This window comes from Ursus arctos, unplaced genomic scaffold, assembly GCF_023065955.2.
Source record: "Ursus arctos isolate Adak ecotype North America unplaced genomic scaffold, UrsArc2.0 scaffold_1, whole genome shotgun sequence".
Classification (NCBI taxonomy): Eukaryota; Metazoa; Chordata; class Mammalia; order Carnivora; family Ursidae; genus Ursus; species Ursus arctos.
The window spans coordinates 53,150,124-53,432,584 of NW_026622763.1; the positions used below are offsets into that span (position 1 = coordinate 53,150,124).

General features: G+C 39.3%; 3 protein-coding genes across 4 annotated transcripts; 1 reads left to right on the forward strand and 2 right to left on the reverse strand.

Annotated features, from left to right (window-relative positions):
* Positions 1-40,976: 40,976 nt before the first annotated feature.
* Positions 40,977-211,756, reverse strand: OLA1 (Obg like ATPase 1). Of its 2 annotated transcripts, XM_026492535.4 has the most exons (11): positions 211,580-211,756; positions 210,188-210,288; positions 195,066-195,209; positions 191,065-191,192; positions 111,508-111,683; positions 92,452-92,532; positions 92,035-92,132; positions 47,768-47,908; positions 46,985-47,081; positions 44,816-44,938; positions 40,977-41,481 (listed from the first exon to the last, which is right to left on the reverse strand). In XM_026492535.4, exons 2-11 carry the CDS (start codon positions 210,286-210,288, stop codon positions 41,380-41,382), a joined length of 1,191 nt encoding a protein of 396 aa, XP_026348320.1. In that variant the 5' UTR covers positions 211,580-211,756; the 3' UTR covers positions 40,977-41,379. The 2 variants fall into 2 exon arrangements, with proteins under 2 accessions (XP_026348320.1, XP_026348321.1); XM_026492536.4 differs by lacking the exon at positions 210,188-210,288 and having other exon boundaries at positions 211,580-211,746.
* On the reverse strand, positions 179,034-179,522 carry LOC113250763 (60S ribosomal protein L37-like). Its single transcript, XM_044381472.3, is given in 1 exon segment — positions 179,034-179,522. A coding segment is annotated over 1 exon segment (324 nt). The 5' UTR covers positions 179,446-179,522; the 3' UTR covers positions 179,034-179,121.
* Positions 211,757-271,666: 59,910 nt separating the features above from the next.
* SP9 (Sp9 transcription factor) lies at positions 271,667-274,140 on the forward strand. Its single transcript, XM_026490594.1, has 2 exons — positions 271,667-271,687; positions 272,704-274,140. The coding sequence occupies exons 1-2, from the start codon at positions 271,667-271,669 to the stop codon at positions 274,138-274,140; spliced, it is 1,458 nt and encodes a 485-aa protein (XP_026346379.1).
* Positions 274,141-282,461: the final 8,321 nt, after the last annotated feature.

Consider the following 282,461-nt stretch of genomic DNA (forward strand, 5'->3'; position numbering starts at 1 on the left):
AAAAAGAAAAGAACAAAATAGAGCAGGGTAGGGGAGATGAGGGGCTCCTGCAGTTTGGGGTAGGGGGCTGGCTGCAGTATTACAGGATGGTCAGGACATGTGTCACTGAGATGGTGAGAGACTTGAGCAAGGAAGTTAGCCAAGATACCAGAGGGAAGAGAGTTCTTCTTTTTTTTTTTAAGATTTACTTTATTTTATTTTATTTATTAGAGAGACAGCCAGCGGGGGAGGGGGCAGAGGGAGAGGATCCCAAGCAGACTCTGCACTGAACGCAGAGCCCGACGGGGGGCTCAATCCCATCACCCTGAGATCATGACCTGGGCTGAAATCAAGAGTCAGACGCTGAACTGACTGAGCCACCCAGGCGCCCCTAGAGGGTTCAAAACAAAGGGAATATCTCCAGCAAAGGCCTCCAGGCAGAACTGTCCTAGTCTCCTTCCTCCTCATTTTTCCAGAGGGCTCTACACACAGCATAGCACCGGAAGAGCATCTGTGAACGAAGAAAATACAAGAACATCCACAATGTTGAATAAGGAACAGAAAGGCCTCCAGTGTTTGGTAGCAGCTGTCCGCATTAAGGAAGAAGTTAAGTGAGTAATGGAGAAGCGCTTAGGTTTTTATTGCTATGTTCATTGGTAATATTTTTTAATGAGAAAAATTATTTACTTCTACTCCTTCCCTTTTGTTCAGGAAACCATCTTACATACATGTCTGCAATAATGTACCGTCCCCACTCTGTTTAAAGGCAAAACAGCACATAGGTAAACACCATCTCAGCTTACGAAATCTTGCTTCCTGATTTTACATTAATTCCCGAAAATCATAAATGTGTTCTCCAAAAAGGAGAAAAAAGGGCATCGTAAAGAAAATAAAAACTTTTTTCATTATTCCAGTTGTAGAAATGGAATCTATTTTAAGAAATGAGAAACTAAGAAGTAAATGCCTGTTAAGTTGTTGGTTTGTCAGTACGGGTCGGCAGGAAAAAACAGTGACAAGCTTGTCTCTTCCTTCCCAAGACATCTAGGCCAAGCTATGATATGCTTGCTTTCTTTTCAGAGATGCTTCTTTTTCTGCGCCTTTCCATCTTTTTCCACATTTCATATGCGAGGATGGGTACAGCCTTTAAAACTTCACGATCAGCAGCAAATCCACAGCCGCTGATATCTTCCCAAAAGGCACGCGAACCCCTCAGACAGACAGCCTGGCAGGTTCATAGTCACGAACGGCCTGGCCACGAAAGAAACCAACCGGACACAGATGAGTCCGATGAACAGAAGAAATCTACTGCGTTTTGGAACGTTGGGTGCATTGCTTGGTCCAGGCTTATGAAACAGAAGCTCCCAGCTTCCCACTGTAAACAGGAAGCTGGATGCAAACCCTTCCACAGTATCTTGTCCATTTACTCCGCAGGCCACGAAAGCTGCGGGCCCTGACAGCCACGTTCATCAGACACGGAGCCAACACTTGGAGGGGACAACCACGTCATCAGTGTCCCTCCCCTGGTGAGGAAACCAGACCCCACCTCCAGCGCCTACACCATCATCGCCCGGCACCCGGGGCGACTTCTCAGCCTCAGGTCGGGACAATCGAGGCCAAGACAAGACTTGGTACAAACTGTCCATGTTGGTGGCAGCAGGAACAGCTCTCAGCCTCAAGCCCCGTGCACCCCCTGGAAGCAGCTAGGGTAATTGTTTAGACATTAAAATGATAAAAATATTAACTGGCAATTGCTTCTTGATATGAGAAAAATAACAAATACACTTGTGAAATTGCAGACACCGCTTTGCTTCATGAAACAGTCCCTCCCTGTCTCCTTTCTTCCCCTTTCCAGGACTCTGCAATTCTCCAGCTGCTCGGAGGCGGCCCTCCTCACACTCACAGCCCCGAGGCTTTCTAGTAACCAGCTCCTAGGGACGCTCTCCAGCCTCAGTCATGCTTGGAGGCCACCCAGCACTGGGGTGGAATCTGAGCCACGTCTCCACGCCTGCACTTCCTTCCTGTGGGTTCTTGGGCAAGTTCCTCAGCCAGCCTGTGCTCATCTGTAAAATGGGGCTTGTCTTAACATTGTTCTGCCACTCACTTCGGGCTAATTCTTGGCCTGGCCATAGTCGACGGCGGCAAGCGCTCACTGTTGCACAGTGGGCCTCCGGGGGTCTCATGCCTCCTGGTAGAGCTTTCTTCCTCTTTCTGCTGGAACCCCGAGAACTTCACAGCCCCTGCTGTCTTTAGCTCTTCTGCCAGGCCCACAAGGGTGGGGTTCCCCCCAGCACGCTCTCTCTGCCCACACTTTATTTCTTTAATTTTATTTATTGGGGCACCTGGGTGGCTCAGTCGTTAAGCGTCTGCCTTCGGCTCAGTTTATGATCTCAGGGTCCTGGGATAGAGTCCCGCAACCGCCTCCCTACTCAGTGGGAAGCCTGCTTCTCCCTCTCCCATCCCCCATGCTTGTGTTCCCTCTCTTGCTGTCTTAAAAAAAAAAAAAAAGACCTTATTTATTAATTTGACAGAGAGAGAGAGAGTAGAGCAGGGGGAACGGCAGGCAGAGGGAGAAGCAGACTCCCCACTGAGCAGGGAGCCCAATGCAGGACTGGATCCCATGACAAGGAACTCGATTCCAGGACGCTGGGATCATAACCTGAGCCGAAGGCAGCCGCTTAACCCACTGAGCCACCCACACGCCCCTCTCTACCCACCCTTCTGAAGTGGGCTCCTCACAGCCATAGCACTGGCTTCCGCCCTACCCCACCCCATTTATATTGGTGACCACCACTTGGTTTCTCTATCCCAGCCCCTCCCCTGCACTCCAGACTGGTAGCTCCATGTGTACTGGGTGCCTCTGCCTACCCAGAGGTCCAAAGCCGCCTCACCTGTCCTGGAGTTCTACCCCCACCTCTCCTCCTCCTGAGGCCTATCTGTCTTCCCACCCATCCCCCTTCGTGTCATTCATGCATTTAATCCTCATCTCCAGGAGTAGTCAGGAGGTTAAGAAAGATCTTTATAGAGTAGTCCCGGCTCTCAGATGTCTCCCAGGGCAATGGGTGGAGGCACATAAGGACCCTCTGAAGAGGAAAGTGGTTTGACGAAAGGAAGCAGGGGACTTAGGGGAGAGGGCAGGGGAGGGGCTTACCTGGCCTGGCGGTCAGCCCAGACTTCTTTTAGGAGGGCTTGGGGCGCCCATGTGAGATGTTTACCAGGAACAGACGTGAATACATTTTCATTTTGAAGCAGGGCTTGGGTGGAATGGGAGGCCTCTTAATAGTCGCTATTACCTGAGGGAAGAAATCAAGAAGGCTTGGCCGCAGGCACGCTCACTTGTGGAAACCCTGCCCTACCTGGAAACAGGCCTGAAACCCAGCCTATCCCACAAGAGACACAATTATATTGCTGTTTCTGAGAGATCTCTCATAATCTTGTATTCTTTTTAAAGTAAATTGCTACCAAAAAGCAATTTAACATATATTAACTATTATTTCTCTCAAAGGTCATGAGGAGTCAGAAATCTTGAATATAACAAAAATTTAACCTACAGATTGCTCTCAGATTTAATGAAATTTTTATGGAATCAAATGTTAACAATTAAAGGAGCTGATGTAATTTACATTTTATAGTTATTACAACAAAAATGTGTGAATTTTCATTTTACACTTCTAATTTTTGAGCCAATAGTTCCCCCACCAACACCCCCAGATTTCACGTGGTTTGGTAGGACCTTGGCACATTTGTAGCCCTGGTAATGAGCTTAAGGAATTTTCCTGGGCCATCAGAACCAAGCGTGCATCAGCTAGAATGAAGAGCACAGTTGACTTCAATATGTTCCCCACCCAGAGGTGACCATTTTCAATGCTTCATTCTGCCTGGGATGGTGACATTAGGCAGGAGGGTAGGGGGCCTGGGGGGAGCAGGGGGCAGCACCCCTGAGACGGAGTAGAAGGCCCATGGCTTACTCTTTCAACATTACTTCCTTGACAGAAGTAATACAGACTCATTAAACAAAATTTGGAAAACATGGGAAAGTAAATTAACATCTATTGCCTACAGTCCTGTTACCCAAACATAAATATTGATCACTTCTTTTATCTTCTTGTGATTTTCTCTGCAAAAAGGTGTTCCTTTTTTTCCCTAAACATAGTTGTAATTGTGCCTACAATTTCATATCCTGCTCTCCCTACTTACTACATTCTGTTTCCTTCTGTCATAGCTCACTTTGGTGTACTCTAATCAGTGATAAAATGTCATCACATGGATCAAAGCTCACCTAACTGTTGCCCTGTAGTTGGACATTTAGGTTGCTTTCAATGTTTCACTATTTATAATTTTTTTGTTATTATAAATGACATTGCAATGCATATATGCACGTAAACCTTTTTTGACATTTAGGATTATTTCTAAAGATTGAGTCTCAGCAGTGGAAGTATGCAGTTCGCAAACACAAACACTTCTGAGATTTTAAAGTTCATTTTGCCAAATTGCTCCCCAAAGAGGGCTGTATTAATGTACGCTTCCACCACCAATATGTGAAAATTCCAGCTTCATGATGACTTCAGCTGCACTGGCTAGATAGATAGATAGATACAGATATAGATATAGATATAGATATAGATCTAACTTAATAGGTAGAAAGTGAGCTGGTTTTCTTATGTAAACTTTTTATTGAGACTTATCATACACTCAGAGAAGTACACAAATCATAAGCGAATTTTCACAAAGTAGACTTCGAAGTAACCAGCACCCAGATCAAGAAACTGAACGTTACCAACCCCAGAAGCAACTGGCATGCCCCCTTGACCCTTCTCCCCCCACTGAAGGGTAATCACTATCCTGACTTCTTGCACTAGGTTAGTTTTGGACAGTGGCACTGTTATAATTTTCATTTTTGTGATGACTGGAGGAGCTAACCTGTTTTCCATGTTTTAGTCGATGAACTGAGTTCCTCTTTTATAAATTGTCTTTTCAAGTTCTTTGGGAAGTAGTTGATTATTAAGCAATCTCCTGATGTCAAGTTTGGCTATCGTTGGACTGTAGTCATCTGGCCACTGTTCAAAACTGGAGAAGTGCGCGTGCGCATGCGTTTACGCTCTCGGGATCTCCCTCGGACTCCACGCTCCTTTCCTGCCCAGCAAGGGGGCGCCTCTGTAGGCAACACCTGGCGGGGGTAACTTTTTGGTGACAGAGTTGAGCCTAAATAGACTCTGCTGTTCTTTCAGTGTCTGTGAGAATTACAGAAATAGGTCACTGAACCTTTTTAAAAATAGACCTGACACATTTGGGGAAAGCATTTTTTCTGCGGAGCTAGCATACAGTATGAGATGAAATGATCTCTAGAGGCTAGATGAATTGAGACGTCGGGCTTAAGAAATATTGCAATGGCAATAACTCGCAGGAAATAGAACGTCTTTCATAAGAAAGGTCTCTAAACATCGTTACCTGAACAGCCTGCGTCACGTTTTCCCACTTCAGTCCAACGGGGGTTCTTCTGGGGAGCACGCAGCAGCCTGCTAACCCCTGCCCGCCGCACCTGGCAACAGCTGGGGAAAGAGAAGGGCCACAGCATCAACTGCGGTCAGTATTTGTTCCCACACCAAAGCCAAGAGCTTCTGTCTCACTGGGTTTGCATTCTCTCCTCTGAAGTTACTCGACAACCACCTGCTACCCTTGTACCACTATCCATTCTGCACAACAGGGACAGGGACAGGGGCAGGGACAGCCGCCCGGGTGCAGCTCCGTTCCAGCCCTTACAAGGGCTGCACTGGTTTGTGGCAGCCAGCCCCAGCATCTTGGCCCACGGGCCCCCCAGGAGCTGTCGAAGGGCCCAGGTCTGCCCTTGGTGGGGGGAGCGGGTTTGATCTCCTGAGACATCCCAGTAAGCTCTCTCTGGCACGCATCCCCCTGTTGCCTTCGGAAGCCCCTCAGGGGCAGACACTTCCGTCTTCTCCCAAGATTCCCAAGGAGCTGCCTGCTCTGCCTCGCTTGGGCTCCACTCATGAGAGAGGCAAGATCTGTGGACTGCAAAAGCAAAGCTTGGAGTTACTATGGGGAGGGCACTGATTCAGCCCCAAGAAAGGCCAGGAAGACACATTAAGGGCTTGGTTGTCCCAGGAGTGGGGGTGAATGGGAGCAAGGGAGGAGGGTGCAGAGCTGGGGCAGGGACACCTGTGTTTCTGGAAAGTCTTGGGCAGCAGGGCGAGAGGTGCAGGGCTGATAGTACCCAGGCAACCGAGCAGCAGCTGTGGGAGATCAGGGGTGGGATACAGGAGACGTTTCTCAGAAGTAGAACATACACATGGACCTGAGGACTTTGACATTGGCACTGAGGAAAAAAGAAGAATCCAAGATGCTGACACGGCACTTTCTAACAAGAACACGGTTCCTTTTTTATGACACGTAGCCACTCAGTGAGCATGTGTTGGGTACTTGCCTTGTGTCGGGTAGTGTTGTAGCCTTTGGCAATAACATGTTATTCCTGCCCAAAGGTGCTTTCACTCCGCGGGATGGTGGGTGGGCAGTGCAGACGACAAACACATAAGCAAATAAAAAAGATGATTTCCCGTGGTCATAAGTGCTCTTGAAAGATACTTGGTGCTGGGGGGCTGGGGGAATTGTGTGATCAGAAGGACTTTTCTGAGGAAGTGACACTGGAGTTGATATGAAGGAGCCAGTCAGGAGAAGAGCGAGGGCAAGGACATTCTAGATAATCCAAATCGCCTCTGCAAAAGGCCCTAAGTAGGAACGGCTTTGGCACATTTGAGGAACAGAAAGAAGACTACTGTGGCATGACAAAGAGTTTTACAACACAAAATTGTTTTCTGACCTATTTGCTGAGTGGCCACCGCCTCGAAGTTTCATCTTTGGTTTCTACACACTCCACACCCCTTCTAGATCCTTCCCCCATCTCTCTTCTTTCTCTCTCCAGACCAGCTATGGTAAGAAGTGAGATCAGGAGCCATAAACCTCATCTGTGGGGAGGGACTAGAACCAGTTGGGTCTTTATAGAAGCCAAATGGGGAGGAGGCCCTGGGCCCAGCCGGGCTCCTTTTTTCGGGTGTCATTCTTAACCACTTTTGAACTACGAACCCCTTTAGTAACCTGATACAAGCTGTGAAAAACATACAGATATATAATTCTTCTGCACACAACTTTGGGGGTTTGGTGGCTGAGAGGAAAGCTTGTCCTAGACCGCCTGCTACGGTCTCTACTTTGGCAGTCCTTTTAAAGCTAACCAAGTCCATTTCTCACTAAGGCTGTGTTGCTTGCACAAGAGAGAGGATACACAAAAAAATCACCTTATCAACAGCAAATTACCCTAGAAATACAAGTTCTTATGACCACTGTAGCTTCCATAGAGATATACTCACATACGATAAAATGTGACCGTAATGATAATAAAAACACACTTGCACAGTGTTTTTTACTCTCCCTGCACATTTCTACTTGTATCCTTCGATCCCATTGACATCCTTGGCACATGGGTAAGGAAGGCATTGTTGTACCATTTTACAGATGAGGACACTGAGGAATAGAAACAGGGTCAGTTGGCTGTAGCTTTGGGACAGGAACCGTGGTCTTGTCACTCCCAGGTCCAGGCTCCCCAAGAAGAACAGGTCGGGGCAGTGACCATCTTGACTTCTCTTTGACTCCTTTCCCCACAGCCTTACCCCAGAGCCTGGAGTCACTCACCACAAAGGCAGTCTCTGCGAGTACAAGCCCTCCTGGTAGGAAACAGTGATGTGGAGGAAGTGATATTTTCCAACAAGGGCAAAGAAGCACGGAGCCTGACTATAGAAGTCAAAATTGTGTGGATGGAGGGGAACTTCCCACTGGGGCTTCCTCTTGGCCAATTAAACCTAGCCAGTCATTTCCTTTTTCTTCTGAAGACTTAAAGCATTTCCTCCTACAGTTCCACAGAAATGAATCTAGAGGAGTGCCACCTAGTGGCTCCGACTAGAAGGATCACCGACTATTTTCCCCTCGTCATCCCACCCCCACTCCACGGGGCCACCTTGCCTATGAGAAAATTGGACCCATACCTCTTACTATCCACCGGGATAAATGCCAAATGGATCAGAAATGTAAATGTAAAAAAATGTAACCACACAAGTATTAGAAGGAAAAATAGTTGGATTTATTTACACTGTAGGTGTGGGGAAAGTTTCCCAAACCCTATACAAGCCAAGGGCAGCTGTGGGTACCTGCTTCTATAGAAAAGAGAAGATATTCTGGGATCGAGCCCCACATCAGGCTCCTCCGATGGGAGCCTGCTTCTTCCTCTCCCACTCCCCCTGCTTGTGTTCCCTCTCTCGCTGGCCATCTCTACGTCTGTCAAATAAATAAATAAATAAATAAATAAATAAATAAATAAATAAATCTTAAAAAAAAAAAAAAAGAAAGAAAGAAAGAAAAAAGAAAAGAAAAGAGAAGATATGGGGCAGCGTTCTCTATCATGTGACATTCATCCTCCCCAATGAGATCTAAGTGTCTGTAACCCTCCCCAACCAGGATTCCTTCGGTCAAAGAGAGGCAATGGGGACCTCTTGGAGGAGAAACAGGTGAAAAAAAACAATCAGACTGGCTCAACTCACAACCCGCATTACCTCCCTGGCAGAAGGGAAAAGAAGTCTCACTACTTTGTCTCACAAAAGGGAGAGACTTAGGACATCAAGATGCATGGGAACCCAGTCCAAGCCCAGCCCAACTCCCAAATAAAGGCATTCTAACGAAAAATAAAATATCCAAAGGCAATAAAAGAAAATATTGGTAAATTCAGCAGCATTTTTAAAAACCCTGTTCTACGGCAAATAAAAGAAAAAAGAAAAAAAGAAAGAAAGAAAAAAAAATGGTAGCACGTGAGAGAAAAACTTTGCAACATTTATCACAGATACAGGCTAATCTGTAATATGAGGAATATAAGGAACATTTAAATATTAAGAAAAAGAGGCCAAAATAAAGGCCATATATGAAAAACCCACAGCTAACATCATACGCAATACTGAAAAACTGAGAGCTGTTTCCCTTAAGATCAGGAACAAGACAAGTATGTCCATTCTTAGCACTTTTATTCAACATGGCTCTGGAAGTCCTAGCCACAGCAATCAGACAAGAAAAAGAAATAAAATGCATCCAAGTTGGTAAGGAAGAAATAAAACTTTCACTATTTGCTGATGACATGATATTATATATGGGAAACCCTAAAGACTCTGCCAAAAGACTGCAAGAACTGATAAATGAATTCAGTAAGGTTGCAAGAATCAAAATCAATATACAGAAATCTGTTGCATTTCCATACACTAATAATGAAGTAGCAGAAAGAGAAATTAAGAAAAGAATCCCATTTATAATTGTACCAAAAATAATAAAATACCTAGTAAAAAACTTAATGAAGGAAGTGACTTGTACCCTGAAAACTATAAAATATTGATGAAAGAAATTGAAGACGACACAAGCAAATGGAAAGGTATTTCATGTTCATGGATTGGAAGAACAGATATTGTTAAAATGTCCATACTACCCAAAGCAATCTATGCATTTAATGCAATCCATATCAAAATACCAATAGCATTTTTCACAGAACTAGAACAAAAAATCCTAAAATTTGTATGGAACACAAAAGACCCTGAAGAGCCAAAGCCATCTTGGAAAAGAACAAAACTGGAGGTATTACCATCCCTGATATCAAGATATACTACGAAGCAGTAGTAATCAAAAAGTATGGTACTGGCACAAAAATAGACACATAGATCAATGGAACAGAATAGAGAGCCCAGAAATAAATCCACAGGTATATGGTCAATTAATCTTTGACAAAGGAGGCAAGAATATGCAATGGGAAAAAGACAGTCTCTTCAACAAATGGTGTTGGGAAAACCAGATAGCCACATGCAAAAGAATGAAATGAGACCACTTTCTCACACCATAACACACACACACACACACACACACACACACATGCACAAAACTCAAAATGGATTAAAGACTTAAATATGAGGCCTGAAACCATAAAAATCCCAGAAGAGAGCACAGGCAGTAATTTCTCTGACTCGGCCATAGCAATATTTTTCTAGATATGTCTCCTGAGCCAAGGGAATAATAAGAAAATAAATTATTGGAACGATATGAAAATAAAAAGCTTCTGCCTAGCAAAGGAAACAATCAACAAAACAAAAAGACAGGGGTGCCTGGCTGGCTCAGTCAGTGGAGCATGTGACTCTTAATCCTGGGGTTGTAAGTTTGAGCCCCACATTGGGTGTAGAGATTACTTGAAAATAAAATCTTGGGGTGCCTGGGTGGCTCAATTGGTTAAGCATCTGCTTTCAGTTCAGGTCATGATCTCAGGGTCCTGGGATTGAGCCCTGAGTCGGGCTCCCTGCTCAGCAGGGAGTCTGTTTCTCCCTCTCCCTCTGTGCTCTCTCTATCTTGCTCTCACTCTCTCTCAAGTAAAAGAAAAGAAAACCTGAATGCAAGAAGATACTTGCAAATGACATATCTGATAAAGTGTTATAGCAAAATATATACAAAATTTATACAACACAATGCCAAAAAAATAAATACTCCAATTAAAAAATGGGCAGAAGGCATAAACAGACATTTCTCAAAGAAGATGTCCAGATGGCCAACAGACACATGAAAAGATGCTCGACATCATCCATCATCAGGGAAATGCAAATCAAAACCACAGTAAGATACCACCTCGCACCTGTCAAAATGGCTAACATCAAAAACACAAGAAACAAGAAATGTTGGTGAGGATGCAGAGAAAAAGGAACCTTCTTGCACGGCTGGTGGGAATGCCAACTGGAAAAGCCACTGTGGAAGATAGTATGAGGTTCCTCAACAAATTAAAACTAGAACTACCCTATGATCCAGTAATTCTACTACTGGATATTTACCCAAAGAATGCAAAAACACTAATTTGAAGGGATACATACACCCAGATGTTTCTAGCAGCATTATCTACACTGGCCAAATTATGGAAGCAGCCCAAGTGTCCATCAACAGAGGAATGGATAAAGAAGATGTGGTATATATACACAATGGAGTATTACTCAGCCACAAAAAAGAATAAAATCTTGCCACTTGCAACAACATGGATGCATCTAGAGGGTATAACAGTACGTGAAATAAGTCAGTCAGAGAAAGACAAATACCATATGATCTCACTTAAATGCAGAATTGAAGAAATGAAGGAACAAAGAAAAAAAAGAGACAAACCCAAAAACATACTCTTCACTATAGAGAACAAACTGATGGTTACGGGGGTGGGGGGGTGATGGGTGAAATAGGTGATAGGATTAAGAACACACTTACCATGATGAGCCCTGAGTAATGTACAGAAGTGTTGAATCACTACGTTGTACACCTGAAACTAATATAACACTGTATGTTGACTATACTGGAATTGAAAAAAAAAAAAGCCAAAACTTGATAGAAAATTGGGCAAAATGCACAGATAGTTCACACACACACACACAACATATGTAGATGGGTCTTAAAAATATGAAAGATGGGGGGCGCCTGGCTGGCTATATCAGAAGAGCATGGGACTCTCAGTCTTGGGGTCATAAGTTTGAGGACCACATTGGGTCTACGTAGAGATTACTTAAGAAAATAAATAAATAAAAATAAATAAAGAAGGATGTGTACTTGAAAAATTTTTTCTTAATAAAAATATGAAAAGATACTCAGCTTCACTCATAACGATATAACACATATTAGAGCTACATCGACATATTAGTGTTTATCAAATTGTCAAAAATTCAAAAAGTTTGGTAATATACTCTGTTAGCTAGGCTGTAAGGAAAAAGGAATTTTCATAATCATTGCCGGGGGTGCAAACTGGTACAACCCCTAGGGAGGGAATTTGGAATATCTAGCAAGTCTACGTATGCATTTACCCTTTGTATACAGATTTTTTTTTTTAAGATTTTATTTATTTATTCAACAGAGATAGAGACAGCCAGCGAGAGAGGGAACACAAGCAGGGGGAGCGGGAGAGGAAGAAGCAGGCTCCCAGCAGAGGAGCCTGATGTGGGGCTCGATCCCATAACGCCGGGATCACGCCCTGAGCCGAAGGCAGACGCTTAACCGCTGTGCCACCCAGGCGCCCCTACCCTTTGATCCAGCAATTCTAATTCCAGGAATTCACCCTGAAAGTACACTGCCACAAACATAAAACTGTGTTTTTATAAGGTTCTTCCCTAAAGCATTATTTATGATAACAAAACATTAGAAACAACATAAATGCTCAACCCATTAAGACGCTAACGGAATAAACTATGATGAATTCGTGCAATGGAGTAACATAAAGCCAAAAAAGGTTGAGGAATATTTCTATGAATTAATATGTGGTGATTTCTAAGATATATCAAGTGAAAAAAATCAAGGTGCTCAATAGTGGCATATAGTATGTTACTTTTTTTTTTTTAATAATCTCTCCACCCAATGTGGGGCTCAAACTCATGATCCTGAGACCAAGAGTGGCGTGCTCTACTGCCCGAGCCAGCCAGGCACCCCTATCATGCTACTTTTTGTATAAGAAAAAGAAACACAGGAAGAATAAGCCAGAAACTAATAAAAACATTGCCTACAGTGGACAGGTGGGAATGGAGTAGAAGGAACAAGGACGGGAGTAAGACTTCTGAGTGTACTTTGTTATATACGGTTTTGACTTTTAAACCTTGCGAAAGTCTGGTATATTAAAAAGTAAATTCAGGGGTGCCTGGCTGGCTCAGTGCGACTCTTGATCTCAGGGGTGGGTTTGAGCCCCATGTTGGGTGTAGAGATTATTACTTGAAAAATAAAATCTTTAAAAAAATAAATTCAATTTTAAAAGATTTCGAGAAAACAAATCCTAAAACTAAAACTAAATGCAGATAGAAACAAAGACACCTGACTGCGTATCGAATTGGTAATGGAGCCGCGCGCGCGCGCGCGCGTGCGCGCGCGCACACACACACACACACAGTTCAGTTCAGTGGTTTGTGAATGCTGTACTCTGTATACATTTAGTGGGGTCATTCTAAGAACAAATAGAACTGCAAAGAAGTCTTGAATTTGGGGGCACCTGGGTGGCTCAGATGGTTAAGCGTCTGCCTTCAGCTCAGGTCATGATCCCAGGGTCCTGGGATTGAGACCCGCATCGGACTCCTTGCTCAGCGGGGAGTCTGTTTCTCCCTCTCCCTCTGCTGTTCCCCCTGCTTGTGTTCTCTCACTTTCTCTGTCAAATAAATAAAATTAAAAAAAAAAAAAGAAGTCTTGAATTTTTTCTTAGAAGGCTTCTTGGAAATGGTATCAGAGTAGTAATTCTGAAACTATTTTGAGTGCAACGTAAGACAGAGCAAATGATCAAATACATTGATGTGGTCATGAATCAGGGTTCTCACTGGGGAAGAAGAGAGATACAGACATGAACGAGAAGGGGAGGAAGAACCCTATGGAGCTGGATTTGAACTGAAAGAAATTTCTTAAAAAAGAATTTTTTAAATACATTTTTTAGCTCTGTCCACTAAAAGGGGCTATAAGCAATGATATTCCAGTTGCAATGAGCAAACCTAGCAGCCAAACCTTGGTTTCTGAATGCCATTCTCCACTAAAAGACCTTGGAGAGATGGCTGATTCCAGGGCTGGGACAGGGAAAATACAAAGTGAGCCAGCACGTAAGCACGTGCTCGAAGACTGACGGGAATCTGTGGGTTCCGAATTGGGGACAATTTGACTCGCAGAAGTTGTTATAGCGGATTATTTCACTCAGGTGGCTGTTGGCGGCTCAGAAGTGTCCCATCCAAGATCACTCCTGTGCGCCTCTCCACGCAGCCGCCTCACAGCACAGCAGCTGGCTTCCCTCAGGACAAGTGATGCAAATAGAAAGAGAGAGAACTCCCAAAATGAAAACCACCATCTTTTTATAACCTAATTTCAGAAGTGACATTCTCTATCTCCGTCCATGTTCCAGTCTTGAGAAGTGAGTCACTAAGTCTAGCCCACACTCAAGGGGAGGGGGACACACCAGATATGAATATTCAGAGGGAGGGACCACTGGGGCCATCCTGGGGGCTGCCTACCTTGCCAAGTAATCAGACATAATAACATCACCTACAATGGGACAGACTGACATCTATGGCTCCTGAGACAAACCCCCTAACATAGAAATGCAAATATAAGTGCCCATGTGTATTCACAAATACGAAAGATACACTTGTGTTCGTTGTCTTACTCTTTCAACTTCTCTTGAGGTTTAAAGTTTTCCAAATAAGAGGTGATGAAGGTGGGAGGTAGGGGTTGGTTATCAGGACCCCTGGTGTTTGCTAGGCCATCCTGGAGACCCTAAGGAACCCACGAGGGCCATAAAGCTCTCTCTGCGGTGCTCAGTGCATGCTGCGGATTCTGAGTCAGTCGTCACCCCATCGTGTAGGGTAAGAGGGAGATCTGGGGAGTCAGACAGGCCTGAACTATAATCCTTGCTCTGTCCCTTCTTGGCTGTGTGTCTTGAGGCAAATTACTAACGGCCTCTGACCTCATTTGTAAAAAAAGAGATCACGCTCACCTTGCAGGGTTGTTGTAATGTGCTCAATAAATAATACTTCACAGTCCCACCTCCCAAACCACCAAATGGTTTGTTCGTTCGTTCATTCATTCATTCATTCATTCATTCATGTATTCAATAACCGTTAAGTGTTACTCCCTGCAATGGGCAAGGGATACAAATATGAATTTAGTTACTCTAGGGAACTGGTAATCAAATGGGGGGAAGGCACTGTGGTCGATGCTGAAAGATACCTGCTGAGGCCGTTGCAGAAGCACAGGGTGCAGGGTGGGGTGAGGGGCTGCCCCAGAAGAATTCTCAAAGGCCGCGAGGTCCAGCGGCCTCCATGGGGGATGAGGAAGGAACATGAGCTGCCCCGAGGGGCCTCAGGGGCAAAGGCAGAGAAGACTGGAAGAGAGTTTGGCAGAACGGACAGGGCCGGACCAGGAAATGGGTTGGGGAAGCCACGGGAGCAATGTGGGTCCTGGTCTCCAATAACGGGGCACAGTAGGCCGGGATGCTTGGTTCGGAAAACATAGCAGTGCTCCGCTCTATTAAATTGGTTTTAAAAACGCTTGAGGGAAGAGAGTTCCCCAATACAGAGAAAAATAACCTATTTTTTAATAAAAACAAAACACTTGAGTTGACAAATAAAAGGAAGTTATGTACCCTAAATTTTTTCCTGTTGAGCCCCTCCCACAAAGGGAGGAGGAGGAAGAGGCGCAGATGGGGTGCCAGGTCTGGCAATAGGGCTTGCTTCCGCGAAGGGAGATGGTGACCCCCAAAGAGTGAGGCTCATTTGTCACTAGCTACCACTGCCTCCTCATCCAGGGTCTGTCCCCACGCACATAAAACTGTTAGATCTACCCACCACCCCATTTCTGCTTTCTAAATCACACATTTCTGTAATGCACCAACCGTCCACCTGGCTGGGGAGGCACAGGGGCCCCCACCCCGTGCCAGCGCCCGCCCGAGAACTGGGGGTTCCCTGCCCCCGCACCTGGGGCCGAGCGCTGAGCCTGGCTGGGTACGCAGACGCAGAAGGAAGCTTCTTGCCTAATTCCAAATCATTTTTCTAAGAACAAAAACTATGTACAAATGAATATTTCCATCTTTATTTCAAATTCTAGGTTTCAACTGCAATATTAATGCTACTCCACAGTGTAATTTACTTGTAATAATATATCATTATTTCCATTTTACAGTTCTCTTCTTAAAGTAGTAAAGCAAATGTTTAAAACAGCACAAATCCGCAGCCCCACCATTCTCCATTCAGGCTCAGAATTTGTGCGCTCCTTTCAGAATTGCACATAATTGAAAACAATGAAAACCCCCGATGTGCTAAATGCTCTAGTCATTAAAGCATTTTTTTACTTTGGAATAAAAGACCGTTCTTGTGGTTGTAGTTATTATTTATTTATTTATTTTTAGAAGCCCCAAACAAGCTGCTTCCTGTTCCCAGACTGACATCTGCTGGGGATGTCAGGCTGACTCGCTTCCCGGGCAGGCCCGCAGCCGGCTGCCACTCCTCCCAGCCTTGGGGGGCAGGGGACTGCACCTGGCGGCTGGGGCCTTATGCGCAGGCCAGGGCCGAGCTGGCCTCTACCAGCTGGTATCCGGGTTTAGAAACCAGCCCAAGGAGACCAGTTTCTCTCCTGCTTCCAGCCACTGGGTTAAGCCCCAGAATGGCAGTGGCTTGGCACAAGGTCTCCGGTGTTGGTGGCTTCAGCAAGGGGCTGGTGGGGAGGAGAGAGACTGGGGGGCAAAATTCGGCACATGGGCAGGATGAGCGTCCTCTGCGTGCAATGGCCTGGAGACTAGAGAAGACTGTCTTATTTCTTTGCTTTCTCTGGGATGTCTCTTTGTGCATCTTTTATTATTATTATTATTATTATTATTATTATTATTATTATTATTATACTGGTTCCTTTGCCTTGGATAGAACAGCTTCCTCTTAGGCAGCCCTGGGCATTGGGTCCTGTAGGGAGGGTCCCCGTCCTTCGCAAATTAGATTTCCATTTCACTGGCTTCACAGTTAACAACCAGGAACCAGGCTTCCTTTTCCACCCAGAATGAGGGCCCCTCTGCCTATTTCCCAATTTGTAGGAAGACTGGTCTCCCTCTCCTCCGAAATTTAAACCACAGCAGGACTGGGGGTGGGGGCATGTGGGGCTGGGGAAACAGAGGGTTCTTTTCTGTCTTCTGGAGAGTTCTAGCTCCAGGGCCCCTGTGATGTGTGTCTCTGGCTCTGAGCTCTGGGTTCCAGCCCCACGAAGGACATTTTTGGTAAGGTGACTTTGGGCCTGCCCTAGCCAGCCCCCAACACACTCTCCCACATACTCCCGGATTCCTGCCGCTTGGAACCCTCACCCACCCACATCTGTCCCACATCTGTCCCTTCATGACCACCAACATTTCCTTCCCCCTGCCCAACTTCTTCCGCTCCTGGCAAACTGCTCACCTCTACACCCGGATGAAGGCACCCCCCAAAACACTTAAACACCTTTAATGAAACCTCACTGTCCATAGAAAAAGCCCAAGCCTTTGGTCCCTACATTCAGAGAAAGCTCTGCCTGGCCTGGCCCAGATCCAGCCCAGGTTTCCCAAGGCCCAGAGCTGCCCTGGGGGTGGAGGAGTCGCTGGGATGACTTCAGGTGGCTCGAGGAGGAGGTCTTAGAAGATGGGATGACCACATGAGAAAAGTGAGCTTGCTTTTTATTCTCTTTCATTTCTCAGCGTCAAGGAGAAAGTCTGGTTTGGTGTTGGTCAACTTTTTTTTTTTTTAAATAAACTTCTAATGTTAGAATTGTTTTAGATTTACAGAAAAGTTGCGAGAATATCACGTGGAGTTTCTGTGCTCCCTGCACAACGTTCCTCACGGTTAACATGGCCAATGGGGGCTGTGACACCTCCCTGGCGAATCTCCCTTTCAACCAGAGCCCTTCCGAAGCCACGGCAGGGAGGGTGAGTGGGACTCTAATCACATTGCTTCATGTGCAATAATATATTTTCTGTTACCTTTTATTTCCAGCAAGTGATACTACTCACCCACATTCTAAATTCCAAAAAGCTCTGAAAAAATGAAAGGTTTTTGTAAGTTTGGAGCCAAAGCTGATTTGAGGCAAGCTATAAATAGTCTTTATCTTACTTGGTGTAAATATTCATACATTTCTCTGCAGAAATATTCATTCATTCTCTGGCCCTCTGGGGATGTTAACTAACGTTGCATACATGCACCACACCACCTTTCAAAATCAGAAAAAAATGTGAATTCCAAAACACATCTGGCGCTGTAAGCCTACCATTTACAGTTACGATACAAAGTTTCTTTTAAAAATAAATTTACGTAAAAAGAGCAAGTCATTTCAAGAGAAACAGTAAGTAAATTGCAAGTACAGGTGACCTAGACTTTTAAGTTCCTCTTTCACTTTTTCCCACCCTTCATACAAACATATAACTAGCACCAAATGGAAAACAAAGAATCTGCAAGGCCTCCAGGATCCTGTCCAAACACCTCAAGTGGACTTCATCTGTGCTCTGGCCCTACTCACTCCTCCACCCACACCCATACCTCCGTTCTCTCAACACGCCAGACTGGCTCAGGCCTCCAGGCCTTCACATAGTCTGCTCCCTCTCCTTGCAATGCCTTTCTCTGGCAAACTCCTGGCCCTTCTTCCAAGCTTGGCTCAGATGCCACCTCTTGCAGGAAGCCTTTCCTGGTTGTACCCAGTCTTGCTTAAGTGCTCAGCCTGTGTGGTCCCATGGCACACTGCACACAGTATTGTGGGTAAGGAAGCAGCTTGACTCTCAGTTTGACTCCAGTTTGACTCGGCGTCTTTTAGCTGGGTGATCTGCTCACTTACACTCACTAAGATTAATCAGTGGGATTAGTAATGATAGCTACTATGCGTTGAATGCACTCTTCCAAGTGCTTTACATACATAAATTCACTTCATCCTCATAAGCCTGAGAAGTAGAAACTGCTTTGGTTTGGGTTTGGGTTTTTTTTTTTTTTTTTAAGATTTTATTTATTTGTCAGAGAGAGAAAGAGCACATGAGCAGAGGGAGCGGCAGGCAGAGGGAGAGGGAGAAGCAGGCTCCCCGCTGAGCAAGGAGCCCGATGCGGGACTCCAGGATTCTGAGTCGATGTGGGACTCCAGGATTCTGAGTCGGAGGCAGATGCTTAACTGACTGAGCCACCCAGGCATCCCTAAAAATTGTTTTGATCTCCATTTAACATATGAAGAACTGAGACCCAGAAAGGTTAAGTCCCTTTGCCAAGGTCACGGTCAGCAGGGGTGGAAGGGATTTCTTCCTCGGGCCCTCCCCATCCCCACCATAGAACAGCTAGCAAAGTGCTTGCATCACGGGGCTGCCAGCAGAAAAAATTGAGATGAAGTTGGCCGTGGGTGCCGTGCTTATCCTCACAGGCTGCGTCTGGGCACCCCGGGCACGGGGCACCGGTTCGCTTCGGAGTATAGCTCGACCCCAGGGCCTGCACGCTGCGGCTCCCAGCGGCTCCTCTGTGCTCTCTCCCATCTCCTCAGCGGAATCTTCCTGCCTAAGCCCAAGCCAGGTGGGGCTTGCCCAGGGCTTTCTGCTGTAATAGGTATTTACAATTTGGGCATCTCTCTTGGAGCTCAGCAGGAAAAAAATATGTGCCAGACTCACATGTCTTGCATCTAGCACCCTGTACAGGGTCTGAACCAAAAATGTTTGGTAAAGAAATGCAAAGAAAAAAATGATAAAGTAAATGTATGGATGGGTAAATGGATGGACGGATAGAAGGATGGAAGGATGGCTGAAATAACAATGAATGGACACATTTTTGTCCTTAGAATTTCAAATGCACTTGACATACCATGACTAATGAAAAATTACATTATGCAGTTAGCACTCCGGAGCAGATGCACAGAGGCTGAAAAGGAGAGGAAAGCACCGTCACCGCATTGCACTGTATGTCTGCATTTCTAGTAAAATAGGTGCTAGTAATATTCAGCCCTTGAGACAGGAAACTGGGGAGGGAACAACTGGCATCTATGATAAAGTTAGGACATTTCAGCTGTCACTGGATAAATGCGACGGTATACCAACACTTGGACGTGAGTCTGAGGCGAGATCTTCAACGGCGCTGGAAGGGGCCAGGCCGCGGTGGAGGGGCCAGGCCACCAGGCCCAGCTCTGACGCCAGCCACCTGTCAGCCCAGCAGAGGTGCTCCTCGCACACTAGCTCTGTAACGACCAAATGGAATCCAAGGCAGACGGTCTGCCTGTCGGTGGTGACAAAGGGGTATGATGTCACTGACATTCAATTTATTAGACTACTGTCCCTTATCTTTTTTCTTCTCGTCTAACTTCAGCAGTGGAAGGATAACACATTCCTTCAGGAGTACAGTTTTTAAAGGTACAAGTGTCTAATTATGGGATAAGAGGAAATTATTTTGCTGGAGAGCGCAGAGCAGCCTGGGTCCGGGAACAGCAGCCCCACGCTGCAGTTTAATTTATGTGCTATTTATCTCCTCACGTACACCTGGCAGAAACAATTAGCACTTGGTAATTTGTTGACCTTATCAAGGCCCTAGGATTTGTTATCATAGTTGCCACCAATATAAACGCTGTGGGAAATAAACAATTTAGAAATGGCCCGTTATTAAATCATGCCTATTTAACTGGGTTCGGGTTTGTTTTAGTCTGGTGGAGGCTTCACGTTTTGTCACTTCTTGATCAATATGTTAATTTTCCAAGGGATTTTAAGGATGCTTCCAGAGCCCTATACTATCGCAGTGGGAGTCAGGATCCTTTCCAATGTGCCACCAGCCCCTCAGGAAGCCCTACCCGTGCAAACACAAGTGCAACAGGGAATCTTGCAAGAGGGTTTTCCCGAACAGCAGCCTCTCCCCACTGGCCCTCAGCAGCTCCTGAGACCCAGTCACTTCAGGTCAACCGGGCCTCCCTCCCTTCCTCCCTCCTTCCACGTTCGCACCCACTCCACCAGCACCGCCAGACTGTGCAGAGCGCTTCCCCACTGCCCGGTGCCACGTTGTGAGCCCTGGCCATTCCGTGGCACCTCCGTGGCACCCCAGCATATTCCTCCGTAGACCACGTGGGACGCCACCTACAGAGTTTCTCTGAACTGTGCTCCCCAAAGTTAAAACAGGTGTGATGGAGTGAAAGATATTTTTAGGTATGAGCTGCTTTCTCTCTCCCAATTTCATGCTTTCCCTCCCCATTTAAAGCTGGAAGGGGGTATAGCGCTCACAGCCCTCAGGGAGGCTTCTATTAGAATAGAAAACAAAACAACCAGGCTTTCTGGCTTTTGTTATTCAAAACCTAAATCCTTTGGAGAATTCAGCTGATTCTCAAGCAAAGTCTGAATGAATAGAGGGGGATTTACCCGAGCCTGGAAAGTTCTTGACTGGAGGAAGGAGAGCAGGGGATGGGAGGAGGGAAGGAAAGGAGGATAGAGAGGAGTGGTGGGAGGAGGAGGGGAAAGAAAGAGGGGTAATCAAGGGAAGGGGGGATCTGGAAGAGAAGGGGAGAGGAGAGCGGGAGACCTTGTCTGTATGTTTCCGTAGAGTTCAGGGAATTGGTTCAGCGGAGCCCAGGCAGGTGGCCAAGGACGTGATCAGCAAGGTCACCCAGACCAGGGTTTGCACTTAGCAGCTTTCCAGAGCCGGGCAGAACGGGTAAAACAGGCCTGAGAGTCGATAGGAAGTGCTGTGGACGGAGGAGCTGGAGAGAGAGTGTGTCCTGCCCAAGGACAAGGCTTCCTTTATCCTGAGTCTCCTGTCCCAGAAGGGCCAGCCCCAGACCTCGGACCTGGCAGGGCCAGGTTGGCTGGGATGTGGGGCATCTGAGAAGTGCCTGGATGGATCAGTGAGTGAGAACCAGAACCTGAACGGCAACCCTCCTACCACCTAGAACTGGGGCACAATGGGGGTGGGGGGAGGGAGGAGGCTGGTGAGGGAATTCCTGGAAGGAGAGATGTTATGTTTTGGGTTTTTTCCCCATCAGTCTGGAAGAAAGGGACTCAGAATCTGAAATTACATAGTTTCTGATATGCTCGAGTCTGTGGACTAAGATGTATATCCATGTCCTATCTTTGGGGAATGCTTATTCACAAAATTAAACACATTCCCCTATTGTAGGACTTCTTAGAAATTTTAATATGCTAAAATAATACATTCTGGGATCTCAGAGAAACGGATTCAACAGATCACTTGTGTGCTGGTAAATGATTGATGGCCAACTCAGGGATCAAATCAGGGATTAAAAACCCTGCCTTGTAGCATTTGCCAATTTCTGTGGCATAAATACTCTACATACTCCAAGCCCGCGGCTGAGCTGCCCTGGGTCACAGTTGAGGCCCTTGAGGCCCTTGCCACAGTCCTACAACTCCCTGAGCCCGTCCTCCTGCCTTCGCTCTCCACACCGCATGGTCCAGAGGACTTTCCACAGTAAACTTTCCACAGGCACATCTCTGCCTTGGAGATGTTTCCCCAGGGTTTTACTTGGTCTAAGACTTGTCCTTTTATAAGTGTCGGCGGTTTTAATTAAAGGGACCAGTTTCCTGTTCACTAGGGTATTTCTACAGAGTTGAGTTGTTGTTTTAATTTTTCAAAAGATTTTATTTATTTTTGCGAGAGAGAGAGAGAGAGAGAGAGAGAGAGAGCGCACTGAACTCTCTGAACTCTACTGAACCACACACAGACAAGGTCTCCCTCCCTCCCCTCCCCTTCTCTTCCAGATTCCCCCTTCCCTTGATTCCACCTCCTCCCTTCTCCTCCTCCTCCCCACCCTTCCTCTCTGTCCTCCTTTCCTTCCCTCCTCCCTTCCCTGCTCTCCCTCCTCCAGCTGTCTCCCACTGAGCAGGAAGCCTGAGGCAGGACTCGATCCCAGGACCCTGGGATCATGACCAGAGCCAAAGACAGACATTTAACTGACTGAGCCACCCAGGTGCCCCAAGTTGAGTTCTTTTAAGTGATTATATTTATGCCAAGATCTGAGATTTATGAGGGATAGCATAAGGAATGAATAAAAGACTGGATCCCAATGGTAGCCAGCTTCCAGGATGACCACAAATGATTCCTGCCTCCTGGTAGTCACGCCCCTGTAGAGGGTTGATCTACGTAATGAAGGGGAGCAGATTTTGCCACCCTAAAATATGTGTCTTTGGCATAAGGATTATTTTGAGCTAAAGGCAATTGCAATTCGAAACTCGGCAGATTTGGGAAAAGTTCTTTACCTTCCCTTCAACCGCCTAAATGTACACTGGAAAAGGGGCCTGTACCAGGAAGAGAGCTATTACCAGAGATGCCTTTTTACCTAAGAAACTTACCTGCATAACAGGGCACCTTTGTTTTCCAGACTTCCCTTTTGCCTTCCTGTGAATGGCCTTCCTCCCCTTTGTATCTCCAGGCCCCCTCCCCTTTCCTTGGCTCTGGATGTTACATAAGCTTCAATCACCTGGATGCTCTTTGGGTCTCATATTTTTACGGGGCTCCCGTTTGTTTGAAATTTGTTTTTCTCCTGTTAATCTTACATTAATTATTAGACCAGCCAAAGAACCTAGAAGAGAAGAAGGGAAATATTTTCCACCCCTACGGTAACAAATGGGAAATTGGGAAAATGAGTGTGTGACTCCTTCTGAGGCTAGATCATAAAAGACATGTGGTTTTTGCCTTGCCCTTTCTTGGATTACTCACTCTGGGGAAGCCAGATACCATGTCATAAAGACTCTTGAGTAGCTCTATGAAGTCCACACGGTTAGACACTACATGGCGTCAGTTTGCCAGCCGGAGGGAGCTCCGTGCCGGAAGCAGACCCTGCAGCTCCAGTAAGCCTTGGTTTGTCTGACTGCAGCGCAGCTGAGTGGCTCCTGGGTCTCTGGCCTGCAGAAGCTGTGCGAGGTCCTGAGCGCTTCTGGTCGCTCTGAGCTGCTGAGTGTGCACGTACTCTGTTGTGCACGTATTTGTAAGTATCAGAGCACCTGATCAAGAGCACCTGATCTACAGCTGTGAACAGGGAGAAAAGGTGGATGTAGATGCACAAATACGCAGACTAAGCGGAATATGTATCGTCAGACACCGACCGCTACGCATTTGGGGAAACGGGAGGAGAGAGAGGGAAGAGTTTGTGCATTGGACAAACAAGGAGCCCCGTTAGGGAAGCTTTCAAGAGGTCAATTTTGGAAGGAAAGGAGGTTTGAAGAAAGGCTGGACCACATTTGGGGGGGAGGGGTGTCTCTCCTTTTTGAAGAAATCAAATTTCTGAGGCGTTTATACAAACGTTCTTTGCAAAATGTGAAATTCACTTGAAAATCAATGTATCTTTAGGACATTATGGGTTAGCCTGTTTTCAGTAAAGTAATTCAGTCTTAGAAAAAGTACAGAAAACTTATCAAGACACAAAGTTGTTACCAGCTTTCTGTCTACCACTGCTTACATTGTGTGAGACGTACCAGAATATTTATTTATTAGGTGGGTTTAAATTACAGAATAAAAAGATTCAGTTCTTGGTAGGTTGGTTTCCAACCAGGAAAAATGGGTATAAGCTGAAATAAAGGGAATGATTTCTATTTAATTGAAAGGAATCAACAAACAAAAGCCCTTCAATCAACCAGAGAAAATTAGTACCTCTTCCCAGTCCATTGTTTTTCATTTTGCTTTGCTTTTTGTTTTTTTGTTTGTTTGTTTGGTTGGTTTTTTTTTTTTTTTTAAAGATTTTATTTATTTATTTGACAGAGAGAGAGACAGCCAGCGAGAGAGGGAACACAAGCAGGGGGAGTGGGAGAGGAAGAAGCAGGCTCATAGCGGAGGAGCCTGATGTGGGGCTCGATCCCGGAACGCCAGGATCACGCCCTGAGCCGAAGGCAGGCGCTTAACCGCTGTGCCACCGAGGCGCCCCTGGTTGGTTTTTTTTAAAGGAAATTTAAAGCCATAGTGAAAGTCATGATGCTGTGGAAATGCAGCCTGGAAAAGCATCCTGGTATCTTTTCCTTTTGCCTAATTCTCATTCAAGATACCAGTTTCAAATGATATAGGAAGTTTGCTTAAATCAAATAGAAAATTAAAGCACATGAATTAAGCAGCTGGAAGAAAAAGTACTATAAATATAAAGTAAATGAATAAATATATAAAAAAGACACCCAGCCTCACAATAATTAAAGAAATGGAAGCTACAAGGAGATGCAATTTCTAAAACCCTATCAGATTGGCAAAGACTAAAAAGTTTGATAATGCTCTGTAATTGGGAGGAAGGGGAATCAGGCATATCACAGGCTAGGGTAGGAATGTAAATTGGCACAACAATTTTAGAGCGCAATTTGACAACATCTAGCAAAATGTTAAATGCACATACCCTTTGACGTAGTAATTCCATTCCTGGGTATAAGTACAAGCTGGAGGATATCCACTGCAGCCTTGTTGGAAATAAAAACGAAAAAACAGAAATAGCAATGTACACAAGAGAGAGTGGCTAAATCACAAGCAAATCAATGATGACAAATGCTTGTGTATTTTGTGATCAGCACTGTTCTAAGAGCTCGCCTACGTGAAGTCACGTGATCTCATAAGAACCCTGAGACTTGATTCTCTTCTTAGAATGGCACAGCCACACGAACAGCATCCAGCCATCCAGGTCACTGGGGCGCGTGCTGACACAGGGCTGCTTACGCAATAGGAGGCATGAAGTACGCTGTAGCATAGGCTACAGAGCACGGTCTCCTTTCTGATAAAGAAACACTAAAATGCGTATATACATTTACATTTGTGCAGAAAATGTCTAGAAAGATACACCAGAAAGAGTTAACTGAGGAACCCTCAGGGGAACTTTTTTTATTTAATACCTTCTTTACTTTTAAATATTATCTATTTACTTAGTTTTTATTTACTTACTTGCCTATTATGCATGTGTTGAGGTTTCACCTAGTTAGACCACCTGCAAAGGTTGAGGACAGAGTTTTCGAGTCTGCCTTCGCTTCTGACACCAAAGGCCTGTGGAACGGTCAGTTTCCAGCATTCACTAGAAGGGCGCACAGAACTCATCGAAGCTTTTCTATTTGTGGTTGTGGTTTGTTACAGGGAAGCAAGGCAGATTACAATCAGCCAAAGGAAGAGATCCATAGGGCAGAACCTGGGAGGGTTCCAGATGTGAGGCTTCGATGGTTCTCTCCTGTGGATTAAGGAAGCTTTACACCCTTGGCATCTATGTGTGACAATGCACATGGAGTTCTGCCAACTGGGGAAGCTCACGGGAGCATCAGTGTCTGGAAGGTTTAATGGGGTTTCATTATGTATGCACGACTGACTGATGGCCCACATGGTTGAAGTCTACAGGTTAACTGATACTACATGATCCAAAGCCACACCCTAAATTAGAATGTCCTCCTGGAGGGGCCAGTGCCTACTCGAAGATCCAGTGTGGCCATCCCATGCCCTAAACAAAGACAATCCTATCAGGTATGACATAGATTAATTCCAGAAGCCGAGGGTGAAGGCCAGACTTCCTTTGGGGCAAGGCCAAATTCTTTATTACACATTTTTGTAATTAAAACCTGGAATAGCTGTGTGGTTGGTTTTCCATGTGCTTGTTGGTACATAGTATAGTTTCGAAGTTGTATTTTGGTTTGTTTGTTTGTTTTTTAAGATTTTATTTATTTGTCAGAGAGAGAGAGAGCACAAGCAGGGGGAGCAGCAGGCAGAGGCAGAAGAGGCTTCCCGCTGAGCAAGGAGGCCGATGTGGGGCTCGATCCCAGGACCGTGGGGGCTCGATCCCAGGACCCTGGGATCATGACCTGAGCTGAAGGCATGCGCTTAACTGACTGAGCCACCCAGGTATCCCATCTAAGTTGTGTTTTTATGTACAAGGACTGGTTTGCACGGAGACTCCCTGATCATGTGGATTTTTGTTCCATGTTTTCTTAGATTCTGTATTTGTCTACTTGGCATCTATTGGTCACAGGGTCAGACTCACAGACAAAGCTGTTGACTTCTCCTCTGTGAGCCAATCTTTGTGGCACCTGATAATCATATTACAAATCCTCTAATCAATCATGAGTCCTCACACCCTTTTATTTAAGGAGTCCCAGCCACCTCTTTTATTTAACTCACACACCAAGCCAATATTCCTCTGCCCTAATCACCCAGGGCCAGGTATCATACAACTAGACACCACTCTATAGCCCGGAGCCTGCCGGCTCAAGTTAGCCAACCCTAAGCTGTTTTCTCCGCCTTGCCTCGCCTTGCCTTTCCCATGGGAAACAATAAAGGTTCTGGCCCGTGCTTCCCCCCACTGCCTCTGTCTCCCGACCAAAACTGGTGCTGCCCGATGTGGCCCTGTGCATGATATGCTCCCTTCTCTTGGGAAATGAGTAATAACAATCTTCCTTCAATGGCGTTAGCCTCATTGTATCATCTCTCCAAATTAAAGTCCTGTGGGTACAGTCAAGACAACTGTGAAACCCCTCCTCCACAGCCCTTCCTCCTGGCGCAGGCCTGGGCTCCTACATGCATGTGGAATCCAACGAACAAGTGCACACTACCCGTTTTTCCTCAAGTGATGGCCCATAAACCATTCATCTTGCTTGATGCAATCAGTGTCGTAGGTGCAATTTGGAAAGAAGTTCAATAAACCACTTGTGGAAATGCGCATCAGTTTTCAAATTCTGTGCTGAGTTTACCGAAATACGTACGTCCTAACTTGGTCTGTGTTCTTTTGTCACTCTTTTTACGCACCCAACCCCAGTTCGTTTAGTTAGCAAATATACTTGTATCTACCGCCAATAACTAAACCTGCCTTGGTCAACTTAGAAACTGGAACTCGGAAGGGAGAGAAAGTTCTAGTTATTCCATTTAGGCTGGTTGCACGACTTATTTTAGGCTCTGAGCAAATGTTAGTTCATGAGTGGTTTTGCTTTATTACAAAATGTCAGGGATTTCTTGGAGCTGGCTTTAACCCAAACACCTTAAGTGTACTGTCAGCAAAGGTATGAAAACAAAATTCTGGTAAACTGACGATGTACATTTGGTAGCTATTTCTAAAAAGGACAGTGTTTGACCTGGCAGCCCGCCAAAATGAGGTTTGGTCATATTTGTGCATTTTTAGGGACATAAGGTGTAAACATAGGAGTGGGTTGAAAAGGAGAAAAACTATAATAATATGAAAGAAAGAAAATTTTAAGCCTCTAGCAATAAAAATGGATAAAGTGCTGACGTTATGGACAAATAAGAGTATGAAATGCCAAGCCATAAAGAACGAAGAATATTTGGACTTTTAATAACGCAGGTGAGCTTTTATAGCAATTAAAAAAAAAACCATCATGACCGCCTCAGGCGATGGTAGAGGCTGTTTATAGTTGGTTTCCAATAATTCCGAAGGGCCAACCCAATTAAGAACTCCAATTCTGAACCAGAAAGGTTTAAAACATTTTAAAGAAGACAACTCTAAAATGCCTCTTTGGGAATACTGACATTTTTTCTCGAGATCACTTAATGAAAAATCATTTTATTTATGCTGTTCCATTTAGCGAAAGTGTGCTAGAAAACCTGAAAAATTAAAATACTTTGCTTTTATAATACTCTTGGATCTTCGGCTAAATTTAATAAGCTATAAAGGAACCATGCCTTAACAGCCAAGTGTAAGTTGGGGAATTGCTGCTGGTAAGTCAGGGTAAAGAGTGCTAGTTACAAATGCTCTTGAGCACACAGCAAGTTCTGTGAAGTCACAGGTATCTGGAGGCTTTGAGCTGCAAGTAACAGAATACTCAACCACAAATGGCTTAAACAGGGAGGGCATTTGATTCTTGCACAAAACAAGAAGTCTGGGGCAGGCTGATGCAGGATTGGATCAGCACCAGTTAGTGGTCTGTCTTTGCCCATCTTTTTGGACTTCCTTTCCACAACTCCAAATATAGTCCTTGACTAAACCTGTTTTCAAATCTCGAAGGAAGGCTATCCTGAGGGCCCTGGAATTTACAAGTCCTCATAGCAGGAGGGAAAAGAGAGTGGCAGTCTCTTCTGGTCTCCCTCTTTTGGGGGAGGAAAAACCCACCCCTTCCCCAGCTCCGTCAAGCCTCCTCCTCAGATCTCTTTACATTTCAGAGGCCAGCGCTGGGTCTCCCGCCCATCCCTGGCACAGCAAAAGAGAGAGTACATGACGAATTTAGGCTAATTTGATTCATTTCCTGGAGCTGGGCGCATTCTCTATGGAACAAAATTGAGATTTTGTTAGCAAGCAAAAAGGGGTGAGCTGGGTATGTGACAGGAGTATGGGCAAACCGTCAGCAGTGTTTGTGATATTTGGAGGCACAGCACGTGAAAGGTGGGGCATTGGTCCCCATGCCTGAGCTGGTCATTGCTGTTCAAAGGGTGCATAAAAAAGGAAAGATATCTTTCATTTGTCATGTTGTTTAAATTGGATAAGGACTTCAGTAAATCAGATATCCTATGTGTGGCTTTGTTTCAGTCAAGCTATGGGACGGGCTCCTTCCTTAGAAATAAAACTTGGCCAAATCTAGTATGGTTCTTCATAAAATCTATTTGCCAGTAAAAAAGAAATGGTATCCCAAGGTCCCTGGAATTCACCCCAAATGACACAAATACAATAAGCCAAACAGCTGAAATGGCTTACACACAAAATTTGACCAAAGCAAAGAAGCTTGCTCTCATGCTGTGATGAGAAGAGCAGCAAGCTGGAGGCTTTGTTCAAAGCAAAAAGAGCATGGAATTCTAAAGACCGTGGTCCTCCAAAGAGGGCAGCGAGATATTAGTAAACAGGGTTCGTTAATCTACCCAGGCAACAGCCTCAAAAGTTCAAGATGGCTTTCTCATCGGCATTTTCACGGCGTTTCAAAGAATTGAAATGAAAGGCTATGAACTGTACCCGCCACCCCCTCTCCCCTTCTATCATTGCTAGCTGCAGCACGCCTGCTGAGCTCCACAGAGACTGGGACTTCCCTCAAGATGGGTGCTTGCCCCAAACAGAAGGTTCGGCCGGCCTGACGAGAACAAGAACCAAGGAACCTTAACCACAGAAATAGAAAGACAAAATGCCAAGCCTCGCAAGAGATGACCCGAAGCGCTGGTATTTCCTACTCCTTGGAACAAGGTAAAGAGCAGGAGCACGCGAGGCGGGAAGGCGCCCACTGTCCCAGGACTGACCGTCGGCGGGTGCTGTGCACCATCCACACTGATAACATACTGGGGTGCTTCTGAAGTACCTGGTGGCTGGCTTGAAGTCCACGTGCACAACCCAATAACCAAAGGGTTCATAAATGGAGCTTATAGGATTCTGTGCTACCCCATGGAAACGTGGTTTAAAAAAAAGAAGAAAGAAAGGGGGCGCCTGGGTGGCTCAGTTGTTAAGCATCTGCCTTTGGCCCAGGGTGTGATCCCAGGGTCCTGGGATCGAGCCCCACATCAGGCTCCCTGCTCCACTGGGAGCCACCGGGAGCCTGCTTCTTCTGCTCCCACTTCCCTGCTTGTGTTCCCTCTCTCATTGGCTGTCTCTCTCTCTGTCAAATAAATAAATAAAATCTTGAAAGAAAGAAAGAAAGAAAGAAAGAAAGAAAGAAAGAAAGAAAGAAAGACAAAAGCAAAAGGGCAAGTTGAAGAGGGCTGTGTAAAACTTCTACTTCCCCTTCAAACCCACCCTCTCCACAGCCCCTCTGCTGTGGTTTTTCACTGTGGAACAAGCTACACATCTCTCCGTGTCTTCCCTGTCTTCTCTTCTATTCCAGTGGAAGAAGGATTCCTGCATCTACCAAACGCCAGCCACTCCACCCACGTGCCAGATCGCACCCCCTCACCCTGCCACCTCTCAAGGGCTGCACTTCTGTCCCTTCCTTTCCTTCTTCCTTCATTAGCCTCAAACTCTCCTCCTCTTCATTGCTAAAAAGACCAGCCAACCAACCAACCGACCAACCAACCAACCAACCAACCAACCAACCCTTTTGCTTGAACATCTCCCTCCAGCCTCTAACCTCATTTCTTTTATCCCCTTTATGGCAAAACTTCTCAAGAGAGTAATCCAAACTTGCTTTCAAGTGAAACAGAACTCGTCAACCAGCACATCTTTGTCTTCTTTTTCTCAACTGCTCAGCAGCATTTGCTTTCTTTTTGAAACTCTGCCTTCGCCTGGCTGCTCTGTCATACTCTCCTTGGTTTGTTCCCACCTCGTTGGCTGTTTCTCTGGGTCTGTTTTGCTGATCTCCCCTCCTTTCTTTGACCTCTGTTCCAGGCTCATTCGTGGGTCCTTCCCTCTTCTCTTCCCACACTACTACTTCAGTTCTCAGGTGTTAAAAATCACCCACAGAGGGATGATTCTAAATTTATATACCTGCTCCCTCAAACTTTCTCCCAAACTTCGGACGCACGTAGCTAGTGCTCAACTCGATATCTACCCGTATATGCTTAAAGAGCATCTTGAGAGCGCCTGTGTGGCTTAGTCAGTTGAGCGTCTGACTCTTGATCTCAGGGTCGCGAGTTTGGGCCGCATGTTGGGCTCCACACTGGGTTCCACACAGGGAACAAAGCCTACTTAAAAAATAAAAAATAAATTTAAAAAATTAAAAAAAAAAAAGAGCATCTTGAACCTACATTTAAAACATTTTTAAATTGGCTTTTTTGTTTTCTCATTGAGTTCTAAGACTTCTTTGTATATTTCAGTTAAATTCTTCATCAGACAGGTCTTTTTTTTTTTTTTTTAGATTTTATTTATTCATTTGACAGAGATACAGTGAGAGAGGGAACACAAGCAGGGGGAGTGGGAGAGGAAGAAGCAGGCTCTGCATTGAGCAGGGAGCCCGATGCGGGGCTCGATCCCAGGACCCTGGGATCAGGCCCTGAGCCAAAGGCAGACGCTCAATGACTGAGCCACCCAGGTGCCCCCCATCAGATAGGTCTTTTGCAAATATTTTCTCCTAGTCTGTGGCTTGTCTTCTCCTTCTCTTTACAGTGTCTTCTGCAGAGCAGACATTTTAAATTTTAATGCAGTGCAGCTCATCAGTCCTTTCTTTTATGGATTGTGTCTTTGGTATTGAAAATGTTACTTCCATACCCAAGGTCATCTAGATTTTCTCCTATGTTATTTTCTAGGAGATTTAGTTTTGTATTTTACATTTAGGTTTGTAATCCATTCTGAGTTATTTTTTTGTAAGGTGCAAGGTCTGTGTGTAGATTCTGTTTTTTTCCCTGTATGTGGATGTCCACTTGTTCCAGCACCATTTGTTAGAGACTACCTTTGTTCCATTGTACTGTCTTTGTTCCTTTGTCAAAGATCAGTTGACTATGTATGTGGGTCTATTTCTGGGCTTTCTGTTCTGTTCCATGATCTATTTGTCTATTCTTTCACCAGTACCACGCAGTCGTCTTTACTACAGCTTTATAGTAAGTCTTGAAGTCAGTTGTGTCACCTACATTCAAAATAGATTCTTAATTCCCACCTCCACACACTTTCTATACCTGCTCCTCTCTCAAGTCTTTTCTATTTCAGTAAATGGCAACATCCACTTGCTCAGGCTAAAAACCCAGGAGTCACTCTTCAATCCTCCCTTCTCTCCCCCATCCAGTCCATCATTATGTCTTAATTCTTCCTGCAGCAAGCAGATCAAATCAAGTTGCATCTCTCCATTTCTACTGAGTCCAAGTGAGGAGCGAGTCTCATTGGTTCTACCATAACTGGTCTTCCCCTTATCCTCCTCTAGTCAGTGAGCCCCCCACCTTTTCTTCTTCAAAAAAAAGGAAAAGAAATTAGGATTTATTATATACATCTTATATTCAGCCTTAAATGAAAACACAACCAGCCTGAGCTAACATTGTTTTTTTTTTAAGATTTTATTTATTTATTTATTTGAGATAGAGTGAGAGGGAGAGACAGCAAGAGAGACAGAGAGAAGAGCAGAGGGAAGGGAAGAGGGAGAGGGAGAAGCAGACTCCCCATTGAACTGGGAGCCCATGGGGCTTGATCCCAGGACCCTGGGATCATGACCTGAGCTGAAGGCAGACACTTAACTGACTGAGCCACCCAGGCGCCCCCAAAGTGGTTTTTTTTAAATGAGATCTGTTGAAATCAGATGGGGATATGAGTTCAGGCTAAATTCCTTAGAAGAAAAGGTAAAGCGGGGCACCTGGGTGGCTCAGTCAGTTAAGCGTCTGCCTTCGGCTCAGGTCATGATCCAGGATGCTGGCATCGGGCTCCCTGCTCAGGGGAGAGCCTGCTTCTCCCTCTCCTTCTGCCGCTCCTCCTGCTCGTGTTCTCTCTCTCACTCTCTCAGATACACAAATAAAGTCTTAAAAAAGAAAGAAAGAAAGAAAGAAAGAAAGAAAGAAAGAAAGAAAGAAAGAAAGAAAGAAAGAAAGAAAAGGTAAAGCCCTAGACCTGTACTGTCCATGCTAGTAGCCACTAAACCACATGTGGCTATTGAGCACTGGAAATGTAGCTAGTTTGAACTGAAATGTGTTATAAGTATAAAATACACTCCAGATTTTGAAGACTTAGTATGAAATAAAAAAAAGCTAAATAGTCTTACTAATTTTTAGGTTGATTACATGTTAAAGTGATATACATTTGGAATATTGGGTTAAATAAAGTACATTATTCGCAAACAATGAATCCTGGAACACTACATCAAAAACATAAAAAACTAAGGATGTACTGTATGGTGACTAACATAACATAATAAAAAATTATTAAAAAAATAAAGTACATTATTAAGATGAATTTCTTTTTTTTTTTTTTAATTTTATTTATTTGACAGAGTGAGAGGGAACACAGCAGGGGGAGTGAGAGAGGAAGAAGCAGGCTCCCAGCAGAAGAGCCCGATGTGGGGCTCGATCCCAGAACTCCAGGATCACACCCTGAGCCGAAGGCAGACGCTTAACAACTAAGCCACCCAGGCGCCCCAAATTGTTTCTTTTTTAAAAATGTGGCTGCTGGAAAAATTTCAAATACCTCTGTGGTTGGGCAGTGCTGCTCTGGGAAGTACATAACGCATGCTTGGTGCTGTTCTCTGGCCTGACATTCCCTTCCCTGCTCCCAGGATCTCTGCTCCATCTCTCCTAGGCACGTCAGCCAACACATTTGCTACCCCCTCACAGGTGGCTCTCACAACTGGGAGGATTGGGTAAGACGGCAGATGCGTCGAGATGCCACGTGATCTTTAAAAGCATATATCATGGGTGCCTGGCTGGCTCAGTCAGAAGAGTATGCAACTCTTGATCTTGGGGTCATGAATTCGAGCCGCACGTTGGGTGTAGAGATTACCAAAAAAAACTTAATAAAAATAAAAACATCAGATCGTATGCCTTTTTTTGTTGAACACCTCTAATGGCTATCCATTTAAGTTAGAATAAAATCCTAGCACTACATCGTACATATAAGGCCCTGCATAACTGAGAACTTTTACTCATTCCACTTTAGCCATCCCAGCTTCTTGTCTGATCCTCCAAAACACCAGGCTCTTTCCTCCTTCACAGCCTCTGCATTTGCTGTTCCTTCTGCTTGGGATGCTCATACCCTACTTGTTTGATAGCTGGATCCTTTTTACTCCTTGAGTCTTGGCTTAAGTGAATACATGGCAATTCTTGGATATGATGTAATTCTAGATGCATTTTTACATTGCCTTCAAATCTTTAATTCAGTTATTTCAATGAAAAATTGCATAACAATTATAATCCCGTCTGTGTAAAAACTTACGTAGATGTGTACATATATGTAAACATATTAACTATTTGTGAGGATACACACTAGTTAACCGACGTTACCTCTGCAACCTTGCTATGCATCCTCTTCCACAACTTACTTTTCCACAAACCAATATGAGTAAGAAATTTTTCTATGCCAGTTCATACAGATGTACTTTCTTCTTTTTAATGGCTGATGGTCTTCTTTGGTATGGATGTATTATCATTTGTTTCACCGTTTTCCTATATTGATGGATATTTAAATTGTTTCCAATTGTTTTTGCTATTACAATTGAATCTTATTACAGCTGATATGGATTTCAATTCTTCGGATCATAGAAAATAATTTACCTTCCTATGTATGGGAGCCAGTCTTTTATCATAGCTTCTGAAATAATACAGCCTGTTCAATTGTGAAATGTGGCCATCTTAAGCATTAACAATTTTTTTGTATGCAGTTTATATATTGATATCTCAAACCAACATCTTTAAAACTTTAAAGTACATAAGCACTTTGTGACAATTCAACATTGCTAGTAATGCTTTGTGCCCGAGGGCTGTACCAACCAACCATTTATAATTGAAGGATACATTTTTCTCTTCTGAATTGAGGTCTAAGTTATATACAGTAAAGTACACAAATCTTGACTGTCCAGCTTAAGATTTTGCATGTGTAAACATCTGAGAAGCTGCTCCCAAGATAAAAATATAGAGCACTTCTGACCCCTTAGCGGGTTGAAGGACAGCACTTTTCATGAGTAGGATACTTTTTAAGCTGTTTGCTTTCAAATTTCCACATTCCTCATTTCTTTAGGATGAATACTTCTTTACGATTCTTATGGTAATAATAACTAGGATAAGAGAGAGTAGGGTGAAGAAATAGGGGAATCACAAGCATCTATCGGGTGTTTTCTAATCTCTACTCATCTCCGATCACTTGTTTATTTTTAGAACCTGCTCATGGATATCCTAGGCTGAATGAATGAGAAAATCATGGATTGCCAAAACTTGCAAGGTTATATGATCCAGACTCCCCCAAAATGGTTTCTATTCATTAAGGCCAATATGGGTCATTCAACGCAAATAATGCTATACCATACGGGTTGCAAAATAACGAACAATGTTTGTTTGTTTTAAACAGGGGGAAGTAATGAGCTGTGCATTTTGGTTAAGCAAATTTAATTTGTGTCTTTACAAGAAAAGGAGTAGTGAGAAAGAAACCTGGAGTTATAAGAATAATAATGGAGATACATAAAATAATGACCGAAGTAGGTTATGGTCAGATTGCCAATGGCCTCAGTTGCTGAGTTGATATGTTTGGACTTTTTACCCATTCTTTTTTCTGTCTCTTTTTTCTTGGCTGTCCAAAATCCCCTAGGCTATTTCAGTTATACTGGGGTAAATCGAATTCTGTGGCTCCTCTGTATATGTAGTAACAATTTTCTGTGAGAAGATTAATTCCAATTTCCAAATAACTAATTTACAACTTAATCTTTGCAACAGTTTATTATTTTATGACTTGTCATTCTGTTAGCATTACTTAACCTTTCTGCTCCTCAGTAACTTCTGATTTACAGAATAGGTGAGTTAAGCAAGATATTCTCAAATGACATTTTTCAGTCTAAAAATTCAATGATTTACATGAAGTCCTGGCATGTTATTAGCAAAATGTCAACATTTATCACTCAATCCAACAATTTCCTCTTTCAGAACATTCTTTAGCAACATTAAAATATTACTATTTCTTGCACAGAATAAGCATTTAAATAACCACAGGAAAACATGACTGCATAGTTGTGTATAATACTTAAGGACTGGACCTGTGAAGTGATGTTAAAGGGAACTACATAGAAATTTACATTTATCAGTGCCTCTTTCATACCAAGCCATGTAGTCTATATGTTAGTGTGATCCTCATTATACATATGAAGAAGGATCAGCTTGCACAGGGTGACCTCCAAGTGCTGGATGTGGTATCTGAACCTAGATCTGATGAGACGCTCTTTCCACCCAGTACAGCTGTGCTCCTAATACGGAACAGAACGTATACATTCCAAATAAGATATAATGGAGTCAAGTTACAGAACATGTCTGTATTTGCTAGGGTAAAAAGCTAAGCTGCTGCAAGAGAAATATGGTAGCTTGAATACAGTAGCTTAAAAAACACAGTTTACCTGCCCCGAGGTTAGCAGCCAGGTGACTCAGTGCTCTGCTCCCCAGAGTCCTTCAGAGATGCAGTTCCTGCCACACTGTTGCTCTACTGTCCTTGTACGCATGATTAGTGACGGGTTCTCTGGAACCTGAGGGAAACACACATCCAACACTGGAAGTCCTAGATCTGGAATCAGCCTTCATTCACAATCCACTAACAAGATTTTATGTTTTTAACTTTATGTATATATTTTAAAGGTTCATGTATTTTAGAGAGACTGTGAGGAGAGAGGGGCAGAGGGAAAGAGAGAGGGAATCCTCAAGCACGCTCCGCTGAGCGTGGAGCCAGATGTAGGGCTCCATCCCAGGACCCCGAGATCATGACTTGAGCCCAAACCAAAGGTCAGCCACTGAACCGACTGAGCCACCCAGGCGTCCCTCTGCTGACAGGACTTTAGTCATGTCATCTACACCTAGCTGCCAAGAAGCTGAGAAACAGTTTGTAGCAAGACAGCCAGGTGCCCAGCTATACTCAGTTAAAATTATGAAGAAAAAAGAATGCATTCTTGTAGTCAACTAGCAAACCCTCATATAATGTCATTTCTCAGAGTAAAATCAACAGAGTTGATAAAATAATCTGCGAAGTGCCTCCTTCAAACAGAGTTCACAGTTATGCTCTGGAGCATAGTGTGTTCTATAAAACCTTATGCAGAGTACTAGGAAAAACGTGACTTGAGATGTGATAAAATGAAGATATGATCTATTCCTTGCGCTCAAAGGCAACCAAGATGGTTTATTTCACCAGAAAAAAAAAAAAAGGCAATTTCCACAAAGACCAGAAGGAGAGTCAGACTCTCAGACACGTCACTATTTATTAGTCCTTCCCACGCTCCCGTGGCACTTACCTTGCTGCGTGGGCTCTGTACCCTCAAACGCAGGCCACAGACGCAGGCACCGTATGAAGGTTTCTTCCCTCCTTAGCCGCTCGCCAAGTGTGAAAGTAACTCCATCATATGTGATAAGGAAAGAAGATACAGAAATGTTTTCCTGGAATGGCATCAAAATGAGCTGTGGTTTGAGAAGCATAAATATAGAGTAAAAGGAAGAGTTGGATCTGAGAATCTCAACTCCTGTGACTGAGATCTTCTCCTGTGTCTCTGAAGAGCTGTTGCACATCCTACAGCCTGGAAATCTGTGATGCTAAACAGGCCAATCTCCCCACTACCTCCCATTCTTATGTGTCCTTACAAGAAATACCACAATCATCTGTGAGCATCTTTTCAGTGTGGCCATACAGAGGCAGGACTAATAAAGTGACTCAGTAGTCAAGCAGACACGAGTGTCCACAACTGGAGACATCCATTAGAGCCCTGGAAGTGATTTCTTAAAGGACATTTACATTTCTTTCTTCTAATTTTACACTTACCACGCAACTTTGTTGTATCACTTTGAGCGGATACAGACTCTGGAAGAAAGCACTCCAAATGTAAATTAAAAGAATTGCTATCATTTACTAAGCACTTACTAGGCACTAAGCAGTTTCATCATCGTACTGTACAAACTCATTTCATCCCCACAACCACCCCATGAGGGAGGTCCTATTACCCCTATTTGATAGCTGAGGAAAGGTAACTTGCCTAACCTAGGTCACACAACCAGGAAGCAGTACAGCCAGGATTCAAACCCTGGCTTCCTGATTTCTATGGGCTCCTACCACCGTTTCTTGCTTATATATCAGAAACATATTTTACTGTACATGAAAGAACTTGACATTCTAGTCTATAAATTAGACTCTCAGAAGTTTGGAAAATGTTACACACAGCAGAGGCTGAGCTGAGAAAATCAAGTCTGGAGGCCTTCAAAGCCAAGGATCATAAGAGATAGTTGGTTTGAGAACTCTGTACAGTGCTGCCTGCGTGGTCAAGTCAGTTCCCTTTTTATTTATTTATTTTTATTTTTAATATTTCCTAGTTGCAACATGGGGCTTTTTATTGAGATAATGATTTACAAGTGGTTCAGGATATTCATAGATGAGGAAGGCAATTCAAAAAACTATCAGTTTTTATAGGGGCCCCAAATCAATTAGGAGACCAAAATGTCACTCAAAAGTCTAACCTAGCTCTTTTTTTCTATCACCATAGTGTATTTTTACAAGTTTAAAATGAGATCAATTTTCTTGCCTAAGCAGTTTGCCATTAGAAACATTTCTTGGCACCTGGGTGGCTCAGTCAGTTAAGTGTCTGCCTTTGGCTCAGGTCAGGATCCCAGGTCCTGGGATCGAGTCCCACATCAGGTTCCCTGCTTGGCGGGGAGACCGCTTCTTCCTCTACCCTTACGTCCTGCTTGTGCTCTCATGCTCTCTCTCAATAAATAAAATCTATTAAAAAAAAAAGAAAAAGAAAAAAACTTTTCTGAAGTCTCCAGCAAAATAAAAAGAGCATTAAGTATATGTAAGTAGACGAATCAGAAAAATATAAGAGACAGGAAAAGAAGGTATTTTCTGTCTCTGATTCTTCATTTTTTTTTTGTTTTATTTTTTGAAAGATTTTATTTTAAAGTAATCTCTACACCCAATGTGGGGCTTGAACTCACAACCTCAAGAGTCACATGCTCTACCAACTGAGCTAGTCAGGGCCCCGGTCTGTCTTGGACTCTTTGAATGAGAAGGGACATAACTGTTACAAAGAATCTTTTGAGATATAATACAAAGCGATAACTGGAGATAAACATCAATGTGGATTTTGATGTGGGAAGTTGATTAATCATGAGGAAGAAGACTTGCTCTCCAAATGGAGTTGGCAATTTACAAGTGAACAGAAGCTTCACTCATAACTGTGTAAATGATGAGAAGTATTTGTGCTTTTTGAGAGATTCTGGCCCTAATCTGAGCCATGCCCTCACTGCAAGTTATAAAGGTAATAGAATAAAACTAAACTACATGCTATCGCACTTTTTTCAAGCTCTGGGCACAAATCTAACCTCTTCTAACACAAATTTGACTAAGATCTACAGAGAGGTGAAAAAACATTCACTTGTAATCCTAAAAATCCACTCATTAACACCAATATTAAAAGAGGGGAAATGATACAAGCACACGCCCAGTTATCTATATGTCAAAGTTCTTGGAATTCTCAACTTCTATAGAAAATATAATTTTGTACATGTATAATGTTGCAGAACTTCTAATCAAATGAAACATTTTTGGCATTTAATTTCAACCCCTAATGAATACAGTTACCTCAAAACTAACTGCTTTCTCTTATTAATGGCTCTGTTGTGCAATGCACAATTATCACACTAGAAGTTAGGCAGAAAGTAAAATTGCGCAATCTTAAAGGCTTTCTAAGGAGATTTCAACTTCTTTAAGAAGTCTATGCAATTTACTTCGGAGAAGACTCAAAAGCAAGACATTTGATTTCTTCCTATATTGCTGAAATCTTGAACAAATCCACTAATCTATACATTCCTCCAATACAGAAAAATAATAAGAATTTTCACAGCAAACTTGGGTCAGCTGCACCTGTACCTGAGTTTTATTTATTTAGTTCTTTAAAAAAAAAACCTTCCCACTGATTCTTATTTTTCTGTACTAATTTTTATGTTAGCAGAAGACCAGCATTTGATTCTCAAAAGGAACATAGACTAGAGAGCTTCTAAATTTTATTCATTGCTTAACCAATCCTCTTTAAACATCTTTCCTATGTAAAGCCATATCTCTTTTAAAATTACTTCTTGCCTTTTCTGCTTCGCTAAGTAACTTTCAATGTTCAGTTTGTGTGTTTGTGTGTTTTGACACTTGCTTATCTTTAACGTGACACAGTAACACAGGGGGCTAACTGCATTCCACTGAATCTGCCCTCGACGGAAACGGTCCTGCGATCACAGACCACCACGGGAGGGCCATGGATGCGGACAAGGGAGGTCACGCGGGAGCGTGAACGTGAGGATGAGGAGACTCTACTATCATCATAAGAGAAGAAGGTGAAGTGGCAAAACGTCTGCAAATAACCAAGTTGTTACTATTTTCTTTCGGTTTTCTTCTATGTTTTTTGAAAGTGCTTAACGTACGCATACTAAAATTTCAACTAGTCTAAAATATTTTAATGGCAAATATAAGAAAAGTTCTAGTTTTCAAGGTCTAATCTTTTTAGTAGTGGACTTTTACACTCACTATGGAATCGAAACAAGGATATAACCCACCAAACACAAATGGGTTAGTTTTCACAATAATTCCATAATTTCAAAGGAAATATTAAAAATGAATACACTTCTCAGTATAGTCAGAACCACCACCAAAAATCCCTTAATTTTTGAAGCAGAATTTTTTTTTTCCAGCGTTGTTTTCCTTTTGGTCACAGTTTATCTATGTTATATTCTTTGTAACATCATTGCTATCATCTTTCAAAAAATGTCCATCTACAAATTAATTAACTTTCTTGAGACAAATCCCTGGTATACTATTCTTCTGAGTCCCATGAAAGACTCACTTTTAAGATACAATTGCAGCTGCCCCACACTGCCAGTTACTGTGTCATACACACGCCTTAAAATTCTGTAATCAGCAACCACCAGGTGCCGTATCGCATTCAGCACACCACAGTCAGTCAATACAGACATCCCCAAACACACCAAGGCTGGTTTTGTCAAATGTTTTATTGAGTGTAGACATCTGGAGTACTGTAAAACATGCATTATCTGTAGATTCAAAAAGGAGCAAGCCACATTGTCCTCACTGTCAAATGTGTCAGGCTTGGCATACATGATGGAGATTAATGAAGTATCATGAGAGTAATATGGTTCCTGAAAAGCTTCTACAATTTGGAGTAGGGTCTTAATCACGTGAAAAGCAAAGCTGTTCACATTCAGTGAACTTGCATTTCATTGGAGGTACACAGTATTTTAATTTTAAAACAAAAATAATTCTGTTTTTAGAAGATTCCCATCCCCCAACTTTATTTTTCCCTCAGTTTTCAGAAATGTTAATTTAAAAAAATCATATCCATTTTTGGAAGTTGTACATTTATCTGAACAATAACATTTATTTCTTCTTCGGTTGCTGAGGTGTATTAAATTTGAAGAAGATAATATCTCCATCTTCAACAATATAATTTCTGCCTTGTTGTCTGTACTTTCCAGCAGCCTGTAAAGAAGAGATAGAGAGGAAATGGGTTATTATACAGTGAAATGCATGAGGTAAATGATAGCATCAGATGCAAAAAGCATTCTATTTCTTGGGTCATATTAAACAAACAAACAAAAAAGAAATATAGGAAAATATGTAAGTTCAAAACTAGACTTGGAGAGAAGCACAATATTCCTGATTTGGGCAGAACTAGATTTTCCATACGTACATAATCATAATGTATTCTCTACTAAACTGTTGGTACATAAATGTAATTATACCAATATCATTAAGTTTCATTACATGCTGTTTATGGTACATTTCTGATGTGTCTGCAAACATCCGGCAAGTCACTGTAACAAAACAGATCAAACCAGGCAGGAAGAAAAGACTATATAACTAGTTTGAAGCTACTTTATTTTCTTAAGGAAATTATTTGGTGATTCTGGTGATGCCAAAAGGAGTTTGCTACAAGGAAAACTATTATCAATCTTAACGTACAGATTTTAAATGATTTCCTTGTAGTTTTTTATTTAGTCTTGACAATGACCACACACAGTGGTGTAGGCTAGAATTCATCACGAAGAAGTCTACTGACTACCAGCCCTAGCTACAAGCAGGCTCTAACAGGTTGGAACTGCAAAGACAGATACGTTTCCCACTTGTAAATCAGACAGATACGTTTCCCACTTGTAAATCAGTCGGCAAAGCAACTGATTCCACCTGCTGGTATGCAGATCCAAGAGCGCAATCCGCAGCAATTCTGTACAAACAAGCAGCAGCCCAGAGACCCAGGTTCGTGCCAGGCACAGCACACACACTCACCCAAAGCACAACAGGCTCTTTAGTGTCTACACTTAATACCGCACACAACGGACACAGTCCCACATGACCCCACCATCAGCTGCTCAACAATGAGAACTCGAGGATCTTTTGGAAAAAATTCTCTAAAGTATTTTCTTTCTGCTAGAATTTATTGAGAACATGAAACCTTTGCCCAATAAGATTAGTACTTCTCTTTGAGGCTATTGATAAGAATGTTCAAAGTCAAGTGCAATTACACTAATCAGAAATAACACTAACAAAGATTGTACATCTGAGGTTAAAATCAACAAAGCAGATCACAGAGCCCTAGTAAGCACATTTTCAAATGTCTAGACTACATATTAAAAATCACCTACCGATTACATGCTAATAAACTGGAGCTAACTTTTAAAAAAACCAAGATACCTTAACATTCTAAAAGATACATATATACACATACAAGCACATACCCACATTCACATGATTTCTGTAAAGACATGTGATATATTGAAGGCCATATGCTACTTATTTTGAGATTCTAAAGCCCACTGTTATAAAACTATATAGACAATTTAAATCAAATACATATTGACATGACATATTAATGTAAGTTTATATACTTTGTTACCACTCAAGTTTACTACTAATTAAAGGTGACAGTGTTCCTTTAAATTCTCTAGAGACCATTTAATCCATTTCCACTGCTATCAGAAACACTGGTTGAAAAAAAAAAATCAATACCCATTTGTGAATCTTGAGTATGTATTAAACAAGACACGTCTAACCAGTTCATTTGCACTTGAAAGCAGCCATCTGTAGAAGCCAGCTTTGCCTAAGCAGATATGATTGCTAATAATGTGATATCCCTGTAGACTACAAAGCCCACACAGAGCTATTCAGTATATAGTTCACAGCGCTGGCATTAAATTAGTTATGCTGCACTGGTGTTAGAAATACACACACACGCAATCTTGCTCTTAAACCTGAAACCTACTTGATAATATACAAGTAACTATTTGTTGAAAAAGAGAGCATAAAGCGATTCATAAATGTTTTACTTTACTTGGAGTTCAAATTCTGAAATGTTAGTTTTGGAGATTAAAAAACACACAAAATACTTAATGGTATTCTAAGCTGAAAAGCCAGAGGTCAATCTTTTTCTAATTTATAGTATAGAAGCTTTCAGTTAGCATAAAGCATTTTCACAAGCAAGAAATATTATTTTATTACATATTATAAGGTTTCTCTGTATAGTACAAGGAAGCATTCCCAATTTATGTATCTTTCAAGTTTATTACAACATAGACATTGATTAAGGATTGATAAAACAGGTTTATACATGAGAGTATAGGAAAGAAGCATTCCCTCCTGAATTCTAGTGATAGAAAAATATCCTTATTTTAATCATCTTTACTCTATGAAAAATATATATGCCAACATGATGTAGCATGTTGAAAAATAATCAGATTTTTCAAGTCTGATGAGTATTCCTGACAAAGTTCGATCTCAATATTTGCGTACCTATCGATACAAATGACACCATTAAAAAGTTAATGACTTTGTTTAGTTATAAAATGTAACTTCTTTCACTCCACTTAAGAAAACAAAATGGCTCTCATTCTACATTGAACCAATTATACCAAGATTTTTCCCTCCTCTTCCTGGGGTTCCAACAGTTCTATTAAAGTCCTGCTGTTCAGTATGATCTTTCCAATGATTACCGATGAGAATAAACTAAACTTGAAATAAACTTTTTTGCATTCCTTTCAAATTATGAAATAGTAAACACAAGAGAGACCTCTTTAACGTCTGCAATATTTTCTATGGTAGTCTTCAAATATCAAATTAAATTAAAGACAAAGAAGCTTTCATACAATGTCAGTTTAATCACTTGACCTATTTATCAATTAGAGATGACACAGTACTAGATTTTGCCAAGTAAAACCTAATAAAGCCAAACAAAATTAAGCTTGCAGCAGCATTTACATTTAAAAAAATCTTTTATTACTCATGTACAGCAATGCTTCATTGTTAGTGGCTGCAAATCAAATTATACTTATTAGCTAAAATAAAGCACAATTTTGGACCTGCCCTCTAGTGTTGAGAAAGCAAATCAAATTCCCAAAGATCTTAAAAAAAAGTACAACCATGAAGTTTTAGCAAGAACAGGTTTTATTTAACTAAATTTCTATCCCTTTCCTTGAATTAATCATAAGCATATACATACTACTTCTATTTCAGATATTCAAATGTAATAAGTATAGTTTTTCATTGGTGGTTAGTGAACAAACTCTTTGAAATTGTAATTACTTAAAACTATTTTTTATTTTCAGTTTTAGAAATATATTAACATACAACACAAATATACTGACAATTCACACATTTTAAAAATCACCTAAAAGCATGTGAACACCTACGGCTCTGTAATCATTGACAGTAACACTAAACCCTGATGCCCATTTTAAAAGACAGTTATCATTCACTTTACTCATGAACATTTTCATAGTAGTAAAAATGATAAACACGAAATCAGAAAAAAATTTCTTACCTTGACCGCATTTTCAGAACCTTCCTCTTTAAAATCTTCATATTTCATTACTTCAGCCATAATGAATCCTTTTTCAAAATCTGTGTGAATCTTTCCTGCAGCTTGAGGAGCCTTCGTCCCTTTCTTTGAGAAGAAAGACCAGAGAAAACTAATTGCATTTAAGATGATTGATTGTAAGCGTAGAGTTTCTTTTCTCTGATCCGCAGTTGGATTCAACTTGAACTTAGTTTAATACTACGGTTAAGATGTCAGATATACAATTAGTACATTTTTAACACGGGGCACTGTCTGTGCAGCAGATTTGAGCACAGACACATCAGTAGATATTAAAGCACAGCTTTGTTTTTCCTAACAGTCATCCAGTTGTATTGATTTAGATGCAGTGGGCTAGTTCTGGTGTCGGTTTCATTTCGATTTTCTATTCTTCACAGTGGAAAAAAAATAAGGATTTTCAAGTAACTTTCAAGCTGAATTATCAAAGGTTTTAAAAAGATAAAAAGCCTTAAAATTTCAGCTCATCTAAAGAACATATAAAAAGCAATATATAAAGGGACATTTTAAAGACATTTCCAACAAATCATATAATCTATGTTCAGCAAATAATTTTGAAATTCTCATAAAATTTTAGTAATAAAATTTTCAAACATTTAACATAACACACGCTGCCTCTAACCATCAAGAAGGAAAATTCAAGTTGATATGGGAAGAAAAATGTCTTATAATTACTCCATATGTTAAATTACAAGGACATACATTCCAGACACACACAACCATGGAAAGAAATTTGAGAAATAATGGTGACCTAAAGGCTGCTTAATAAAGCATGTTAAAGTGATAAGGAGTCTGACACTATAAAGCACAGTTTTTACAATAAAAGATGTATTGGGTTAATATGGCTACTCACTGATGCTTACCTGACTAAATATCTCAGCACATTAAATCATGGATACTTACAATCAGTCTTAAGATAAACCAGCTTTCACACTTTCAAGCCCAGAACATGTTATCTTCCCTGCTGCATATACTTAAGTTTGGAAGTTTTAAGTCTCTAAAATATATAGTGAAAATAAACTGTGGCAATTTGTTTACCAACTTAGATTTGCTTTGACATTATTTTCTAAGTCTATATAAAAGGACCTTGGTTAGAAGTCAATCAAACACTTTTTACAAAGAGTAGAAGGAATAAAAGTGAATCTCAGATTCACACAACACATTTAACGTTACGATGAACTGCCTCCGTGATTCTATCCATATTAAATCAAAATAAATGTAACGATAAATTATGATAGTCAGTGAAAACAGAAATCAAAACAGCACTAAAATTTATCAGGGAGCATATACTAAAAAAAGCATAATAAAAGAATCCATAAGACACTGAATATTTCTGAAAGTTCTGACATTTTTATATTCTGTAACGTTATTTGGGACTACATATATTTCAAAATATTTTTCAATAGTGACTACCATATTACAATATATTTACATTTAAAAGCAAGCCATTACAGTTCACAGTTTCCATTGTCCTCTGGGAATAAATTAGTCATTCTTTCTGGTCGTAATCAGTATACATCAATATTTAAAATATATATCACATTTTTAAAGAAGAAAGATTGAATATATAACACTGCAAAAATAAACACCACTTCTATGAATTCAAATAAAAAAGCATGAATTATTACACATTGAGTTTAGCTCTTTGAGCCCAACTGTGTATCTATGAAGAGCATAATGATGTCATATTGCTTTTATTGCTGAAAATGTAATCCGAGCAAAGCAAAGGAGGAAAGAACCACCCGCAACCCAAACAAACTTAGCGAATACAAAATGAAAAGCAACATCAATTTCACTGCAGACAAACCCAGTCACACAGATTAAGCAAGCACAATACTGGTGCGTCTTATCTCGGACCACAGGAGGAGGGTAGACAGATTCTACAGGATGAAGAAATTCAGACTATGTAATAGGCAGAATCAATTGTTACCTGCCTCAATCAATGCCGCTCCACTTTCACTGTTCAGCAGCTCACAAATAATTAAAGTTATCCTGGACAAAAACCTCATCTGTAATGACTAGCTAACCGCCACCATGACAAACTTCAAAGTCAGTGATATCAATCTGAATTCAATAGTGTGGAACTGGATATAGCTGATGAATAAGTATGAATCTTACCCTGATGGTCCATGCACGTACTTCATCTGGGCCTGCAGTGAAAAAGTATTCTAGTTGGAGTGCTGCAAACCCAGCCTTAATGATCTTTGGCAAAGCGCTGAAATAAAATGAAACAAATTCACTCAACATATAAGTTGATTGTGCCAGAGATCAGTATAGAGCTAAAATTATTCATTTCGAGCCGAAATGTTAAGGATATTAGTAAATGACCATTCATCTTTCATAACACACTTGAAGAGGCCTGAAACCATGTAACTGTTTCTAAAAAAATCCCTTCTAAAATTGGTTTTAATTGTATTCATCTGAATATATCATCTTTAATTGTTTACTATAAAAAAAAAGAAAAATCTGATCTACCCATTCTATGACTATTTTCCTCCAATATTAATTATTTCCAGGACGTGGGTCATGAAAGCAAAATTGATTGAAATCCAATGTTTAAACAATATATTAGTGCTACTCAGAAAAAATTAAGGCAACTGATTCACCCTTTCCCCTCCCCCACTGAACATGACGAAAGAGTTTTGGCGATCATTCCTTCTCAAAAATATACATAACTAATACCTATGTTATAATTAAAACACTGTACAGAGATGACAGATGACAGTTAAAAACTTAATTTAAAATAAATCTTTTCACTCTGTCTCATGGTAAAGAAAGGAGAAGATTCCCTCTTTATAATGGTAATTACTCTGTCATTTATTATTCTATCAGCGCAAGCAATTAAATTACTGCAAGGAAATAGTTGATAATAAAGTGTAGGGAAAATGAATGCTAATTAACCTTTGTGTCATGTTCGCTTCCAGATACTTCTGTCTCTCCTCAGCACTCAATTCTTGCAACTTGAGTTCCAAGGCCCCACTAAAAGGAATGACCAAGGCACCTGGGTCATACTTGTCCACCCACTCTTTAATTTTTATCAACCTGTAGACAAAAAAGGGCACAACATTATCTTGTAGTGCATGCATGACTGTACCACATTCATTATTATCAAGTAGCACATACATATTCATAAGAATTGCACGGTTTTATGATGCCATCTTTTTGTGTATAGCTTTCCAAGGTCAAGGCATTAACAGGCAGCAATTGCTTCAGGTATACGCCATAAGATTTTACTGTAACCTAGTTTTACTTTAGCACATTATCTATACGAACCATTATACAAATATTATAAAACTTTTTAAAGTTACACTAAATTTGTTCAGCGTTAACACCTATGTCCTTGAAAACCTCAATTTTATGATTTATTATTTTCCTTACTTTACAAAGTAAATTTTTAAGAAGCAAAAACATTATGTTCTGTTTGTATAGGAACCACACCTAAGAAGTGCCAGCTAATTTTGAAGAGTTTTTGCCAAATAAATCATTTGTTCCACCCAGATATTTATATGCCTAGGCCAGTTCCCTTTTGGACTAACAAGAGCTTACCTGTCTTTGAGGAAGATTTTGGCTAATCAAAACAAACACATCCAGAAATGCACATTTACAAACCTAGTTGATTATTTCCACACTGTTCTTACTTTTGCAGGAGCACAAATAAGAGAACTGTAGAGGAAATAAATTCCTTCAATCACAAAGGGTTTGGAAAGCCCAATCAGTTAGGGAATAGACACCAAGTTGTTACCCGAAAAGATGTTATTGAGTGATTTTTTTTTTTCTTCCAGATTATGGGTTGTTTTGGCAAAGCAGTAGTTAGAACATAAATGAAATAAGTGTAGTGAATACATTAACCAGGTTCTGATTCTACTACTACTTTGTTAGCTCTTTATTCCTGGGCAGGTTATCAAACCCTTCTAAACCTGTTTCCTCACCTATAAAAATGGAGACAATTGTCGTACATATTATATTGTAATGAACCTGGAAAAGTAATGCCTGGCATACAGTAAACAGCATTACTATTATGATTATTAGTGTTACTAATAACAGTAGTTACTATAGCTAATTTTCATTCTCAGATAATCACAGATTATATGCCTATGATTCTTTGTTTTTGTCTTTTTTTTTTTTTAAGATTTTATTTATCTACTTGAGAGAGAGAAAGAGAGAGAGTGCGAGAACAAGGTGGGGAGGGTAGGGGCAGATGGAGAGGGAGCCCTGATGCGGGGCTTGATCCCAGTACCCAGGCACACACTTCACTGAGCCACCCAGGCGTCCCTATGCCTATGATTCTGGAAGTATAGAAGTGAATATAGATTTCACAGAAACTTATGTTAAAAATATTACTGCATACCATAGTCTTACATAGTTCTATGAGCCTCCCGCATTTATACCAAAGTGTTTTGGTTTTTTTTTCTCTTTTAAAAAAGATTTTATTTATTTATTTGACAGATCAATCTCTCTGGTGTATTCCTTTTTTTTTTTTTTAAAGATTTAATTTATTTATTCGACAGAGATAGAGACAGCCAGCGAGAGAGGGAACATAAGCAGGGGGAGTGGGAGAGGAAGAAGCAGGCTCCCAGCAGAGGAGCCTGATGCGGGGCTTGATCCCAGCACCCTGTGATCACGCCCTGAGCCGAAGGCAGACACTTAATGACTGAGCCACCCAGGTTCCCCTATACCAAGGTTTTAATAGCTATTATGACAAAAAATTGTGGCAGGAATTCTTTAAATAATCAATGTAAGTGTCACAATAGGGGAAAAGAAGCACAAAAACTAAACCACAAATTCACCGAAACTCACCTATCAAAGAAAATGGCAGGGGATCAGTTATTATAAAATTAGGAATATGGCCTACCAAGTAGGATTTAGGATAGGATAAGGGAATGAAAAATTCACATAATAGTCTGTACATGTTTGTTATATAAGGTTAGCCTGTAATTTACTTATTTAATACTATCAGTAGTTTTGATCTTCATAGTATTTTTTTTTTCCTTTGGTCACATCCTGAAAGAATGGACCAATCCCTAAGATTTATTTTGGAATAAAGTATTTGTCCTTTAAAATAGGAAATCCACAGCAGGTATTTTCTTATCCAAAATTATAAAGGATAGGCTAAGGAAAAAAGGGAAAATTTGTTTCTATTTTTGCTATTTTTCTAAAAAGATTTTATTTTTTAAGTAATCTCTACACCCAACGTGGGGCTCGAACTCACAACCCTGAGATCAAGAGTTGCACATTCCACAGACTGAACCAGCCAGGCACCCCAAAAAAGGGAAAATTTAAACGGATACTTCTGCCTATAATAACATTATGAGATTCTAAGTTACTTCACAGACTTACACTGTTCAAACAAAACGATATGGTTTAGTAACATACGTTTATTACACAAGTCAGAGCCAAGAGTGTGTGTGTGTGTGTGTGTGTGTGTATAAAGATTCCATACCAAATACAGATTCATTGAAAATGAAATAAAACAAGCCGAGGTAGAAGGATAATATAAAAATATCATACACATTTTGCTTCATAAATATGGTCAACATAACTAATAAAACCAGAACTGTTATGAAACAACAAGATAAGAAATAATTACTTTGGCTAAAACATCAATTCAGAATAACAATAGTTCTACCCTGTCATTTTAACAGCCTTTCCTGCAGAGTCCTCAGAGGGATTATTTGCATTCCTCAGGTGTTCTATTGTACAATTCAGATGAATAAAGACTTACAAATCATTCCTCTACCGCCAATGTGAGACTTTGATCTGGTGAATACACCATTGTACCTTAACTATAATTGGCAAAAAACCTGACAGTGTAGAGCATCACAAGCTTAATAACAAAGGAGAATATCTCAAAGTGTTGACAGATGATCTTCATAATGCAGAAGCAGAGCTGGTACATTTTAGCAATAAATGAGCACTGAGGTCTAAAGGTCTCTAAAGTGACTGACATCAGACCTGCTATAGCCTCACTAAAAGAAAAAGGTACCGGAGCACTCTCCGTAAAGTGAGTTAGGCTCTTTGCCTGCAAGCTTCACTTTTGTGACTTTCACTGTCATAGAAAACACAGGGAAGATGAAAAGTGAGTTGGGTTCTTTGGCTGTCTGCTTTACTTTTGTTACTTTTACTATCAAACAAAAGTGAGAAATGTCCCAAAGTGATTTTTAATTACATATTTGTAATAAACCTTGGGTAATAAAAAATAGTACTCAATTTCAAGATTACAGACTGAAATACATAAAATAAATCTATTACGTCTGATGGTTACAAAAGTGTGATAATGAGGCCAAGATCACAAGTTTGAACCCCATTGGGACCAGTTACCTTTTGCAGAAAAATGTCTATTCTATTGCTACAAACCATACCCCAAACTATAGTTAGTCATCTAAAAATGTGTGCTACTGGCATATGAGGAATATGGAAAATCAAAGTTGAGCTCAGTACCACCACTAGAAAAACAATTTCAAGTGCATTCTGTCAAAGTAACTGAATAATAATCTCCATATACAAATGTTAGCAAATGTCTAAAGAAAACTATCCAATTGTTAGAAACCAAAGTAATAAAATGATAATGATATTGTCACAGAATATCAAATTATATGAGGGGAGACAAACAGTAAAGACAGTACACTCCCAAAGAGTTAAACTGTAAAGACTTTGATAATACTCGTTTTGCAAATTTATACAGATTATTACAAGGGGATCCATCTTTTTCTTGATAAGGAGTCAGAGCCATGTTGACTTCCCTAAAGTCTTATGAGTGACAAATGGAAAGAAGAATTGGCATAAGTCGTATTTTTCTCTCTGGTAATGATTCCATAGCAAGGGGACAAAGCAGGGACAATCAGTTTTAAGACTAAAAGGATGACACTTTGAAATACACTGGCAGGTTGTGACGTTAAGACTGTTGGGCGGAATGAGATCTTTAATATTAAGTTAGTATTAGATTTCCAAAAGACCATGTCTCAAATTTACCTTTGCTCTTATAATCTGACCTTCTTAGCAAGTCTTGAAATTCCAGATTTCATAATTTGATTTTCCTAAAGTTCATTTACATTGTTTGTATTTCTTTTCCCTGATACTAATTTTATTTCTTTTTTTTTAAAGCATGTGCACATATTCCCCCCCCCACCAAGATTGATTTATTTATTTGGGGGGGAGGGGCAGAGAGAGAGGGAGAGAATCTCAAGCATAACACAGGGCTCAATCCCACAACTCTGAGATCATACCTGAACCAAAATCAAGAGTTGGATGCTTAACTGACCAAGCCACGCAGGCACCCCTAGTTTTATTTCTAAAAATTCTATTTGTTTCTCTTTCAAATCTACCTGCTTTTTTAAAGTAATATTTTACTCATTTAATAAATTCTTAGTCCCATTCCATATTTTAAACAGAATAATTTAAAAGTTCTTTCCGGGCTGCCCTAATTACTTCTGGTTTCTTGGGTAAAACTCTGCCTCCCACCATGAATCATCAGCTAGCAGCCTCTCACAACAGTTGGTTCCTGTGTATGTGCTGTGCTGTTTGGAGCGTATGGTCATTTGGCAGCAGCACTCAAGTTTGAAGGGAGTCTGTGGTCCCCTGTGTTTGGAAATGTATCTATGGGGTAGTTCTATGCTTGTTCTTCCAGGGAAAGATGTATGAAGGGTCGTGGGCTCTGGATCATTTTAATGCTTAGTGTTTCTGCACTAGGTTATTGGTAATGCAGATTAAAGCCCCCTACCTCTTATATTGCCATCCTAGTCTCTAATTTCTGACAGTACAGTTTCTTCCTTGTCCAGAAGGGGTGGGAATGGGAGGTTTTGTAGTATCTGATCATGGGAAGGATTGCTTTTTCTAGGCTTTATGAGTGAGCCTCATTCCAGCACCTGCAGTCTGGGGCCTATGCCTTAACTCATTCCTACGCCCGCCAAGGCCTCTAGGCCATATACAAACTGGGTTTTTTTCCCCCTGAGGGCCATACTCTATTGATTTCACTCTCTACTCTCACTGAGTTTCCTCTTTGTTTTTCACATCTAGAAAATCCCTTATTCGCTTTCAAGTCCTTCTGTGTGTTCTAAAAATAACACACCATCATCAAGACCCTCCTTTTCTGGTTACCTTCTCTGGTGTTTCTGTATTTTAGAACAAGAATGGAGCTTCCTGTACTGGCTCAGTCCACCATCCTAACTGAAAGCTCTCCATACTGGAGTTAAATCTCCCATTCTATTGTGTTCTAATACAACAGCTTTCAATTTTTTTTTTTAAGATTTTATTTATTTATGTGACAGAGAGACAGCCAGCGAGAGAGGGAACACAGCAGGGGAGTGGGAGAGGAAGAAGCAGGCTCATAGTGGAGGAGCCTGATGTGGGGCTCGATCCCATAACGCCGGGATCACGCCCTGAGCCGAAGGCAGACGCTTAACGACTGAGCCACCCAGGTGCCCCCAAACTTTTTTTGAACATTACCCAACGGAAGAAATAGATTTTATATTTGATTCAAACATGTGGTGCACAGACAGCTTATTTTTATACACATATCCAAATTGACCCAGGTTTCACAAAACAATACTTACCTTTATAGTGGGAAATAGGACAATCCCAATGGTGCTATTTGATACTCTACATAAAACTAAATTCTTGCAACTTAAAATAAACCCCTGAGATAATTTTCTCTAATATATTTTAAGGGGCACCTGTGGTTCAGTCGGAAGGCGTGCAACTCTTGATCTTGGGGGTCATGAGTTGGAGCCCCACGTGGGGTACAGTGATTACTTAAATAAACACACCTTCAAAAAAAAAAAAAAACGTTTCATACTTTAATAAGAACTTTAACTCTTCTGTACACTTCATGTCCATCTAGCCATGCAACTACCTCTTAGCTACTAAATTCTGATTATATTTTCTAAAAATCCTTAAAGATGGCTCAACCCAGCACTAAAGCCAAGTTATATTACCACTTATAGTATCTTTGCTGAACATTAAAACTCTCTCAAATCTGTTCATTCTAGTTTGTAATATCAAACTGTATTTCAAATCTTTAAAACTGTTACATATGATAATATTAGATTCTTATATAAAACCTACATAATTTTCTGTGTGAATCTAGGTCTTAACTTTTCAAAAAATCAGCAGTCACATCTTGCTTCTGAATGAATATAACTGCTGGCAAGAACCATATGTCAATATTCAGAAAATGATGCAACTTCATAAAGGAGGATCTAGGGCTGGTTCGTTAGTGATTTTTTTTTTTTTTTAAAGATTTTATTTATTTATTTGACAGAGATAGAGACAGCCAGCGAGAGAGGGAACACAGCAGGGGAGTGGGAGAGGAAGAAGCAGGCTCCCAGCGGAGGAGCCTGATGTGGGGCTCGATCCCAGAATGCCGGGATCACGCCCTGAGCCGAAGGCAGGCGCTTAACCGCTGTGCCACCCAGGCGCCCCTGGTTCGTTAGTGATTTAACATCATTCAGTCAACGGTATTAAGGACTTGACCTTTACTAAGTTAGTTCTTCTCATGTTGTTCATGGTATGGATGTACCATAAATACAGGGGCACTGAAAAACGCTGAGGTCATTTCTAGTCTCTTCCCTTGCAGGTTTACTCTCGTTTCTATTAGAATTCCCCAGAGTCCCAAAGAATGACTTTAAGATATCACACTTCTTTTTTCCATTTTCCAAACATTATCACTGCAAATTAAAGTCAATTTACAGTGTTCTAAAAGAAAAGAAAAAGAAATAAGGCTATGGAAGATAAGATTATCCTCTTACGGATAACAAACATAAATCCAGTTCTTTCACAAATGACAATAAATAACACTGGAATTATTAATACTAAAAATTAATATACAAACAATGTACAAACTGAAATATACCCTATAAACAATATTCATTCAAGGCCAAAAAATGAGCTCTAGAAAATCCAAAATTCCCAACTCTTCAGAATTCTTTGAATAAACTTATTAGAATGGAGATATTAAGGAAGTTAGTGACGGTGGGTGGGGGGAGGCGGAAGGAAGAAGAATTACCCAAAAAAAAAGTAAACTCTAGTCTAATTGATTAGTGTCTAAATATCTAATCCTTATTCCAAAAGAGATCCCCATCTCTTTGATGTACATAACAGACTTCAAATTTCCCTGTTCTCGTCTGATTTCATGGAACTGTACAGGATAATGAATATAACTTTGTTCCTCAAAGTGTGCTCACACCATTCAGCTGTCTATTGGAAATGCAGAACCTCAGAATCTGCATTTTAACAAGATCCCCAGGCATTTCACAGGCATGTCAAACTTGCAGAAGCAGTGAACTAAAGCCTTTGAAAATGACGGCACATTAACTGAAAGGATGAAAATGTCTGAGATAACTCTGCAGACCGACTGGTAACTGAGCACATGTTGACCATCTATCCACTGATATGAGGGGAGTGAGAATAACAAAAAAGTTCCTGTTTACATCTTCTAAGTTTGAAAGCAGAGGAGAAAAAAGTCACTAGAATTTCAGGAAGTATAAGGAAAATGTTTGCTGTGAATCTCCCGCAACATCTAACAAGTTTCAGATTCACAGTAAAAATAATTAACTTAGACAGAATTACTATATGGTCAATAGTTTCTTATTTTATAAGACATAATTACACCTCTGTTATATCTAATAAGCTTCAATACCTGGAAAAACATCTGTAGTAAGTTAGCTTTGGAGTCTAGATTCATATTATAAGAAGTGACTCCTACAGAGAGAACTTTGTGAAATTTAAATTGTTATCAAGTAAATGGGGTATTTTGCCCCAATTTCAAGTATTATGCCACAAATTATTCCCTATAAGGACCTCACAGAACCACTGCCTGAAAAACTCCATTTATTTTGCAGTCACTACAATAAAATGGCATTTGTATACATCCAACTATGTGTGTGTCTGTGTGTGTGTGCATGTGTGTGTATAAAAGGAAGTGAAACCTAGAGAAATGGGCATTCCTTTTGCAGCAAATAAATGAAAATCGGGTTTCAGACTCTATTTCAGAGATTAACAAGATTTCTGACCCTAGGAGTAACTGGAAGGTTATGAGGAAACTGAAACGATAGGTGTTATGACAAGGACACAACCTTAAAGCAAATTAGAACAATTGGGATATACTTATCCTAACACTTTCAGCTCACTGTGACTCTGGGATTTCTTAAACTCTTAATGTGCTTAAAAAAGGATCATATATGCAATTAATTTCTATGTGATGAGCACATAACAACTGTATGGGAATATTTTCTATGTTCAGCAAAAATGCTCTGTTTAAAAAAAAAATCTTTCAATGAATAACAGGAGGGAACAGCAGGATGAATCCTAATTAGTCTGAGTAAATCATAGTAATCCCATTCTCTAGCTGGCAACTGGTTAGAGAATGGACATGTGAACCAGTTTTGGCCAACGGGGCATGAGGGGAAGCCTCCTAGGGGCTTTAGAAAAAGATTCTGAATGGGTCCTTTGGCTCTCAAACAGAGAAAAGAAATGAGTCTCTACTGGACACTATGTCTGGATATTACCCCTGGAAATCTAGCAGCCATTTTGTGACCAAAAGAATGGAAGTGCGGAAAGATGAGAAAAACCCTTCTTCTTGATAATATCACAATCTTGAATTAAACAGGAACATTGAGGGGCGCCTGGGTGGCTCAGTCAGTTAAGCATATGACTCAGGTCATGATCTCCGGGTTGTGAGATTGAGCCCCGCATCAGGCTCTGCGCTCCGAGGGGAGTCCGCTTAAGATTCTTTCCCACTCCCTGCCTCTGCCCTTCCCCTCCGGCACTCTCTCTCTAGTAAGAAAATAAATAAATAAATAAATAAATAAATAAATAAATAAATAAATAAAATCTTAAAAACAAAAAAACAAAAACCAGGAACACTGAATTAAACAACCCTAGAGACTACTACCTTGGGTCTTATTATTATGTATTAGGTTGGTCTTTGTTATTTATAGATGAAGGCATCCTGATCCTGATAATGACTGCATTTTGGGGTTATCTTCATTTAAGTATATGAATGCAGCTCCTCTTAACTGGTCAAACTCCAATTTATTATTTAAGAAACCAGCTCCTGCAGAGCTTTCCCTGAGCTTCCACATGGACAGATGCTATTACCACACTCCACCCTGTATTATAAATTGACTATTTTTTTTAAAAGATTTTATTTATTTATTTGACAGAGAGAGAGACAGCCAGCGAGAGAGGGAACACAAGCAGGGGGAGTGGGAGAGAAAGAAGCAGGCTCGCAGCGGAGGAGCCTGATGTGGGGCTCGATCCCAGAACGCCGGGATCACGCCCTGAGTCGAAGGCAGACGCTTAACGCCTGAGCCACCCAGGCGCCCCATAAATTGACTATTTTTCTTATCTCCTCCCACTATAATAAAAACTTCTTGAGATCAGGGACTTGTCTTTCTTTGTTCCAGATATATCCACAGAACTGTCCTAGCATAGCACTGACACAGATGCTCAAACATTTTCTGAATGGATGATAAGATGGAAAGAGCTTTAGGCTAATAACTGGCTAAGTGACTGCGGGCAGCTACTTAAGTTCTCTTAGCTTTAACTGACTCATCTGCAAACTGATGGTTTTCCACATGTTCTGAGTTCCCTAACAGAGCTCTCAGGGTGCTAAGAGAGGAAAGGGTGGAAAGAGATGAAGGAACATGGAAGTTGAGGACCCTTCACTTTTGTATTTCAACCACAGCTGCATCACTCTTATATGCTGAATTTCCACATCAGATTTCATCAGAAGAAAGTTCTGTTGTTTTTAACAACTCTAAAGTTCAAGGAGTAGATGATCCTTTTCAGATGGCAAACTACCATTTTATGGCATATGCCAGAAACTGAACAAGAGATACAATCTTTCTACTTAAATGCTACAGTTCACCATCTTTAAAAAAAAAAAAAAAAGATTTTATTTATGGGGTGCCTGGGTGGCTCAGTCAGTTAAGCATCTGCCTTTGGCTCAGGTCATGATCCCAAGGTCCTGGGATCGAGCCCCGTGTTGGGCTACCTGCTCAGTGGGGAGCCTGCTTCTCCCTCTGCTGCTCTTCCTGTTGTGTTGTGTGTGTCTCTCTCTCTCTCTAATAGACAAATTAATTAAATCTTTAAAAAAAGAGATTTGTTTATTTGAAGGGGGTGGGGGGGAGAGAGAGCGCACGTGTGTGTGGAGGGGAGAGCAGAGGGGGAGGGGAGAGCAGAGGGAGAGGGACAAGTAGACTCTGCTGAGAGAGGAGCCCGACACAGGGCTCGATCCCACAATCTGGAGATCGTGACCTGAGTGGAAATCAAGAGTCACAGGCTAAACCAACTGAGCCACCCAGGTGCCCCCTACAGTTCACCATCTTTAAAAGAGAAACAAAAAAGTCTTCCTATTTTCTGTTATTCTCTATTCCTTCACATAGACTTTTCATAGCACTTATGTTCTTAATGTTTATGGTCTTCCACCTAGCACTGGTGAATCCACTTACCTAGTTATTAGGGCAAGGAACTTTTAAAATATTTTGTTCACTGCAGTTCCCAGCACCACTTATAATAGTGCCTGGCGTAAGCGGATGCTCATTAGATGCTGGGTGGATCAATGAATAGGAATGAATTAAGTTGAAAGTTAATTTACAGATTAGGTAAATGAACATTCAGAAATACATACGATTCTTTCAGTCAACCTTTAGAAATTAGTAAACCATAGTTGACTTGGCCATTGGAAGTATGCATGCTTATTAGTTAGAGTGGCAAAGTGAAAAATCATACCAACAGAGCATGGGGGAAGCATACCTAGTTCAGGTAAGGCTATACAAAATTCACAATATAGTGGAGTTATTTTCATTCCCATGTTAAACCTGTGGCCTCAACCACTATAATTCAAGTCTAAACCATCAAGGTTTATTGTGAACGTACCAAAAGCACCTCAAAATTTAAGATGTTCCCCAACTCTCATGCTTCTTACTCCTTCAAGGCTACTAAGTTACAACTTGTGTTCATACTGAGTGGTCTCAAGGAGGGTACATTTTTGATACTACAGAGCAATTTTCTCAAAATACAGTTTCTGGACCACCTGTGAATCCAGGACTCTACAAGAAAACCTAGATTTGTGATCTCTGAAAATGGGATTTGCACCTAACCCTTACAACACTTTGCACTGTTTTGATAGCCACTGTTCTTGAATCTCTTTCTCTCTCTCTCTTTTTTTTTTTTTTTGCATCTCTACATTCTAGATGTAAACATTACACATAGAAATATCCTGTGATTATAGTTGTCATGAGGTATGAAACCAGTATCTGTAGCTTGAGACTGTGAAACAGCTGCAAAAAACTTCCTATTTTATGATCCTATAGATATGAGATTACTTCTGGCCATTGGGCTCTGAGATAAAGTATCTTTCATTCCACCTTTGTACAAAGAAGACATCAGGTTGATGCAATCTATAATCAAAACATACATTATAGGGAGAGTCACAAGACTTAACTATCACAAATATAATTTTTTAAGAATGTAGATGGTATCAGAAATGAGACTTTCATATCTAGACTACTTATGAAGAGAAGAAAGTCAAACAAAACCTTTACTATCTTGGGAAAGATGGAGGAGAAGACGCTTGGAATAAGACTGGGTATAGATGGGGGTGGGAGGGAGAGAGAGCATGAACTGCAAAACATATGTCATAGTGGTAGTGTGCCAAAGAAACACAGTACTATTAACATGATGAAAACTTTAGTATCAAGTCTTTTTTGATATTGGCCTAAAATTTAAATGGGCTTGTAAATGATAAAAACTAACCTGAGATAGGAACATATTTAACAAAAGAAGTATACTTGTACAAGAAAATTACAAAGCATCATTGACAGAAATTAAAGGCTGAATTAAGTGGAAAGACATTCATACTCATGGACTGAAAGACTGAATGTTGTTAAGATGCCAATATTCTTGGGGTGCCTGAGTGGCTCAGTCGGTTAAGCATCTGCCTTTGGCTCAGGTCATGATCTCGGGGTCCTGGGATCGAGCCCCAGATCGGGCTCCCTGCTCAGAGCAGGGTGTCTGCTTCTCTCTCTGCCCTCTGCCCCTCCCCCCTGGTTGTCCTTGCTCGCTTTCTCTCTCAAATAAATAAATCTTAAAAAAAAAAAAAAAAAAAAAAGATGGGGGCGCCTGTGTGGCACAGTTGTTAAGCGTCTGCCTTCGGCTCAGGGTGTGATCCCGGTGCTCTGGGATCAAGCCCCACATCGGGCTCCTCCACTAGGAGCCTGCTTCTTCCTCTCCCACTCCCCCTACTTGTGTTCCCTCTCTTGCTGGCTGTCTCTCTCTGTCAAATAAATAAATAAAATCTTTAAAAAAAAAAAGATGGCAAATAGTCTTCAAACTGATTCACAGATGCATTCTATGAAAATTCCAGCTGCCTTTTGTGTAGAAAGTGACAAGCTCATCCTAAAATTCATATGAAAAATGAAAGCCAAAACAGAACAGCCAAAATAATATTGAAAAAAACCTCCAAAATTGAAGGATTCACTATTCCCTATTTCAGAACTTACTATAAAACTATGTGTCAAGTAATCAAGACTATGTGGCATTGGCATAAGGCTAGACATAGAGACCAGTGCAATAGAATTGAGAGTTCGGAAATTAGCCCCTACACCTACAATCAATCGATTAAAAAATTTTAATTGTGGCAAAAAACCCATAAAATTTACCATCTTAACCATTTTTAAATGTATAGTTCAGTAATGTTAACTATATTCACACTAGTGTGTAACGATCTCCAGAACTTTTTCATTTTGCAAACTGAAATTTATACCCACTGAACAAAACCTATTTCTCCCCCAAATCCAGTCCCTTGCAACCATCATTCTCCTTTCTGTTTCTGTGATTTGACTACTTTAGACAATTCTTGGAGGTAAAACCACATAGTTTTTGTCTTATGTGACTGGCTTATTTCACTTAGTATAATGTGCTCAGTATTTATCCATGTTGCAGCATATGTCGAAATGTTTATTTAAGTCCTTTGCCCTTTTTAAATTGGGTTGAGGGTTTTGATATTGAGTTTGTTAGAGTCAATTAACTTTTTTCCCAAGATATATTTATTTTAGAGAGAGAGAGTGTGTGTAAGTGGGGGGAGGGGCAGGAGAGAATCTTTAAGCAGACTCCCTGCTGAAATGCAGGGCTCAATCCCACAACCCATGAGATCATGACCTGAGTCAAAACCAAGAGCCAGATGCTCAACCGACTGAGTCACCCAGGCGCTCCTAGTCAATTATATGTTTGACAAGAGTATCAAGACAATTCAGTGGTTTTCCTTCTTTTTAAATGTTTAATAATATTTCCATTTTATGTATATGCCACATTTTGTTTATCCATTAATTTACTGATGAACATCTGGGTTGTTTCTACCTCTTGACTATGATGAACAATGAGGCAATGAACGGATACGTAAATATCTCTTCAAAATCCTGCTTTCAATTCTTTGGGATGTATAGCAAGAAGTGGGACTGCTGGATTATACAGTCATTTTATTTTTAATTTTTAAAGGAATCTCCATACTGGTTCTCATTCCCACTAACATTGCACCAAGGTTATAATTTCTGCACATCCTTACCAACATCCAGCAGAGCAGGGAGCCCGATGCAGGGCTCGATCCCAGGACCCTGGGATCACGGCCTGAGTCGAAGGCAGACGCTTAATGACTGAGCCACCCAGGTACCCCCTCATTGTAATTTTGATTTGCATTTCTTTAATGATTAGTGATACCGGCATCTTTTCATGTGCTTATTGGCTATTTATATATCTTCTCTGAGAAATGTTCATTCAAATCCTTTGTCCATTTTTAACTGGGTTATTTGTTTTTTTGTTGTTGCTGACTTTGTGTTATAGTCAATTGATTTTTTTTAAAGAAAAGATTTTATTTATTTATTTGACATAGAGATAGCGAGAGAGGGAACACAAACAGGGAGTGGGAAAGGGAGAAGCAGGCTTCCCACTGAGCAGGGAGCCCAATGCGGGGCTCAATCCCAGGACCTGAGCCAAAGGCAGATGCTTAATGACTGAGCCACCCAGGATGCCCTATAGTCAACTGATTTTTGACAAGGCTACCAAAACGAGTCAATGGGGAAAGAACAATCTACAAATGGCGCTTAGACAAGTGGACATCCACAAACAAAAATAAAAATGAACCAAAGACCTAAATGTAAGAGTCGGAACTATAAAACTCTTAGAAGAAAACATGTGGAAATCTCCATGACCTTGGATTAGGCAATAGTTTCTGAGATAGGACATGTAAGGCACAGACAACCAAACAAAAAATAAATTAGACTTTATAAGAATTAAAAGTTTTGGACACCAATACAATAGACACTATCAAGAAAGTGAAATAACAATCCATAAAATAGAAAAAAATATTAGAACTCATTTATCTGATAAGGCCTAGTAGCCAGAATATATATTTTTAAAACTCAGTAATAATTATAACTTACAACTAACTCAGTAATAAAAGGACAGAAATCCAATTTAAAATGGGCAAAGGATTTGAACAGACATTTCTCCCAGAAAGATAGACAAATGGCCAACAAGCGTATGAAAAGATGCTCAATATCACTAATTATTGAGAAATGCAAATCAAAATGGAAATGAGATACTATTCCACAACCACTACAATGGTTATAATTTAAAAGATGGACAACAGGGTTGCCTGGCCTGCTCAGTCAGAAAAGCATGTGACTCTTGATCTCGGGGGCGTGAGTTGAGCCCACATGGGGTGCAGAGATTACTTAAATAAGAACTTAAAAAAAAAGGTTAAGAAAAATGGGCAATAGTAAGTTGTATATCCATATAATGAAATGTAAGTCAGACATAAAAAGAAATGAAGTACTGATATATGCTACAACATGGATGAATCTTAAAACATACTGAGTAAAAGCCACCATACGCAAAGGGCCACATATTCTATAATTCAATTTATTTGAAATATCCTCAATGGACAAATCCAGATAGACAAAATAGATTAGTGGTTGCCAGGGGTTAGGTAGAGAAGGCAAGGCGAAATGACTATTAATAGGCTCAGCGTTTCTTTTTGGAGTGATGAAATATTCTGGAATTAGTGGTGATGGTGGCACAACATTGTAAATATACCAAAACCCACTGAATTGTGTATTTTAAAAGGGAGAATTTTGTGTATGCTAATTATCTAAAAAAATTTTTTTAAAAAGCTAAACTGAGATTTTAAAAATGAAAAATAAAAGTGCTAATATTCTGCACATTGTGACACTATAATGTTTGACCTTCCTGCAGAGAGATCAGAGATCAATACAAAAAGCAGAAATTCTGGAGTAAGGCAAATATCAACTCAAATTTCAGCTTACTTGCATATTAGCTATAAGATCCTGGAAAAGCCATTTAAGGTTCCTGAACCTCTGTTTAATCACCTACAACACAAATAATAACTACTTATCCTCACAGGTTGATGTCAGTATTAAAGTGCTAGAACATTAGAGGCCTTTAAACTTTAGTTCCCAACCTTACTATCTCTTATCAGTGGGGGTCATTCTCAATAGTTACTGTAGAGTTAAAAATACTATTAGATTACCTGTGAATAAAGAATGAGCGTTCTTTTTAAAAACCAGGTATGTATTTCTAGGAAGAAATCTTGCCTCACCAGTCCTTTACAGAAAGGGAGATAACTGAAAGGGAAAGATTCAAGCACAATGATTGCAAAAATATATATTAGGTAACTATGTGTACTAATAAGCATTATGCTAGATGGGGTGCAACTTTGAAAAAGGAGGTAGAGGGGGTAAGGGAAAAAAAGGCAAACACATAAATACAAAAAAGCATAATAAGTGTTATGATAGGGGAAGTAATGTGACACAGCAAAAATGGGGAGGAGGTACACAACCTCAATAAAGGAAGATTTTGGCCTCATTAAAACTAGAAATTTCAGAAAAACAGAAACTAATACATTTAATTGTCTTTTCAATTATAACATTTTTTTCAGGTTAATTTAGTTGTAACGGGAGAAACAGAAAAGGAAAGGGGTTTTTATTCATGATAGAGCTGGAATTTTGTGGGGCCAATAAGAAAGTAAGAAACCCCCAAGGGAAAGATAAATATGGGTGTGTATGTCAGAATCCATTTGCACAGACCGCCTTTCCTAAATGGATCCTTCTCCTGAAGTTGTTCTTAATTCAGCCTCTGGAGGGTGCTTCCATAGTCTAACAAAAGAGGCCATCCCCTCCTGATCCTGTTTATCTAAATCCTCTGTTTACCATGTGGGATGCATGTAAATTTCATAAAGGAACAGACACAGAAGAACACAAAACCAAGGCAAATAGTCGATGTAAAAAAAGGGAAAGTCTCTGTTTCTGTATCTATGGAGAAAGGGGATTTCGGGGCCAAGGAGAAACAAGAAGCACTACGGAAGATCTCTTATGCAAACTTCAATTGCAGCAAGTAAGTTCTTATTAACATGTATTTTCAGAGGTGCTAAATAGAACCATGTTAAATGAGAAAGAAGTGACTTCTCTATCAGTAGTATGCCAACTGGCTTAATAGAATATTTTTACCCAAAAAAAGGAGAATCACATCTACCAAAATTTGTAGTTGGTTTCATAGCTTGTACTTTGTTCTAATAAGTAAAAATAAGCCAGAGTCCATTATTTTACTGACAAGATACTGTGTGTAAAATGAATTTTTGTAAATAAAAAAAGTTAATTTATTTCAATGAAAGGAATCTCATAATTAAAGCACTGTCATAATTAAAGTACTGCTAAGGGAGGCAGTACAGCATATGGTTACAGAGCACTGGGGCCAGACAGGAGGAATCCCTAGCCATGTCATGGAACCTCTCTAAAGTCTGTTTTCTCACCTAGAAATGGAGATAGTAATAGCATCTACTTCAGAAGGCTGGTGTGAAGATTAAATGAGAAAGTGCACGTAAAATGCTCAACATGGTATCTGACACAAGTTAAGTGCTCAACATATATTCGTTATTATTATTTAGAAAGTTAAAAATGACAACTTGTGGGGGCGCCTGAGTGGCTCGCTCAGTTAATCATCTGCCTTCAGCTCAGGTCATGATCCCAGGGTCCTGGAATGGACACCCACATCACATCAGGCTTCCTGCTCAGTGGGGAACCTACTTCTCCCTCTCCCTCTGCTGCTCTACCTGCTTGTGCTCTCTCTCTCTTTCTCTTTCTCTCTCTAACAAACAAACAAACAAACAAACAAATAAATATATAAAATCTTTTTAAAAAAATGACAACTCGTGTCTTTTTAAAATACCTCAATGTTCAGATCACAATTTCTCAAAACAGAACTGTGTTGGATTTATCTATCTCTGGCTATTTTCTTTTTTTTTTTTTATAATAATTTTTTATTATGTTATGTTAGTCACCATACAGTACATCCCTAGTATTTGATGTAAAGTTCCATGATTCATTACTTGCGTATAACACCCAGTGCACCATGCAATACATGCCCTCCTTAATACCCATCACCAGCCTATCCCATTGCCCCACCCCCCTCCCCTCTGAAGCCCTCAGTTTGTTTCCCAGAGTCCATAGTCTCTCATAGTCTGGCTATTTTCTGATAAGGCAGGTCTAAGGGCTAACCATATCAAAATTTATTTAAGGTATTTCTTTTCTTTCTTTTCCTCCTTATATTGTCCTGTCTGCTTATAAAAAATGGCAAGTTTGCTACTCATTAAAATCATTGCTGAGTGATTCTCCTCCAGTTTCTAAGAAGGGGCAAAAAATTATTTAGGGCTACCAATATCACACAAGAAACAGATTGAAGGTAAAGCAGTAGGAAGCATATTTGACCCTGCTACAATTTCTGAACCAGTATTACTCAGACTTGTCACTCCCTGTTCCCTGGCCATTTTGGGAGAGACAAATTGATTAAACATTTAGTCCTTTACTCCTGTTCCCGCTTCAAAAGTTTCTCTTTACCACAGCAACACACTGCCCGCTACATATATCTACTGTTTTAAATAAATTCCCTTCAAAGAAATTGCCAAAAGTAATTTATTAATGACATATTACAAAATACACATTCTTGAGTGTTTTCTCTTACTTTAAGATTTCTGCTCTTAGAATACATCAAAATAATAATTATAAATGAGAATCGAAATGCTATGCAATTGACTTAAGCCCACTTTTCATTTTGTTTCCAGGGGAGATAAATCTTTTCTCTAATAGTCTAGCAGTCATTAAAAATACCCTATCTTTAGGGGCGCCTGGGTGGCTCAGTTGGTTGGGTGTCCGGCTCTTGATTTCAGCTCAGGTCATGATCTCAGGGTCATGGGATCATGCACTGTGTCATCGGGCTCTGTGCTCGGTGGGGAGTCTGCTTGAGACTTTCCCTCTCCCTCTGTCTCTGCCCCTTCCCCCACTTGCACACACTCTCCCTCTCAAATAAATAAGTCTTAAAAAAAAATCCTATCTTTATACTGTAGTCAAAAGAATAAAAATAATATATCACTTCTTGTCTATCAAATTAGGAAAGATTAAAACAACAGTAACACTCAGTGTTGGCTGAGGCTAAGGAAATGTACTTTCTTGAACGGCTGCAAGGATGTCCACTGTACCTTATTAATTTTAAGTTTTTTAAAAAAGAGGTCAAATAAACTCAATAGAAAACACAAGTGATCTGGATAAAATATAGTACATTGATATAATAGCATGGTATATGATAATTATAAGCATTATAAAATAGGTAGAAAAACATTCATGGCTCATTAAGACTATCCACTCACACAAGTATTTATCAAATACTGACTTATGTGCTAGCAAAATAGTGGGTTGGTAGTAATAAAGAAGACAGACATTGTCCTTGTCTTCACAGAGTTTAACAAGTCAGCCTTACCAGGTTGATCTAAGTATTTTTTACATATACTGATACACACCTGATAGGAAACAAGGAAGCACTGATGGTCTTTTTTAATTTATTTTTTATTCGGGTATAATTAACAAAGAATAAAATGCACAGATCTTAAATGTTCAGTTTGATGAATTTTGAAAACTTTATATCCGCATGTAACCATCATCTCAACAAAGATAAAGAGGTTTTTATTTCTCCAGAAAAGTTCCCTTAATAATCCTTTCCAGTCAATCCCACTCCTGCCTCACCATGTCGCTCTGTGTTATTTTATTGGTGAGGTGTATGACTCCCACAGTACAAATACGTCACAATTTAATTATCCATTCTCCTACTGACAGACATGTAAGTTGCTTCCAGTTTTAGGCTATTACCAAAAAGGCTGCTATTATTTTGTGTAACAAAAACATTTGTAACATATGAGCATATATTTTCATTTCTTTTAGGTAAATGCTAGAGGTTGGAATTACAGGATCACAGGGTAGATGTATGCTTAACTTATGTGAAACTGCCAATTTTCCAAAGTGGTTGTACCATTTTATCTTCCCACCAGCAATACATGACAAATGTGTTCCACTTCTTTGTCCACATTTGGTGGTAGTTTTTTAAATTGCCTTTCCCTGATGACTTAAAGATGCTAAGTACCTACTTTCATGTTTATTCTTGTATCTTCTTTTGTAAAGTGTATGTTTGAGCCTTTTGTCCATTTTTAAAATTGGGTAATTGGTCACAGCATTATTTATTTATAGAAATTTTAAGGACATAAGTCCTTGGTCAGATATATGTGTAGTAAATATATTTCTTCTTTAGTCTGTGGCTAGTCTATTCACTTTCTTAGCAATGTTTTTTGATGAAGAGAAGTTATTCATTATGATGAAGTCCAATTTTTTCTTTTATTGTTAGTGTTTTCTTTTTTTTTTTAAGATTTTATTTATTTATTTGACACAGAGAGAGAGAGAGACAGCCAGCGAGAGGGGGAACATAGGCAGGTGGAGTGGGAGAGGAAGAAGCAGGCTCCCAGTGGAGCAGGGATCACGCCCTGAGCCGAAGACAGACACTTAACGACTGAGCCACCCAGGCACCCCTATTGTTAGTGTTTTCTGTATCTCATCTAAGAGATCTTTGGCTATCCCAAGTTGTGAAGATACTCTCCTATGTTTCTTTCCTTTTTTTTTCTTTGTAAAGATTTTATTTATTTATTTGACAGAGAGAGAAACAGCCAGCAAGAGAGGGAACACAGACAGGGAGAGTGGGAGAGGAAGAAGCAGGCTCCCAGCGGAGGAGCCTGATGTGGGGCTCGATCCCAGGACTCTGGGACCACCCCCTGAGCCGAAGGCAGACACCTAACAACTGAGCCACCCAGGAGCCCCAATACTCTCCTATGTTTCAATGAAGGATTATGGAATGAGAAAATGGCACAGTGATCTGCTTAAGGCAAATCAGAATGCTCTGCAGATGAAAAGAAGCTACAGTGTCAAGGCTGATAAACTAGGAGGCTGTCCCTAACTAAAAAATGAGGTGATGAGGTTTTAGTCCTGGTTGATGAGCAGTGTAACTGAAGAGAAAAGGATGAATAAGGGCCAGATTTAGAAGGAAAAAAAATGGAACCTATGATTAATTGAATATGGTATATGAAAGAAGATATGTTAAAATTATTTGAAGAACTTAAGATTCAGAGGGTGCTAGTATTACTAACCAAGAGGAAAGTTAAAAGTAGATTCCACTGTGGATGTATTACAGGAAAAAATAAGGAGTTTAGTTTTATATATATAAAGCTTAATAATGATAATGGAATAAGCCAAGTGGAGACTGCTTGTTGAGAGTCAATAATAATGAAACTTGAAAAGGGCTAAGAGGAGAAACTAAGGCTGCTGATTTGCAAATCATTAGCAGGGAGCAGCACTTCTCAACACAACAGCCACATACCAGCAGCATCAGCATCACCTGGGATCTTCTTGGACCTGACAGATCTCAGACCCCATCCCAGACCTACTGACTCAGAAACTCCCATAGTGGGGCCCGCAATCTGTGTTGCTGTGTGTGTGTGTGTGTGTGTGTGTGTGTGTTTAAAGACTTTATTTTTTTTGAGAGAGCGAGAGCAAGAAAGAGAGCACAAGCTGGGGGGGTGGGGCAGAGGAAGAAGCAGATTCCCCGCTGAGCAGGAATCTGACTCCAGGACCCTGGGATCATGACCTGAGCCGAAGGCAGACGCTTAACCGACTGAGCTACCCAGGCGCCCCAGCAATCTGTGTTTTAATAAATCCTGCAGATGATTCTGCTGCACACTAAAGTTTGAGAACCACCTGCATATAAGTTAGAGTCAAAGGTAAAAGCACAGAGGGAAAGTGAAAAAGAGTCACTCAATTACTAATCCCTAGGGAAGAGAAGAGTCATGGCCAAGCACAGAGAAAATCAGTAAAGAGACTAGAAGTGAAAGGCTAATATACCTGTCACTCAAAACCCAAGCAGAAGAGAATGTCATCAAGTTTCTAAAGAAAATTTATTCTGGTAGGGTCAGAGACAAAAAGACAGAGACAAGTACATGCATACTTTCATTTATTATAGACCCCCCCCCCCAACAACATGAGGGTCATATTGCATTGAAGAAAATATTATTCAGAATATATTTTCCATATTAGTTTTCCTTTAAATAAGAGAAATCTGCAAATGAAGTAATACAAAAATACTATAAAATTTCATTTATTTTTATTTTATTCATTCATTCACTTATTATTTTAATTTAAATTCAATTAATTAACATATAATGTATTATTTGTTTCAGGGGTACAGATCTGTGATTCATCAGTCTTATATAATACCTAGTGTTCGTTACAACACATATCCTCCCCAATGTGGATCACCAGTCATCCCATCCCCACCCCCTCCCCTCTAGCAACCCTGTTTGTTTCCTAAGATTAAGAGTCTTTTACAGTCTGTCTCCCTCTCTAGTTTCTTCTTGTTTCATTTTTATTATTATTATTTTTAATAATAATATTTTATGCAGGGCTTAAACTCACGACCCTGACTGAGATCAAGACCTGAGCTGAGATCACGAGTTAGACACTTAATGACTGAGCCACCCAGGTGCCCCCAAACTGCATTTCTTTTAAAAGGAAAGGAGAAATTGGCAGGCATCTTACATGTGTAATTTCATTTAATACTTACATAGCTTTTTTAAGGAGGAAGAAGAGAAAAGGCTGTAGTGTAAAAGGAATGTGGGGCCAAAATAAGTTGTTCTAAAGACTAGAGACATAATAGCAAGCTAATATACTGAAAGGAAACATCTACGGGGGATGGGGGGAAACTGATGATACAGGAGAGAGAAAGAGGAGATGTAGATGAACGGAGATATATGTGCACAACTAAAAGGCTGTCTTTGGCTAAGTACGTAGACCAGGGGTCTACCGTACATTTTTGTAAGGCCTGCAAGTTCAGAACAGGTTTTACATTTTTTCAAACGATTTTATTTTTAAGTAATCTTTACACCTAACACTGAGATCAAGAGTCGCATGCTCTACCAATTGAGCCAGCCAGGCTCCCCAGTTTTTATATTTTAAAATGATTTCTCAAAAATGAAAAAAAAAAAGAGAAGGAAGAATATTTTGTGACAGTGAAATTATATGAAATTCAAATTTCAGTGTCCATAAGTGAAGTTTTATCGACACTGGCATACCCATTTATTTACATACTGTCCAAGGCTGCCTTCACAGTCTAACAGCAAAGGTGAGTAGCTGCAAGAGACTGTGTGGTCCTCAAAACTGGAAATACTTACCATGTAACACATACCACAGAACATTGCTGCCCCTGGGATAGACAGTTCATCCACCTGTGCGCTACACCTGTGCGCTAAACCTTAGATGTATCTAACTAGAATGGAAGGACTTCTACTGATCTAGACATTTCTATCAATGAGGACTAAAAGTCAGTGTTGAAACATAAGGGATACATTCAACTGATTTCATCCAGCTAGCTATTCAATCGGTCCACAGTACTTACTGAGTTGAGGGCAAGCACTGGAGATACAAAATGCAGAAAATACAGACATGGTCCTTATTCTCCTGGAATTTAAATTCTCATGAGACAGAAAGACAAATAAGCAAGATTATATATCTTGTGATAAGTGCTCTGAAGTAAATACACACGATGCTGTGAACAAAAGGGAGTCTGGGAGATAACTCTAGACAGAGTAGTCAGGGAAGGTATTTCTGAGGAGGCCACAGGGGCCAACCATGGTGGGGGATAGGGATGTGGTGAATAAGGGGGGGCTGACAATTAAATGTTCTTACATTTCTGCAGACACAGAAACATAAGAGGAAAGAGAAATTCATACACTGTGAGTAGCACACATGGAACACTTTCCCTGATGAATTTTCCAATGGTATTTTCACTACAAAGTATACACAGTGTAATTATATAATGGGTTCATATGGTTTGGGAACAAAATACAAATTAAAACACACACACACACACACACACACACACACACACACACAACACCGTATAATTACTTAATTACCCGTGAGATAGGAATGGTTCCAGAAAACCATTTCCGCTTATCAGGTATATACAGTAACAGTCTTTTTTTTTTTTTTTTTTTTTAAATGGGGGAGAAACGTTCCATACGATGTAAGTTTTACAGGATACCGGCAAATGCAAACAAGCCAAAGAAAGCAAAAATGGTAGGTGTTTCTTAATTGCTTAAACCAAAATTAAGCTTTTCCTACTTTTTTATTCTATGAATACATCACAACAAATAAATATCAAAAATGAGCATAAAAGGATAAACACGAATAGAAACCGGAGTGTTCTTCGGTTCTAATTCATACATAGCTAATGCAGCATAACATATCAGTTGAAGCTTGACAAATGACAAGCTACGAACTTTGGGAAAGAGTTGGTGTCATTTGATTCTTAATTCTCAATTTCTTACTTAGGATATACCAAAACAACTGTTTAAGACACAACCTGTCCATTCTCTGGGTTGGCTATGCAGTTTGTTCCATGTTAAAATAATTCTTTCATTATCTTGTTTTTCAGACATAAATAACTTCCTGCTCAAAATTTAAACAGACTGAAGTAGTACAAAATAAAACATTTGGTAATCTTTCAGATATTTATAAAATTACGCAATTCTAGTTTATTTCTCCTTATGAAAAAGAGAGAAAACATGGTTTTCCACCATTTAAAAAGCCAGACACAGGTCTATCGAAATGTACGGTACATTCAATGTAATGATTCATAGTGTCTCTAATAGAAAGATTCAGCAGTTCTCAATCGAGACCTTTATTCCTTCTCTGAATAAATGATGCCTGAAATTTTTATTCTTGTTCTAATGGAATTTCAATGGCCTTCACTGCAAATCTACTGGAAATTTTTGCATATTAAGTGGAAAAAATTAAATGATGTTAACCACATTTTAATGTGATTAAGGCTGACAGGGTCATTATTTCTGCTAATCACTCAGTTTAAAAAGCTCAAACAAAACTTTATAACAGACAAGGTTTTTAATTTTCTGTATATCTTGTTGAAATTAAAAAAAAAAACTGTAGAAGAAGGGAAAAAACCATACCACAGTCCTTGACAAAAACCAATGAGTAGTTCCTACAATTTGCAGATGGGTTTCATTATACTTAATCTGGTGATGTAAAAACAAAAATGCAAAACAATCTCATACTGCACATGCTCCTCTGGTTTCTTTCTTTTTAAACACAAAGAGGGTAAGGAAAATGTGCTTTGTAGAATTTTGAGTTCTATGTTTCCTATTTGCTGCTAAATGGAAACAAATACAGTTTTTTCTTTAGATCTTACAGTAAACTAAAACCAGAATTAATGCAAAATACTGCCTCAAACAATTCTTCAATGTTCTAACTTTTAGATTAATCTATGCCATGCTACTATGAATATTTCAAATATATCAGTGTAAACTAAAAATCTTTACTGATACAAATCTCCAAAAAGAGTGGTACTAACTGCTATTAGAAGAATAACAGGAATTACAGTGACTAGCAGTGCTTATAGACAATTTGTCTTTTCTGTTTTCTGGTATGATATTTACTTTGTTCACTGGTTCTTCTACACCAGAAACTTTAAATTAATTACTTGAGCTCGCAGGTATATTTGATGTAATTTTGGTGCTCTACTTGGAAAAACTTATTTTTAAAAGTACAACATTAAAATATTTTCAAAGCAAAAATGAGCAGGGCCTTAGCCAAAAAGACTTAACAAACATCTTCTCTAATTTTCTGAGCATTTCAATATTCTCCATAAAGAAGAGCAATTAGGTACATAACCCATACGCTCATAAGAATGAAGCAAATACCTCACTACTCTTTTTGTTGGCTGTGAACTGCTTAACTAATACTGGTTGCTGAAAATCATCTTTATCTTTCAGCTACAAAAATGGTAATTTCTAAAAATGATTTGAGGACTGTAATTCATTTTGACATATAACATAATATGACTATTCCTAATCCAGTAGTTGGTCGTTTTTACAAAAACAAAATTAATTAGCTTTTAGAAAAATATGACAAGCAAATTATTTTTAAAAAGAAACACACACCTGAAGTTCAGGCAGTCTAATTCATATTGATTCACCCCAATCTAGTAAACTTAAACCAATTCAGTGACTACAAGCAAAACATTGCATACACAAAAAAGATTAAGTATTTTTTTTTGCATTGTAGTTTTCTAAAGCTGTATGAAACTATGATCACTGCAAATAACAGTCAAACTAACAATTATAAAACTTAAGCTACAGGTGCAGTACCTTTATCCAAAAAAACCCAGATCATTCTTTTCATGGTAAATTACTCAACTGCATGCAAATAGATAAATGAGTTTACCTCGCTGATCACAATCTCGGTAGCTAACAAAAGCAGAGCACCTGGCCAATAAACAAGTCCTTTGAAATTCAATTTCATACTAAAGTTTGAAAAATCGCTGTTTTGTTTTCACACTGAAAATCATAACCAAACTGTTTTTCAGCTAGAAGATCAGCCTTTTGTGAAGAGAAAGAGAGTAGGGTCTGTAGTAGATTACATAAATATCAAGAAGTTGGATATTAATGCTGCATTGTAGCCGTGGTCTTTGATGTCCACACAAAAAATTAATTTTGTTGAACTTCAAAAAAATTTTAGTGTGATGCTATGCACTGGTGCATCAACTAATAATCCTCCAGAATTTCTGTGCTCATCTAAAAAGAGTCCCTGCTGAATGTTCTAATGCATCTTATTGTGAATCTTCAGCAAATAAAACTTCATGTATGAGCTCATGATGTGCTTTGCTGCCAGAGAGTCACAGACTCTGTGGGAAGCTCTTTATCTTCCCAGCAGTCAGTTCTCTGAGAACATCAGTGCAGCTACTGTAGTTACCTGTAGATTACTTGTATTTTCTCACATCTGTGTCCAGCAATCTAAACCATGATGATAAAGGGTCATTAGGTTTTGAGTGAGGAAGGGGATGGACTAGACAATTTACTCTGATAAGCTCCTTGTTGGGAGCTCCAGTTTAGAATGTGAAATGTCGGATATGGACAGTTTTACACTGGAAGGAAAAAAGAATTTCACTCTTCTGCGCTGACAATTAAAAATGATGCAGTTTAATGTCTCACTATACTCTGTTGATTCACATTTTATGTGAGGGATTTATAATTAAAAGTATTTAAGAGAAATAATTTTCTGTTTGTAAAATGGACGTCTACGCTCTATTAGTCACAAAGAATTCAGGTACAATTACTAAGATAACTGCTGTTTGGAGCACAGCAAAGCAATTTCCCACAGTGGGACTTACAGTTCAATTTACCAGTTGGGCAAATATTTTGTGCTCTGTAGTGGCCTAGAGAGTTAAAAGCTATAGGTAACATTCGGGCAGTGTTATACCTGGAGAAAAGTTCCTTCAATCCAAATGGATGGCTTAGATTTCAAAGTAAAGAGAATACCCTAAAAACATTTCCCCAAATTAGTATTATATAATTTTGAAACTAACACAAAATACTGTTGTCACAGAAACTCTGACTGACCTCCTGTCATCCCTGAAACACAGCTCATAATTTAGAACTCAACCCTGTATTTTATTTTTGTATTTGTGTTGGATCATAAATCATTCTGATACTTAATCACATTTTCCTAGTAATCAGCTGATAGAATACGTTATATTCTTGATTAGATTATAGAATGGGAATACTAATTACTTAAATTTAAATGCCTTAGAATAATAGTGTCAGGTTACAGAAATATAAAAAAGAAAAAAAATTTTTTGGTGTCCTTCAGTTATTATGTGGCATACCACATAAGTAGGATGACAGAAGTATTTTAGTTAAGGAAAAGAAACAGGGGCTTTAAAAATGTTCGCTAAATTTGCATCCATAATTTACCTCTTATTTGGGTATGCTTATTTTAGTACAATATTGTGTCCTCTACCCATCTTCCACCAAAAGGAAATTTTAAGAGGTTAACAGTGACTAGAACAAATAAAACACTGCCCTACCTCAAAGAACTATATTAAAATTATAAAAGTACGTGAATAAAATCATCCAATATTTTTAAATGAAACATCAAGTAGTGATTTGGTTGTTTTTGGAAAAAGTCTTAAAATGGTATTCATTTGGACCATTTAAAGGCTTACCAGTGCTGCTGGAGAAGAAAAATAAAAATATTTATTGTCAGAGTTGTTTGGTAGCACTAAATACAAGTAAGCTATATTTTCCAACAGGTTAAGGATAAACTAAGAATTTAAAAAACTCCTGTTCTTCCTTTCAAATACATGAATGGTCTAAAATCCATTTATGAAAGACCATAAAATGGGAGATATGTTACTATTACCAATGAAGAGTCATTTTTAAAAATAAAAAAGTATTGTAAAATATAACATTTGGTAACTAACATTAACACCTTAAGGCAATATGAGAACACAAATCCATAATAATTATTCATACACCAAGCCATTGTAAACCTAAATCATTTCTGAAGACCTGAATGTGTCAAGAACTTTGACAATTATGACTGGAGCCAGGAAACTGTAGCAGTGCAGAATTTCTTATGAATTTCTGCAGTTACTTTTTATAAATGCTGTCTTGGATGACAGCTTAATGTGTACCACATGCAATATTTATTCTTCTTCAGTGTCAGACTGTCTAGCCATCCAAGGGAATACAAAGAATGTCACTTATTAGGATAAAAGCACAAGGAAGGTAATCAAGGACATATGTAACATCAGCCAATCATGCCTTATTTCAACATCCTATTCCATTCATAACAGTTCAACAATTATTTGCTTACTGATAACTTGCTTTCAGGCTGTTTGTGTTCGCCATAATGGTGGTTTGCATTTATTTTGCTCTTTAGAATTGGACACTTGCTGTGCCATGCATGTTTGTCAAAACTTTATATCTTCTGTCAGAAATGGCTTAGCATATCAAATAATTTCTATTTGTCAAGAACTACCAATACGACAATCAGTAGCCCTTGATGTCAATAGGGCACTGAAATAACTATAAAACAGCAAATGTATAACTATTAAATATTTCACAGAAAAAAATTCTTTAAGTGACACATAGTAAGAAAGTCATTATTAGCTAAGCCACACACACATACCTTCCCCTGCTTATGGTTAAGGATGCTTAATAGGCATTGCTTTTTTCTTTTGTTTCAGTTTTCCAAGATTACAAAGCTGACGGAATATCCCAATCTAATCTGGTAGTCTTTAAACTATATATCCAAAATGTCTAAGTAATACCAAGTCACATTAAAAACCATACTTGGCCACCCATACAAATTTCACTTAATAATAGATGTAAAACAATGTCCCATCATACACCATAGCTATGAAATGTGCAATTATAGAAACATAATTAATTATACTTAATCAGAAAACTAACCAGATATGACTTCAACAACGTATTCTAGTAACATTTAAAGGCTTTTAAAAGTACTCGTTTCCAGAGATCTAGACAACTAAGATGTTTACCTCTGAACATAAGAAAGGAAACAAAAGGTCAATATTCTCCATATTCCCTCTCTTGGTCTCTTTTTTTCCTCTTCAGTCTCTATCTCAGATTTGGCCTGAAGTAAAATTCTACCATGTGAGAGACATTCCACGCAAACTAATGCACACTAACTAAGCCACTTCAGTGGTTTTTTTCTGACTCTTACTTGGAGATTGTATAGATTAGTATGTGTGGAATGTCTCTCACATCATAGAATTTTACTTCAGGCCAAATCTCCCCACCCCACTGTACACATGTCTTGTAACGCAAACAGCATATGTCCTCCTAGTAAGGGACAAAGAGATAATGATATCTTTGGAGTTTTCCAGCACGACAGATAACATCCCAGTGACCAGGCAAACATTCTCCAAGACCCCTGACTTCAGGGAATGAATGACTTATGAAGGACCACCTAGACCCACTCCTTGTTCTGACCAGTTCCTGGTTGTCTAAGAGGACATATGCACCAGACCACAATCACCAGTAAAAACCCCAGACCCCTGGGGCGCCTGGGTGGCACAGTCATTAAGCATCTGCCTTCGGCTCAGGGCCTGATCCCAGGGTCCTGGGATCGAGCCCCACATCAGGCTTCTCCGCTGGGAGCCTGCTTCTTCCTCTCCCACTCCCCCTGCTTGTGTTCCCTCTCTCGCTGGCTGTCTCTCTCTGTCAAATGAATAAATAAATAAATCTAAAAAAACAAAAACAAAAACAAAAATCCCCCAGACCCCAAGCAAAGATGAGACTCATGCTCTTTTCCTTTCTGAGTCTCCTAGACACTGTCCATATCTCCATGTATTTATCTCCAATAAACTCTGTTTTCACTTCCAAAAAAAAAAAAAAACAAATATTTTTCGTGGGTGTTTTTTAGGGGGGAGAGGCAGAGGGAGCGGGAGAGAGAGAATCTTAAGCAGGCTCCATGCCCAGTGTGGAGCCCAAGACAGGGCTCAATTCTACCACCCTGAGATCATTGACCAGAGCTGAAATCAAGAGTTGGACTCTTAACGGACAGAGCCGCCCAGGTGCCCCTGGATTTTTCTTAACTTAACATCTATAAACTGTGTTGTAGACCATCAATTTTCTTAGTTATATAGTTAAGTGTTATAGTGTACCTGCTGATAGGACTAGGGAAAATCCATTTGGATGGAGTTGGAAAGGTATAGAGGTAAGTCTTGATTAACAAAAAGAAAACACAGCAAGATTTTCTAAATGCTGCTGTTCCACTTAAAAGTCTTGAGGAGAGGCGCCTGGGTAACTCCAATGGTTAAGTGTCTGCCTCCGGCTTTGGTCATGATCTCCAGGTCCTGGGATGGAGCCCCATGTCAGGCTCCCAGCTCAGCAGGGAATATGCTTCTCCCTTTCCCTCTGCCTCTCCCCTTGCTTGTGCTCTCTGTCTCTCAAATGGATAAATAAAATTAAAAAAAAAAAAAAAAGTCTGGAGCATTCACAAAACAGTAAAATCTCACCAAACATGAAGTCTGGTTCTATGTCTAAACAAATTTTTAACTGGATCCTAAAAATTTGGGAGGAAGCGTGTTGAGGGAAGGAGAGAAGAAACAAAAGTACAGTGAAAAGAAGGAAAAATATAAGTGACCATATCCTTGCAAATTTTAGAAGATAGAACACTACAATATTATAAAAACCAAAAATATGTATATTTAGGAGAAATAAAACAAAATGGGAAATTGCTATCTTTTAAAAACAATTCAGGTATAATTAACATACAGTGTTATATTAGTTTCGGGTGTAAAATATAATGATTCAACAATTCTATACATTTCTCAGTGCTCATCAAGGTAAGTGTACTCTTAATTCACTTTATTTCACCCATCTTACCATCCACCTCCCCCTGGCAACCACCAGTTTATTCTCTGTATTTAAGTGGTTTTTTGTCTTTTTTTCTTTGTTCATTTGTTTCTTAAAATTCCACATATGAGTGAAATCACATTTGTCTTTTTCTGACTGACTTCTTTCACTTAGCACTATACCCTCTAGATCCACCCGTGTTGTTGCAAAAGGCAAGATTTCATTCTTTTTATGGCCATGTAATATTCCACTATATATATATATATGTATATATATATACACATATACACCACTATATATATATATAGTGGTGTATATGTGTATATATAGATATACACGTACCACATCTTCTTTATCCATTCATCTAGAGATGGATATTTGGGGCTGCTTCCATGTCGTGGCTATGGCAAATAAATATGGGGTGCATATATCCTTTCAAGTTAGTGTTTTCGTTTTCCCTGGGTAAAGAGCTGGTAGTGGAATTACTGGACATTATTTTCCACAGGGGCTCTACCAATTTATATTCCTGCCAACAGTGCATGAAGGTTCCTTTTTCACCACATCCTTGCCAACATTTGTTGTTTCTTGTCTTCTTGATTTTAGCCAATCTGACAAGTGTGAGGTGACATCTCATTGTGGTTTTGACTTGCGTTTCCCTGATCAGTGATGTTGAGCATCTTGCCATGTGTCTGCTGGCCATGGTCTTCTTTGGAAAAATGTCTATTCAGGTCCTCTGCCCATTTTTTAATTGGATTGTTAGGGTTGTGGTTCTCATTTTTGGGGGGGGTTTTGTATTGAATTGTATAAGTTCTTTATATATCTTGGACATTAACCCCTTATCAGATATATCATTTGCAAATATATTCTCCCATTCAGTAGGCTGCCTTTTTGTTTTGTTGGTGGTTGCCTTTGCTGTGCAAAAGCTTTTTATTCTGGTGTAGACCCCAATAGCTTATTTTTCCTTTTATTTCCTTTGTTTGAGGAAACATATCTAGAAAAATGTTTATACACCCTATGTCAAAGAAATTACTGTCTGTTTTCTTCTAGAAGTTTTATGGTGTAAGAAAGTGGTCCAGTTTCATTCTTTTGCATGTAGCTGTTTTCCCAGAACCATCTGTTGAAGAGACTTTTACCCATTATATATTCTTGCCTCCTTTGTCATAGCTTGACCATTTTATTTATTTATTTATTTATTTATTTATTTATTTATTTATTTATTTATTTTTCCTTTATTTCTAATCTTCTAGCTGTATGGGTTTCTGTGCAATTTTCACTAGAATGCAACTAACAAAAAACCCCTGTGCAATTCTTGTTCCATGAAAGGCTTGCTCTAAATGCAATAAAATGTTTTATACTTTTTCTCATGAGCTCAAGATAAAAGATGTCTTTAAGATGTTTAACTAGGTTTCTCACTTTATACTTCTCTAAGTAAATAGGTAACTATTTGCCTTTCGACGTTGTTATGAGGATTAATCCAAATAAGAGAACATATTATGGGGGCACCTGGGTGGCTCAGTCAGTGAAACGTCTGCCTTCAGCTCAGGTCACGATCCTGGGATCCCCGGATCAAGCCCCACGTCAGGCTCCCTGCTTGGCGGGGAGTCTGCTTCTCCCTCTCCCTTTGCCCCTCCCCCCAGCTTGTGTGTGCATATGCTTTCACGCTCTCCGTCTTAAATAAATAAAATCTTAAAAAGAGAGGGAGAGAGAGAACATACTATATAAGTGCCCCAAAGTCCAGCATATAACACATGCTCAACAAATGGTAGTATTTTGCCCAAGACATATGTATATATGTTCTTTCCATTATGCTGCTATGCATGAATGTAGAATTTAAGCAGAATATTATACAAATTATCTATCTGTACTTCATCTATTAAAGATACGCACACATGCATACACATGTACAATTCCCACTTTCAAGGAGGTCTTAAAACATTCCAAGTTACTGAAAGCACAAGGAATAGAACAAATAACTATGCGGTTAAAAACACACACACATACAAAACAACCAAGTGGTAGAAGAAAGTACTTATCTTTTTTTTCTCTCTCTCTTTTTTTTTAAAGATTTTATTTATTTATTTGACAGAGAGAGAGACAGCCAGCGAGAGAGGGAACACAGCAGGGGGAGTGGGAGAGGAAGAAGCAGGCTCATAGCAGAGGAGCCTGATGTGGGGCTCGATCCCAGAACGCCGGGATCACGCCCTGAGCCGAAGGCAGACGCTTAACGACTGCGCCACCCAGGCGCCCCAAGAAAGTACTTATCTTAAAACATGATCAATAATATGTATTTTCTATGTGAAAATATATAAACTACTTTAACTATTGTCCCTATAAAGGGCTATTAAATTGCTACATGTTTGGAATATAGTTTTCAATGACAAATTCATGAAAATTAAAATACTGTTTAGGTAACAATTTTTATATTACCTTCAGTTGGCATTCTCTAATCAGGTTATAGTGACTTTTTAGCTTCAAATTTCACAGTGCATTAACTGTTTAATAACAACAAAACCTTATCTAAATGAAATTTATAGTGATAGTAAATGTAGCTAGTATATGACCTATTGCTCAGGCCTCTTCTACCTTTCCCACCACCAAGGGCCCAATGCTTACTACTATGGCATAGTAGTAAAGGTCATGGGCTCTGGAGATAATAAACTGCTTAGGTTTGAATTTTGGCACCATTAACTGGCTATACAAGCTTGGCCGAGTTCCTCAAGCACTCTATACTTGCTTTGCTTTCCTTAAAATAATGATGGTAACAATTTTATAAGGTTTTTGGGAGTCTTAAATGTAACTGGAATATAGTTAAATGGTCAGTTAAGCATCAAGTCAACACTTAACTACAACTAATACAACATTTTAGACATATGAATTTGTTGTTATTCATGATATTCTTTCACTCCACATCGAATTTATGATATTCTTTCACTCCATATCTAATTCATGATATTCTTTCACTCCACATCAATTCCTTCACCCCTAGCAGTGTAGAATTATTAACAAATTGTATGGTATGCTGGGGGGGGCAAATTCTGCTTACCATTTTAATATATATATAATGATCTGTGGTTATAGCTACGGTTTCTGGGGTCTATTCTGTACTACTATTTTAGACATGGCAACTTGACGTAATTTTTAGTTTTACTTTCAGTAAGAGCCATTGTATTTTCTCTAACAAAATTTTTATATATATGGTATATGTTTAAAAATGGTTGATATAGAGGGTGCTAAAATATACTGCTGTAACATTATTACATAGTTAATATAATAAAATGATAAGGCAAGACAAAAACACCAACAGCTAAAGCTTGTTATCCTAAGAAAGATACACAGTTGTCACCTTGACAATTATCTCTTTTAATTAACACTAAACAATTTGGTAGAGATGATATTTTCTGAGATAAAACATAACAGAATGTTCAAGTTAATTAAAGCAATACTTTCAAAGATATGTGAAGAATCACAAATATATCTTGCTCTGTCATGCGTGGAACAGGCATAAACATTCAAGTCAAACGGGCTTATTTCTAATACTTGCCTGCTACAAGAACTTGGGCGTGTTCCACCATCTCTCCAACTGCCCTAGCTCTAAAACAGCACGATACCATCTATGCTTCAGAAATATTCATAAAATTTTCCTATGTCTCATCTATTCTTCTATTAACATCTTACCAATTTCTAAGCTCAAAAGGGTGCCTGCCACATAGTAGGAGCTCAATAATAAATGATGGTTTGCCACGTATGTCTTTTAGTTTGGTACAGGAAAAGCTAAGTCAATGTCACTTAATGGGATGGTAGGGGTAAGAGACAAAAGAAAAATGGCACCATTTAAGGCAACAATTTTAAATATAAATTATGTATGAAAAATACTAGTTACTTTCATGTTTCAGACATCCAGAAATGCTCTTTGCAAAAAACCTTTTCAAACATCATTTAAAACAAGAAAAAAAAGCCAAAAACTATTATCAACAGACAGACATTATTTTTCTTTTAAATATCAAAATGGACTAAACCCAAAGATGTCTTCCACAGACTACACAGTTCTTTTTAAAAGAATTTCTAAGGAAAATGTTGATAATCATCACGAATACTGGTGACTACTCCTTGATCTTAATGACAAATACTTAAAGTTCTAAAAAGGTACCTTTGTATTTCTATTAATGGACACACTAATTTCATTTACCATTTAGCTAACATAACCCACTCCTAACTTAAAATGCAGATCTCTTAATTCAATGATCAAAATGTTTCATTTTCGTGAACAATCAATTCGAGGCCAAAATAGTTCAGTGTTGTGTGGGCCAGGTTGGGATGTGTCTGAGGATCCAATGAACTAATGTAAATTATGATGTTATAAAGTTTTGACAAATGTTGTTATTTTTTTAAAAGATTTTATTTTTAAGTAAGCTATATCCCTAACGTGAGGCCCGAACTTACAACCCCGAGATCAAGAGTCGTAAGCTCTACCAGCTGAGCCAGCCAGATGCCCCAAGCTATTATTTTTAGTAAAGTTCAACCTACTTCTTTGAGGTCATACATTGAGGGACTTGTAAAAGAAGTGCTTTATGAGTGGTAAAGTGGATCAGCAAGTTGCTAGACAAGCATAAAAAAGGAAAGATGAAATTCAAAGTAAATCTATATATTTGCAAACACTACTTTAAAGGTTGTTTAAAACACCTGGCAATCTAAAATCTTTCTGGACTCTAAGAAATTAACTATCGCAAGCCAGAAGATAAATGATGGCCATTCTTAAAAACAATTCACTTTTACAACATATTTAGGATATGTTTTAAAATCTATTTACTTGCAATGTATCTGAATAAGAATTTACAAAGTTCTTTTCAAGTGGTTGTTTTCAGATTTTACTCTTTTTCAATGCCCTGTCACACATGCCTTTGCATTTGCTGTTCCCTCTCCCTGGACTGAGTTTTCTTCAGATCCTCTCATGGCACCCTCCTTTACTTCATAAAGGCCTTCCTTAACTACTCTAACTAAAATGGCACCTCTCTTCCCCTGCCTTATTTTTCTTCGTTGTTTTAGTTATCTCCTGACATTAAATATTAAATATTTGTTCACTGGTTGTCTATTATCCCATAAGACTATAAGCCTTAAGGGGCAAGGGCTTTTTCTGCTTACCATCTAAAATGGTGCATGACACACAGAAGGGCTCAATGATTACCTGCTTACAAAAGGAAAAAGAAAACATAGTTCCCACCTCCTCAATGAGTTCACAGTCTTCATAAGAAACATAAATTTGAAATGTATATTCATAATCATAGTTTTTATGAAATTAATTTCTCTTAAGAAAGTATTTAAAAACTGAATGGATATCAGTGTGCAGCCCTGAACTTTATAGATAGGGGTGTACTCAAAGTTCCTAAGTCAGTTATCTTAGAACATATATTTTTCTTAAATGCTTTTTTTTTTTTAAAGATTTTATTTATTTATTCGACAGAGAGAGAGACAGCCAGCGAGAGAGGGAACACAAGCAGGGGGAGCGGGAGAGGAAGAAGCAGACTCCTACCGATGAAGCCTGATGTGGGGCTCGATCCCAGAACACCAGGATCACGCCCTGAGCCAAAGGCAGACGCTTAACGACTGAGCCACCAAGGCGCCCCCTTAGAACATATTTTTAAGGGAGAATTTAAAAATTGGTGATAAAAATGGTTACAGATACCAAATATGTCTCATCCAAACTGCACTATTTCTACTATGTTGTGAGTTAAGGAGGCTTTTGAAGGTATTTCATAATCTACTGTTTTTGATGGGGAAATGCTTTCCAGGTCACGTCAGAATTTAAAAATGTAATAGTTTGAGTCATATAACTAGCCTCAAATACAGATATGTCAATTCTACAGACAGGTTTTATTTCCACTTTGTTCTCATTCTAGCCAAAGCAATAGCCACTCACTATAAGGAAGGATCTGAACATGGTGAGACCCAGAAAAGATTTATTTTCAAGGGGTAGAGATATGAGACAGGGAATGAGAGTAGGGGAAGGATCAGGTCTTATCTCCAACCCAGCCAGAAAAGTTGCTCATAAATTGGGTCTTTGCAACCTCAGTAATGCTCTATATAGTTCCACAGGAAAAAAAAATCCTACCATGACAAACCCGTACATGAAGGTTGAGAAGGTACTAGATATTTGCATGGGCATCTTTTCTTTGTGAATATGCTGTAATCCAATTCTTTAAAATCATAAAATTCTAGCACTGGAAGAGGGAATCTTAGAGATGATCTTTACTAACTTTCACTGCCTCACCTCCAACACACACACACACACACACACACACACACACACACACATATTCAAAATAGGGAAAATGAGATATATGAGATATAGAAGATCACAATGGAACCATTTTAAAAGGCTTTTTAAAGAATAAACGGCCATTTAAAAAAATGCTATTGTAGTAAACAATGATTTCATCTAACGGAAGCCAAGAAATAACAATAAATCCTCTAAGCTGTGAATGGTAAAGTCACAGAGCCCAATCTGAGAAGGAGATAGGGGCAGAGTCATGGAAGATGGTGAGTGTATCACGGGAATTTAATTGCTACTGCTACTGTACAATAGAGATGATTCTCGGTTGTTCGTTTTGTTTTGGAGTACAACTGTTCCAAAGCATAAAACTACAGCTGTAGACATATATGTAACACATTTTATTCCTTTATCCATATAATGAAAAGAAAAACCAAGGGAATATATTCGGAAGATACATTTAGAAGACTAAACAAGTCCTTTTTCTATTATTGTATTCTTTTTGAGTATGCTAATTAAATTTGGGAGATAATGTTTATACAGAACACATTTTATGTGAACATTCTGATGAATTGTCTTCAATACATGAAAGACTAAGTAATTTGCTTGCAGTCAACGACCTAGATAGCAGCAAATAAGGACCACTGCACTAATATTTCAAATTCTAAAGTAGCAGTGTTCTTAACATACCAAAATTCCTCATAATACACACTACCTAATTTATAAATAGACTATATGCTCAAAGTTTCTTAGAATTCATTTTCTTTCTTTTTTTTTTTAAGATTTTATTTTTTATTTTATTTCTAGAGGGAGAGAGAAAGCACACGCAAGCAGGGAGGGGCAGAGGGAGAGAGAGAATACCAAACAAGCTCCGCACTCAGCATGCAGCCTGATGCAGGGCTTGATCTCACAACCCCGAGCCGAAATCAAGAGCTGGGTGCTTAACTGACTGAGCCACCCAGGCACCCCAGATTCATTTTCTTTATAGACCCAATGTTATCAATGGTACTCAACATTTTGGTCTAGCCTTCAAAAGTCTATTTAACTCATAATGTAGTAGCTGGACTACAACATTAACTCCAAAGGTAGATCTTGTGACTGGGGAACACAGGAGAGAACACAGGAATGAAGGGCAGTGGAAATAATATTCCTTTCCTAGTCTGCACAAGCAGGATATTAGACAAAACATGAAAACTGCCCAAAATGGCACCCTCTCCTTTCCTTTTCTACAGCCTTCTCCTAGGAAAAGGTTATTCAGACCCTGTATACTGCATTAAGGCTCCATTCTAATCCCTTCATAAGGCCCTGTCTTACATCTTCTACCACCAACAGTCCTAAAATTTCTAGGCTTCAAAATTCTCCTCCACTTCTACCAACTACTACTAGTCAAAACTCCCACTTATTAGTGTAGCTCATCTCAACTCACAGTTTTGGAAATAAAATTTGATCTAGAGGTCCTTCATTTCCGGGGCACAAATTTTTAAAAATATATAAATTTTTAAAAATAGTCCTTAAATTATTCACCAAATAAGTGGGGTAGAGAGGCAGTTTAATTCTTTTGTGTACTTGAATCATTTATAATTTGAAAAACAGTATGTAAGTTAAACTTTCCCTTTCATTTCTTAGATTATGAGTATCTGTGCATGTATGGAGAACATATATTTTAATTTCATATGAGAGAATCCTAGAGAACATTTGTTTGTTTTGTATGGAAAACATTTTAATTGTTCCTTTTCAAAAAAAATTTAATTCCAGTATAGTTAACATACAGTGTTATATTAGTTTCAGATATAGAATAGAGTAATTCAACAGTTCTGTACATTACTCAATGCTCATCATGATAAGTGTACATTTTAGCCCCCATCACCTATTTCACACATACCTCATTGACCTCCCCTCTGGCAAGTGAACACTTGTGTTTTTAAAAGAGCTTTAGTCTCTTAAAGCTAGACACAATTCTGTGAAACGTTTCCCTACTATATGCTGTGAAATTCTTCAGCTACTTTAAAAAAGATAAACATCCTGACATATTCGATTAATTATATCACTCACAGAACAGTAAGTCAACAGATGTGCTAATGAAAATAACTGACCCTCCCAAAGTATCGCTTTCTCAAATTCAGTGAACTATTTTGCAAATAGAAATTATTGTCTGTAAATAGTATGGGACAAAAATCCAAATAAGCCAGGGGAAATTCCTAAAATGCATACCACAGTGGGTAGCATTATAAATAGCATTATATTCCTATAAAAAGATGTGATTTCTTCTATAATTATCTTTTTCATAATATGGAATTAGAGTGTTACTTGGTTTTGTTACGACTAAGCACTCTAGGGTACTAATATCACTTGATAAGAATATGAAATTGCTGAAAGAGTATGCAAAATCCATTTAACGAGAACCAGAAAGAAATTCACAAGTATTATTACATGTATATACATGTACAAACGCAAAAGAAAATTCCAAGTAAAAAGATTCCTGAATAAGCAAAGGTCTTCTCCCTCACACTTCTTTTAAAGTTCCAGCTCTTGTAATAAAAAAAAAAATTATTTTGCTTTAGTATATTCTCTTAAGCTCTCAAGATTCTGATCCAAGAAATTAGAAAATAATTAATTCCACAAAATCCACTCACCGGAAATTATTTGAAATCCTAACTCACAGTGCATATGACACTGTTTCAAAGCTTTATCATAATACAAATTAAAAAGCAGACAGTTGAGAATCATCTAGTAGCAAAAACAAAAGACTGTAAAACAAAGAAGGGGTCTAAAGAAAAATTTTTAGATTCATTTATAACAAGTAAAATTGAGAATATTTTGTACAGAAGTTCACCAATTTAATCAATCCTATATTTTAAAAAAATTGCTTAGTTTAGACTTCCAGAATACCCTTGACCTGCTCTATCACCCCTTCACATCTGTCAAAGGAGCATATAAGCACCAGTTCTCATGAAGGAATCACCATTTAAAAAAGTATTTGATTTATGAAAATCATTACAAATTATAGCTTATAAAATTTAATTCAGCTAAAAAAAACCCTCACATGTTAAAATAAACTTCCCAGTTGTGATTTGAAGTAGGTAGGAACACACTCAGAATAAATAATGTATTCTCATAGGCTTCACAATATTAGGTACTTCAAGATGAAGGTGACACAACAACCCCCCAAAACTGTATGAACCACAAATGATAAAAAACAGAAATTATAATCCCCCCAAAACATTGCATGGATATTTCAGGGCTTCTCCTTTGCCAGACTAGTGGATGATAAAAACATTTAAAAATCTCATACATGTGAATCTTGCTTTATACAACAGGGTATGTTTCTGAAAACTTTATGCGAATTAAACTTAATTTCAAATCTACTTGAGAAGCTCCTAAACTAAAATGAATAATTTTTTAAGAATAATTACTTATTCTCATCTTAACTGTTTCAAGTAAATCAAATGTGTAACAATGCAATTCTTCCACAGCAGCATAAATTTCTAGCTTCAGTAAATAATCTTGTCAGAAACTGATGACTTCTTAGAATTGTTTTATAGAAATAGTTTTACCTTTATATGGATATATGTATATACATGTATATCTGTATTGTGTATATAGATATACAGACATACAAAATTATATGTAAAAAATGAATATACTTCCTTCTTCATGCAGGGTTGCTGAGATACAGTACCTGTAATTCTCCCACACAGTTCGAGAAATCAAGGAAATGTTGGATTTATTCCGTGATTCTCCCCCTAACCAGGCATACAATGTATAGTATCACCAAACTATTTCCAGTTGTTGCACACAAATTATGTGGAAAACTAACCAAAACAGGAAAGTGGGGATGAGGGGACTGAATCACAGAACAGTAAGAATGAAACCTTTTTCTATTTAGAATTCAGTTAGTGAAATCGACACACTGCCCTTGATTACACAACAACTTCAAAGACGACAAATATTTGTCTACCTATCTTGAATCAATTTCAATACCCAGATTACCGGACTCATATAATATTAGTCAAAGGGTAATGTTTAGTGACCACAAGCCCACCAAGGCATATGCAAATATACATGTTTATACACACACAAATGCACACAAGAAGTCTGAATGTTTAAATGTTATATTTTCCAGTTGAATATTAACATGTAGTATATAATAAGCAATAAAATGGAATTATCCTTTACCAATAGTTTAAAGATGGGGCAAGAGAACACAAAAATGAAACATAATTGGAAGCTATGTAGGTATCCAAAATATCTAAAATTAGTTTGCTCTACTGATGTCATAACTGGATGGCATATACTACTTACAGAGCAACAAAGGTGCAAAGATTGAAATTTAAACCCCTAATTAAGCAATGGATTGAGAGTTCTAATGTCCTGTACCACCTGATACCATAACTCAGTAGGCAATCTCAAACGAAAATTAATACGGCAGACAGTACAATTTTAGTTATAAGTAACAACTGATCGTATTTAAAAAATGAAATCCTCAAGTGTTCAAAAATCACTGGCACCCACCAACAACTTCTGCATTCAAAGAACGGCAATTTGTAATAATAAAAAAGGGTTCGGTGGATTCCCCTTACAACATCTTGATTACTGTCATCTGATCCCATAACACAACTGTAACTAACCCGGCTGCCATGTCAGCTGCACTTCAAGGGGCTGGGGCTTAATCATATATCAACGAAATGACTAATTCAACATTGTTAAAACAGCGAGGAGATGTCTGGAGTGAGACTTCAGTTGTTTACATCTTTCAATAGGTCAATGTACCTACTCAATACCAAAACAGGCTTATCTTTCAAAATGCTTCCTTCTTTTCCAGGATTGAAAAACAATGTTACCATTTAAATTTAAAGTAAACTCTAGTAATTAAAATGTTCATTAGGTCTGAAACAGTGACCCACTAAACTACAGTTTCCTATAGTCTTCCTCTTATGGCCCAAATCACAAATTCCTCCTCCTCCCCCTCTTTCCTGACCATTTAAAATAGTTTTCTAGATCTAAAAGACCCATGAAAATATTTATTACTGCTTCCTGCATCAGTCTTAATTTGCAACAGTAATATTACATAATAACTTTAAAAAACAAAAACTTTTTCTTTTGCTAAAGGAGCAACTAATGCAAATGGAACTTAGAAATGCTACCAAAAAACGAGATGCTAACACAAATTAAAAGGATTAAGTAGTTAAAACGTATCTTAACTATTTACATCTGCTTGCAGTGTTATAAACGATGAAAACCTAGTGTTCATATCCTTCATAATAAAAATTTATTCTGCACTTTAATACAAAGGCTATGTTGCATAAACAGAGGATTTAAAGCTGTAGCAGAGTGGCTGAATGAAAGGAAAATGGCAATCTTTCTGGCTCCAGTAGACGCCATTCCCTATCACACAATGTTTCCCACTCATAAATACATGACAAATACTTCCTCAATCATTTTTTACGAGCAGGGATGCACAGGGGGTAGTCAATGGCTAGCTTGAGGGAAAATAGGAACAGCAGGCGGCAGAAACTGTACAGAAAATGGCTATGTGGTAAATTCTCTTCTGGAACATCACTCAGTTACCCAGTCTTTGATCTTTCAGCTACAATTACACTAACTTCCACAAGATCTGATCCTCCCCCCACCAAACATACACACAACCCCAAACCAGATCATTAGTTATATATAAAATCTAAAATTTGGTTTTATAAATAGGATCATCCATACCTCTACATCTCTATAAATTAAAATTTGCTATTTAGACAAGAGTTTGCTTTCAATTGGCTATAACCATATCATCATCACAACTGGTCTCACAAAAAACATGGGGTGTCTGGCGACAGCTAAATCACAGACTGGCGTCTCCCAAGCAGTCTGTCTACCATTAGGGTCTGGGAAATGGTATTTACTATACAATTAGAGCCAGGGAGTTCTACCTGTAATCATCCAAATACAGGTGTGAGAAGCCCCTTTGGGCAAGGAAACTGACTCATCCCTTCTCATGTAAACTTTGATGTCTGTATTGTTTCATGAAGCCTCAGGAAACCTTACCATTCACACTACAATAAGATTTATTAACTGAGGTCAAGTAATAAATTTTAAAATTCCTTCCCAAAGGTAACAATTTTTAACGCATTAATCATCAAATTTATAAGAATCTGAAACAAGACAGTACTGATTATTTTAAAGTTAATTATCTATTGGAGGACACTGACCAGTCAGAACTGAATTTTCACGTTAAGTTTATGCTTTCTAGAACACTACCAATAAAGAGGACAAATTCAGTTTCCTATCAGGAACACAAAATGTCTTAAAGTAATATCAACAGGGCATTTTTAGTTGCAGTAATTTCACAGAATTTATTCTAATCATTTATTGGAGTTAACCATCTGACATTAATTATTGTTTTGGCTTCCAGTCTATGAATGTTTATTTTTCAGTTTAAAGCTTCTCACTCTTTGATATCATATGGAAATGAGAATTTTTAATGGAAAATTGAAACCATGTGCATCTAAGTACTTAATGAAGTACAGGGAAAAACCGACAATATATTTTAGGAGAACGCAGATATTTTGCTTTGGATAGTTTTGATTTGTTTGTATGACTTAATAGTATAAAATACTGAGGGTCCCGTGAGGCAAGTCGAAGTGAGTGCAATGCCAAATGTCTACATGTCCACATGTTATATGAATATATGATTTTTTGAAGTTATTAGTGAATGAAAGAAAACCTTGTACATTTGGGTTACATGTCAAAAATGACAACACATGAGTGCGCAGTTTTTACCTCTGTACACTTTAAAAGTATTTGAAATAGATCCCTGATCTTCCTTCTCCCCTTTCCATACACAATTTTTTTAATTGAAAAAAAATTTTAAAGCATTTGATCTGGATTTTAAAACTTATGCCCAGCTATAATCTCAAATGGGTATTTTAAGGCCACATATAATATCAACACAGTTAGAAATTCCTAGTTTAAAAAGTTTTATTGGTCTAACTACATTTATTCTCATTTTGCAAAGGAAACAAACAATAATGTCTATTAAATTTAAATTTAATAAGTAAATATGCATGATTCAATATTGCCTAATTTAATTGTTTGTTTTTTAAGTTCTCTCAGTGTAGATCAATTAGGAGATTCATCTCAGAATGTACAAAACCAGACGAAGCTTTCTCATCCATTTTAAACTTTTTAATAATAAGGAGGAAAACATTAAAATCTAAGATAGCTCATATGTATGTGTGTTTGTATGGGTAGAGACAGGATATGTCTGAATATATCTGAGGGGGAAGAACTTACCATTTGTTTTTCTTTCTAATGTAGTCTTTTTCAGAAAGATTAACCAAGTAGACCATTGGTTTTGAAGTCAGAAATAAGTGTTTATTCAACACTTCAATCTAAAGTGGGAGATAGAGGAAGAATCCCTTTTAAAAGTTAAGTAAGTCATTGAATAACTTGAAAATAAACTCTTTTCAAACAAGTAGCCATTTTCATTTTCATAATTCTTGTTTCTAACAGATTAGCAGGAGTAGGGGAAATATCAGGAGCAGGGGAAAAGAAAATAATAACAAGCCTGGGAATAAGCAATCATTGACAGAAATAAAGTTTAACTAGATATTAACAGTAATAATACATAAAACAATGAAAAATCTCATTTGTTCTCTAAGAAGTCAAAGTCAAGGCCGGAATAGAAGGATTGATATTTATATAACTTACCTCTTTGTCGTTCCAATCATGATAGAAGCGAACAGGTTTCTTCTGATCTATAACCCAGGATTTGACTTTGCACATTATATCCTGCACAAGATTGAGGAAAAAGTAAATTCAAGATGGACACTAAACATTTAGATACTAACTACTAAAATTAAAAGTTTCCAAATCCTCAAAGTAAAAATAGTCAATTTTATATGAAAGGGGCACGATGTCACACACATAATTATTTTTTAATACCTCATTAAAAATCCAAATACCAATGAAATGTTGTGGCATTAACATTTTAATATATAAAATGTAGAATACTAGCAAAATTAGTAACACTCTTAAAAATTTCAAGACAATTCACATACACCAAAGACTGTAAGAGCTAATAATATTTCAACATCACCTAGTGATGCCACTTGCAAGATAAACATGCTATTAGGAAATGGAGGGAGGGGGGAATACTGGAAAAAGACCGAATTATAATTTTTTCCTTAAAAAGAAAAACAAACAAAATAGACAAAATTGAACCTATTATTGATGATCTACCCTCCAAAATATTAAATCGACTGACCAAACCCTTTTAATTCGGAATTAATTTTTTGCCAACACCTTCTTCCTGCCCACTTCTCCTGTACCCGCTCCAACACCGCCCCCCCCACCCAACCTGCCAAAGCCTCCATTACACAATGGCAAGAGCCCTGCACTGGTGACCTCCAACCAGCTGCATTCACTTTCAGAACATCTCTCTCTGCTGGAAATCTAAAGGCCTTTTAGTTAGCAAGCTAGTGTGCATTCAGAAGGAGTAACTGCAGGAAGAGCCCAATGTGCTTTGTTTCTCTAGCCTTTCTTCACAGAAAGATTAATCATCTGTGAAATGGAAACGGCAAACAGCAAGTGACACAAACTGAACCCTTCAAGTCTTTCCTCATCAGTTTTGTGGTTCTGAATCTAAAAGCTGCGTGTGGCAAGGTTCTTCTTACAGGCAGGTGTTAATAAAAGGCTCTTGGGTCTGAAAGGTCAAACTTAGCTCTTCCAGAAGAAGTGCGTTTGAGAGTCATCTGGTTTTTTGTTGTTGTTGTTAAAGATAATTTATGAATACGCTGTAAATATGCATTTCTCACAAATTTATTGTAATACACAATTATTAGTAATAGATTTTTTAGGTTTTCATCGATGGTATTTACCATAAATCAGTTATTTTTCTATAAATATCCACTTGTATAAATTACCTCAATATTTAGTATACCTTCCTTCCAAATCTTGCTGTTACCAACAGGAAAAATAAGGAAAAAGCTCCATGTCCTTAGATCCTGATTTGAAACTCTCCAGGAAAAGGACTTCCCACAGATTTTAACAAGGAAGGGGCAAGCTGAAAACTTTTAATGAAATCTAACATGTTCTGCTTAAGAATAATCACTTTTACTCTTCTATAACTGAATTTCACTCATAAATGTTTAAAAGTGGCTAATGTAACACCATTTCCTACAAGGAGAAGATCAAAGTGCTATATTACAAATGCATTATGATTAAAAAAGCCCTGTGCAGCCTTGCTATTAACTGTTCTTTAAACCCTAAAAGGCTTCCCATAGATCTCACTTGGCACTGCATATACAACCTTTGACAAGTAATGTAGACCATTTTTATTCATTGCCTAAAATTGTAGGCAATTATGTGCGTCACACTGGCCACCTGCAAATTCTGAATGCCTGCTCCAGTTGTCAGTGCAAAAAACTAATGTCGGAGGGGATTAATCTAGGGGGAGAGAGTCCTCTTTAATGGCTCCAGCAGGTGAAATGGCCCAGCTGGTTACTATGATGAGTGGCCAGAACAGCTTATGTAGAGACACGCAACAAGATTATACAAAAGAAGGAGAAAACAGTGGTACCATCTTATATTTGGTTCCATTAGTTTTTTCAATTAAAGAAAGAAAAGAGAAGAAAATAGACAAAAGAAAGCCAAACCAAAAATAAGGAAGGAAATTAAATTTTAATCATATAAAAAGTATAAAATACTTTTGTAACTATAAACATTTTTACAAAACCAAAGGGCCTCCATAAACGATGATCACTAGTGAAGGAATTTCAGTATTTCTCTTCCATTTTAAATTAACTACACAATCACTCCAGACACTGAAATCTTATCACATAATCTTTTTGGCATTAGTTTTTTTTTTTTTTTTCTCCTCACACCAACACATTATACTACCAATTAGAAACAGTCAAATTTTAAAGAGAATTTGTTCATAATTAAAGTTCTCAAACTTTATTCATTAAAGCCACATTCAAACCCTTTAAGAAAAATTTATAGAGTATAACCAAATATTTGACGAGTTCAAAGTAAAAATGTTTCAAAATTTAAAATGTTTTCTTTTTTACCCAATACTCTTCATTAGCCCCATAAAGATTTAACAGCCAAGAAAAGACAGATTATTAAAAGACGCCAGTTTATTTAAGACAAAAAAGATCACGTTCAGGTAAGAATATCATACATAAATGATCATTATATGGTATAGTTGCGATGTGCTGTTTTTCTTACATTAGACTTCGTTTTAATTTTAGCAAAAAATTAAAAGATGTTTTATGTTCCTTATCTGAAAAATTTCTAATCAGATGAAAGAAAACATTTGGACAAATTTGTATATAATACTTAATGGACTAAAATTTTTCTTATGCATACACACACACACACACACACACACACACACACACACTCTAATACTTACGGTGAGAATAAAAGGTTCCAGTTAACTGAATATAGTTACCTGAGAAAATAATCTAATACATACTTACCCTACTCCTTACAATTTGGAATACAATAAAAACACAGAAACACCTTAATGCTCGAGGCATCAGAAGTTACTTTAGGATTTTATTAATTTCTTTAGCAACATCATCATGTAGAGATACAGATGTAGGAGGAGAACTTTTGTTCTGATAACTTTAACAAAGTCCTCACTTTCAAAATCCTATACACATAATGAAGATTATGCAAAACTTCCTGGATATTTGAACTTTTTGGTTATTTTGCAGTGGTGTGAGTATACTAATGGGAGAGGTAATAGCTTAATGCTTAAGTGTGAAAATAAATCCTAGGTCTGCCATTTACAAGGTCTGTCACTTATTACTTCATTGATTACATAGATGATGACACTATCTACTTAAGAGCAAAAGAGATAATGCATGTAACGCGTTTAGCACAGTCCTTGGCACAGAGTAAGTTCTCAATCAATGTGAGCTGTTGCCATCGTTATTATGACAGCTGAAAGATTAAATATTAGTCATCTGCAAAATGGCAACATAATCTCTTGGGTACTCCCTTAAAGCACATACACATCTTCTCCAATCTGAATATTGTTCATTAGTCCTCGTCTTCAAATTTCTCAAGGTTTACCAACAATACTGGCTTTCTTAGTAAAATCTCAATTCAGGCGTCTAGTCTTAAGAAGAACTAGTTTTTACTAAACAACTACCTTTTAACTAAAAGGAAAATCCAAACTCACCTTGAATTCCTCACTCATCTGCTTTGACTCTTCTTACTAATAGTCTCACATTTAACTTAAGAAATGCTCTATTTTCTTGATGTATTTTATTATTGTTGTTCATAGCAGCTGTAATGTATATAGGCTCACAGAGAACGTGTGATTTGCCTAGATTTACAAAGCCAGTAAGCTGCAGAGCTAAGATTCAAGTTCAGGTCTAAGTGACTCAAAAATTCATGTTCTGTCCAATCACCCTGGCCTATTTGTCTTCCTTACAGTTTTTCCAATTGCTCTTTGTTTAGCCTTGTTATTCCCAAGGTTGTTACTCCAGGTCCTCATTCTTGGTCCAAGGTCATCAGGGAAATTTAAAATCCTACTATTCGGGATTAATAATACCTGATTGTCAATCTATGTATCACAAAAATGGTATTTTTCTTTGCACACAATAACATAACTGACTTTCCTAGACCACATACTAGATTTCTCTGTTTTGGTATTCTTCAGTTTCCATAGCAAGAATTGTTAATCTGTGACCCAAAAATAGATTTCAGGGTTTCCCTAACACCATGAAATTGTATATAAAGTTCTACGTTTATGTGCCTTTGAGGGATGATGGCACATATCTTCCAAATGCTTTTAAAAGGAATTCCTCATCCCAAAATCCAAGAATCAGGGTTGTGAGTGACTTTGTAGCAATACTCAAATGCTCCAACAACAGCCAATTAAATAAACATTCTAGGTCCATGGACTCCCAGACCTGAGGTCCAAAGACACTAACTTAACACTTGTTTCAGCCAGACCCTCACTCAAAATTCATTTTTACTGATCAACACCATGCTGACAAAAATTCTAGCCACTATAACGTATGACAGAATTCTAGTTAAAATCATAACAGGGATGTTGGAGAATGTTACAAATTGAATATATCATTATTCTAAAAATATGAACTGCTTAAGAGTACAAAATATTTAAAGAGAAAAATACATGACTTGCCTTGCTATGTATTAAACCATAAAGCTATAGTAATCAGAATAGTGTGATACTAACATAAGAAGAGAGATTTGGATTAGGAACAACCTAAAAAACCATTAATTGGAGATTTGCTAATATATTATGGGACATTCATATAACAGAACGGTTTTTATCAAGATAAGACCTAGCTATACGTACATTTGCATGGGAAAATGTCCAAAATGCATTGCTAAGTGAAAAAAGCAGGTTCAGAACAACAAAATAAAGTTAAGAATATGAATTTTGCCATCAAAAAGATTTGGGCTTGAGTTCTGACTCTACCACTTTCTACCTGTGTAATTTTGGAACAGTTACTTGACATCTCTAATTCTGTTTTTATAAAATTGGGATAACTCCAATTCAACACAGGGTGATTATGAGGATTAAGTGAGAAAATACGTGTAAAGTAACTGCTTCAGCTCCAGGTACACAGTAAATACTCAATAGGTACTAAGTATTATTATTTATGGCAGAATGTATAATGTGATTCCATTTGTGGTTTTGAAACTATATATAATACATACAAACAAATGCACTCAAATAATGAAACCGAATACTGCCATACCAAATTGTTAGTGATAGAAATTTCTAGAAGATTGAATACCGGAGAAACTTTCCCTTTCTGCCTTCTTTTTAAAAACTACAATGCTCTTTTATTTATTTTTAACCAAAAAACATCACCTTTACAACAGGGAAAAAAAAGATATTTACAGCGTGAGGGGGAAGGGAGGACTTTATTCACTGCTCACCATCTGTAATCCTAAAATATGAGGACTAAATAGATAAGACCTGGCAATTTATCATGGTGACTCACTCTTATTCTGTAATAATTATAGCTTCCAAGTCTGATACTTCCCTCTAGCCAAATCCACTATCCCAATACCTGATACTGACACCCAGATGAGCTGATCTGTGCTGGTTAGGTGGCTTCTAACTAATACTAATACACAGTCAACAATGCACTCAGACCAAAATAATGGGGGTCAGGGCTTCAGCTCAAAATAGTCTGGCTAGGAATCCAGTAATACAGCTTCTTCTTGTTCCAACCCAGAGTATCCCCTTTAAATATCCCGAGTTGAGGAAAGACCAATCTATGTTTTCTCTCATGAAACAGACCTCCATTGTATGTTCTAACTGGATATTTAGGATCTGCCCTAATCAGAATATTAAACATTTGTTGCTCTACTAAATGAATGCTGTTTATGGAGACCAGAGTACTGATCCTTGACTACCATCTTTTTACATACTTGAGTGACTAAAACTCCCAGAAAAGTATCAACAAAAGACTCAACTAAGACAACTGGCAGCAATGCTCTGCACGGCTGTGTGTGTGCGTGCACGCATGTGTAAAGAAGATGTCATCCAAGATTTGAAATAATAGGTTAATTCTACCAATAATCTGGGTAGAATGTATGTTGGTAGTTGTGGGTTTTCAGTTATGTGATTCACTGAAGTAAACAGTGAGAACTTAAACAGAGCAAAGCTCTTGGCCTGTCAGCCATCAGTTGAGTGGCGATCAGAATGGACACCCAATTCATTCTTGAGTATAGATTTCAAGAGGACTTGAACGTTACTAAAAAGAAGAAGGCAACAATCCTGTATGATTCCTGTAAATCAGTCTGAATGGATTTTACATGTTCAAGGAAGGAGGGTGGGGGTGGGGTGCAGAGTCCACAAATTTGATTTTAATAAAAAGGCTACTGAAAAAGGAATGTCAGAAAGGAAGAAGACAATGATCATGCACGTGTGCATGCACACACACCCTCTTAATGAATTATCTGGCATACTTGGCAGAACTCTATGAAACAGGAGCATGAGGCCATAACGAGAAAAGAGTAATGGCAAAAAAATGGATGAAATGTTAAGAGAGTTGACAAACTAAGAAAAATTTATAAGGAAACCAAAATCTAAGTAGAAAGTAGAAAATGAAAGAAAATAAAAATCAAGATTGAAAATTCAACTGATATAAGCAGAAGATAATCAGTGGTTTGAATGTCAAACTTGAGAAAGGGTTATACTAAAGTATCAAATATACTCAGTGTAAACTACATAAGTATCTAGCTTGATGAAGCATCACAGAATGAACACATACCTCTAACTACTCTGAGCAATACACAGAATACTATTAGCAATGCAGTCACAATGTTTCACTCTTTTCCAGGGATAATCACTATCCTGGCTTTTTTTGCATCACACATTAGCCTGTTACTGAAATTTACAGAAATGGAATCATACAATATGTATTATCTTGTGTCTAGCTTCTCTTGTTCAACATAGTGAAATTCATCCATGTTGCTAGATGTACCAGTAGTACATATCTTCTTTGTCATGTAATATTCCCTTGCAGGAATATTCCACAGTGTATTTATCCATACCACTGTTGGACACTTAAGATAGTTTATACTTTAAAAGCTATTATGAATAAAGCTGCCATAAACATTCTTGTACATGTATTTCAGTAAATTTGTACATGCATTTCTCTTGAGTATATACCTAAGACTGGAGGGGCTCTATTAATAGATCATACATTTACCCAAATTTAGAATATACTGCTAATCGGTTTTCTTTCCAACGCTTGGTATTGTCAGTGCTCTTAATTTAGGGTGTAGTCTGAATCTGCATTTCCCTAATGATTAATGGAGGATTTCCTCTCCCATGAAGTACATGTTCAAATCTTTTGCCCATTTTTCTAATGGGCTATCTTTTCCTTATTTATTTGTAGCTCTCTGCATATTCTGTAGATAAGTTCTTTGTTAGATGCTGCAAATATCTTCTCTCACTCTGTAGCTTACCTTTTCTCTCTCTTGTTTACCAGAAGTCTTAATGTGAATATAGTCCAATTTTAAAATCTTTTCCTTTAGGGGCACCTGGGTGGTGCAGTCAGTTGAGTGTCCAACTCTTGGTTTTGGCTCAGGTGGTGGCCAAGCTCCACATCAGGCTCCGCACTCAGCGGGAGTCTGCTTGAGACTCTCTCTCTCCTTCTCCCAGCCCCTCCCCACCACGTGCACACGCAACTGTTCTCCCTCTCTCTGAAATAAATAAATAAATCCTTAAAAAAATAAAATATTTTCCTTTATGATTACTGCTTTTTGTATCTTGCTTAAAAAAATATTTGTCTATTATAGGGTTAAGAAAATATTTTATGCTATATAATAGATGTTTTATTCTGTAGGAGTTTCATTTTCACTTTTTACTCTATGTAGACTTTACTTTTTTTGTATAGTGGTGAGGTGGGTGAGGATTTATTTTCTCTCCCACAGGATATACAACTGACCCAACACCATTTCTTAAGAAAATCGTTCATTTCTGTTACTCTGCAGTACCATCTTCACCACAAATCAAATTGTATTTGTGTCTGTATATCCATTCTGTTCCATGATCAATTTGTCTATCTTTGACTGTCTTAATCACAATGACTGAAAATGTCCACTAGATTTAAAAATGCAGACGTCACTGATGACCCTGGCGAAACCTGTTTGAGTGTGATGGGTAGGTAGATTAGACTGAGTTATTACAAGGTAGAAAAAATAACCCTCTCAAGAGGTTTTTAAGAAGAAGGGAAGTGAAAATATGGTAAATGAAGGACAAGGTGTGCAATACTGAGAAAGAAGTGCTTCCCCACAAGATTGAAAAGGATACCTTTAAATTGTTAAAAAGAAAACGATCTGGCTTGAGAGGGACAAGTTGTATATACAAGAAAGAAGGGATTATTGGTGATTAAAACACAACTTGTGAGTGAATACACTAAAACCACTGGATATTAAGGGTAAGCTTTATGATATGTGAATTTATCTCAATAAAGTAATTTAAAGGCAATGAAGGGGGGAAAAAAGAAAGGATGACTAATAGTCATCTGAAAAGTTTGGACATTCTGAAAAGTTAGGACATGATAGGATCCAAAGAACTGGAATAACTAGCCACAGATTAAGAGGAGTGAACACTGAGTGAATTCCTGTCTGGTAGCTTTTATTTTGATCTCTGAAGTAGGAGGCAAGGTCATCTCCTGAAGGTAAGGATGGACGAAACAGGGAGTGGGCATAAATAAGAGGTTTGAGGAGGAAACAGTCCTACCCAAAAACAGTCTCATGGATGGAATTGGTGGGTACTTGACCTATGAAGTGGTCTTAGGTGAAAAAAACTCTGCAAAAATGGGAGTAAACTGAGGCAATCAGATGCTTGCTTTTAGGAATCCGGATCAGGAAATACTGAGATAAGACAATTGGAGACTTAAGCTGTAAAGATACACTGAATGAACATAAGACAGAGTAAATTACATGATGTGACAAAGGTTAATTAGAAGTAAGGAGAAATTATGTAGAAGCAGAGATCAGGAATAAAAACAGTATGTAAAAAAGCAGATGAACTCTGGTGGAAGCAGAAAAAAAAGTAGAATTCCAGTGAAGCAGAAATGAAGACCATCTGAGTTACATGAATGGCAGGGCACCACACAGAGAAGGTGCAGACTTCTGAATTCCTGGGTGCTGCCCTGGGCTGATTTACAATTCTACTCCAAAAGGCCTGGCTATACCACACTTACCGATCTTAAACATTTTTGGATTTCCATTTCCCTTATTGCCTTGTATTTTAAAAATAAAAACCCATTTCTTGAAATAGCCTAAGTTGAATCCTTGGTCCTTACGACTAAACATGAAAAAATACAATAAAACTTCTCAGATTAAATCACGCAGAAGATTTTCATCTTTAGCAGATCTTCCCTGTATGTTCACATATTACCAAATAAGTAAAAAAATTTTCTCTAAAACCTTAAAAGAAAAACAATGATTTGTTTAAAATAATGACTATAAACCGAGAAAGTAAATACCTTACAAAGTGTTAAGATGATCATTTAATAAATCCTGGTCAATTACATTTATACCCTCATTTTTCTCATTCCAGTTCACGAAAAAGGAGATACTTTGCCTCAATCCTTCCCACTGCTGTCTAAGAGTATCATTGTCAAAAATACCTCATTTATGCTTAGAATACTTACTATGAAAATCATTTCTCCTAAACCCATAAAGTAGTCCTACCTAGCATAGTTTGACTCTCACATTGGTATTGCCACATTAAATTAAGCAACTTGTCATTCTAATTTTGAAAATTTTATAACCTCTTTCCTAGTTTGGGGGCATGTGTATTATGTAGATTTAAATAATGAACTACAATAATCTCTAATCACATTCCTGGTTCATGCATTTCTAAATGGGTTGCTATATTTAATAATTTTTTAACTTTGGGGTTCATTTCCATAAATTTATTTTATAAAAGCAATAAAATTAAAAGAGAAAATTATTTAAGGAGGAAGCATTCATAACTCTATCTCTCTAATCCACTATTATCACTTAGTATTTCCTTCTGGACTATTTCAAAAATGTTATAACCACAATGTACTTGTACCATAATGTTTGTAACAGTATTATTCACAATAGCCAAAATGTAGAAACAATTCAAATGTCCACAGAATGTGGTACATAAATATATTATTATTTAACCTTAAAAAGGAATGAAATTCTGATCCATGCCACAAAATGGATGAACCTTGAAAACACTATGCTAACTGAAATAGGCCAGACACAGAAGGACAAAAGTTATGATTCCACTTATATGAGATACCTAGAATAGGTGAATTCATAGAGAAAGTAGAAGAGAGGCCGCCAGGGGCTAAGGAGGGGAAGGAGAAGTTTCAGTTTGGGATGGTGAAAAATTCTGAAAATGGACAATGGTAATAGTTGTAGAACATTGTGAATGTACTTAATGCCACTAAATTGTACACTTAAAATGGTTGAAGTGGTAAATTTAATGTTATATACAGTTCATCATAATCAAAACATTTTTAAAAGTGTAGGAAACTTCTGCTGTAGGCCATGTCTAAAAAGATGACTAAGAAACAAGAATGGAGGGGCGCCTGGGTGGCTCAGTAGGTTTAGTGTCCAACTCATGATTTTGGTTCAGGTCATGATCTCAGGGTCATGAGGTCGAGCCCCGCATCAGGGAAGTCTGGCTGAGATTACCTCTGACCCTGCACTTGCTCATGTTCGCACATGTGCCCGCACACCCACTCATAAACCTTCTCTCCAATCAAGAAATAAAATCTTAAAAATAAAATCAACTTTGATCTTAATGCCCTAGTGTTAATGTTATATCATAAACCGTCCTCCAAAAAGATACATTGAAGTCCTAACCCCTGGTACTCAGAGTGTGACCTTAATTGAGAATTAGTTAAGATGAAGCCATACTGGAGTAGGGGTGGGCCCTCAGCCCAATTGTGACTTGTGTCCTTGTAAGAAGATGGAAATTTGGCAGAAACACAGAGAGAGGACGGCTATGTGAAGATGGAGGCAGAGACTGGAGCTATACAGCCACGGACCAAGGAACGTCTAGGGCTACCGGAAGCTGAAAAGCCAAGAAAGGATTCTCCTCAGGAGGGTTCAAAGGAAACATCGCCCTGCCAACACCCTGATGTCAGACTTCTAGTCTCTAGACTTTGAAAGAACACATTTCTATTGTTTTAATCCAGTTTGTAGGATTTGTTACAGCAGCCCTAGGAAACTAATTCACTAGGTAGTTAATACCAATAGAAAATGATTATCACACACCTGCCTTCTTTAGTGCCTCAGTGTTACCACAAACAGCAAGACCCACTATAAAAGATGACTTTACTCCAGAATATACCTTACCCTTAGGAGAGATTCTGTTTTAGCATTAAAAAGTTCTAAGTTTTTCCTGCTTATTTACATAAAAATACAAATGATATTCGAATCTAGAAAATGGAAACTTCATAAGAAGAGAGGCTAGAAATGTTGAATTTTTGAAAGATTATCTAGAAAATAGGTAACTAGTAAACAAACTGATCTACCTAATTTGTTTATAACTTTCAAGTAGTTATCTCTTTTACAGCCTAGGATCTATGTCCAATTAAAGTCCCGCCAATCATTTTATACTTTAGACCATTTGTCAGCGAATGTAAGGAAACATTTTTTTTTAGAACTCCTCTACAAGAAATACTTAATATAATCACATAGGTTCTGTCTTGGGGAAGCTAGAGATAAATCAGAAGAAAGGAAAAATATAAAGCGTCACCAAATTAAACCTGTGATCTCCAAAAATAACCAAAAGTAAATACAATGATTTGGACAAAAAATTTAAAGCACACTGGGTGAAGGAATATAGCCGAGACTGCTGGCTGTCCATATCCCCTTTGCCCTCACGGGTCCAGTACATGTTAATGGCTTCTTGCTGTAAGGATCTATAACTCTGCCTAAGCGCCGTGCTCAGATCACGGGCCAACAGGTGCCAGGGAGTTCACAATTCTAGGAGCAGCCCATAACCAGTGACTGAGGGAAATTAGTTGATAATCACCCCAGCCTCCTCATCATTCCAACAGAAAAACTATAAGAAACTTTCTATACTATTTTTCAGAGGTCCCTAACAGGACTGAGCCCCGGCTGTTCAGGTTTCTACCTGCTTGTTTACATATTAAATAATATATAACAAAATTAAACTCGGGTTTCCTTCTCTTCATGATCTTAATTCCTCATTCCCTGAAGTGTGCCTCCTAAAATAGCTCCCAAAGAAACCACCTGCACTCCAATCCTTGCCTCGGTGTCTACTTCTGAGGAAACCCAATCTAAGACTTTAACCTAAGTTTAGACGAAAAGGCGAAGGGTCTCATATTTGACTCAAAATAGCTTTGCAACACCAAATGGAACAGTCTTGAGAAAGCTCATAAGGAGTTTCTTCTTAACCTCTGTTTATAAATCACACTGTCCACATAATTGTTCAGGTGAGTGAAGATGGAAGTGATCCTAAAGCCTATAACTTCTCTTATGTGCATCTCTTCCAGCTTCACATCTCCCATTATACTCCTTTTCCAAGTTTAGACAGAAACTTCAAAACTCTTTCTCCAGTGCAAAGCTAAAATTATAGCTTGATGAATATAGATCAGAAACAGCTAAGGACAACGGATATGCATTTAACCCTTTTGGGAGACCACCTAAAAGAAATAATTTCCTTAGAGCTTTTTTCTAAATAAAAAAAAAAAAACAACTAATAATACATTATTATGAAAAAAAAGTTCTAGTAACAGAGAGGTGTAGAGTTTAAGTAGTATTCACCCTAATCACCCATTTCCCTTTCCAAATACTTAGTTCTTAAAACTTTTTAAACTTTCCAGATGTTTACTGTTAACATGATTGAGGGTGTTTCCATACTTATTTTACTACAAATATGGTTATGACTTGTTTTTTTTTTTAAGGCAAAAGTAGTTATAAAAGTATATATATATATGATGTAAAAATAAACCAACTACTTACAAAATTAACCCACCTTCAAACATCATTCCCTGGTTAAGTTGGTTTCTATCCTCACCAACTGTCATAATGTTACATTATGATATCAGGGAAATCGCTGGTAAAATTATATCTAGGAGACCTCCATTTTCCTTTTTTTTTTTTAATTTCTTTTTAAATTTTTATTTATATTTTTTTAGAGGGTAGGGAGGGGCAGAGGAAGAGGGAGAGAGGGAATCTTAAGCAGTTCCACCTCACAACCCTGAGATCATGACCTGAGCTGAAATCAAGAGTCAGATCCTCAACGAACTGAGCCACCCAGGTGCCCCCAAACCCCCATTTTCTTTTCTTTTGCATTTTTTAATATTTTATTTTACTTAAGCTCAATTAATTAATATATAGTGTATATTAGTTTTAAAGGTAGAGTTCAGTGACTCGTCAGTTGTATGTAACACCAATGCTCATTAGATCATATGCCCTCCTTAACACCCATCACCCAATTACCCCATCCTCTCACCTCCCTCCCCTCCAGCAACCCTCAGCTTATTTCCTATGGTTAAGAGTCTCTTATGGTTTGTCTCCCTCTTTGACTTCGTGTTGTCTTGTTTTTCCCTCCCTCCCTCTATGCTCCTCTGTTTTGTTTCTTAAATTCCACATAAGTGAAATCATATGATAATTGTATTTCCCTGATTAACTTATTCTGCTTAGCATAATACCCTCTAGTTCCACCCACATCACTGCAAATGGCAAGATTTCATTCTTTTTGATGGCTGAGTAATATTCCATTGTGTATATACACCACCTCTCCTTTATCCATTCATCTGTCAATGGACATCTGGGCTCTTTCCATTGTTTGGCTATTGCAGACATTGTTGCTATAAACATTGGGGTGCAGGTGCCCCTTTAGATCACATTTATACCTTTGCCAAGACCCCCATTTTCAGTAATAATGAACTAAGTGATTCAGAGTGAATTTCTCTAACAACAACTATAAAACAGGTCTAACTGGAGGAAATACCTTATAATACCAAGGACCTAATAAGATAATGAGGCAGCACCACACTAAGAAAAGGTAGGGATGCCTAAGCCACTTCTACCCTTGCGGGGGAGGGGTTGCCCACTGTATGGCATGAACCTCAAACTTTAGCATGCCTAAGAACCACTGGGAGAGCTTGTTAAAACATATCCTCAGAGATTCTGATATAGAAGATCTATAGCTTCCATTTCTTTTTTTTTTTTTTTTTTTTTTTTTTAGGATTTTATTTATTTATTTGACAGAGACAGCCAGCGAGAGAGGGAACACAAGCAGGGGGAGTGGGAGAGGAAGAAGCAGGCTCCCAGCGGAAGAGCCTGACGTGGGGCTTGATCCCAGGATGCAGGGATCACGCCCCGAGCAAAAGGCAGATGCTTAACGACTGCGCCACCCAGGCGCCCCTATAGCTTCCATTTCTAACAAGCTCCCAGGTGATGGTGATATTGCTAGTCTGAGGACCACACTTTAATTGTCCCTGATCTAGACTAGAGACAGGGACAGCAGGGGATGAGGGAAGTACAGAAATGATTTGGTGAACACATATAAGGCCAGACTCTGTGTATCAATCCCTCATTCTATCTTCCCCTTCTCACTTTCACCACTCAACAGTGTTGACATCCCACTGTTGCTTTTGGCCACTATTACCTGGGGTCATCTGCCAATCCTCAGGAAAAAGCTAAGATGCCACAGCTTTTTGATATATGACAGAAGAGACACTTCAATAGGAGTAGGGAAAGACAGTCTTTTTAAAATATGGTGTTGGAATAACAGGTAAAAAAAAATATATCAAATCAATGCCTGCCTTATACTACTTACAAAAAATAAATTCCAGGTAGGCTACTGAGAACAGTAAAATAATACGGCTTTTAGAACATAAAAGATCATCTTGATGACCTTAAAGTAGGAAAGATTTCTTAAGACACAAAAACCACTATACTTAAAAATTAAGACCTGTTCATTAAAAGATACCATAAAAAGAGCAAAAACAAAAGCCACAGAATGGGAGAAGATATCTGCAATCCATTTAAGACAAATGATTAGTATCCAGAATAAATATATAACTTCAATGAAGTAATGAGAACAAGACACTGATCTAAGAGAAAATGGGGAAAATTAGAACTGACATTTCACAAAAGAGGAAATCCAAGAGTCAACAAATATAAAAAAAAGGTCTCCAATCTTACATAGAGAACTGCAAATTAGAACCATAACCAATACCATCACACAGGTATCAAATTGCGAAAATGAAAAAAAAAATCTGGCAATATCAAGTGGTGACAACAGGATAAACTCTAAGAAAACAGTGTTATCTAGGAAAGTTGAAGGTATATATATATACTCCTACTTCTAGACACATGCCTTAAACTACCCTATGTGCACGAGGATGTAAAAGAATGTTCACAGCTGCATTGTTCGTAATTATCAAAAACTTGGGGGGGGGAATTGAAATGCCCAGTAACAGTAAAAAAGATTTTTTAATTATGATATATTCTTCCAATAAAATATTTTACAGTAAGGGAAACAAATGAGTTAAAGGTAAATGCTACATGAATGAGTACACAAAATAATGTTGAGTGAAAAATGCTCATATAAATACATATAACATGACACTATATAAAGTATTAAATCAGGAAAAACAAATTCATACTGTTTTAGGTGGCACGTACACTGGTATAAAGCAAGGTCATTATTATTATAAATTTCAGAACTGCAGTTAGCTGTGGGAAGATGAAGAGTGTTAAGACTGGTAAGTACCAGGGATATTTTTGGGTGCTAATAATGTTCTATTTCTTGACATGCAAGAAGGTTTTGCTAGCCTTTATTTTACAACTATTTTTTAAATGCATATGAGGTCAATACACTTTTTTGGAATTTTACAAGGAAAAAAAAAAAGACAGGGGTGCCCGGCTGGCTGTCAGTAGGGCATTGACTCTCGATCTCAGGGTCATGAGTTCAAGCCCCCTGTTGGGCCTAGAGCTTACTTAAAAAAAAACAACAACAACAACTTATTGGTCCTGGGGCGCCTGGGTGGCTCAGTCGTTAAGCATCTGCCTTTGGCTCAGGGCGTGATCCCAGCGTTCTGGGATCGAGCCCCGTATCAGGCTCCTCCGCTGGGAGCCTGCTTCTTCCTCTCCCACTCCCTCTGCCTGTGTTCCCTCTCTCGCTGGCTGTCTCTCTCACTCTGTCAAATAAATAAATAAAATCTTTAAAAAAAAAAAAACTTATTGGTACTGTAGTCAGACTGATCTGGTTGAAAAACTTGGTCTACAATTTACTAAGCATGAAATCTCGAGCAATTCATAAAGCCTCTTGAAATTTAGGCTTCCTTAGTTTTAACATGGAGATAATATATATACTTGTATGTTGTGAAGTTGAAATAAGATAACATAGGGGCACGTGGGTGGCACAGCGGTTAAGTGTCTGCCTTCGGCTCAGGGCGTGATCCCAGCGATCCGGGATCGAGCCCCACATCAGGCTCTTCTGCTATGAGCCTGCTTCTTCCTCTCCCACTCCCCGTGCTTGTGATCCCTCTCTCGCTGGCTGTCTCTATCTCTGTCAAATAAATAAATAAAATCTTTAAAAAAAAAAAAAAAAAGAAATAAGATAACATATATAAAAAGTGTCCAACAGTGCCTGACTCAAAAAATGAGAAAGACAAGATGTCCCTGCAGTAAATGATTCAGTACTGTAAAAGATCTTAATTCTCTACAAGTTGAGTTACTGAGTCAACCCAAATCCTATTTTTGCTAACAACTAAAAAAAATCTTCTAAAAGCCATGTGTTCTACTATATTTCCCAGTATTGGGTTTGCTACAAGAATCTATAGCATACATTCTCAGTGAGGGTGATATTATTCATAGAGGGGCAAAAGATTGATTCTTATGGGTGAAAAATACTTAGTAATTAAAATGGTTTGTGGTCCTCCAAAGCTCAACCCTAGCCAACAAATCCTTACTCATCAGTATTTAATTTCTCTCATCAGTGAGAAATTAAATTAATTAATTTAAATTAAATTTTAATTAATTTTTTTCCTTAGGGATGGTGATAATGAAAAAAAAAAGGTTAAGAAACATGGATCTGTAATTTATTCTGAAGCAGTGGAATCTAATATGAGGAAAGTAAACGATGGAATGACCAGTTTTGGGAAACAAGAAAATTAGCTTATAATGCTTTCCATCTATCCAGAAAAGTTGAATGGGGAAAGGGAAAAATGAATGGGGAGAAGGTGTTCAGATTTTTCTGTAAACATGAGTTCAACCAATGCTTTTAAATCATGTACAGAAATTTTAGGAATATTTTAGAAATAAAAAGAAAATACTGTTAACAAGGTATTAAAAATAGCACTCAACATTCTGGTTTTCTTTGAGAGGAAAAGCCAGGAAATGGTAGCCCAAGAATTTAAGAAGAACCTGATGTCCCTTACTCCCATTTCAGTAAAAAGCAACATTGATAACTTTATTTTTAAGATAGTAATTCTTCTAAAAGACATAAGGATATCAGTTAAGTTTCAATAAACTAAGGGATGACTGCTTAAGAATTTATTCTAATCAGTAACCATGCTGTTTGGGCAGATAAATTGCTTTCAATCCCAACATCTTTCTCACAACCTTTTTTCCTTTTTAAAAAGGAGTATTTTTCATACCCATACTTTTAATCCCTTTCTCTGTCCTAAATCTCATACAATTCCTTCAGACAAATCTCTCTCCTTTCTCTATTCTATATGAATAGGAAATAACTGAAATAGTCATGATGTTAAGAGAAGTAAGATAACTTGGGCTGTTCCAGACTACCAAGGAAACCAGTGGCCCAACACAGGCCTCCCTGTTCCAAGACCAGGCACTGTCAACCATAATTTACTGATAGTGTGCACAAGCTTTAGAGGCTGATTCTGTAACTGATTTCTTCCTTAAGAGTGCAGAACTCCTGTGGTGCATGAGTGGCTCAGTCGGTCAGGCGTTGGACTCTTGGTTTCAGCTCGGGTCATGATTGCAAGGTCATGATCTTGGGGTTGTGAGAGCAAGCCCCTTGGTGGGCTTGGTGCTGAGCTCGGAGTCTGCTTGAGATTCTCCCCCTCTCCTCGTGCCCCTCCCCCAGCTCTCTCTCTCTCTTTCTCTTTCTCAAATAATAAAATCTTTAACAACAACAAAAAAGAGTGCAGCACTCCCTAATCAACTGAGTTTTCAAAAAATAAGAAAATTAAAAATAAACGCATCTATTAAAAATACATTAAAAATTAAAAAGATAGAAAATCCTTCCCATGACAAAAAAAAAAAAACTTAAAAAGCAAGTACAGTTTAGGGAAGATATTAGTAAGTGAGAAAATACATAATTTTTAAAAAAGATTTTAAGTAATCTCTACACCCAACATGGGGCTCAAACCCACAAGCCCAGGATCAAGAGTCATACTCTCGGGGCGCCTGGGTGGCACAGCGGTTAAGCGTCTGCCTTCGGCTTAGGGCGTGATCCCCGGCATTATGGGATCGAGCCCCACATCAGGCTCCTCTGCTATGAGCCTGCTTCTTCCTCTCCCACTCCCCCTGCTTGTGTTCCCTCTCTCGCTGGCTGTCTCTATCTCTGTCAAATAAATAAATTAAATCTTTAAAAAAAAAAAAAAGAGTCATACTCTCTACCCACTGGGCCAGCCAGGTGCCCCAAGAAAATACATAATTAAGGCCATTTTTTTTTAATGTAAAAGACCATTTGATCATACTTAAACTAAAATCTTCAAAACTGATTTTGAAACATTTATTATATATTACTAATTACTCAGTACAATATGATAAAAAACACATTTGAATATTAAACACAATGATATGTGTTTTCACTCCATAAAGATTAAAATTGCCTTTCTAGAAGTACATTCATTCAGTCAACCTCTATGGAAGACCAATTTCTTGTATAAATCACTTCTTCAAATCCACAAAACTCATACATTCAGTTGTTGCTCTAAATCCGTAAGTTTTTCATCATAAAGCTACACTTCTCTAACATTAAAACTTGAGAATATACATAGAAACCATATGAAAACTCAATATTACTGCTAAATATGCCTTGCTAAGAACACCTTAAATAGCCTGTCATAATGACCCTCTGTTACCAAAAGAAAATGAAGTTTCTCCATGATTTTTTAACAGAAATTATCCTTGGATTCTAAAATTCCATAACAATATTAGGTACTTAATTTTATTAGATGCATTACTATTAAAAATTTAATTAAAAAATGAACTCAAGTATCAAAGAAGCTATAAATTTTTACTTACATATTCAGGTTTTAATTTTTTATCTCCTCCTCTCACAGCCACTTTTTCTAGTTTATCTATAATGGGCCCAATCATTTCCTCATCTTTAAGCTGAAGTTCTTCGTGTATTATTTCTATATCTCGAATAGGATCTACACTTCCTTCAACATGCGTGATATCATCATCTTCAAAAGCACCTAAAATGAATTAAAGAGAAGCAATCCAATAAACAATACAGAAAGCCATTATTAAAGATTCCTAGAAGGTTAACAACTTATTCAAATTAAATCTGAATTCTTGCAAGCAGGACATAGTATATATATATTTTGACCTATTTAGTGATATTTAGGGCACCAGCAACAAAACAGTAATTCAAGAACTTCAACATTTCAAAAACTGATTGAAATAAATAAAATTATGATCTTTACAGGAAGAAAATTATGCTCCAGAACTACTGCTATTTTCAGGTTTGGTACATTAAAAGATACTGAATTCCAGGCATGAGAGCCTGAAGTTCTAAACTGCACTATTAGGGTTTCCAAGGGAAACCGGATTTGGGGTGGGGGGGTGGGTGAAATCATCTGGCAGACCTCTTCCCTGCTTCAATCTACTTTATCACTGTGGTTCTGACGGTGATTAGATAATGAACCACTCAGACACACAATTTACACAGCAGCTAATTTCATCGGCCTGATTTGAGGGTATGGTTTTTAGGGGGCTATCAAAGAAGCAGATGAAGGTGCATTTGTCATATATGAGTGACAACCATTCACACTATCTGAACAAAATGGTGCTGGCCCTTATTAGAAACACATGCTATTATCACATATTTAAAGTGCAGTTGAAGCCATAATTTCAAATTGCCAACTGGAAACATAAGGGTAAAACAACCAGATATTACTGAAGCATGTGTACTGACTTTATGCCCTTTTGAAGACATAATGTGGCAACATAATTCAACTGGGATTTACTCAAATTACCAGATAAAGAACAGTATCACAAAAATGAACAAATACTAAGAAATATTATAAACAGAAAGCAGTGATATACCCACAAAACAAAAAACACATTTATAAACAAATTAATTTAATTTAAATTACCAACTAGATTATATACCCAAAATGAGATGTTTTCAAACATAAAGCATTGATTATTTTAGATAAAGATATCATAGGAATCATGAGAGACAGTTTGATTGAGTTTTAATAAGAGAAAAACAGTGACCATAGCTCATTCTTCTGTATCAAAGACCAAGATATTCGCATTAGTTTACAAAGAATTTTTAAATATAATTTTCTAGAATTTAAAATAATTAAGCTGTTTGTATCTCAATGTACAACTATTCAGTAATATAAATTAAAAAACATAAGTATATTGTTGCAATTAAAATATAAGTACTTAAAATAATAGTTAAGTATTCTTGGCATTAAACTGATGATATGTTAAATAGTGCCATACAAATTATATGAACAAAATTAGCAAGAAATGAGGGTGTATATTATATCTTACTGGTAAATATACTACACAGACAGTGATTTAGGTACATTTTTTGAATATTTGGAAAGTATGAAAAAAGACTTCCTGGAAGTACAATATTTAACATGTTTTGAGGCATCTTACACAAATGACAAAATAAAATAGGAAAATAAAAATGAAAGCTTCGTGGCAGAGCAACAAAGACAGTATGGTCAGTTCAGCTATAAAAATAACTACACTTTTTATGACACTCCAAATGAAAAATATCCTATGTAGTCATCTTTATGTAAGAACCAATGAGTTAACAACTATAGCGATGTCCTCAACAACAGTATATACATCAGGTTTTAAATGACAATTTCTTAACGCAACCCTCAATTTTAATTGAGTAGATAACAGAGAGAAACTTAGGAACTGCAATTCTTCTGGAAGCAAAGAAAAGAAAGCTCTCTGATCATCTGAATTAATCCAAACAGAAAACTAGAATAAAGGGAAATACCACTTGCCTATCTTATAACCTTTAAATTATCCTCTAGATTGCACTTTGCCTGGAGTCTGTCAAGGATTTGGCTAGAAAAGAAGTTATGGTAACTGTATCATCACTAATCCATTCCCCTACTGTAAGAAAAAAACTCAAAACACAAACCTTATACACTCTGGATTGCACTGTTGTTCCCATGCCTGAAAGTTGTTGTTGTTATTTTTAATTTGTATGTGAGGTGGTAACATACTATGAGAAGAACTTATATTTTTTTGATAAGTATTGCCAAAAATTAAGATAAAAATTAAGTGAAGGCAACATTAAAGTTACCCTCTAAAACTGAATAGCCTTGTGATGAAATGAGGCCTAAAACAGCTGTAAAATATAAGCTACAGAAATTTGGTGTCCATATGGGCAACTTCCATTTCTTAGAAAGTTTCTAAAAAGTTAGAGATTACTTCCCAGAGATACACTCCTAGGTCAACACACCTCACTGTATACTTACATTAGAGCATTCTTCCACATCTTATCTGTTTTAGTATAAGATGTAGTGGTTAAAAGTAAGGGTTTTTGAGTCAGACAGGCTTACTTGTCATAAAATCTTAGACAAATAATTAAACCTCTAAGGATCTTATTTTCACATCATTAAAATGAAGACGTTTTTACCTCTTAGAGAATGGGTATGATTAAATCAGCTATCATATGTAAAGCGCTTAGCAGAAAGCCCCACACATAAACTCTTTCAGTAACTGAGGCATATACTACTTGTTTTAATGATGTAGGAATTGGTAATTTAGAAGAAATTTCATAGTAATATACTCAAACATTAGCTTTTAGTAATATCATTTCATGTCATTCAATTCACCTTGGAATAGGTTAATATAAGTTTTGTGAATTTATAGAGACTTCCCCCCACTAATTCTTCTTATTTCACCAGAACATTTTTACCCTAGTCCATGGCCAGAGTTATTTATTTCAACTTCACTTTAACTAAAACAATGATTATTATAATTGTTATAATTATTATCATCATTCCTCTTTGGGGGAAATATTGTACTGGTAAAGAAGAAGACTTTACTCATCTTGAAGACTATACTATATCCACTGAATTGTTTGACGAGAAAGTTATTTCCATCTCAATTCTCTTCAGTCCTTTTGAATATGTGAAAGAGAAAATCTCAGTCTGATGCTGCTGGTCTTTAATATCTAACATCTATAAATTTATCTTTTTATCAACAGAGCAGACCTCAGTCTCAGAGCTTCTAAAGGCTAAAAAAAATTTTTTTTTAAGATTTTATTTATTTATTCGACAGAGATAGAGACAGCCAGCGAGAGAGGGAACACAAGCAGGGGGAGTGGGAGAGGAAGAAGCAGGGTCATAGCAGAGGAGCCTGATGTGGGGCTCGATCCCAGAACGCCGGGATCACGCCCTGAGCCGAAAGCAGACGCTTAACCACTGTGCCACCCAGGCGCCCCCTAAAGGCTAAAAATTTAATACATAGTTTTCATTGTATTTATTTTTATTATCTTAAATTTTGGCAAGTGATACTAATTTTTCACTTATATTAGTGACAAAGTTTCCTGTTTAATTTAGTCAAAAAACATTAGATCACATTTTTTTAATAAAATCAAGAAATTTCTGAAAATACTAACTACAGTCATTTTGGTGATAGGATTTTATCTGATCTTTTAAAACTTCTTTGGTATTATTCTGTATAAAAAAGCTGATGTGAGACAGCATGTATGTGCAGTCGGGGAGTGGTCACGTCGCTGTGCAATACTTTAAGGAGGATAGTAAGGGAGGCCTCTCTAAGATGACACTGGACCTGAGACCAGAATGGACAGGAGGAGGCAGTAATGTGAAGATCTGAAGGAAAAGCGCTCTAAGAAGAAGTATAAAATCCCTAAAATGGGAACAAGCTTGAAGTGTTTCAGAAATAGAAAGAAGGTCAGTGTGGGTGAACCACAGCGGAGGACGGTAAACAGAAGTTAAGTTGGAGAAGTAAAGCAGTTCACATACATTTGTAAGTTATGGGAGTTTGGATTTCACTCTAGCTATAATGGGAAGCCATTAACTGGAAAGTCTGAAGTAAAGAGGAGGTAGGGTAATAAGATATGACTTATGGCAGGAGGCCATTTTGGCTACTTTAAAAAGAACAAACTTTAAGGGAAGGGACAAGAATGATGGCAGAAAGACTCAGTTAGGAGGTAGTAGTAGTAGTACATATGAGAGATGACCAAGTGAGTGGTAACTTGAAATAAAATAGAGAAGACGAGAAATGTTTGGACAGGAAATGTATTTTAGAGATGGACCATATGTAGGATAAAGGTCATGAGTGAAGATATAAAACTGGGAGTTATCAGATATGTTTAAAATTATGGGCCTAGATGATGTCATGTGAAGAGAGCACTCCAACACTCAGATGTTTGATGGGAAAGAGGATTTGACAAAAGAGACTAAGGGGTGACAAAGTAAGATCTATCATTCAAGAAGATGGCCCACTTAGAAATCACGGCCACTTTCAAAGTTTCACATTCCGCGTAAGCTGGCATAAACACTGAAAACAAACACTGACCAACTGCAAGTTGGCAAACCAACAGATACGGAATAATTGACATCACACGTGTCAAGAACAAAATCTGCAACATCAAGTCACACGTAAGGCTTCAGGATTCTCCAAGGCAGCCCCATGCCAAAAGACAGTAGAGCAATGTCTTTAGAGTCCTAAGGAAAGAGACTGTGACTCAAGAATTTTATAACCAGCCAGCCTGTGTTTCAGGGATAGAGTTTCACAGGAATAGAGATTAACGGCAAATAGACTCTGCATTAATACACTCTAACATATAAAACTGAACAACTGGAAGAATTAAGTTAACAAAATTATAAACTATGGAAAGTTAAGAATGAGAACACAAAATTTCAGAGACAAGGAAAAGGAGGTAAAAACATAAGTGTGCTAATTTCCTCATCTTTCCCAATATGGGATCAATAGATGGACAGATAAAGATGAAACATGTAATTAAAAAATAGTTTCTCCCATCTTTTAGTGTTCTCATGATCCTCTTTCTTCACTCCAGCAGAATCATGAAAGTGAAAAAATTACCTTAAGTTCAGTCATTTCTTCTGTGTTGCTTTGGTCCTTTTTCTTTCTTTCAAACTCAATAAAATAAAATGTAGTATTCTATTTCTTTTTTTTAATTTTTTAAAATTTATTTGAGAGAGGGAAAGAGAGCGCGAGCAAGGTAGGAGAGGCAGGGGGATAAGGAGACTCCCCACCAAGCAAGGAGCCCGACTTGGCACTTGATCCCCGAACCCTGGGATCATGACCTGAGCCAAAGGCAACTGCTTAACCAACTGAGCCACCCAGGCACCCCCGTAGTATTCTATTTAAAATAGAACATCTAATTCTATTTAAAATAACACACGAATGATCACATTTATATAAAATTGTTTCTCTCTCAGTAACACTAATGCTAATAAATAATTAACCAAATGCTAATAAAATAATTCCTGGACAGTGAGCTATTGAGCAATTGTTAAATCTTCTTCAACAGTTCCATCTTGCTTTAAAGTTTTTATAATGAACACGCATTGTTTGCACAAGTCATTTTTAAAGTCATTTTTTTAAACACAATAAATGAGTTTAATTTGCAGAAAAATTTGTACGAATTTTACTTCAAATTTTGGTTTTGCAGTGACTAGCCACAAGGAGAAAATCACTATTACCATTAAAATTATTTTATACCTATACATTTTTATACATATAAAATAGGTGACTGAAAATAATACCAACTATAGCAAAGCTTCCTTATCAAAGATTTGTTAAAGAAGAAAATTAACCATAAGCTAGGCTGAGATCACAAAGATTTTTTACCCATCAATCTTGCAATGCTTCCTTTCATAACAAAGCACCTTTCTCAAATCTTCTTGACTTCTCTCACATTTCCAACACTTTTCTCTTTTGCTAACCAGCAGCAAAGACTTAAGCTTTCTCACTTCATAGGGAAAATGCATGGATGTTTGGAATATCAAAGCCGCATTTTGTTTTTACCCAATCTTCCTTCTTTCCAGCAGTAAAAGTGAAACATTACCTTCGATTTATGACCAATCTCTCTACAGTCTCTGCTATGGATTTTATCCTCTCCCAAGGAAATTCACTGCACAGATTGTTCCTTGTATTTCCTGAGACCTCAATCTATGACACCTCTCTCTCTCTGATATTTGTAGCTTCTCCATTTCCACTAATATTCTCCCATGAACACTGAAGTAGGCTTAAGATTCTACAGTAAATCAATCACATCAGTCACCCTTGAACATGAATCCCCATTCTGGTATTGCTTTCCTTCCTCCGGTTCAGAGCAAAATTTTTAAAAGAACTGTCTGTGCCTGCTCTACTTCTTGACTTCCTACTTAAAACTCAGCCCGCTGCAGTTTGGTATGCCTCCACCATGTTATCAGAAATTGATCTCAAAAAGGATGCCAATGATTTGTCTTTATGACGTTAAGTCAAGTAGACATTCGTTGTGAATTCTGTATGACCTCTCAGCAGCTAACTTCACTGACATAGTCTCTTTCACTGATTCCTTATAACCACATTCTCCTGATTCTCTCCTATTTTCTTCAGCCATTTCTTCTTAGGCTATTCCTTTTCTTGCTCTAACTAGCACATAAACATTGATGTCCCTCTTGGCTGTCTTCTGTTATCCCTCTATTACACACTCATTAACAGAATTTCCAGCCCAGAACTCCTGAGTGGTTCCAGTATATTCTGAGGTCATAGCAAATAAGATGAACCAAAAATTCTTTTTGGTTATTATATAGATCATTTCTACTATAAAATCTATTTACTAAGTGAATAAATGTAAAATGTTAATGCTTATACTAAAGTTGTAAAGTTTTTTGAAAATTTTATTTATTTATTTGACAGAGAGTGAGCACAAGCGGGGGGGGGGGCACGCAGGGAGGGGGAGAAGAAGGCTCCCTGCTGAGCAGGAAGGCTGACATGGGGCTCGATCCCAGGACCCTGGGATCATGATCCGAGCTGAAAGCAGACACTTAACCGAATGAGCCACCCAGGGGCCCCCTAAAGTTATAACTTTTAATATTTGTGTGCCTCCTTTACTAAGAACCAGTCAAAAAACAGAAATATTTTACTTGGTGAGATACGTTTGACTACCTATATGGCATGAGACATTCTATATATTTATTTCCTGTGTGATGTGGCAGAAATGAGTTAACTATTTTCAATTATTATAAATGGATTTAAGTTTGATCAATTTACTCATTCATTCATTCAAAGTCTAATATCCTTCTTTTTAAAAAAAGATTTTATTTATTTATTTTAGAGAGAGAGTGACGGGGGAGGAGGGTCAGAGGGAAAAGGAGAGGGACAAGCAGATTTCCCACTGAGCACAGAGCTGGAGGAGGGGCTTCACCTCACAACCCTGAGACCATGACCTGAGCCTAAACCAAATCAGACGCTTAGCCTACTAAGCCACCCAGACGCCTCTCAAAGTCTAATATCTTATTCCATAAAGACTTGAATAAGAAAGATAAATCTATACTGTCTAGGATGCTAAATCTAACTGGGAAGGATTTTAGAAATAAAAATATACTTCAGAAACTCAAGACTTCAGTGAACTGCTTTGTTACATTTCTACTTAAATTTGGACTGTATTCAGTTTTCAGAAACAAAGCATCCTAGTTAGATGTAGAAAGAGATTTTAAAATACATGATGTATCTAAGTGTACAGGCTTCACAGCAGCACTTTATATAAACCACTTGTCATGGAAACCTTATATTCCAAATTGCATGTCTGAAGTTTTCTTGGGAATAAGAGGGTATGTGGTCAAGATGGACCAATCTGACTCATCCTTTATCACTACAATACAGAGATAAGGAATTCCTTGCTATTTAACCAGTGCATAAACTGTCACCCCTCAACACATATGTAAACCACAATATGCTTTACTAAACATAAGTTCCCCATTTATTTTTTTAAAGATTTTTTATTTATTTATTTGAGAGAGAACAAGAGAGAAAGAGAGAGTGTGCATGCACAGAGGGAGAGGAAGAAGCAGACTCCCTACTGAGTAAAGAGCCCGACATGGGGTTCGATCCCAGGACCCCGAGATCATGACCTGAGCCAAAGGCAGACGCTTAACCAACTGAGCCACCCAGGCACCCCTAAGTTCCCCATTTAAAGAAAGCTTGTTTATATATCTAACAATATGGTAAGTCTTTTGAGAATTAAAAACAAAAATCGAAATAATAGGATCTTGGTTTCAATGACCGGACAATGTGCTTGGAAAAACAAATATAATCTAATAAAAAGAATAATACTCACTAACAAGGACTTTAAGTATAGATTTAATTAATAATTAATCATCAAGGCCTTTAAATATAGGAAAAGAATAGTATAGGTAAAGAAGATGAAGAAAGGCATGACAAGTAACAGGAAAAAGCATCAGAGGAAAAAAATAAAGACTGAAATAAACAAGGCTTACTGGAAAGCTGAGTATAGTGAGAAATTGTACCGAGGAGTAGTAGAAGATAAAAGTTTATTACATCAGGTAGGTGTGAAGGATAGGGAAGTCCAAATAGGAATATAAGTCTGGATCCCAACTGATAATCAACAAGGAGCCAACACTGGTTTTTGTGGTAGTAAGAAATGGAAAGCAGCATTTAGAAAGGCTAACCAGAAGTAGGGAACCAGCTGAAAGAGAACTGCTATACTCCAAATACACTGCCGAAGTGCACTAGGATACTGATGGGAGATATGAGGCAGGGAGGATGAATGGTAAGACTCAACCAAAGAAAACAATGTCAACTAGATAAAAGCAATGACAGAGGGAGATCATGTCAAGGCTTCAAGCCAAGAGATCTTTATTTGCATTTAAGGCAACATCAATACATGTAAGATTCAAAGCCCAAAACAAGCATGAAACGAAAAGGTGCTACATAACTAAAGTACAGACTCTAAGAAAAATAAATAAATAAAAATAAAAAATACAGTACAAACTCTAGAAAAAAATTATTATGCAAATATACTGAATCTTAAATCATAGCACCAAAACAGCCTGTATGCCACATTACACTTCACATTCTTTCCAGTTTCCCCTATGTGGTAAAAATAAATGTTTTGAACATCTGTATTCTAATCCAGAGTCCTACCCCAAATCACTAAAAGGTTACGGGCCATATTCCTAAACCAGTAGAAGAAATATTATTAAATACAATGCTAAAAATCAAGACAAGGATATCATGCTCAAAAAAATCTTTACCTTTTCAAATTTCTAATCCATTCTTCAAACAAAGTCCTACCTTGTGTCAGAACTGTGATTCCCAATTTCTTATAATTCTATAGGTCATTAATATTTAAAGAGAAGGGAGAGAGCTAAATTTGTATTGACAACTCACTTAACATCAATAGTTTTATTCATAAACACTGGAAAATGCCAGTTCCTATTTACTTTCTGAAAATGACATAACAAAAATTCCTTATTGTATGGTAGAGAAGAGTGGTTTAAAGCAGGAGTTAAAGCTGTTTATTGAATATTCCAGATGCTCTGATTTAGTAGTGTTGTTTAAGCCCAGGTTTACAGGGGCACTTTAAAACTCTAGTCTTGGGGCGCCTGGGTGGCACAGCGGTTAAGCGTCTGCCTTCAGCTCAGGGCGTGATCCCGGCGTTATGGGATCAAGCCCCACATCAGGCTCTTCCGCTATAAGCCTGCTTCTTCCTCTCCCACTCCCCCTGCTTGTGTTCCCTCTCTCTCTGGCTGTCTCTGTCTCTGTCAAATAAATAAATAAAATCTTTAAAAAAATAAATAAATAAAAAATAAAACTCTAGTCTTAATCTACATAAAGTCCCTTCCCACCTTGACAATAAAAGCAATTTGAGCAAAAAGAGTCTAATTCATAGCTGGACCTCAATCTTGTAATATTTATCTCTGTGTTAAGTAAGATGTGTAGTTTAAGCTACTTTCCTTAAGTTATAAAGTGGAAAAAGGGCATCTTGACTTATTATATTTACTTCAAAAATCAATTTACCTTCTTAAAAATATCAGAGAATAAGGAGAATCTAGGAATAAAGAAAAGAACCAAAAAATCTTTCTGCTAACAAAATTCTGCTAAAAAAGATATAGATTTAAGCCTCAAAGCTTTCAGAGTTTGAAGCAAATGAAAAGGGTTCTATTAATCGAATTTTAATTACATTAAATGGATGTATTTATAGACCTCTGGAGAAATAAAATATTTTGTAAACATATAAAAGTGAAAATAATTGGTCTAGTAACGTAAACTGTTAATTACTTGATGCAACGGCACAAGCGGAATAGCATAACTAGACTTGGTGGGTTGTACTTATTTACAATAACAAATCAATCAAAAGTAGCCTTTAAAGTCTTTAACCTTCATTTTCCAGGAGAAAACCTATTATTTGAGATATAGCAAAGGCCCCCAAATAATCCAGTCTATGCTTCAGGCTAATTGTTTAATGCTGGAATAGAAAATAGAACTATGAGTAGCCAAAAGAATTTGCTTTTGCTTTGCTTCTCTTCTCTTTCCTCTCCACTTTTCATTATAGGAAAACTAAATCCTGGCCAAGAGGAAGAAAAACGTACCATCCCTCTGACATATTCAAAAATTTACCAAGGTTTTCAAAAAGCTTTATAAAGATAAAATGCATATGTGGCTGACTTTGGGAGACCAATCTAAAATTACAGAAATTATAAATGACTTATGCAGCACTTTTAACAAAGTAGTTAATTTATATGGAAGTAATCAAGCAATGCTACAAGTAAAAAATCATCCCCAACTTTGAGACAAATAGATATTTAGGAGAGAACAATAAAGTAGATCAGTCAGGTTCTGAGACACCTTAGAAATGTTTGTTATTTTCTTCTAATTTTAAGAGTTCATATAAGTTAAAAATGATGCTTTTAAGTAGTAACTCAAAAACGAAACATTAAGTAGGGAGAATGAGATGAACAAAGAGAAAAAAGATACAAAGACATGAAAACCAGTAAAACTGAAGGTTATATTAGTGCAGTAGCAGGCAAAAGCCTTTTGGTTATTACTGACACCACTTAACTGATCAAAAGCAACACATTCCAATACCATACAATATAATTCTTTAAATGTACAGAACGCTAAAAAACTCTGCCTTATAGTTACTGCTATTGTACTTAGATTGTAGATAATTAGATATCCACACCATTAAAGAATCCTTAAAATCACTTAAAAGTTACAAATTATAACCCAGAGTCAACACCTGTACTTAGTTATATTCAATTGCTTAAGGGTTTTACATTTTTAGGTGCTGAAACATATCAACTTTTTTTCATATCAACTCTTTCCAGAGAAGTAGGCAGAAAAGCACCTTAATGAAAACTAATATTCATCTCTCAATAAGATTTTCAGTACGTATTCTAAATAATAGATACTTTAAATGTATAAAAGGCAACTTTAGTTGATGATAGTTTAAATTAATATTTATTGAGATTCTGCTCTACCCCTAATGTTGAGCTAGCTGCTTTTGTTGTATTAACCTCCTCAATAGCCATCTCACTAACTTCCTCACTTCTAAAACATCATTTACCCTTCTGCCCATAGAAAAAGGCCTCTATAAAATGGCTTTGCCCCACCCTCACTCTCCACAAATTCTCAGTTCAGGTCAAACTTCTACTGACTCATGAAGCCGAGAAAGTTCTTCACATCAACTGTCATTATTTTTGCCCATTTCCTTCCCTGGGCCTCAAAGATACATATCCTTTCCATTACAAATCAAATCTGCCTCTAAAATGCATACTTTAATTTCCCCTCATCTTACAAGACAATTCTAGAGGAGTCCAGGTCTAAATGTCTACCATCCCTGAGTCATAAGAGGAGTTGTAGGGACTTGTCTGAAATAAAGTATGGTAAAATTAGTGGCTTAATATTACCCTAAATTTGGCTCCCGGGAAGATCCATTTTTATACCTTTTACAGAGTTATGTTGTAAGCAGGGAAAAAAGGCAAAGAGAAAAGTTAACAAAAACTAGAATTTTATCTTTACTACCAGTACTATAAGCAATGAATAAAGGAGTCATGGAGACTCTCTACCATTCACAATACAAACTAAAGAGCAAATCAGAGCTTTAATTTTTCTAAGGGTGGTGCCCATTAATAGCTCACCTTTTAATCGAACTGATCCATTCTCAGTAATTTCATCTTACATTTTCAATGCAGTTACTAATCCTTCTGCATGGACTAGTCTTCCTCCCTATTTCTGCCTTTCAAGAAAAGTTACTATCTTTCATGGCCTTAATTAAATGTCACTGAAATGATATCTCCACGATACCTTCTCTAACCATATCTGCTCTCTGAACTGTTAACAGTATCTATTTTTTTCACATGATCTGTAGCATGTATATCTAGTATTAGAATATGTGATTCTATCTCCTAGTTACCTAAGCTCGAGGATTCTGTCTTAATGTGCCTTTCCAGTTCTCTCCAGTGCCTTGATCAGAGCTGATACACAATTAGGCATTAGGGGAAGTGAAGAATAAAGGAATCAATGAATGAATGAATGTTTCAAGCACTCAGCACTCAGAACGAAAAACTGTTAGAGGGGAACTATAGATTCTAGATGAAGCTAGACACGCAGCACAACAGTAAAGGATCAATTTCACAGCACACAACAAGATATTTAGCAAGTATTGCAAAGAAACCAGTGCTAAGCATGTCAATCACATAAATTAAAAGAGTAAGTAAAACATACAACACGGCAAACTGCAATAACAGACGTGAGAAGTTTTTGTGTTTCATCTCTTCACCTTTGAACTGCTTGACTATTAGTGATGAATATTCATTTAGTTATTTTCTGAGGAATTCTTGGGTGTACTGCACTGGATTATGTATTATGTCAGGATTTTTAAAATTTACAAATCAAATTAAGAAAAAACATATCTATAAACTATAACCAAGATCAATAAATGCAAAAGAAAAGGAGAAAGAAGGGATTAATCAGCACAGATCAGGATTAAGGAGGGAAGGCTTGAATACAAATGAGGACTTTCAGGGACAGATAACAGAAAACAGAAGCAGAGTCAAGAGGACATTCCAACCAGAATGGAAATATAAGTATGGCAGAAGTGATTAAGGGCACAGATTCTGGAATCAGACTATATGGATTCAAACCTGGGTTTCAGACTATTTGATTCATTAGTTGTGTGATTAATTTCTCTGAGCCTTAGTTTTCTTATCTGTAAAATAGAAAAAAATATAATATCTACCTCATAAGGCTGTTCTGAAGATCAAAAATGATAATATACGTGAAGATCTTAGGACGGTGCCTGGTAGGGTAGGGTAATTAGGATACATTAGCTCTACGGATATGGAAAGCTAAAAACAAGTATATACCAGGGTTTCTCAATCTTGACACTACTAACACTTTCGACCATATAACTCTTTGTTGTGGGGGGCTGACTTGTGCATTACAGGATGTTTAACAGCACCCTGGCCTCTACAAAGTAGATGCGAGTAACACACACATGTGCACACATACACACAAACATGCACTACGGCTGTGAAGATCAAAAACGCCTCCAGACGGGTGCCTGGCTGGCTCAGCTGGTGGAGTGTGCGACTATTGGTCTTGGGATTGTGGGTTCAAGCCCCATGTCAGGTGTAGAGATTACTGAAAAATAAAATCTTAAAAAAAAAAAAAAGTCTCCAGACATTGCTAATCCACAGTTGAAAACCACCGGTATACACTAAAAGACAAAGACTGTCCTTTACAGCAACCAAAAATATACTACCACAGGTGCAAATATGCAGATGTCAATTGATGGAAAACCTCTTTTTTTTTTTTTTTTAAGAGGGGGAGGAGGGATAGAGGGAGAGAGAGAGAGAATCTTAAGTAGGTGTGGAGCCTAATACGGGGCTCCATCTCACGACCGAGAGATCATGACCTGAGCTGAAATCAAGAGTTAGACGCTTAACCAACTGAGTCACCCAGGTGCCCCTCAACTGACGGAAAACTTCTAACACTGATGGAAGAGTTGAAATTTAATGTCTTACATTATAAAATGCCAACGGAGATTTTCAGAGAGGCACTCTTGTGATCTTGCTCTTGCCTCCTTATTCACTCACACTCTCTTTAATTGATTCTATCAGTTTTGTACCAGATCTAATAGTTTGGAGAGATACTGATGGTCACACACAAAACAGTAAACCGTTGGCTACTAGTTACAGAAATAATATGAAAAGGATCAAATGGAAGGAAGGAAGGAAGGAAGGATGGAAGGAAGGAAGGAAGAAAGGAAGGAAGGAAGAAAGGAAATCTTTACAAAGATTTTTGTGTATCTACTGGATAGGAAGAATGGTATCAAATTGAGAAGAAATGAAATGTGGCCAGTCACAAAATTGGAGGTATGTAATACCAGTTAAAGATACAATTATAAGACATATTTTAAAAACATTTACCGAATGCTAATCACAAACAGAATGGTGCCAGGAGCAGGAAGGCAAATTTCAGAGATGAGAAAAAGCTGAATAAGATTAGTCTCTGTCTTCAAAGATGTTTACAATCTAACAGGGGAGAAAGATCACATAATTACAAGAAAGTAAATCCAGGATGAAGGGAAGTGGGAAGGGGGTCAGTATTCAGTATAAGCTGATGGAAGAAGACAGTCTCAAGGTTTCAAACTGGAACACTGGAGTTATGTAGATGCCATTTACAATTTAGATTAAGATTCATGTACAGGTTTTGACGGAAGTATAAATTATTTTTTAATCCCATATTTAAGTATATTGATGCTGTGGTAAGAGATAATATTGTCTCGGCTAGAGTTTGAAACTGGTGTTTAAATGCTAGAAAAATGTAAACATGTGACAGGTATTAATTAGTCAAGTAAATGCTGGCTATTAATTTTAAAAATAACTATTTTATAGCTTTAGCTATAGTATCAATGGATTATGACTTTTACCCAGTTTTTCTACAATATGAAGGGAGGGAGTAGAGGAATAGAAAAGGGAGGACTCTGGTGTTAGAACAGGAAAGTGATCTGTTGACTAAATCCACATTAAATAATAGGGAACACATTTGTGGGTCCAAATGAAAAGTACTATAAAGGCAGAAGTCCTAAAACCAGATAACATACCTTACAAAATAATTACACCCTTAAATACAATAATCCACAGCTCTAACACAAGAGCAGAGACATGGAAGAACAGGTAAGGCCTAAAAAGATTAAGGACAGGCAAGCAGTCACACCTTAGGGAGCAGATGTATAAGGTAAGTCACTGCATCCCCGTAGTCCTCCAACCCAATCCACCCTAACTGACTCAACAAAATGGGTACAACTGCCTGAGAGCATTCTAGAATTTTACTGCTACCCTAAAATCCTAAAGATCCAGCCATCATAATCAATATTTAGGCCAGAGCAAACAATCGCCACCAGGTGGTGCCAAACCAAAGACAGTACCAGAACGGACCTGGCTGGGCCCACACCTTGTCACACCCCTTACCCCCCCTGCAACTAGCTGTGGAGGTTCACCCTAGTCATTCCATTGTCTGGCAATAAAGTCACATCATATTTTATGCAAACGAAACTTTCAGACCCATGTAGTACACTATGGCAAGCATTAAGGGGCGGGTTACTGAGGGGAAGGTGGGGGTTAGGGGAGGAATGACAATTTGGGTTTATTGAAGAAGCCTAGTTACAGTAGTACCACTTATCCATGGCTTCAGTTACCTGCAGTCAATCATGGTCGGCAAGCAGATGCTCTTCTTTCTAATGCACTGTCAGTAGGTCAATAGTAGCCTAACACTACATCACAATGCCCATATCACTCACCTTGTTTCACTTCACATCACAAGGTGAGTACAATATAGTAAGATATTTAAAGAGAGAAAAACCATAACTTTTATTCACAGAACTTTCATTACAGTATGTTATAATTTTTCTGTTATTATTTTGTTAATCTCTTACTGTGCCTAATTTATAGATTAAGCTTTATCATAGATACGTATATGTATAGAAAAAACAATATTGGCATCAGTACTATCCCCAGTTTCAAGCATCCATGAGGGGTCTTGCAACATATCCTCCACAGATGAGGGGGGACTACTATACACAGGAACAGATTAAAATTTTTCTCACTTTATGCTTTACTTCATTAATACAAATGCAAATAAAATCTTAAAAATAAAAAGAAAATAAATAAGAATGCAGTATACTAAAAGTTCTAACTAAGACTTTAAGTAGTTGAATATGAACACAAAAGAAATCTTTAAGGCTTTCCCACATGACTCTACTAATGAACCATGATCTTCAACAAGAATGAAAGGATATCTGATGAAATGAAAGTATCACTGATCCCCCTGAAGAAAAGTAAATGATCCTTTACTTCTTTTGTCTTTAGAGCATAAAACATGGGGACTACAGTGAAACAAAGTAAGACAAGTCTCCCTATCCCTTCCCCAATGTAAAAAAAAAAAAATGAAAGTTTCTCTAAATTCCTTTAAATATTACCTCAAATTTCCCAGTAAAAGACTTCATGGCAAACTTATTCCCCTCCATCTCCATCCTATCTCCACCACCACCAGATTTTAGCACTGCTTATATGTTATACCTGTCAAGATCTGATGACTGTATGTTATGTATTCATCTGAACAGAACCACTACACTTAGTTACAGGCTATCATCAACCAATTCATTCTCTTGCTAAAATCAAGTCATCCAATTACTCCTTGACTAATCAAGGCTGTTTTGGCTTTTTCTTTTTTCAAAAGGTACTCAACAGCATAAACAGTTCACTTACAAGAAATGGAAAGGGGCTAATCAGCAGAATTATTGTTTTGCTGCTACAATTTGCAGTATTTAAATTTAGTTGCTGATTGGACTGAAAGTTTTATGATATAGCATATGAAACTAGTTTAATACAACTGTGAAGCTGTGTAGCTGTATTGTCTTGCCCTGGCTATACTGGTCTATTTTACCTTGTAGGATAGACAATTGCCTACTTTCTTTAAAACAAAGATATATTAAAAATAAGTTTCAGTATACTTTCCCACATACACTGGTTTTAGAAAGGTAACATGCTATTAATTCCTGAGTATTATTTTTAAAGTTAGCAACTGTGCATACATACACATGTTGTAAAAACCTACAATTGCCTGGCGTCTTAACTTACATTTATTTTGGCTTCTAAGCAGCAATAAATTAAAGAGACATTATTTAATTAATTAAGAAAATAGGGTTATCTAGAAGAGGTACATATTTTATATAGATACACATTACCCCTCACATAATAAAACAGTGGACACTATATTTCTAAAATGGGGAGCATTTCAATTACAAGAATAATCCCACGTGCAAACTGTAAAATAAAACTAATATCCATCAGTACTGTTACTCATATGTAGAATTTGAGAGAATATTTAAGAGAATGACTAAAGACTAAAATCTAAACAGTAAACTAAAACCTTCAATTTTTTTTCACTAAAAAGAAAAAAACTATGTGTCAAAATTTTGACTGAAAATTTTTAAGACAGATGAGATCCATTCTTTAAACTGAGATTTACCTTGTTAAATACAGAGATACATTAACAAAAAGGACAGATCTTATTCTGCAGGAGGAAGACATGCTTTTATAGTAAAATGAATAGTTAGGCTTTAAAAAAAAAAAACTACCAAATTTCTTACACATTAAATGCTGTGCACGAACCATCAACAAGAACTTACATATAGGAAGGAAAACATATACACACATAAATAGGATTAAAACAATTTCTAAATCTTTTATATATGTGCACATATATTACACAAGTAATACTCTATAGGGACATATTTTGCATGCTAAGACCCATCTAGAAATTCTATACAGAATTGTAACATTATACTTCCATTAAATGTCTGATAGGACCACTAAACATATACATAAACATTTCAGAAAAGTCTTATTTTCACAAATGCACTGACAAGGTATACAAATGCTAGTACATTTCAAAACAATCATGTTTAATTTCTAAAAAATGTTATTTGAGTAATTTTTTAAACAGGATTCAATCTGGCTTATCTATGCTGAAATTCAGGAAGCAAATAAATTAGAAACTAAAATACATTAACAGAAACCTAATATTCCTTAAAGCTGAATATTTCTCAGAGTCAGCACACCTGCCAATATATTAAAAATAAGTAAAATCAACTACAAAAGTGATAAATCAAGTGCCACGGTAGACTTGACTTCTCGAGACAGCATTTTCAGCCGTCTTTTGTGGCTTTGTTTGGCGCCCTAGTCCTTTAAGTTTTGTCTTCATAAAGCCCTAACTAGTTGTAATCATTTGCAGCCTAATTGTGGACATTTATCTGCTTTTCTTATGCATAGAACATAGCTATTAAAGCTGAATGGTGATGGTGTGAAGTATAGGTTAAATTGGGTGAAATTAAAGCAAATTACTCCGGGATGTGGAAATCTGAAAATAGAAACCACCAATGATTTGCAACCCTCTTGATGATCAGCTTCACAGAACCCTAAACGACAAGAAAACTTACATATTTTAAAGTTAACTAGGTTTTTAAAAATAATATGTATAAATGTATTTTTAACTACATGCACTTCTTAGTAATGTTGGAAAGATTATTTGTTTAACTCAGCTGCACTGTGAAAAAGATCTCAGGTTTCTATTTTAAATAGTGCAGTTCATTTCTTAAATGAGATTTCCTTTCCATCATATAAATTTTTACCTATAAAAATTCATCCAACTATGTCAAACACAATCTATACATATTATCATATATTATTCTGCTAGCTAAGTTTTAACCTGAATAAAAGTATTAATGCTGGAGATAATATAACACTGAAGTTATAGTAATAAAAGCAAATTAAAAATATAAACATAAATGTATCTTTGGGCATATTTATATATGTGTCATATATAAATCTGCATGTGTGACTAGCATACAGAAAAAAATATACAGAGGCCTAGAGAAAATATAAGACATTAAAATACAAAAATATCGCTTACATTTATCTAAAATCTTACTGCTTCATCCGCAGTTTGAATAAAGACAATAAAACACGTCCATTTGCACCTTGCATGTTTTCTTGGGCAAGCAAGCAGAGTAGTATAAAAAATTTACCAGACCACAATTTAGGCGAGCTTACTCAAAAGCTGGAAAAAGTTTCTAGCAATGAAACTGACATGGTTTTATTGGCTGCTATGCAGAAAGCATAGTTAGGTATCTGTGGAGAGAGAAAATTAGAGGATACGGCCTACACCTTCAAGGAGCTTACAGTCCAGTTGGAGAAATAAGACAACACAAGCACGTGTAACTAAATCATGGCTGCATGAAAAGGTACCTACTACCATAAAGAGAGCTTCTGAGCTCAAAGATAAGAACCAAAGAGCAAAAGGGGTTGGGGAGGAGGATCATAGAAGATACGGACCTTAGAAAATAAAACTCAGCCAGAGATACAGCAAAAACAAGGCAAAATGTGTAAGGTACATTCAAAGCACAAAGGGCAAATGTATCTGAAGAAAATTTAAGAACAGATAAGGGAGCAAGGAAAAATGTATTAATGCTTGACAATGAAGAGCCTTGAGTACTAGGCAGAAAATGGAATTCCTGGGAAGGCATGAATGTCTTACAAGAGGCAGTAACATAATCAACTGCAATGACTCACAAACAGTGATACATCTTATTTTCTCAATGACTATAACACAATTAAAAATGATATGCCAAAGATGTGGATCTCTGGAATATTAGCAATATCCCTAGACCCTAGGTGCTCCCCTTTTCTTGCCTCATATCAGGTTATGAAGCTAGTGCTTCTTACTTAGGAATTGTATCCTTATATATTCATTATCTCTGTATGTCAGAGTTAGCATAGTACAAAACTTAATATTCAGCTACTGGTACATTTTTATTCATGTATATTTTAAAACTACAGCAATAATATATACTTCTAAATAATACTGCAACATTAGCAAAACTTAAGTTGGAAATTTTAACAAAATGCAGACAATTATTTTCTGCTTTGTGAAAATAAAGCATTTTTTTCCCTCCATGGTATGAGACTCAAATTCTTGGACACAGTCACTATGGGTCATAAGAATGGTTAGAAACGACTACTCCTGAAAGAAGAAACTAGAAGAAGGAGAGGCTAGAGCAGTGATTTTCAAACATCTCCTAGGCTACAGGTGATTCCCAGCCTCTCCTTGATTCTGGATTGCTAGTGTGCAGACTAGGATTCTGCATTTTATTTTATTTATTTATTTTTTAAAGATTTTATTTATTTATTTGACAGAGAGACAGCCAGCGAGAGAGAGAACACAAGCAGGGGGAGTGGGAGAGGAAGAAGCAGGCTCCCAGCGGAAGAGCCCGATGTGGGGCTCGATCCCAGAACTCCAGGATCACGCCCTGAGCTGAAGGCAGACGCTTAACGACTGAGCCACCCAGGCGCCCTGGGATTCTGCATTTTAAACAAAATGTATCTAACTCAGGTGGTCCCAGGGTCATACTGATCAGAAGAAGAGAGGCCCAGCAAGAATTTATTTACTAAAGTCAGTTACAAAGCATAAAAACCTGAACCAAGAAGTCGTAGTAAAAACAGAATGAAGTAGAAAAAGAAAAGAAGCACTTCCAGAAAAGAGCAACAGAAGCTGATGACAGATTATAGCAATAATATAAAGTAAATCATCATCTCTAAGTAAAGTATAGATGCCTACTTTGAAAGCAGACCAAAAAATTTAAATCTAGATACAGAAGACTGAACCTAAAAAAGAGAAAATTTTTCATTTGAACACAATTCCTTTATTCAACCAAATAAACAAAGACTGTGTAAAAATAAACAAAAAGAAATGGAACTTTTAAAACATGGCATTTAATACTTTTGAATTTATACTAAGCCCTTTATTTTTTTTTTTTCATACAGACAAGCTTAAAATTTGCACTAACCAATACAGAGCACTATGTACCATTCTGCTTTCTGTTTGGTGATCCCACAAAGTAATATATTAGTTTCATTTTCATGAACAATAAACTTCACCACATAATTAATGAAGAGGAAACGTTTTTATTACCACTGTAGTAATGAAATTTTATCAGAATTATACTGCTTTAGCTTATAATAATGGGACGTTTTAAACCAGTATTATGAGGTATAACCTGAAAAGAAAGATGATGTTTGCCAGTCAAGAATCAAAGTAAATTAGTACCTAAAAAGTTTTAAACTTGAAATTGAACACGGGCATTTTCTCCTCTCTCCAAATTAAAGGCACTGCAAATAACAATGTTCAAGTTTGGAATCTGGAATGTTGGAATCTGGAAGATTGTTGTGAACTCCCAACATCTACCTACGCCCTCTCCTAGACCCCCCTTGCCATTACTTCTTACGAGTTTAACTGGTCTCAGGTAAGGTGATTCCATCTGCCCACAGTGACTGGTCAAGGATTGGGCATGTGCTCAAGTCCTGATCTCAGGGTTGTGAGACTGAGCCACAGTCGAGCCACCAGTTGAGCCCCACGTCGGGATCCATGCTGAGCATGGAGCCTGGTTAAGATTCTCTCTCTGCCTCTCCCTTTGCTCCCCCCAGCCTCTCCCCATCTCTCTCTCTCTCTCTCTAAAAACAAACAAACAAAACCCTGAATTTGCCTCCTGTAGAGAAGATATAACAAAGTTCTGAGAAGTAGTTTCCTAGGTAGACTGAACAGCTATTACTTTATCAGTTATGAGCATACGGATACAACAGAATACTAGGAAGCTCTGACAGGAACACAACTGTGTGTTGTGGGGGTGGCAGTTCCAGTTCACATACCTGGGAAGTATGATCTGAACATGAATTAGGAAATGCAAAAAAAAAAAAAGCTTACTTGAACAGGGTTCTGGTACCCAAGAGGAGACTTGTTTTTATTGCTACTACTGCAGAGTGCAACAGTGGTCCTTTATCATTTTGCTAAGTATCTCCAGGTATATAATTTTAAATACCTGAAAAATTCTGTTCTGTAATAATGCAGTCTACTACAAATTTTCTGTTAGTGATAATCATCAGTATTATCTTTAAAATAACGGGGCATAAGATGTGATAAAACATACTTCTTCTCGTACCACTGATTTATCCACCTAATTCTAATTTATGGCCCTTAATTATGGCCTGCTAGAAGATATTATTAACTTGGACCTTACTGAAGGGAAAAATATTTTAAAGTTCTCTTCCCTTCTCCTATTGTGAATATTTAGTTAAGAATTCACTTAATATGTCTTTCTTTATAGTACTGTCATAATAATTGTTATGCAAGTTAAAGATTAACTCACATTAAAAGGTAGCAACAATCATGTCTTAAAGAATCTTGAGTAACGTTAAAAAAGGAAGGGGGGGGGAACCTATAAATCAATAAAATATTTAGTCAACCGACCAAACTATTTCCCCCATTATAAATCAGTAAATATAAGCTAGTTACAATGTAGTCACTAACACACCGAATTAAATCTTTTACATTTTCAATTCACCCCCAAAGGCAGTACTGCAGCACAAGTAAATTTAGAATCTTTAGAAATATAATCCTTATAATTATCAATTGTTTTCAACATAATTTTATTATATAATAACTAAGATATGATAATAATATGTTAATACTAAAGGTAAAATACCATATAATAATAGAGATTATGAATAAATTTTGGTAATTAGATGAATTTAACTATAAATGTCAAATACCTTCTTCTTAAGGTTCAAAATTCACTGCTTTATGGTCAACTAATCTTCCAGAAAGCAGGAAAGAATATCCAGTAGAAAAAAAGACAGTCCCTTCAACAAATGGTGTTGGGAAAACTGGACAGCAACACACAGAAGAATGAAACTGGACCACTTTCTTACACCATACACAAAAATAAATTCAAAATGGATGAAAGACCTAAATGTGAGACAGGAAACCATCAAAATCCTAGAGGAGAACACAGGCAGCAACCTCTTCAACAACAGCCACAGCAATTTCCTACTAGACATGTCTCCAGAGGCAAGGGAAACAAAAGCAAACATGAACTATTGGGACTTCATCAAGATAAAAATCTTCTAGACAGCGAAGGAAACAATCAACAAAACTAAAAGGCAGCCTATGGAATGGGAGAAGATATTTGCAAATGACATGTCGGATAAAGGGTTAGTATCCAAAATCTATAAAGAACTTATCAAACTCAACACCCCAAAAACAGACTGTCCGGTTAAGAAATGGGCAGAAGACATGAATAGGCATGTTTTCCAAATAAGATATACAGATGGCTAACAGACACATGAAAAGATGCTCAACATCACTCATCATCAGGGAAATATAAATCAAAACCACAATGAGATACCACCTCACACTGGTCAGAATAGCTAAAATTAACAACACAGGAAACAAAAGATGTTGGTGAGGATGCAGAGAAAGGGGACCCCTCTTTCACTGTTGGCAGGAATGCAAACTGGTACGGCCACTCTGGAAAACAGTAGGAGGTTCCTCAAAACATTAAAAATAGAACTACCCTATAATGTAGCAATTGCAATACTAGATATTTACCCAAAGGATACAAAAATACAGATTCACAAAGGGATAGTATATATACCCCGATGTTTATAACAACATAATCAACAACAGCCAAAACAATGAAAAGAGCCCAAGTGTCCATCATCTGATGAATGGATACAGAAGATGTAACATACACACACACACACACACACACACACACACACACACACACACACAATGGAATACTACTTGGCCATTGAAAAGAATTAAATCTTGCCACTTATAATGACGTGGATGAAGCTAGAGTATATTATACTAAGCGAAATAAGTCAGAGAAAGACAAATACCATATGATTTCACTGGTATGTGGAATTTAAGAAACAAAACAGATGAACATATGGGAAGGGGGAAAAAAGAGAGAGGGAAATAAACCACAGGGACTCCTAAGGATAGAGAACAAACTGGGGTTTGATGAGGGAGGGGATGCGCTAAATGGGTGATGGGTATTAAGGAGGGTACTTGTGATGAGCACTGGGTAGTGTATTTAAGTGACAATAAATTCTACTCCTGAAACCAGTATTACACTACATGTTAACTAACTAGACTTGGGGGAAAAAATTCACTGCTGTTAGTACATATGCTATCATTACAGGAAGTACTGCTGTATAAGTATGATAAATTGTATTCCAGTTTTGGTGTGCCACTGAGTTATTGGGTAATCCATAACTTCATCCAAGGGCTTCCGTTTTCAATAATGGCATAGTAAGATTCCCGGAACAACTACCACTCTCCACTATGGAACACAAATAAGATACTGAAAGCAGCTATCTAAAGGCTTTAGATAGGGCGCCTGGGTGGCTCAGTCAGTTGAGTGTCTGCCTTCAGCTCAGGTCATGATCCTGGGGTCCTGGGACTGAGCCCTGCATTGGGCTCCTTGCCAGTAGGGAGCCTGCTTCTCCCGCTCCTGCCTGCCGCTCCCCCTGCTTGTGCTCTCTCTATCTATCAAATAAATAAACTAAAATCTTTTCCAAAAAATGTTTAAAAAGGCTTTAGAAAACAAATACAGAGAGAATGGTTGAGATTACTTGCTTAAAGGAGGAAAGTTATATGAAGTGAGTTCCTCTTTGCAAGAATTTCAGCCTAGAACGAGTGTAGGCAGCACAGCACAAGCAGACAAACTGGAGGCATCTGGCTGGTTCAGTCAGTAGAGCATGTGATTCTTGATCTCATGGTCATGAGTTCATGCCCCATATTGAGTGCAGAGCCTACTTATTAAAGAAATAAAAATCTAAAAATAATAATAATAAAAAAGAAGCAGATAAATTGTATGGACTGGGGAAACAAAAACTAAAGCCTGGAACTACAGCAATAGAAGAGTACAAAGGAATAGAAAAAAGGAAAAAAAAATAGAGGAAATCCTCAAAGTCAGTACAGACATCTCTTTGATGCAGGGCACTCTCAAAGCACACTAGCTAAAGACAAAATATGTAAAGTGAAACTACAGCTGCCAACTCAGAAGTAGAGTTTGCAGTTCAACTCCAACTGACTACTAATACAAAAGAAACAACACATATCAGAGAAAAACAATGAAATCCAGAATCAAAACTTAACATTCATAATGTCTAGGATACAATTCAAAATCACCTAAGGAAAACCAAACACATGGTTAAGGGAAAACAGTTGAGACCAAACTTGAGATGATCCAGATGTTGAAAGTAGTTGAGGAAAACTTTTAAGTGCCTATTGAAAAATCTTCAATAAATAAAAAACAAATAGGCACACAATGGACAAAAAGATACACATTCCCAATCGAGAAATATAAATGGTTTTATAGAAAGAAAGAAAGAAAGAAAGAAAGAAAGAAAGAAAGAAAGAAAGAAACTTAGAACTGATAAACATAACACATTAAAAAAACAAAAAACCTGTGTGGACATAGCCAAATTAAGATGGCTGAGGAAAGAATAAATTAACTTTTAGATAAATCAATACAAACTAGCTAGCCTGAACAACCCAAAAAAATCAGGTTGAACAAAAAAAAAAAAAAAAATGAACAGAGACCTTTTAGATAATATGAAATGATCCAACATGCATGTAACTGGAGTCCTAGGAAGAGAGTGGAAAAACATGGGGCAGAAAAATATTTGAAGAATGTCTTATTTAACAAATAAATATTTACCCAATTTATTGAAAGACAAAAATTCATAGATTGAAGAAGCTCAATGAGCACTAGAGAGAATAAACTAAAAAAAAAAAAAATCCATTCAAAGATACACTCAATGGCAGAAACAACAGCAGAAGTATGACACAAATATCAAAAGTAAAAAGCAAGTCTTCAAAGCAGCAAAAGGCTTCAATTAATGGTTGACTTCTCATCACAAACTAAGAAACGCAGAAGAGAATGCAACATTTTTGAAGTGCAGAAAGGAAAACAAAACAACCTGTCAACCAAGAATCTTATATTCAGCAAAAGTATTCTTAAAGAGGGGCGTCTGGGTGGCTCAGTTGGTTAAGCATCTGACTCTTGATTTCAGCTCAGGTCTTGATTTCAAGGTCATGTGTTTGAGCCCCATGTTAAAGAATGTAGCTGAAATAAAGGCATCTTCAGATGAAAGAAAACTAAGAGAATTAATTGCCAACAGTCCTGTACTATAGTTAATGCTAAAGGAAATTTTCAAATTTAAGGGAACTAACAGAACTTCAGATTTTCAGAAAGGATTAAAGAGCATCAGAAATGGTGACTATTTTAATATATGCAAAAGACTTTTTTGTCCTTTTTTTCTCTTTTTTTAATAATATAAATATACGCTTAAAGCAAAAGTTGTTTATGGGATGTACTAAATGCCATCAAAATGTATGCTTTTTTTTTTTAAGATTTTATTTTTAAGAAATCTCTCCACCCAACATGGGACTTGAACCCACAACTCTGAGATCAAAAATTGCATATCCCACCAACTAAACCAGCCATGTGCCCCAAGATGTACACTTTAAAATGTTTAATTTTATATTATATGTATTTTGTCTCAAGTTTTTAAATTACTGGGTTTATATATGTAGAGTATTACGTACAACAAACTATAGCACAAAGGACTAGGTAGAATACAGGCTTATAAACTTGCAAGGTTTTTATATTTTGTATGAAGTTATACAATATAAACTATGTAAAATGTAAGAAACTTAAAGACACCTATACATTACCTGTGAAAAGTAAAGAATGTATATTATAATCACTAAAGCAACCAGTAAAAAGGTGAAGAAGTCTAGTTAAAAACCAAGATGAATAAGACTGACTGGCTGGCTCAGTTGGTAGAGCATGTGACTCTCAATCTCATGGTCATGAGTTCAAGCCCCATACTGGGTGTAGAGTTTATTTAAAAAACAACCCCAAGATGAATATAAAAATAAAATTATAAGACACACTTAAATAAACAAAAAATGCAGGGGAAGAAAAAAAAGCCAGAAGAACAAAACACAAAGCAACAAAGAGAATACAAATACAAAACAAAATCTAAACCTATCAATAAATATATTAAAAAATACATGCTTTAACAGGTGCTGTCAAAATTGATAATAAAATGTAATATAACTACGTGCAGTGCAGAAGAGATGCACTTTAAATGTAAAGATATTGATATGTTGAAAGTAAATGGAGAACAGTAAGCATAAGATAGCTATAGTGGCTATATTAATATCAGATAAAGTTAATTTCAAAATAAAAAGTAAATTCATCAGGAAGACGTAACATTCATACATGTGTATTGTCTTATAATAAAGCTTCAAAATTTAGGAAATCAAAACTGACAGAATTAAAGATAAAACAGACAATTCCAAAATCAAGAATTGGAGATTTTAACACCTTTCTCTTAACTAAATTGATAGAACTAGACAAAACAAAACAGTAAAGGCACAGAAAATATGAGGAATGCTATCAATCAGCTTGACTTAAGTAATATATATAAAACATTACAACTAAAAAAAACACAACATTCTTTCCAAGAGCACATAGTTCATTTGACTACACAAGGGGTCAAAAACCAAGTCTCAATACACTTAAAAAGACTGAAATAATAATATGATCTCTAAGCACAAGGGAATTAGAAATCAATAACAATTAAGAATACTAGGTAAACCCAAGCATTTAGAAACACACATATTTCTTAAGAATTAATGGATCAAAGAAGAAATCAAAAGAGAAATAGGAAAGTATTTTAAAATGATAATAAAAACATGTCAAAATATGCAGAATGCAGCTAAAGCAGTACTAAGAGGAAAATTTATAATTTTAAATGATTACATTACAAAAGCAGCTCTAAAATCAATAATCTACGTTCTCACCTTAAGGAATTGTGTGGGGGCAGGGGGAGCAAATTAAAACCAGTTAGGTATAAAGAAGGAAACAATAAAGGTATGAGAAGAAACTGGTAAAATAGGAAATGAATAAAGAAAATGAAATGAAACCAATGGTCCTTTGAAAAGATTAATAAAATGACAAGTCTCTTGACAGACTATGCAAGGAAAGATAAAAGATAAAAATTACATTTCATTCCAATATCAGGAGTGCAAGAGAGGACATTATTACCGATCTTAAGTCATTAAACATTTAATAAGACACTATTGTTAACAATACTATGGCAAATAAATTAGGCAGCCTAAATGAAATAACCAAAATAACCAAAGACACAAATTATCAAAACTGAACCAAAAAGAAATAGAAAATATAAATAGCCCTCTATCAGTTAAAGACACAATTTGTAAATAAAACCCTTCCCACAAAGAAAACTCCAGGCTTAGATAGCTTTACGGGTAAATTCTATCAAACATTTAGAGGAGAAATAACACTAATCCTCCACAAACTCTTTCAGAAAACTGAGGAGGAAATACTTTCCAACTCAATTTACAAGGTTAATATTACCATCCAAATCAGAAAAGATCACAAAAAAAATCAAAGAACTGATAACCCCTCATTAACACAGATGCAAAAATTCTTTAAAAAATATTTTAGCAAATAAAATCCAACATAATGTAAAAATGATTATTCAATATCCTAACAAAGTGAGTTTATCTTGGGAATATGAACATCTTATCTAAAACTCAGTCTCTGTAATTTACCATATTAATACAAGAAAAGAGAAAAAAAATATGATGATTTCGATAGATGGAAAAACTGAATTCAACAAAATTCAATATCTATTTGGGATAAAAGCCCTTGGCCAACAAGGAACAGAAAAGAACTTCTTCAACCTGACAGAAGGCATATACAAATAACCTACAATATCATTTACAATAGCAGAAAAATATTAACTACTTTGGGATATATGCTTTAAAAAAATATGTACAAGACCCAGGGGTGTCTGGGTGGCTCAGTTGGTGTCTGACTTCGGCTCAGGTCATGATCCCAGGATCCTGGGATTGAGCCCCACAATGGGCTCCCTGCTCAGCAGAGAAGTCTGCTTCTCCATCTACTTTCCCCCACTCATGCTCCCGCTCTCTCTCTCTCTCGCTCCCTCGCTCATTCTCTCTCTCAAATAATAAAACCTTAAAAAAAAAAAAGTACAAGACCTGTATACCGTAACCCATAAAATATTGTTAACACCTACATAAATTGAGAGATCTACCATGTTCATCAATGGGTGGTCTCCATTGGTAGTTTCAATACAAAGTCAAAAATCAGTAAAATCCCAGTTGGCTTTTTTTTTTAATTTGTAGAAGGTGACAAGCTGATTTTAAAATTTATATAGAAAACCCAGAAAGCCAAAACAATTCTGAAAAGGAGGAACAAATTTGGAAGACCTATACTATATAGGATTTCAAGACTTACTAAAGCTATAGTAACCAAGATAGTGTAGTTCTGGCTAAAGAACAAAGAGACCAGTGGAACAGAACAAAGTCCAGATATAGACCTATACTTGACTTTCAAAGGTGGACAGCCAATTTTTTTTTTTAAGATTTTATTTATTTATTTGACAGAGAGAGACACAGTCAGCGAGACAGGGAACACAAGCAAAGGGAGTGGGAGAGGAAGAAGCAGGCTCCCAGCAGAGGAGCCCAATGCAGGGATCGATCCCAGAACTCCGGGATCACGCCCTGAGCCGAAGGCAGATGCTCAACGACTGAGCCACCCAGGAGCCCCATGGACAACCAATTTTTGACAAGATGCTGCATTAATCAATGAGAGGAAAGATACTCTTTCCAACAAATAATTCTGGAACACTTAGCTATTTGTACAAAAAAATTAACTTCAACCCCTTTCCTCATGCCATATGCAAAATCAACTATATATGAATGACAGACTGAAATGTAAGAGCTAACATTAAACTTGAATAAAATAAAAACTTTGTGACAGTGAATTGGGTAAATACTTCTTAAACAGGGCACAAAAAACATTCAACCACTGGAGAAAAAAATGATGAAACAAACACAATGAAAAACTTTTGCTCTTTGAAAGACACAATCAAGAAAAGAAACAAGGCAAGTCACAGTCTGAGAAAATTATTTCACATAACACATTTGGCATTTTGGTTGCTTTTTAAATACCTGTTTCAATTGGGAACAATAATCATAAAAACACATTATGGTATAAGTGACTCACTAAAGATTTATAGATTGGTATGTATTATTCTCAACAGAGGATTCCATTTTCCTCATTCTAGTATTACTGATTATTAATTTAACCAGTTATTCAATCTTATCATGCTCAAGTAGTCTCTGTTTTGTTTTCTTAACTTGCCTAAAAGTCCCTGCTACAAATTATAGGTGAGAAATTGAGTTCTCTAGCAGAAAAATAAAAAAGCCTCAAGAATGAACCATCACTGACACTTGCCAGATTATACTAAGTAACAAGTCAGGATCTTTAGGACTTTTTAAGTCCAGAAGCAGATACTTCACAGAAGTAGACAGCTCAACTCCAAGACCTTTTAATCAAGATAAACGCCCATAAACACAGCTACTCATTTACCTTTTAATTCTTTTAACTATTTTTAATAAAATTTAATTTTGGTATGTTACATTTCTATTTTCGTTTCTCTTTAGGTATTTTTCATTTCTCTTGTGATTTCTTTTTTGACTCAATGGTTGTTCAGCAGTATGTTGTTTAATTTCAACGTGTTTGTGAATTTCCAGTTTTCTTCATGTAATTTCTAGTTTCAAACCATTGTGATCAATAAAAATGCTTGATATGAATTCAATCCTCTTAAATTTGTTAATACTGTGTAGTGGCCTAACATGATCTTAGAAAATGTTTCGCGTGCACTTGAGAAAAATGTGTACTCTACTGCTTACAGATAAATATTCTGTATTTATCTGTTAAGCCCATCTGGTCTAACATGTCCTTTAAAGCCAATGTTTCCTTATTGATTTTGTCTGGATGATCTATCCATTGATGTAAGTGGGGTACTAAAGTCCCCTACTATTGTATTGTTATCTATTCCTCCTTTAGCTCTGTTAATATTTGCTTTATACATTTAGGTGCTCCTATGTTGGGTGCATAAATATTTACAAATGTTATATTCCCTTGCTGGATTTACTCTTTTATCATTTATCCCTTCAAGTATAGCTACTCCAGCTTTCTTTTCATTTCAGTTGAATGAAATATCGTTTTTCATCCCTTCACTTTCAGTCTGTGAGTCCTTATATCTAAATCAAGTCCCTTATAGTCAGTATATAGAGGGTCTTGTTTTTTAAATTCATATGACTCCATTTTTTGATTGGAAAATTTAGTTCATTTATATTTAAAGTAATTTTTGATAGGTATGTTCTTATTGCCATTTTGTTCATTGTTTCCTAGCTGTTTTTGTAGTTCTTCTCTTTTTCTATTGCTCTTTTCCTTTGTAGCTTGATGACTTTCTTCAGTGGTAGGCTTATGTTCCTTTCTGTTTATCATCTTTTTTTTTTTTTTAAGATTTTACTTATTTATTTGCAAGTGAGAGAGAGAGTGTGTGTGCACGAACAGGGGGATGGGTAGAGGCAGAGGGAGAGGGATAAGCAGACTCCCTGCTGATCAGGGAACCTGATGTGGGGCTCAATCCCAGGATCCTGGAATCATGACGTAAGCAGGAGGTGGACTGAGCCACCCAGACACCCCTCTTTTTTTTTTTTTTTTTTTAGTTTTATTTATTTATTTGAAAAAGAGAGAGAGAGCTCGCACGCAAGCTGGGGGTGGGCAGAGAGGGAGGGAGAAACTCAAGTAGACTCCATGCTAAGTGCAGAGCCCAATGTGGGGCTTGATCTCATGACACTGAGATCAGGTCTGAGCTGAAACCAAGAGTCAGTCACCGCGCAGGCACCCCTCTTTTGTTTTTTTACTATAGTGGGGGTTTTTTGCTTTGTGGTTACTATGAGGCTTACATATAACAACTTATATCTGTAACAGTCTATCTTTAGTTGATAAAAGCTTAAGTTTGATTCCATTCTAAAGCGACACTTTCACCCTCCTCCCACGTTTTATGTTTTTGATGTCACATTTTACATCTTTTTTATCTTGTGTATGTCTTAATTATTTTAACCATAGTTACTTTACTACTTTTATCTTTTAACCTTCATGTTAACTTTATACATTTACTTTTCCAGTGAGATTAATTCTTTCATATATTTTGTTATTAATTAGCACTCTTTCTTTTCAGCTTAAAGAAGTCTCTTTAACATTTCTTTTAAAGGGGCGCCTGGGTGGCTCAGTCGTTAAGTGTCTGCCTTCGGCTCAGGGTGTGATCCTGGCATTCTGGGATCGAGCCCCACCTCAGGCTCTTCCACTGGGAGCCTGCTTCTTCCTCTCCCACTCCCCCTGCTTGTGTTCCCTCTCTCGCTGGCTGTCTCTCTCTCTGTCGAATGAATAAAATCTTTAAAAAAACAAAACAAAACATTTATTTTAAGGCCAGTTTAGTGTTGATGAGCTCCTTTAGCTTTGCTTGTCTAGAAACCTCTTTCTCTCTCCTTTGATTCTGAATGATAACTTTGCCAGCCAGAGTATTCTTGGATGGAAGTTTTTTTTCTTTCAGCACTTTGAATATACTATGCCATTCTCTATGGCCTGCAAAGTTTCTGCTGAAAAGATCTGCTGATAGTTTTATGGGGATTTTCTGGTATGTAAGGAGTTATTTTTCTCTTGCTGCTTTTAATACTCTCCTTGCCTTTAAATTTTGACATTTTAGGGGCACCTGGGTGGCTCAGTCAGTTAAGCGTCTGACTCTTGATTTCAGCTCAGGTTGTGATTGCAAGGTTGTGAGACTGAGCCCCACACTGGGCTCCATGCTGATCATGGAGCTTGCTTGGGATACTCTCTCTCCCCCTCCTCCTCTGCTCACTCTCACTCTCTCTCTCAAAAATAAACAGATTTTGATATTTTCATTATAATGTGTCTTGGTATGGGTATCTTATTCCTTGGAACTCTCCAGAATTCCTAGATCTGAATGCCTTTCATTCCCCCACTTAGGAAAGTGTTCAGCCATTATTTCTTCAAATAAAATGTCTGCCCCTTTCTCCGTCTTCTCCTTCTGGAACCCCAATAATGCAAATGTTACTCCATTTGATGTTGTCCAACATGAGACCCTTAAGCTATCTTCACTTTTTTTTTTTTAACTCTATCAAGTAAAGTACCTATCTCCATTTCATTAAGGTTTTTTCCTCCAGTTTTATCTTGATTTTTTCATTTGGAACACATTCCTCTGTTTCTTGACTTTGCTTTACTGTGCTGGTTACTATACAGTACATGAAACAACCACTTCTCCCAGTGTTGAAAAGGGGGCTTCATGCAGGAGGTGAAGCTTGTCATTCAACCCTGCCCCAGCTCTTTGCTGTCTCTCAAACCTTTGTACTTATCCAAGAAGCCGATTATATTTTTAATAGCTTCCAAGAGAATGATGTGCCAAGGCCTGTCAGTGTCTCTAAGGGGAAGATCTCAGCACCTAGATTAAGGCTGTTTGAAAACTAGAGTCTCAGGAAACAAAAAGTGTTTAATAGTATATACATATACACAGTCCTGTAAAACTGCAAGCATAAGCCCCCCGGCCAGGTGATCTAGCAGTATCCTTAGGCGGCAGTCACAAAAACTGGGGCTTTAGACAAGTATATAAGCTCTTTCCTGGAGGCCACAGGTGAGCTAGAGCAAGGCAGAGGGAGAACATCAAACATGGCTTCCACAGCCTAGGTTTCTTGAAAACAGCTTTGTAGCCCACTAGATAGGAGCCAAACCTGAAGCCAGCTCCTAGGCTAAAGCTCCAAGACAAGCAAAGATGTCTCCTTCACAGAAAGACTGTGGTTGAGTCTCAGTTTACAGTCGACACGGTGCCTTGGGCATGGAAACCTGGACCCTGGAATGAAAGTCCCCTTGGCCACCAAAGCCAGGCAATCAAGTGGAACCCCCTGGGTAGCAGCTGCAAACACCAGGGCATCAGACATAAAAGCAACAGCACCAGCCATGTGTAAAGCTCCCCTCTAGGAGACACTGGTGATCTGGAGCATGGCAGAAGGAGAGTGTGAAGATAGCACATACCTCCCGAGGTCTCTGGAAAGGCTTACAGTCAGCCCCTAGATGCTTATTTAATTAGAAATCCGCCCTTTAGGCTGCAGCCAGATGACTAGGTCTCCTTTACAGAAAGACCAAGCTCCTAGGTCTGTTACCTCTTGTTGTGGCCTGGGGGCTATAGCTATTGAAGAAGTTTTTCTCCATTGGTTACAGTCCTGAGGACCCACAAACATAAGCCCCACTGGCTGCCAAAACTACATGATATAGAGGTATCCCTTGGCAGCAAACACAAAAATTGGGGTATCAAACAGCGGTATGAGCTCCTTTCTTGATGACACCAATTATGATGGTCCCATGGGACCAGAAACACAAACTCCCATGGCCTCTAGTGCCAGCAGTTAAGATGCAGCCCCTGGGCAGCAGCCTCAAAGATTGAGGCATATATAACGTGTATAAAAGCTTCCTTCTGAGAGATACTGGTACTCTGACATATGGCAAAGGGAGAGTGTGAAGATGCTGCCCACCAGTCCCCGCCCTGAAGTGTTCTAGCAGGCTCCTAGATGTGTGTGTTAAATTAGATGCCTGCCCCTCAGGCTGACACTAACATAAGCTGGTAAGCCTCCTCCACTTTAAGAATGGGTGAGATCAGCTGTCTCTGAGCTGGGCCCTACAGTGGTTAAGCCTGAGCCCACAGGCCCTTTAAGAGCTATCTCCCAGAGTGCTACACTCTTGTGGGTCTCCAGATACAAAAGCCCCACTGCCTTCCAAAGTTAGATGTTTTTTGTGGGAAGCTGGGGAGGGGAATGTCTCTCAGGTGCAGGTCCTAAAAGTTGGGGTTTCCCAATGTAGGCTTCAAACCCTTTGCTCCTCAGGACAAGCTCCTGGTTTTAAATTCCTTTCTGGTTATGAGTCACTTTACCAGGGGCGGAGTTTGTGGCAAGATTATGTCCCATCCTCTGCTACCCGCTTCAATGTGGTTTCCTTTCTGTTTGCCCCAGTGCATAGCGGACAGTCATCCAGGCTTTGGGTTTGAGAGGAAATTGTTCCCTATGCAGCTGTAGACTCAGTGTGTCTGTGGGAGAGGGTTAGTTCAGGGTCTTCCTTTGTTGCCATGTTGAACTAGAACCACGTTACACTCTTTGATAAAGCACTTGTATCCAGGATATATAAGAATTCTCAGCTCAAAATGAGACAAGCAATCCAATTAAACAAAAATACATAAAATCTGAACAGCTACTTTACCAAAGAAGATAAACACAAATGGCAAATAAACACATGAAAAGATGCTCACCACTAATCATCGAAAACAGAAGTTAAAGCCACAATGAAAAACCTTCTAGAATGTCTAGTTCAAACGACTGATGATATCAAGTGCTGGAGAGGATATGTAGTACCTGGTACTCACAGACTGCTGATGAGAAATGAAAATGGTACAGCCACTCTGGAAAACAGTACATAGCAGTATATCATATAAAGGTAAACACACACTTAGACCATACGCTTCTTCAATCCCATTTCTAGGTATTATAAGAAACAAAAACATATGCTCACACAAAAACATGTACACAGATATTCACAAGGGTAACACTGGACACTTGAAAGTCAAGTGTCTACAGCAGAAGAAAAAACTAATGAGTGGATAAGCAAATGGTGATATATCCATACTACTAAAGGCTACACAGCAATAAGAAGGAACAAAATATTAAAGAATATGAAAAATCTCAAAAACATTATGTCAGGTTAAAAAAAAAAGTCAAGCACAAAAGACTACATACTACATGATACTATATGAAATTCTAAAAAATGACAAAATTATCATAGAAAACAGATTAGTGGTTGCAAGAGGATAAGGGTTGGGGAAGGAGATCACCTGCAAAAGAATATGAAAAAACATTTTAGGATGACTAAGACGTGTATTTATTGATTGTGACAGTGAATACATAACTGTACACAACAACAAAAAATTCAACAAACTGTACACTAAGAATGGGTGATTTTATTCTATGTAATTTATACTTCAATAATGTTTGGGGAAAACTCCAAACTCAGAGAAACTTGATATATAAAATTATCTTTGATAAGGTTTCATACTTAATTACTAAAGTTCAATACTACAGGGTCTTAAGAAATTAAGATTAAATTTCACTATTTCATAATCTTAATATGTGAAAAGAGCAGTTTACAATGATTTGCCAACAAATGATTTTCAAAATTATTCTGGTCTCAGGTTTCCAGAAATAAAAATGAGAGGTGATAAAAAAAAAGTTTAGTAGGGGCGCCTGGGTGGCACAGCGGTTAAGCGTCTGCCTTCGGCTCAGGGCGTGATCCCGGCGTTATGGGATCGAGCCCCACATCAGGCTCCTCTGCTGGGAGCCTGCTTCTTCCTCTCCCACTCCCCCTGCTTGTGTTCCCTCTCTCGCTGGCTGTCTCTGTTAAATAAATAAATAAAATCCTTAAAAAAAAAAAAAAGTTTAGTAAAACTAAAAGAAAAACTGTAAAAAATATCAATTTAAAATACATGCTGTCACAAATAATGGATAATGAAAAAATAATCTGAGAGGAAAAATTTCCTATGGGGAATTAATTACAGTCTACTCCTAATGATTCAAGGACTTTCCTAGACTCATTCTCTGTGATTTGGGTGCTCTTCTAAACAACTTCTCATGTGACCCTGTGACTATGCAAAGAGGCTCTTGACAGAGTACTCGGGATATTAAAAGCTGACCATTTCACCATGGTAAGGCTTTGGACCTAGAGAGATAAAGCGCTTCTCATCACAAAAGGGGGGCGGTGGATTAAGACAAAACAAAACAAAAAGAAAACAAACAAAAAAAACCAAAGCATGTTTCTGCAAAAACTTTATTTTCAAAAGGAATCATTTTGTTTTAGATGTCAAACTCATCGATGCAAAATTTTGTTTTCAAAAGATTTCTTCAATGAAACAGTTCGTTTGTGTGCTATTTAGTTCACTGTATTTTTACAAGCACCAGGCTGAGCAAACCATGATTGAGAGAAGCCATCTTATGCACGTTGCTGTTGTCCCACATCATTCAGAACAAACCTTTTTAGATCGTTAACTACCACAGGAGTGCTGATTACACAGGCACCAGCAATTTCCTAACCAATGACCACCTGAACAATGATGTGTTCAGCTTCTCAGACCCTGCAGCCTTTCAAAGGTGAATCATTTCACAGTTTGGAACTACATCTCCATAGCAACTTCCCTTTGAGGGTTTTAGAATCACCATCCAGTAATTCTATGATCATCAAGCTCAACCATTCCCAATGGTTCTTTTCACAGCAGATGGAAAAGGAAGCCTTGAAATTTTACAGTCTATTTCAAGCAATTCATCTGGCAGCCTATTAGAATTCAAAATATTTCGACCTTCAATCACAAAGCATGTTATCTGAAGCTGTGGTGATCTCAAGTCAAGACAAGCAGACGTTTTAGTCTAATCATCCATGATGAGAAGAGACTGACAAAAACTCTTAATTCAACCACCATCAAAATGCTTATTTTAACTGCATGAAAGTCTTTCAACAGGCAATGAAAACACACCATGTACCATTTTATCACAACCTTCTGTTCAAGGAAAATATGAATTCTGAATATTGACATGGATCTCTGTGCTTCTTAGACTGCTTGGAACAAATATGTTTCTTAAAAGTCAGCATAAATCCAATTTAAGAGCACTACTTTTCTCCGCTTGCAAAAGCCAAAAACCACAAGCAAATGGCAATGGACTTTTGATAAAGTTAGCTGAATAAAATCAAGTACATCTGGACTGCTTAAATTTTTTCAGGCAATCTTCAACATTAATAATCAGAAAATATCAATTCTTCAGGAAATCAATCAAGAGGCAAAGACAGATCTTAAAGAAAAACTTAACTGACAAAAAGTCACTGACCTTTTCCTATTCAAGTAATTCTCTAATAGTTCCAAAATATACAAACCCTCCTTCTTCAAAATATTGGATTCAATCACATTTTAAAAGCTGTACATTCTAAAGGGCTAATAAATGCAGTTAACAAGTTTTTATCCAAACCTTTTTACTTAAAAATTCAACTGTATGTAATAATTTCACTAAATAATTTTCAGAATTTACTATACATATAAACCTCACAGAGGTATTTATTTCAGTATTACAGATGTTTATGGCATATTAGAAGTTCTATGCAAAAATTTTAAATGCTACTTTTTAATTACTAACCAAATCAAAACATAGTTCTCTGTGAGGAACTAAACCAACTTTAAGAATAAACTAAATACTGGCAAAACAAGACAACTACAGTCTATGAATCACTAAATCAATTCAAAGCAGATGATAATTTTTTAAAATATCAGAACATAAATATTAACTATTTTTGCATAGTCTCAAATGTAAAATAGAACAAGGAGATATGTATGGTTTTCTAACTGGCCACCTAGAGTCTTTACATAGTTAATGACTGTTGAACTAAGTCAATTTTAATTTATGAATCCACAAAGGAACACTATAAATAAACACCAGTTCCAAAGCCTCAATGCTTTGGAAAAAGTAAGATTAAGTTTAATTACCTCATGAGCATGAAAAATTTTAACAGACTTATTCTACTTCCTGAGGACAAGAGACACATACACACACTTCATATGATCAAACTGTTACCACTTTCTGCGTAAAATGTGACAACTAATTTTTCTTTATATGAGCCTATGAAATAAGTATATTTCAAATCAAATACACACACACCCCCACACACATATTTGTCTGCTTTATCCTTGGTTTAAATACCTAATCACAAAAAAAGATAGCAAAATTACTGCATGTTACATACTTAGCTCTCCAAAACTTGTACCAACTAGATAAACTAAAGACTTCTAAAAACTAGTGCAAGTTCTTAAAGGAAAAATAAATAATTTAACAATTATTTAAATGACAAAATCATTAACTTTCCTTCTAAGGAGTATCTCCTCTTATTTTTAAAATTTCCACTTTCACCAGGAAGTACATTAGAGTAGAATAAGGAAGATGCCATAACATTATGCCTTACTTGCCTGATTTTGGATTGGCTTAGTTTATGATCTGAGCTACAGAACTTAAATTTAAACCAAGAATAATGCTTACATTAAAAAGATAATGAGCAGACAATTATATACACATGTGTTCATGCATTTTCTATTTTTAACTATAAGTAGTTTATTTTACTCCTACTGGGGGAGGGGTCAAGGGGGAGAACTACCAAGGAAATCACAAAAACACTTACTCATGGAATTCTCACTAGTACCAAAAATTCTCAAAGTACAATTTAATGGCTACAGTTTGACAACAATGTGAAAAATTGCTGGCTATTAGTACCATACGCTGAAGTTTAAATAAACAGAAACTTCTCAAAACAGCTATGCATGAGCATTACTTATTTATTTGAGAGAGCAAGAGCGTGTACGGGTGGGGGGTGTCTTAAGCAGACTCAGTGCCGATTGGGGAACCCAACGTGGGGCTCAATCCCAGAACCCTGAGTTCAGACCCTACGCCGAAACCAAGAGTTGGCACTTAACCGACTGTGCCATCAAGTTGCCCCATGCATGAGCACTGTATCATAATATCTGAGTTCAGTTAACTAAATATTCCAAATTTCATGTCCATATGCTGGATATTCAAATTTATATCTTTGTTGGCCTACAAGCCTCTTTTATGGGCACTCTAACTTAACTTAGAAATACTTAAAAATACTTAAAAATTCTTCACTATCAGGGCTCCTGTGTGACTCAGTCAGTTATTGGCTGCCTTCGGCCCAGGTCATGATCCCAGGGTCCAGGGATTAAGCCCCGCATCAGGCTCCTTGCTCAGCAGGACCCTGCTTCTCCCTCTCGGTCCGCTTGCCATTCCCCCTGCTTGTTCTCTCTCCTTCTCTCTGGCAAATAAATAAATAAAATCTTTAAAAAAAAATTCTTCTCTACTATCAATAATTATCTTTGCTCAATTATCTATCAGACAGAGGATCGTGCAGGATGGCCTGATAATATATAAAGGTTATATAGACACTTCTATTGGTGGTAACAACATTATAATAAACTTCCTAAAACTGTATGTCCTTAGAATACAAAGCAGATTCACCTAATTCTGAGTTATCATGAATTCCATCATTTGTCTTAACTCTCCATTTGGCTGTGAATTTTTTAAGAACAGAGATATTATGTCTTTTACTAATCCAGCCCTTAGAGTTTTACATCTGATATTGTAGATACTTAATAAATAAATGTTTGCTATCAATTATTAGATAGTAGCAATGGCTATAACTTAAAAACTCCATGTTCCTAAAACATTCTAGACTGGTAACTATACTTACTTTTCACTTGCCAGTCATATAACAAGAACCAGAAATAGAAAAAGATTTATGAGAAACCTTAATGAAAGAGAAACTATCTTGATATATCTTTATTTTTTACTTTTACCTTCTCTTCTCTCCCAATTTTACAAGAAACTGCTCCTAACAATAAGCCGACACACGACAACTGAGTTTTGCAGCCTAGGGTAACCTTAAGTTTATTTTATAACATATAATCAAGCAACATACTGTAACCGAAGCTCACTAAAATCAGTTACTAGCTAATTAACAGTAGCAGAAACATTTCTCTCAAATTAGGAAAAAAAATCCGAAGATTCCATAATAAAATATAGTTTGTTAGGTTAAATATAATATTTAAGTTCTGTGGAAAACAATTTTATATTCGGTATAACCCTAAGAACAACTATAAGGCATGCATCCATTTTTATTCTTATCAACAGCTATGCCTTCATTTTGCCTACCAAATACTGGGAACACGTGAGTAAAACCAGACTCCTCAGCTTTAGGTCCAGCATCAGAAATCCCCATACAATCAGAGCATAAATGTGTGTGTGTGTGTGTGTGTGTGTGTGTGTGTGTGTGTTCTTCTTCAATCAATATAGCAAAAGTATAGTTACCACAGTACTTGACCTCTGACTGGGGCAGCAATTTAAAGGAAAACTCCCTTAACAAATGTGTTATTCCTCAGATAAGACAGCAGGATGCAGTATAATGGCTTAAGCCTCTTTCATAAAGACAGTCCTACTGCTTCAATAAGTCTACTTAGAAGTCTACTCCGTGCACAGAAAACTTCAGGAAGACCCTTTTCTATTAGGCTACCTAGCCCTGACAGAATATTAAAGTATGAAATTGCAAGTTATACTGAATTTTTGGCATACATAATTTGATCCTGCCAATCTGGGAAAAGATACAAATCTAAAATAGTAAAAGTATTTAAGAAGTGTTCATAATAAATGCCAAAGCCTTAAACATAAACAAATGCTAACAGTATGTTTTGATTAAGGAGATGGCTTACTAACAAGAAAAAAAAACTTTTAAAATGTGTACACCCTTTGGGTGCCTGGGTGGCTCAGTCAGTTAAGTATCTGCCTTCGGCTCCCCAGGGTCCTGGGATCGGGTTCTGCATCGGGCTCCCTGCTCAGTGGGGAGTCTGCTTCTCCCTCTCCCCTTCCTGCCTGCCCTCCTCCCGCTTGTGCTCGCTTTATTGCACATGCGCAAAAATAAATAAATAAAATATTTTTAAAAATTTTAAAAATGTCTACACCCTTTGACTCAGTAATTCTACTTTTAGGAATTTACCCTAAGAGGAAAAATATCTAGCAAGTAGACAATAGTACATATAAGGGCTGTATAAGGAGGTCTGTAGCATCACTCACCCACTCATTCGACAAACAGTGAGGAGCACCCATGTGTCTGCTGTCATAGGACTTACATACTACAGGGACAAATGAATATTAAACAAGTAAACAGATAACTGGCTAATATCCAATCTGAGAGAAAAATGAAGGAAAAAAAAGCATTTGGCAACAGGAAGGTCACTGGTAACCTAGACAAGAGCATTCTTAAATTCTCTTTTGGGGGCAAAAGCTCCCTGGAGTAGGTGGAAAAAAAAAAAAAAGAAAGAAAGAAAGAAAAGGAATGTGAAAAAACAGTATAAACAAGATCTTTTCAGTTTCGCTGTGAAGAACAGAGAAATGAAGCAGTAGCTGGAGAGAGTCATTACACCATGTGTATATTGTCACGAGAGCAAATCCGTAGAGATTTTCTGTATCCGTATCCATGATACAGAAAAGAGAGAGCATGGCAGCAGGATCATAGTCCAATATGAGACAGAGCGAAGAAGATTGTATGTGCAAGTGGGAGGGGCTGGCCGTGGCAATAACAACTCACCTTTAGAGTAAGAGGAAACATAGAATATATGATACAGGTGGACATGGGATGACAGAACTCAAAAACACCAGGTCCTACTTGGCCTCAGAGACCCTGCATTTGCTGTTGCATCTGTACCCAAATATTCACATGATTTGATTCCTTACCTCCATCAATTCTTTACTCAAATGTCAACTTTTCAGGGAAGCCTCCCCCTGTAGTGTTTAAAATTGCAAACCCCACCCAACACTACTATCCCTCTTTTCCTACATTATTTTCCTTTGTATTTATTCCTATCAAATGTACAACATATTTTAATTTTTAAACATTCTGTTTATTGTCTATGATAAAACTCTAAAGATACCATTAAAGAAAACTCTGACATCTCTTTAATAAAATGGGACACTACTTTAACAAAAAGGAAAAAAGGTCAATTTTTGCTAATATCTGCACATAACTTAATTCCAGAAAAATCATGTTTCATTCTCATCAGTTGTGAAGGAGGAATTAGTTATAATGCAATGGCACACCAAGATTCCAGGTTGGCAGAAAGTAGGCCACTGGCATCACAATAAATTGGCCAATGGCAAAGTCAGACTTGATAATCCAACTACCACTTGTGCAACAGTGAGCCAGAACTGAGACCAGAAGAATCTAGTCTCTCAAGAGTTTCTTCATATATTCAGGAAGTATACACCAGGGCAGAGAAAACAGGGGAGGAAAAGATGAAGCACACAATCTAGGTTTGGGAAGAGAGAATCCTAACCTGAAAATCTGATGACATCACATACCATTAATGATTTTATCTCTCCATACTACCTGTTGAGAATACCAAATAGCTATAATATCCCTCTATTTAATGATAACTAGAGTTTGTTCTCATACAAAAGAACTTGTGGCAATGTGATGTATAAGAGGACAATTAAAAGGGGGGAGAGTGGGGGGATGGCTTTCATCTGGATACTACCACTTATAAGTTGAATGACATTAGGCAAGTCAAAATCTAAGTCTTGGGTTCCTCATTTGTAAAATATAAATAATAGTGGCACTTTCCTCTTAGTATTGTTCTAAAGATTAAATGTAATTCATGTAAAAGGCCTAGCACAGTCCAAATCCCAAAGGGACTCAATAAGTGGTACTCAGTAAATCTTCTTCCCATTAATACTGCCAGAAATGTTGAGGTCTCCAGAGACTGAACTGAACTTCAATTTCCAGATCAAGATGATGAAGAGAAAAAATGAGGTATTTGGGGAAGGATACAGGTATAATCTGTGATCCCATTTTTTTTCTCTCTTGTCCCCAATTAGTAGGCTATACTCTGTGCAGCTGAAGAAGGAAACTCCAGCCTGGTTCCATGCTGACTAGTCAGCTAACCATAGCATCAAAGCAGAAAAACTCAAGCATCCAGAGTTTGTCTGTTGGACATCCAGGTTGCTATCTACCAGATTAAATTTAGCTTTCAAAAAGGGGTATTTTCCCCTTACCCTTTGAGTGTAGGCTAGATCTGACTTGCTTCCAAAGAAAAGGAAAACTGTGAAAAGAAAAAAATAGTAACTTTACAGTGGAGAAACCTGACAAACACCACTGTCACCAATGATGAAGGTTTATATCATCACTAATGTAAAATGTAGATACCACGTACTCCTGGCCATGATATAAAGGGCACTCCACCACTGCAGTATTCTTTCCAAAACTGACAAGCCCAATCTAATCAGGAGAAAAGCAGCAGATAAACCCAATTAGAGGGACATACTACAAAATACCTCAACAGTCAAAACTATCAAGGTCATGATAAAGAAGGAAAGACTGAGAAGTTATCAGAAGACAACAGAGAAGACTAAGGAAACATGACAAGTAGATATAATGTGGTATCTTGAATTGGGTCCTGGAACGAAAAAAGGACATTAGTGGATAAACTGGTGAAATCCAAATAGTCTGGTGTTTATTTAACAGTAATACACCAATGCTGGTTTCCTAGTTCTGACAAATGCACTATGGTAAAATGATAAGGGGAAAATGAAACTGAGTGAATGAGGGATATATGAGAACTCTCAGTGCTATCTTTGAAACTTCTCTATAAATCCGAAGTTATTTCAGGGGCTCCTGGGTGATTCAATCTGTTGAGTGTCCAACTCTTGGTTTTGGCTCAGGTCATGATCTTACAGTCATGAGGTCGAGCCCCAAGTTGAGCTCTGTGCTGGGTGTGGAGCCTAGTTGAGATTCTCTCTCTCCATCTCCCTGTGCCCCTCTCCCCACTCACGCACATGCTCTCTCACACTCTTTCTCTCTAAAATAAATAAATAAATTTTTTTAAAATGCATTCTTAATACAAAAACAAGTCAGAAAATATAACAGAAGGGAAGACTACACTTAACAATACCAGCGACAACAGAGAAAAGATAAAATACCTGAAATAAATTTTACAAGAAATGTGCAAAACCAACACAAAGGGGACCTTTAACACATTTCTAAACACTTCAAAAGCAGACTTAAACAAGTAAAAGAATGTACCATGTTTTTAAATGTAAAAAATGTAAATTCTTCTTAATTAACTTATAAATTTAATGCCATCATAATAATTCCAACAAGAATTCTGGAATGAGGAGAGCTGATTAATAAGCTTATAGAGGAGGAATAAACAAAAAAGACTAGCCAGCAACACTCTTAAATAAAGGGAGCAGCTCTATCAGATATTACAATATACATGAAGTCTTAAGATTTAAAAAAGTGTCTCGGGGCGCCTGGGTGGCACAGCGGTTAAGCGCCTGCCTTCGGCTCAGGGCGTGATCCCGGCGTTATGGGATCGAGCCCCACATCAGGCTCCTCCGCTGGGAGCCTGCTTCTTCCTCTCCCACTCCCCCTGCTTGTGTTCCCTCGCTCGCTGGCTGTTTCTATCTCTGTCATAAATAAATAAATAAATAAATAAATAAATAAATAAATAAATAAATAGAAAAGTGTCTCATTAGCAAATGAATAAACTGACCCTGATGAAACAGACTAAAAAGATTGAAAGTAGACCCAAACACTTACAGGAATCTAGCATACAATGAAGGTGGCATTTCAAATAAGTAAAAGATAGACTTTCTAATAAATATTTGACAACCAAAGAGCCATTCTCAAATAAGTAAAAATAAAGTAGGATCCATTCCTCACAGTATATACAAAGATAAACTCTAAATGAATTAGAGATTTAAAAATAAAGAATGAAACCGTAAATGTACTGAAAGAAAATACAGGCAAATTATTTTATAACCTTGAGCTAGGGGAGACCTTTTTGATAACAATTTAGTTCGACTACCAAAAAAAACCCTGTATTACAAACATACCATAAACAAAGCCAAGGACAAATTGGGAAAAAATATCAGCAACTCATATTAATACCGAGCTAATATTCCCAACATATAAAGAATTCTTAGTTGTTGAGGGAAATAAAATGAAAGAAAGTACAACCCAATAGGAAAATGGGCCAGAAACATAAACAGGCAATCCACAGAAAAATACAAACAGCTATTAGACATATAAAAAGATGCTGAATCTCACTAACAATGAGAAAAGCAAAGTAAAACTACACTTGCATACCAATTCTTCTAATAGTATGCGAAAAATCTGTAAGTTGAACACATATTCTATGAGCAAGGTTATGGAGAAGTATTCTCATACACTACTGGTGCCAATACAAAAATTATAACCCCTAGGAAGGAAATCTGACAGTATCTGCCATAATTCCCAATGAATGCGTTTTCCCTATAGCCCAACAAGTCCATTTCTGGGAATCTACCTCTGATAAACTTAAATGGGTACGAACTGACATATGTACTACATTATCAATTGTAGCACCGTAATATAATCAGAGCAAAAAAACTGGAAATAACTCACGTATTCAGCAATACTGAACCATCTGAATAAACAACGATTCAACCACACAACGAAACACAATGCATCTGTGAAGAAAAATGAAAATAATCTCCGTGCAGTGATATGGAGAACTCTCCAGAATATTTTAAATGCCAAAAAGCAAGGTTCATCACAGTGTGTATGGTAGGCTTTTGTTTAGGAAACGGGAAGAAAAAAATACTTAACTGTACTTGCTTGTATTTGTATAAAGAACCTGCAGAAGGATAAAAGAAACTAGCAAAAACAAATACTAGAGTTGTAAGGGAGACATGGTAGATAGAGAGACATGGAGCAACATTTCCCTATAATCCCTTTATATATAATTTCTCCTTTTGAACCACGTATATAATTACATATTCAAAGCAATTATTTTTTTATTTAAATTTGTATATTATTTCTCAGTATTTAGTGTCTGACACTACATTATACCTCATTTAAACCACACTATGAGCCTAGAAACCAGGAATGATGATAATCTCCATTTCACTCAAGAAGCTTAAGTGTTACTGCTTGCACAAAACTAGTTAGGTGAGTAACAAAACTGGAAATGAAAACCACAGATCTCTTTCAAAATATTGGTTTACTTCTATTTTGAGTATGTGAAATTCTTATCTTCAAATGCAGTAAGTGCTGCCTCAAATTATTCACATGAAAGTTACCAAACACAATATTAAGCATAGATTTTTATCTTCTACACATTAGTATTTATCAAAGAGTAATTCAGAAGCATTTCTACTGCAATACACTCAGCAGAATTCCCAAGGAAAAAATATAGCTAGCCCTAGGAATGAACGTGTACACCAATAACAACTCCTATTTCACAAATGAATTTTGAAAACTTCCTACATTAAAAAGTAACTCCTGATCCAATGGGACTCAGGAAACTGGTAAGACAGAGAAGTGTCAATGTATATTTACAGTAATGCTTTTTCCTTTATCTCAGATTGGTATTTTTAAAGTCTGAAATACAATGTGCCCTTTTATCGACTCACACCCAAGTTAATTTATTCCCCTAAAATGATACTTATTTCTTGAAACTAAATTACCATTAAACTGGTAGGTACCACTCTGAAATAGTGGAATCCCTCCTCAGGCCTTTATATGAGTATCTAAATTCTATATGCCCTTATATGTCCAGGAACTCTCTTGATCATAGCATACATGTACAAACAAATGAAACTCTCTTGATCATAGCATACATGTACAAACAAATGAAATCCCTGATTTCTAATTTCAATTCAATCCCTGATTAAAATCATCCACATTTGGTGTGATTATTGATACGACTGGATTGAAATTTATTACCTTGCTGGCTGTTTTCTATTTGTTCCATCTATTCTTTGCTTCCTTCTTCCTCTAACTTTCCTTGTGCTGAAGATTTTTTCATAATTCCATTTTATTGCCTCTATAGATTTATAATTTATGACCCTTCTCAAAAATTTTAGTAGCTTTCCAAAGGCTTACAAAATACATTTTTAATTAATCTGAGACCACCTTCAATAATACCATACCATTTCATATGTAGTATAAAGACATTACAGTAATATATTTCCAATTACTCTCTTCTACATTTTATGCCACTGTTGTCATCTTTTACTCTTCTATTTTTTTTAAAGATTTTACTTATTTATTTGAGAGACAGAGAGCACAAGAGAGCACAAGCAGGGGGAGTGGCAGAGGGAGAGGGAGAAACAGACTCCCTGCTGAGCAGGGAGCCCCACATGGCACTCGATCCCAGGACCCTGAGATCATGACCTGAGCCAAAGGCAGACACTTACCCAACTTAGTGCCACCCAGGCACTCCATCATCTTTTACTCTTTACATACACCATAAACACATAACATAACACATTGATACTATTTTTGTTCCAGCCAGTTATCTTTTAGAACAAGAGTGGGCCCATGAGCCAAATTTAGTCCATCATCTGTTTTTAGAAATAAAGTTTTATTGGAACACGGTGATGCTCATTCATTTGCATATTTCACACTACGATCACAAGGCTGAGTAGATGCAACAGACAGTATGACTCTCAAAGCCTAAAATATTTATTACCTAGCTTTTTATATAAAAAGCTTGCTGACCTTTCTTTAGAATAATTAAAAATTAATTTTCCCCCAGTGGTCTTTGTATAAATCTAAGTTTGTGCAGATCATACTCTTTCTGCATGAAGAACTTGCTTTAACATTTCTTAGAGAGTAGGGCTGTTGGCACTGAATGCTTAGTTTTTGTTTGCCTAAGGAAAACTATTTCTCCTTCATTTTTAAAAGATTTTCATTGGGTATTTATTTCTAGGCTGACAGTTTTTCTTCTTTCAGCACTTTAAAAAAGGCACTCTACTGTCTTTTGGCTCCCATAGTTTCTTAAGAAAAGTCAGCCATAGGACAAAATTCCTATCTTTGTTCTTTGTTCTTTGTTTCTTTTTTTCCACCGGTGCCTTTGAAATTTTTTCTTTGTTCTTTGACTTTTGTTTTCAACATTCTGGATATGGGGTGTGTGTGTGTGTGTGTGTGTGTGTGTGTGTGTGTGTTATGTATCCGTGTTGTCATTCTCTGAGCGTCTCGAATCTGTGGTTTTGCATCTCATTGTTTTTTGAAAATTCTCAATCATATGACTTAAAACATTTATTTTACCTCGTTCTCTCTGTTTACCTCCTGATATTTCAGGCATGCGTATGTTAGACCATCTGATGTTTTCCCACTGCTCTTGAATATTCTTTTCATTTTTTATTTTTTTGAAGTTTTCTTCTCTATGTGTTTCAATTTTGGTTATTTCATTTGACTTATCTTAAAGTTCACTGATTCTTTCCTTGGCTGTATGGAATCTACTAATGAGACTGCTCAAGGCATTCTTTACCTGTCACTGTGTTTTTCACTAACAGTATTTCCACGTGACTATCTTCCCATCTCTGCTGAAATTACCCATCTGATCATGCATGTTGTTCACCTTTTCTGTTAGAGCCTTTAATATGTTAATCACAGTTATTTTAGATTCCCTTTCAGACAGTTCTAATGTCTGTGTCATAGCTGAGCTTAGTTCCAATGACTGCTTTTTATCCTGAGTATGTTTTTTCTTGCCTTTGGGTATGCATTGTGATTTTTTGTTGAAAGCCGAACATCTTTGTAAAAGAGCAGAGATTGAAATAAATAGTGTTTATGCCGGAAAAGAGACAAGCCTTTTCTTTTCCAAGGCCTTTAGGGGACATTTGCATGTGCCTTGTTTTATTGTACTTCGAAGATACTGTGCTCTTTACAAACTGAGAAATAATCCCATAATGAACAAGTCTATCGGTGCAGTTTTTCCAACGGCGTTTACTCATCTCGTGTCTCTGTGTCACATTTTGGTAATTCTTGCAATACTTGAAAATTTTTCATTATTATTACATTTGTTACGGTGATCTGTGACCAGTGATCTTTGATGCTACTATTGCAACTAATGTCGGGCACCATGAGCTGTGCCTATATAAGATGCCAAATTCTTGATAAATGTTCTGTGTTCTGACTACTCCACTGACTGACCATTCCCTGGTCTCTCTCCTTCTCCTTGGGCCTCCCTATTCCCTGACACAACAATACTGTAATGAAACCAATTAACAACCCTACAATGGTTCAAGGGAAAGGAAGAGTTGCACATCTCCTACTTTAAATCGAAAGCTAGAAATGATTAAGCTTAGGGAAGAAGGCATGTCAAAAGCCAAGACAGGCCGAAAGCTGGGCCTCCTGTGCCGAACAGTTAACCAAGCTGTGAATACAAAGGAAAAGTTCTATTAAGAACATTTGTGAATCATGGGAAGAGGTCAAAATAGCAACATTAACAGAAGTTTGAAAGAAGTTAATTCCATCCTTCATGGATGACTTTGAGAGGTTCAATACCTTGGTGGAGGAAAGAACAGCAGATGTGGTAGAAAAAGCAAGAAGAACAGAATGAGAAGTGGAGCCCGAAGGTGTGACTGACTTGCAGCAATCTCATAATAAAACCTGAACAGCTGAGGAGTTGCTTCTTAATGATGGGCAAAGAAAGTGGTTTCCTGAGATGGAATCTATTCCAGGTAAAGATGCTGTGAAGACTGCTGAAATGACAACAAAAGATTTAGAATACCTCATAAACTTAGTTGATAAAGTAACAGCAGGGTCTAAAAGGATTCTGACTTTGAAAAAAGTTCTACTATGGGTCAAACGCTATCAAACAGCTACAGAGAAATCACTTGTGAAAGGAAGAGTCAATCAAGTGGCAAACTTCACTGTTATTTTAAGAAATAACCACAGCCATCCAGACTTTCACCAACCACCACCTTGATCAGTCAGCAACCATTAACACAGAATCAAGACCCTCCACCAGCAAAAAGATTACAACATGCTGAAAGTTCAGATGATGGTTTGCGTTTTTTAGCAAGAAAGTATTTTTTAATTAAATTATGTACACTGGTTTTTTAGGTATACTGCTTTTACATACAGGGTAAACAGAACTTTTCTATGTGATGGGACACCAAAAATCATTTGACTCACTTTATTGTGATATTTCTTTTACTGCAGGGGTCTGTGGGTTCACAGTATCTCTGAGTGTGTTTAGTTATGATCTGGGCTGGGTTGGAGTTACTGCTACTGTTACTCTTCCCTATCCCAATCCCCACTCTCTGGTGGCAATTTTAAAACTATAGGAATGTTCCAGTTCAGAAGGGACCCCAAATATAGGCTTCTGTTTTAGTTAAATATCCTATCTGAATCCTGCTGTGTTTCAGCCTCAATCTTGATTTCTTTCCAGTTGTAACATCAGTACTTACAAAAAAATATCCTCTGGTAAGCATCTATGGGTTTCTACTGTAAAATCTTACCATAAATAACCATTTTAAGGCATGTAAAAGTAAAAGTTTATACATTTATTGCTATCCCTTAATTATTACTATGCTCAAAAAAATGCTGTAATTTTTTTATTCAGATATCACAAGCCCAAATTTTCCAGTTGCATGCATGAGAAAAAAATTTTTAATATGCTGTCTTCATATAGTAACTAATCCAAAATAGAAAACTATCCTCGCACCAACTGAAGTCTCAGGGACAGATGTACTGATTAGAGACTTCAACGACATAACTGATGCTGTCTGAAAGGCCTTCTGAGGCAGATGTTCCATCTTATGACTCATCTAATCATTTACTTATACACTAATGTCCACTCTATTCTATCACTCATATCACAGCAACTAAGTAGTGAAAATGAAACTCCAATTTTTTTTCCTGCAAATATAAAGTTCCCATTTAAATTCAGATTATTTCTGAAAAGAACAAAAAAGCCTTATTTGTAAGTAGTTTTCTGCTTTTGAATCACTGAACTCATGTAGAGTTTCTGTATACAAACTATTGTCAAAGTGTAGCAAGCCAATTATATTGCAGAGATATACCACTGGCTACCTTGGAAAATATACTTATATGTACTATACCTTTTACTTATTATAAAATAAAAAGTGAATAGTGACATTCCTAAAGCTTTTATAAAATACAAGATAAATTTGCTTTAACTGAGTAATTTTATTCCATTAGATCTGAATTCTGTTCACCAAAAAAATTAAAGAAAATACTTGTCAATTTAAATAATGTCAATATATTAGTGCTATTAATTTACTTCAATGAAGTATAACCAGAATTATTTAACAAGACACCAAAGGGAAAAAATTCAAATTACTGAGAATCCACTGGTAAAGTTCTCTAAGCATCCAGACTGCTGTGTAAAGTTAATATTACCTTAAGTATAAAAGAAGTTATCTAACAGTCTAAATATTTATTTTAGTATCAATCTTAAGTCTTAATCAAACAGTTACACTTTGTTCCTTTTTAACAGAAGAAAATGAATAAAAATGACTACAAAATGCTTTTAACTGGGAATTTAAAAATTAGAACAATATTATTAAAGTGATCATGAATGTATCATATTAGGAGTATTAAACCTCATTTGAAAAATCAAATCGTACAATTGAAAGATTTTCCACACACGTGGGGTTTTCTACATTTTATCTCTTAATGTAATATTTATTGAAGGCAAATTTTAAAATTGAGAAAACCTTTATAATATAACCACGTTCATTTGCTACCAAAACAAGGGGGAAATTTTTATGAAACTGTCAAGTTTAATAGCATTCAATAGCTGCATACAATCAGTAAACAAATTCAGTTCCAGGCAAGAACAACTACATCACCATTTAGTGGTTGCAATTTAGATTATTCTAGCGTGTAATACTTTAATTGTATAAAACAAAGCTGATGCCACAAATACAAAAGAACTTCTTGCAAAAGCAAGTACCACAAATAATCTCTATACTGCCACTGATGGCTGACAAGTGATGAGCACTTTGTTCAAATGTATACACTATGCACATAAGACAACAACAGGTGGTTTATAAAAAGAAAATACTGAATGAAGCTCTTAAATTTTTCATAATCAACATTTTTATAATATCTTGCCAGAATATCTGCTTTATTCTTGAATAGCTAAAAGATTTCTTATATAGGGAAATGTAATATTCTCAACATTAAAAAAGGTGAAGCTGAGCCAGACAAACTATGATTAATACCAGGCTAAGAATGTTTATATGAGACAATGTATTAATATATCGCCAATGTGTTGACATATTATCAATGTATTTCACAGTTTAGTAATTTAGGTTAAAATATTTTCAAGTATTTTTTTAAATCTATCCTTATTAATCGATATCTGGGTACTATTATTCAGTGCGGGAGAAAAATCTCCCCATAAAAGTAAACACACACCCAAGCTCTTTAGGCCTTAGTTAGCCAGCAGTGGTAGAGGTGTTTTCTCATTGATGGAAAAAAATGAAACAGGTGGCAATGTCCAAAGTGGCTAGCACTCCCCACTACTACCACCACCCTAATCTGAGGCTCTAAACTTTTTTTTTTTAAGATTTTATTTATTTATTTATTTATTTGTTTATTTATTTATTTGACAGAGAGCGTGCGAGCATAAGCAGGGAGAGCAGCAGGCAGAGGAAGAGAGAGAAGCAGGCTCCACGCTGAGCAGGGAGCCCAATGTCGGGCTCCATCCCAGGACCCTGGGATCACGACCTGAGCAGAAGGCAGATGCTTAACTGACTGAGCCACCCAGGCACCCCATAAGTGGCAAAACTGAGTAATAAATTATTTTCATTTACCTGGAATAGTGGAACTTGAAGAAATCCAGGTTGTATTAACAGAAGATGAGAAAGTAGGCAGATTCACAAAGACTAACAAAGACTTCTGGGCATTTTCAAAGAATTTAGAACAGTGGTTCTCAAAGTGTGGTTCATGACCCTTGCGGGGTCTGCAAGGTCAAAACATTTCATAATAACACTACAATGTTATTTGCCTTTTTCAATTATGTTTACATTTGCAGTCATGGTACAAAATCAACGGTAGCAAAAACTACCAGGATCTTAGCATGAATCAACATAGTGATGCCAAACTGCACTAGTAGCCACTGTGCTCTGTGTGTGTGCATGCACACATGCACACACGCACACACGCACACACGCACACACACACACACATAGAGCAATCAAGTTTCATTTAAGAATGTCCTTAATGAGATAGTAAAGATTATTAATTTTATTAAATCTCAACGCTTGGGCATACATCTTTTTAATATGCTGGGCAAGAAGACAAGAGTACAAATAAAACACTTCTGCTGCATACCAAACTACAATGGTTGTCAAGAAAAAGCACTTGAATTGCTAGGCACTGTTTTTGTGGAGCACAATTTCTACTTGAAGAACGACTGACATTCAAACCATGGTTATTTAATCTTTGCTATCTGGCAATCATCTTATTGTAAGTGATAAGACTCAGGCTTTTAAGTGAAAATTAGAATTTTGGAAAACATATCTGCCACCATGAGTTTGATAGCTTCCCAATATTTATAGACTTTTCTTGAGATCTGTGGTGATATTAACAGATGTGATTTTTGATACTGTATAATAAAAACGTATCAAGATTTAGTAGATTTGCATCATCATTGAGAATCAGTATTTCCCAAATTACTAACTACATGCATGGGTAGAAGAGCCAGTCAAAGTACAACATACACCAATGTACTTTAATGTAACTAAGTACAAAAAGTCCATTGCTTTAGTAGCAAATTTTACATTCTAATTAACCTATAAGAAACTTCTATTTGCCAAGTTTCAATGTACTATCAAAAAATAATATTAACAATTATCTGAAAAGGTTATTAAAATACTCTTCCTTCTTCTAACCATGTATCTGTGAGGCCAGATTTTCTTCATATATCTCAACAAAAACAACATATTGCAAAAGATTAAATTCATAAGCAAATATGATGATCCAGCTATCTTCTACTATGCCAGATATTAAAGAGATTAGCAAAATATGAAACAATCCCACTTCTCTCATTAAGTATTTTTGCTTTAGAAAATATCATTATTTTTCGGGTACCTTCAGTTCAGGTCATGATCTCATGGTCCTGGGATCAAGTCCTGCATCAGGCTCCCTCCTCCACAGGGAGTCTGCTTCTCCCTCTACCCCTCCTCCCACTCATTCTCACGCTCTCTCTCTCTCTCTCGAATAAATATATAAAATCTTAAAATATATACATATAATTATTTTTTTTAAATATGTTAACATATAATGGGTTTTTCATTGTTACTTTAAAACTCATTAAGAGGAAATAATTTTTTAATCTTAGTTCTAATTTCTCATATCGTAAATATGGGTTGATATTAACCTAACAAATATAAATTTTGGGGAGGCCTTAATAATTTTAAGAATATAAAAGAGTCTGGAGACCAAAAAGGTTGAGAGCTGCTGCTTTAGAGGTTATTAATCCCAACTTCTTTTAAGATATTATTCCACTTTTCCATTTGGGGGAAGGGGATGAAAAGTTGCATTCTTTTTTATAAAAATGTATTTCTGTAGGGGCTATAAAGAGAGATAGTTGAGGGGCGCCTGGGTGGTGAAGTCGTTAAGCGTCTGCCTTTGGCTCAGGGTGTGATCCCGGCGTTCCGGGATCGAGTTCCACATCGGGCTCCTCCGCTGGGAGCCTGCTTCTTTCTCTCCCACTCCCCCTGCTGTGTTCCCTCTCTTGCTGGCTGTCTCTCTGTCACAGAAATAAATAAAATCTTTTAAAAAAAAAAAAAAGAGAGAGATAGTTGAGTGAAAAAGATAATAGCAGTTAGAAAAAGGAACCAGGGTTCTCTGGACACTTGGCTATTTCCAGACCTGGGGCAGGATGGGAAAGATAAGCCAGGAACATCCATCTATCATAACAGATAGCATAAAGCTATCAAAGACTACTAGTGTGGTATCAACAGAGTTCAGGAGCCAACTTGAAGAGGCTCCCTTGGCCAAAGATGGTACAAACTGATTACCAGTAAGGATAGTAACTGCAATGAACTGAAACAAGTGTTTAAATCTATGAATTCATAATAATCCAAAACGTATCATTATCAGCCTCTAAAGGATGCTAATAAACCAACTCATTATTGTGCCAATTTTACCCTCGGAAAAAGTCGATATAATCCCTGACTCACATGCCCAAGGAGGAGAAAGCCTAAGTCAATGGAATCCGTATTTGGTAAAAATAAGCTCCTGTAACTTTTAAATACAATTTTTTAAATTCCAGATAAAATACTGATAAATTGATGCTAATTAACAGTAAGCATCTACTTTCTAAACGAAACTGTATTTCCCTTACTATACATAAACTGTCTTCAAAGAAACCTACACATAATATCTATCTTTAAAAACCAAACAAAATTACAACTTCACTGACTGAACATCATCTCTTTCCCTCTGAACTCTATTCCTAGAAGTGCTTGTGAACATCAAAGTAATTACCATGACTACTTTAGGTTCAAAAAAATATGAAGGTTTTCTTGAAGTAATGAGGTTCTAAGGTAAAAGAGACTAAAGATTTAAAACACGGACCATGGATGTTACAGTCAATTAACTAAAAAATGCACACAATATATGAGAGATAGTAGTTAAAAGGAAGGGCTTTAGACAAGAGCCCAGATTCAACTCTCAGTAGTGCCACTTACTAACTTGAGCTACTTAACCTCTCTAATTGTTTCTATAGTAGGTAAGATGAGAACAGTAGTGCCTACTTCACGTAAATCTTGTCAAAGAGTAAATGAGGTCACAGATATAATAATAAAGGCTTTAGATACTGCCTGTAACACACAAATCCTCAGATAAAATAAAGCTTCTGGTACTAGTACTCATTATTATTCATGTCACATAAAGATCAAGAAAGGAGATGATGGAAAGATGGGAAAATGCTGGGCAAAATGGTTCCCTTCACCAACTATCCAGGGATATCATCATCAGTCCAGTAAAGATTAGCTACCATTCTGCCCTTAGCTGGTATGGGGCAATTATCAAAAAAGAAATGAACATACAATACATGAATGAGTACCCAGTGTAAGTACACCACCTAAAATAACATTGTTTCCTTTTTTAGATTTCCTAACAAAATATTATCCAAGTCATTTAGTGAAAAGACAGTGATGTTTATAACATAATAATCCTTCTATGTAAATACTCAGTATAAACCTTCTATTTACAAGTAAAATAGGCCAGTCTCCTAATGCCTCTTAAATTAAATGAGGCAAACTTTTAAATTCTCATCCATGAATTACAATATTAGCAAAGAAAGGCTGACAAAAAGACCAGAAAGGAATTATAACAAAGAAGGATTAAATTCAAATTCATATTACGGTCTTGCCTTGACTTACATCAACTTTAACTCCAGAGATTAACTATAAACCCAGCAATTAGAGCAAACCAGGTACAAACCATCACCCAGAGCATTCAGGCTACTCCATTCTTTCGCAACAACTGTCTGGCTTGGACAGTCACACTTTTGGGGCTTCTTCAGCTGTTTCCTTATGAAAGTCATCCAACTCTCCTCCTTCACTTTCCATAGGGCAGTTACTATGTAATCTTCTTTCACTGATATATGCACACTCTAAGTTGTTCCCAGTATATACTGTAATATTTACATTTCCAGTTGGTTAAATAGGATACGATAATTTCTACAAAAAGCAAATGCAAGAAACCCTTTCAAAATATCTAGCAAGAGGTGAAATGTAAAAGAAGCATATCCTTTGATTCATTAATTTCTCTCCAATAAATATTTCTTAAAGAAATAATACAATATAGGCAAAAAGACACATGAGTAAAGTCATTCACTAAAGAGTTATCATAGCCAAATAACTGAAAACATATTCCAATATTTACGAAATGATAAACTGTAGATCACGGACACATTATCCTCTCATTAAAAATTATTAACATTAAGGCTATTCTAAAACAAGAAAAACGTTTTATGATATATTAGTAAAATACCTTGAAGACATAAATATAAGGTTTCACTAAAAATCCTGATTCTGCCACTCAGTAACTCTGTGATTTTTGACAAGTTATTAAACTCCCTGAGACACAGTTTCCTCATTCCCAAAATGGAGTAATATGACCTACCAGGAGAATCAAATGATACTACTATAAAGGATATGGCCTCTAACTCAATAAATTCCCTTCCCTATTACTCAATTGATTCCTTCCTGTAACTGCAACCATGAGTGTATAAATAGCAGATCATATCCAAAATGGTACAATGGTGATAAGATTGTGGTTCTATATTTAAAATTATTATCTGTAATACATTTCCTTAATGTTGCTTATATTTTCCTCAGTTCTTTATTTTTTTTAAAGATTTTATTTATTTATTTGACACAGAGAGAGAGAGAGCAGGAACACAAGCAAGGGGAATGGGAGAGGGAGAAGCAGGCTTCCCACTGAGCAGGGAGCCCGATGCGGGGCTCAATCCCAGGACCCTGGGATCATGACCTGAGCTGAAGGCAGACGCTTAATGACTGAGCCCCCCAGGCGCCCCCCTCAGTTCTTTAAAAGTGAGTCATCACCCTTGGTCTGACTGTAACCCCTAATATAACTCTGTTTCAATGGTTTTAAAAATCATCTTCAGGGGCGCCTGGGTGGCACAGCGGTTAGGCATCTGCCTTTGGCTCAGGGGGTGATTCCAGCGTTGTGGGATCGAGCCCCACATCAGGCTCCTCTGCTGGGAGCCTGCTTCTTCCTCTCCTATTCCCCCTGCTCGTGTTCCCTCTCACTGGCTATCTCTATCTCTGTCAAATAAATAAATAAAATCTTTAAAAAAAAATCATCTTCAAATAATTTTAATTAAGAGTTCTTTTTTTTAAGATTTTATTTATTCATTTGAGAGAGAGAGACGGAGACAGAGAAAGCACAGGCTGGGGAAGAGGCAGAGGGAGAAGCAGACTCCCCACCGAGCTAGGGGCCCAACATGGGGCTCGATCCCAGGACCTAGAGATCATGACCTGAGCCAAAGGCAGATGCTCAACCATCTGAGCCACCAAGGCGCCCCTAAGAGTTCTTTCCCAAACATGTTACCCATAATACACAAATCAGAACACAGCTTGTATAAACCAAGATGAAAAAAAAAACAACAAATCAGGAAAATGGATGGAATACACACAATCCCCTACATGTTCACAATAACACTTAAGATCTGAACAATAAATTTAGTTGGGAAGTAGAGGAGAACATTATTACAAAAAAGCTATAAATTAACATACAATCCATGCTTTTGGTTCTATCCATCTGACAACCTGGTATGCAAGAGAAGAAGACCTTCACAACTGGTCTGAACAGAAGGTAGATACAGTTGTTCCTTTCATCTCAGATACAAGGGAAGAGGAACAAAACCACCCCCCCCCCGACCCAACTCCTTACTTATGGGAATGGCAAAATATCTCAGGGTCTGGTGGTACAATGGGATCTTCTTTAAGTCCTATGGCAAGAATTGAGTCAGTCAAGTCCAGGTCAGTCAGGCAATGCTCCTTCTTCCCTCCCACAGAGGAAGCAAAGACACCAAAGACAGAATGGGGATGGAAGGAGAAGATGGATCAGGAAGGAAACATCATGGACCCGGACAAATAAATTCCAGGCTCATGGCCAGTCTAGGAGTTCTGAGGGACATCATAACCTTATCAAAGAAGAGGAGAGGAAATCTCTGGTTATAATGAATCAGTGCTGCAACACAGCCTATAGCCCTTAGAGGAAGCCCTGTCTTTCCTTCAACTGCCTGGGCTGGGAAGTGGCACTACCAAGCCATAAGCTCAAAATTATGTCACTGATGTAGAAATACTGTACCTGGCATACAATGGTGGTGTAAGGTGTCAATGTAAACTCTGCAAAGGACAAGTTATAAGGAAATTGAAGACTCACTGTAATGAAACACAAGTGCTCATCTGATTTCATTCATGCAAGTATAACAATGAATACACTGGTTTTCAAAACCAAATCACTCTCAATATTCACATTTTTAACTTAACATAATGACAGTGTTCTGACAACTAAGAAAAATGTGGTTCAAAATTTGATGCTTAAAGATCAAGAGACTCTCCAGGACCTTAGAAGTTGCCCTCACATCCTGAGTAATTTCAACTCGTTAGTGAGAGAAGAGTTTTTAAAAGAATCCATGTAGCTGGCTATTTTGAGCAGAAAGGATGGGAAACAAGACCTATAAAGCATGTCAGAAAGGATATCGAAGAAAAAAATGAAAATGCCTCAAGTACCTAAAGTAGATATAAGACCACCATGAGTATGAGGATATGTTCAAGCAATTAAACTTTAAATAGCTAGTAGATTAAATAGTAGCTTCATACAATATTACAATGCAAAGTAGAAGGAACGGTTTCCTACTGCTGCAATATTTTCCACAGTAAACAGAAGTTGGTTATTAGAATGCATTGTATATGTAGATGAGAACCACTGCATAATTACTTAACCCATTGAATTTGTACCAAAGAAACAAAGAAAACATATGTTTTTTGGTCAGATTGTTTACTGCAATCCAATACTAGATTAATTTAATAAATACTGCTGAAAAAGAAAATTACAGGACCCAAAGAAAAAACTCCATTATTTTAGGATACAATCAAAGACCATTTTGTATTGGTAATTTGTGTCTAGGCAAAAATGTGTGACTCATTTTAAACTTTTAAATGATATGCTTATGGGGGGGATGGGAGGTGGGTTCTTGAAAACAGTAATTTATGTTCACGGTAATTAAAGGTGATTTACAAAACATATAAACACCTAACTTAACCTAAAAGGGAAAGACAATTAAATGAAGGCATTTTTACCTTCTCATTTATCAGTTCAATAAAGTTGTAGTGCCTTGAGGGCTACAATTCCATATAAACTAGAAAGGCAACTTAAAACCTATTTCTTCCATCAGTGCTACCTTCATCTCTTTTTAGCAAACGACACAAAACTAAAGGACCTCTTTGGAATCTTTTTGGTAAAGCTCTAGGTAAGCAATTTAGACATAAGAAAGTCAAACAGATACAGACGGACAGTAATATATAACAGAATGAAGACACATCTGTCATTAATAAAGAAAGGAGAAAGGATAAGGGCTTTCATTTTCCCTGGCCAAAAATTCTAACCATCTGCACAGAAATCATCTACATGGATCAGTCTTAGTTCTATCTCTGCAAGAACTTGTCTGCCCAGTTTAACAGGGGTGGAGGCCAAGAGAGAAGTGAAATCGGTCAAGGACTTAAAATTATACTAGAGGGGAAGGCAGGGAGACAGAATTATTTTCTAAGAATTATAAAACTGCAGAGATCTTTCAAAATAAAAAGAAATGACATCAAAAACAAACAAAATAATTATCAGTTATTACAAAAACTGAAATGCTCTACTTACTAAAGAAAACTCTTTTTAAGGAAAATAAATATTAAAAAGTAAATTCAAATAGAAACTATACTCCTTAATATAATCAGGAAAAGAAAATAAGCAGGGGCGACTGGGTGGCGCAGTCGTTAAGTGTCTGCCTTTGGCTCAGGGCGTGATCCTGGCGTTCCGGGACCGGGACCGAGCCCCACATCAGGCTCTTCCGCTGGAAGCCTGCTTCTTCCTCTCTCCCTCCCCCTGCCTGTGTTCCCTCTCTCGCTGGCTGTCTCTCTCTCTGTCAAATAAATAAATAAAATCTTTAAAAAAAAAAAAAAAGAAAAGAAAAGAAGCATACATCCTTTCTTTGGATTAAAAAAAAAAAAAGATAACTACTTCTGGAGACTGGGAACAAGGGGCGAACATGAAATTTTATTATGAACACTTACTTTCCATTTTGTTTATGATAAGCATATGTCATTTTGAATTTTTTAAATATAATGAATATTTTTTTTAAGTAACAGCATCTGTTTGTCCATTTATAATCAAAAGGAAGAATGCAATCTGATTAAACTGTCCACTCATAAGGTATGAAAGGCAAGGGTGCAAACACCTTATTAAATTACAATTTTAGGGGCGCCTAGGTGGCTCAGTCAGTTAAGCGTCTGCCTACGGCTCTGGTCATGATCTCAGGGTCAGGTATTGAGCCCCACATCTCCCTCTCCCCCTCCGCCTGCTTGTGAGCTCCGTCTCTCAAATAAAGGACATCTTTTTTAAAAATTACAATTTTATATGTACTATGGAATGAAGCTCATTTTTTCTAAAGCACAAGTTTTTGTACCTAAATTTCATGTAATTCAATCTAATATAAGAGAACACTTTCTGATACCAAGAAGGTAGCTATATCTCAACAGTGGGCTGGCATGACTACCAAGGGTTTTCCTCTGCTCTGACAAATCAACAAAGGAATTCTGTGTAGGTGATTCTACATTGTGCATATTAAAACAACTAATATAGAGATAATAACATTGCTAAGAATCTATTTAATAGGCTGTGCTTCTTTCCCTATCATCATTCTTGCTCTTGGGGAGAAAAAAGCCAGATGAAATGAAATACTGAATTCTCAATGAGTCCCCTCAATCTTTTCATCTTTTACACCCAACTTAGGTTAAGTGGCCAATTCTACCTGGCAAGGGCAAAGATAAGGCTCCCTGAGGTTCCTAGGGTGGAAAGAGGAAGTTGGATAATATCCCCTTACCAAAAATATGTGGAATGGGGAAGTTAATTGTACGCGAAGAAATTAGTTTGTTAGTAGAACAAAGAGTTGTATAAGGACAGCACTGCCTTTTCCCACAGCCTTCCCTCCCCCTCACCACCACAGACAGACAGACACACACACACACACACACACACACACACACACACACACTCACTATGCTACAACCTACATTTGCTCCATTAAGGTTTCTTAAAAATGCAAGTATCACTTTATGGCAGAAGAGACAACACAAATATAATGCTATGAGAGTAATCAAGGAAATAACTTCTTTAACAAAAGAATCCACTAATTTAGTTATCTGCGAGTAAATTCCTACCCTGGCAGAACGACACAGCCCAGCTTAAAAATCAAACATTTTACAGAGCTAGAAATAGATCCCTGACAACTCCTGAATCACAACATTCTAGGTCAAAGCCATCTTCTCATTGTTTTTTTTATTAAAGATTTACTTATTTTATTTTAGAGAAGGAGAGAGAGAGAGCAAGCAGCGGGAGGGGCAAAAGGAGAGGGAGAAAATCCCCAAACAGACTCCCCACTGAGTGGGGAGCCCAATGTGGGGTTTGATCCCAGGGCCCTGAGATCATTACCTGAGCTGAAACCAAGTCAAGATGCTTAACTGACTGAGCCACCCACGTGCTCCTTCTCATTGTTTTAATACAGAACTCTAGAGGATTTTACTTGAATCATTTGTGAATGCCCTACATTGGTATTTAAATTAGAAAATTCCTCATGCTTTAAAAATCAGAATAATACATGTCCCCTTAAAAAAAAAAAAAAAGCCAAGGGTCTAAAGTAAAAAAGGAAATCACCCATCTCTCCCCCCACCCACTTCTATTCTTCAAAAATCTATCAATAATTTGATGTTATCTTTCTCTCATTTCCTCCTATGAGTATAGGGTAGAACTGAGCTGTCCAATACTGTACCCACTAATCACATGTGGCTATTAATTACTTGAAATGTGGCTAGTCCAAAGGGAGATGTGCTCTAAGCAGAAATTACACACCAGATTTTGGAGACAACATCAAAAATATATCAATAATTTTTCATATTGACCGCATATTGAAATAATATTTTGGATAGATTATATTATTAAAATTAACTTCACCTTTTCTTTTTACTTTTTTAAATGTGGCTATCAGAAAACATTAAATTACATAAGTAGCCACATTTATGGCTAACAACGTATTTCTACTGGTCAGCACTGATGCAAAGGCTAACAATGCGGATTTTAGAGTCAGACTTGCCTTGCTGAATACGACTCCCAACTATTATCTTCTACCAACTGTGCAAGGTTGGGCAAATTGCCTAACCTCTCTGTATCCATTTCTGAGTTGTTCTGAGAATCAAATGAATTTACTCAAATAAAGCACTTAGCATACAGCCTGGCACATAGTTATTTGATAGCAACAAAAAACCAAAAACTATAACCTAATTCTTTTAAAATCACTACATAGCACCTGTCTCTTTGAGCACTATATATTGTGCAGGGCAAGTATTCTCTGAAAAACAATGTACACCAACCATTTGAATCTTCTCCCTCTCTCACATACAAATACATGGATCTTAAACATGTTTATTACACAGATTCTAAGCAGTCATATCTAAAAATGTATGAAAGCAATGTGGTATGGTGAAAGACTGGAAAGAAAAAGAACTTTAAAGAATGGAAACGTGCTCTACATCCAGTTTACTAGCTACATACCCTAGGAAAACGACATAACTTTTCACTCTCAATATCCTCATCTATACAACTTGGATAGTAATATCCTGCAGAACTGTTAATATTAAAAGGAACAATAAATTAGAAATAGTCTATTTCTAGTACCTAACATATACTAGGTGCTTAATAATCATTTCCCTTCTGGAAATCGAAATAAAATGCCAACAATTCAGACACATGCTAACAGCATTAATGTTCACTTGCTTGCTATGTCACAACTGCCCAAGCCTGTTCATACTCCAAAGAGGTAGTTTAAAAACATGCTAATTCCATAGTCATCTAGATTCCCTACATTTTAGCCCTTGTAGGAATTGGAGTTAAAACCTGTACTACTTTATAACAGCATAGGTAAATACTCCAGAAAAGATAAATACTTCAGGGGAAAAAAAATAATCTAACTCTATGGACTCTGTTTTTATCCAGCATTATAAAGGGGTAGAAGATTGCTTCCAGATTACTGCCTTTTATGCAAACTAAGAGAAAAACTGCACATCGGCTGTGCCTCAGGTCTTACAAAGACGCATTAAACGTCATTTTAGAGCTAGGAAAGGGTATCTCTTCTGATATATACCAGATGCACATGAAATTAGACAACCTATAATTTTTTCTCTTTGCCTCAGCTGCCACGATGCTCAGCGGTAAGATTTATTCTCAGTGTCAGTACGTTATTCGGCATAGGTTATGTGTTACCATGTACTAGGCTCCTGACCATCCATCCACCCTACTCCCTTTAATTCTCATTCTTCATTAATGGCTTTCGTCACTTCCTTGTTGTTGCAATGTATTTGTCTTTTATTGTAAGACAGTTAAAATTCCTTTTAGAAGTCAGCAGAACAAAATAATAAACAGAACTGAAGTTCACACAAAGAGTTCAAAATAAATCCACATGCAGAAAACGTGAACAAGCAACTGGAGAAGAGAACTCAGGAAGGAACAGGACACTGTATCCCATATACGTCTACCATTAGCACCACTATCACATATACACATGCATGCACATACCAATTTAGCTGAAAATCATCAAATGTATTTGAAGCTTTGTTTTCTATACCTATAAATGATTATATACTTTATAATTAACATTTCTATAACTCTGAACCCCCTGTATGTTTCTAAATTTGAAACAAAACTGTTCCATAGCTCAGAAAGCAGAACTCTTGTACTTTTATACTTAGAGTTCTTATCTTCCCTGTGATCAGGTAAAGACTCACAACTGTTTTCTTCTAGTACAACTCAGAGAAACAGAGAGTAAGTAGACTAGTATTTGCTAGGGACTAGGGTGGGGGAAATGGGGAGATGCTTGTCAAAAGGTTACAAACTTTCAGTTATAAGGTGAGTAACGTCTACAGATCTAATGTACAGCATGGTGACTATAGTTAACAATACTATACTACAGAAGTAGCTAAAAGAGTAGATCTTAGGTGTTCTCACCACAAAAAAAAAAAAAAAGCTAATTATGTGAGGTGACAGATGTGTTAACTAACCTTACTGAAGTAATCATTTCAAAATATATAAGTGTATCAAATCATCATATTGTACACCTTAAACTTACATAATGTTGTATGTCAATTATATCTCCATGAAGCTGGGAAAATAAATAAATGAACACAAACAGAAGTACTTCAATAAACTCTGGTACTTCCATACTATGGACAATGACAGAGCAATGAAACATGGAATAAACCAGTCACAAAAAGACAAATACTATATGATTCTACTTGTATGAGGTACCTAGAGTAGTCAAATTCAGAGATAGAAAGTAGAAAGGTAGCTGCTGGGGGCTGGAGTAGGAAGGAAGTGGAAGCTATCGCCTAATGGGTATGGAGCTTCAGCTTGGGATGATGGAAAAAGTTTTGGAGATGGATGGTGATGATGGCTGCACAACATGTAAATGTACTATATGCCACTGACCTGAACACTTAAAGATGGTTAAAATGTAAATTTTATTTTATATACACATCACCCTAACAAAAACTTTTTTAATGAAAAAAATATGCTGAAATTAAAAATCTATATTTACCAAAAAAACACACCAATGTAGCAACATTAAAAAGTCTCTATGCACTGACACAGAATGATCTCTAAACTCCAAAATAATTTAAGTGCAGTATTACAATCCCCATTTTACATGAGAAAATGAAGTTCAAAGACACAGTGTTACTTTTTCACAATTATATAGCTAGAAAGTGGTCCACTTTAAGCACCAAACTGAAATGCAGAAAAAATAGCTGCATTATGCTAACATGGTTCTGATTTGTTTCCCTTTCATTCTTAACTTTAATATTACTTAAGCAGTAACTCACTTTTAAGGTATCATTTTGAAAAGCACATCCTAAACATCATACACTTGGATTTCTGCTCCAAAGTAAATGAAGACTTAGGTTTTGTTTGTTCTAAATTTTAAAAAGCTCCTTCAGGGGTTGGTTCATTTCATAGAGCATGCAACTCTTGATGTCAGGGTGGTGAGCTGAAGCCCCACACTGGGAGTAGAGCTTTCTTTAAAATAAATAAACAAACAAACAAACAAATATTTTTTGAAATTAAAAAAATTAAAAAGCTCCTTCAGCTTATATAAATAACCTTTTAAGGAAATGTGGATAACGAGCTTCAAAAAAATTTTAAAAATAAATAGTATTTAGCTTTTTACAAAAATGTTCATAACAGAATCTCCATAAAAGTGATATACACTAAATGGATATCTATTTTCTTTTCAAAAGCAGTTAATCTATTAAATAACTTTTTTTTTAATTTTTAGTTTTTTTAATGTTATTTTTATTATGTTAGTCACCATACAGTACATCCCTGGTTTCTGATGTAAAGTTCGATGATTCTTTAGTTGCGTATAACACCCAGTGCACCATGCAATACGTGCCCTCCGTACTACCCATCACCAGTCTGTCCCATTCCCCCGTCCCCCTCCCCTCTGAAGCCCTCAGTTTGTTTCTCATAGTCCATAGTCTCTCATGCTTCATTCCCCCTTCTGATTACCCCCCTTCTTTATCCCTTTCTTCCCCTATCGATCTTCCTAGTTCTTATGTTCCATAGATGAGAGAAATCATATGATAATTGTCTTTCTCTGCTTGACTTATTTCACTTAGCATTATCTCCTCCAGTGCCGTCCATGTTGCAGCAAATGTTGAGAACTCGTTCTTTCTGATTGCTGAGTAATATTCCATTGTATATATGGACCACAACTTCTTAATCCAGTCATCTGTTGAAGGGCATCTCGGCTCCTTCCACGATTTAGCTATTGTGGACAATGCTGCTATGAACATTGGGGTGCATATGGCCCTTCTCTTCACTACGTCTGTATCTTTGGGGTAAATACCCAGTAGTGCAATGTCTGGGTCACAGGGTAGCTCAATTGTTAACTTTTTAAGGGACCTCCACACTGTTTTCCAGAGTGGCTGTACCAACTTGCATTCCCACCAACAATGTAGGAGGGATCCCCTTTCTCCACATCCTCTCCAACAATTGTTGTTTCTTGCCTTGTCAATTTTGCCACTCTAACTGGCGTAAGGTGGTATCTTAGTGTGGTTTTGATTTGAATTTCCCTGATGGCTAGTGATTTTGAACATTTTTTCATGTGTCTGTTAGTCATTTGTATGTCATCATTGGAAAAGTGTCTGCTCATATCTTCTGCCCATTTTATGATTTGTTTATTTGTTTCTTGTGTATTGAGTTTGAGAAGTTCTTTGTAGATCTTGGATACCAGTCTTTTATCTGTAGCATCATTTGCAAATATATTCTCCCATTCCGTGGGCTGCCTCTTAGTTTTTTTGACTGTTTGCTTGGCTCTGCAGAAGCTTTTGATCTTGATGAAGTCCCACAAGTTCATTTTATCTTTTGTTTCTCTTGCCTTTGGAGATGTGTAAATAACTTTTTTTAAACCAGAACGTTTATTGTGTGACTAATTGCTGAAAACCTTAAGATGAAATGGATGCTGCAACAGCTGCCCTCTTGGGCTTAGGTGTTGTCCCTTCACAGAATCCATGCCTGAATCTGCGGTATATGATTTTTAGGTGCTTCATTCAGCCGTTCCCAGGGGTATTTCATCTTTTAGCCTTGGCACTCCAGTTATACTTTCTCTTGAGCTTGGCAGGATAGCCACATTTGCCACAGGTGGAATTCTGAAGGTGGGAGGGCTTCGAGCCACAGCAGCAGCACAACGTATGCATCTTATTGCCACACTTTCCAAACGATGACGTCCCCTTCATCTTGTTTCCGGGGCAGACCCGAAAGAGCTCCATCAAATAACTTTTAGAATGTTAATTGCTAGTGTTTCTTCAAACACCAGAAACTGTTATTTTTCTTTCTCAATGTAGGGTCCAATAAGAAAAACCAAAAGTTAAAAAAAAAAAAAAAAAAGAATATTCACAGAGAATTCATAAAGAATTTCTGTTCTACAGTTAATATTACATCATTAGCAATGGAGACAATCATAGTTATTCAGAATTGTTTACCCAAAATGGATGTCAATTATGCCAAAAATATGGAGAAATTCCCACTTTTTTTTAAAATTAAATTCAATTTAGTTAACATACGATGTACTATCAGTTTCAGGGGTAGAACTTAGTGATTCAACAGTAGCATATAACACCTAGTGTTCATTACATCAAGTGCTCTCCTTAACACCCATCACCCAGTTACCCCATTCCTCATCCCCCTCCCCTCCAGCAACCCTGTTTGTTTCCTAGAGTTAAGAGTCTCCCATGGTTTGTCTCCCTCTCTGCTTTTATCTTATTTAATTTTTCCTTCCCTTCCCCTTTTTGTTTCTTAAATTCCACATATGAGTGAAATTATATGGTATTTGTCTTTCTTCGACTGACTTATTTCACTTAGCATAATACCCTCTAGTTCCATCCATGTCATTGTAAATGGGAAGATTTCATTCTTTCTGATGGCTGAGTAATATTCCGTTGTATATATATACACCACATCTTTATCCATTCATCTTTTGATGGACGTCTGGGCTCTTTCCATAGTTTGCTATTGTGGACATTGCTGCTATAAACATTAGGGTGCATGTGCCCCTTCGAATCACTATGTTTGTATACTCTGGATAAATACCTAGTAGTGCAATTGCTGGATCATAGGACAGTTTTGTTTTTTTTTTTAAGATTTTATTTATTTATTTGAGAGAGAGAAAGCAAGAGACAGAGCATGAGAAAGTGAGAGACAGAGCATGAGAGGAGGGGGAGGGGCGAGGGAGAAGCAGACTCCCCGCCAAGCAGGGAGCTGGATGCAGGGCTCGATCCCAGTACCCCGGGATCATGACCTGAGCCAAAGGCAGATGCTTGACCGACTGAGCCACCCAGGTGCCCCAGGGTAGCTCTATTTTCAACTTTTTGAGGAACCTCCATACTGTTTTCCAGAGTGGCTACCCCAGTTTGCATTCCCACCAACTGTCTAAGAGGGTTCCCCCTTTTCTGCATCCTCTCCAACATCTGTCATTTCCTGAGTTGTTAATTTTAGCCATTCTGACCAGTGTGAGGTGGTATCTCATTGTGGTTTTGATTTAAATTTCCCTGATGATGAGTGATGTTGAACATCTTTTCATATGTCAGTTGGTCATTTGTATCGCCATGTCTTCTTTGGAAAAATGTCTGTTCATGTCTTCTGCCCATTTCTTGACCGGATTATTTGTTTTGGGGTGCTGAGTTTGATAAATTCTTTACAGATCTTGGATACTAACCCTTTATAAGGATATAAACCCTTATATAAGACATTTGCAAATATCCTCTTCCATTCGGAAGGTTGCTTTTTAGTTTTGTTGACTGTTTCCTTTGCTGTGCAAAGCTTTTTATCTTGATGAAGTCTCAACAGTTCATTTTTGCTTTTGTTTCACTTGCCTCTGGAGACGTGTCTAGCAAGAAGCTGATGGAGCCAAGGTTAAAGAGGTCGCTGCCTGTGTTCTCTTCTAGGACTTTGATGGATTCCTGTCTCACATTTAGGTCTTTCATCCATTTTGAGTCTATTTTTGTGTATGGTGTAAGAAAATAGTCCAGTTTCATTCTTCTGCATGTAGCTGTTCAATTTTCCCAACACCATGTGTTGAAGAGACGATTATCCTTTTTCCATTGGATATCCTTTCCTACTTTGTCAAAGATTAGTTGACCACCAAGTTAAGGGTCCCTTTCTGGGGTCTCTACTCTGAAAATTTCCACTTTTTAAAATCATACAAACCATTAAAATACATTCTGTGTGACTCAAAAAACCTGAAAAACAGTCAGCTAAGGAATAACACAACTTATCAACTATACGTGAGTAAGGAAGGAAGGAAAGAAGGTAGGAAGGAACGAAGGAAAGGAGGCAGGTAGGCAGGCAGACACACACAAAGCTGATCCAACAAAACATTTCTGCATAATTTCAAACATTTAAGATCCTTCGGGAGTGGCGGACAATTAAGTAGGGGAATGATTATTTAAAACATAACCAACATTTAAAAACAGTTTGATACTCAGACCAAAGAAAAGAATATATATCTCAAAAAAATAACTATCCAACTGCTTGTAGATTTTTAAGCACTGACAGCCACATCATTTCAGGCAGACCTGAATTCAAATCATAGCTCTGGTGCTCATCAGTTATGTAAATTATGGCCTAATTTCCTAGTCTCTTTAAGCCTCAGTTTTCTCATCATTAAAACAGGCATACTGCCTCCCTACAGGATTGTTATGAACAACGTATACATCACATTAAGTCACACAGCCAATCGTTACACGTAAGCTCCAGAGAACCTCCAAAAAGAAGTCACCATCTAGAAGATTAATGAAAGCTTCTACACATACTGCCAGGACCCTGGCTACTGATCAATTGTCTATTTATTCCCTTCATAAATCAAAATGAAAATACCAGAAGAAAGAATGTGTGAGAGTACATTTGAATGTGTTCTCTCTCTTCTTTCTGAAATATGTTTTGCTATCTTTGTTACTAAAAGTGTTAAGAATCTGCAACATGTATACCTAGAATCCAAGCCACATGAATCTGTTTCTCTAAATAAAGTCATCCCATACCCTTCAGGAATTTACAAAATAAATAATTCTCCACTGCCTTTTTATTCTATTATTTGGGCATCCTTAAAAAGTGCATGATCTGGGGCGCCTGGGTGGTTCAGTCAGTTAAGCGTCTGTCTGCCTTCAGCTCAGGTCACGATCCTGGGGTCCTGTGACCAAGCTGCACGTCGGGCTCCCTGCTCAGCAGGGAGTCTGTTTCTCCCTCTCCTTCTCTCTCTGACCCTCCCCCGCACTTGTGCACGGTCTCTCTCTCTCTCAAATAAATAAATAAAATCTTAAAGAAAAAGAAAAACTGCTTGACCTAGAACTAATACATTTTGATGCAACTTCTCTGGAATTTAAACAAGTGTTTCTCAAAGTGGGTCCACAGATGAAAAGTTTCAAGGGCTCACAGACTAATAAAAATTTTTGTGATTAAAAAAAAAAAAGACTTCTTTATTTGCATTGATAATTCTCAGCACAGATTAATGGACTAGTCCAACATAGAGTAAGGACTTTGTAACCACAACTGAGTTTAAAATCTGATTTCTTGGAGTGCTACTCAGCCATCAAAAAAAATGAAATCTTGCCATATGCAATGACATGGACGGAACTAGAGGGTATTATGCTAAGCGAAATAAGTCAATCAGAGACAGACAATTATCATATGATCTCACTGATATGTAGAATTTAAGAAACAAAACAAAGGATGGTAGAGGAAGAGAGGAAAAAAATAAAACAAGATGAAATCAGAGAGGGAGACAAACCATAAGAGACTCTTAATTATAGGAAACAAACTGAGGATTGCTAGTGGGGAGGGAGGTAAGGGATGGGGTAACTGGGGTAACAGCACAGATGTAATGAGCACTGGGTATTATATAAGATTGCTGAATCACTGACCTGTACCTCTGGAACCATTAATACATTATTATGTTAATTAATTAAATTTAAATTTTAAAAATGGAAAAAAAACTAAAATTCATTATAAAATGAAAAAAATAGAGTAAAATCTAATTTCTAACTGTTACTAGCCAGGTAATCTTGGGCAAGTACTGTAACTCCTCTGCTCTTTGGATTCCTCATTTACAAAATGAGGATAATAATAGTACCTATTCTTATAGAGGTGTTATAAGGAACAAATGAGTTAATATTTGTATAGGGCTTAGAATACTATATCTTTGTTAAAATAAAAATGTTAGACTTTAGTTTTAGTTAGCGTTTCTCAAACTGTGATCCACAACAAAATATCAGAGATAAATACTGTTTTTTCCCCTAATTTTAATTATAACCCTTTATCCTTTCATGGAAGGATATTATATACAAAATACATAAGAACATATGATGTAAGGTTTCTGTGTTGAAGGTAATTAAATTAGTCTCTGATATTCATTTCTCACATAAAGTTTATCCTCTGTGATGCCATAAAAATAATTAAATTGAACTAAAAATTGCAAGTATTTTTGTAGGGAATTAGTTCAACTGAAACTCAATTTTTGTGGCATTCTTGTGTCAGTACTTAATGCTCATTCAAGCAACACAGGCACAAAAAATTAAAAAAAGAAATTCTTTAAACTATTAGTTTGTTTTGTTCAATAGCTTGAAGAAGCACAGGCCATATGAAGAGGCAGAAAACCTGAAAACATGTATGAATTTTTTTTTCTTAGTTATGCTTAACTCAACATATATCTAACATTCTGGAAATTCCAGCACAATAAATAGCACCTTATTTTCAGGCATAAAATGAGTGCTAGGTATTTTGGAAGCACAACTTTGCTTACTGAAATTCCACTTCCATGTAAACCCTATACTCAAGAGAGGACTGACAGTGGCACAAGAACAGCCTACCACACTGTGCTCACCTTCCCCCACGTACAACCCATCACACTCATTCCCTGAGCTGCTGAAAACTATACCTGGCGGAAATTTTTTTCCAACCTGCAACAAAACATTCAAGATGGATAGTACATCTTAGATATATTTGACTACTTTGGCAGTGAAGAAGTAATTGAAAAGACAATAAAAGGGCTTTCATAAAGTAATCTAGTTAAAATTTGCCTAAATTTGTCAACAAATTTTTACAATAGCTACTCCCTCTTAAAGTCTACTTTAAAATCCTCTGAATGATTCATCTCACTTGTTAAAATGTCCCTTATTAAAAAAATTACTTATATTAATGTGTCATCATAATGTGTTATGTTTTGGTTCCCTCAGCTGGTAATTTATACATTACATTTATAAAGACCTTGTTCTTACCTCACATGCAATCCTCCTCCCTCTATTTCAGGTTTTCAGGGAATACTAACTCTTCAAGTTAACCTTAATTCTATTAAAAACTCTGTTTAAAAAGCTTTTGCTTTAGTCAGCGTGTATTAATAACACTTGCCAAGTTAAGAGTTTTTGTGGTTTTTTTTTTTTTTACAGTATAAAAGTACTTGGTCATAAACTTAACCCAATAAGAGTTTATATTACGTTTAACAAAAGTACACGTACTTTCCCCTACCAATAAAGTTGACAGATGATTTTACAGGCCACTATTTTAAGTATTAATACGAGGTTTTAAAGACCCAGTATCTTGTTTAGTGAACACAGGTAAAGCAAATTAAGAAAGGTACATTCTAAATGCAAAAAAGAAATCTAATGGCAGTGAATCCATCAAAATCCTTTACTGACTTTCTACTTGATAGAGTCATCAAACTTATGTATTTCATTCGGCAATACAAATGACTAGAAACAACATATTATCTAGATAGATAGTACTTACAAAAGCATGCCAACATTGTAATCTAATCTGAGTCCCCAACTCCTACTCATGGAGCTCTGGCACAGGCTTTAAGAGTAAAAGTTACCTTTACAAGGCAATATTACTCAGCCATGAAAAAGAATGAAATCTTGCCTTTTGCAACAATTCTCTAGATGGAGCTAGAGAATATAATGATAAGAGAAGTAAGTTAGAGAAAGACAAATACCATATGATTTCACTCATATGTGGGATTTAAGAAACAAATGAACAAAGGAAAAAACAAAAGAGACAAACCAAGAAAGAGACTCTCAACAACAGAGAACAAACTAATGGTTACCAGAGGGGAGGTGGATGGGGAGGATGGGTGAAATAGATGATGGGGATTAAGGAGGACACTTGTTTGTTTGTTGTTAAGATTTTATTTATCTATTTGACAGAGAGAAAGAGAGAGAGAGCACAAGCAGGGGGAGTAGCAGGCAGAGGGAGAGGGAGAAGCAGGCTCCCACTGAGCAGGGAGCCCTATGCGGGGCTTGATCCCAGGACTCTGGGATCATGACCTGAGCCAAAGGCAGACACTTAACTGACTGAGCCACCCAGGTGCCCCTAAGGAGGACACTTGTGATAAGCACTGGAGGATGTAAGAGACTGGTGCATCACTATATTATACACTTGAAGCTAATAATATAAGTTAACTATACCGGAATTAAAATAAAAACCTTATTAAATATATATATATTGGGGCACCTGGGTATCTCAGTCAATTAAGTGTCACCTTCGGCTCAGGTCATGATCCCAGGGTCCTGAGATTGAGCCCCAAATCGGGCTACATGCTCAGCAGGGAGCCTGCTTCTCCCTCTCCCTCTGCCACTCTCCCTGCTTGTGCTCTCTCACTCTCTGTCAAATAAATATATAAAATCTTAAGTATATATATATATATATATATAAAAATACATACATATATATATACATATATATAAATACATATATATACATATATATATATACATATATACACACACATATATAAAAAGAATAAAAGCTACCTTTAATCCTTAGAAAATCAGGTACCTTTTCCATATACTGTTTAATTTTTCCCTCAGACACTTCTTCCAGAGGTTGGACAACAGAGAGTTGGAGTTAATGCTATGCTCAAGACAGAAAGAGTGTGGTAGGAAGGACTGATGCCATACAAAGTCGGTTTAATCACAGGGACTGACATCTTTCAATTATGTGACTAAAGCAAATGATTTTACCTCTCTAAGCTTTGGTTTTCTCATTTTCAAATGAGGATGACAATAGGCATACACATCTCACTGGGATCTTTGATAATCAAGACCTAACAATTTAAAAAGCACTAAATAAACAAAGTGCTATAAAGATATTCATTATTATTATTATAAGTTGGACCTAGTTGGGGCACCTGGGTGGCATAGTTGGTTAAGCATTGGACTCTTGGTTTTGGCTCCGGTCGTGATCTTAGGTCATGAGATACAGCCCTGAGTCTGGCTCTATGCTCAGCATGGAATCTGCTTAAGACTCTCCTTCTCCTAAAATAAATAAATAAATCTTAAAAACACAAAAAATAATCTTTAAAAAAAATTAAGTTGGGCCTAGTTCTTTGGTCAGACAGGCCTTCTGGTAGGTCTAGGGTATTTATATCAAAACCTACAATCCTGCTTCTCAAATTGGGGAGTGCGCAGTGCTGGAAGTACAGAAGAAAGTAAACCATGAGATGCTAAAAACTTTTCCTTAGAGTCAAGTATCTGGAGCTACACTGTGTACCAAAGGCCCCCATGTTCCCCACCCTTTGCAGTTAGAGCTCTTCGGTAGACAAATTCGACAAACACAGGATTCTTCCCATTTTCACAACATCCTGTATTTTCAGGCAATTCATGTTTTAGAGACAGGCAGTTCTGCCCATTAGTTCAAGACTTAGTCTGGTTTAAGACAAAATTATGCTAAGAATTTTTAAAAAGCAAACTTTGAAATAAAAAAGAGTAGTGTTTCCCAAAACACCAAGAGTGAAAAAAACATTATGTTATTTAAAAACACTTAAGAGATCCATAAAAGAATAGAAAGAATGAGATTAAAGAAAACTAAAAAAGTACACAGAAAACAGAAAAACAACCCCCTCTGGATTAACTTCAGCCCCTCCTAGGTTCCAGAAACATGTCTAATAGATGGACTCTATGCTAGTAACACCATTAGCTTTCATCTGTAAAAATGTTTTCAAAATGAAACAAAACAATACATATTGCTATTATTTCACTGATACAACATTCTCAAAAAGACAAAACTCAAGTGATGGAAAACAGATCAATAGTTGTCAGGCTTCAGAGTGGCAAGAGTGTGACTAGAAAGGGGACAGCATAAGGGACTATTTTGGGGGTGAAGTGTTCTGCACCCTGGGTGCTGGTGGTTACACAAATCTATACATATGCTAAAATTCATAGAACTGTATGCCAAAATAAGTCAATTTTACTATATGATAATTTAAAAAATAAAATACACATACTCCTGAATTTTATAAATGAAATTTTTAAAAAATGTTTTGCCCAACAAACTTGCCAATAAATAATAATAGTTTGGAATTTTTAAAGAATTCTCCAGCTGAAAAGATTCTGTACATCAGATTAGTATATGAAAAAGACAAATAATGTCACTTTAATGCACCAAAAATCCAAGTTTCTTCACAAAATGTCAGGTTTAATTCTGATTTGTAAATCAACACAAACAGTGTATCAACCTACTAATGAAAACCTAGAAATAGGACCTGAAATACTTATACTACTGAAACAATCAGGATAAGAGAGTCCAATCAAAACTCCCCCAGAAGGAAAAGTGACACAGAAGTCGTTGCTGGGTTTTTTTTAATTTTCCACATCCTTTTCCTTTTTTTTCTTTTTTGTTTTGCCGAGTGAAATTAACATTTAATAAACTGTGCATAAAGTGTACAATTTGATATAGAGCATGTATATACCTGTGATACCATCACCACAATCAAGATTATGAACATTCCACCACCCCAAGTTTCCTCACACCCCTTTAAATCCCTCCCTCCCCCCCTCCCCTTCCCCATCCTTTTGATCCCAGGCAACCACTGATTTGCCTTCTGATAGATTGTTTTGTATCTTCTAGAGTCTTTCGTAAATGGAATCATATAGTTACGCTCTTTTCTGGACTGGCTTCTTCTACTTAGCGTAATTATTTTGAGATTAATCCATGTTACTATGTGCAGAAAAAAATGTTAACGTTACATCTACCTCCTATATAAAATTGGTCTACATTTGCTACAAACTGGATTATACACTAAAGGAGTATCTTCAATAAGCTACGTAAGAAGTTTCACATAATGAACAAATTATTAGAGTAGTCTTCAATTAATGTTCTTTTGAAAAAGTTTTCTAAGCATTTTTTTAAAGTTTTCTAAGTATTTAAAATAGCAAGAAAATGTCACCCTGCAATAAGTAAATTTGTTTTCAAATTAATTTTAATAAGCAGAAATTCATTTGGGAAGTAAAAATACTTCCCACAAAGCTTTGTTTATAAAATTCACCAGAATAAAAAGATTAGCTCTCAGTCAAAGTCTGGCAATTTTTATATTTTTATGTGTCCCAGTAAGACTTACTTTTGCTAACTTTAGCTATGGGTTCAGCTATAAATGCTTATTCACCGAAAGATTAAATTCTTGTTTCTCTAGTTGAACCCATAGCTAAAGTTAGTATCCAGTAACTTTAAAAACACACTTTAAAAGTTAAGTGTAACTCCAAATCTGCATACATGTGAACAAGATAATGAGTTCTAGAGAACTCTAGAGGCGCCTGGGTGGCTCAGGTGGTTAAGTGTTTGCCTTCAGCTCAGGTCATGATCCCAAAATCCTGGGATCGAGCCCTGCACCAAGCTCCCTGCTCAGTGGGGGAGTCTGCTTCTCCCTCTACTCCTTACCCCACTTCTGTGCTCTCGCTCTCTCTCTCTCTCTCAAATAAACAAACAAAATCTTTCAACAAAAAAAGAAAGAAAGAAAGAAAGAAAGAAAGAAAGAAAGAAAGAAAGAAAGAAAGGAAATTTAAAGTGAACTCTAATGACTCATGGAGAAAGAGACTTAAAACACCTACACGTTAGGCAACAAACCCCACAAGAAAAAAACACTACTAAAGGAGTAAGCAAATGAAATAATGTGTATAGATTCCTTTACAAAAGTGTTCTACATTTGTCAGGCCAGACGTCTATGAAAATCATTACCAGTATCTTGAAAATATTTTTATAACAATGAAATTTCTAACTCTTGGTGCCTATTTCCATTTTGATGTCTTAAAACATTAAAAATGTAACTCAACTGAATAACTGCAAAATGAGCTCCTGCAATTTAATCTGCCTTCCCACCCCAACTCTCCATTTAAAACTCTTCATATTTAAGCCAGTAAGCCTAAACATGGTGGACATGGTGAATTCCCAATTACCTCCCTGGCTCTTTTCCATCATTCCTCATCATCATTCATCCTAGACACTGTGACAATCCTTTTAAAGCAGCAGGACCTTGAAACAAGCCATTTACTCTAAAAATCAATCTCTCCTTTCTTTCCTCCTTCCCCTGACATACTAGCTCCCACTCAATCTTTACCTAACAGCAATAACCATCCCAGGGTCCTGGGATCAAGCCCCACATCGGGCTACCCTGCTCAGCAGGGAGCCTGCTTCTCCCTCTCGCTCTGCCCCTGCTCACCACTCCTGTGCACGCGTGTTCTTTCTCTCTCTCTCTGTCAAATAAATAAATCTTTAGAAAAAATACAATAGGGGCACCTGGGTAGCGCAGTCGTTAAGCATCTGCCTTTGGCTCAGGGCGTGATCCCAGTGTTCCGGGATCGAGTCCCACATCGGGCTCCTCCGCTGGGAGCCTGCTTCTTCCTCTGCCACTCCCCTGCTGTGTTCCCTCTCTCGCTGGCTGTCTCTCTCTCACATAAATAAATAAAATCTTTTTTTTTAATGTTTTTTTCTTGCCATGAGAACTCTTCAGATCAGCTCTCTTAGCAACTTTTTTTTTTTTTTAAAGATTTTATTTATTCATTCGACAGAGAAAGCGAGCGCAGCGAGAGAGGGAACACAAGCAGGGGGAGTGGGAGAGGAAGAAGCAGGCTCCCAGCGGAGGAGCCTGACGTGGGGCTCAATCCCAGAACTCCGGGATCACGCCCTGAGCCAAAGGCAGACACTTAACAACTGAGCCACCCAGGCGCCCCATAAATAAATAAAATCTTTAAAAAAAAAATACAATAAAAATGAATTTTTAAAAAAATAAACAAAAATACTACCACTATTTATTAGATTCAAATGACAAAAAAATTTCCTCAAGTGACTATAAAATTTTCTAACTGCTCATTATAATTGCTATAGTTGCTATCTAGTCGTGGACCACAAGCAAAAGCACTAAATCAGACCACAACTGGCCTGTACCCCAACTTGCATTTCCTTCATTTGCACTGATTTGTTCATTACAATACCATACCATTAGAATAACATGCGGTGCAGTCTTGACCTGAACCTTAACCTAAACCTAACCTGAACCTTTCCGTCAACGTATTACTATGTTCTTGGCTCACTCCTGCACTCAAAAGATCATAAACTAACACATAGTTCTACCGGTTTTTCTCTTTGCTTTATATCCCTCTCTCCATTAAGGACTAGCTCATCTATAGTTTCTCCTTAACCCTCTCATCTCAATAAATAACCTGGATGCCTTTCTCTCCTCTGGAATAACGGAATCCTCTCCTCTATTCATTCTGCCTTCTCAACACATGGAAACCAAGAATGCAGAAAAGTTCCACAAGTTAAGAAAATTTCAAAATGCCTTTATTATCAACAAAATTACATCCACATAGAAACACTTCCCAGTGGACTTAATCCAGAACAGGGGATGAAATTCAATTAGAATATCAATACAGCACACATTTGCTATGGAAAAAGCCCTCTTGTACGGAAATACTAAATAACATTAAAGTCACAATTAGCAGACCAAGCCATGATTCATCTTGTGAAGCAAAGCAAATCTATTAGTCAGTCATTTCTAATTTTATTTGAGCAATGGAAAGAAAACACTGATTATAATGAAATGAATCAATTAAATAAATAACTGTACTTACGTGTTAGATGAAAGATTCCATCACAGGCACTGATATGAGATAAAAAGGCATTTCCCAGGCCTTGACCATTGTGAGCTCCTTTCACGAGGCCAGCAATATCCACTACATTTAGAAAGGCAGGAATTTTGCTGAAAAACAAAAGATGGTTTTATTATAAAATAGTACTAAGAACCTGTTTATTAGCCAAATAGATTTCCAAAATATTTTACATGAAGTAATCCTGTCCCTTCTAGAACAATATTTATAAGACTCTCAATGATGATTTGATAAATGAATACCAAAAAAATTAAATAAGAAATAATCTTTTAATACTTTAGGACTTTCTTACCTAGGAAAATGAAGGAAAACTATAAAGCAGAATAGATGTTTTTATTGTGTCTATAAAAAACTAAAACCGATACCTGATAAAAAACTAAAACTGACAAATTTTACTACAATGTTCTGTTGGCCCATGCATATAGACACAAAAGCAATGGAGAACATTTTAAGAGTGTACCGATAAAAGTAATCATTATAGAATGAGCCAACATACTTTGTGACCCCCACTGGACTAAAGTGATTTACATGTATTATTTCAAAGTTCAAAACAACTCCAACAGGTAAGTGCTATTTATTAAATCTACTTTAAAGATGAGGAAATTGAACTTGAGAGGAATTAAGAAATCTATTTACATTCAGGGGACTACTCAGCTAATGATGACAAAACTGGGATTCAAACAAAGGATATCTGGATTTGCACTTAATCATCATGTAGGTTATATAGACCAAAAATGCAGGTAATTATGTGAACTAGTTATCAGCACAGTAATAATCTAGATGTTAACAACAGCAACAGAAATAGAGATATATACAAAATAAACTTGCTTTGTTCAAAGTAAAGGCGTAGTAAACACAAGTTAGAAACCAAGTTAGGAAAACCAGTTCGCCATGTAAATATGGAGATTAAAGGACAGTTGACCCTTGAACAACACAGGGGAAATATCCACATAAAACTTTTTACCCTCAAAAAAACTTAACTACTAATAGCTACTATTGACCAGAAGCCTTAACCAATAATACAACAGTTGATTAACATGTATGTATATATGTTATATTCTATATTCTTACATATAAAAATAAAGTAAGCTAGGAAAAAGAAAATGTTATTAAGAAAAATCATAAGGAAGAGAAACTATACAGTACTGCACTGTAAAAAAATGTATGTATAAGTGGGCCTACACAGTTCAAACCTATGCTGTTCAAGGGTCAATTGTACTATGAATTACTGTCAATTTTTTTTATTTGCTTAACCACAAAGAGGCCAAAATTATGTTATAGAAAAAAGGAAGATGGTTCCCACTCAATATTTTTATTTCCAAAAAAACATTTAATCAATGTTCACAATGTTATAGAAAAAAGGAAGATGGTTCCCACAATGTTCACAATGTTATAGAAAAAAGGAAGATGGTTCCCACTCAATATTTTTATTTCCACAAAAACATTTAATCAATGTTCACTAGCAATGTTCACTAGCAAAGGAAAAGAGAAATTAATTCCCTCACTGACTAAAATTTCAACAAATTTGAAGTCTAAGAGCTTTATGATTGTTGTTCTCTTCCAGTCTCTGAGAAATTTCAGCAATGTCACATGACCACACAGTCTAGCAGTGACAAGAGTAAGAGTGGGGAGAAAAGGTAGCACAGTAGCCGGGGCCTGGATAAGGCATCTTGGCAGGAGAGCAATCTAGTAGTAGCCAGGGACCAAACCAGCAGTGTTCAAATCAGCCAACAAGACAGAGGGGTCAAGAGATTGGTGAGATATAAAGGAATTAAACAAATAAGCACATTAATGGGACCACTGGAGAAATCCAAATGGAATCTGTGAGTTAGATGGTAACACTGGATCAATGTTAATGTCCTGATTTTGGCAGTTTACTGTGGTAATGTAAGAGAATGTCTGGGGGCGCCTGGGTGGCTCAGTCAGTTAAACGTCCAACTTTTGGTTTCGGCTCAGGTCATGCTCCCAGGGTCCTAGGCTCCACATCCGGCTTCCCACTGAGGAGTTCCCTGCTTCTCCCTCTCCCTCTGCCCCTTCCCTGCTCATGTGCATGCTCACTCTCTCTCTCTCTCTCAAATAAATAAATAAAGTCTTAAAAAAGAGAGCGAGAATGTCTGTATTTAGTAAATACAAATTTAAGAATTGGAAGTGCAATATGGCATCACGTCTGCAACTCATTCTCAAAGGTTCAAAGAAATTTGGGTAAAGGGCACACAAGCATTCTGAGGGTAATTTTGCATCTTTTATATAAATTTGAAATCACTTAAAAATAAAAAGGCTTCAAAAAGAAAACAGAAGCCAGTTTGAGGAGTCAATTTCAGGACTATAATTTGAACCATGTCCAGTGACTGACGTACTGTAACCAATTAAGTAACGCTTCCATGAATGAATATATGAGTGAATAAATGAAGACAAGAAAGCTCTTCCTGACAGTCGGCGGCCAACAAATAGTAAGAAGAAATGAGGGAATTATAAAATCACCATGTGGCAATCATCACTATAATAATTCATCAAAAAAATCAGTGGATGCTCAATCTAATGGATGAAAGTAGAGAAAGTAAATAAATTTGGTATATATTTTGTGGTTAGAACTCATAAGAATTGGCATGCCTGGGTGGCTCAGTTTGTTAAGCATCTGCCTTTGGCTCAGGTCAGGATCCCAGGGTCCTCAGATTGAGTCCCACATCGGGCTCCTTGCTCAGTGGGGAGCCTCCTTCTCCCTCTGCCTGACACTCCCCCTGCTTGTGCGCTCTTTCTCTCTCTCTTTGACAAATAAATAAAATCTTTAAGGAAAAAAAAAAGAAAGAACTCATAGGAATTGTTGATAGATTGGATGTAGGGGTAAGGAAAGAGAGGAATCAAAGATAAATCTTAGACTTTGACTTAAGCAACTGGGGAAATAACAGTGCTATTTATGGAATTATGAAAGTCCTAAACAACAAATTTGGCACAAGGCAGAGTGAAATGAAGACGTCCATTTTGGACATGTCAAGTCTGAGGCATCTATTTAGTCATCCAAGTGTCAATGTCAAGAAGGAAATTAGATATGTCTGTAGATCAGCAGACTTTGGGAATAGAGACAGAAACTTGGGATTTATCAGCACATTTCAAAAAGTGAGAAACTAAAGGCAAAATAAATTCTCATAATAGGGAAATAAAGTGTACATTCATATAATACAGTATTAAACAAAGTTATATTAGAAATTATTTAAATCTGTATTTTTTAACCTAGAAAAATATTAGTAATACCCCAAGTAAAAATATATTCTATTTTTGTAAGTAAGGGAAAAGTATAGAAGGATATACCTCCAAAGTATTTATATCTGTGATATCAAGGTATAGGTGACTTTTACTCTTCTCTTTATACATTTCCATACTGTCTGAACTTCCTACAATGAACCTGTATTATTTTATTTTTTCTAATTAAAGATATAATACATGCTTGTTACAAAACCTTCAAACAATATAGAATACAAGAAAGTAAAAATCATAAATAACAATAATAAATAAAAGAAAGTAAAAATCACCTAAAAATTCTACTACCCAAAGATAACCATCAAGCAGTTTCATACATTTTCCTATGTATATACATGTACACATATAATTTTACATGAATGGAATCATATAATACAGGCTACTTATTCCCTCTACTTCATACTCCCCGAAAAAATAACTGCAATGTTAACAGCCAGATGTATACTTTCCTCACCTTTCTCTATGGTCTCTATATTATAATTGCCCATAATACATTAATTTTGGAGAAAAACCCCTTCTGTATGATTTTTTTTTTAAAGTAAACTACACCACACATGGGGCTCAAACTCAAAACCTCAAGATCAGCAGACGCATCTTCTACCAACTGAGCCAGCCAGGCACCCTCTATATGATTTTAAATATATCATGTACATATTTTTACTCAGTCCATATAGGGCCAACAAATAAACAATGTATAAAGATTTTCTTACCTTGCTGGTTTGTGGTACTGGCAAAGAAAGTCAAACCTTTCATCTGGCACAGGTACTCTGCTCTCATTAGGATCAATAGTGCAGAATGGGAAGTTTTCTGCTGAAGCCTGACTATTAGTTAATACATTGAAGAAGGTAGATTTCCTAAAATAAACAAAAACAATTTCAATCAATTCTTAGGTTAACACTGAAAAAAACTGAGAATCATTTTCATTTCAATGCTCAAATAAGATCCATGATAATTATAAAACCAAGCTGGGAAGGGAAGGTGGAGAATAAAAGAAATGAACGAAATGTACTAACAGAAACGAATGTTTTTACTAACAGAAAAGAATGAAATTTACAACAATGCAGCTCATGATTTATAATCAGGTTATGTTCCTATTTGAAACTTGAAAAGCACTTTCCCAAAGAATCTTTGTTATAGTAACTAGTTTCACACACGATAAAAAGTATTTTATTCCTAAAGTACCTGGTAGTAGCAGTACCACTTCACCTATATCTAATATAATCTTCTCTAGCATAAATGTAGAGAGGTGTGCATCTAGGTAGGCCAATCACTTCCCAAGCATTCTGAATTGGGAAATAGATGCCAATTATCTAATAGGAAATGGGAAGTTGGAGCTCAGACTCCCTACTAATTGTTAATAATACAGATTACTGTTAAATCTAGAGTTATGAACTGTGAATTACGAAAAATCAAAATATGAATTTTTTCAAGGTATAATAAATTAAGAAAAAATCAATTAATAATAAATCGTGGAGGCGCCTGGGTGACTCAGTTGGTTAAGCGTCTGCCTTCAGCTCAGGTCATGATCCCAGGGTCCAGGGATCAAGCCCCAAGTCTGGCTCCCTGCTAAGCAAGGAGTCTGCTTCTCTCTCTCCTCCCTATTTGTGCTCTCTCTCGCTATCTCTGTCTCTTTCTCTCTCAAGTAAATAAATAAAATCTTCAAAATAATAGTAATAGTAATAATAAATTGTCACTAATGTTCCAATTACCTGATTCTTATCAACTAATACATGCTCAGAGAATGCCAACTCATATTAACACTAGCTACATTTCTTTTCTTTTTTTTTAAGTAGACTCCACACTAAGTGTGGAGCCCACTGCAGGCTTGATCTCACAACCCTGAGATCAAGACCTGAGCTGAGATCAAGAGTCAGATGCTTAACCAACTAAGCCACACAAGCACACCCAGCTAAATTTCTAAAATATGATCATTACAGTGTCAAAAATCATAGAGTAAAATCCAAAACAAAATGGGACTTTTAAAGGTTTCTTGATCTATTCTGTACTATTTTCCAATTCCATCACTAATATGGACAGCAGAGAATTCACTATAGTGAATTTTCTTGCTCCAGATATAGGACTGTAGCACACATGAGGACTTAAGATGAAAATTACTGTTACATATTCTTCTTAAACTGGAGAACCTGAGGAAGTACCTAAGGTTTGTGTGGCAATTATAAGGCTGGTAGTTGCTAACTCTAGTTAGACTTAATTATGTAAAAATGTCTGCATATGGACCAAATTTGGTAACAAAAGAAAATTCAAAAAAGTGCAATGGTTATGTCAGGATGGTGAGATTATGAATAATTATTATTCTTTTTCAAAGCTTTCTTTATTTATTTGTCAGAGAGAGACAGAGAGAATGCGCGCACAAGCAGGGCAAGCAGCAGAGGGAGAGGGAGACGCAAGCTCCCTGCTGAGCAAGGAGCCAGATGAGGGGATGCCGGATGGGATGCAGGACTCGATGTGGGATGGGGTACTCGATCTCAGGCCCCTGGGATCATGACCCGAGCTGAAGGCAGCCACCTAACTGACTGAGCGACGCAGGTGTCCCTTTCTCTTTTTCAGACAACTTTTAAGATAAAAATGTCTATTAAGATGTAAACTAAGCCCATAGGAAGAAATTTATACTACTATCATTAGCTCAACTGATTGAACTTTTAACCAAAGAAGTAACCCCTTTAAAAAACAACAACAACAAAACAACTCTGAGACCCTTATAAGAGAGTTATGAACAAAAAGCAACAATCAAGTCTTATTGAAATACTACTGGTGAGAAGTATATTTCAGCAACTAGACACGTTTAACTTGTACCTGCCTACAGATCTTTAAATATTATTCTTATATCACATTCAGACTAAACATTTTTGAATAAAGAAGAAATGTTTGCTAAAATAGCCACATAAATCATTACTGGTTACTCAGAGCACCACTGGCCAAATCAGTAGCCTTTAAATGGCTGCCTGTAACAGATCAGCGAAGAACATAAAGACATGCATTACCAAGCATCTTTCCAGACCTGCTGTAAGGACCAGTACTTTGAAAATATCTCACGTGTTGATGTAAAGCCATGTTTTGAACCAACAGGCTAGATTCAGACTTAGCTAACAACCCACTAAGTAATATTCACTGTTGTAGAGTTTATACTGGCAATCTCTGAGAGTCTGGTAACAATCCCAGAACTCTAGGAATGATCATTAAAAAGAAATCACTACTTTTTTTTTAACGTTTTATTTTAAAATAATGGCTACACCCAATGTGGGGCTCAAACTCACAACACTGAGATCAAGAGTCACATGCTCGGTACTGGCACAAAAACAGACACATAGACCAATGGAACAGAATAAAGATTCCAGAAATGGACCCTCGGCTCTATGGTCAACTAATCTTTGACAAAGCAGGAAAAAACATCCAGTGGAAAAAAGACAGTCTCTTCAATAAATGGTGCTGGGAAAATTGGACAGCTATATGCAAAAGAATGAAACTTGACCACTCTCTCGCACCATACACAAAGATAAACTCTAAATGGATGAAAGACCTCAATGTGAGACAGGAATCCATCAAAATCCTAGAGGAGAACATAGGCTGCAACCTCTTTGACGTCGGCCACAGCAACCTTTTTCATGACACATCTCCAAAGGCAAGAGAAACAAAAGATAAAATGAACTTGTGGGACTTCATCAAGATAAAAAGCTTCTGCACAGCCAAGGAAACAGTCAGAAAAACTAAGAGGCAGCCCACGGAATGGGAGAAGATATTTGCAAATGACACTACAGATAAAAGACTGGTATCCAAGATCTACAAAGAACTTCTCAAACTCAATACACAAGAAACAAATAAACAAATCATAAAATGGGCAGAAGATATGAGCAGACACTTTTCCAATGAAGACATACAAATGGCTAACAGACACATGAAAAAATGTTCAAAATCATTAACCATCAGGGAAATTCAAATCAAAACCACACTGAGACACCACCTTACGCCATTAGAATGGCAAAAATTGACAAGGCAGGAAACAACAATTCTTGGAGAGGATGTGGAGAAAGGGGATCCCTCCTACATTGTTGGTGGGCTACAAATTGGTACAGCCACTTTGGAAAACAGTGTGGAGGTCCCTTAAAAAGTTAAAAATAGAGCTACCCTATGATCCAGCAATTGCACTACTGGGTATTTATCCCAAAGATAGAGATGTAGTGAAGAAAAGGGCCATATGCACCCCAATGTTCGTAGCAGCATTGTCCACAATAGCTAAATGTGGAAGGAGCCGAGATGCCCTTCAACAGACGAATGGATAAAGAAGTTGTGGTCCATATATACAATGGAATATTACTCAGCCATCAGAAAGAACGATTACCCAACATTTGCAGCAACATGGACGGGACTGGAGAAGATTATGCTAAGTGAAATAAGTCAAGCAGAGAAAGACAATTATCATATGGTTTCACTCACTTGTGGAACATAAGGAATAGCAGGGAGATCGGTAGGAGAAAGAAGGGAAGAATAAAGAGGGGGGGGTAAACAGAAGGGGGAATGAACCACGAGAGACTATGGACTCTGGGAAACTGAGGGTTTCAGAGGGGAGAGGGGTGGGGGATTGGGATAGGCCGGTGATGGGTATTAAGGAGGACACGTATTGCATGGAGCACTGGGTGTTATACGCAAACAATGAATCATGGAACACTACATCAAAAACTAATGATGTACTGTGTGGTGACTAACATAACATAATAAAAAATTAAAAAAAAAAAAAAAGAGTCGCATGCTCTTCCGACTAGGCCAGTCAAGTGCCCCGAAATCACTACTTTCTATAAAGCTAGCTTTTAATTTCAATCCTGTTAAGATAAATGTCACAGTACTTAATTTAAAATAATCTGCATATTTATAAAGTTCTTCTGTGTATTTATAAAGTTCTAGTCCACCTACTTCCAAAAAGATTCTGAAGCTCAATACAATTTTTAAAATAAACACATATAATAAGGCAGGTAGGGACACCTGGATAGCTCAGTGGGTTAAGCATCTGCCTTCAGCTTATCCCAGGATCCTGGGATCGAGTCCTGCACTGGGCTTCTTGTTCAGTGGGGAGCCTCCTTCTCCCTCTGCCTCTGCCCCTAGTTCTCTCTCTCTCTCTGACAAATAAAATCTTTAAAAAAAAAATAAGGCAGATAATTTCTTAAAGAGAACTCACATTCAGATTATGATCTTTAAATACCATGTCCATTAAAAATAACCAGGAATGGGGGGCGCCTGGGTGGCACAGCAGTTAAGTGTCTGCCTTCAGCTCAGGGCGTGATCCCAGCGTTATGGGATCAAGCCCCACATCAGGCTCTTCCACTATGAGCCTGCTTCTTCCTCTCCCACTCCCCCTGCTTGTGTTCCCTCTCTCGCTGGCTGTCTCTATCTCTGTCAAATAAATAAATAAATCTTTAAAAAAAAAAAAATAACCAGGAATGGGTGCCTGGGTGGCTCAGTCAGTTAAGCGTCTGCCTTCAGCTCAGGTCATGATCTCAGAGTCCTGGGATCAAGTCCCACATCAGGCTCCTGCTTAGCAGGGAGCCTGCTTCTCCCTCTTCCTCTCCCTGCCTCCCGCTCATGCTCTCTCTCGTTATCGCTTTCTGTCTCTCTCATAAATGAATAAAAAACAAATAACCAGGACTTATTGGAGAAATGGCTAGTTCCAGATCTGGGACCAGAAATATACAAGCTATGTCTCAATTTTTCCCACAGAAAAGAGGGAGTTATTAAAGATCATAAAGTCTTATAAAAGGACTCTGAAGCCAACCCGAATAGCTAAAAAATAGATCAATCTGGGCATCAATAAGAACAGCTATGATAACTGTAACAAATCAAATAACTTTATTTCCATGAGTTGTCAATAATCCTCAATAAAACAAAACCAAAAGAAGCCCTCTCTGGCCACCTTTTAAGGATGCTAGGGTGACTGATTCTTTTAAAGATTAAATAAAGCACTTATTCCCTATATGAACTGTACTTTTAGAGTAACAAAGAGTTGATTAAGAGGAAATTATCTTATGGACATATTCCAGCCAATAAATGAGGAAAGAATAAGAAACTTAAAATACTACCATTTTGCTATCCCTAAAAAAATGAATGGATCTGGGTAATGATCACCAATGACAGTTAATACTGCAAAAAGAAAAAGAAAAACAAAAACATAAAAAACATAGTGCCTCCTAACAGAAGAAAAGAAGTATATACAACATCTTTCAAGTATTAAGATAAAAATTATTTGATCAAAAATTATCTGCTACTAATCTAAACAAGCCTTTGGATATTACTGCCACTTTATAGGAAATACAGAGGAAAGAAGACAGTATTAAATGACACCACAGAGAAGCAATCAACAAAACTCAGACTTTGGAAAATTCTATAAGATGAACAACCAGATTTCTTCAACAAGTCAATTGGGAGAGAGCAGAAATTCTGTTTCTGGGTGAGATGCACACTCGCAGCAGACTAGACCTCTCACCCAGAACTAGAAAAGCCATGTAAATGCAGAATACAGAAAACATCTGTTTGAAAGACTTCTAGAAATCTGGAAACAGAAAAAAGTCTCAAAGAAGTGATCTGACCACTTTCACTCTGGGAACATTTGCCCAAACAGATAAACTTTGAGGCCATTGTCTCCATGCTCAGTACTGAGTGAAATAAGCCAATCACAAAAGGACAAATACTGTATGATTCCACTTATATGAGATATCAACAGGAGTCAAAATCATGTAAACAGAAAGGAGAATGGTGGTTGACAGGGGCTAGGGAGAGAGAGAAATGGGAAATTGTTCAATGGGTAGAGAGTTCCAGATCTGCAGGATGAAAAAGTTCTAGAGATGTGTTACCTAACAATGTTAATACAGTTAATACTACTGAACTGTACATTTAAGAATGTTTAAAGGGTAACTTTTATATTGTGTTTCTTACCATAATTTTTAAAAAGTTCATAGCATGAAAAAACATCAAATTTTAATTGAGAGACACTATATAAAATACCTACATCCATACATTTCAAAAATAAATAAAATTTTCCATGACCTTTAAAAGATTTGTACTAGAAAAAAAAGACATTAGTGGGGAAAACTGGTGAAAGCCAAATAAAGTCTACAGTTAATAGCAAATACATAAATGAGCAAAAAACAAATCTATCTGAAATTATGTGGTAACACAACAATAGAGATCAGAATTCTGAATAAAGAAAAACACTGAAAATTAAAAGATTTAAGAAAAAGCCATCTATCAAATACTTTTAAGGCACACAATTACTGCTGAAATAATAACAGGAAAGACTGAAAAGGAGAGCAGATCTGTCATCCAAAAGATTATTCAAAACACGTTAAAAAGAGAAAGTAAATAATTCCCAAATCACAAATTTCCATGAAAGAGCAGGCAAACTGGAATGCTGACAAGCATACAATAAACATGAAGTTCATTTAAAATAGTACTGGGGAGTTTTGCTTTCCCTTCTACTATGGGACTGCCCTCCTGCCATAAAGAGCTATAAAACTAGACAAAACATATGAAATAACAACTTCCAGACAGAGGACAGTATGTAGCACAGCCCTGTGTTCCCTACGAGAACAACAAATGAACTAAGCTCTACAAATGCCCCAACTGACTGCCTAAAAGTGATTTCAAAGCCATAGCACAGTGAGGGAGAACCAACAGAACCTGGCAGTCATGCCAAGTTAAAGAGATGGAGATGAGAGTTCGAGGAGGCCAAACCAGCTAGAATTTACAGGGCAGTGTAATGGAAAGGAAGAAGCTGGACAGAGGGAGGGCTCTGGAGATCAGCAAAAGGTATCCTCAAGACTACAGCTAAGTCATGATTTGTACATGAGTAAATTCAGTCTCTAAAAGGCCAGGGGAAAAAAAAAAACACTCAAAAGCAACAGAGTGAACAATTCTTAGGCTCACACAGAGCTTGGAATAGTTCACAACCCTACCAGTCAGAGAAGAGAGATCATACAATATAAGGGAACTTGGGTACAGTCCTCAAAAGAGTCAAATCTTACAGGAGGGCTAAAGTAACATCAGAGCCAAAACTATTATGAATTCATCATAAGAAAACAGAATAGGAAACCTCAAAATAATCAAAATGATACACAAATAACTAAATGCCAGAATGAAATCCAACACTTTTTAAAGGAATACAATAAAGTACAGCACTCAACATAAAAGCCAATATCCGGAATCCCATAAAAACTACAAGGCATGCAAAGAAGCAGGTAAATATAGGCCAAAATCAGGATAAAAGCCAATAAATACAAACAAATCAGGTAATGATAGAGATAACAGAATTAGCAGATAAGACCCTAAAGTAAATGTTATAAATCTTTTTAGAATTTTCTGAAGGGCATAAAAGGAAATATGAAGACAATGAGGAGTGAAATGAAAGATATGAAAACTATGCAGACAGAACTACTGTAGGAAAAATACAACATTTGAAATAAAATGAAATTGAAAAACACACTGAATAGGATTAGCTGCAGATTAGACACTGCAGAAAAAATGATCAATGAACATGAAGACAGAGCAACAGAAACTACCAAATGAAGCATAGTGGGGGAAAAAAAGAAAAGATTGGAGGAAAAAAACCCAGAGCCTCAGTGGAATACTATCTAGATAACTAACAAACTTAAAATAAGAGTCCCAAAAAGAGAGGAAGGGGGAGGTGGGATGGGAGCATTTGAAGAAATAATGGCCAAATAGTTTACAAATTTAATGAATATCATAAACTCACAAACCTAAAATCTCAACAAACGCCAAGCAAAAGAGGCATAGGAAAACCACACCAAAGCACACGATAATCAAATTGCTAAATACCCAGTAGTAGAGAAAATTTTAAAAGCAACTAAAGGAAAAAACAAGACATTATGTACAGAAAAACCAAGATTAAGAATGACAATAGTTTTCTCATTGGAAAGCTAGAAGAAAATGGAAGATAACTTCAAAATGCTAAAAGGAAAACTGTCCATGGAATTCTCCCCAGTGAAAAAATTTTAAAAATGAATGTATAATAACCACATAAAAAGATACTCAACATTAGTAGGCATCAAGGAAAGGCAATTCAAAACCAAAATGAGATATACTTCACACCTTGGCTATAATAAAAAAGATAGTAACAAGTATTGGTGGGAATGTGGAGAAACTGGAACTCACATATATTGCCGGTGGGAATATAAAATGGCATGGTCACTTTGGAAAACAGTTATGCAGTTCCTCAAATAGTTAAACATAGGGTCACCATACAAGCCAGAAATTTCACTCGTAAGTATACTAGAGAGATGAAAACCTATGTATACGCAAAATTCTGTGTATTCCAAGGCTAGAGCAGAGAAAGTACAAATAGCCTGGAACATACTGTGGTACAAAACAGTAGAAAATACTCGAAATATAGAGAACATACCCAAAGGAATATGAGTAAATAGGAAGGCTCCTGATGGCCAAATATGGGCAATCTGAACAACAAAATAAGTAATAGTAGTAAGAGATTATAACCAACAGAATAAACTAAGAATCCAATCCTGATATGAACAAATTATAATCAAATACATGAAAAATGGGGAACTCTTCTTTGTTTTTCCTTTTTTTTTTTTTTTTTAAGATTTTATTTATTTAACAGGAGAGCACAAGCAGAGGGAGCAGCAAAGGGAGACAGAGAAGCAGACTCCCCACTGAGCAGGGAAGTGAGGCTCGATCCCAAGACCCAGGATCATGACTTGAGCTAAAGTCAGATGCCCAACTGACTGAGCCACCCAGGCACCCTTGGGAGCTCTTCTTTACAATAGAATTCTAGCCAACAGAATTTCTATTATTCCTTCTATAAATTGTTCCTACTATAAATGTAAAAGGAACAATGGAAACTTTAAAATCACCTTTTGGTAAACACCATAATAACTATTTCAAGCAAAAATCATTAATACATGCCAAAATTAGGGGCAAACATATAAGAAAATACTACTTACAGAACTTCAAAGTACCTCCCACAAGATATTTGTTAATTGCAATGGGAAATACAGTAACCCTTTCAGGAAGAAATTTGTCAGACACCTCCTCAGACAACTGATCAAAGATAATATCACTAGTAATGGGACAAATCAACATCATGTGCTTCCTGATATGATGTACTAAGAAGTACATGTCACTTCTATACCCTAAAATGCATAACCTGAATTTATCAGAAGAAAACATTAGACAAACCCATCTCATTTAGTGAGAGCAACCAGAAGAGCTATCCCATCACACAGTAAAATCTGGAATATCAAAATATAGTTTCTCAAACAAAGGCAATTATAATGGAACAAAATCAACCTTTTCAAGAAACGGTGCTAGAACAACTGGACATCCACAAGCAAAAAACAAAAACAGAAAAAAATCTAGATACAAACCTTACACCCTTCACAAAAATTAACTGAAAATGGATCACAGACCTAAACATAAAAAGCTAAACTACAAAACTTCTAAAAGATAGAAGAAAAATCTAGATGACTTTGGGTATGGTGATGACTTTGCAGATACAATACCAAAGGTATGAGCCATAAATAGAAAAACTGGACTTCACTGAAATTAAAAACTTTTTTTTAAAAGATTTTATTCATTTATTTGAGAGAGAGAGCGAGCATGAGTAAGAGGAGGGGCAGAGGGAGAGAGACAAGCAGACTACCCGCTCAGCACGGAGCCAGACGCAGGGCTGGATCCCAGGACCCCAAGATTATGACCCAGCCGAAGACAGACGCTTAACCAACTGAGCCAATCAGGTGCCCCTGAAATTAAAAACTTCTGCTCTGCGAAAGACAATGTCAAGAAAACGAGAAGACAAGCCACAGACTGGGAGAAAATATTTGCAAAAGACACATATGATAAAGAACCATTATCTAAAGTATTCAAAGAACTCTTAAAACTCCACAATAAGAAAGCAAACAGGGATCCCTGGGTGGCTCAGTCAGTTAAGCGTCTGCTTTCAGCTCAGGTCATGATCCCAGGGTCTGGGGATTCAGCCCCATATGGGGATCCCTCTTCTGCGAGGAGCCTGCTTCTCCCTCTTACCCCTGCCCTCTCACCATCACTCTCTCAAATAAATAAATAAAATCTTTAAAAAACAAAACAGGGGTGCCTGGGTGGCTCAGTCATTAGGCATCTGCGTTCGGCTCAGGACATGATCCTGGAGTTCTGGGATCGAGCCCCATGTCAGGCTTTTCCGCTGGGAGCCTGCTTCTTCCTCTCCCACTCCCCCTGCTTGTGTTCCCTCTCTCGCTGTCTCTCTCTCTCTCAAATAAATAAATGAAAATCTTTAAAAAAAAAAAAAAAAAAAAACCTGGTTTTTAAAAACAGACCAAACATTTTAATAAATACCTCACCAAGAAGATACAGATACAGATGGCAAATATGAAAGATGCTTCACATTATACGTCATCAGGGAAATGCAAATTAAAATAATAATGGGATACCACTACACACCTATTAGAATGGCCATAATCCATAATACTGACACCACCAAATGCTGGTGAGGATGTGGAGCAACAGAAACTCTCATTCACCACTGGTGAAAATGCAAAATGATACAACCACTTCAGAAGTTTCTTATAAAACTAAACATACTCTTACCATATAATTCAGCAACTGTGCTCCTTGGTATTTACCCAAAGGAGCTGAAAACTTATGTCCACACAAAAACCTGCACATGGATGTTTATAGCAGTTTTATTCATAACTGCCAAAACTTGGAAGCAATCAAAAAATCCTTCAGTTGGTGAATGGATAAACTATAGCATATTCAGAAATGGAATATTATTCAGCACTAAAAAGAAATAAGCTATTTAAGCCATGAAAAAACATGGGGTAATTTCAATGCATATAACTAAGGGAAAAAAGCCAATCTGAAAAGGCTACATTACTGTAAGATTCCAACTATATAACATGCTGGGAAAGGCAAAATTATGGAGATAGTAGAAAGATTAATGGTTAGGGAAGGGTGGGTCAATAGGCAAAGCACAGAGCATTTTTAGGGCAGTGTGGAATTACTCTGTATCATACTATAATGGTAGATACATGTCAATATGCATTTGTCTAAACCCATGGAAGGTACAATGACAAGATTGTACTCTATGGACTTTGGCTGATAACGATGTGTCAATGCAGGTTCAACTGTAACAAATGTAACACTCCGGTGGGAGAACTGTTGATAATGGGGGAAGGCTGTCAATGCGTGAGGGCAGAGCATATAAAAGAAATCTCTCTGGGGGCGCCTGGGTGGCACAGCGGTTAAGCGTCTGCCTTCGGCTCAGGGCGTGATCCCGGCGTTCTGGGATCAAGCCCCACATCAGGCTCCTCCGCTATGAGCCTGCTTCTTCCTCTCCCACTCCCCCTGCTTGTGTTGCCTCTCTCGCTGGCTGTCTCTATCTCTGTCAAATAAATAAATAAAATCTTAAAAAAAAAAAAAAAAGAAATCTCTCTGGTGGGGGGATGGGGTAACTGGATGATGGGCATTAAGGAAGGCATGTGATGTGATGAGCACTGGGTGTTATATGCAACTAATGAATTATTGAACACTACATCTGAAACTCATGATGTACTATACGTTGGCTAATTGAATTTAAATTTAAAAAAGAAATTTAAAAAAAAATCTCTCTGCCTTCCCCTTAATTCTACTGTGAATCTAAAACTATAATTAAAAAAAATCTTAAAAAAAAAAAAGGTAGTTTCTGGGGTACGTGGATGGCTCAGTCAGTTAAGCATCTTACTCTTGATTTCCAGTTAGGTCATGATTTTGGGGTCCTGGGATCAAGTCCCGAGATGGGCTCCACACTCAACAGGGAGTTTGCTCGGATTCTCTCTCTCCCTCTCCCTCTGCCCCTACTCATTTGCTCGCACTCTCTCTCTCTCTCCCTCAATCTCTCTCTAAAATAAATAAATAAATCTTTAAAAAAAAAAAAAAAAAAGGAAGTTTCTCCCAAAAGCCGCCAAGCCTCACAGCCACAATAATACACTGATCCAAGAGGAGCTAATTTATAAGGGGTCCCTGAGGTTAAAAAAAAAAAAAAAAAAAAAAAAAAAGTAGGGGTGCCTGGGTGGCTCAGTCAGTTAAGTGGCTGCCTTCAGCTCAGGTCATGATCTCAGGGCCCTGGGAACAAGCCTCGCAGTGGGCTTTCCGCTCAGTCAATGGTGAATCTGCTTCTCCTCTTCCCTCTGTGATCTCTCTAGCTTTCTCTCTCTCAAATAAATACATAAAATCTTTAAAAAAAAAAAAAAAAAAAGCAAAACAAATCTAGAAACCAAATCTTCATATTCTTGCATAATCATGGGTTTGGTATTGTTTCTACTACATTGAAAGCAGCCATTAAAACATGTGTCCTTATCATTAAGCCTATACACTACATCAAGGAGGAAAAAACTAGCCCATTCATAAATAATTCCTGAGCGCCTAATAAATTCTAAGTGTAAGGGGCACCTGGGTTAAGCATCTGACTCTTGATTTTGGCTCAGGTCATGATCTCAAGGTCCTGGAATCAAGCCCTGCGTCGGGCTCTGCACTCAGCGGACAGTCTGCTTGAGGATTCTCTCTCCCTCTGTCTGTCTTCCCGCTGGCATTTCTCTCTCTCTCAAATAAATAAATAAATCTTTTTAAAAAATTCTAAGTGCTAGAAATATAACAATAAAGAAGAACAATACAATCCTTGCCTTCAAGAAATTTAAATTCTAATTGGCGGGGGGGTGTTAAAGGGCTGATTAAATTAGATAATACATATATAAAGCGCTCAGAATAGTAACTGTCATATAGTAAGTGTTTGATAAATATCAGCTATTATTAGCCATAAACATTACCTTTACATTTTTCAGTAATCAGGCCTAATATATGTTAAAAAGAAAATCTTATTTGTCCAGTTCTCTACAAATCAAGACATTCTTTAGATGGTTTCTGTACCAAATGTCCTTATTTTTGATCAGCAGGCCATCTTTTAAAGAACCACCCCCATACCCAATCTATCTCTTGTAGACCTATCCAGAGGTAGACATGTCCAGTCAGATTTCCCTATACAGTAATGTGAATCACTGGAGAGGCAGCAGGAGATGAGAAATACTCAGTTCATACGGCTGAGCTCCGTAAGGACCCATCTCTATCACCCTTACCCATGTTCCTGTCCTTCCTGAGGTCTGCTGTTCGGGTTGTCCTTCAATTCTGTCCTTCTAATAATTCTCTTTTTCCTGTTTAAAACAGCCAGAACTTGTATATCTTACCAAGAACCCTATCTGATACAGTTATGTAATGTAAGATCACTCTACAAAAAGGAGTATTCACAAACAATTGCCAAAAATCAAACTGAACATTACTAAAATGAGAAAATTTTACTATTTGTAAAGTATACCTCAATAACACTGGAGGGGGGGATGATAGTGGGGTGGGTATTTAATTTAAAAGCATAAACAGCACATTTATACTGGATAATATATTTTCAGGTTATTTTCATATACATTAATTATATTATGTTCTATGGCTAAAATGTTCATATAAGAAACACTTCTTAAGTTGTCTCAGTTTAAAGTAGTCCCATTTAAAGTCAGGCTGCATTGACGGCAGTGATTTTAAAAATAAGAGATATTAATATCTAAAAACTGTCTTACTAGTGAAATAAAGCTCACACCATAATGATCATATCTTGCTTTCAATTTTATTGACAACACCCTACAGTACTTTGCTTAATTACTTGTTTTGCTTACATTTCCACTCTCTATTTAGTCTTACTTTGCAAGCAGCCTATATCACAGCAGGAAACCCCTTCAAAATGCAAACCTCTCCAGCTCTAGGAAAGACTGAAATTAGGACAGCCACACTTGCTCATGTTTTACATCACAAGAATTTAAGAACTGCCATACTTGGCCATCCTATGCCTCATTCACTAAAAAATCTCTAGGACAGGGACTCCAAGGAACACATGAAAAAACATGGTTATCCTACTTGCTACCAATTGAAAAGCCTACAGCACATGCCAAAATGTATTCATTCACCTTAATAAATCCATATTGGATCTGTTACCATTAGTACACCATAATCACTTTTGAGACATTTTATATTTTAAGGTCAGTAAAAGGCATTAAAATTGAAGGACAAATAATGAAAAAGGCAGACTAAACATTCAAATTGCACGTGCATATGCTAAACTCTACATGTATTTCCTACCACTGCCTTATTTGCAAATAAATGATTCATTTTAATTTTAAACATTACAAAACTCAAAGTTTTGCTCTGGTAACTTTCAGATTTAGCCACTTTATAATATATACCCTTTTATCTAGCAACTTCCAATATTAAACTCAAAACTGTTACTTCCTTCTCCAGTAAAAATTAAGCCATCTGATCCCTGCTCTCCCAAGAATCTAATCAACTTTGTACTGTGACTTTTAGAACTAATTCCTAAAGTATTCTACTACAGCCAGCCTAGGTAGGTACCCTACATAGCCAGCGAGCATAAAAATCAAATTTAAACTACTTCAATTCCACTTAAATTCAATACTGAGTGTCTCCCAATAGTGTCTTACGCAAACAGAGCTGATCTGGTTCAACTTAATGTTTCAATTCAAATTGCTTCTTCCTCTAGTTTAGCAAAACAAAAAGAAGTAATTCAAGTTTCAACACAGTATCTGTGTAGAAAACCAAAAATAAAATACACTCAAATGAAAACCTTGTTTTGCAACATTAATATTCCAGCTTCCTACCTTCTTTTCTTCAATTTAAGTTGTAATTACCACATGAGTTCCTTTTCCTACAACAAGACCCAAAATATTTACAAGATGAAAAAGAGAAATGCCCAACATTCACCTACCCAACATTTGGCAATCCAACAATACCAATTTTCAAGGAGGTTCCAAATCTTCCAATGATTGGGGGTGGTTTAATTGCATCACCTCCCTTTTTGGGGGGCATCTGAAATGTCAAAACATACATATAAACAAAATTTTTTATACTACCCATTAACCAAAAGCACATTTCATCACACAAAATATATTACTGAGTAACAAATTAAGAATAAAACATACTGTATATACCAATCCAAAACCAACACGGAGCTAAATCCACTTTTTCAACAAAGATGTGCAAAGTTCTATGAATAGCTCTGATTCTGATAGCTGTCAAGGCAGTCACTCCTAAGAAGTCCTGGAAAGATTAATCTAAAAATATGTGGCACCATAAATCAAAAATAAACTTAAAATTTAGCTGCCAATCTTCCATCCATACTGTTCACAAAACTCTTTCTTAATCTGATACATGGATACAAGAACGAAGGCATTCAGAAACAGGAGCACAGACAGGAGGGTCAAAGAGTATCCATTCCAGTACTATCAGCAACCAAATCACCTCCCCCCCAGACCATTCCTCTTAGCTGGAACCCATTATTTCCCATTTTCCCCACAAGCACCATTTTCACACGGATGAACACACACCAGTATCAGGGTCTCTCCGATCAAGTGTCTTCCACCTTTGGCACTGTAGGTACGACTCAATGGTCCTCATAAGCAACCTCCAGAATCTACCTCCAGTTATTTCTGGTCGTAAATGAATCCACTAACTCTTTTTATTGCCAAATTGAAACTTCCCAGGTCCCTGCTAATCTGGCTCCAAGTTCCTCCGTGCAGAATTAATCCCACTTTACTACTGCAAGCTGAACTCACGAGGACTGCTAACCTCATGTTTTATAAACTGGGAACTAAAACTGTCCCTGTCTTCTGGCGCCTGCTGAACCTCCAGCAGCCAGCTGAGGCCCCGCTCATGAAGTGATATTCCAGCTTCTTGATCCCTGACCCCTATGGCCAGGGATCTCCCTTCTCGGGGTCTTAACTCACACCTGTTCCCAGCCAAAGCCCAGGCCTCCGAAGCATGCGTGAGCCTCTCCTGTCCTCTGGCCTCCCACCGACGGGTGCCCGGCAGCCCTGCTAAAGCGGGCCTCCACCCAACATCTCCTCCCGTGGACTGGGCCACTGGTCGTCCCGGCCTCTGCAGAAGACTTCCCCCAGAGAGTGCCGGGGTGAGGCGTGGGCCGCTCTCAGGACGCGCGGCCTAGTCCAAGAGCGCCTCATTCATCCACATACCCCACGCCGCCCGCTGCCCTCGCCCATCCCGGCCACCTGGCCCTGGCCTCACACCGGCCTCAGGGCCACGGGCTGGGGCGCCGAAGACGAGGCGGGGGGCGCGCCCGTGGGCTCCCGAAGGGACTCACCGTGCTCGGGGCGGGCGATGACACGGGGTCCCAGCGGTAGCGGGAGACGGGTCCTGCCGGCAACGGGAGGCGGGGAAGAAGGAGGAGAAAGCACAGGCCCGGCCCCTCCGCCGAGCAGCACGCACGACGGCGGCGGCGGCGGCGGTGGTGGCGGCGGCGGAACGGGCGGGCCGGGCGCCGGGCGGCACCTGCGCGCAGATCGCGCGCCCCGCCCCGCCCCTCGCTCCCGCCCGCCCCGTCCATTGGTCCGACCGGCCAGGAGGCGGGAGCAGGGTGGGAGGAGTCAGGCGGCACCCGAGCGGACGGGAGGGGGAGCCTGAGCCCGAGCCAGTCTGACTGCTTTCCCAACTCACACAGCCGCCGCTTACCCCCTGCGCTAGCCCCGGGAGCGCGCGTCTTCCGCCCTGTCAGCACGCGGTGCTTCTCCGCACCGGGTCTCCGCTTCCCTCCCGGAGCGTAGCCCGCGTTGCTGCACGCGCTCTCTCGTGGGCCCGCAGCCCCACAGATCACCCGCGGGATCTCGAAGTACCCTCGGCCTGACAGCCTGTCCCGAGACGGGTAGCCTCAGGTCTGGCAAACAGCCGCGGCAATCCTGCGGACCTCCTGGCTGGTAACCCAGTCCTCGGGGACGAGGACCCCGGCCCGCCATCCTTTGCTTGTAACTTTCTTCAGCCAATCCAAATGCTGTTAAATAAACTTTCTTAAAGGAAAAAAAGATGGTGGGCGGGGCAAGGGAAGCTTACTTTCTAACGATTCCTTCAGCACCCTATGCTTCAAGGGTTTTACAGGCACTGGATCCCATAATACGTTTAATAGAGCCAGCTTCCCCTCCCCCCCCCCTTTTCCTCTGGATGGTTATGAGCAAGGGCCTTTGGAATTTGGGAAATATACGTTCCCATCTGGATTCCACTCTTGTGACCCTGGACAAAGTACCTCTCTAGGCTTCAATTTCCTCTTGGATAAAAATGAGACTATTGAGACGTACCTTAGGAGGTTATTGTGAGGATAAAATGAGATATGTGTAAAGCTTGCAGCAACAGTACCAGGCACAACAGGAAAAGCTCATAAGTAGTAATAAAGGGTAGTGTTCATATTAGGATTTCATCCCATCTCACCCACACCTAACTACACCATGAGCTCCATCTGTAGAAGGAATTCTTTCTGTAAACTTCCAAGTATGTGTTGCAAGAATGTAATACTTTTCCAAAAACTGTAACACTAGAAGCTTCTTTCAGGGAGTCTAGTTCATGGGGCACCTGGCTGGCTCAGTTAGTAGAGCATGTGACTCTTGATCTCAGGGTTGTGAGCCCCATGTTGGGTGTAGAGATTATTAAAAAATACAAAATGAAACAAAGACTAGTTCATAATAAAAAATATGAATTGTTGCTATCCCCATTTTACAGGTGATGGAACAATATCAGAAGGTAATGTAATTTGGATTAGTCATACAACTAGTAAATGGCAGAAGCCTGATTTCAGACCTCAATCTAACTGAAAGATCCGTTCCCTCTCAGCAAAATTTTTTCTAATAATTCCTTATAAGCAACAACTGAGCCATTATTTATAATAAAATTGCATTAAGGTTTTTCTTAGCCCTATGAGAGTGAACTACTGAGGCAGGATAAAAAGATTTTTCTGTAAATTTGGGATTCTCAAAGACACAGTCACCCTGATTTTATTTTTTAATATCATTCATTAATATGCATTATTTATATTGTCTCAATCTAGCTCCCTTGTTAACAGAACAATGCATTTATAAAACAGGTGTCTGGGTACACTCTAACTATGAAACAGAGGGATGCTAACTAGGCCACATTTTGTACCCACCATCAATATGACTCGTCCTAACAAAGTAATTCCTAAATCATTTACTGCTGTTTTAGTAGTGAGGTTCTATAGCTGCTTTTCACACTGCTGCTTCTGGAAACAGAGAGGAACCATTACTTAAAAAGCTGAAGAATCCCAGAGAGCCTACTTTGTCCAGCAACCAGCCACTCCAATACTAATCGAAAATGTTCCCCAGTCGTAGAGAAGTAGAATCATCTTCAACTTATCACTGTCTTTTGGCCAAATATAGCTACTTCTTCATTCTCAATATTGCTCAAATCTACCCATTCCCTTCAATTCACACTATCAAGTCCTTGAGTCAATTACCTGTTTCTCTCTTTGCAGTTACATCTTTCTTACTTGCACTTTTGACCACCTTTAAAGTGCCTTGACAAAGCATGTCACACTGATCTCACTGAGCTGGGCAGAGTTTCAGGAGAGGCCAAGTGGCTACTGCTTGCTAAGTTACCTGATAACAGAACTCCATCTCCAACTCACAGTCACCGGGAGTCAATTCATATTCACAGGAAAGGGGATCTGAGTGGCCCAGTTTAGCTAAAGTTGTAACAAGGGCCAATCAGCCTTAGCCAAGTAGGTAGGGGTCACATAGTAGAAACATCCCTATGAATGACCTTTACTACTATAGCAGGCAGTTCTCAGAGAAGATCTTAGCAGGATATCTACTATTCTTTTTTTTTTTATTATTATTCGACAGAGATAGAGACAGCCAGCGAGAGAGGGAACACAAGCAGGGGGAGTGGGAGAGGAAGAAGCAGGCTCATAGCGGAGGACCCTGATGTGGGGCTCGATCCCATAACGCCGGGATCACGCCCTGAGCCGAAGGCAGACGCTTAACCGCTGTGCCACCCAGGCACCCCAGGATATCTACTATTCTACATGATCAATGAAGACTTAGTGAGACAAACAGGATAATAACTTTACAGGGGAAGGGAACCACTTGCAAAAAAAGAGAAAAAAGTATCTGGGGGGATGGGAGAATTAGGGAGGTTTTGGTCAAAGGGTACAAACTTGCAGTTAAAAGATAAGTTTTGGGGCTCTAATGCACAGCCTTGTGATTATAGTTAACAATACTGTATTATATACTTGAAAGTTACTAAAAGACTAGATCTTTAATGTTCTCATCACAAAAAAGAAATAATTGTGTGAGGTGATGGAGATATTAGCTAGCTATAGTGGTAATCATATTACAATGTATTTGTGTATCAAATCAACACTTTGTACACCTTAAACTTAGTTATATGTCAATTATATCTCACCTTTCTAAAGTATCCTGTATAGAGTTATGAAATAGCATTTTTTTCTGTTACCTGTATCACATTTTTTTTCTCTCTACATTAAGCTATCATATATCCAGCATCCAGAAAACAGTCGCCATATATTTAGATATCCTTTTCTTCACTTTTTATTGTTGTTCATATGAAATTTTTTTTATGAACGCTTTTTTTTTTTTTTTTTGACAGAGAGAGAGACAGCCGGTGAGAGAGGGAACACAAGCAGGGGGAGTGGGAGAGGAAGAAGCAGGCTTCCAGTGGAGCAGGGAGCCTGATGTGGGGCTCGATCCCAGGACACCAGGATCACGCCCTGAGCTGAAGGCAGGCGCTTAACAACTGAGCCACCCAGGCGCCCCTCATATGAAATTATTTTCTTGAGTACCACTCCAGGCCACTGCTCTAGGCTCTGAAGCAATAAAGAACAAAATAAATACGGTCTTTGCCCCCAAGAAGCTTGCAATCTGTTAGTTTAGATAAACAAGCAATTAAACAAATAACTAAATAAGAACATGGTAAAAATCGATAGGATGCCTAAGTACTTTGATTACAATTTGAAGATTTGAAATAAACCACTTTCATTTTCACTTACTTTCTGGACTTCTGATATTATGTACCAGGCAGTCCTTAGTCATCCCCATTCCCTATTCCATTAAGAGCAATACACAGACACGGTGAGGCATCAGCAAAGAAGCAGATTTTCAATTTTTATTCTCCCACTTAACAGAGCATGATTTTGATTTTTGAAACTACACCATAAGTTACGTGTGGACAAAAGTTATATTTAAAGAACTGTTCTCTATTCTACAATTGCTCATAGTATTTAAAAGAATGCTGACTGATTGGGGTGCCTGGGTGGCTCAGTCAGTTAAGTGTCTGACTCTTGGTTTCAGCTCAGGTCATGATCTCAGGGCATGGAGCCTGCTTGAGATTCTCTCTCTCCCTCTCCCCCCACCTTGAATGCTGAAGCTCGCTCGCTCTCAAAAAAATAAATAATTAAAAGAATCCTAACTGGTTAAACAGTCCAGGGGCGGCTCAGTCAGAAGGATGTGTGACTCTTGATCTCAGGGTTGTGAGTTCAAGGCCCATGTTGGGTGTAGAGATTACTTAAATAAATAAAACTTTAAAATAAAGAGTCCAGTTATCATCTCAGAAACTACTAGAGTTTTGTCATCTAATCTCTAAAAGAAAATTTTGCATACTATTTTCCCAGAGGCAACATAAAAAGCCATTATGGCAATCTAGAAAAGTGAACACATTATTAATGTCTTACCTAGGATTGCTTTTTTTTTTTAAGATTTTATATATTTATTTGACACAGAGAGAGCACAAGCAGGGGGAGCAGCAGAGGGAGAGGGAGAAGCAGGCTCCCCGCTGAGCAGGGATCCCGAGGCTGGTCTCAATCCCAGGACCCTGGGATCATGACCCCAGCCAAAGGCAGACACACAACTGACTGAGCCACCCAGGTGCCGCCCAAGATTGCTTTTAGTTGCAAGTTACAGAAATTCTGATTCGGTGAAAATTTATCCTACGTAACAAAGTCCAGGGAGACCTTCAGGATGAATAGATTCTGTAGCTCAATACTAGTTTCAAGGATCCTGGTTCTTTCCATACCGAGGCCATCTTCTCCGAGTCCACTCTGTCGTCATCCTCAGGCTAACCAGGAAGACTGCTATAGCAGTTCCAGGCAACACATCCAGAAATGTGTTTGGGAATGGTGGCAGGGAAGAAATCACCTCTTCTAACAGCCTTGCATTAGAAAAAAAGGAAACATGTCTCAGAAACCCTCCAGCAGACTTCTTCGTTCACTGGGCAAAATTGGGTTTCATGCCCATACTTCAGCCAAACACTGGCAGGGGAGTTGGGGTTACCCTTAGACCATTCAGCCCACCCTTGGGGTTGGAGGAGAGATCAGCTTCCTCAGGCACATGGCTGTGTGTGATATAAATAGGTATCTGAGCAGAATCAGGGTTGTATAAGAAAAGGACGTGAGCTATGTCCACTACACTTGCTGAACTACTTTTTCAAGGTAACAGTTTGAGCACAATACGATAAATCTGAAAGAAGTTAGAGACTTTGGTGGTCACCTGATGCAATGGACATAACTAATAAATGTTGGCGCACATAATTCACTAAGAAAACACTGAACAAAACTGATTGTTTTCTAATACTACTGCATGGTCTTACAAAATGAGAGCTTATGAAAAGCATATTTTTATTAGCCTTTATAAGATACTTAATGTTCCAGTCATGGAAAGGGAAGATTACTTACCAAAATCCGTCATAAGGGTTTCATCAGTTGAACTGGAAGTTGGGGAATGTTGTACATAGGCCTGGGTTACCAAACTCAGGCCTCTCAAACTAACATCAGCTCAGCATAATATTTCACCATCATTACAGTTTTGAAACTTGTGTTGTTCATTTCGAAGAATATTTGGATATCCTAGAGGATAGGCTAGATTGTAATATGATAACAGACAACTCCAAAATTGGAGGTTTAACAGCATAAAAATATTTCTCTTACATTAAGTCTGCTGGAGATGCACCAAATGGTCTGTGAGTTGGCTTGGCACTTTCAGGCTGCTTCAGTCTCTAAATCCTTCCATATGGAAGTGACATTTCTTGGCCAAGTTAAGGCACATGGCCACATCCAATTTCAAGGGGTAGGGAATCCTTAAACCCCAAAGTAGAAAATATTGGATATTGATGAAGAGTGATCATGCCTAACACAATATTCATAATAGATTCACAAGTAGGTTCTATGAAGGACATTCTAAATCAATTTGCTATCATCAATATATGAAATACTACAACCAAGGCTGCCCTTTTTTCTAAGACGATTCTTATAATAATGGTTTTTAAAGATTTTATTTATTCATTTGAGAGAGAGAGAGCTTGCACAAAATGGGGAAAGGGGCAGAGGGAGAGGGAGAAGCAGACTGCCCACTGAGCAGGGAGCCCAACATGGGACTCGATCCCAGGACCCTAGGATCAGGACCCAGCCCAAAGGCAGATGGTTAACCAACTGAACCACCCAGGCACCCCCTCTAATATGATTCTTAGAGAGGAGCCATGACTGATATTACTTTGGTGGTGCCTACTCGTCCCACAGCCCCTCATTCTAAGAAAAATCCATTCTCCTCACCCTACAGAGGGATAGGCCTAAGTCTTCCCCTCTATAGCACATGAACCATCTGGCCACAGCCAACCGGACTAGCGTTGGGTGAAAACCTGACCCACGCTGGGCAATCAAGTTTCTTTTTCTCTAAGAAGTTGGACTTAGAACATAGCAATAAATACTATTGACTGCTTGAAGAACACAGAATCAGGGCTATGTCAGACACTTTCTTGACAGGTACAGACAAAGTTCCTCAAAAGAAAGAAAGGAAAGGAAAACAGGGCAGGCAGGAAAAGGGGTGGGTAATCAACCATGTGGTCCTTTAATCACAAATTCCAACTTTCTAGTTCCAGTGTAATCCTCCTAAAGCCCTTATATTTTCTGACCTTGGACTCTAGGAGATAACTTTGTGTTCCACCAAGAACTTTGGTTTTCTGTTCAAATTGGTTTGCAATGGGTTTCTATTTCTCACAGCCAAGCAATGGTCGCAGTAGCCAAAGCAAAGAACCTACACTGTCCTAAAAACTGTTAATGTATGTTAGGGACACACTGATCCAATGTTCCTCTTGCCTAGTTTTAAATTATAAGGCATTGTTTCCTGGAGTGCGTTCTGTAGAACAATGATCCTCCAAGCAGCTCTATGGAACAAGAGATTCAGCATCACGTAAGTTTAAGAAGTGCTGCACACCACATCCCCCTTCAGGAGACTGATAATATACATTAGCATATTTAAGGTTCTGAGAAGTTCTGCGTAAAGAGACCTATTAAGTCTCCTTAACCCAGCATTATCAAACGTGTGCATACCTTCCCATATAATACACATTAAAATCTCTTGGAACCTGTGCTCTGTAGAGAGCAGCAAAGCTGCTGCTACAGAGTTTGAAAGTTGATTCAGGAGAAGTACTTTTTGCTGCCGTAAAAATCTGCTGAAGAGCATTCTCTTCCCTTACTTTTTTAGCTATCAAATGACAAAGATGATTATTTAACAAGGAAAAAAAAGTGAGCACCAACCCTAAGAAAAGCATTGCTCCCACCAGATGTCTCACTACCAAGTTGACATTTACAATTAGAATTAGAATTAGAATTAAGAATCTTGGGGCGCCTGGGTGGCACAGCGGTTGAGCGTCTGCCTTCGGCTCAGGGCGTGGTCCCGGCATTCTGGGATCGAGCCCCACATCAGGCTCCTCCGCTATGAGCCTGCTTCTTCCTCTCCCACTCCCCCTGCTTGTGTTCCCTCTCTCGCTGGCTGTCTCTGTCAAATAAATAAATAAAGTCTTTAAAAAAAAAAAAAAAAAAAAAAAAAAAAAAAAGAATTAAGAATCTTGGGGCACCTGGGTGGCTCACTCGGTTAATCGTCTGCCTTCGGTTTAGGTCATGATCCCTGGGTCCTGGGATCAAGTCCCACATTGGGCTCCCTGCTCAGCAGAGAGTCTGCTTCTCCCACTCCCTCTCCCTCTGCTGTTCTCCCTACTTGTACTCTCTCTCTCTCTCTCTCTCTCTCGGTCTCTCTCTGTCAAATAAATAAATAAAATCTAAAAAAAAAAAAAAAGAATTAAGAGTCTTGGGTTTCATTTTACTCTGAATGAGAATACAGGTAGAGTAAAAGATTCCCAAAGAGGGGGAAGAAATTTGGAGGTTTCTTGTGTGACTCTGGAAAATTATTGAGGAATAGCCCTCTAGAAACTATCTTTGGGATATCCTCATGGTCTACAGGATAACCTCTGATTAGGATAGCCACTTTTTTATTTCACTCTGTGCCTTTATATAAATTAACAGAGCTAAAAAGACTGCTTAATGCTTTGGCTTCCTGGCCAGTTGAAGCAATAAATAGTAGCTAGGTTGTGGCTCCTTTAATGTAGAGCTAGATTAAAATGACCTAAGTATCAAGGGAAGAAGCACTACTCACAATCATCTTCAAGATCAAATGATTTTTACTGCTTCTGTTTATATATAATATAGGGGCTTTTAGGTTGAGAGAATGAAATGGTTATTAAACCCCTATTGTGTGCCAGATACTGTGTTAGCCACTTTACGTTTGGGACCTATTTCACTAACTCTGTAAGTGTGTATTATTATGCCTCTTTTACAGCTAAGGACATCAAGTCCCTGAAAGGTTATTTTACTACAGCCTCATTGTTGGTAACTGTTAGGCTATATAAAACCAATTCCATCTGACTCCAGAGTTCTCGTCCTTTCTATTTAAATGTGTTTGTCCCACAACAGGCCAGTGATGTTTTACACACAGTAAATGAGCCAGTCTAACAGCATAGGTAAAGAAACGTGTGTATATGTGTGTGCATTATAGAAACATGTTCAACATATCAAGCGGCTTTGGTATTCAAGGACAAACAAGAGCCTGGAAACAGTAAGGCTTCAGTATTCATGACATGATCAGGATTATCTCAATTGAAGCAATGATTAAGATGTTTTGTCAGGGAACAGTTTATTCGGGGAATCCTGGATGTGCTGCTTTGAAATCACCGTGAACTATTAAATGATGCATGTAAGTAGGAAGATGAGGTCCCAGAACTGTGTTTCTTCTTATTTCTTCCATCTTTTAACCTCGGTTCTCATTACAGCTTGAAGAGAAGCATTTTCTAATGATGCTTATAAAGTAAACAAAGGACGCTGCCAGACAGACTACCAAGACTAGTATTCTAAACCCAATGAACTTAGCTGTCTATCAAGTTGGTGATAGAACCACACAAAACAACTATTTTAAATTTTTGTAGAACACAAGACTTTGACTATATCTATTCCCAGGACTATGAATCCTAAGGGCAAAAAGAAAGGCAAATTTTAAATTTCATTTAATAGCCTAAGGATTGGTTTTTTAAAAAAAATTGGTTTCATTTTTGAAACTATTTCATGGATATTAGAGAGCAGATAATTATGTTAATGTGTTAGGGTCCAAAACTTTCCATGTAAGAGATGAAACATATAGAAAAACAAAAAAGTAAAAGTCCTATAATTTTTTACCTCCTGAAAGAGCTAGGAAGAAATGACAGCCCAGTAGCAATGAACATGCCTAACACCCAGATCATACCATATTTAGGTTAGCTGATTCCAGGTCTGAAACAGAAATGTACAAAACGAGCCTGGGGTGTCTTCTATTTGAAAGCAAGGAAGTTATCAAAGAATATTGGGGTCATATCAAAATGACACAAAAATCAGCTTCCTCTGGGGCTTCCTCTGGCCAACTACGGACCAATTTAAACATCCGAAAGAAAAAATGACTGCAACTGACTGAAACACATTGAATGTATAAAATCCATGAGTTCAGGGGCGACTGGGTGGCTCAGTCAGTTAAGCATCTGCCTTGATCTCAGGGTCCTGGGATCGAGCCCCGCATTGGGCTTCTTGCTCAGCAAGGGGTCTGCTTCTCCCTCTCCCTCTGCCTGCTGCTCTTCCTGCTTGTGCACTGTCAATAAATAAATAAATAAATAAATAAATAAATAAATAAATAAAATCTTTTTTAAAAATCCATGAGTTCATAATGATAGGAAAGAGAGAAAGAAAACTAATTAAATACACGAATCACTGGTCACTGTTAGAACTCAGGCATTGTATTAGTTTGCTCAGTGGCCTTTACAAAGTATCAGATTGGGTGACTTAAACAATAGCAATTTATTTCCTCACTATTCTGGAAGTCAGAAATCCAGGATCAAGGTTGATTTCTTCTGAGGCCTCTCTCCTTGGCTTGCAGCTGCTCACCTCCTCCCAGGGTCTTCACATGGTTTTCCCTCTGTGTATATCTGTATCTAGATTTCTTCTTATAAGTACATGGGTCATATTGGATTGGGGCCTACCCTAATGAGCTCATTTTAATTTAAGTACTTCTTTAAAGGCCATATCTCTAAAAACAGATACTAGGAGTTAGGACTTCAACATATGACTTGGGCAGGGGTGGGAGGAAAGTGGGTGTGCAGGGGAAGACACATTTTAGTAACAACAGGCACGTGTCCTTCCTTTGAAAATCAGAAATTCATGGAAGAGAAAAGAGAATTTATCTTGCCTGTCCTATGTAAACTGTATTTTAGAATCACTAAATAGTCCTAATTGAAGAGAAAAATCAAGTTAGTAAATGTAAAAAGGACGATAGAATTTGAAAACCACTATTTTGTGGTTTAGGCAGTGCTCATCAATGGATGATAAAACTATTTAGGAGAAAGTTGATAGTTCACTTTACAATGTAAACATTAAGTGGCTGCCACCCGTCAATTTGGCATCACTAAAAGCTGGACAACCAGACATTATAAACCTCCTGGGGGGATGCAATGTAACTTATATTGCATTCCTTATGAGATATTCTTGCTAAAGAAGTTAAAAGTGAAATCTAATCGAACCTAACTGGAGGGTTTCCTGGAGTGGGGACCACCTCTGCTAATTTTTAGAGACTGAGCAAAGTTAAATGTGATGGGGAGCAAGCAAGTCTCAGAGAAATACTAGACAACAATTCACTTAGAGTCACTAGTAAATAGGGCAGAGCAAGGGGCTCATGGCAGCAGACAGAGACAAGAACCTCAAGAGACGTTCCTGCCTGCTAGACTTCTTTCTCACCACTGTCTCCATCAATATTTCTGTTCACAATTAAAGTGTAGTAAAGTCCCTACCAACCAGAAAAAATAACCCCAAGAAAAGTTAGATTATGAAATTGTGAAAGTCTAGAAGAAGCAAATAAAAGGAACCATTTGGCCTAAAGCCATTGCTCACATTTATAGAAAACCATACTGCTAAAGAAAGTGCTAAGAGGCTCCTTTGTATAGAATTGTTAGCTAAATATAACTACCCAATCATTTGTGAATAAATTGAAATGAGCTATCTTGGGAAAGTATAGAAATGTCACTATTCCTTAACCACAGATTCTGTCTTAGATATGGGACTTTCAGGCAGATATTTCATGCTGTTTGGAGATTTTTTTTTTTTAATGTTAGTGTTCTAATCCACAATATTTTTCTTAAGTCAAAATCTCAGGAATGCTGTACCTATCAAACGTAACTGTCTTTTATTGTATTTTTTATTTATGCCACAAACATCAGCTTTAAAGAAAGCATGATGCAATGAATAAATCTTTGTCAGGTTGTTTGACAGGATTAAGCCAACCAAAGAACTCCATAAGTAACAAGAAAAAAATAGTTTTCCATAGAAATATCATAGAAATTTATTATCACATAAGCTACAAATATATCTTATTTGAATAATACATACTAAAAGAAGAAAGTCTATTTAGTTGAGACTATGATAAAGCAAGGCTTTGGCTATCTATACCTTAGCATTGTATGTAAAATAAGACCTTCCTGGTACTTACTAATATAGAGGTTTCTAGAATAGTATTTTTTTAATTGCAAATCATGTTTTTCTCTATGTTAAACTTGTGGTTTTCCTATTAATTATGAAATATTTCCCCAAGACATACAAAAGGGACCATTGCACATTCTTTTTTTTTTTTTTTAAAGAGGGGGAGGGCAGGAGAGGGACACAGAAAGAGGGAGAGAGAATCTCAAGCAGACTCCACACCCGCCAAGCACAGAGCCCAACGCAGGGCTCGATCTCATGACTCTGAGATCATGCCCTGAGCCAAAATCAAGAGTCAGATGCTTAACTGATTGAGCCGCCCAGATGCCCCTCTAGTGTTTCTGCTTCAAGTGGCATCTGGTAGGCACTGGGATTGCTAGTAGATCCCAAATAGCCTCTCTTATTTGGCTGGCATTTGGTTTTACCCAGCTGGGGTTGTCGATTAGGGCACCTCAGTCCTCTCCATGGCCTCTCCCTGTAGCTCTGGGTGTCTCACAGTGTGGTGGCTGGGTTCAAAGAGGGAGCATTTCAGGAAGAAGAAGAAGAAGCTGCCAGTTCTCTTAGAGAGTCTATGTCCACAAGACCCAGAATGTCACTTCGTCCACGTTCTATTGGTCAGAGCCAGTCTGGCTTCAAAGAGAGGGATATAAGCCCATCTCTTGATCTGAAGAGTGGCGAGCATATACAGTGTGAAGTATCTGAGGAAACAATCTTTGGAGACTAGCTACTACAAACCACCCTCTAGCCATAACAATTCACATCCCTTCCTGTGCAAAATATACTCACCCCTTCTCAAAACCCTTAAAAGTCTCATACTATTATGGCATCAGGTCAAATCCAGGATCTTGTCAGCTAAATAAGGTCCAGGAGCACTTGAAGTGGCTACAGGTGTGGCCTCTCAGGTGCAACACCTCAGTTGTAAAGACCTTTAAATGAAAAAGACAAATCATCTGCCCCACATGCATCCAAAATAATACCATGGTGTAAGGGACAGGATGAGCACGATACCTCCATTCAGAAGGGGTGGGGGGTCAGAGGCGTAGAGCAGTGATCCGACCACAGCAGTTCTGAAATTCAGCCAAGCACACATTGTCATTTCCTGCAACTCAGAGATCAGAAATGTTTCTTGATTAAGGCCTAGTTCTGCTTGATACAAGTAGTTCTTTTAGATTCTCCAGGCCTTTGGCTCTGCCCCAGGGGTCATTCTCTCTTTTCTGTGACAAATGGCCCATGTTTACTGCTTAGGAGGTTTCTCTGCTTGCTTCTTGCCCAGAGGACATTGGAGGCTCAGAGGTCGCCTTCGTTATTAACCTATCTTTCTGTCCCTTCAATTTATGCCTCTATAACTTGGTTTTTAAAAAAAAACTTTGTGGGCTGAGGTCCCTGGGTGGCTGAGTCAGTTTTGTGACCGACTTGATTTTGGCTTAGGTCATGATCTCAGGGTACTGGAATTGAGCCCCAGGTCAGGCTCCACGCTCAGCAGGGAGTCTGCTTGAGGATTCTTTCCCTCTCTCTGCCCACCCCCACCACCCACCCCTGCTCACACACTCTCTCCCTCTCTAAAATAAGTAAATAATTCTTTAAAACAAAACAAAACAAAACTTTGTGGGCTTCTTGTGTATCAAATTATAATCTATTAGATAAAAAGCCACACCCACAAATCTCTTTGAAACAGACCCCCTCGGAGCGCCTGGGTGGCTCAGTTGGTTAAGCATCTGCCTTCGGCTCAGGTCATGATCTCAGGATCCTGGGATAGCATCCCGCATCTGGGCTCCCTGCTCAGCATGGAATCTGCTTCTCTCTCTCTCTCTCTCTCCCTTTGCCCCTTCTCCATGCTCATTCTCTCTCTTTCTCTCTCTCAATCTCAAATAAATAAATATTTTTTAAAAATAAAATAAAAACCTTTGAAACAGACTCCCTCCACCTTGGATTCAGGTGGGACAAATGCCCTTAAGACTCTTGTAAGCTCTCTTGCCTAGCAGAGAAAATCCAAGAGAGGTGCACTTAAAATTCTCAGAAGCCTATCCTCTAGCTGGCAGCATTTTGGATTTGATCTTTGCCAGCAAAGTCCTGACTTAAACAGTCTATTTTCATATTTTGTTATACACAGCTAAAAGAAACTAATTGGTACTGGCAATATTCTGCCTGGAAATCTTTTTAGCCATATTCACAAGTTCATGAAGCATGTCTTCTATCTTGCCTGTCACTATAGTCGACAGTGTTACCATACTTTCCACCATTACATAACAGGAGTTGCCTTTCCTCCAGCGTATGATAATTTTATCCCTGTCCTTCGTCTTCACCTATGGTCTCCGCAAGGCCCTTCTGGCCCTCTCTGCAATGGTCCCAGAGTCCGTGCCACATGTTTTTAGGTCTTCATAACAATAGCACCATACTTCCAGATTCCAGTTGCTTAGCTACCTCTTGATATATTTTTAAAAATCCCAAAACTTCGTGACTTAAAACAATAGCAGTTTTATTATTTCTCCTGATTCTATGGGTTGTCCAGGGTTTAGCAGGCTGGTTCTTCTGGCCTTATTTGGGATCCCTTGTGTAACTGCATTAACAGAGGTTGGCTCTGGAACATACAAATGCTTCTTTACTCACATGTCTGGTGCCTCAGTGTTCCTCCTTGTGGTCTCTCTCTCCATATGATATCTCCTCCACTAGGGTCATTCCATGTGGCCTCTTTCCAGCTGAGGAGTCTTGATTTCTTTTTTTTTTTTTTTTAATGATTTTATCTATTTATTTGAGAGAGAGAGCGAGAGCACAAGCAGGGGGAGCAGCAGAGGGAGAGGAAGAAGCAGGCTCCCCACTGAGCAGGGAGCCTGATGTGGGGCTCGATCCCAGGATCCTGGTGTCATGACCAAAGCTGAAAGCAGACACTTAACTGACTGAGGCACCCAGGCGCCCCAAGAGTCCAGATTTCTTACATGAAGGTTCAGGGGTCCAAGATAAAGGAAATGAAGTACCAGTTCCCTTAAGACCTGAACTTGGAAGTCCCAGAAAGCTACTTCTGCTGTGTTCTATTGGGCAAAGCAAGCCACAGACTAGCTCAGATTGAAGGGGAGGGGAAATAAACTTCCTGCTATGGACCGAATGTTTGTGTCTCCCCAAAACACTATGTTGAAATCCAATCCCCAATGTAATGGCAGTAGGAGGTCAAGACTTTAGGAGGTGACTAGGTCGTGAGGATGGATCCCTCATGAATGGGGTTAGTGGCGCTATGAGAAGAGGCCAGAGAGCTAGTTGGCTCTCTCCAGTGTATGAGGAAACAACACTGAGTCGGCCATCTACGACCTGAGAGACAGCTTCTACCAGAACTGGAAACTTGATCTCAGGCTTCCAGCCTCCAGAACTATGAAAAATAAATGTCTGCTTTTCAAGCCACTCCATGTATGCTGTTTTGTCACAGCAGCCACGTCTAAACATGAGGAACACAATCTGCATTCGGGGAGGGGAGAAATTGTTGATGGCCAACGTTAGAAAACTAACGACCACAACAGCTAAGTCTCGAGCCGCCTTGTTTGTGGTAAATTATAGGAAGTCTGAGTCCTGACTCCTCTCCTTTGATGCATTAGTGCACTTAAGTGGGGGAGTATCTCCCAACCAGACCAAGCTCTGCGGGTCTCAAATCTCAAACGCCGTCTCAGGCCAGCAGGGAATGTTAAGCCAGACATTAGAAGACTACAAAGCTCCCTCTTCTTTTTTCTCTTTCCTTCCTTCCTTTTTTTTTTTTTTAAGATGCCATGATTGCTCTTAACTAACCTTGGTAAAGAAGAAAATCTTGCTCAAGTCAATGATATCTCCTTTGACCCAATCACCTACTTTTCTTGAATTATAAAATGGTACCTCAGCCAATTACCATTTGTCTGATTTCCCCAAAGCAGTATGAGAGAGTGTGTCAAACTGCATAGTATTTCTTACTGGTTGATTCCCCTACAGGCTGTTTGACTCATGGACTATAGACCCAGATTCACCATTAAGAGTTTGGCCTGTGTAGTGACACTTTTCAAACTATGGGTGTAAATAAGAAATGTTTAATGTATGTAGAAATCTTAAATTCAAACAAAAAGGAAATATGACCAACTGATGAAAAGATAAGATTTTTTAAAATGAGGACAAACGTAAGTGAGATAATTTTATATCTTAGGGGTGTAGAGTGATACTGTGAAGTATATTATATAGTATGTATATAGCATACAATGGTATAACAAAGCAAAATAAACCAACCATGATGCATTAAATTGGAGTAAATGCTTTATTTCCATGTAGCATGCCTGTGTGTCATATAGACCTTAATCTGTAGTACCTTATTCACCTTATTTTTTATTGATATAATTCAGATACCATAAAATTCACCTTTTCAAGATATATAGCTCAGTGTTTTTTAGGACTGTTGACCCTTGAACAACTCAGGAGTTAGGGGTGCCCCAACTTAACTATTGATAGCCTGTTTACCAGGAGACTTATCAGTAACATAAACACTTGATAACACATATTTTACATGTTTATAGTATTACATACTATATTCTTACAATAAAGTAAGCTAGAGAAAATAAAGTGTTACTAAGAAAATCATAAGGTCGGCGGGGGGGGGGCTCCTGGTTAGTTCGGCTGGTTGAGCTCCTGCCTTCGGCTTCGGTCATGATCCCTGGGTCCTAGGATCAAGCCCTGCATCCAGCTCCCTGCTCAGCGGGGAGCCTGCTTCTCCTTCTCCCTCTGCCTACCCCTCCCCCTGCTTGTGTTCTCTCTCTCTGTCAAATAAATAAATAAAATCTTAGAAAGAAAGAAAGAAAGAAAGAAAGAAAGAAAGAAAGAAAGAAAGAAAGAAAGAAAGAAAGAAAAAAAGAAAATCATAAGACGGGTGTCTGGGTGGCTCAGTCAATTAAGTGGCTGACTCTTGATTTCTGCTCAGGTCATGATCTCAGGGTCATGAGATCAAACCCCTCCCCCCTTGGGCTCTGGGCTCAGCAAGGAGTCTCCTTGAGATTCCCTCTCCCTCTCTTCCTGCCCCTCCCCCACCCCTCCCACTCTCTAATAAGTACATAAATCTTTTTTAAAAAATTTTTAAGGGGCGCCTGGGTGGCACAGCGGTTAAGCGTCTGCCTTCGGCTCAGGGCGTGATTCTGGCGTTCTGGGATCGAGCCCCACATCAGGCTCCTCCGCTATGAGCCTGCTTCTTCCTCTCCCACTCCCCCTGCTTGTGTTCCCTCTCTCCCTGGCTGTCTCTATCTCTGTCGAATAAATAAATAAAATCTTTTAAAAAAAATTTTTTTTAAAGATGGGGCGCCTGGGTGGCTCAGTCATTAAGCGTCTGCCTTCGGCTGCGGGATCAAGCCCTGCATCGGGCTCCCTGCTCTGCTGGGAGCCTGCTTCTCCCTCTCCCACTCCCCCTGCTTGTGTTCCCTCTCTCACTGTCTCTCTGTCCAATAAATAAAATCTTAAAAAAAAATAAAATAAAAATTTTAAAATTTTAAAAAAGGAAATCATAAGAGAAAATACAGTTACAGTACTGAACTGTATCTATCAAAAAACATGCTTGTTTAAGTGGACCTGCGCAGTTCACACCATATTGCTCGGGGGCGACTGTGTGTTCACAATGAGCAGCTATCACCACTTACTAATTGTAGAACATTTCATCACCCCGAAAAGAAACCCTGTACCTATTAGCAGTCATTTCCCATTCCTCCCACCCACCCCACCCCCATCCCTGGAAACCACTAATCTACTTTCTGTCTCTGTGAATTTGCCTATTCTGGACATCTGCAAAGTGGAATCATGCAACATGTGGCTTTTGGTGTTTGGCTTCTGTTACTTAGCATAATGTTTTCAAGGTTCATCTGTGCTGTAGCACATATTGGTACATCATTTCTTTTTATTGCCAAATGATAGTCAATTATAGGGACATACCATATTTTATTTATTCATTCATCAGCTGATCGACAACTTGGGTCGTTTTCCCTTCTCGACTATTACAAATAATATTGTGAACATTCATGTTTAGCTTTATTCACTTTAAAGATTTCTTTAGAATACCCTAAATAAATAAGGTTAATGATTTTTCTTTTTTTTTTAGTTTTTATGTTAATATTATAGATAGTTTTTTGGAAAAGAAAGCTGTCTAAAAACTGATTTCTGGGGGGAGAAATTAGGGCAGTAACGAATAGTTACATTAAGCGTAGAGCGTGAAGTTAGAAATTATAGGCCCACTTTACTAATCAAGCTCATAACCCCAGGAGGACGACAAGAACATAAAAGAGAATTCAAGCTGTTTTTCAGGGGTAGGGCGAATTTATATAACAAAACTTAAATAAAAGTTCTCTTGTTTCAAGATTTACAGGAAGTATAAACCAAATAAAATTGCCTTATTACGAAGATTTACACAGAGTTCTTTCTAGCTAATTATTTAACATTGCAAGAGGCACAGTGCTTACCTCTCCTGTCCTGTTTCTTGTTTTGAGAGTGTTTTTGTTTTTACATATAATTAATGGTCCCCAGATGTACGTTCCTTTCAGAGCTCTATCTTTTCACTTTCATCTTCTTTAGGGAACAGAGGTTTCCAATATTTCCCCAAGCCTGAAGTTTAAAAAAAGACCAAACAATAGAGCCATGTTGACAGCACTTTTAGGAAGTTTTCCTTTTAGGTCTAATATCAGACTTTACTATGTAATCGTAGCGCATCTCTGCACTCATTAATACTGACTTCAAGACTCTGTCTCTACCTGAAACTGTTCCTCCTCTCAACTCTTTAATCAGAAACCTCATTTCTCTCACCACCACCCACCACGCTCCTGCATTTCGTGCCTCTCTGTCCTCAAACGGGCTCTCAGGCCTTATCTCTCCCTTCAGTGTCTTAGGTTGTCAGACTTCTAGCCCCTTCCTGGTTCCTTTCCGTCCCCTCACCTGGATCCCAGAATGTCAGCCACTCTCTCCCCAGCCCCTTGGATTCCCTCAGCCTGGAGCTTTAGCCTCATCCAAACTTGTGAGCCATCCAAGCAGAAAGCCACCCAGTTCGATTTCTCTATTCCAGGACTACTATCCCCTGGCCTCTCTGCACCCCTGTGAGAGCCCTACCACCTGGTGTTTCAGCGTAGCCCAGAAATTGTTTTATTCCTTCTATTCATAAGGTCTACTTCAAATCTTTACCGTTCTCCTCAAGTCCCAGACTTTATCCACCATTCTTTCAGCAGAAGCAAAACCAAAACCAGAGGTAGCAGGCAGGAACTACTTTCATTCCCCTCCATCTGTAAATGTGTTTGAATCTCTTCTTATCCTTACACCTTTTTTCTCCATTGATCACTTTCTCTGTGCTTCTTGCACCCCTTTGACTTCATTCAAGAACTTATTCTTGGGGCACCTGGTGGCCCAGGCAGTTAAGTGTCTCTGCCTTGGGCTCAGGTCGTGATCCCAGGGTCCTGGGATGGAGCCCCACACAGGGCTCCCTACTTAGCTACGAGTCTGCTTCTTCTTCTCCCTCTACGGCTCCCCGTGTTTATGCTCTCTCTCTCTGTCAAATAAATAAATGAAATCTTAAAAAATAAAAAAAAAAGAACTAGTTCTTGACTTATTCTGTTGACTTCCCTCATTCATATCTTTAGTTCCCTCCATGCCATCTCCTTCCTTCCAGTCTCTAGACAACATCCTACAAAGCCTCTCTTCCTAGTTTGCCCCCCCTCTGGATTCACCCTTAACTTCCTAATGAAGTTCCCTGGCTTCAAACACTACCTTTCTCTACAATTCAATCCCTAATGCAGACAGAGAATTCAAAAACACAAATTTGACTATGCCATTTCCATAATTTAAAATTTCCATGGCTCCTCATGGGCTCCAGGATAAGATCTGAACTTTACAGTATGATAGACAAGCCTCTCAATCCTGTAACCCCCATATACCTTCCCAGCCCCATCTCTTCACTCCCCAAGGAGCACGTTACCCTTTTGCTACAGCAACCACTCAGTGATTGTCACATACTTTCATGTCTCTAGGCCTAGGATGCTCTCTGTTGTGGGCTGAACCGTATCTCTCCCAAATTCATATGATGAAGTCCTAGCCTCCAGTCCCTCAGAATTGACTGTATTTGGAAAGAGGGCTTTTAAAGAGGTAATTAAAGTAAAATAAGAGCATATGGGTGGTTCCTAACCTAGTACGACTAAATTCATTTAGAAAGAGGAGATTGGGACACAGAAGGATGGCCACCTAAAACCCAAGGAGAGAGGCCTTCAGAATAAACCAACACTGCTGACACCTTGATCTTGGACTTGTAGCCTCCAGAAGTATGAGGAAATAAATTTCTGTTATTTAAGCCATCCCCAGTCTGTGGTACTTGTTATCTCAGCCTGAGCAAACTAACTCACCTCCCTCCAGAATCTCCTTCTAAACACCTACCATTTACGCCACCTACTGCCTCCTCTCAACTCGGTGAATGTCATCTCCTCTCTAAGACCCTTTTCCTTTTAGGAGACAGCCCCTCCTACCTTGAGCTCCATTCCTCCAGGGGGCTGTGCAGCAGGCTCCAGTACATTCTCACCCTCATCAGTCATCCATGTTTTGTAGGCCTACGAGCAGCTAAAGCAACATCTATATTACTGCAGATCAGATGCTCTTTGGACACCACACACTAGGAGCAGATATTTCTTTTGCTGACAGAGACATCGTAGTTTTAGAAACCATCACAATTTCATATCCATATGAAATTTTCTTAGTATCTGCTTATTTGATCTGAAAATACATCGTGTGGTACAAATGTTCATTCGAGAAGTTTCTGCTTAAAGATTCTTACTATGTACAATTAATAATGTGCTAACAGTTCTTCCCATCAAGTTTTTCAGATCTCACTTGTAGATATTTATGACTCCCAAGTGTGTTCTTAGATGCCGTGGTCAAGGACATGGGGAATTTTACATACAGAAACAGGTAGTTGTAGAGCGTTGCTTTTTAAAGACATCCTAAAATAAAGAGTAGTCCTTTAAGATGTGAAATAGGTTACAACCTTTGCCAGACCAGCTGGAGTTCTTACAAGACTGCAAAAGGCACCGTCCTTTAAAGATAGCACTTTCTGTTGTAACGATGGAGACAGAATCTGGCGGCATGCTATCCGAGGTCAGAGGAGTAGAGAGAAAGGAGCACTGACATGTGTCTGTAGCCTCACTCATTAGAGCCGGAAAGAGCATCTTAGGCGGGCAGACAACAAAAGAGCCTATAGGAAGATCACCTCTCGCATGATGAAGGCACCAGGAAAACCGTGTGCTCGCCATGCAGTTTGAGGTTGAAGTCATCTCACTAAGGCTTCGCTTCAAGCACGTTTCCCGGCGACTGTATGGCCATCCAGCTTTCTTATGACTCAATTCTAACATTGTAAAGGAAATGAGGATTTGCTACACACTTCAGTGGTAGAAATTAAGGGCAGAAATTGTATTTTCTTGGTAGAAAACAACACCTCTAAAAATCTACTCTGTAAAAACAAAACAACAACAACAAAAAAAGACAGCTCAGGGAATTATGGAGGAAGCATTGCCACAGATAATAATGCAGGGGAGACTCCATAGTCTCATTTTCATTGCTGCAAAATGCTCTGGAGCAATAAAAAAAAACTGTCCCGTTTCTTGGCAGGTATCTCCCTCACTTCTTGCTTAAGTCACAGTCCTCAACTTCCAGAAAAAAAAAAAAAAAACAAACACTAATCTGCTCCAGTTTGCACTTAGCTCTGTTTCCTTGTCTATTTCCAGCTTTGCCTGATCCATATCTTCCGCCCTCTATAAAATGCAATATCACACAAGTGTAGAGCAGGACGGTGACTTGAGAATGGGAGAAGTCATGGGCCGAGAAGTGAGACGGCCTCTCCCATCGCTGCAGGGTTTCCCTACAGCAGCAGAGATGAGACTCCAGGCCAGTGCTCTTTCTTCCTTGGAGGCTATCAAGGTCAGGTTTTTCTCTTTCCCACCCTCTCTAGTTCTCACTCACCATCAAGACACCCTGTCTCGGGTGCTATGAATTCCCGCTTTAACCCCTAATTGCCAGAGGCAGAGTAACTAATTTTTCCACGTGAGGGAAGGGAGGCTATCGGGGGCAAAGGAACCAAACTATGGTCCTACACACTAACCCTTCATATGATCTTATGTTCTGCACGTTTTTCCGTCCTGTTGGTCATTCTGTGTCTGTGGAAAAGACCCTGGACTCTGAGCCTGGGTTTAAAGTTTAAGTTCGCCGTCCTCCTCTCTTCCATCACCCTACCCGCCCCCGCCGCGGCACTATGGGAGGCTCCCCGTGGTTAGGAACAGCAGTCTCACGTCTGCCCTGCTCTTTTGCTACGATGACATTCAAACAGGGTGATATATGTGAAAGCTCTCACAGATCAAGATGCAAATATTAGTCATCCTTTTATTACTATTGTTCTAACATCTCAGATACGCTAGAAAAGGAGCCCCACAGGTCATTCCTTTCTTCACTCATTCATTTATTCATTCAACAAATTGTTGACCTCGGAGATAAAGAGGTAGATAAACATATATAATAATAACTACCACTTCTTCACTTTTACTTCGTACAAAAAACTTTTTAGACACTTTACGTGATTTATCTCATCTCCTTCTCACAAAACAAGTGAGATAGGTATTGTCCCTATTTGCATATGAGGAACTGTGGCTCCCATATAGCCCCAAATCTCAACATCTAAGTGTTTTTTTTTTAAGATTTATTTATTTATTTATTTATTTATTTACTTATTTATTTGACAGAGAGACACAGCGAGAGAGGGAACACAAGCAGGGGGAGTGGGAGAGGGAGAAGCAGGCTTCCCGATGAGCAGGGAGCCCGATGCGGGGCTTGATCCCAGAACGCTGGATCATGACCTGAGCCAAAGGCAGACGCTTAACGACTGAGCCACCCAGGTGCCCCTCAACTTCTAAGTGTTAGAACCAGTTCTCAGGTGACGATTTTTCAAAAATATTCATTTTTACTGTGGTAAAATGTACAGAACGTAGATTTTACCATTTTAACCATTTTGAAGAGTACTATTCAGTAGCAAGCAGCACACACACACTGTTCCGCAACCATCAGCACCATCCATCTCTAGGACTTTTTCATCATCGCAAACTGAAACTCTGTGTTCACTTAGCACTACCTCCCCGTTCCCCCTCCTCCCAGCCCCTTGTAACCACCATTCTACTTTCCGTCTCTATGCATTTGACTATTCCAGGTACCTCATGTAAGTGGAATCATATAACATTTGTCATTTTGTGTCTGGCTTATTTAGTATGTTGTCACATTTAATCCATGTTGTACAATGTATCAGAATTCCATTCTTTTTTAAGACTAAATAACATGCCTTCGTATGTATTTCACATTTTGTTTATCCTTTCATCGCTCAACGGACATTTAGCCCAGGTCTTTTGAATGGCAAACCTCTTAACCACTAAAGCAAGCTCAGTTGTTATTCTAATAGCTATTACACTGTCAGAGTGTACAAAAAGCTAAACTGTTACCCTTAGAATTTTACTAGGAATTCTAGTAATCATTCTAGGATTCTAGGGGATTCTAGGAATCATTTAATTTCCCTAGCATGATGAGCCACTAAATGTAATAGGATTTTCTGCCTAATATAATAGTATCAATTCATATTATCAAGGATGATAGAAAAAAATCTGAATGAATCATATCATTCTAAAATTAGAACTCATTTTAGGGAATTAATTTTGTCATTTCAAAGTTACAAATCTATTCTTTTAACTTTTAGCAAAAATGACAATTGGTTCTGATCACCAATTCTAACCCAATACAATAAGAACATTTTTTTAATATCTTTTTTTTTTTTTTTGAGTAGGCTCCACACCCAATGTGGGGGTTGAACCCACAACACTGTGATCAAGAGTTACATGCTCTACTGACTGAGCCAGCCAGACGCCCCAATAAGAAATGTTTTAAGTTCAAAGGAAGATAATCCAATTGTAGCATATGGACTTAGCCTGGTACAGACTTACGAAGGTGGAGGGTTGCTCTCTTGTGTTTATCTATCCATAGGAGATCCTAACCCAAATGCCATTCCAATTACAATTTGGAAGACTTCTGACAACATCGTCTGAAAAACTACACATTGAATTTTCAGAAATAATGTCTTAATGTTTTTTAAGCAGCATTATATTGAGGTATAAATGACATACAATAAATCATATATATTTTAAGTGTACAATTTGACAAGTTTTGACATACGTATATATCCATTCATTGTTTTACATGTTTGTATATCCAAACATTCCAGCACCATTTGTTAGAATGATTCTCCTTTTTCCACTGAACTGCCTATATATTTTTGTCAAAAAATCATGAGACCTATTTCTAGACTGTATTCTCTTTCATTGATCTGTTTGTCTTTGTGCCATTACACTGCACTGTCTTGGTTACCGAAGCTTTACAAAGTCTTGAAATCAGATAGTTAGTCCTCCAGCTTTGTTCTTCTTTTTCACTTGTTTTGGCTATGCTAAGTTCTCTGCATTTCCATATGACTTTTAGAATCAGTTTGTCAATTTCTATAAAATGTTTTTCATTGGGGTTGCATTGAATGGATGGATCAATTTGGAGAGAATTTACATCTTAACAATATTTAGTCTTCAACCCTATGAACAAAGTACTTTTCCTTTTATTTAGGTCTTTAACTTCTCTCAGCAATGTTGTATAGTTTTTAGTGTACAGGTCTTGCATGTCTTTAGTCAGAAAAGTATGTTATATTTTTGATGCTATTGTAATTTTTTTCTTAATTGCATCTTTAAATTGCATTAATTCATCTTCATGTAATATTTCAGTATACTAGAATATGGCTGGCTGTTTTGAGTATAGAGACGTTTCAATGTTGGGGCACCTGTGTGGCTCAGTCGATTAAGCGTCTATCTTTGGTTCAGGTCATGACCCCAGGGTCCTGGGATAGAGCCCACATCAGGCTTCCTGCTCAGCGGGGAGCCTACTTAGCCCTCTACCTCCCTCCCCCCCGCTCGTGTTTGCTCTCTCTCTCTATCAAATAAATAAAATCTTTTTTAAAAGAATGTTTCAATGTCAAGAATCTGTAAAAGTTACCATACTTCCAGTTCTATTTCTTATTGACAAGGAGTAGAATAAGTAGTCTTGGTGGACATGTTTCATCCAAATGGCTAAGCACTTCAGTCCTTATTTATGGTTACTCCTTCCCAGCTACAAAGAAAACATGCTTCTCTCTAACTTTCTAATTAGGAAACTCATGAAAAATATATATTCCAGTTGGAACTTTGGAGCCAAGTTCTATTTTTCGGGGGAATGAAAACATTTCCAGCTTTCCACCACATTCCTAGAAGGTGCTTAACAAATATTTGTTTTGAAGGAATGAATAGTTAGCATATGGAGCACAGAGGCTCTCTTGGAAGATGCTTTCTGCAGTTGAAGGAGTAGCAGGAACTTTCATTTAAGCTCTGCCCTGGTTTTATAATTTCACTCAATTTATTTGTACTTCCTACTTTGTATTTATTTCAAAGAACTTTTAAAATGAGACACTTGAGGATGCTTAAATGTGGATGGGAAGGAGCCAGTAGAGATGGACTGCTTAAAGTTAAGGACAGGAAAAAGCAATAATAGTTTAAGTGAGTTCTCTGAGAAATCAAAAGAAAGTAAAGGCTAGGGCACAGATGGAGGGATTGGCCTTACACAAGGGGAGCAGGGATGCCTCTTCATCTGAAGTTGCAGGAATAGAGGTCATAGACATAGTATAGGCTGTTAGATGTGTTGCTAGGACACTGAAGGTATTCTGGTCTAATGGTGTCTGCTTTCTCTAGGAGTGAGAGGTGGAGGAGTAAGAAAGGAAAATAGGAAAGTTTAGTCAGGGGAGCCCAGTAAAGAAAGATAGAATCATACTCTAGACCTCTTATTAATGATAAGTATATCTTCAGGCTACAACATTATTCTGTTTTTCCCCCTCTTCCCCAAAAACCCACCCCAAACCCTTTGCCAAACCCTTGCTCGCACCATTGAAGGGCCCAGTAATGTCAGAGACCACGCATGAGTGAATGAAAAGTTCACCTTTTAAGAAAAAAACCTTATGGAATTTGCTTATATATACTTACATATAAGTATATAATCATCGTGATCATTTGGTGATTTCTAGTTAGGTTGTAGGATCATAAAAAGTAAGAGGTGGGGCACCTGGCTGGCTCAGTTGGTAGAGCTTGCAACCCTTGATCTTGGGGCTGTAAGTTCCAGCCCCACATAGAGATTGCTTAAAAGTAAAATTAAAAAAAAAAAAAGTATGAAGTGTTAGGAATCACTTTTGATGCTTTGATTTTTAGCACAAACCAGTATGATAATTTCATTAGTAGTTTAAAATTTCAATATTATTTCTATCATAATTCTTACCATTTTAAAACATAAAATGAGAAACAGTTTCATTATCCAGACTTTTCTTACCAGTGATAAGTGGTTGATAACCACCATTGCCGGCCATAAAATTACTCTTAGTTCATCTAAGATGCATGTTTTTTCACATTTTAATATCTCAGAAATCAAAATATACCTTACAATTGATGTCATCTTCCAACTATAATTGGAAATACTCTTTCTTTTTTAAAAATACATGTAATAGGGGTGCATGGGTGGCTCAGTTGGGTAAGCATCTGCCTTTGGCTCAGGTCATGATCCCTGGGTCCTGGAATACAGCCCCAGGTATGTCAGGCTCCCTGCTCAGCGGGGAGTCTGCTTCTCCCTCTCCCTCTGCTGTTCCCCCTGCTTGTGCTCTCTTTCTCTCTGTGTCAGATAAATTTTTTAAAAAACCTTAAAAAAACTCAATAAAGGTGCTCCTTATGACCGATGGTATCATAGTTTCCATGAAATAGCCCTTCTTTTTCTCTACTCCCCTACTACTTTCTAAAACTCACAGGAAAAAAAAAAAAAGATTTGATGCCTTCACTCTCTTTGAGGGACAAATGTTTGAGAATGTTACCTGACCCAAAGGTATTTACATTTTATTTTTATTTTTTTATGTACTTACATTTTAAAAGAGATGGGTAAGGTAAGAGATGGGATTTAACCTATCCTGTGAAAGTAAAGGAGATTTTCCATCTGGGGAAAGCCTTTGAGGACCCTCAGATCTACTATGCTGGCAGCTATCTGCCTCTGAAATGCCCCTGTCTTCACCTCCTAAAAATTAGATAAACTTGTGACCAAATGAGCCCTAGATTTTTACCTATAGATTTACCCTAAATGCAACTCAAAACTACCCTGGGGACTATAGGTATTCTACCTACTGTGTTCACCAAAGCAAAGAAGACCTTGTTTAAATGATCTGGTTTGGGGAATTATTAGTCTCTAAAAATATCCATTCATCAGGATACACTATCTCCCCTTTCCAGAAACTCCAATACAGTTTTTGGGTTTTCTGAAGGAAATGGGTAAAGGTTTGAAGCCGTATTTCTCAAATAGTGTGTTCTAGCCGACGGCATCAGAATTACGTGGGAAGCTAGTTAAAATACAGAGTCATAGGCCCTACTTCAGGGGATAAGCCACAGAATATAGCATTTTTAACAGGCTGATTCATATGTGCATTGAAATTAGAGATCTTAGACCTCTTTAGAGAAGCTTATTCTCTTATAAGAAGTCTTGCATAGAGGGGCGCCTGGGTGGCACAGCGGTTAAGCGTCTGCCTTCGGCTCAGGGCGTGATCCCGGCGTTATGGGATCGAGCCCCACATCTGGCTCCTCCGCTATGAGCCTGCTTCTTCCTCTCTCACTCCCCCTGCTTGTGTTCCCTCTCTCGCTGGCTCTCTCTATCTCATAAATAAATTTTTAAAATCTTAAAAAAAAAAAAGAAGTCTTGCATAGAGCCCGACACACACCATAAATGAATGGCAGGGGCCTGCATTCGCTACGGCCACGTCGTAGATCACCCCCAAACTTAGTAGCTTAAACAGCAAACATTTATGATCTCACAGTGTCTGTGGGTGAGGAATTAGGACATTTAGCTGAGGGATTCTGGCGCAGGGACTCTCATGAGGTTGCATTCCAGATATTAGGTGGCTACAGCCGTCTGAAGGCTGACTAGGACAAGAGGATGGTTCATCACATGGTTCTTGACAAAAGGCTTTCATGGCTGCCGTTGCCTGTGTGGGGGCTCAGTCCCTCTTCGGACAGGCCTCTCCATAGGATTGCTGGAGTGCCTCTTGAGATTACCTCATGAGATTACCACTGCTTTCCCCTGAGTGACTTATTCAAGAGACAGCAAGAAGGAAACCTCAGTGCCTTTTATGACCTACTCTCCAACGTCATGCCCCACCATTTCCATCATATTTTGTCACTAATTTCATCCCCCTGTCAAGGAGAGAGGAATTAAGTGCCAGCTCTTGAAGGAAAGAGTACCCAGGGATCTCTGGACATGTTATTAAATTACTACGGTGCTAATATTATTTCCTTATGGTAGTGCGGAAAGCACTTGCGAAAGGGTCCCTTTTGTTTGAGTTGCCCAGAAATGCCCATATCTTCCTACCCACTTTTTGGGGGGAGACTGGTGAAGAACCCAACCACACAGAGGCTGCTTTGTGCCACACATGACTCGCTTTTCTAATTGTGGGTGGGAAGTGAACCCCCTGATACTCTTCCTTCCTCGGCAAACAGGCTTTGGCTCAGCTAGTGGTTAAAACAGCTCAACAACCCGCAATCATAAATGTTGTAGAGCTATAGAAAGAGAGAAAAAGCTTGAAGTGGGTGTTATTTTCTCCCTCTGTGGTACCACATAGCAATGGAAATGCCAAGTGGGCTGCCACAATGACATGGCTCCACAGCCCCTGCACCTGTCTATCTAGAAGTCAGCACTCCATAAAACCAATGGGGATACGGTAATTTGCCTTTTAATAACAAGTCCTTCATTTTATAAAAATCTGGGATCTCAAATTCCTCGAAGCAGCCTACACTACTAACACACTTAAAATGTTCATTTTAAAATCTGCTTTACGGGGATGCACAAGAGATACCTCTTGCAGAATTTGAGGAGCCTGTCGGAGTGACACAGCTTCCAAAAGCATCTAGTTTACAACCCGTAAGTAGTTTAAGCGGTGGAAGCATTGGGCTGATCCCAGAGCTGCTTTAGCTGACAGTCTGAAGGGAAATTGCAGTACAAGATGGAATCAGATTTTGATCTTTCTTCGAATGCCTATTGTCTGTTTTATCAAAGACATTCGATATTGACATAGTGCAGCCTATTGAGTCTCAATAAAATCTATTCTTCACTTTCTTTTACCTCATCTGCAGACTGTTGACATTTCCTTTTATTTCGACACTGATGTTTTTCTTTTACATTGGAGATTTTAGCACTGATGTTGTAATTGCCTATCACACAGCTGGCCCTGTTATGATGTTCTTGTGAATGTCCCTTCATTTTCCTGATGGTCCTGTGATCCAATCTACAATCCATTTAAAAACAAAACATTCATGTGCCATTTTCCGCTGTGGCTCTTTTGGAGTTCCATTCCAGCTTCATTAATATTGATGCTGTCTGTCTCCTTGCTTATTTCAGAAGATTCTTTGAAATTAATCTTCAGAATTCACTGTGATTTGCTGCTGTTTTGTGCGTCAGCCCCAGTACGGCTTGTCTCTCGTTAATTTTGTTTTTCTTTATTTTTACCCGTCTGCTATGACTGTTCTCCTACTTGTACTACTGGTGTGTGTCAGGTCCTTTATGGAATCCCGGTTTCGCCTCTGCCTTTCACTGTGATTTTCCATCATTAGGGACCTCTTGAATAAAAATGTAGCCCTTGTTTCTGACAGAGTCCATGTTCCTTTACTTTTCTATGTGATTTTCCGTCATTATGGTTCTTAAATTTCTTGAATAATGACATATACTATGAACAAATGGACAGAACAGTAATGGCTTCATCAGTGTTTTCTAAAGTGTATCTGCAGCTTTTAGAGCACGCAGTGCCAGAACAGAATCTGTACTATATATGTAAAAGAATTTTTAAAATAGATTTTGTGGTCTGTTGGTGACAATGCTCTGGTGCATTAATAATTCACATTCTTGCTTACGGCACCTACTTGTTAGAATTCCAGTTCCACAGCAACCAGGTTGGAGAATAACCTTAGATCTAGATGTCTTTGAGGAACATAGGTGCATTGCTATATATGCTTTTTTTTTCCCTGTAACATTCTCAAAGGCAGTCGATGTTTCCTTGACCAGGAATGCTAAATGACAAATTGCACTAATTTCAAAAATGGGGTAGGTGAAACCATATTGTACTCATTCGGGATATTTGTCATTTCATTGATTAGTTCTGAATAATACAGCCCCATACTTCTAGTTACAAACAGGCAAGGGAGCCTTATAGGTGATAGAACAGGATTCAAATTTAACAGCTACAATTGACTAAAGCCAAGCCAAGAAAATGCCATGAAATAAGAGGGTATAGCTGAAAATATTGGCTGTCCAGTCACTGCTATAAATATATGGAGAGCAAGGAATGCTTAAATAAAACATACAAAATATACAGTTCACTATTGGTTAAAAACTATGTTTGCTTCATGTTCAGAATTCCAATTACCAACTGGGAACTCAAAGTCAGTTCAAGCAGTTTGCTCTTTGAAAATGCCCTGTAAGAAACTACCAAAACCTAGAGACAGTTGGTATTTCAGAGATTTATACAGATCTATGATGCTCGAATTATTTCAAAGTTAAACAAAAGCGATTTAGTAGTTTCTCTTAGATGAAAACCGGTGTAATTTGGACAAGAACCTAGAAATCAGAAATTCTGAGTACTCATTTTATTGTTAATACTGCATTTCATAAGAATTATATCAGTTCTTTTATCAACACTGGCCATATTTTTTAATAGAAGCAAAACTGCCTAGAAAATGGAATAGATGGGCACCGGGATGGCTCAGTCAGTTGTCTGGGACTCTTGTCCTAGTTGTCAGGCTCTATGCTGGACTGGAGACTGCTTAAGATTCTCACTCTCCCTCTGACCTGCTCAATTTCTCTCTCTCAAAAAAGAAAAAGAGAAAAGAAAAGAAAACGGAATAGATATCCATATGCAAGGAATGAAGTTGGACCCCTATCAAACATGATATTCAAATATTAATTAAAAATGGATCAAAGACTGGGCACCTGGATGGCTCAGTAGGTTAAGCTCTCCCTTTGGCTCAGGTCGTGACCCTCGGTTCTGCGATAGAGCCCAACATCCGGTTCCCTGCTGAGCGGGAGACCGTTTCTCCTTCTCCCTCTGCCCTTCCCTCCCCCCTCCACATGCCTCTAGTTCTTGCACTCACTCTCTCTCTCTCAAATAAATAAATAAAATCTAAAAATAATGGATCGAAGACCTAAATGCAAGAACTAAAACTGTAAAATTCTTAAAAGAAAATATAGGGTTAAATCTTCAAGACCTTGGATTAGGCAATGGTTTCTTTAGATATGACACAAGCAACCAAAGTAAAAACTACATAAGCTAGGGACGCCTGGGTGGCTCAATCCTTAAGCGTCTGCCTTCGGCTCAGGGCCTGATCCCAGGGTCCTAGGATCAAGCCCCGCATCGGGCTCCCTGCTCCAGCTGGGACCCTGCTTCTTCCTCTCCCACTCCCCCTGCTTGTGTTCCCTCTCTCACTGGCTCTCTCTCTCTCTCTCTCATCAAATAAATATATAAAATACTTTTTTTTTAATTACATAAACTAGATCTCTTCAAAATTAAAAACTGGGCAGTGCACCTGGTGGTACTGAGGATCTGTGTCTTGCTTTAAGACTGGATGTGGGGCGCCTGGGTGGCTCCGTCAGTTAAGCGTCTGCCTTGGTTGGGTTATGATTCTGGGGTCCTGGGATGGAGCCCCCGTCAGGTTCCCTGCTCTGTGGGGAGCCTGCTTCTCCCTCTGCCTCTCCTTCCTCCCGCCCTCCCCACCCTTATGCTCTCTCACGCACTCAGTCTCTCAAATAAATAATTTTTTTTAAAGAGGGGGTGTCACAGACCCAGCAGACGCCCCTTCTTCCAGCCTGCGACCACCCGCCAACCTCCTTTCCCTTCAGAAACATACTCTAGCCATCCTCTGCCTCCAGGGCCAGCCGATGCCGTTTTGGGGGCTTACCTCCTTATTGCCGACCAACCTCGAGTTCCCAGAGTCGTCAGAATTATTGCACTGAGGTGGAGGCTGCCGTCAACCGCCTGGTCGACAGGCATCTGTGGGCCTCCTACAGCTTCCTCTCTCTGGGCTTCCATTTTGCCCCCACGGGGATGTGGCTCTAGAGCGCAGCGGCCACTGCTTCCCGGGGTGGTGAGAAGAGCAAAGGCCCGCAGCCACGCCCTCGTCCAGCACGCGCAGACGCCGCGCCGGAAGAGCCGGCTGGAAGCCTGGAGCCCAGGGTGCCACCAGGGTCCCGGAGAAGAGCATGGCCCCCGCCTCTTGGGCTGCACGCCTGGGTTCTGCCCGCGCAGACCCCCGGCTCCGTCACTTCCCGGAGAGCCACTTCCTGAATGAGGAGGTGAAACTCCTCAAGAAGCTGGGCAACCGCCTGACTCACCTGCCCTGGCTGGGCTGGGCCAGTATCTCTTCGAAAGGCTCACCCTCGAGCACCACTAGGAGCCTCCAGAGCCCAACGGCCTTTGGGGCAGCTCTCCTGGAATACCCTGGGGCCAAGGCTTGTACCTGAGTCTCTTCCTGCAGCCCTCTCCCAAGCCCTAGACCAAATGGAAACAATAAAGCTTTTGGCAGAAAAAAAAATTTAAACACTGGTGTGCTTCAAAGGATACTACTATCAAGAAACTGAAGATAGGCCATAGAATAGGAAAAGTATTTGCAAATCATGTATCTATAAGGGTCTAGTATCCAGAATACATAAAGAACTCTTACAGCTCAACAATTTAAAAAAAACATGGGGCGCCTGGGTGGCGCAGTCGTTAGGCATCTGCCTTCGACTCAGGGCGTGATCCCGGCGTTATGGAATCGAGCCCCGCATCAGGCTCCTCCGCTGGGAGCCTGCTTCTTCCTCTCCCACTCCCCCTGCTTGTGTTCCCTCTCTCTCTGGCTGTATCTCTCTGTCAAATGAATAAATAAAATCTTAAAAAAAAATTTTTTTTTAAACAACCCAATGAAAAAAATGGGCAAAGAACCTGAATAGACATTTCTCCAAAGACGGTATACAAATGGCCATTAAGCACATGCTTACTCAACACCATTAGTCATTAGGGAAATGCAAATGAGATACCACTTCACACCTACTAGGATGGCTGTAATGAAAAAGACAATAACAAATGTTGGCAGGGATAGGGAGAAATTGGAACTCTCATACAGTGACAGTGAGAATATAAAATAGCACAGCCTCTTTGGAAAACAGTTTGGCAATTCCTAAAATAGTCAAATATAGAGTTACCGTGTGACCCAGTAATTCCATTCCAAAGTACCCAAGAAAATTGAAACCATATTTTCACAGAAAATCTTATAAACAAATGTTCACAGCAACATTACTTATGATAGCCAAAAACTGGAAACAATCTAATGTCCACCAACTGGTGAATGGGATAAACAAAAATAGTATAGTCATACAGGAATATTATTTAGCCATAAAAAGGAAGAGAGTACTGATTCATGCTAAAATATGCATGGACCCCGAAAACATTATACTAAGTGAAAGAAGCCAGATGCAAAGGCTACATACTATATGGTTCCATTTATATGAAATATCCAAAGAGGCAAATCCAAAGAGACAGAAAGTCGACCAGTGGTTGCCATGGGCTGGGGGAATAGGAGAATGGGAGGTTACTGCGCATGGGTTCAGGGTTCTTTTTTGGAATGATAGAATATTGTCTACGGCCATACCACCCTGAACACGCCCGATCTCGTCTGGAATGATAAAATGTTCTGTAATTGTATAGTGGTGACCATTGAACAATCTTAAGAATATACTAAAAACCACCGAATTGTACACTGTAGAAGAATGAACTTGATGATTTTTTCTTTGATTTTTCTTTTTGAATTCTTTATGAATGTTCTTTTGAAAAAGAATAAAAATGCCTGGCAAGTGTCTTTATGAAGCAGAGTATTATGAGAACTGAAACACTCTATTAATATTAATAACATGGATTTTAAAATGGTGAATAGAGGTGACTGTTTAAACTTGAAAACATTGAACAGAAGTAGGCACTGAGGGCAAACTAATATTTGAAGCTACCTTTACATTGTCCCATGATGATGACAGCCTGGAAAAAAATTTAATTTGCAAACTTCTCAATGTTGGACATTACATTTTTGACATTTCATTAGGATATTTTGGTATGTAGACCTTAAACTCTTTTCCAACAGGATCCATTATTTAGTTCACCTTTGAGCCTACTTTTCAAGTACTATATATTCAATAATATTCGTGGAGTTATAAGTGTGGCTATAGTCATTGGCTCATCCACATAATATTGAGTTCCAGCCATCACTCACGCAAGAAACCCTAGGAAAAGAAATGTTCACTTCTGAACCTTGGGTGTAATGACGCCACAATAATATTGAATGTTGAACTGTATTTCAGTTAAACTAAAAGCAATTCATTAAGTTCTGATCAAATGTGAACAAAGATGTTTACCTGAAGTAATCATACTTGTAACTTATTTTTTGAGAATTTTTGGGTCTAAATTGTGTCATAAATCAGACCTAAGGGATCCAAAAGTGGCAAATGCCACTTCATGGTCTTCCTTTGACGTACCCAGGAATGTTCTCAATTCAATGTTACATTTCTCTCTTCCTGCTCCCAGCAGACCATCAAATTACCAGAACAGTTCTAGTAAGCAGCTGAATTCTAGGGTTACCCCATCTTGGCTGATGGTTCTTGGCACAAGGTGAGAGATTCCTGATGGCAGTACACCCAGTGATCCTAGCAGTTAGCTCCGCTTCATGACACTCTCCCTTACCATGTCCCACCCCTGAAAGCCTCAAAGTGAGTTCCATGTTGCACTGTTAACCTTCCCATCCTTTTTTGTTTCCATTATGACTTATGAATCATTGTCTGGCCCACACAGACCTGTTCCTTGTGGGAGCGAGGTATGGGAAGTCTGAAACTCTCATGATTTACATGATGCTGGTCCTTCCATCAGTCACAAAATAGACCGCAGAAGGCCAGCAGCAAACTGCTATCCTCTGCATCACTTCGAATGGGACTGGATAGTTGGGTACAACTTCCAGAAATTCAGCCAAAGTAATCTGTAGTATTCACCCATCATCAAATGGACCTTCTGGAGTCACATGCCTCCTGGATACAATCTTTCAGGACAGCAGAAATAGGGAAGGATATATTTCCATTATTCTCCAAAAGAAAAGGCCTGCTGGGATAGGAAGGGCTGTAGAACATCCATTTTCTCCCCAGTCTACAAAAAAAATTCCTATATGTAAAACACTTGCAAAGCAGGGATTTTCTAATGTGTTTATGGTAAGTCCTCTGCCCAGTATATTGCTTATCCCATCATGATCCCAAGCCAACATTTATAACAAATGAAAACCATTTGTAGACCTGGAATCTGAACATCACTGAATGCATTTTGTAGCCCTGAAAATCCTGCTTCTTTTGTGGAGTTTTTTTGGTTTTTTGTTTTGTTTTTGTTTATGTTACCCATGGGAGAGTGAGTTCTCTCCAACCCACAGAATGATGTCAAGTTAGGAACAGGTTCAGGCTGGTGTATCACGCTCTTCATAGAAATGTCCAAGGCACAAGAAAGACTTTTGAAACTGCTTATGCATATAGTTAGTTTTACCTGGACCATGCGAGACTATACTCTCCCTGCAGGGGACTTAACCCGGGAACCAAAACACCTAGTGGAAAAGAGATAACCCATCTAGAGAGAAAGAGATAACCCAGGCTTCCCCAAGGAGGCAGGCCTCAGTTCACTTCATTCCTTCTGCTGCATGAGTGAGGAGAAAGTGCCACAAAGGAACAAAATATCTGAGTGGTTTGAGCAGGCGTCCGTGTCAGCTCACCACATGAAAGCAAGGAGGGGAAGAAAAGGCATGTTTTTAATCACAGTGACCCTGCCTACAGGTAATTGTAGACTAATAAATTTCTTGAAATCTAACCGGATTGTCAACTCCTCCTCCCTGGAGAGAGGGGCGTGAGATTTCCTTTCCCTTTTTATAGTTTACAGAGCACAAATTTCTTATCTAAGCAACTAGTTTTCAGTCCCGGGTTAGCTTTGACTGACAGTTCCGCATCCATGCTGTACCCCCTGCCCAGTCTGAAATAGATACTTGCTGAAACTGCTCACACTGCTGGCCTGAGCGCGCCTGCACAGGCCCCAAAGTCAGAACTGATGGAATTCTCCGTCTCTTCCAGAAACCACCTGCTGCTTCTTGTCACAGGATGTGGTCTCAGTGCTCCAGCTGGTGCCATCAGCCACCTTGTCTCTTGAATTCTGCCTTTTCCTAATCCCCTAGACACAGAAGGGAGAGAGTTCCCTCTCTGGTTTAAAATTTGACTGGCTAGGGGCGCCTGGGTTGCTCAGTCAGTTAAGCATCTGCCTTCAGCTCAGGTCGTGATCTTGGGATCCTGGGATCGAGCCCCACATCAGGCTCCCTGCTCAGTGGGGAGTTGCCTCTCCCTCTCTTTCTGCCTGCCGCTCCCCCTGCTTGTGCACTCTCTCTCTCAAATAAATAAAGTCTTTAAAAAATAAATAAACAAAATGTGACAGCTAGTCATCCCTTTCACACTGATGAAGATGGGGCTTTACACTAGACCCTTCTTCTCAGTCCCTTTTGGGAGTGCTGAAACCTTCGCTGGTGAATTGTGAAGGATTTTAAGGAACATTTGCTTCTTCAGTAAATCCCATTCATCTTAGTCCTCACAGCATGTGTTCCATGTTATATCAGCATCCTGCCAGGGGTTAACAGAATTTCTGATCTTCAGATTCAAAGTTTACGCCTCTGTTGGATCATCTACTCGGTTGCTGGTGATGACAGGCAAGTTCAAATCTCAATGAATAATCTCTCCTTTACCTACTCTATCAGGTCTGCCCATTACCCAGAATCCCTTTGATGACCCCTCTGGTCCAATAATAATGACAGATAATTTTATCTCTACAGGCAGAGGGGTAGGGGGTCGGGAAAGGGGTGGTAAATTCTCACATGCACTAATAAAGAAAATGTAACAATAATATCAGGAAGGCCACCATATCATAATGGAAACTGAAAAATAGGGTAGAATCAAGCAACAGACAAAAATGAATGTCCTTGAATTGTGGTGGAACTCAGTCTCTTTCAAAAAAATAGATAAAATCAAACATCATATCAAAATCCTTGAATCACAATGAAGACTTACAAAATCTGTACAGTAGCAGAGTTCCTCGAAAATCATTCCCTGCCCGGCACATGTTTGTGGCATCAGGATAGTCACCAGCTCCTATACGGTGAGCTAACGTGAAGGTCCGTGGGGATGATTACAGCCACAGGAATTGCTGGAAGGAAATCCACTGACATCCAGCTTCAGACAATGTGGCATCTTGATGGAATACTGGAAAAAGTCAATGGCAGCTCTTCTCAAGAAAAGATTTTGAGTAGGGAACAAAGTTTAAAGGACAGAGGTATAAACAGTAATAGGAACTGCGAATGGTGGTGTCTGCCGTACATTTTTAAAAGAACATATTTGGGAAGAAATGCTTAGGAGCACTACTGTTACACAGAATCGCCATGATCTTTGGCATAACTAGTTAGTGATGGGTCCTGTTAAGGAAACATCTCTGCTCCATCTTTCCACCCAAAACACAAATGCACTGAGTAGCAATGGTTCATATTTCACTAGAAGTTTCATGATTCTTAAATTGGAAGTGTGGTGATGAAATTTGCAAGGATACTACATAAATAATCAGGTTGGTCTTATTTGAAGGATTAGAACAGCACAGTCTGTTGAATTCTTTCCTCGTCAGATGCATCCCATTTAATAACTGGAAGATTGCATTATTGTTCTTAATTATTCATCACATTTCCTGTAAGAGAATGATATATCCTACACATTTCCATGTGACTTGCAGTCCCTTCATAGGGGAGGCACATACTTCCTCACTTATTAACATTAAGTTTACCCATGTGATTTGTTTCGGCCAATGAAATGTGAGACATAGCTGAGACAGAAGCTTGAGAGCCATTGCATGGTTCAGCCATTATACTCTTTACACGCTGCCATTATAATGAGTGTGCTAAATGGATGTTGCTCCTTCATCCCATTCAACCTGGATCCTGAAATGAACACACATTGAACACAGAGCCTCAGCTAACTCTTTCCATGAGTGAGAAATAAACCTTTGTTGTTATAAGCTATTAAGATATTTGCATGTTTCTTATTGCAACATAAACTAGCAAAAAGCTCATTCATACAATAACCATGCAGATTAGGCTCTCCATTAACCGTGTTTGTCAACTATGCATCTACATAAAATCCAGATGAAGTGCTCGAGTCCAAATGGCTTAGATAAAAACATGCTGCACAAAAGAAACGTAATGGGTGTTAATCTTAGTTTTCTACCTAGGACTTTTTCAATTATTTGGAAGGTTGATAACAAACAGGTTGTTGACATAATATATCCAGCTTCCCCATGTTCATTAAAAAGATTTTCACTGTGCTCAAATTAAGACTGTTATCAGCTTGTCTCTTCAAATAAAAACCATGTGCTTACTTTTAAGGGAATCGTCATTTTTGGTCAAAACATTACTAATTCCCAGAGTATTGTATAGAGGGAGAAATCAATTTGCATTTATGAGTTTGTATAAACAATTCAGTTGATTTCCAACATTCCCAACAGCATTAGAAGCAAAATCATATATTAGAACAGAGCACAGAAGCGCAAGGAACCAGACAGCTTTCCGTGGGGCTTTACAGCTAAGGAAGCTCCACACCATAATTAGTTTGTCTTTCAGTTATATATATATTTTTAAAGATTTTTATTTATTTATTTGACAGAGACAGGCAGCAAGAGAGGGAACACAAGCAGGGGGAGTGGGAGAGGAAGAAGCAGGGGGAGTGGGAGAGGAAGAAGCAGGCTCCCAGCGGAGGAGCCTGATGTGGGGCTTGATCCCAGAATGCTGGGATCACGCCCTGAGCTGAAGGCAGACACTTAACGACTGCGCCACCCAGGCACCCCTGTCTTTCAGTTATATTTTATCCTAAGAATCTAATTTTTACAATTTCTAGGCTTGGCATCTTTAAGGCCAAATGCTGCAGCCTCACTTTTGAACACAAATTATTTCTAGCTCTGTAGCTACATAATGTCATGATGATTGGTCAAATCTATGAAAACGTTAGGTAAATCAGTTGCTTAATACAATGCTGGCATAAAGTGAATCCCAAGGACTGGTAAATGAGGCCACATTCCTCATTTCTGCCTTGGTCTTATATTTAGATATATCTTTGCCTCCCTGTGATTATAAAAAGGTTTACCATTTTCTTCTGTGTTCTCATACTAGGGACAAATAAAAAGGTTTTGGGACGTACACCCAGGCCTTGTATAGAGGGGGGCTATCTGCCCATTAGCTTCACTGGCAGCACCACTAAGCCAGGTTGGGCTTCACCATCTGGGTATCCTAGTAGCCATGTCTTCCTGGCTTTAGGAAAGCCAGCTTGCCGGTCTGTTCCTTGTCGTGTACTCTAAAGGAGAACCTTCCTGAATGCCTGTTCCCCAATCTCAATCTACACAGTAGGACAGGCTGACCTACTAAAGCCTGCTTAATGGATGGCTTGTGGATCCCCTGGATAGGATGTTCAAAAGGAGAATCAAACCGTGACCCATATTATTGATGAAGAAATCCATATTGGGTGGCTGCACAAAACTGTCTCCACCTGGCTTCCTTCTTCTTTTCTTTAGGAAAGAAATATTATACTTACCAAATGGGGGAGCTTGACTCATCCTCTAGGCCAGACAAGTTTTCTGATACTTCTACTAAGTTTAATAAACCATTCATTCAGTCACAGACAAGAATTCCTAGACAGCCCCGCTTCGTCTCCCCTCCAGGTAAACCAGCACTTTGTCCTATTACTGTCAGGCATTTCACTTCGACATATGTTGTAAACCCCACGTTACGTTACTTTGTTGTTGTTTAAACAGTCAATTACCTTTTTAAATAATTGAAATAATAAGAAAAAATCTAACACATTTACATCTACATTGTTACCATTTCCAATACTCTTGACTCTTTTTGGTACTTTCATATTTCTGCCCGAAAGATTTCCTTTAACATTTTTTGCAATGTGGATAACGCTGGTGATGAATTCTTTCATCTTTTTAATGTCTGAAAAAGTCTTCATTTTGCCTTCATTTTTAAAAGATATTTTAGCATAGTATCTCTATGATAGTCTTTTGTTTCGGTACTTTAAAGATGTTGCTTTTTTTTGTTTGTTTATGTTGTTTCTGTCAAGAAATATTCTGTCATCACTATCTTTGTTCCTCTGTACATGTCATGTCTTTTTTTACCTCTGGTTGCTCTTAGTATTTTCTCTTTATACCTTGTTTTAAGCAATTTGATCATGATGTTGCCTTCATGTTTCTTGTGCTTGGGGTTTGTTGAACTTCTTGGATCTAGTTTTTATCAAATTAGGAAAACTTTTGGCTTTTTATTTTTTCCAAGATTTTTTTTCTGTCATACCCACCCCTCCTTCTGTCAGGGCTCCAATTACACGTATCTTAGGCCACTTGAAGTTGTCCCACAGTTCACTGATGCTCTATTCCTTTTGTTCCCCAGACTTAGTTCTGTCTGCATTCATGTGCGTAGTTCCTACTGCCATGTCTTCAAGTTCACTCCTGGTTTTTCTTCAATATCCAATCTATAATTAATCCTATCCAGTGTATTTTTCATCTCTGTCATTCTTTTCATCTCTACAAATTCAATCTGTGTCTCTTTCAGATCTTCCATGTCTCCACTTAACATATTCAATCTTTCCTCTAGTTCAGGGTTTCTGGAGCTCAGCACTACTGACATTTTGGGCTGGATAATTCTTCATTGTGGGGGCTGTCCTCCACACTGTCGGATGGTGAGCAGCAACCTTGCCTTCTACACACTACATGCCAGTAGCACCACTTCTACCAAATTGTGACAACCAAACTGTCTCCAGACATTCCCGGATGTTGCCTGGGGGAAAGAATCACTCCTCTGTTGAAAACTACTACTAGATTTTGGAACATACGCAGTACAGTTGTGATAACTATTTCAGTGTCTTTACTTCCAAATTCTATCATCCGTGTCAGTTTTCTCCCATTTCTAATGATTGATTTTTCTCCTTATAATTTTCCTGCTTCTTCACATGTCTTTTAGTTTTTAAATTATTATATTATATATTTTATTATTATATAATAATATTTATTAGTCTATTCTACTTTCTTGGGTGATAGATATTCTTATATTCCTATAAATATTCTTACATTCCTATAAATAGTCTTATATTCCTATAAATAATTTTTTTTAAAGATTTTATTTATTTATTCGACAGAGATAGAGACAGCCAGCGAGAGAAAGGGAACACAAGCAGGGGGAGTGGCAGAGGAAGAAGCAGGCTCATAGTGGAGGAGCCTGATGTGGGGCTCGATCCCATAACGCCGGGATCACACCCTGAGCCGAAGGAAGATGCTTAACCGCTGTGCCACCCAGGCGCCCCATCCTATAAAAAAATTTTGTGTCCGGCGATGATGCAACTGACCGTTACCCTGTAGAAGAGATGATTACAAACATTACATTTTATTCCCTGTAAATATTGATCAGTTTTTCATCTACTAGCAAATTAATTTCAGCATTCCTGAATGCTGCCTTGTGTGTTTGTTCTTTGGATTCTTTTTTGAAAGGATTTTAACCTCTTACTGTTTCCCTCATTAATTAATGAGTTAAATAAAATCTTTGACATGTGCTTTTCAGTGTTCGTGTGACAGTCATGATTTTGCCTTATTTGTAGAAATATCTTTTATTAGTAGCATATATGAATTATTATAAGGTGCGTGATTATTATTATTATGTTTGAGAGGATTTGAAGAACACGTCAAACTGTCCTTTGGAACAAAGTACTTTTTTGCTAAGTCCTGGCTTGGTTTCAAATTCTGTATGACAAATCTGGCTAGCCACCTATTTTTGTAAATAAAATTTTGTTGGCACACAGCCACTCATTCATTTACACATTGTCTCTGGCTGCTTTTGTACTGCAAAAACAGACTTGAGAATTCAACAGGGACCATATGACCCACAAGCCCAAAATATTTATTCTCTGGCCCTTGATAGGAAAAGTTTGTTGACTCCTGCTTTCTGACTTGACACCAACCTGCTTTACCATATTAACTGCAAATGAAAATTCTATTACTTATTTAAGTTGAGATTGTCAGGTTTTTTCTGTACCTCCGAATGGATGTGCAATGCTATTTGCAGGGGAGAGGGAGTGTCTGCATTTTAGGAGACTGAATAGCATAGTGTTTACTATCTCCTACTGGCCTTGAAATCAGAGTGCATGGGGTTTGAAACCACACTCCCTCACTTAGGGCTGAGAGACCTCGACCAGGCTGCTCAATCTTTAACCTCCCCAAGCCTCTGTCACCATATCCATAAAGAAGGAATACTGATATCTCATATGGTGGTTGTAAGGATTAAATGAGCTGCTATATGCAAAGAGTTTAATGCCTAGAACATAGAAATCTGTGTTGTTACTGGCCATAGGCCAGCTTTGGAAAGCACAGAAAAATAACATCTAGGCCTATTTTTGTAAGTTTCTAAGATCTCTTTTTTTAAAGAGATTTTATCCATTTATTTGACACAGACAGAGAGCAAGAGCATGAGCACAAGTAAGGGGGAGGAGCAGAGGGAGAGGGAGAAGCAGGTTCCCCGCTGAGCAGGGAGCCCAATGCGGGGCTTGATCCCAAGACTCTGGGTTCATGAGCTGAGCCGACGGCAGATGCATAACCCACTGAGCCACCCAGGTGCCGCTATAGCTTTCTAAAGTCTTATGCCTGTTTCCAGACTGCCTGACTTCAAGATTTTCTCCACTATTTCCATGAAGTTTTTCCCTTCTCCTAACTCAAGAGGTAAAGCACTTTGAGAGCTGTGTGTCTGGTTAGTTGGGGGCACTCCAAGGAGAAACCTCACTCAGGTATCCCTAGCACAATCCCATCCTTATTATGGTGGACTGATAGCAAAAATGGCCTCAATTCTTCTCTTCCCAGTATCCATGCCTCTTAATGATGTGACTGCAGCTTCTCCCATCTTGAGGTGGAATCTATTTTCCCTACTGCTGAATCTCTAACTGGCCTCGTTGCTTGCTTAACCATAAGTACAATTCACCAGAAGTAAACATGTCGGTTCTGAGCTGAGGACTCAAGTAGCCTTCCACGCTTCTGTACGCTCTTTTGAAACCCTGCCTCCACGTGATAGCAAGCCTGGGTTAGCCTGCTAGAGGACAAGAATGCAGGAGTAAGTCATCTCATCCATGGCCAACCTAGTCACATTAGCTCCTGGTGACCTGCCAGCTGATCCCAGATTCAAGTGAACCCAGATGAGATCCACAAAGCCCAGCTCAGATCAGCAGAACTACCTAACCAAGCCATAGACTCATGCGCAAAAATACATATTTATTTTATGCCAAAATAAATAAATGTCTGGTCATTTCTATTACTGGAATCTTGGCGACTTGACTGCTTTCTGCTGTTACTGTCTTGCAGAGCGTTTAGCATCCATATCCAACACATTAAAATAGAGTGTTCGTCCGCAAATGTGGTCCTAACTCAGCCCCGCTGTGTCAGGACATTGATTCAGATACATACTCAAGTGGAGAATTTCCTGTGAAAGATTTGGATCAAATTCACAGCCCTTGACCATAAAGATTATGTAACAGTATTATGAGAACTTTTAAAGAAACGATTGTAAATAGTTGTTCCATCTACAAGACCAATTCTTATGACGGGGCCATTATTAGAACCAACACATTTGCATGACAAAAGGATTTTTGAGTTCCCACTGGTTAGCCTCCTGTTTGGAAACAGTAGTTAATAGAACAAAATCTGAGTACTGCTAGAGAAAGCACTGTTCCTTGGGACTGTAACAAGAAATAACATGATGATATTATGGCGTATTTCCCCAAGGTAACCAAACAGGGAATAAAATTCTCTCTGGGTCTCTGGTATTTCCCTTGTGATTCTAAGGCCTTTGCTTCTTCCATTGTACTGAAATTCTGCCACCTGTGCCACTTTAAACCAGTCATTTCATTGCTCTGGGCCTCAGTTTCCTCATCTGTCATGTGAGGTTACTGGATTATTTCTCAGGTCTCTTCTAACCCCTCAATTTCAGATACATATTTTTTTCTTAACAATGTTTGTTCTTACTCATCCAACATTTATTTCCTATCTATTATGTGTCAGGCCTTTTACTAGTCACTGGAGACACAGCAGTGAATAATGAGACATGGCCTCTGCCCTCACATTAATAATGATAACAAAAATGACAGTAAGCGTATCATTAACAAGAACTGATACCATACTACATTATAGGTTCTGAAACACTTCCACAGGCATTTTTACATTTGACCTTCAGTGCAGCTCTGTTAACTGGTTAGGACAAGTTTTATCATCTGCATTTTATATACAAAGAAGCCGAGACTCCAAAACATTCAGCAGTTTGGCCAAGGCTATGAGGAACTCATATTATCATTTAGGATTTAGAAATTTTGATCCTGTTTATTTACAAAAAAATTTCTATTGTGAAATATTTCAAACATACTAAAAAATAGTAGGATGATAAATCCTAAATACCTATAACTGCACATTTAAAGTTATCACTATCTGACCATGTTTCCTTCATCTTCCCCACCCTACCCATTTTTTCCTTTGCAAAACTGTTTGAAGTAAATCCCAGAGAGGGGCACCTGGCTGGCTCAGATGGAGGAGCACAGGACTCCTGGTCTCAGGGTTGTGAGTTCGAGTCCCATGTTGAGTACAGAGATTACTAAAAAATAGAAAAATAAAAAAATAAAAGTTAAGCAAGTCCTGGAGAACATGTTATTTTATCTCTTCACAGTCACTATGAATCTTTAAAAAGAGCATTATTTTAACATAACCACAATGCCATTTTCATGCTTAGCAACACCGATAATACTTTGTCTCATTTAGACAGAATTCTTGATGTTCACTTGGACAGAATGAAGTTTACAAATGTGTATAAACTTGACTTAGCACCTCAGGTTCCTGGTTTCTAGGTCATCGCTCCTCCCCAAAGCACTAATTTTGTGGTAGGGGATACTATTTGCCCTCCCGTGTCTCATCTCCCTCTTTCCCTTGGTTATAGCTTTTTTAGCTAGGAACATGGCCATGAAGAATAAAGACGATTTCTCAGCCTTCCTTGCACCTGGATGTGAGTAGCATTTGGCTCTAGGAGATGTTAAACTGAAGTGCTGAGTTTAGCTCCTGGGAAGTGTTCTTAAAGGGAGGGCATATGTTTGATTTGCCCTTCCTCCTTTTTGCTGACTGTAACATAGAAGCAGTAGAAGGAACTTAAGCACCTTGGTCTACAAGGCTGCATACTAAGCTACGTAGGTGAGACGCCAAGAGAGGAGTCAGATCCCTGATGATCATGGAGTCACCACGTCAGTTTAGAAGTAAACTTCGATTTTCTCAACTTCAGGCCTCAGTTTCCTCATCTGCTTCTCATTGTTTCGACACAGGTAGCCAAATGAATCCTAACTTATTCACATTTCTGTGTACCTCTTTCTCTATTTCTCCATTATGGTGGAGTTAGGCACCTAGAAAGCTGGGTTACCTCTGAGCTAACGCCTCCTCATCTAATATAACTATTAATTGAGGTGTGTTACATTCAACTTAATGTTTTAAAATGACAGATGGTCAGCTTCCAAAATTCCTTTCTCCTGGGTCTGTCCTGGCTATATAATCAATATCTCTCTTGCTTTCTTAGTTGATAGGCAGCTAAATTGATAGGCTTTCCAAATATACCAATGGTTAGTTCTTCAAAGAGATGTTTTGTCCATAAAATTTGCAGAAAGGACTTGGAGAAGGGTGAACTGTTGAATTTATAACAAGCATTGGATACTGAAATCAAACCCAGCCTCATGACCCGTCTCAGATCTCTGTAAATGCATCCCTGATTTCAGAGCTAGTCTGGGTGAGCTATAGCGAGCTGTCACAACGGATGGAGTCATTCTCAGAAGATCACAGTATACGTACAGAAGTTCAAATATCGGGGCGCCTGGGTAGCGCAGTCGTTAAGCATCTGCCTTCGGCTCAGGGCGTTATGGGATCGAGCCCCACATCAGGCTCCTCTGCTGGAAGCCTGCTTCTTCCTCTCCCACTCCCCCTGCTTGTGTTCCCTCTCTCACTGGCTGTCCCTGTCAAATAAATAAATAAAATCTTAAAAAAAAAAAAAAAAGAAGTTCAAATATTGTCAACAGTTCTACATTGAAAAGATTTCTTATGTAATTTTACAGCTGGTATATCAACCCCTGATGACACAGTGAAATAGGACCAGGATATTAAAGCATTCAAACATAGGTTTTTAATTTGTTAACCAAACACTAGGACATCTCCTCAGTCTCTTTTCATATTAAAAAAAAAAAAAAAGACCTGTAGTAACAAAGAAAATTATTAACGTTTCTTTTAAAGATGTAGGCTGATTTCTAACAGTCCAGACCTCTTCATTGCATAATGAAATAGAAGCTCGAGAGATTGAGCATTATTTTTTCTATTATCAATAGTCCTCTATTAAAGCAATCTGTCCCGTTTTATTTTAAAGAGATGTGAGTAATGGAGTTATTAGATCAATAGCCTCATTGCAGTGTTTTGAGCCAAAACAGAAACTCCCATAGGTACAGAAATTTCTGGGCCTGATGTTATTTATCTGCTGATGAGAAGTTTAAAGAATTATAATGTACTTAATAATTGTGCACGTGAGAGCAAAATGTTAACACATTGCAAATTTTATACTTCCAAGAAACTAGTGGAAAATAATTCCTAATAAAGAAAGCATAGGCAGTATGTAAAATCCTGCTTTACATCTCAGTCTTTGAGGAAAAGCTTTAATTTTCAACTGCCACGGGCAGTAAAAAGTAGTTTTCAAATGTTAACTCTCTGCACTCCGTTAGGAAGCTCCCTTATAGATATACATATATTGTTGCAGACAGTATTTTCCAAAAGGGGCTGAAACAGTATCTCGGATCCTAAGTGCTGTTTCTATAATGTGACCTAAACATTTCTCCCTTGGAGAGGTGGGGTTTAATGTCCTTTCCCCTCTAAACTGGGGAAACATCGGTGCCTGCCCCAACCAACAGAGCACTGCAGAATGATCGCAATAATGCCACGAGTTTCATCTTGCTCCCCTGGGACATTCACTCCAGGAATTCACATGCATGCTGTGAGGAAGTCCAAACTAGCCCTTGCAGAGAAGCCACCAGGAGGGACCACATATGGGTATCCTGGCTGAGGACCAGCATCAACTGCCAGACGTGTGAATGAAGACTCATTCAGGAGACAAGAGTTCAGTCTTGAGTCTTCTCAGCTGAGGCTTCAAATATGGTGGAGCAGAGACAAGTCATCCATCCCCACTGTACTCTATCTGAATTCCTGACTCGCTGGCTGGGGGAGAAATGAGGAGTTGTTGGTGGAAAGTTAAAAACTTCCGGTCATGAGATGAGTAAGTTCCGGGGATCTAAGGATGTATGGCATGGTGACAAGACTGAACGATACTGTGTTGTGTATTTGGAAGTTGCTAAAAGAGTAGATCTTAAATGTTCTCACCACCCCCACAACAAAAATGGTAATTACGTGAGGTGAGGGATGTGTTAACTAACCTTATTGTGGTAATCATTTCACAATATATATGCGCATCGATTCAACATATTGCACACCTTCGACATACACAATGTTATATGTCAATTATATCTCAAAAAAACCTGGGGAAAAAAAGAAGCAGTACATTTCTTTAATTGTTCAAGTAGTTGAGAAAAACCCCTAACTGGGACGTTGCTGGTTCTGCTCTTTTTTTTCCCCCTTCTATTTTGACTTAGAGAGGAATGTGCATATATTTGCAAAAATATTGTTGTTGTGCAGGATGAGTTTACTGTGGAGAAATTACATTTTCTGCAAATGGAATTGACATTCTCTTCCTCTCTCTTTTTAAGTTCTCATCCTGGCTAAAAATGTAATTCCTCAAGTCAAAATATTTTACCTCAGTAGGGCGATCTAAAGTAAAACCGAAGGACTGGAATCTTCATTTTGTTGAGCTATTATATGGCAGAGGGGGACTTCCTCAACCTCAATTCTATTTTTTTTTTTTTTTTGGTCTTCTGCAGAATGACAAAATAAACAATCCCACAGGAGATTCATAAAAGGAGGCATCTTACCAACAAGAACAGAACTACCCAGCACTTCTTTTAATTTACTCACACCATAGCCCCACCTCTTGAAACCAAACTTCCTGCTACTCAAGAGAAACGATTTTAAATATTTGTAATTCTATAAAATTAGTTGTTGGTGTTTTGTTTTGTTTTGTTGGAAAGAAAGAGTAATCTAAGGCTATGTGTGTTAGGAGTATGGTTGTGAGACGAATTTTATTCAGAAGCACGTGAAGATTCTCACAAATGCTCAAAGTCGACTTGCTCCAAAAGCCCTAATAGACACCTTTGCCCCTTGCTGATTCTTCTCTACTTTGCCTCCTTGAAATGCTAACACACAGTTGATCAAATCTCTAAAACTCAATGCAATGTACATCACTCCCTCTCTTATTCCCTCATCTCACTAACTAGCATCATTGCCCTCTTTGGACACATATCCACCAGGTGTTTTCCAGAAAGATTCCATCTGCTATTGGCTCTTCTCCTCACTCTTTTCCTCTTGGCTCTATTGGCTCTTCTCCTCACTCTTTTCCTCTTGGCTCTATTGGCTCTTCTCCTCACTCTTTTCCTCTTGCTAAGTCTCTAGGGACTGATCTAATGCGTTTAACCATCCCCCCTCTTTTAAAAAAAATAGATGAAGTCTTTAGGTTTGTTTTAGTATTTCTTCTCACCTAGAAACTCCACTGGCAGGTTGAGGCCCTTGTATGGTATCCAGTGATAGATGCTGAATCCCATCCTTACTGGTATTTGCTCCTTGGAGGTGAAAACATAAATGTTTTATAAAGCTCAAATTGGCCTTATCAAATAAAACATCTGCTAGATCAGTGAATGACTGGTGACAGCAGGAGACAGCAGTGCTGGCCTCTCCAACAGAAGTCACTGCAGTTAATGGGAGCTATTATGGGAAAATTCTGGCAAGTTTTCTTTTTCTTTCTTTCTTTTTTTTTCTTCTCGACAGCTAAAATTTTTTAAAAGAAAAAAATGTATTCAGTTGCTAGGGTAACTGTGGTTTCAAAACTACTGTAACAAAAGCCAGATATCACATATCAAACTACCAAATTGTTAATTTGACTGGTATTTTAAAATAACTACTTAAAAGAGATATTTTCTCCTTATCTATCGAGGGCAGAAAAAAAGGGGGAAATAGGAGGAAACTAAAGGAGGAGTAGAGGGGAAAAGGAAACTGGCAGATTCAAGAAATGTTTTTGCTTTGCTAAATATTTGTTGGAAATAAAAGTTCTTTCACCAGGTTACAGATATATTTGCATACAAGAATTATTTAGTTAGATTCAAAACATAAGGATACTGAGTTATCCTGTTTTCAATTTCTTTACCCACATTTCAAACCCTGCCTGGGTTTTAAGTGAAGGGTTTTCTGTGGGCACTTGGTAAAGGAACTGGTTACTTAGGAGAGTCGTGCATGTTCTGAAATCTTTTATGGGTGATTGTGTTTTCCTGTGTCTTGCTTTTCATCACTTGACTTAAAGGGAATATTATAAAGCCATTAAGGGCTTGAACTCTGGAGTCAGACATAGCTAGGACTGAATTCCTTTTTACCTTTTACTAAATTCCTTTAACCTCTCTGATTCTGCTTCTTCATTTCTAAAAAGGATACCAGGACAAACATCACGGTTTCTTCAATAAATAAATTGCGAGGAAAGAAATAGAGGGAGAAGGACCTATAGATTAGAAGAGACTTGAGAGTCTAAATGTGTGGATATTGCTTAGATCTGATTTGAAAGGAAAAAGAGCAATTGTAAAAACTCATTTATGAGGTAACTGGGGAGACTTTGAACACTGATTAGACGTTTGATAATATTAAGGAATTACTTCAAATGTGTTTAGGTGTACGATTATAACATGGTATTATGGTTTTAGGTTGGTTTTTTTTAAGAGTTTTTGGATATTCTAAGACATACTGGGATATTTACCAATAAATGATATGATGTCTGAGATTTGCATTAAAATAAGGGAAGAGGAAATGGATGGGGTAGAGATTAAACAAGCTTGGCTAGGAGCTGACAATTGTTGATGCTGGCTGATGAACACAGAGGGGCTCATTATCATATTCTCTCTACTTTTAAAATAAATATTTGAGATTTTCCATAATAAAAGTTTAAAAAAGAGAGATAGCAGTAATACTCACCTGATAAGATTTATCATGTGGATTAAATGAAATGTTGTGTGTAAAGCACTTGGCAGGGGGCCTGGCATATAATAAGTGCCCGATTAATGTTCACCGTGTCTAGTAGAGACAAGGCCTCCTCTTTCCCAGGTGCAGACCTGCGAACGCTGGGCCTATGAGACGTGCTGCGGATTAGAGTAGCTAACCTTACTTCTTCCCAAAGAGGCAACTGTTAGCTGTTACTACGTTCATCTTTACCCAACCTGATTCTGTACTAGGCCCTGTTCTTTCCACACACAAACGAAAATTCTGTCTTACAGTAGCTATTGGTTTTTGGCTTTAGTTCCACGGTAAGTTTAAGCTGGGAATGCTATTTCAGTGGAAAACAGGAGGCAAGGGCTTTTTTTAAAGCTCAACTCTTAAGTTTTGAGCATATTGCCAGGATCGTCCTATATAGTTTTATTTAACTTTTATAACAATCCTTCCAAGTTTAAATTATTAGTTTCAGTTTACAGGGGAAGAAACTGTGAAGTTTCCTGGTCTGCTCAAGAACACAGCAACAAGTGGTGGACTTTTGCTCACACCCAGCTCCTGAAAGTCCCAAAGGGCCCAGCAGTTCTGACCATCAGCCCCCTCGCCTCTCTTCTCCTTGTCCTAGCTTAAAAACAACCACAGCCCAGAAAAAGTTAAGTGGATATTCCCAAACAAGAATCTGAATTCATAGTTATCTGTCCTCTGGACTTACTGGCCACTGATTTGCAGCACAGTGGCGAAAGTTCTGAATAGCTGAAGAGGAGAGTCACAGGCTTGGGTGGAGGCTTGGGGCCCACAGAGGGGAGGCTCAGGAAGAAGTAACAGAAAGAAAAAGGATTTCAGAATTGCACTGACATTTGTGTTTAATTTTCCTCTTGTTCTAAATGCTATTTAACTTTTAAGGGAAAGAGAAAGCAGAGAGATACCTTATAAGAGAACTGTTGAATTCCAAAAATTAAAAACAGCCAGCTGCCATCCAATACTGTCAGCCTTCATTCAAGCTCCAGCTGTAATTTAGTTCGGTGGTTGCGCGGACACCCTAAACTTGCAAATGATGAGTTGACTTTAGAATCCAGCTGATTTAAATAAAGCGGGACCCCTCCACGAGAGGCGGGTATCTGATTACAACCGGAGTTATTGGTCGTTTATATGCAACATTCCCGGGAATGGAGCGGCAGAAAGAGGCACCAGGAGAAACAGAAAAGGCCAGCGACAAATGCCCAAGAAGAAAGTGTTAGTGCCTCAGACCGTAGGGTTAACCTCCTGGGTCCCACCCCAGAGCGCCGGGAGGGCTCGGTTCTTTCGGTAGCCACCGGGAAGATTTCCAGCTAACCCTCTCCCTGCCGTGGCCCTGAGGCCCTCCCTGGAAGGCCACTCCAGCGGCCAGGGGGCTGTGAGGAGCCGACACCACGCCCCTCCAGAGCCGGCCTCCGCAGGCCTGACCACCCCCTGCTGCGAATCCCAGATCCTCTCGACTGGGTTGGGCTAAAGTTCTCTTAATTAAGAAACAATAGCTATTTAAGAAGCGCAAATAACCCGCTCTCCGCGCGCCCAAGCTTGGCGTTGGAGTTCCGGCGGGGAAGGGAGCAGCGGGGGGAAGGCGAGACCGCGGGCGGAGGCCGGGGCGACTGGAGCACCCGGCGACCCGCCTCCCGGGCCCCGCCCTCAGCCTTCCCGCGCGGCGGGGACCTGACGGGTGGGGAACCACCCCCTTCCCTGCGGCAGATTAAGAGTGGAGGGATCCGAAAGCCCGCAGGGAGAGGGCGCCGAGCGCCGGAGCTGGCCGCTCGGAAGTGAGAGCGGTCCCCAGTCCAGCCGCAGGCCCCCGCGCCGGGCGCGCGGCGTCACTGCCACAGAATCCTTTTCTTCCCCGGAGGGAGCCGTCCCTCGATCCCTTGGAGGGTGGAGATTCCTCACGTTCTCTCCTCCCGCTCCCCCGGGTCGGAGGGGAGCTGTGGGATTAGGCTGGAGTGAATATTCCGCGTGCTCTATAATTACGCACACACTGAAATCTTCACCGTTGACTTAAGTTACTTGGCGCAGCGAGGGCTGGAGCCCTGCGTATTGATTAAACGCAGCCTCTATTTACCTAAACAATAAATGTAGAGATTAGCGACGTTCACTTGATCACAATAATGGGGTTGACAATTAGGGGGCAATGCATCCCAGATGTAGCCGAGCCGATGGAAGGCGGGCGGGCGGCAGGCTTTTGGAAGAGGGGCTCTCGGGGGCCTACGAACGCGCAGGCCCGGAGCCCCGCGCAGAGCTGGAGCCGGCACGCGGAGCTCGGCAGGAGGCTGAGGTGAGGCCCAGCCCTGGCAAGGCGGCCGGCCACCAGGCCCCGGAGGCCCGCAGCGGACTCTGGGGGACCTGAACATCTCCGCGCCCAGGTAGGCATCTGGAGCGCCAAGCCCGCCTCCCCGCGGCGGTGTCACCTGCCTCAGGGCCGTCTCGCCTGCTGCTGCCTGGCTGGGAAGGACGATGGACGCCGCTGGCGCGTGCCCGAGTAAGTGTGTTTGTGTCATCAATGTGCATTCTGCATGCGGCAGCGGGAGGAAGGGCCGGGGGAGGCGCACGTGTGTAATGTGCGCGGAGCCTCCCTCTTCCCCTATGTGTACTCCAAGAAGCGAGTCAGGGTGGTGGTGTCAGTCTGGTCTCGCCATGGGGGTGGGTGTGACATCCATCGGTGGGTGTGACAGGAGAGGCCAACCGCTCAGGGTTGGACTCTAGAGTGGCAGGACTCCAGAAAGCATGGACGTGTGGACCCAGGACAGGCCTGTTCCCGGGGATATCATGGTACAGGGGTACCAGGGTGGGAATCTTATAACCAACCTTCTTCCTCAGCCACTCACTGCGCTGGAGGGCCCTGAGAAATCCTAGGAAGCCGGGGATTGAAAAGAACCAACTGAGAGCAGAACTCAGGAGACAAAATATATGGGGCAATAAAGGGCAGATGGGAGCAGTTGGTAGTGGAGTGTGTGGGTGTGTGAAATCGTGATCCACCTAGAAGAGTTTCCCAGTTCTGGGTTCCCATCCCATACAGGGTGCAAAAGACACAGGTAGCAACTCTCCCAAAGCAAGTAGTTTCTGTTTTCTCCCTCTTCCCTCTGTGCCCCATTATCAACTCATTGTGCTTCCCATTCCACATTTAGGTACATACACAAGGATTTGTTCCAGACATCCGTGAACAAGCCAGGACGAAGCCCTTTCCCAACAAACCACTAAGGCTGGGAAAGAAACAGTGCCTGCCCAAACTCTGGGAGCGGAACCCGGGAGAAGACTTGAGTGGTAAGAGTATCTAGAGGATTGGAAGGAGGGAGGGGGAAAGGAAGAGAGAAGGTTGGGAAAGAGAAAAAAGAGGAAGGAGGAAAAGGAGGGAGCAGCAGGGGCAGAGCTGGACGGGGGACTCGGTTACAAACGCCCCCCTCGGCGCCCAGGGTCTTTCCGAGCACAGTCTTCCTCACCGCAGAGCCAAAGCAGACTGGGGGAGGGGGAGATAAGACAAAGGGAATTCTCCTCTGGGAAGTGTGAAGTGCATCTGTCCTCTCCTTGCAGGCTCTGGAAAAACTGGCAGGAATTTCCTTGTCGTGAGAAGACCGACGAGCGTCTGCAGCAGAGACAACTACAAACAGACTTTGGGCCGGGAAGGAGGGAGGGAGGAGGGGTGGCGGGGGCCAGCTTTGATCGCTTCAACTCTGTCGTAATTATGTCTTCTCCACGTTAGCCAAAATTCTCAGTCCTAGCTAGGAGTTCTGTTCCGCGGATCCCCTCCCACCCCACCCCTCCACCCCCGCGTCATGTGCACGCGGGGAGCTGGGTCTCCTCTCCTCCCCGAGTCGCGCCTGAAACTTCAAGGGCTAATGGTTCTGTGTTCCTGCCGTAATTAGGAGGCCACACAGCTCTCCAACACTGCGTTAAACAAGTACGTAAGTCATCCTTCCCCTCTCCGGGGACAGACCCGGGGAAGGAAGGCAGCTGGGACCGCTCCTGGCGGTGTCCTCCGTTAGGGGAGTGGCTTCGCTGTGACCCCCCTGGCTGCTCCTCCTGGTCTTAGTCTTTCTAAGCTCTTCCTCAAAAAGTAGAGAAAGGGGCAAAGAATGTGCATCTCGCCACCCACCGGACAAGCCAGGCGAGCCTGTGTCCGTGCTTGAAAAGTTTTCTAAATAAATCGCTCTGGTGGTTCCAAGCAGTGATGAACAGGGGCTGAACCCGGGTCTTCTCCAGAACAGTACAACGGATGTAAAGAAGCTGCAGTCCCAGCCTTTCCCTTTTCTTCCCCCCTGTAAATCAGCCATATAAATCATTCGCATTGTTTAAGGTACATTGATCAATCTAATGGCTTGTAATAGGCTCCTAATTGCCACTTGCAGAGTTCGGCAGGTTCCTGTTTGAACAGGGAACGTTTCCATTCCAGCCAAAGTCCACCTTCATCTTGAGACTGGATGATTACAGACCCAGGAGGAGCGCCACAGTGGCCAGGCCACTGTAGTCTCGGTGCTTCAGGGGAGGGAGGAGAGGGGGCTTACTGGACATATTTACTATTCTTTTCTTTTCTTTTCTTTTCAAAGCCCACTTCTAAATTAGTAATTCTCTCTCTCTCTCTCTCTTTTTCTTTAACAAATTACTAATTCTCAAATGAGCAAAGCCCAGGCAATGATGTATTGTTTATTGTTTATATCAGACAAGAAACCTTCCTTAGTTGCATCCTTTATGTCTGTATGTACAGGAGAAACTTCCTTAGCGGCAAACGGGTATTCTCTTAGTCATCCCTTTCCTTTTGATTTACTTATTTCTAACATGGTAACACCAGGAGTCGTGATAGCAAATAATATGGGGGGAGGGGCATGCCGAAAGGAAGGAAGAAGAAGCCAAACTTTCTCCAATACCGAGTCCTGGAGATATGCCTAAACTCCTGCATAACATCTTGTGGTGGTAGTGTCTCCTCCAAGCCCTGGATGGAGAAGGTTGAGTTGGAAGTATCCTCAAAAGCTGCCTATGAAAGAGTAAAACCGAGGAAACTGGGAGCCTGGCTGGGAGGAGCTGAGTAATGACAAGAATCCTCTGGCCTTTGGCTTTTTTCTTTCTTTTTTTTTTTTTTTTTTGGATACTAACTCAAAAGATTACTTTAATGTTCCAGAGGAGGTTCCATTTAAGTTGGCTGAGACAACAAATTGTGCCTTATTTTGGTAGAAATGCTCTAAAAAAGAAGAAAGCCAACACTGAATGACACATTTGCTTAGGTCTAAGACCCCTCTGTGGTAGTTGGTAATGGAGGGAGGAAGGTGAAACTCCAAGCCCAATAGGCCCCCCATAGTTTCCGAGTAATGCAGTAAACAAATCTATGATGCTTGTTGAATAATCTTCCAATAATTGCAGTCATTAAAATCATCACACAGTCTACAGTCACCTTCCTTCCTTTGACACACCAGAGTCTTTCCTTTAATTGTTAATGCATTTTTGGCTCAGATAAACAGATCAAGGCAGGCTTAAAATATAAGGCCCAGATACACCTAGCAGCAGAAAATTAGTTGTGTAGCAAATGTTTGGAGTGTACTTAATAGACGAGGGTTTTCACTTTCTCCAGTAAACCTTACAGACAAGAAGGATTTGCATCTCCTGCCACCTCTAAATGGCAGTATCCCTTCTGAGGTAGAGAAAAGATCCCTCCAGGCTCTTTTATATGCAAGGGTTGGGCTGGAATTAGGGCGTTATAGAGCAAATATTAACTGAAAGCTCAGCAGAAATTGTGGGAGAGTTCCTCAATTTTCAATTAATTTTCTCCATTCATTTGATCTCAAGGCTGGTGCCTTTTAAAATATAAATATGTGTTAACTATAAAAGATTCCCTTCTAATCAAAAGCTGCATTTCATTTGCACCCACAACTGGCAAGCTCCAACTGTGGAAAGGATTCACTGCACTCAACAGGCACTTCCGTCTGTACCCGCTTCCTTCGCCCTTGTTCATGGCAGGCGACTATGGTACACAGGGGCAGCTTTTTTTTTTTTTTTAAACCCAAGTTATTAATGTATCTCCCCAATCCCCACACCGTGCTGACCTGATAATCACTGCTCTCGTGTAGATCATGCAAATGAAAAGCATAATTAACTGAGCAAATGATTCAAAAAGGGAGTGCTGTGGCTTACCAAATAAGTAAATAAAGGCAGGTAGGAGGAGGACAGGTCAGATAAAAAGCTTTTTACCGGCTCCTCTGGCTTCCCTCTCCCCTGTCCCCGCCCCAGGGCGTCCCGGTCCTGGTGGTCGAGGCTTTGGCAGCAACCAGCAGAGCCCATGAGAGAACCTTCGGTTCCTCCTCCCCCAACGCCTCCCCTCCCACCCATATCCTCAAGTCTCCCCAAGTCCACCTCACCCCACCCTGGTGCTGTATATCCGCTGCTCACTCTGCGAGTGGCCGAAGCCCCGCGGAGACTGGGCAGCCACCTAATATTTCGAATTATTCAGAAGATAGATGGTCCTCCCCGTCCCCACCCTGCTTCCTGTGCATCGGGGAGAAGCGTTTTTTTTTTTCCTGTGGTGTAGGAGCTCCAATCCTTCGGATCAGCGCTAATGACGGAATTGTTTCCCCAGATTTGCCTTCTAAACGCAGCAACTTGAGCAGTTGCTCAGATCAAAGCTCTCGGGAGAGGCAAGATGGGAGAAACAATATTTGTTCAAAGGAAGTGAACTCTTCCCTTTAATTACCCTATTCTTCTTTATTAGGATTCCTATTGAATTTTTTTTTCAAAAAAAATTATGTTGATTTAACCATAGTGTATTTGCGATGTAAATATATTCCAAGATGAAAACGTCACGGATCAATTGTAAAGGACCCGGATACATAATTTTAAAAAATCAGTTTCAGTGTATATGAGGTTCTCACCCCACTTTCGCTGCTCAGTCAGATTTGTTTATGCAGAATCGACATTTAATAGTGCTAATTGCACTCCAGTTAAATTGCCCTGATTGCAGAAAGGGAAGCAATTTTCGTGCTCTCTGTCTGGGTTTGGAAGAAATTGTTTTATATTCACCTCTTTATAAAGAAGTGGAGATAAGGCACCGGGGCCTTTGCACAAATTGCACTTAGGGGCTGACTGGCAGCATTCAGGCGCTATAATAGAGCATTATTTGGCCGTTTTGAATAATGTAAAGCGTTTGCTGAAAGCTATTCTCCCGAAAATTGCTTTAACTTTTAAAAGGGTGATGATTCACTCCAAACCAGGCCTTTGTTACATTGTCATTATTTCCCCAAATGTTTTAACAGTCAGCTCAACACTTTAGCATAACACATTGATCTTTGTTTAAAAACTAGATTTTTTAGAGGATGAAAAAAATCTGTCACACGAAAAAAAAAAAACTGGACTTCCTTGGGAAGATTTCCTTGGGGCCCCACCTTAGAGTTGAAGTGGCCGGGGTGTCGGCCTGCGTTCGTTTGGAGGATTTCCCTAACTTTTATTGTTATCCGGACGCGTGTATCTAAAGGCATATCCGAGTGCCCACGTAGAGAGTCTGACAGCTGGAACCACATTGAAAACGGCAGGAGGGGGAGGGGAGCAGAGGAGAAGGAGAAGAGGAAGGGAACCAGGCTCCCGGAGCCCGAAGTGCCAGCGTGAGCTGTTTTAAATGGTTGACTTGAAAATGTCACTAGTGCTAAGTGGCTTTTCGGATTGTCTTATTTATTACGTTGTCAGGTTTCCTTAAGGAGGGGGTGTGTTGGAGGTGGGGGAGGAGGTGGTAAGGGGAAACCTCCGCGCTTCTCCTACCCCGGCTGCAGTGGGTGAGTCGGAAACGCCTCGCTGCCACTTAACAATCCCTCTATTAGTAAATCGACGCGGAGACTCTACGGGAAGCCGAGCACCAGTCTCCCCTTCCAGGGCAGAAGTCACCTGTTGGGAACGGCTACCGGGTCCCCCTGCCGGGCTTTCTGGCTCTTCCAGGCTGCCTGGATTCTCCCTTAACCTTCCACCCTGAGACCCCCGAGGCTTTGACACCTTCTCCACCCCCACGCCCCATTTCCATCACAATCCCCCAGGGCACAGAGCTTCAGGATAGCGGCGGCTCTTCTCACTCTCACCTCTTCTCCCCTTCTTATTTCTCTGTCACAACTTCCTAGGTGATTTTGTCACCTTAAAACAAAGTGTGTGTGGGGGGGAGGTGGGGAGGGCATTCTGAGCGAGGGTATTATAACGAAAAGCAAAGAAAGCAACCCATACACCCTTCTCACCCACCGAGTGTACCAGGATGCATCTAGGCTCCATCTTAGAGCCGAGAAAAGAGCCACAGTGGTCGCACTTTTGGACCAAGAGATATTGCAAAGAGGAGAGAAAACACTGGGGGCACAGTTCCACTCCTCCTTACTTGCTCCCCTCGGCAACAACTCTTCTTTTGCACCCAAGCATTTGGGGTTCGTGGTTACAATCTTTTAAAAAGCAGGATGTGGGTTTGGAGGGGAATGTGGTACATTAAAACCAGTACCCAGGTCTGTCCAAGGACGCTGGTATTTCTGGTTCAAGAGCAGCTCCAACTGCCCTGAAGAAGAAAGAGAAAGCGAGACCCAGAAAGAAAAGCAAACAGCTTAGCGATGGCTGAGGGTCTCCAGCACGCGCAGTTGTCTGTCTGAGGACACCTCTTTTCACACCGACAAGATTCGGAGAGGACTTCAGGATGCTTTCAGCCTGAAAAATGTGGAGGCGCCCACGTGTGGCCTTGTCCCCCTCACTTGCGGATGGAGGTCCCCAAGAGAGTCTCCTGGAGTACGTCCACGAAAGCAGGGCGCTGCGTGGGGAGAGCCCAACTCTCAACACGGTGTCTTTGCTGTACAGAAGAGCCTCTAGGCCCAGGAGGTCTGGAGTGGCAGTGGGTTGAAGCTGGGGCGAGAAAACTCGACTCCAGGCTGAAACGTGACGTGCAAATCTTCACCGGGTTAAACAAACAGCCGAGCAAGCTGTAGCTTCAGCGGGGGTGGCGGTGGGGGCGGACGCAGCTCGCGCCGGTCTATGTTTCCAAAGTTGTTATAACGTGAAAATAAGCGGCTTCGTGCAGCGTGTTGCATGGGTTGATGCCTCCCACCCCCACGCCAGCCCCCTGCGAAACCCGGCAGATAATCAGCACTTCCCACTGTTTAGTCGTATTTGACAACTGGGTTAACCTGGTATCTAGGCGCTGGCGAAACGGTACAAAGGGTGCCCTCAATTACCACTAGAAGCTTCTGGTGTGAGTGGCACTTGTATTACCCCCCGGGTCAGAGGCCAGAGCGACAATTAGGAAGTCACTTAGACCTCTGGGGAAATAGCAGGATGCACAGGCTCCAGGCCCTCCCAACAAGTCTGTGGGTGTAGACCTGGACGGAGAGGCCTATTTCTCTCCTCTCAGAGGAGCTGTCCTTTCGCGCCCTCTCCTCAATGTGACTCTGGAGTGGGTGAAACCGAATCCAGTGGGGGAAAAGGAACTGTTTAGAAGGCAAACGACAATGATAAAATTGTGAGCGAGAAAGATGGATTCCAGCTGAAGTTGTGCTCCGCGGGAGAGAGCCTAGACACACAAAGTGAGCGTTGACATTTCCGTCTTTACTTAGGCCTTGCTGGTGCGGCCTCCGCCTCGGCGCCCCCTCCCCTCTTGCCTTCTTTCCCACAAGTGGGGAGTGGAGTAGGACTGTCAGTTCTAACTTGCATCATCTTGGGGTGGTTCGGGGGGCTTGTGGCTTGGTCTCAGAGCTACTTAAACCTGGCTTGGTGCGTGTGTGTAAATTTTTAATTGCGCTGTAATTTCTTCAGTCTCTAGCCCGCGCCCCGCCCCCCCCCCACCACCTAGCCAGCCGCCTTGACTGGCACGCGCCGGGAGCCCTGGCTTGGGCCCCTCGGCGCGTCTGATTGGCTGCGGGGCAGCTCCCGTCTGCTCCGCCTGCGCCCTCATTGGGCGAGAGGCGCAGCCAGCGGCACTTCAAAGCGGGTGCTCCTCTCACTTAGGCTGAGTTTAGCCGGCGGGAGCCCGGAGTCCGCTCGGCGCGAGCGCGGGGACGCGGGAGCTGCGCGGGATCCGAGCAGTTTTCCCGAGCAGCCGCCAGGCTCAGCCCCGCTCCCGGCCCCGCCGCGCAGCCCAGGGACCTGCTATGGCCACGTCTATACTCGGGGTAAGTCGAAGTGCGGCAAGGCATTTGCTTGTTCTAACTGCAGTAAATTTTCTTTATGGCTTCTCCGCGTCCGCGGCCCCGGAGAAACTGTTGCTGCCGGACTGCAGCTTCAGCTCCTTTTAGCACTTTCCACATTTCTGGGACTGATCCTTTCCAAGTTATTGAAACCTAGGAGATGCCTTTGTAAGAAAATGATTTGTTAAGCAAGTCTTTTTTTTTTTTTTTAATGTGGCTTTAAAGAAAACCTAGAGGTTTCTTTTCTTCCCCTGGTGATTTATACCCCCATCCCCCCTTGCTCCGGGGATTGTTGCAATTACGCGACAGTGGTGTTTCCAGAAAACAGCCTTAATCGTTTTGCAGTCCGTGTAGTCACGTTAACAAACATTTACACTTCTGTGACTCTCCAGTTCGCTTGTGACTTTGAAATCAATCGCTGGGTCCCTTCTCGGATTCTTGTTTTCATAATCGAGGGTTTTTCGGGGGTGGGGTGTAAACATTAAAAACGTTTTCTATTTTTTAAAAAAAGTCAAGTTGTAGCCACCCTTGGAAGCAGTGTCCCAAGTTTCCCCCGCCCCCGAGCCGCTGTTTCGGCCGCCTCCGCCCTCACCCGGTGTTTGTTGTCGTTGTGTTTACTTCCGTGCTTTACTTCGAAGTGCGATTTGGGGGCCTCGGTGAGGAGCGGGCTTACGGCGAGCGGGAAGCCAGCAACCCGAGTCCGGCCCTAGGTAGGGGTTGCAGCGGATGAGACGGGGAGAACTGAGACATCTTTGATTTGTAGCCCCACCGAAGAGCAACTTTCCACCGCCGGGACTCTCGCCCTTGGGATGGCCTCAGCCCCGCGCGGGGCGCGGCGCATCCTGGGCGAGCACGCGGGGAGGAGGCGCGAGCCCGAGAGCCACGACCCCCCGGGACCAGCTGCGGGGAAACGAGGCTGCTCACGGATGCACTTTGTGTCTTCCTCCCACTTCTTCCTGCCCTTCTTCTCCTTGCTCCCTCCCTCACCCCACCCACTCTAGGAAGAGCCGCGCTTCGGAACGACCCCGTTGGCCATGCTGGCGGCGACCTGCAACAAGATCGGCAACACGAGCCCGCTGACGACGCTGCCAGAGTCGAGCGCCTTCGCCAAGGGCGGCTTCCACCCCTGGAAGCGCTCCTCGTCCAGTTGCAACCTCGGCTCCAGCCTCTCGGGCTTCGCCGTGGCCACCGGTGGCCGCGGCTCGGGCGGCCTGGCGGGCGGCTCGGGCGCAGCCAACAGCGCCTTCTGCCTGGCCTCCACGTCCCCCACGTCGTCCGCTTTCAGCAGCGACTACGGCGGCCTCTTTTCCAACTCGGCGGCTGCCGCGGCGGCGGCGGCCGGAGTGTCCCCGCAGGAGGCGGGCGGCCAGTCGGCCTTCATCTCCAAGGTGCACACGACGGCGGCCGACGGCCTGTACCCGCGCGTGGGCATGGCGCACCCATACGAGTCCTGGTACAAGTCGGGCTTCCACTCGACGCTGGCGGCGGGCGAGGTGACCAACGGCGCGGCGTCGTCGTGGTGGGACGTGCACAGCAGCCCGGGCTCGTGGCTGGAGGTGCAGAACCCCGCTGGGGGGCTCCAGAGCTCGCTGCACTCGGGCGCCCCCCAGGCCTCGCTGCACTCGCAGCTCGGCACCTACAACCCCGACTTCAGCTCGCTCACGCACTCGGCCTTCAGCTCCACGGGCCTCGGCTCCTCGGCCGCCGCCGCCTCGCACTTGCTCTCGACCAGCCAGCACCTGCTGGCTCAGGACGGCTTTAAGCCGGTGCTGCCCTCCTACTCGGACTCCAGCGCCGCCGTGGCGGCCGCAGCTGCCAGCGCCATGATCTCGGGCGCCGCGGCCGCCGCCGCCGGGGGGAGCTCGGCGCGCTCTGCCCGCCGCTATTCCGGCCGCGCCACCTGCGACTGCCCCAACTGCCAGGAGGCGGAGCGGCTGGGCCCGGCCGGAGCGAGCCTGCGGCGCAAGGGTCTGCACAGCTGCCACATCCCAGGTTGCGGCAAGGTGTACGGCAAGACGTCGCACCTGAAGGCACACCTGCGCTGGCACACGGGCGAGCGGCCCTTCGTGTGCAACTGGCTCTTCTGCGGCAAGCGCTTCACGCGCTCGGACGAGCTGCAGCGGCACCTGCGGACTCACACGGGCGAGAAGCGCTTCGCCTGTCCGGTGTGCAACAAGCGCTTCATGCGCAGCGACCACCTGAGCAAACACATTAAGACGCACAACGGGGGCGGCGGGGGCAAAAAGGGCAGCGACAGTGACACGGACGCCAGCAACCTGGAGACGCCCCGCTCCGAGTCCCCCGACCTCATCCTGCACGACTCCAGCGTCAGTGCCGCCCGGGCGGCTGCAGCGGCGGCGGCTGCGGCGGCGGCGGCAGCGGCTGCTGCGGCCTCGGCGGGAGGCAAGGAAGCCGCGTCTGGCCCCAACGACTCTTAGAGGCCGGGCGAGAAGTGCGAGCGAGCGAGTAGAGACACCGAGAGCGAGCGAGAGGTTCGGAGGGCCGGTGAGAGGGGCACGGACGGGCGGGGGCTCCAGTGACGCCCCCGGGCCAGCGCGAAGTGTAGCAGCACCCGGCTCCTCGGCCGCTGCTCGCCGGCCACGCCAGGAGCTCCACTCTGCTGTCCCAGCCCAGACGAGAATCGAACGCGTGGTCCAGGAACAAAAGCAAACCATCCTCCGACACAAACAACACTTTAAAAAGCTGCACACATACACATACACACACACACACTGGAGACCTACAACCACAAGCACGCACATTAGCGCGCGCGTGCGCGCGTACACACACGCACACGCACACAAACACTCGCACAAACTTCTCTAGCGAAGAGCAATACACAGAAACGCTCCCTCCTCCCCCATCCCCCCACCCCCCACCACTACCCTTCTCTTCACTTTTCTCAAAAAACAAGCCACCACTCCGCAAAGGACTGTCAGAACATTTGAAAACAAACGGGACCTATAAAAACAGACCCTTTGTGTGGATTATATTATATATAAAATGCTCCAAGTCCTGCTTGATATCTACTTACAATGAGACTTTTTTTTTTCCTAAAAAGGAAGCATCAAAAAAAGGCTTAAGGTGAGAAATTAAACTGGAAGTCTAGTGACAGTTTCTCTGTATTTCATAACATCTGTATAAATAGGGTTCAAAAGATTGTGTTCTTTTTTATTTTCTTGTAAATGTTCATTCGAATAGAGGGTTTTTTTTTTGGTGAATTCCTGAAATTCAGGGAGTTTTTTTTTTTTAATTTTCTGATGCACTTTGTGAAAGTCAGTATATATGTAAAAGATATTTAAAATGTTGAGTTATCATTTCACTCACAAACACGTAAGTTAAGGTCATCTAAAGAAATTAAATGCGTTTATCTGTATGAAGAAAATCTTGACATCATATTTTCATTTTGGTATTATTAAAGGACTCTGAACAATACACTTCCTTTTTTTTAATCCTGTTCCCCTGTCAATAACCTTTACGTGGGTCGACTTTTTTTGTTGGGAAAAATTCCTTTAATGTTAGTTTTAGGTAATGTAAGGTTTATGTGAGTTATAAAAGCCATAATACATATACGTTTTTGAGAAGTCAAAATTATTTATTTGTATATCAATAGCATAAATTAAATTGGGTTATAAGAACGTGTAGTTGTATTACTTAATGGGAGAGCTCTCAAAAGGTGATATTTCAAAACTCTGGAGCCCCTAAAATAAAGCAAAGATCCTTGGCAGCTTTAACTGGGGAGGTGCCTACACCTCCCGGAGGGGTCGGGCAAAACTCCAGTGGGTTTGTTTGTTTTTAAAAAGCGATTTAAAAACAATCTGTGAAAGGAAAAAGCTTTTTAAAAGAAGTCTTTTCGCTCCCAAGGCCCTCTACATTGGGAGGCGACTCAGGGGAATAAATCGCTAGAGTCAATACCCCGGAAAAGACATTTCATGCCTAAATGAAAATCTTGTTAAATGTTATTAATTTTGACTTAGAGCACACAGCAGCCCCCTGTGCCTTGTATTCCCTTATTAGGGATTCATGTCTTATCAAATATCTAATTAATCTCCTAGACATCATTTGTTCTGGCCAACTTTATCTCAGCTGGTCCACGGGGAAAACTCCAAATATTCTCCGTGACAAAGCTCCCTTGAAGATCTTTTTAATTGTCTAAATTAACTGCACCAAATTTGCATGTCAAACGGTAAAGGGCAACCTGAGATAAAATGTAAACGTTTTAAAAGCCCCCCAAACTAAGCACTTGATTTGATAACTAGGCTTTTTAATGTTATGGAAGACAACTGCTCCTTTCCTTTTCAAAGACGGCTGATCTATGCAAATAGTGAATTGGAAATGCCTAGGTCCCCGCGCCGTCAAATGGCCCTCGCAGGTTATTTGAATATCAGTGGCGCTGCTTCTGAAAAGGTTCAAGGATGCTCTCTGACTTCTTTGTGATTACTCAGTGCGGCGTCTTATTCTGAAGAAAAAAAACTCAGGAATAATTAAAGGCTGGGATCAGGCCTGGGAACACATTTGGGACAGGAATCTCATTTAGACAGTCTCTTTCAAAATAAGGCACAGTTAAATTGACCAGAAGGCAATTATTGAAATGAAAATTATTTTCACTCTCTTTGTCTTCTGACCACCAACTTAACAGCCCCAGTTTAAAAGAGAGGGAGAAGAGAGGGAGAGACGAAAAAGAAAATTGGTAAATGAGATAATTTCGCAATTCGAAAATGTTAATTTAGAAAATAAAGTACATATTTACAGAATAAAAATATTTCTGAAAGGCTCCCCACACAATAGGAAACACAAGCAAAGTCAGCCCCAGTGGATTTTTTTTTTTTTAATTACTGTCCACCTTGGGAACTTGAATGAAGATTTGATTTTTAGGGATGAAAAAATAAATTATTGTTATTAACAATCAACACAATGTTTTCTCGCAAACTGCTCTGAAAAGCCAAGTAGCAAAGTAGCGATAAAACATGGAGCTAAGGTCCCCAGAGGGGCATTTGCAGTGTGAGGTTCGGTGTCTTCTTCCCTCTCCTCGTTCTTGCGGTCCCCACAGCCTCGGTTACCCCGCTCTTCTTCCTCGAGTTTTTCTTCTCTTTGACCGTTTTCTCTCCCCGCTCCAACAGTTCGTAGCCAGGACCTCCTACCCCAGCCCCCCGCGCGCCTCCTGGGTCAGGCCGGGCTTCGGGAGAAGCTGGCCGGGGTGCGCTCGCTCCCGGGGCTTTGCGCGGTGCCGGGGGAGGCCGAGAGGGTGCCCGGCGCGTTTGGGGGCTGCGGGCCGGCGGCACGGAGGTGAGAGTGTGATGGGGTTTCCTGAGGAATGAGGGCGCCCGGGCGTCTGTCCCAGGCAGCTTTGTTTCTCGTGGATAATAAAGGCAGATCAAAGGGCCTGGCCGTGCAGGTCCCGCTCGCCGCGCGGCTCCCTCCGCAGCCCAGTGATCAAGGCCTCTGCGCGCTGCCTCTGCCCCGCGGGTCAGCGGACGTCCATCACCGCGGCTCCCGGGAACGGCGGGCGGCGGCCGGGCCTGAGCTTCCAGCCGGGAGAACCAGAGCTCGCGGAGTCTGCACCCGAAGGAAGCGGGGCCCCTGCCCCCTGGCCCAAACCAACGGGCGAAAACAGATCCCAGCCCCCCTATCCTTTCCACCCGCCGCCCCAGGGGCCCCTGGGGGCGCGGGGAAGCCTTGACCTGAGCGGGTGGCGACCTGCTGAGGCCGAGCAAATGGGAGACGGCGTGCGGGGGAGGGGAGGGCCCAGGAGCCGGGAGACGAGCTCGGTCTCCACCTGAGGTGGGGCCGCGTCTCCCCAGGGCCACCTCGGGGCTCCGGCCGCCTGGGATGCCCCGGCTCCGGGGCCCGGGAGGAGCGGGGGGCCGAGGGAGGGGTCCGGGGGCAGGCCGGAGTGGGGCGGGGACCGCGGCCTGGGTGTTGGGGGCACGGACCCGGTGTCCGAGTTCCGCGCGGCCCGGCTGAGGGGAAATGCGATTTCGTTTCAGCCGGTTTCTCCCAGCGTTTCCTGTTCCGTAGCTTCCTGCGCCGTCAAGGAACGAAGAGCAAGTTTTTCTCAGCCCTGCGCCCACCCAGCTCCCCAACACACCCTCCCCCCGCGTACCTTTTCTGGGTTTATTTTTCCACCCGTGGAGTGAACTGGAGCCTACCTGATGAGGAAAAGGGGAAAGAGGAAAAAAGAGAAAGATTTTCTTTCCTCAAGGAGAGACAGCAACATTATTTTGACGAGATTAGATTGTGCACCTGAACGGCGTGTCTGGACATTCCGTCAAATAGTTATAAGTCGTGTAAAATTGAATTTCTTGTTATTCAGATGGAAACTTTATTTATTTTAACTCTAATCTTATTTGCATCTATTATCTGTATTCACCAAGGCTCTCTCCCACTACAAAAATGCAGATGAAGTAAATCTCACATAAATCCCGCCCATTTGTGTAATTGGTATACTAAGTGTTTATTTTAAGTGAGAATAATTTAGCTACAAATTTTCTTAAGGAATAACATTCTTAACACATTAAAAAAACTGAAAACTCTGATTTGCTTTTATGTTTGACAGTAGCTCTTGATTCCCTTAAGAGGAGCTTGGCGAGTGCGGCTCGCTGGCGCCATCTAGAGCTCCGGGCCGGGAAGGCCACGCTGTCCGCCTGGCTTGTCGCTCTCAGCGCCGGGGAGACCCGCGTTTGCCGCGAGAAGCAGCAACCCAGCGAAGCGAGCACAGAAAAGCGAGGTTTTGTGTACCAGGGGAGGGGGACGAGCCCCGCCATTGAGAGGCACTACTTAGCAATGGCCGGTATTACTGTTTCCAGGAAGGAGGTCGTTTTGGGAGTGTGCTAACTGAAAATCCAAACAAAACAAACAAAATAACGCCCGCTTGGCCCAACTCTAGAATTGTCGCACTTAACATGCCTTTCAAGGTAACTTCAGGGTCTTCCAACTCGGAGTTGAGCACGGTGGGCGCTGTCGGCGGCGACGTGGACCCCGGGACGGGGACGCGGCCGTGGGCACGGCCCCCCACGCTCTTCGCCCAAGGACTCGGGATCCGAGGGCTCCCGATCGGCGAGGCCCGCCCGCGTGGACTATCCCGGACCGACCAGAACCAAGCTGATTAAACCAGGCCTACAGACCGTCCCACGTCCCCAGACTCCCCTTTGAAGGGGAGGTTAGTGAGGGACCCCGCAGCTTTCACCAGCCTGGCCGGGGATGGCCGAAGTATCCTTTTGCCTTGCCGCCGCCCTCCAGGCAGCCGTCCCGCCCGAGTCGGGTACTGGGGGCTGCTGAGCAGGCCGAGACCTGGAGGGGCGCGCAGAGCCCCCCGAAGACGGCCAGAAGCCCCGAAACCCCTCGCCCCAGCCCCTCCTGAAGGGTCCGCACTCCCTGCCGGCGGAAACTGACCCCTTGTGTCCCCACCTTTCCCCCTTTGAAACCCAAATCTAAAATCGGATAACAGTTGGAGGCGTTGACCAATTTTCTCTCCAGGCTGTGCATCGCCCTCCCCCCGCCGCCCCTTTCCCTCCTCTTCTCAGTCCACTACCCCACCCCTCATCTTCAGACGTCTTGCGGTGGCTTCTTCCCCTCCTTTCTTGCTCCCCCCCTCCCGCGCCTTTATTGTATTTTGATCTTAAACGCTACACCTCCAAATTCCGCGCCCAGGGCTGCAAAAGCGCGGTCGCCCGCAACAGCGACAGTTGGCAGAGATGCTAGGGCGCCGGGCTCCCCGATCTCCAGCCGGGGAGAAGCGGTGCGTTTCCGGGAACTCAGAGCCACCTTTGCAGCGAGTAGCTCGGCTGGGTTTGTATTTGCTGTTTTAATACAAACCCCGCCGCACTGCCTATTTCAAAGATGTGCTAATTACTACTTGGATAGCAGGGCGCAAAGTCCTTGTCCATTTCCCAGTACAAAGTAGGTTGCTAGAAAATTTGAAATTGCCTTTCAGCCTAAAGCTGCCTTACCTGAATGTCATAATTACAGTAATTATGTACATCCAAATTACATGCTAATTAAATTAGAATCAAATCGTTCTAAATCGAAATCAAATGAGGTAGTGAAGAATTAATCAATGACAACATAAATAGAGAGCTTCCTTCAGAGATATTTATTGTAACGATCCAAGGAGGAATTTGATCTGAAAAAGTCACCTGTTTATTTACTTTCAAATTAGTAATCAGTTATTATCCCTTCTCCATAATTTTAACCGTTCCGTGTTATTTACCCCCCACCCTTTCTAGACGCTGGAGTTTATAGAAATATGTATGAGGTAAATACATACAGACATGCCTACCCTATATGTTATTGATATAAATATATACAGTGTGTTTGCAACTCCAGTTAAGGGGAAGGTTTCAGAATGTCCGTGGGACACAATCCTCCAGGGCCTGTTCTCTGAGACCCAGGAAAGAAAAACGCCTAAGTTTTTAGATTTTCTAAGATCCCTGCACTCTCTTCCTTTGGAAATTCATATCAGGGATTTTGCATTGTTTTGCGAACACCTAACCGTTTCTAGGTGGTTCATATATAAAAGAAAAGCAAAATGATAGGTTGTCTCCCCCAGTCCGTTTTCCCCCCGGCAGACTGCAGGCTGGAGTTGACATTTCCATTTTGCCCCAAGAGCGAGAGATTAGCATCAGCGTCCTAAAGCGCCCTCTTCACCTGTGGAGCCGAGCAACGGGAGACATTCGCTCGCTTTCCCAACCGCCGTTGGCGAGTCCACCCTCCGACCTTCGCAGGAGAAACGCGCCGCAGGCCGGGCGAGGTTAGGCGGGAGCAGGCGGGCGAGGGCGCGGCGCCCCCCGCGGCGGGCCCCCAGGGCGCAGCCCCCTTGGCCCGCAGCCTGACCCAGCGGCCCGGGAATTTCTTCTGGGCGGGTGAGGGCCACCGGCGTGCGGCAGGGGGCGGGGACCCGTGCTGCGGGCTAACCCGGGTCCCCTCGCCTTCCACTTCGTGGCTGTGCAGTCCAGCGGCCTCTCGGCACGGGAGGCGCATCTTCCAGGAAGGGGACGCGCCCCCTAATTCTCAGCCTTTCCATTTGGGTTTGAGGTGCGTTCAGAAGGTGGCCAGACCCGGGTCTAGAAGGAAAGCGCCACAGTGCACTGGGTGGCGTCGCCTCTGGGGATGCGCAGGGGCAACCCCAGCACCGAACTCACTCCCTGTCCCTACTCCAGCCCCCATCCGGCTTCCTTTGGCTTTCGGGCGAGGTCCTTGGAAACCCCGCTCTGGTCAGCACCGGAGGCCCCGGACCTCCATTTCTCCACCCCCCCAGGATGGCCTTGCAGCCCAAGGGACGGACGGGGGTGTTCCGGGTCTAGGAGTGGGGGGCAGGAGGCTCACGGGCGGTGTGGGCCGGGCTGTGGGCTTCTTCCCACTACGAGCAGCGCCTGACTTCCACCCCGCACCTCGCCGGCGTTACTACCGCTACGTTCTGAGGGATGCTAAGCGTGGCGTGAAGGGACGAGAAAGGCGGAAGGTGACGGGGAGGATCTGCTGCCTTTTCTGTCGGCGGGAACCGGGTTGTAGGAGCCTGGGCAGAACTGTCCGCTGCCATTGCACTTCCCAGACCTCAGGGTGCCCTCGGTCTTGTTTCTCACAACTTTTAAAAAAGCATGTCTCCTTTGTGGTCCCCAGACGCTCCCAAGGCCTGCAGCTTTCGCATGCCTTTCTTTTTAAGAAGTGCTAACTACCAAGGCTTTCTTTCAGAAAACCTAAAAAAGATTCCTGACTATCCTTCGGCTACTGAAGCTAAAATGCAGCTTTCTTCGGGACCCGCAACGGCGGTCAGGATGCGGCCTCACGGAACTGCATGCCCCAGCGACTGGCCTAGTGACTTGGCCCGTCGGGCCTTCGGTAGGGACGAGGGTGCAATGGTTCAGGTGGATTTTGAAATCTTCGAGCTTCAGCGTAAAGCCTATGAAATGCTCGGCGATTGAAACTGGGAAACGCCGGCTCCCAGCAGCATGGCCTGCTCTGATCACTGTCAGCAAGCAGTCTCATGGAAGAACAGCAAGAAAGGTCTCTCCCAGCCCTTCAGATAAAAAGCTTGCTTCAGCTTGAAACCGTGTGACTCCAAACAAGATTCCCACTTCACAATGCAAGGTAAGCAGGCCTGCCACTGGGCTGCAGCAACCTCTGCCTATTGGGGCACATTTATTAAATGAAATTATGACTAACTAACCACATAGACATTCAGATAAATAAACAAGTCCTAACCTAGTAACCTGATCTTTGCTGGGCATTTGTAAATCGACAGCACCTCCTACAGGAGTTAATTTGCTAGTGTGAAATTATGTTAAATGTTAGGCCAGGGAAAGGGGAGGCAGTGCCCCAGAACCTGCTCCGGGGTCGGGCCAGTGCAGTCGCAGGCCCATGGACAAATGAAAAAGGCATACCCAGATTTCTTTATAAGAATCTCTCTAGTAAGGCTAAGAAGAATGGCAAATATAACCAGACTTTTCTGGTGGTTTTCTAAAATATGTCACTGTTGAAGACTTGTTTGGGTTCTTGAATCACAGATTCATTGAACTTGGAGGGTTCTTTGATTTTCGGTACTTAGGGGAGTCTCCACACATACAACTAGATGTCCTTTTTATTATGGTGTTTATCTGTGCTTTTTACCTTGTATTTCAAAAGCAAAAGTAGAATTAGATGTGTAACATTTATTTAAAAAAAATCACTTTCAATTCCTTTTACCCATACAAGTATGCAGAACCAGTGAGCCTGGTTAAAGCTGTTACCATGTTACCGTACTCTTATGATTCTACCTGAAAAT

Coding starts and splice junctions, on each gene's coding strand:
- OLA1 (XM_026492535.4), bottom strand. CDS start 210,288: ATGCCCCCCAAAAAGGGAGGTGATGCAATTAAACCACCCCCAATCATT. Junction 92,133..92,451: donor ATGATTGGAACGACAAAGAG/GTAAGTTATATA, acceptor CTCCCACTTTAG/ATTGAAGTGTTGAATAAACA. Junction 47,082..47,767: donor GAAGCGAACATGACACAAAG/GTTAATTAGCAT, acceptor ATTTTATTTCAG/CGCTTTGCCAAAGATCATTA.
- SP9 (XM_026490594.1), top strand. CDS start 271,667: ATGGCCACGTCTATACTCGGG. Junction 271,688..272,703: donor TGGCCACGTCTATACTCGGG/GTAAGTCGAAGT, acceptor CACCCACTCTAG/GAAGAGCCGCGCTTCGGAAC.